The sequence below is a fragment of the Cryptomeria japonica genome, chromosome 6, assembly GCF_030272615.1.
Source record: "Cryptomeria japonica chromosome 6, Sugi_1.0, whole genome shotgun sequence".
Lineage (NCBI taxonomy): Eukaryota > Viridiplantae > Streptophyta > Pinopsida > Cupressales > Cupressaceae > Cryptomeria > Cryptomeria japonica.
The window spans coordinates 300,565,183-300,853,540 of NC_081410.1; the positions used below are offsets into that span (position 1 = coordinate 300,565,183).

The 288,358-nt window shown below is 36.7% G+C and overlaps 2 protein-coding genes across 5 annotated transcripts; one reads left to right on the forward strand and one right to left on the reverse strand.

The window, feature by feature from the left end:
* Window positions 1–18,154: 18,154 nt before the first annotated feature.
* On the reverse strand, window positions 18,155–181,362 carry LOC131031531 (protein COFACTOR ASSEMBLY OF COMPLEX C SUBUNIT B CCB4, chloroplastic). Of its 4 annotated transcripts, XM_057962671.2 has the most exons (9): window positions 180,967–181,346; window positions 180,692–180,879; window positions 140,128–140,227; window positions 139,905–139,978; window positions 86,799–86,983; window positions 86,590–86,660; window positions 75,273–75,356; window positions 40,280–40,327; window positions 18,162–18,784 (listed from the first exon to the last, which is right to left on the reverse strand). In XM_057962671.2, the coding sequence occupies exons 1-9, from the start codon at window positions 181,111–181,113 to the stop codon at window positions 18,602–18,604; spliced, it is 1,080 nt and encodes a 359-aa protein (XP_057818654.1). In that variant the 5' UTR covers window positions 181,114–181,346; the 3' UTR covers window positions 18,162–18,601. The 4 variants fall into 4 exon arrangements, with proteins under 4 accessions (XP_057818665.1, XP_057818654.1, XP_057818659.1 ...); XM_057962676.2 differs by lacking the exon at window positions 40,280–40,327 and having other exon boundaries at window positions 180,967–181,345; XM_057962688.2 differs by lacking the exons at window positions 18,162–18,784; window positions 40,280–40,327 and adding an exon at window positions 18,841–18,859 and having other exon boundaries at window positions 180,967–181,324.
* On the forward strand, window positions 136,107–138,326 carry LOC131031522 (uncharacterized). Its single transcript, XM_057962661.2, has 2 exons — window positions 136,107–137,408; window positions 137,522–138,326. Exons 1-2 carry the CDS (start codon window positions 136,230–136,232, stop codon window positions 138,323–138,325), a joined length of 1,983 nt encoding a protein of 660 aa, XP_057818644.2. The 5' UTR covers window positions 136,107–136,229; the 3' UTR covers window position 138,326.
* Window positions 181,363–288,358: the final 106,996 nt, after the last annotated feature.

Genomic DNA, 288,358 nt, shown 5'->3' on the forward strand with positions numbered 1-288,358 from the left:
GAGACATGCTAAAGTAGGGGCACAAACATGATGTATAAATTGGCTTGGTGACAATTTACTATGCTCTAACTGAAAAACCTTGTCCTAAATTCACCCTCTAAAATTCTTCCCAAAATTGCAATAATAATATCCTCTATCCAAAACTTTGAAGAGAAAACCTCAAAATCGATTCTCAAAAATATAATAAATAAAACTCAATCACCTAAATAAAGCTCACAAAAATATGCACAATTATCCTAATTCAAAAATCATAAAATTACAAAATTAAAAAATCCAAAATAAAAATAAAATTAAATTAAATTCCATAATAAAAATCCCCATAAAACATTTAAACGATAATAGTTAAATATTAAATCACGAATTAAAAACCCTCTAAAAATAGTCAACTTCCACTTGACAACCAAGAAAAGAATAAATAAATAATTCCAATTAAAAATATAACAATCCACCAAAAATAGAACTAATGGTTAACTCCCATTCAAATAAATAAATAAAATAATAATTCATAAAATAATAAATAATAAATAAATGATAAAATAATAATTCATAAAATAATGAGATAGTAAATGAAAAATAATTTAGAAATAATAAATCACTCAAAAAGAATAAATAATAACTAACTCCCACTCAAAAAGAATAATAAAATAATAAATCATTTAAAATAACAAATAATAAAATAACAAATAATAAAATAACAAATCATAACAAATAATTCCCACCACAAAATAATTAATTTCAATTTAAATACAATTATCCATAATAATAGAACAACTAGTCTCACCAAGATAGAACAATCAGTTCCACACTAAAAATATAAGTTACACTAAAAATAATCCCCACAATAAAAATATCACATGCACAATAATAGACAATAAACAATAAATTATTTAATAAATAATAAATTATTTACTAAATAGCAAATCATTTAATAAATAGTAGGAATATATTTATTAAATAAAAAATACAATTAAAGCCACAATAAACAATAATTAATTACTAATTAATTTATACCACTCATGTTATAATTAATATCAATAATTAAAATAACATAAAATCCAACACTTGTTTTGTCTTGTTTGTCCGAGTTTCCTTTGTTTTCATGACTGCTTAAGGATGCTCCCCTGTTTTAATGTTGGTTCATGTATGTTTGGCTGATGGCCGGTTGTTGTAAAACTCTTGGTTTCGGGTCCATGTAAAACCCATTTAAGTTTATCAAAAACATAAAATCTAACACACTCAAACAAATCATAAAATAATGCCAATATCAAAACAAGACTTACCACTGACAACTAGGTGATCAAATATTGTCTAGATGACAAATCTGATGAAATAAAAAATAAAGACTAGATAATTGTCCTTAGGTTAGGACAATGACTAGGGCTACATACATTTTTGGGTCTTGTATTATCTCCTATACCACCATTGGGATTTAAAGACACACTCAGACCTATGAGACCAAGTGGAGGTTATGTTTGGTACCTGCAATCCTGCACACACACACACACACACACACACACACACACACACACACACACACACACACACACACACACACACATCTATACCCATCTAGTGAAAGGAAATTGTGAAGTCGTATGGAGCTCACAATGAGTAATGCGAAATCATTCCTTTCACCCTACCTCAAGCAAACACTACAATAAAGATCTATTCTACACATAAAATCCATAAGCACCAATATCATCAATAATCGATCATAAAATGATATTTGATCATGGGTTAGCGTCACATAAAACATCATAATAAATCACCAATATATAATCCAAGTGATCAGTAAACCATCAAAAACATCAATATATCCATCTCAAATAAAATATAATAGAAATCATGTCCTAAAACATATGAGCATCATAAAATAGTGCAATAACATGAATCATATGAATGTATCCATACGCACAAAACAAAGAAATGAACCACACACAATGAGTCAAACATAGTCCTACAAGTCAAAGTAACAAGTATTTAAAGAAAAGCATAAGGGGCACTACAATGAAACTAATTGTTGAGTTGGTGAGCCTAGAGAAATCACCCACCGATACAAAAGAGATCCCAATGAGCATACAAATATGCACATGGACATTTACAAAGGGTTGGAGGGTTGTTGAGCAAGGACCTAAGGAATAATGAATTAAAACAAAACCACAATGTAGGGAAATTTCAATAGTCGATAAAATAGTACAATCCTAGTGTGAAGGGGCCAATATATATGATGACATTGACACCCTTAGAAATAACTTAAACAACTTACAACCAAATAACACAAGTCAACATCAAAACATTATCAAAGAAAGGAACAACCAATTGTAGGGTTTAGGGTTTTCGAATAGGCTGAATAGACAAATATTTTGACAAATTTTATAAATCCCAGCTGGACCCAAGCAATTATCATTATCAAAATGCCCTAGTGAAAGTCTAGCCAACTGTGTAAGAAGAATTGATGAAAGATTGGTAGTAATCTTAAAAGGGTGTGTCATAGGAGTCAAAATACAAGAGAAGTGGAACATCCGCGCATGAGACATTTATTGAGGAGAAAGGTGTTACAATAACAACAATGAATGATGGTATGGAGGAAGAACAGGGGAAGGAGGTTGAGATTGAAGTGGAGAGTGAGAAGGAAGAGTATGTTGAAGAAGAGGAGGAAGGGAAAAAAGATGCCAATACTGAAAACCCAGATTCTAACCCTATGGGTTCGGATAGCAGGAATGTTGCCCAGAACTCCATGGAGGAAGCCAACCCTAAATCCGTGAGCTCTGAGCAGGGAAGGGATACGGTGAACACTATCTTGAATACCGCTCGAAATTGCACGCTGGAGTCTTTCAATTTTCAGAAGTGGGTTATTGAAAATATAACCAGCATTCAGAGCAAACAGAGGGACTTGGAAAATATGATTCACAATTTGATCAAGGAAACAAATTTGGGGAAAAAGAGTGTGGAGGTGGAAACCAATGAAGCAGAGAATGAAATTGAAATGCAGGACTGGTCGGAAAAAGACCTTATAAAAGGGAATTTGAAACATCTAGAGGATGTTATTAGAATTGTAAAAGAAAAGACTGAGGCGGATAACGAGACCATCATCAATTGGGTTGCTAAAACTGAGAAGGCATTGAAAAGCTTCATGAACTACAGCCTTGAGGTCTTGAGAATCTTGTCTCAAAACATGAATGCCTTGGTGGATCACTTAGAGAGGAAAACTCAGAATAAGGATTTGGTAATCATTGATAATATACCGACCTCCAGCTCTACTCATCAAATCTCCAGGCGAAGGACCAGGAAGACAAGCAGTGATATGGAGAAAAAGACGAAAGACATTCAGCTGAAATAGGAAAACAATGATCTGAGAGAAGCCGCTAAGGCCATGATGTTGTTGGTTCAGAATGTTGAGGAGTCTATAAAAGTTTTTATTTGATATGTAATGCTGGATTTTGGATGCCAGTTTCTCGTTGGCTCTGTGTTGTCCTTTTGTCCTAGCTGCTGGTTTTTATGCTGGTTTTTTTGCAGCTTTTTTGTCTAGGTCTTGTCTTCTCTCATTTCTTTCATGCTCATCTTTCGTAATGTAAGCGGGTTTCGGGTCCCTTAAAACCTGATTTTCCTTAATCAAAAACAACAATGAAGTTGATTAGAATGGTCACAAGGGAGTCCTCTAAAATAATAAAGATGTGGTAGTCTTATGAGGATATTTTGAATGTTGGAAAGGGTCCACAACATCAAGTGTATAAGGGAATGCAAAAGGAACTAAGAAAGTTAGCCAATGTGAGAAGTTTGGGTTTAAACTATTAGAAATAAAACTTGGGATCAAATTGCATAGAAGGCATAAATTGGGGAGGTTAGATGAACATGGTCAAGATATTGTAGTAAATGAAGTAGTGTTAAGATGGAAATGTAGGTAAGGTGGAAGAGGGTGGGATGGATCTAGGTTAAGGTTATATATTCTTGTTTCTATTTTTTCTTTTGGGTTGGAGTGAGTTGAGTTGGATTGGGATTTGTATTGCCATTATAGAAGATGCCAATGTTAAGGTTGACAAGTAGCCTAAGGTTGAGGCTTAAGGTTGGAATGATGTCCAAGAGGATGAATGGCAAGACCAAGGGGATGATTGTTAGACCTAGATCTTGGAAGGAAAAAAGTGCCAAGTATGTCATTCTAGGAAAACACATATCGGTGTTAATTAGAATTATTTCAAAAAATAATGTGTGAGTTTCTACATCAATGTTTTACATCACATTTTGTGATCCATTGTTGAGAAGAGTATGAAATTAAGATGTTGATGCCTCAAGCAAAGCACAACCTAATCTCATGTTCATAATAGAATAGCGGTCATGAATTAGTGTACAATAGTCACAAGGCTAAATAATGTATTTAGTGTTGACTGTGCAAAGACTCAAATATTTTGTGATGAAAGAATCTAATAAAAAATGGCCAAGTTCAAACATGAATTATTATTCATGATATGGGATAGTAACTACACCATTTTCATGATCAAATTTGAGACATGAATGGATCATAGAAGGAACAACCTATATAGTGTCAAGCCAAAGACAACCCAAGAGAATATTGAACTAATAAAAAATATAAAATGGAGAGGTTGACAAAAAACCAATTGGGAATATACAAGTGAATGAGAAAGGATGAGAGGGAAGCATATGATTATGAATTGGAGATGGATTGAGATATCTTGAGTTGAAATAGTAAATATTACAAGCAAGTTAGGAAATGTGTGATGGTTGTGGAATAATATTAATATCAAATAATGAGTTATGTATGTGTTTAATGATGCTCGGCATGATAATAGAGTGTTGTGGACTAGATAATATTATTTCTTTAAAATTTGAGAACCCTTTGGTCATTTTGGTGTTCTTTATCTTATCTTGTTCGGGTCCATATTATTATTTTTTAGGGTTTTGGGGTACAAATTTGTGTCAAAGTAGTCCTATGAATGGTTCAAATGTTCATAGATGTGGTGATGGACATAAAAATGATGTTTGATTAGTGTCTCCTAAGCATAAGAGTAAATCCTATCCTCTTAGCAAGTTCAAATTTTGGTAGAGCTTTTAAAAGTTGCATTTTGCATTTCAACCCCAAACACTTAATCCTTTGTTTTTTAGTCTACTTCTATCAAATGGAAAACATGTACTTTTTTATTGAAAATATGAATCCCAAGCCACTTTCATGTGGAACCTTAAACTCTTACCTTTGAGTATTTGTGAATTGTGCTCAAAATAGAAGAGCTTAGTAGTTGAGGCATTAATACCCACATGCAAACTAGGTGGATAACTATTTCTTCTCATTTGTCTTTTCCTCTACGGTTTTGACAAATTTGAAGTGTTTTGTGGAATTCTTGTGACATTTATCATTATAGATTAAGGTGATTGATTGGCATTCTTAAGATTTAGCTTCTTCACCTTTCATTTCCCCCAATTTCCTATTCTTTGTCTTACATTGTGTTTTCTTTATTTAGGGTTTTAGAGTTTGTATTAGAGCTTCTTTAATTTTTACAATTAAATTTGGACTTTCGTAACTCACAATAATAAAACCTTGACCAGCATTTGTATTTGATGGAATTCATTTTTACTATGTTTTTAAATGATCCTAGTAAGATTATAGTATTAAACCATAAATATAGCATGCATGCATTTAATTTTCAAAACTTATAGCTCTACTCTAGTTTTAATTGGTACCAAATAGTTACAAAATCTAAGATTTAGAAATCAAAAAATGCATATTCATCTAAATTATCAATGGTGGGCATAATCTAGATACACATCTCTTTTGATTCTTATTGTTGACTTATGGAAATTATTGAAAATAGGAAAACATGTTAATAGTTCAAACTCTAAGATTTTACAAAACTTAGGTTAGTCTATTTTTAGACTTCATGTTTAAAATGCAAATTATAAATCTCAAAATTGTAAAATACAAGATTTAGAGCTATTCCCAATTTCAATTGGTACCATATAGCTAAACAGTGAAGAGTTTTAAAAATTGTAAAGTGGATATTGCTTGGACTATTCAATAGTGAACATAATCTATATATCCCATCTCTTTGGACTCCTCGGTTCAACTTTTACCATGGAAATTTCTGAAAATGGAAATATAGATTAACAATCTAAACTCTAAGATTCTACAAATTGTAAGAAAAACTCTATTTGGACTTCACATTTGAATTCCACTTACAAACCCTAAAACTACAAAATTTTGTTACAATCCAAATTCTAAGCTAGAGCACTCAAATCTCAAACTAAAATTGCAAACTACAACTCAAAATTACAGATTGTTGAAGTCAAAATGTAGAGATACAAACTATTTGTGGTTCAAACTTTAAAATTGCTAATGGAAACTGGAATCATAAAATGAGAATTCTTTTGAGTTCAAACACAAAAAGCTTGTCAACTTCAGACTCTTTCTAATTTGGAATTTGGAATGAATTTGTCAAATCAAGAGAAAAAATTGTATTCTCTTCTTTATGCAACTTACACTTTGGGAACAAACCCCAAGATCTACTAACTTTGAGCATTGAAAGATCTTTTAAAAGCTTACAATTAGTGTTCAAATATAAAACCTCAAGCCTTTTGGGAAAACAAGTGCTTTTAACTCATTCTAAACTTGCAACCTTACATTTCAACCTTGAATGTTGAATTTTAACCATTGTAAAGAGGTAAAAATAGTCTTAAGTATATAAGACCTTCTAACTTAGAAACATGTTGTAAATATTTAAAATCTCCTTAAAAAATAAGTTTTACACATTACAAGCACCATATCATGTTCGAAAAGAACTTTAGTGTTGATTTAACCCATTCTCTAAAAATCACCTTGGTTGAGTATGTCATCACCCATAAAGATAAAATATGAGTTCAAGGGTGTCAATTCAACATCCACAATAGAGACTATGCCATGGATATAATCAACATGAACCTACAACATGTAGGATTAGAATAATTCCACAAGTAAATAATTGAAGACAATAAAGCCAGTCAAAAGGCCCAAAAAGTTAAAATTGAGTAGCCGAGTTCAAGCTATACAATTCCCAATAACTCCTCAATTTTTTAATTTGCTCATGATTTGTACTCAATTCTATAATGAGAATGCAAGGGAGATTCAAAACACAAATCATAATGCAATGCTAATAATTCAATCATAATGCATTGAAGAAATGTTAGGTCTCCCTATAAGGGAAAAGTATTTCAAAATTACCATTGATTCCCTCAAAAAGTATATGATGGTTGTCTGAACAATTTAGAAATTATAAATAAAAGTTGGCATTAAGCCAAAGTCATTGTCTACTAAGTTTCAAAAAAAATGTTTAAAAGTGAATTGGGACAAAGTTAATGATAGTATTGTATTGTTGAGCAAAGTTACGAGCCAAGAAATGACAAGAGAGTTCCAAGCATAGATGTATCAATACATTGTGAAGATTCTTGTCAAGGAGTTTATCAACTAGACCACCCTTATCAATGATAGGTTAATGATTAATTAAGTAGTCTTAAACAAAGACCTATATGACCTCATATTTTGTATATGCCTTGGAAAGAAGACAAAAATATGGCTTAAAACTGAGGGGGTCATGTGAATGGGTCAACTAAAGATGTATAATTGCTATCAACAATTAGAAATCAAAGAAAGAACTATATTTCATGAGGATTAACAATGCATGCATTTTCTTTATCATTAGAATGCTAGAAAACAATACTTCTAAAACTATCTATAAAATGGCAATGACAAAAGTTAATAAGTGGGGTAATTGGTACACTCAATTTATCCCATTCACATATATTAAAGTTGTTGACTTGGAGAAGGTTTCGTTAAAGATCTATAGGTATATGGGTCACAAATTAGTACTAGTACACAACAAAGGGATGTACAAAAACTATGTTTAGAAAGGAAGGTAAAAGAAACTTGAGTTTCCTATCTCTATGCACCAATACACTTGCTTAACAATGCAGGGTGCTAGGGCTATAGAATCTAAAATGGCATTGGTTAACTTGAATTTGTATGAGTCCACAAGTAAATTTGACCCTAGATCTTCCATTGATGGATCGAGAAGCTCATACCAACATAGGAATGCTTTAAAAGACTTTTAGGAGAATCGTTCTAATGAATTTGAGGTAAGAAGATGATACTACAATTTGAATATGTACCAAATAGTTGTCGTTCCATATGAAGTAAAAGATGATTGGAAGGCAAAAGATCCTTTATGTCGACAAGAGAAAAATTGTTGCTAAATTACTTCAAGGAATTGATTGGACTAGGAAGGAATTCACTCAAGGGTGAATTTTCAAAAGGAAATGAAAGAGAACAAAGATCAAGGAGAAGAGATCACCTCAATTCCTCACAATCTCTCAAATATCCTCCCCATTCCCTACCCCCTTCTCCTAGCTCTTATACTTGTAGGATCTCCAAAGTATCCACTTAATAAATCCATGACTCCATCTCCTAAGAGAACTCCTCCATCTCCCAAGAGAACATTGACTATGTATCTCCTATGAAAACACCTACTCCCCATTATCTAAAGGATCATGATACAGTAGTAGAAGGACGATACCAACAAAAGGAGTCAACCACAACATATACGTCAAAGTAGTTTGATTAGATAATTTAGAAAAGTAAAATGGCAATGGAACCTACATTGGATAACTTTTCTCAATCAGCTTCCATGATAGAGAAAGATCATCATCATTGATGCACAAGTAATCAAGCAAGCTCAATTATAACTCCATTATTAGACAAGCCCCGAGAAAAGTTAGAATTGGAGAATGCCACAACAACCATTATGTCTCTTAAGAAGCAAACTATAGAGGAGATGAAGCTAATTGCTAGATTTTCTATTGATTTGATGATTCAAAGTTAGGGCAATCGAGGAAGAATAGAAGAATATAGTGGCTTATCTCACCTCTTATATTAATCATCTAGTTGGGCCCATTGACTCCTCAACTACAACTACCACTCCATCATTCATTTAGGTTGTAAAAAATGATATATTAGGTATAATTGAATAGAAAGATATAATTAGAGTAATAAAAGCATGAAATATTGATTCAATATCAGGACATAAAATTATGAAGGAAATAAGTACTCCTTGTGACAAGTTTTTCAAGGAGGAAGATGCCATAAAAATTATGGAGTTGTTAGCTATTGAAAATGTATTTCCAAATTTGGTCAAACTAGTGAAGGTGGATTTCCAAATTTTGGTAGTTGGAGTTCTGAGTGGGGGTAGAACCTTATTTTCATAGAAAATGGAAAGAGACGTGTAAGTTTTAGAAAAAGATTTTGAACAAGTGTAAAGCAAGGTTTCAAACAACATTTGATGCAATGCAAAATGCCTTCAATGATATACACAATTTTGTAAGACAAATACAAAATTTATATAATGACCAACACATGTTCAACATAGGTTTTGGAAAAGTTATTTGATCATGTGATTGAAAAGCAGCTCCAAAACGATATAGTTTTGGTTCAGCTTCTATGATCAAAGATATAGACTATTTACAAGGTATTTTGAAAATAAATTAGTTAGATATTGAAAAATCCGATGAATTGCTAGATATTTTCATTTATGCCGATGTTATATTTGTCCATTTAAATGGGCTGGATCCAACTATTGTAAAGATAATGGTGGATAAGTTCACCTCAAATTCGTAGGGACAAACACAAAAAGGTATTGAAGACAACTACGAACATGTCAAAGTAATGTTACTCTCATTCAATTGTAGATGACTTGTAATGATAGAATATAAACCAAAGTACAAGTCAAAGTAAACCTTTATGATTAGTTTGTACAAGACAAACTAATCAAAGCACTCCCCAAGTAGCATTTTTTAGTAAAAATTAGAACTTGTAACTTAACAGAAACTCTTGAGGCTAGCTACCTCCCAAGTAGGGCAACCACTATCATTTTGACTTATAATTTTGTCAAAACCCAAATCAAAAAGTTGAAATTGAAGGCATGATAGAGGAATACAAATGCTAAACATGTATATAGAAAGGATGACAAGAGAAAAGATAGAAGCATCAATATGCTAAGATAGTGAAAGACAAAAGTAGCATGAAGATGGATGCCACTAATGCATTGCACAATGTGCAATCCCTCAAATTGAGAAATGATCATAGTACTAAATGCATCAACAAAGAAAAAGGGATCATGGTATAAAACATGCCAATAAAGGAAGAAAGCTTGATGTCATCCTCAAGTGTACTAACTTGGCCTTTGACAAGTTGCAAGACAACTTTGTGAAGTTCGACTAATTGAACATAAGCTATAAAGATATCATTGTCAAAGTCATCAACCAAAGGAGAGGTGCAAGTGAAACATCTAGACATACCAAAAAAGAAGAATGATAGACGTCTTGACTAAGGTGGGCATTGTATCAAAGAGGAAGGAAACTACGAGGAGCAATGCTTGTGAACAAGAAAATAACAAATAGAAATGCAGAGAACAAGCAATTGTGTTCTCGATTAAGGTAGGCATTGTACTGGAGAGGAAGGAAACTATGAGGAGCAATGCTTGTGAACAAGAAAATAACAAATAGAAATGCAAAGAACAAGCAATTGTGTTTAAGTGTCTAGAAGAGAGATGGTTTTAAGAGGATTTATTTTATGTTTATATTTAAGAAAGCAATGTAGGAATTTTTACTATTTGCAAAAGAATGTCTTAGAAGTACACCTAAATGAAGAAAGGATGTGAGACTTTTAACTATTGTCAAAGAAAATGTAGAAGATAATACCTTTCTAATATAACAATAAATGAAAGTGTAAAACTACCTCAATTGTGTATTTCACCTAAAGATTACTACATCCCTCCCTTAAATGAAGTATTGTGAGCTTAGATTGTTGCAAATGTGAAGTTGATGGTGTGTCAGGAAGGTTGCCATTGATGTCAACATACTGATTATGTGTTTCACTGATTTGTTTGTGCTCCACATTTTTGTTATGTTGCAGTTGTATTCATGAGGTTTTGGTATGATGTATGTTGCCTTGGGATGTTATGCCTATGATTTAGTGCTCCGAAAGTTGTGCTCTAGAAGTGAGCTCAGTGATGATGATATTTGACAATATTTGTTGTGTTGTGCATTTCTCTACATTTCTAGTTCTAATGATAATATTTTGTATTTAAGTTGTTCATGTCTTTATCTTTGTTATTCTAATTCAAGACGTGATGATGTGCTCTGGAGTTGTGGTTGTTGATATGATTATTTTGGGTCTAGTTGACCTTGAATGTTCTATTTTTGCTCCAGTGATTGTGGCGTATGGATAATGTGTTGTTTTGATTGATGTAGTGCTTTGTAGTGTGGTCCACTCCTCATTCCTTTCCATCGCAAGAATGTTTTGTGTAGACTTATTTCAAATTGTGTTTCGATAATTTCCTTGGCTGACTTGGGAAACTTCTTATTCAAGAGATCAATATAAATAAATGATGATTATAATGAAGAATATATAAAAGTAAGTGAATTGAAAATTAAAATCTATTGATACAAATTTGTGCGAGGTTATGTAAATTGTAGTTGAGCAGTGCGATAGTGTGTTGTTGCTATTTGGTACCAAAGGCAATGAGCCAAATATTTTTTTGACATCGTAGCATTGTGGCGGTTGTGCTTTAGTGGTGGATTCTTTCTTTTTCTTTCTTCTTCTTCGGGGCAGTGAGCCCACCTGTAGTGAGCATTCTAGCAATGACCTACCCTTTGTAAAAAATCACCTTAATTTGTCACTCTAACAGTTGTTTCATAATTGAGATTTAGCATTCTCTGTGGTTTTTCCTTCTTGGGTTTTCTGCATAAAATATAGTGTTTCATGTGTGTGATTCATGTGCGTGCTTTCTCGTGCTTATATCTATTTATGGTTAAGTAATCAGGAATTAGTTTACTGAATCTGTTTCTGTTGAATAATTAAAAGATTTTAATTGACAATTGAGTCACCCACCCTCTCAATTGTCTGAGATATTCACCAATTGGTATCAGAGATTTGGTTCCTAGAAAGTGAGACTAACCGCTTGAGGAAGATCCAATGGCACATAAATTGACTATTCCTACCTTTGAAGGATCAGACTATAGTTTCTGGATAGTGAAGATGAGAGGATATTTGATTTCTTTGAGTTACAAGACTTGGAAAGTTGTGGAGACGAAGTGTGTGATGCCAACAATTGGTCCTACTACCTTGGATGAGATTGAAGCTTATGAAAAAAATGAACGAGCAAGCTATGTTCTTTTTAGTGCCCTATCTAAAACTGAATTGGGAAAGTTTGTTGCATTAGATACTTCTTATGAAGTTTGGGAAAGATTGAAAAACATCTATGGAGAAAATGATATTGCTAAGATGCAGAGTGCTAAAGGTAGATATGAGAACTTGAGGATGGAAAAAGGTGAAGACATAATGAGATATTTTCAGAAGGTTGGCAGTGTAGTGAATGAGATTAGAGATCTTGGTGGCACCTTGGATGATAAGGATGTGATAGAAACAATCATGAGGACTTTATCGGAATGGTGTAATGACAAGATTTCAGCTATTGAAGAAACTTATGATCAGTCCAAAATCACCAGAGAACAATTGTATGGAACCCTGACTGCATTCGAGATGAGGAAGTTTGGTAAAGACAAAGCAAGAACTGAGACAACATTTAAAGCCACAAAAGCTTCAGATGAAGATTTAGATGATGAGAGCCTGGATGAAATGGAAGCAAACTTTGTAAGAAAGCTGAAGAGAGGAACCAACAAGTATAAAGGTATGTTACCCCTTAAATGTTTTTAAGTGTTAGAAGATTGGTCATGATGCATCTAGATGTCTGGAGAGAGAAACAAAACAAAGGAAAGTTCAATAATAAAGCCTACTATATTAAAGATAATGTTGGTATTTCAAATGATGAGTTAGATTATGAAGATGGTGATTGTTTGTTCTTGGTAGAAAAAGATGAATCTAAACCTAGCAATAATAAGGAGATATCTAAGGTTGATGAAACTGTTGCATCAACATTTCATGTTAGAAGAGATAGAAACGAATGGTTGATTGATAGTGGATGCTCAAATCATATGACTGATGAAAAAATAAGTTTTTAAAACTTGAAAAGTATGATGATGGTTCTTTTAGATTTGGAGATGATCAAACTACACAGATTGTTGGAATAGGTTCAATTACTTTTGATGGAAAACATAACACTGACAATGTATACTATGTCAAAGGATTACATCATAATCTCTTAAGCGTTGGACAAATGTGCAAAAATGGTTACAATGTTTTTATTCAAGATGGTGGTTGTGAGATCCGAAAGAGATTTGAAACTATTATTAGTGCTTGAAAAAGGATAAGTGGAAACATGTATCGATTGGAGGCTGCTACAGGACATTGCCTGTTATCTCAGATCAATGAAAATTGGCTATGGCACGAGAGGATGTGTCACATCAATTTTGACAATTTGGTGAAGATTAGTTTTACAAGAGCTACAAGAGATTTATCGAGACTGACTAAACCAAATAACAGTGTTTGCAAAGAATGTCAAGTGGGAAAATAGACAAAGGGAACGTTCAGAGGAAAGGAACAATCTTCTACCGGATTGTTAGATTTGGTGCACACGGACTTATGCAGTCCAACCAGAATAAGGAGTTTATAAGGTAAGAGGTATTTCATGCTCTTAATTGATGATCATTCTAGAATGCCTTGGGTTGCATTTTTAACAAAAAAGTTAGAGAAAGTTTAAGATATTCAAAGCTGGAGTAGAAAATGAAGTTGATAAAAGAATCAAATGCTTGAGATCTAATCAGGGAGGAGAGTTTGTTTCCGATGAATTTGACACTTTTTGTAACAAATATCAGATTATGAGACATTTGTTTGCCCCTAGGACACCTTAGCACAATGGTGTAGTGGAAAGAATGAACATGGCCATACATGAGGAAACTAGAACTAAGAACAAAGAAGCAAACCTATTGTAGGTTTACTGGAGAGAAGCAATATATACTACAGTATACACTCAAATAGAGTTCTATTTCAGAAACAAATTGGCAAGACATCATATGAATTATGGGATGGAAGGATTCCATCAATAAAGTATTTCAAAGTATATGGAGGTAAATGCTACACTGGAGAGATAAAGGAAATCTTGGAAAGTTTGACAGCTGAGCAGATGAAGGCATATTCCTAGGATATTCTACAAAGAGAAAGGCTTACTGATGTTACAATTAGAGATTGAATAGATTTTTTGGAAGTGTAAATGTGAAGGTTGACAAAAATATTTCCAAAGACTCTGGTATACAAGCAGGATATGAATCTGATGAGTCTGAAAGTAGAGAAGAAGAAGAAGAGAACAACAAAGAAGAAGATAAACAAAAAGAAACTCAGGTTGCTCCAACAACTGTATCTAAAACTCTAAGATATGTACATAAGAATTACTCCGAGAACCAAATTATAGGAGACAAGAACAAAGGTGTTATTACAAGAAGTAAAGCTACTGAAGATGAAGTTAAACTGTGTTTACTTTCGTAAGTTGAACCTAAGACAATTGAAGAAGCTTATAAAGATTAGAGTTGGATGAAAGCTATTGAGGAAGAGTTAGATCAGATTGAGGAGAATTGGACTTGGGAAGTAGTCCCTAAACCGATAGATAAGAATGTTATTGGAACAAAGTGGGTGTTCTAAAATAAGTTGGATGAAGATGGACGTGTTGTAAGAAACAAGGCAAGATTGGTATGCAAAGGTTACACTCAAATTGAAGGAACTGATTTTGAAGAGACTTGTGCTTTTGTTGCCAGAGTGGAAGCTATTAGGATATTTTGGGCTTTTGCAACATGTAAAGGTTTCAAAGTTTATCAAATGGATGTGAAGTCACCATTTCTAATGGAGAACTAAAGAAGTCTACATTGAGCAACTGGAAGGATTTAAGTTATTAGATGATTCAGATATTGTTTGCAGATTGAATAAGGCAATGTATAGATTGAAGCAAGTACCTAGAGCTTGGTATAGAAGGCTAAACAAGTACTTATTGAATCAAGGTTTTCAAAAAGGATTTGCCGACAACAATCTTTACTTTAAAGTTGAGTCAAATAAGATCCTAATTGTTATTGTATATGTGGATGACGTTATGATTGGAGGAAATAATGGCATGTGCAAAAAGTTTGCTAGTGAAATGAAAAAGGAATTTGAAATGTCTATGATCGGTGAGTTGAATTTCTTTCTTGGATTACAAGTCAATCAAAATAGTAAAGATATTTTTATTTCTCAATCAAAATATTTTAGAGAATTGTTGAAAAAGTTTGGATTGAAGAATTCTAAATCGGTATGTACTCTTATGACAACCGGATGCAAGTTAACTAATGATGATAAATCTCATAAGACTAATGCAAACAAGTACAGATCAATGATTGGAGGACTATTATACCTGACTGCTACCAAACCAGATATCATGTATGATGTTTGTCTTGTAGTTAGATTTCAACAAGGTTCAAAAGAGTCACATGTTGCCGCAATAAAGATAATTTTTAGATATCTAAAACGTACAAAAGGTTTTCGACTATGTTATCCTAGAGCATCAAATTTTACCCTAAAAGCTCATACTAATGTAGATTGGGAAAGAAGCGTTGATGACAGAAAGAGCACTAGTGGAGGAGCATTTTTCCTTGGCTCCCTGTTAGTTGCATGGTTAAGTAAAAAGTAGGATTTTATGTCTTTATCAACTGCAGAAGCTGAATACATTGTAGTTGTATCATGTTGCACTCAGACAGTTTGGATGGAACAGACATTGAAGGATATTGGTGTGATGTTTGATGAACCGATCTCAATCATGTGTGATAATACAAGTGCGATAAATATCTCTAAGAATTCGATACTACATTCCAGAACAAAGCATATCTCTATTTGGTATAACTTCTTAAGCGATAAGGTGTTGGACAATGAAGTAAAACCTGAGTATGTTCCTACAAAAGAACAGGTTGCAGATATCTTTATGAAGGCTTCATGCAAAGATACTTTTGAGTATCTTCGGCAGAAGTTGGGGGTAACACCCCTTCCTAGTTTGAACTAGTGCATTTAGCAGTGCATCAGTCCAAGGAACTCCATGTATATTTTGGTCTAGACTAATGATTGGAGCTTCCTCTTGGGGGGAGTTGTGTGGAATATGAAGATGGTTACATGTGTTGATTCCTTGCTCACCTTTGTCTTTGATGTCAAAGGGCGAGAGATTGGAGATGTTTGTGGGAGAGATGAGTTATGAATCTGAATATGTGTTTGTCGTTGATGAATGTTGCCATCAATGACAAAGGGGGAGATTGTTACAAATATGAAGTTGATGGTGTGTCAGTATGGTTGTCATTGATGTCAACATACTGATTCTCTATTTCAATGATTTGTTTGAGCTCCACATTTTTGATATGTTGCAATTGTAGTCATAAGGTTTTGGTATGATGTGGTATGATGTTAGATGTTGCCTTGAGATGTCATGCTTATGATTTGGTCCTCTGGAAGTGTGCTTAATGATGATGATATTTGATAGTATTTGCAATAGCCCAACACTTCGCATTTTTGGTTCTGATGATAATATTTTCAATTTAAGTTGTTCATGCCTTATCTTTGTTATTCTGATTCGGGATGTGATGATGTGATCCAGCGTTGTGGTTGCTAATATGATCATTCTGAGTTCGGTTGACCTTGAATGTTCTGTTTTTGCTCCGGTAATTGTGGTGTATGGATAACATGTTTTGATCGATGTAGTGCTTTGTAGTGTGGTCCACTTCTCATTCCTTTCCACTGTGTGAATGTTTAGTGTAGACCTATTTCAAATTGTGTTCCAGCAATTTCTTTCAGCGACTTGGGAAACTTCTTATTCAAGAGATCAGTATAAATAAATGATGATTATAGTGAAAAATATATAGAAGTTGATTGAAGAAGAAAATTTGTTGATGAAAATTTGTGCGAGGTTGTGTAAGTTGTGGTTGAGCAATGTGATAGTGTGTTGTTGTTGTTTGGTACCAGAGGCAGTGAGCCAAAGGTTTCTTCTGGCATTGCATAATTGTGTTAGTTGTGCTTCAATGGTGGATTCTTTCTTTTTCTTTTTTCTTCTTCTAGATAGTGAGCCCTTTTCTAGCAGTTTTAGCCAGGTGATGAGCCTACTTGCAGTAACCATTCTCGTAGTATGCCACCCTTTGTAAATTTCACCTTAATCAGTGTCACCCTAACAGGTGTTTCATAATGGAGAATTAGCATTCTCCGTGGTTTTTCCCTTATTTGGTTTTCCATGTAAAATTTGGTGTTTCATGTGTGTGATTCATGTGTGTGCTTTCTCATGCTTATATTTGTTTATGGTTAAGTAATCAGGAATTAGTTTACCGGATCTGTTTATGTGGAATAAGTAAAAGATTTTAATTGGCAACTGATTCGCCCACCCTCTTACTTTTCTGGAATATTCAACATAGATTTGAAAAGCAACTAAATGAAAGAAGGGGGAAAAAAAGGTAGAAAGAACACCCCCAAATTGAAGGTTGATGATAAACAAATTAGTTGGAAAGGTGTATATTGGTCCTAATATGATGTATTAAGACTTGTGGTACCATCCAAGTGTGAAACACTAAAAGGTTTTCAAAACATAGAGAAACACAAAATAGCAAAGTTTTACAACAATTGGAATGGTGTTTAGATTGTGATAGTGAAAATAGCAATGTGGTCACATCCTTTGATCACATAGCCTTTAGATTTTGAAAAGTGATGCATAATGTTCTAAAGGTCCCTATGGTGGTTGAAGAACTAGAACCTAATGCTTATATGGGTAGAGTTACAACTCAAATATGTAGTTGGGACAAAGAAAATTGTTCAGACTACGTGAGCACTTAAGTCAAATAGGCCTTTATTTGGTATTTTTCAACCCTACTGATATCAATGAAAGAAGTTGGAATTTGTAACCTTAAGCATATTGTACTTTGTGCTTGGTAAGAAAATCACACAAATTCTAAAGCATACGTAGTTCCTATTATTGGAATCAATGAACACTGAGAGGGGGGGTGAATCAATGTTTTATAATTTGCAAACTTATCAAGTTGATTCTTAAATCACCGGATGCATAAGAAAGTAATCAAAGTGCAAGAACATAAAGTAAACAACCACACAACTATAACACCAAGATTTTTACGTGGAAACCTGGAAAGGGAAAAACCATGATGGGATTGAGTACCAACAATATTATTATACTATGGCTAGTAGTAGAACAATATTACAAAAGGGGAATGCATTTGCATTCGGGGTCACTGCCTAGAGCTCACTTCTCAATTATAAAAGTGCTACAACCCAGAGGAAGGCTCACTACCTTTCAAACTATTACAAAATGATTACAATGATAAATGAAGTAAAATGTAGCATCTAACTATGTCAAAATACAGTTCTAGTTAGGCTCACATTGTCTTCTGCAACTGATTTGATATTCTACATTGTTCTTCTGCTCTGTCACATATCGAGCAACAAAATCTTCACCAAACTTACAAATTCTCTCACACAGACTTTATTTGCTAATCACACACCAAAAGGATCAACCAAGTCAATCTTATACATCCGCACCATAAAAAAGAATCAAAAAACCATGTCGGATTCCAAAAACCGCATAACACACAACATGAAATGTGTTCCACCAAGTCAACTCAATCTGATCACAAATCCAAATGCGAACTGAAACAAGATGATAAAATGCTTCCCATAAGTCGGCCCAATCATCTCAAACACGAAATTGATCACCGAAATCATCCTAACAAATCCGCAACACACATTACTCCAAAATAGCTCTGCCCTAACTGAATTACTGGATACGGGAGCTCTAAACTGCACACAATTCAACACCAGATATCAGGATCACGAGATAATCTGTCTAGAACCTCGAATCAACTGCCTTGATCACTGCAACCAAAAATAAATCACCAAAATCAAAATGTGCACCATAATCTCACGCTCTACCGGTTACTGAGTTCCACTTTCCAGACTTATGCCTTATGAAGAAAATGACTTTCGGTAAACCAATTCTTTATACACCTGATGTTATCTATGAATTGAGTTGACATCAATGACAACCCCTAAACAACTATCATGCACCAATCTTCACCGAAACAGTGTCTCTTGCCAACACCTATAGTGTGTGAAGTACTTAGTGTATATAATGGGGATGATAATGAAAGTATTATAGGTGCCAAGGAGTTGTAGGGTATGGTTACATATTTGGTTTTGAAATTTTATCATTATGGTTACAAATTTAGGGAAGAAAGTGCATGAAAATTGAAGAGATAATAGAATGAAAAGAGATGCAAGTAGGAGAAGAATGGAAATAAAACTAAGAAATACTCATGGAGCTGGGTTGCAAGCACTCAATGTCCTAAAATGGCTTTCAAGATATTGCTTCAAGCTTCCAAAGAAAATCCAACTATAAGAAAATATATAGAAAGATGTAAAGATTATGAAAGGGCGTCAAATGATATCTGAATTAGAGCAAACAATAATTGATTAAGGGTTACATTTGTTGTAACTAGGTGGCACATATGAGAGCAATTTAGAAATGCCAACCAATTCACCGTTTCTAATATTCCTATTCAATTTAGATTTTGGAGACACAACTACAAATGCATTAGTGTGGACTGTGGTTCGACAAAACATGGGAAGGTGATTAGGAATGAAAATTGGGTAATTTGGCATCTAAATACTTTGATAAAGTTGAAGGAAATGACTACAAATAAAATCTAAAAATGCTAAGAATGGAATTTAAAATAAGTGAAATATATAGAGTAGAATTTACAAAGTTGAGGACTTTGAACTCTACAAATTCTTCTCCGACCACAATTGCATCAACAAATATTTGCATAGTAGATCCAACCAATTTATAAGAAAAATGGACATAATGCCCAAACACTAGAGAGAGGACTTGTTTACCACAACAAATGCAAATAAATACAAATAAAAGTTTTAACAAGACTTGAGGCAAACAATCTACATATCATTGTACATTATGCTTTTTTACAATACATAAACATGCCACTTTATCTAGACCTCTGTCTAATACTATCAACAAGTCCCTAGATCATAATAAAATTGTGAATAAAATTATCAAATCCACTAACAAATGCTTATCATTTTCTAAGTGCATGAAAGAGATGTTCATATAAAATTGAAAAGGATATCTTTAAAAATGTTCTATAAGAAATACCATTGCAATGACATAGTACACAAAACCTAGTAAGATAATTTAAATGTATCAAAAAATAACAAAAGCTTCAACTTTCTATGTGACTAAAGATTTGCAGCCACATAGTATGGTTAGTGTCAACTTCAATATCATTGTATATTCTAGTTTCTCATATTTATTAAGAAAATAGTGTTGGCATGTTGTCATTGATGTCATTGACGTAGTTCCGTCCAACATACATAGTTTTGGTTTGGTCCGGTTGTTTGCTCCGACATATGTTTTTGGTTTGGTTTTTGCTCCGTTAAATATGCAATATGTATACTTTTTTAGTATTTATCTCACACAATTTTGTGATCCAACAAGGCATCTTAGGTTCAATCCCATCGGGAAATGTTGAAGGCATGTCAAGGTAGTTTTTGGATCCATTCCTATCTGAATATGAAGGAGGCGTATTTTACAAGGTGTTTTGACTCAAGATTGTAGCCGACATCCTATGAAGCAATTTTGCAGTTGCGTGTGGGTATATCAGTCTCATCACCTCTCTGGTTGAGCTGACTTATCAAAGTTGTTTGGTGCAGATATATACTCATTAGTTTTGCAAGATATGTGCAACGTTGTTTTTCATAAGCAACTAATGTGTACGTAGTGTATATGCGAAAGTTTTGTGACTGCAAATGCGAATGTATTTTAGACAATATATGTATAGTAAAAGTAAGACAATTGTGTACTTCAATGGAACTGTGCCTCATGCATGTGACATATGCAATTCTAGTAGTTCAATTTTTGTATTCTGGCTATAAGCCTATTCTCCGAGCAATGAGCCCCCACCGACAATGTGCCACCTTTGTACTGTCTAAATTGGTAACATATTACACTCGACTTCAGAGTTTCATCCTCTTGATGGTTATTCCCATAATGGGTTTTCCACGTATAAATCCAGTGTTATGTGTTGTGTTGTTTTTTCTTTACTGTATTAAAATTATGTTATGTGATTGGTTAGTTAGAAGTTTTAATAAGTTCAAGGGAATACGGATTCACCCCTCCTCTATTAGTATTCCAGATATTCAACAATTGGTATGAGAGCCAAGTCCTTTGGAAGATTTTAACCACTCAAAGGAGATCCAGAAGGTTGAACTTATGGATTTAAGTAAAGATCCTAGAAATGCTATTGAGGATCTTGAGGCTTTAAAAAGTGAAAGCAAAGATTTGAAAGAAAATGTTGAGCTAGCCAATGAATGCATTGAGAAGCTAAGAGAACAAATTTGGAAGTTTAAAATAAGGCATAAAGAAGTTAGTGAAGAACTCAAGCAAGGGAATAACACTATCACATATCTAAAAACCAAAAGTGAAGATAATGAGAAGACCAAGGAATACTTAAACAAAATGGTGAAATACAAATCAAAGGAGTCCAAAAAGCTAAAACAAGAAATGATAACTCTAAAGGTAAATCTAGAGAAAGCAAAGAAACAAGAAAGCAAACCTAGTTCCAGTATATCTGATAAGAAGATGGCTGAAAAGATGACTTCGAAAAATAAAAAGGGTGCAATATTGGAATCGAACGAATTCTCTTTATCGAACATGAATCACAAAGAGGATCCATTTTTGACAAAGGCAGTAGAGCCCAACAAATACACCAAGGAGGATAAAGGTAAGTCATCGGTCGAGCGATAGGTAAGTAAAGGAAATACTCTCTTTAATGGCTCTTGTTATAAATGCAATAAAATAGGTCATCAGGCAATAGAATGTAAGATTGGTATGAATCAAAATTCTAACTTCTTCTCTAGTAGATGTTATGTATGTAATAAATATGGCCACAAAGGTAATCAATGTAGGAACTTAGTTATAAATCAAAATAGACATAATCACTTTGAGGGTCGATGTTATGCATGCAAGATTTTTGGATATAAAGCTAACCAATGTAGGTCAAGACTAGGTCCAGTAAATGTTAGATGTTATAACTACAATAGATCCGGACACATGGCAAGGCAATGTGGGAGGAATGAGGTTAAAGCTCCAAATAAACCCGTGAAGAGAATCAATATAGAAGACATAAAGGTTGAGATGAAGAAGATCTCGAAGAAGAAACTGTGGATGCACCCAGGTCCGGTGCAAGTACTTCATCTGGTAACTCAAGATCATGCGGCTTTGGCCCAGTGGGAGCAATCAAAGAAATATCTTTTGCCCTACCAAAGAAAGTAAGGTTGCAGTGACAAAAGTGTGTTAAGTTATAACTCATCATGGAAATCCAACATATCATTGTGAAAATTGAGGTAGTTGATGACACGCATAAGCATTTAATGTGAGCTAGTAGATGGAAGGTTAAAAGGGGATTTTTGACAAATTTTTATCTCACCAAAAGTCGAAGAGCATTGTAAGTGTCAAAGGCGAACAAGGCAATTACGGTTTCTTGGCAAATCTGTCTGAGTTGCAATCTGTTGAATCTACTTCCATGGCTACTCTCGTAGTTGTTGACATCGCGGCTAAGTCTCGTCTGGTATTTGAGAAAACTCCTTACAAGGTGATGAAAATTGATCCAGTAGGCACATTTTCCAATATACCTATTGGAGTTGTGTTGGCTGAAGGTATCCGGGCATACATTCATGTGAAGACGTTCATTCTTGTAGACAAACGAGATGATGGGAAACAACCTTGAGCTAAAACTTGAATTCAAAACCAATCATATCACTAAGGAAGTAATGAGGGTTATTACTTGTTTGAGTGATTTCGGGGCCATTCCAATTCCGAAATTGGCAAAGAACAAGGATGTAGTGGACCTAACAGGGGTGATCGTTGATGGGTGTTCCCTATCCATCACTTCTTTTAAAAACAAGGTTGTAAAGTATCTATCAATGATGATAGGAAACAAACTCTACTTTACCAACTAGGACAATTTCATTTCTGTCACAACGGTAAACACGACTTATGAGATAGTTGAGTTAACCAGGGACTTTGATCTCTATGAAATTTTGAGACAACAATTTCTGAACAACTTTGTGCAATGCAGAAAGAAGAAACATCCTTTCAAGTATGGAACCCTAGCATTGTGTATTTTGTTCTATTTTCTGCAAGAAATTCTTGGTCAAGGTAGAGTGTTTTGGTTACGAGACAAACCGGTAGGTCATTGGATTGCAGAGCGGCTGAGGAGATTTCCTAACGATGTGGCAAAGGAAAATGAGTTTACCTCCTATTTCTCTCTCTTTCAACTCGACATGCAGAGGAGACAAAGGATTCCCAAGGAAATTGTTGAGAAATACAAAGAAGATATTACCTTCATGTTCACAACCGACAAACGCTTCATGGAGGCCGTTGTCCCAAGGAAAAATTGGATTCCACCATTCGGTTATGAGGTTACTAAAGATGTGTTAGAAGGTACAGCTCAAGTGTTACTAAAGAGCCTTGCGGATGAAACACAAGAAAGGTTTGGAATGACAACTGAAGTCTCTGAAGATTCACATGGAACATACAAAGAAGACCCACGAAACGAGTGTGAAGAAAATCATTCAGGAATCAATGGAAAAAGAAAATGTAACTGAAGAGGAGATTACAGAGTATAGGCGCTATGCAAGACTAGTTGGTTCGTCTAGAATCTCTGCCAAAGAAAATTTGAAGGTCCTCCCTCCATTCGGTCCCTTCTGTGTAGGGGAAAAAGTGAGACTAAGTATGGAGACCCTATTCCCACTCTCATACACATTCATGGAATATGAAAGAGCCTAGGAAGGTAACGCACATCGGCTACTTCTTATGAGAAAGAGAGAGCCACAAATTACCTCTTAGGTTTTCTATTCCTTTGTTGTAAATGAGAGAGAGGAATGATGCAAAATGCAATCTAACCTAGAAAGCAAGTAAGCAAACAAACCCTAATCTGAGAATGCAGATCAAAGAACAACTGATACACTGCTACAAAGTACAAAACAGAAGGTCAAATCAAAGGTATACCTGAACCTGAAATCTAAGCAGAAATGTCCAGGACCAAGGTGCCACGCCACTGTCCTGATTCTATAATTCTGGAGTTGAAACTAACAGGAAGGATTCTGGAGTCTACAAAGTGCTTCTCTGCCAAGTCATGCTGACAGAGGGCAGGACCATGGTGCCACGCCACTATCCTGGGGAAGACCAGGGCGCCACGCCCTTGTCCTTGGGGCTTTTATCAAGATCTGCAACCCAAAACTGTCCCTGTGTGCTCTTCTGGTCTCGAAACTTCTAGCAACACTCGGCTCCGAACCTGTACCTGAAGCTGAAAAAGAGGGTTTGGGGTGGCTATATAGGGTTTTGCCTTAGTCTAACCCCCGTGTTGGTGATTTCCACAAATAACCAATAATGTACTGAAAATGTGTGTGCAAGATCCTCAGAATGAGAGTAAACAACCTAGAGCAATCCTAAAGAGTAAACCCTAATTGCTTATAATTTACAAAGTAAATGCTCTAAATCCATAATGCAAAGTGATATAAAGCATGAATGTGAATCAAAATGAAGCTTATGCAAAGATATGAAAATAACATTAAACCATACCCAACCCCAAGGGAGAGGTACAAGCCAATCGTCAATCAGTGATCTCCTATTGTTCTTCTACATCTTCCAAAGCTCCCAATTGATAAAATGATGCTTGATGAATGTTTGATGGATGAATGTTGAATGTTGTTGAAAACTTTAAAGATCTACTCGTTTGCTACAAAGAAGGCTCTAATGCTCCAAAAACCTGCTCTTAGATTCTCAACAGAAGAAGACCCCTTCAAATGAAGAAAAATAGCTCTTAAGTACGAAACCCTAGATCTTAATTTCATGTTTAGGCTGACCTAGGATTTGAATTTTCCACTGATATTTTGGTGTTGAGCATTATTATATCATAGGATTGTGCTCTCGAAATTTCGGGAAAAAAGTCGCGGACCATGTGCATTCCTGCCACGGTCTGACCAACTTTTCACCACATTTTTGGGGCTGTTAGATATGATGATATTAGAGCACATCCCAAAGTTACAACTAATTTCAAGATGTTTTGATATGCAAAATCAGGCCTAAATGGTCAAAATAAGACATAATTAGGGTTTATGATTAAAGGATTCATTGGAGGAATAAGATGAAAAAGGGGTACACTTAGGGTAAAGGGCCCAACTTTATGATATGTAAAGTGATGAGACATGACCTTAGATTTAATTTAATTAATTAATTAAATGCTTAACGAGCAATTATAAATGCAATATGCAAGACACACTAAGGTGGGTGCTAACCTAAGTGTGAAATTGTACCACCCTAGCAAGGGTGTACAATTTATGACACTACATTTATCCCCCACTTTAGCGGTCATATGACACTACGTGCATATGCAAGCTAAAGTACAGAAAAGTAAACATCATTTGAAAAAGGATATATCCATAAGTTGTCGAACGAAGCCCCCAGCGGTATCTGCAGTACACAGTTAAGAACCACACCCTACAAAACCACATGTTAGATCACAAAATCACCTAATGCTTACTAAGGAAGGTGATGAAATTCGTGGGTAGCTATATGCCCCCCCTTGTTTCGACTTGCTTATTAGTGAGGTGAAATAGGTATCATGTTTTCCACAGCAAATTGTGATAAAGATTTTCACGAAGCAAGTTTGCAACAAGGCTTTATTACTTATCCAAGCACATTATGGAACTACTACAGAGCGAGAGGGCGAACTCACGATTCCAACACCATTAGCAGTGCGAGAATTAGAGCTTCCTAGCTCAAGATATGGTAGATTGAAGAAAAAGTGCAGAAATTAGAGTTTTAACTTAAAAACATAAAGTCAAAAAGTGCATAACACATAAATATGAAAGTGACACCTTCATTTGTCACTTTCTAACTTTTTGGCACTATTCACTGCAGAGGAGCCCACATAAAAGCCACCATGCCTCGATGCCGACCTGAGCGGCCTACGAGGATGGAGATCCTGCGCCAATCCGTACTCGCCGACTGACAGCTCGATGAGGTGAGTTGACCATCTGTTCACTCCATTTGACTTTTTCATGATTTCATAGTTTTTAGAAGTGATGATCTCATCGCCTAGTCCGGGCCCAGGCCCTCCCTTTGGACACCTAGGGGTCCTAGGGCGCCATGGTCCTAGTAGGGTGGCCTGGTCCACTCAGGGTGCCCTGGTCCCTGTTTGGGGCAACCGACGGCAACACAGGATCAGGCGATGAATGCTAGAACTAATAGAAAGATTGCATTGATTAGATGATGATAGATGATTGATTGATTACTGAAGATAGATTGCTTTGCATTTTGCAGACACTACCGCACATCTACAAGCATACCGTCGGTCTCACCTTTCGGAGCCTTCGAGAGTAGATCCTGAGACTGACAACGAGAGAGAGGGATTTGCTACATGTAGTGGGCTTGTGGGATGCGATGACCATGTCGGCCATCCAATTCCATTGTGCGATGTTGATGGCACTGATGGAGAGGTGGGTTGCAGACACCTCGACATTCTCGCTACCTGTGGGGGAGATGTCGGTCACCCTTGAGGATGTATACCGCATTTTGCACCTTCCCATTAGAGGAGAGACCGTGAGATATCAATCCGATTGGACAGAGGAGGATTATAGGAGAGAGCAGGTATATGTTGTGGGAAGAGTGATATGCAGCAAGACGAGGGGTCGCATCATGGTCAGCTGGCTCTTACACCCTACTAGCGAGGTTCCATTAGTGAGGCGACTCATGATTGCGACCCTTGCATTAGTTGTGTGCCCTAATGGGCGCGTCACACATATGCATGGAGGACACATCTGCGCCATACGAGCTGTGGAGAGACACAAGAGAGTATACTCTTGGGGTCAGAGCATGGTTGTGCATCTCTATCATGACCTTGGGGAGTATGTGTTCGGGCAAGGATGCAGCCTGATGACATGCATGCTACTACAGGTGTGGATGTTTGAGCATATTACCTGCAATTGGCCTAGTGGAGCACCCATAGAGCTAGTCCTAGACCAACCTAGGGTATATGCTTATCCTCTTACCCGCGAGTGGCGATTCGACAATCTCCTGTATTGGAGGTTGAGCTTAGATAGACTTACAATGGGTGGGGTCATATGGAGACCCTACCTTAGGATGTACATGTGGGCAGGGATACGCATCCAGAGGAACCATGTATTAGAGGGGCGGTACAGCCGCATAATCGTTCCCTTCTACTTCGACCGAGTTCAGCGGCAGTTCGAGTTCGAGTAGTGTGTTCCTACTGACGTGCATGTGTACATCCGACACTCACGCATGATGTCAAGGCTAGGAGCCATTCCTAGGCCTACCAGTGATGAGATCGACATCATAGATTCAGATGGGTCAGATCAAGACATAGCGAAAGATTATAGAGATGATTCAGGCGTGCATCAATGGTACATCACATGGTGGGGGAGGACATACCCTGGAGCCATTTTCCCAGTAGACTACCCTAGAGGGAACCCCAGACCATGGAGATAGTCAGGCGACGGAAAGGGATTCGATACATCCGAGGAGGGTTCAGATGATCAGGCTACAGCACAGAGGAGCAAGAGACAGGTGAAGATGGAGACAACCCTGATACCGAAGAGGGAGAACAGGATGGAGATGAGGAGGAGGACGGAGAGGAGGAGGATGAGGAGGACGACGACGAGGAGGAAGATGAGGATGATGATGATGAGGACGAGGAGGACAAGGAGGATGATGACGAGGACGAGGACGAGGACGAGGACGAGGACAAGGACGAGGACGAGGACGAGGACAAGGAGGATGATGAGGAGGAGGAGGAGGAGGAGGATGAGTCAGATGCAGTTCCTCATCACTCCGGGGAGGATTCCATAGCCCTAGATCCACCGAGTCTCCCACTGCAGGCAGAGAGGAACCCCATAAGGGGTCCTGATCATGGTCCCCATCGGCCCACACCTACTGTACAGAGACAGTACGAGCACAGAGAGACTAACGGGTCCCAATTTCAGGCAGTTGTCGTCCAGGATCCCTACTAGCGAGAGGGAGATCCAGGTAAAGTGTCATGTTATTGATTAACATATGTATCTTACCTACTTTAGATTTGACGATATAGAATGTTACTGATAAAAAAATTCTCTCTATCTTACAGCTATCATCCAAGAGTGGTGTTCTATGATTCAGAATAAAGTGACAAACCTTATTGTGACTGCACACGTTCCTAGTTCCTCATAGATAGCGCACAGATCCCAAAGGAATGCAGGACGACATGAGGACCTTTTCTCCCCTATTCGGACGGAGGTGTAGGTCCTATGAGAGAGATTACGACAGACAGAGCGTGACCTAGCAGCGTCACAGACAGAGGCAGCCACATACCGAGGGATCATGATGGAGAGAGATCGCAGGAGCTCCTCGCGAAGTCACTCGCGGTCCGTATCACGATACACCCCCATGGGGCCACTCTCATAGCCAAATCAGGAGGGGGCATCTAGCCACCATCCTCCAGCTACTAGTCCTATGAGATGATCTTGATGTATTTGATGTATATATGATGACACACATGATTATGTTATTTTAATCCTTGAACAATATATGCATTGCTTAGATTAGAAGTAACATATTAAGTAATGAGCATGTATATCTAATTTTAATTTCCATGTGATTGATTTCTCAATGCTTCATGATTAAATTGATACATGTGTGATTTAATTAAATAACAAAGTATTTAATCAAATGCTACTTTGATGATGTAAAAGAAGCATATATTAAACATGAGAAATACAAAACTAATATGATTTAATTAATCTCTAATTAAACACAACATGATATAATTACACTTAACACATAAGAAATTGTATAACATGCTAGCACATGTGAAATGTAAATCCATTACAATTTACATATAAAGAATCCAAGACAAACAATAAAGTAATGAAACATGCTTGTCAAGAATGAAGCAATGTAGACCAAACAATATAACATTATTCCATCTTACATACTTGAATGAAGACAGGCTAACATATTAGCCAATTTTGAAGAAAGAAAAAGACATAGAAAGAGAACAGAAAGCAGATTAGAAAGAAAGAGAGGAAAAGAAAAATAGAACTAGGTGTAGTATCTACGAAGGTGCATAGCATTTATGGGTTCTTTGAGAGGCGTACCTTTCATATCTGCTATCCTGTAAGCACCTGATTCATAGACCTCCACAACAATGTATGGTCCAAGCCAATTAGGACTGAATTTTCCCTTTTCCTCAACTAAGGCATTCACATTGCGTTGATTCTCATAAAGGACTAAATCCCCTACCGAGAAGGAACATTGAATAACCTTATCATTGTAGCTTCTTTGCAAAGTTCTATGATAAACTTGAATATGCTCGAGGGCATGTATACGTCGTTCATCGAGCATCTCAAGTTGTTCAAGTCTTGCTCTCTATAGGAATCATCATCTACTATACTCCTAAGAGAGACTCTCAAAGAAGGAATCTCTAACTCCAAAGGCATAAGTGCATCAGCACCATAAACAAGATTATAAGGAGTACAACTCGTAGCAACACATACACTCGTGCGATAAGCCCACAGAGCGTAGGTTAATTGGGTATGCCATTCCTTACCATGCTTGTTTACAGTCTTTCAAAGAATTTGTTCAATTATCTTGTTAGAAGACTCAACTTGACCATTTGATTGAGGGTAATAAAGTGTAGAAAGTCTATCTTGAATATGATATTTCTCGAGAAACTTCTTCACATCCTTATTTTTGAATGGTGTTCCATTATCTGAAACTAGGGCGGAAGGTATCCCAAATCAAGAAATAAAGTTTTCCAAAATAAATTGACAAATTACTTCAGCGGTAGTGGATCGAAGAGGAACAACTTCCACCCATTTCGTAAAGTAATCAGTGGCATTTATGATGAAAGTGTGTCCTTGAGATGAAGGAGGAGATATTTTACCAACAAGATCCAAACCCCATGTAGAAAAGGGCCAAGACGCTACCTGTGATCAAAGCTCTTGGACAAGAGCATGGATCAAATTACTATGTTGCTGACACTGACAACATCTTTTAACAAACGCAAAGGAATCATTTTCCATGGTTTGCCAATAATATCCCATTCAAAGCAATCTCTGAACTAAAGACCTACCCCCAAAATGCCCCCCACAAGCACCTGAATGTGCCTCTTCAAGAGCAATAGGGATTTCAGCCTTGTTTAAGCATTGAAGAAGAAGACCATTATAACCCCTCCTATAAAGAACATTAGAAAGGATAATGTATCTAGTAGCCAATTTGCGAATCCTGGCCCTAGTATTCTTATTTGCAGAATCACAAAAGGTACCATCACTCAAATATCTCACGATATGTGAGTACCATTCGTCAGAATCTATAATGCAACAATATGCCACATCACTAGGATTATCAGCAATAGCCGGGGTAGTGAGGTTATGAATAGTGAATTTAAGATCTACCACAAGATCCTCTAGAGACGTAAGAGAGGCAACACGTCATCGCGTCAGCATGTCGATTATATTTTCGAGGAACAGGCTCCATGGTATAAGAATCGAATTTTTGCAACAAGGATAAAGCTAGATCTTTATATTGTGATAATTTGTCTTTCTTAGCTTCATAAACTCTTGTCACTTGTCTTGTGATTAATTGAGAATCTCCATAAATATGTAGATGTTTCACAATCAACGCCAAGGCTGCTTTAATTCCAGCTATAAGAGCTTCATATTCAGCAATATTGTTGGTACATAAGAAATTGAGATGATATGATAAAGGAATAGGCTTCTTTTTAGGAGAGATTAAAACCACCCCTGCCCCTGATCATGTACGACACTTAGAGGCATCAAAGTACAGTTCCCAAGTCTCATCAACCTCAATGGAAAGAATGTTTTCGTTGGGAAAAGACTCTGGATTAGGTAGGGAGAATGGTAAAGGAGCAGCAACTAAGTGATTAGTCAACGCTTGACACCCTTTATTGCCTTTTGTGAAACAAACTTAAGGTCAAACTCGATCAACATCATAACCCACTTAGCTAAGCGTCTGGAAAGATTAGTTTTGGAGAAAAGATGTTTGAGAGGATCAAATTTAATGATAACATGGATCTCAGCATTCAAGAGATAATGCCTCAACTTTTGAGTTGAAAAAACTAAAGCAAGGCATTATCTTTCTATCGCAGAATATCGGACTTCGTAATCGAGTAGAGTGCAGCTTATGTAATAAATCGAGCATTCTCTACCATCCTTATCACATTGTGCCAATAAGGCCGCAAGAGCTTGAGGGGAAGTAACAGTGTATAGAAGAAAAGGCTTAGTAGGATCAGCAGGTTGAAGAATGGGAGGATTGGCCAAATAGGTCTTTAAGTCTTCAAATGCTTGGCGGCAATCCTCATTCCATTGGAAAGTGATATTCTTTTTAAGCAATTGTGTTAAGGGAAAGGTATGATCCGCAAGTTGAGAGACGAACCTATGAATAGCTTGGTGGATCTTTCCTTTCAAACTTTTTAGTTGGGAGACATTCTTAGGACGTGGTATGTTAACAATAGCATCTATCTTCTTCATATCCACCTCAACGCCATGATGTGAAACTATGAATCCTAATAGTTTTCCATTATCCACACCAAAAACACATTTTTGGGGATTCAAACGCATGTTATACTTGCGAATTCTCTCAAAGATTTGACTAAGGATCTTAACATGATCTGTACGAAGAACAAATTTGGCTAAGATGTCATCAACGTAATCTTCTAAAGTCTTATGCATATAATCATGGAAGATGAGAGTCATAGCACGCTAATAGATTGTGCCTACGTTTTTCAATCCAAAAGGCATCACAATCCAACAAAACGTACCCCAAGGAGTAGTGAAAGCAGTTTTATATTGATCTTGGGGATTGATGAAGATTTGATTATTTCCTGAGAAACCATCCATTAAGGATAGTAAAGCATGCCCTACTACCAAATCCACTATCATATCGATATTCGGGAGAGGAAAGTCATCGTTTAAAGAGGGCTTGTTTAGATCTCGAAAATCCGTACACATCCTAATCTTGTTTTCAGCTTTAGCCACAGCCACAATGTTTGAAATCCATGGAGAATAATCGATAGGATGAATGAATCCAGCATCCAACAATTTTTCAATCTCAGCTTTAACAAGTAATGCCACCTTAGGGTGAATCTCTCAAATCTTTTGCTTCATAGGTTTAGCATCAGGAATTAGGACAATGTTATGAGTGACAATCTTAGGATCTACGCCAGGCATGTCAGAATATATCCAAGCAAAGATCTCAGGGAATTCATGTAACAACTCAGCATATTGTGTTTTCTCTTCTTTGTCAAGACATTTCCATATCTTAATGATTTTATCTTCAACACAAGGATCCATCTTGATATCGATGGTGTCGTTTATTAGGAGATTGATTTGTTGAGAAGCATCTTTTAATTGAGGAAATTCTTTAATTATATCATCGTTATTTCTTTCTTTCCCAAAGTAAGCTTTTGCATTTAGACAATAGGGAAACCTACGATTATGATGATAATGAGGAAGGTTGTCATAAGCTCCCAAGAATTCAACTAAGGAATCATCAGTAGAAAAAACAACCAAAGCAAAGACACAAGAAGGGTCACAGTCAATATATTCTGGACATTTTAGTGAGAGAGAAGCAAAAATGACATTAACACTAATAGATGGTCTCTTAGAGGTTTTAATACGCTTGAAAGGACCATAACCAAGCCCAAATGTCATATCACGAAAGTTGTTTTCCAAGGGAACTTTAATCCCTTGTTCTTGAGCACCACATCCATTTCCATTATATCCACACCCAGCCAAGATGTGAAAACCATGACCATAAAGGCTAGTCATTTCCGAAGAAGGAGGATTTTCAAAAAGTGAAGGGTCAAAATCCTCTAGACCAAAAACTAAGGCAGATGAACTGAGAAGCCGCCACAAAGTTATTACTCAATGGCCTAGACAAAGCAGATTGCTTTTTAGGTTCTTCTTCTTCTTTCTTCTTTTCGACCTTAGGTTCTCTAGGGGGAATCTTGTATTCCCCTACAAAAGTAGGATTGAAATCAAGGGATCCCCAATCATCTTCTGCAAGAATATTTTCAGGAGAGAAAGTGTTCTCAATCGTAGAGTCAGGCTAAGAAGACTCTTCCTCAAGAACCTTAGGTCCACTTGAGGAAGTCTTGGGAATCGATTCAGATATAAGAGACAGGTTTGATGAACTAGTCACACTAATCGGAGTAGAAGCTTTAGAGGAATTGTCTAAGATAGTTGGGGAACAATTGATTGAAGAGGATTTAGAACTTGATTTTTGTAGACAAGCCTGAAATCTTGTGTCACCTAACAAGGTGTATGTTGTATTGTTGTAAATGAACTTGATTTTCCTATGCAATGTAAAAGGAACAGCTTGCATGTTATGAATCCAAGGTCTCCCTAACAACAAGTTGTATGTCAACTCTCCAGACATGACATGGATAGGTGTGGGTAAAGTAACAGGACCTACCTTAACAAGCAAGGTGATGATACCTAATGAAGATTTAGCAACATTATCGAAGCCATGGATGGTGAGAGAATCAGGATTAATAAGAGATGTATCAATACTGATCTTATGCAACAAGTTAATGCTACAAACATTAAGGCCAGAACCATTGTCCACCAATGTTCCTCTTATCGCACTATCATTTATGATAACCCCAATCATTAAGGGATCATATTGTTGTTGAACTTCACTAGAGGGTAGCTCATCTTATGTAAACACAATCTGAGCCTTAGGTGATGTAATAGAGTGAATCAAGGAAACCATATTATTTGATGTCACTGTGGGTGGGACATTCAATGTTTTCAAGGCATCTTGTAGCATTCCATGATGAGTCGAGGAAGTTTCAAGCAAATCCCAAAGGGATATCTTGGCAAGAGTAGCTTTAAGTTGTTTGACAAGATCATATTCCTTACCAAGGGTTTGTGAAATACGAGGTGCTTGAGGAAGAATGAGTTGAGGATCAGGTAGAGGAGTTGGAACAACCGAAGGAAGGTTAGGTTGCCTATTATTTCTTGTGTTATAGGTATGAGCAACTGCATTATAACTCTCCTTAGTTAGTTGTCTAACATAGCTATAAGAACTCCTAGTGGGATTCCTTCCTTGAACTATAATGATAGGCTTGTTTGGAGTGCTAAAGGAATCATGACTATATCCACCTTGAACCGTAAAAAGAGGTTGATTAGGAAGAGGTGAAGTTGGAGAAGGACAAGCACCTTGGACAACAAAAAGAGGTTTGTTGTCTTCATTCACATTGATCATATTGATTAACCTTTTAGATGCATTATTCTTGTTTGAAAGTTTAGGTAAAGACATAACGTCATCAACGACATCATCCAATAAAGCACGGTCATAGTGATTGAAAGGATTATCTTTGGACTCAAAAGGAGACATAACATCATAGAGGGAATAATGGGAATCAACTATGTTGCTAGATCTAGTGGAGGAGTTGATAGGAATGTACCCATGATAGGGATCATTCGACTTATCTTTCTCATCACCACGAAATGGCATAGTAACAAGGTTGATTAATTTTTGGCAAAATCAGGATTTAGAAGGCTTAGGGTTCAAAAACTCATCTAGAGCATTATCTAATTCATCCCTACTAAACTTGCAATCAACAAAATTGCATACATCATCAAAAGCATGAACTTCTTGCAAATAGAAATCTGACATTTTGAAATGAAAATTGCATGAAATTTAAACACACAATGCAAGGAAAATAAAAGAAACCTATCTCTCTTTTTTTATGTTTTGAAAGCAAATGAAATAAACTAGATCTAGATCTAACAATGCAATGCAATGCAAATGAAATTCAATTCGCGTCGAGTTCACCAAGATGTGTAGGGGAAAAAGTGAGACTAAATATGGAAACCCTAATCCCACTCTCATACACACCCATGGAATATGAAAGAGCCTAGGGAGGTAATACACATCGGCTACTTCTTATGAGAAAGAGAGAGTCGTGGATTACCTCTTCGGTTTTCTATTCCTTTGTTGTAAATGACAGAGAGGAATAAAGCAAAATGCAATCTAACCTAGAAAGCAAGTAAGCAAACAAACCCTAATCTGAAAATGCAAATAAAAGAACAACTGATACACTGCTGCAAAGTACAGATCAGAAGACCAAATCAGATGTGTACCTATACCTGAAATCTGAGCAAAAATGTCTGGGACCAAGGTGCCACGCCACTAACCTGATTCTACAATTCTGGAGCTGAAACTGACATGAAGGATTCAGGAGTCTGCAAAGTGTTGCTCTGCCAAGTCCCGTTGACAAAGGGCAGGACCATGGCACCACACCACTGTCTTGGGCAGGACCAGGGTGCCACACCTCTGTCCTCAGGGCTTTTGCCAAGATCTGCAACCTAGAATTGTCATTGTGTGCTCTTCCGGTCTCGAAACTTCCAGCGACGCTCAGATCCGAACTTGTACCTGAAGCTGAAAAAGAGGGTTTGGGGTGGCTATATAGGGTTTTGCCTTAGTCAAACCCCCGTGTTGGTGATTTCCACCTCCACGAATAACTAATAATGTACTGAAAATGAGTCTGCAAGAACCTTGTGTGTGTGCAAGATCCTAAGAATGAAAGTAAACAACCTAGAGCAACCCTAAAGAGTAAACCCTAATTGCTTATAATTGACAAAGTAAATGCTCTAAATCCATAATGCAAAGTGATCTAAAGCATGAATGTGAATCAAAATGAAGCTTATGCAAAGATATGAAAACAACATTAAACCATATCCAACCCCAAGGGAGAAGTACAAGCCAATCGTTAGTCCATGATCTCCTATTGTTGTTCTACATCTTCCAAAGCCCCCAATTGATAAAATGATGCTTGATGAATGTTTGATGGATGAATGTTGAATGTTGTTGAAGACTTCAAAGATCTACTCTTTCGCTACAAACAAGGCTCTAATGCTCCAAAACCCTGCTCTTAGATTCTCAGTTGAAGAAGACCCCTTCAAATGAAGAAAGAGAGCTCTTGAGTATGAAACCCTAGATCTTAATTTCATGTTTAAGCCGACCTAGGATTTGAATTTCCCGTTGATATTTTGGGGTTAAGCATTATTATATCATAGGATTGTGCTCTCGAAATTTTGGGAAAAAAGTCGCTGACCATATGCATTCCCACCACAGTCCAGCCAACTTTTCATCAAATTTTTGGGGTCGTTGGATATGATGATATTAGAGCGCATCCCAAAGTTATAGCTGATTTCTAGATGTTTTGATATGCGAAATTGGTCCTAAACGCTCAAAATAAGACATAATTAAGGTTTATGATTAAATGATTCATTGGAGGAATAAGATGGAAAAGGGGCACACTTAGGGTAAAGGGGCCAACTTTATGATATGTAAAGTGATGAGACATGACCTTATATTTAATTAAATTAATTAATTAAATGCTTAAAGGGGAATTATAAATGCAAGATGCAAGACACACTAAGGCAGGTGCTAACCTAAGTGTGAAATTGTACCACCCTAGCAAGGGTGTACAATTTATGACACTACACCTCCAAAGAAAAGAACTGGAAAGATGTAAACATGAAAACCATAGAACTTGAATATGAGGAAGAAGAACAAGAGAATACTGGATACACGTCTAGAAGTCCAAAGTCAAGAAAAATCCAAGAGAACCCTTGACGTGGATAGCCTGACCCAGTCAATTGCACATGGAGAAATCCTAAAAAAGGTAGGTGATCTATACAATGAGGCTAGCAACGAAGATAAAGATAGCATAGTAAAAGCTTTTATACTGTATTGTGTTAAGTTAGATGCAATTGCAGTAGAATTTAAAAAGGATATACCAGATGAATTGTGGAAAGAATTAATTAGAATTAGACAAGCTGCAAGAGAAGAAGAACAAGTCATTAAGGATCATGCTTTTGATTTTATTGGTTCCACTCTTTCGGAAGAAAATAATGCAAGTCTTATAGAATCCTATAAGACATAATTAAGGAAAAATAAAAGTTTGTGTAGTCTCATGCTAGGAGACCCTAATGCTAAAGAAAAACTTAAGGAAGAAACCATTCAAAAGATAACGACTATAGCCAAAAACTATTGAATGTTACCAACAAATGATTCTGGCACGCTTACTGGTGAGTCTAAGGATGTGATTACTGGCCCTATAGATAATGTGCCTATCAATAGTGATGTAGTGAGTGTACCTGAAACTTATGTTGATCCTTCGGTAAACACCGATTCCATAAAAGGTAAAGAAATAGATATCTCAGGTGATAAATGTCAAGATGATCAGGGGCCAGTGGTACAAGAGAAAAGAGATTCTAAATCAAAGGCTACAACAGAGGAGAGGACAGAGAATCGGGACAATGTATGGAGAAAAGAAGTGATTGCGTCTGTGATTGAGATTTGTACCAGTTTCAATACAACCGATGACTCCTGAAAGAATTTGTTTGCTTCGCCTTTGAACATCCAACCCATAACCTCTTCTAAGTTGATAGTTGACTTTACTAAGGTTGATCCGATACAAAAATTTCAGATTGGATAAGCTTTTCTATCCTCTGCCAGACAAGAATTTATAGGTGAGTCACAAAAGAAAGATAAAATTGTTGAAGAATTACTTATTACACTTCATGCCTCTATGCCTAAATGTGAGTTAGATCTAGTTGCCCCCAGTGCTAATAAATGTAAAGTGTTGATAAGTTCTTTGAAAAAACATTCAGAAAAATTGAAAGAAAAATCCAAGAAAGACAGATAGGAAGAAAAAGAGAAACTATTACTTGAACTCGAAAGAAAATGTGAGATTGCACATCAATAGCTCTCAAAACTCATCTCTCATGGTCAGTCATGTTTGTCAAAGGGGAATGCACTTTTCTCATACAGTCTTCAGTGGCTAGACGCCACCAAAAGAATTAAAGATGAAATCAACATCATTGAAGACAAAATAAAGCAAGTCTATGCCAATTACCAATTAACTCAGGATCTATCTGGTTCTGGTAGATTGGCTATAGAGGAACTGCATAAGAAATATTTTGAGCTGCAATAGCAAAGAGACAATATCATTCTTCCTCTAGGTCAATTGAGAGGCATGCGCAATGAAGGCATATCTGTTATGAACCTTGCTCTTTCCAAAGCTCAACAGTTCATGTATTCAGACCTCAATTCAGTGCAAGAAGCAGAGCAAGTGCATGCGTCCTTGCTGGTGCAGATTGAGTTCCTAACAGAAGCCATTTCACATTGCGACAAGCATAAAGTTTCATGGACAACACACTTTCAAAAGATCAAGCAGTTCTCTAGTTAACCTGGTCTTTCTCCCTTAGAAGAAGTTAAGTTTATGAACTTTCTCATCTAGTTTTACCCTTTGTCATTGTTGTCAAAGGGAGAGCAGTGCTATGTAATGTTATGCTATACTTTCAGACAGTTCTTCTGACTTTCAATTTAGAGCTTTTAATTTTTATATGCAAACTTGTACTCTATTTTCCTATGTTGCCATCAATGACAAAGGGGGAGATTGTTGGCCTGTTGTCATTGATGTCATTGATGTCATTGATGTAGTCTAGTTCGACACACAGTTTTGGTTTGGTCCAGTTGTTTGCTTCAACATATGTTTTTGGTCTGGTTATTGCTCCGTTAAATATGCAAAGTATGGATACGTGTTTAGTATTTATCTGATGCATTTTTGTGATCCAACAAAGCATCTTAGGTCTGGTCCCATCCGAAAATGTTGAAGGCATGCTCTACAAGGTAGTTTTTGGAACCGGTCCTATCCAGATATGAAAGAGGCATATTCTACAAGGTGTTTTGATTCAAGATTGTAGTTGACATCATATGAAGCAATTTTGCAGTTGTGTGCGGGTATATCAATCTCATCCCCACTCTGGTTGAGCCAACTTATCAAAGTTGTTTGATGTGGATATATAATCGGTAGTTTTGTAATATATGTGCAGAGTTGTTTCCAAAAGCGACTAATGTGTACATGGTGTATATGCGAAAGTTTTGTGACTGCAAATGGGAATGTATTTTACACAATATATGTACAATAAATGCAAAGGCAATTGTGTACGTCAATGGAATTGTGCCTCATGCATATGACAGATGCAATTCTAGCAGTTCAATATTGTATTCCCACTATAAGCCTATTCTCAAACAGTGAACCCCCTCTAGGCAGTGAGCCCTCACGAGAAGTGAACCATCTTTGTATTGTGTAAACTAGTTACATATTACACTATACTTGAGAGTTCATCCTCTCTATGGTTTTTCCTATATTGGTTTTTCCATGTATAAATTTGGTGTTTTGTGTTCTATGTTGTTTTTCCTTTATTACATTTAAATTATGTTATGTGATTGGTTAGTTAGAAGTTTTAAAAAGTTCAAGGGAATATTGATTCACCCCTCCCCTCTCAGTATTCTGTATATTCAACAAATAGGATAGAATAGTGCAAAATATTTTTGCAGCAAATTAAATAGACACACAATACTGCACACAAACAAAAAAGACAAGTTTACATGGTTCACCAATTGGCTAAAGTCCATGGGAAAAGCAGATATTCATTTTCTTTTACTAGTTGCAGAAATACATAAGTTCTTCATGTATTGTAATTTTACATTCCCCAAGATTACATATAGCTTCATCAATGCAAATGAAGAGACCCAAAAAAACAAGGGAGATGAAGCAATTCATTTACAGGCTTCACAACCGAAAAACATTAGATGAAAATGTCACTATGTCTATACCTCACTCAATGTTTTCAATGTCCCTTAACCCCAACATAATTGTTAATAAAAACATGAAAATCCACAAACTAGTACTTTTCATTTTTCAATAAACATGAAAAGAATGTTTCACTTGTTTTGAAAACAATCTTCTAAAAATGTTATTATAGAAATACCATTGCAATGATATTGCATTAAAAATATAACAAGTCACTCGAATCAATAGAACAATGATGAAAGATCAATTTGCCATATCACTAAGTATGGAGACTAATTATGGTTAGTGTGAAAACAGGTTCATTTTATGCAACAAAATTCAAAAGATGGAATGTTGATTGCTAAACAAGAAGACTATTTTAATTTCAATTAATATCACATACTCTTTTACACCTAAGAAATACATATATTTACCAAGTTTCTTGAAGGCATCAACACTCTTAAATTAGAACTAATTACTTTGTTGTTTATGTATTTATTTCTAATTATTTTTTTTCACTACGAAGGGATCTTGTTTTAAAGAAAACCTTTGACAATGTGCTATCCAATTTCTCACCAATTATATCAATCCATCTCTGTAAAATGAAAACAAAAGTTGAGATAAGTCAAAATCTATAAAAAAATCTTGTTGAAACACAATGAATGCTCAATAAGTGAGAAAACCAAATAGCGCAAAGATATGGCACAACTCTTCTTTTTTTATGTGCATTAACACAATTGCGATAACATTTAATAGAAAAATGTATCTAAAACAAAAAAAAATGCAAATGAACAAGCATACAAGGGGAGACAATGTGAGTTATGTGGGAAAACGCAAATTTTGGCAACAATAGTAGACAAGGAATATAGGAATAAGGTGAATTCATTAAGAATTTTTTCGAGCTGACTGACACAAAAAAACCTCTTTGATCCCATATTATGTGGGACAAAAAATCATTGTTCCTTTATAAACATTAATCCCAACGACCGCGGGCATTACTTAAAGAAAAAAAAAACAGACCAAGTCATTTTATAAACATTAATCCCGCCTCTTCATTCCATCGACCTCTGCCATATTCACAAAAAAATTGGGCATTACAAGGAGGGAAACAGTTCTAGATTGCGGTGCCGCCAAGATCCGGTTGAAGAAAAAAGATAGGGTAATCAACCAATTCATTCACAGGATGTTTTCTTGAAGAAAAAATCGTTATGTTTGTGACAATGTGTCGAATTTGCTTTATGTAGTGATGAAATTGTTTGAATTTTACATAGGAGGTTGCATTTGTGTTGGTTGATGATCAAGTTTTATCCTTCTTATAATGAATTTTACTGCTCATAATTTTTTCTCCCTAGCTCATATTCATTGTCTCGTAGAAAAAGAGATAAATAAGATTGAATTGGATGGTTGATCAAATGAAATGATCAATTATCCTCTTCATAGGCATAACCTCTTAGGGCATACCCTAATTAAGGAGTAGGATGGCCTAAACTTGTGTGATCAAATAGGGAAGAACCACAGATTGTGCCACTCGTATCTGACATCCGCTAGAAGTGGCCTGAATGTAGGCTCTAGCTGAGGAGCTTACCTTGGGTATGGATGCTGGTATATATGGTTGTGACAGAAACTCCTTGCTGCAGGATCATGAGACCACTGTGTAGTGATCAGAGCGCCATTTTTTGTCGGTGTTTTGGAAGGGAGGATAAGTGTACCGTGATAGGAAGGTGGTATAAAATGGAAGCTGCGAGGTATAAGGTTATGAGGTGTGGGTTAGGATAAGATAGGGAGGTAAGTGATGAAGGATGTAATGGTGAACGTGTAAGTTAGGATATGTTAGGGGTCTGGAAGGTAGGAAAGTGAATGGGGGGAGATAAAAGGATGTGAAGGATGGAATGGGGTTAGGTAGGTGAAGTAAAAGTAAATGTGTATGAGGTTAAGGTTTAGGATAGGATGTAGGAAAGTGAAGGAGTTTAAGAGAGGGGATATGAAAGGTAGATGGAAGGTCATAATGATAGGAAGTGAGGTAAAGGTTATGAGGTGTGCGTTAGAAAATAGGGTGTAGGAAATGGGAGGAAGGGTCATCTAGTGCTTCAAGAGGAGCACATTCACATGAGGGACAAGAAGAGTCATTCGATGTCGTAGAGTACCTCCTTAAACCTTCCACCAACACCAAACTCAATACCAAACTCTTTCCCAATCTCGCTAATAGACTGACTCAGCTCACTGTCAAATTGTGACAATCAATGCAAGGTTTAGGACAGTAGTAATTAGGATCTTCTAATTATGGTGGGGCCTAGCCAACATAGGGTTATATGAGACAGGGGTAAGTTCAACAGTGATGTGTATTAGATTGTCATCAAAGTTTCCTGTTAGTGTTACTTTGTATCAGCATTAACCACTTATTGTCATTTCATTATAATTAGTTTGTTATTCCTTATAAGAATTTGCAGTATTAACATAATTTGCATAACCTGAATCTGATTGTATTATGTATTCTTGAGATTATGTGCAGATATATATTTTTATATGTTATATCTGGCAGTAACTTTATGTTATTTTAATGTTGTTTGAATAAATAGATAAAATTTACCTTCTTAACTTAATATGATATTAATTGTCATTGACTTGATTAAAAACATCTTAATTTATATTCAATGATGCACAAATCTGAATTTAAATATGTATATCATACTGGCTGATATATACTCTAATGCTAACTCAAGAAATTCATGTTTATACGTACCTGACACTGAACTTACCCCTGTCTTTATCCCTGCTGGCAGACTATCATTATTCATCTTGTATGCTCTCTAAACTTGGGCATTAAGGTTGTCCTATGCATTATCACATGACTATTTTTTCTTGTTCTTAGGGTTGCCTATTGTTCTAAACATGATTAGGCTTTTTCACTATGTTGACTACCACCTTTAATGGACTTCCATCATGAAACCTTATTACTATTGCCCTCTTTGACTGTCACAAGATGAAATAAATGTTTGCATAGGTGACTAGATCTATTCATGTGAATTCTCTTCATAATATTGGTAATTGTCATACTTTGATCATAAGGATACCACCTTACCTCTTTATGTCTTGACATGAATCTTTGTTCACATAGTTATATTTTTGTCATAGAACCTTGTTGCCTCATACCATTTGGATGATAAAAAAACTTCTACAAGTTCCAATGCCTTTGTCCTTGAACTATCTTGGACTACATAACTACCAACTTGGCATTCTTCCCATATGCTTGTGGTGAATCTCAATTGTCACCCTTTGATAATTTCTTTGCCAAAAAGAGATATCAAAATCTATCATTGGACTGTCTTTTGATGTTGTGACTACTCTGAGATTCATGCTTATATTCTTGTGTTCCTAAGAATATCATATTCTCCATTATTGGTTCTTTATACAAACCTATATCTTTTATCATTGGCTCCCTCTAAGCATGTGTTTTCTTCATCTCTAAAACTTTTCTTTCCACCCTTGTTGTCTGTAGCACTTCAGACCTATCCATTAGGCATGAGCTTTTAATCTCTATGTTTGGCTGCTATAAAACTTCTATTTGGATTGTAACATTTGCTGCTCCATCTATTTTTTATCATCTTTCCATTGTTCTAGTCAATGTCTTCTACCTAATGGCTGACATCTATGTGGTTTCTATGACTATTAACCCTTGGTGGTTGTCATCATATCTTTACAAACATCTTATTTTGGCCCTCCTTATGTAATATTCACAAATTAGGATCTCTCCTAAGTAATTGATAACGATTATATATTTATCAATAAACAATCTAAATTGAATGCAAATACTTTGTCCTTTGCAATGTAAGGTGTTGGCTTTGGGTTGAAATCCTACCTCAATCTCTGATCTTGGTTGAAAACTCTTCTTAACTTGCTCTTTGACTGCTCGTTGAATCTTTGGGACTGCCCTTCATATGCATGATTCTTCATGTGGTTCAGATTATTGCCATTTTTGTGGCTTTTTTGGTGGTGCAGTAGGCACATAAGGGTTTACACGCAACTTTTTTTTAGTAGTTAAACTCATTTTCACAATGAAGGAGCCCAAACAGGAAGAAAAGTTGACATGAACACAAAGATACCCTGAATGCCACGTGAAATGATGATGATGATGGATTTTAATAACGTCCACGAGGCCAAAGCAGCCCATGGGACCCACAGACAACACACGCCCTATAAAATTAGGGCATTATAACTTTAAACAACATGTAACCTCTTCTCAAGATCTGCTCTTCTTCAGTGAATTTTAATTAGCAAACTTATCATTTTTTTGAGTTTTGATTCCTCAAAAAGCGTGTTTAAATAATTTATTTTTAAAATGTCTTCGTAAATGGCACAAATGTCACTATATGTCGAGTATTTCATGACAAAATGTCACTCCGTCTCTACTACTCCAATGTTACAGAATAGGCACATTCTTTTATCCCATTCTTCTTTAGGCACATAAGGGATATAAATGATGGAAGAAGGAGCTACATGGGGGGGAGAGAGGTTTAGGATGTGGGCGGTAGAAGGGGTTGTAGTTAGGATATGTTGGGGAATAAAGTGGAGTGGGAGGTATAAGGGGGTAATGAAAGGGTAAAGGGGATGTAGGTTATAATGGGAGTTATAAGGGGCAAGGAAAAAGGGTAAGGGGGTAGGGTGGTAGGTTAGGATAGGGATAGGATATGGGTGGGCTAGGATGGGGGTAGGTGATAAGATGGAAAGGGTAGGTTAATAGGTGTGTGGTAGAGGTAAGCGTAGGGAAATAAAGGAAGTAAGACTTATGGGATGTGGGTTAGAATAGGTGATTTTAGGGGAATAAAGGGGTGAAGGGGTAGGTATTGTGGAGGGGAGTGTGAGATATAAGATATGAGGGGAAGGGAGATGCTAGGATAGAATAGGGGTAGGGGTAAGGTGGAAAGGAAGTTAGTGGAGGGAGGTGAGGGTGTAAGATGGAAGGGTAGGTTTAAGTTAAGATGTGAAGGAGGTTAAGGCATGGGGTATGGAAGGTGGTTAAAGGATAGAGGATAGGAAGGTAGGTGAGTTAGAAGGTATGGTAAATCGAAGTGAAGAGTGTTAGGGGAGGTTGAAATGGGAGTGATTGGGTTTGGGCACCCACTGACAAGATCGACGGAAGTGGAAGGGATTATGAATTACCTAGGCAAAGGGAATGTTAAACCTCACTTCATTTCAAAGAGAAAGACTTGGCCAGCTCTTGAGCAACTATGAACAAAAGGTTAATAGCAAAGACTCGACAACAACCAACTAAACTAAGACAACTAACCTAGAAAGCGAAAAAGTGTGTTTTAATTGGCAAAGATTGGGAATAGTGTGTTTTGGTGAAGAAACATGATGTGAGAAATTTGATGCGGAGGCAAGGGTAGAACTCAGTATTTCATATTAGGACAGCAACCACATTGATTAGGCAAGTCAAATAAGGTCTACACAAGGGCATCATTAGTCATGTAAGTATGCATGAGCATGGGAATGGATAGTTACTTTCCTTTTAGAATAACTTTTGTCTATGACTCTCTATAACTTGGGTCTATGACTCTCAATGGGCATATCACCTGCTCGAAATCACCACAAAGCCATTAGATATGTTTTGAGATGAAAAAGAAGAGTTAAATGGTTTTGGTTCAATTTGCATAATTTCTATGTTCAAGTAATTTAATTTGGTATATTATACTGAAACGTGATTTCATAACTAACATTTCAACTTCTATATAACTAGTTCTATAGCCCAATTGTTTTGCCTGTGAAGAAAGACCATGTCAGACAATATCAGCGAACAACAAAATAAGGAGATAATTACTAGATTGTGGTCTAACTTGAAAAGAAAAGGTGATGGAAAATGTTATTGTCCCTGCAAAATTTGTAAGGGGTTAAAGACTATAAGACTTCTAATCAAAACAGCTAAGAAACATTGTAGGTTGCATGGTCACATTGAAGGTGGACATGATTATCATCCATTGGTAAGTTTTTCATTATATTGTTTTAACAATTTATATACATAAGCAATCACTTGATGATGAGATCATGATCATGGTTTATTTATGTTTATCAATTTTATATAGGTCGAGCACCCCGGAGCACATGATATGGATCAACGCAACCCAAAGAATATGGTTTTCGAAGTGGAGGAACATGGAGGTGTGAATATCGAAGCTGAAGATTGATCCTATGGAAGATGACGATCATGAGGCACAAAACACAATTGAAGATGACGGTACAAATACATTGATCCATGACACATTTAATACTGGCACAACTGATCATGATGATGAAGATGACCTTGATGTTGTTCATGATGTCCCTCTACTTGAGAAGGCATCTGAGGCCCTTTACGAAGGCTCCCAGACGACTCTTCTCTCCGTTGTATTGTTGTTAGTGAACTTGAAGGTTATGAATGGTTTATCCAACATAACAATCTCACGTATGTTAAGGTATGTCATAATAATTGGTGAATCATGTTGTACCATTAATATTATTTATATTAACAAATTATATTTTTTAGTTGTAGATTGATAGGTGAGTTTTTGTTACCACCATCAAATATTCTACCTCGCTCATATCGAGAATTATCTGCCATTATGAAATATTGGAATGGAGTATCAAGCAATAGATGCTTGTCCCAATAATCATATTATATATAACAAACAACATGAATTTCGAAATGAATGCCCTGAATGTCATATCAGTAGATATCGAACAGATCAAATAACAAAAAGGGTTCCTCGCAATGTTCTTTGCTATATTCTCATTATTCCACGTATGCAACGATTATTCAAGTGCACTAACTTGGCACAATTTATGGATTACCATGCACGCAATAGAAGTCGAGATGACATTATTCGAATGTCTGCGGATGGTTCAGCATTTATGGGCATAGAGGAAAAGTGGCCACACTTTAAAGAAGAACCTCGCAATCTCAGGCTTTCATTGGCAGTGGACGATGTCAATCCATTTGGAGAGATGAGATCTATTTACTCAGTGTGGCAAATTTTTGTTATCAACAATAACATTCCTCCATAGATGTCAATAAAGAGGGAGCACATAATATTGGCAATGATTGTTCCAGGTATTTTATCATTTAAATATAGTCGTCTACATTTAATTATAAATATTGCAGTAAAATGGTCATAATAATTATGTAATGTTTTTGTTCATTCGATTATGTAAGTACCAAGTTAAAAATATGAATGTATATATCGAGCCTCTTATCGACAAGTTGCTAGAGTTATGGAATGGTGTCACTATGTATGACGTCTCTAGACCAATAGGACAAAGACAATTTCAATTCCATGCGATGCTTGTATGGACAATACACGATGCCCTAGGGCTAACACATTTTTGTGGTATGTTATAGTGTTCAAGTTGCACATGATAATTATAATTCAAAAAATTAACATATTTAATCCAATTATACATTATCTTGTAGGTCTTCAAACAAAGAGAAAATTTGCATGTCAAGTTTGTACTCCAAAGATGAAATCTTGTCATTCAAAAAGTTTAAGAAAGCAGGTGTTTGATGAGTATAGGAACTTTCTCCACAAAAATCATAAGTATCGAAATACCGAAACACATATTTTCAAAGGGAAAGAAGAGAATACATCAAATCCACGAAGAATGACACCTCACCTGTGAAAGTTGGAATATAATAGAATTAATCGTCAAGGTAATGTCATTTCATCTAATGGTTTATGTCATAAAACATCTTTTCTATTGTGTTTTGTTTATTGATGATGTGATTAATGATCGTGAAGGTCGTCAAGGCATAAATAACCACCCTCCTAAGGGACTAAAAAGTGATCCCCGACAATTTAGTAGGTTGCCCTACTACGAGCAGTTACAAATTGTGCATTTGTTTAATACTATGCATATTGGAAAGAACATAACAGAGACATTATGGAACATATGGAATGGAAGGCGTGACAAAGAAAAAATTGTCAAAATTTGTAGTGACATTCAAGATTCCAATCATGCAATGAAAAATGTCATTCAATCAAATAGCCATGGAGACCAGATTAATTTAAGTGAGCTTCCTTGGTTATTAACAGACCAACAAAGCAATGCTATAAAAGAAGTCATACGAAAAAATCGATTTCCCACAGGATTTGCTGCGAACATAAACAATCTCATATCAAAGAAAAGTGAATTTGGGCCAGGGATGAAAATGCATGATTAGCATACCTTCATTAAGGTAATTCATGTTCTTGTGTTTTTACTATATATTTGTATACTGCGCATGTACTTTTCATTGTATTATGTTAGAAAAAAATGAAAAGATAATTTTATAATTGTTTCAGTAAGTTCTACCTCTATCTCTCCCAGACGACTTCAACAATAATGTCAAGCAAGTCATATATGATCTTGGAAAATACATGAGGTAAGTAGTGATATTTGTTCAGTTCATTGTATAGATATTATATTTGCAATTTGTTTTACTTGTTATGTAATATATTTTTTTGCGTCTTGAATATCTTGTAGGTGGTTGTCATGTAAAGAAATCCATAAAGAAGATATTAAATATTAGAAGAGAAAAATTTCTCATCTAATGTGTGAAATGCAAAAGTGTCTACCTTTGGCTTTTTTCAATGCACAAGAACACTACATCATACACCAAGTTGAGGAGATTGAATTGTGTGAACCTGTACACACTAGGTCAATGTGGATGGTTAAGAGGCACTTGAAATTTTTGAAGGCTTTGGTTCGACAAAGAGCACATCCTGAGGGTTCTCTAGTGGAGGGATATATGGTATACAAGACTATGGTGTACATTTCTGAATATCTTCCTAAGTTTGCAGCAAAGATCCACATGGATCGCATTTGGGATCCCAACCCCATTAACAAATTCGAAGGGGAGTACTTGAGGGGGAAAGGTAGATTGAGGAAAGTGAGGTAATTATAAGATGTTATTGTAGTTAATTAATTCTTAATCTTCAAAATAAATCGGTTGTAAGACGTCTATTTATTTTTTGTGTAGTTGGTTGAGAGTGGGATGCACTACATTTGTATATTGCAAACAATCTTGATTGGATGATGGTATGGATTGAACGTTGTCAACATTCTGGTCGCACATTAACATGGGAAGGTGTGGCTTCATTGGTTAAAGAAGCTCATTGTAATGGAGATTTCAATGTTACGCAAAGGGAAATTGATTTAGCATATGGTTTAAGAGATAAACAGGTACGTATAAATTTATTAATCACCCATATGTTTATCAACTCACGATGCAATAATTTTTACATGTTTTTGACATATCGCAAGTCAAACACCACAACGCTATGTGCTGCAATTCATAAATTTTGCATCAAAAAGTTGGATGACACAAAGAAAAATTGTGATTCTGGCATCATTGTAGTTTTTGAGGTGACAAATATTTCATCAAGAAATGACATACATCCTCAAGAGTCTCAAAATCGATACTATGGCATTTTGGATGAGTCAAATGGTACAGGCTACGATTGAATAAAAATGATCCTGATAGAACTGTTATTGAACATGATAATGGTTTTACAATGGTTAATACAAGGTCATTTGAACTAGTTCGGGATGAGCCCTATGTTCTTCCAAGCTAATGTGAGTAGGTATTTTACTCAAAGGTTCCACATAAACCGGGTTGGTCATTTGTTGTTAGACATGATCCAAGAGGAAGGCCGATAAAGTATAATGTGATGGAAGAAGATATCGAAGAAGTAAAAGATGAAGTAGATGATCACAATCGATAGTTTCTCGATGATGATGATGAAGAAGAAGCTGGTGATGGTGATGGTGATGGTGATGATGATGACGATGACGAAGACGAGGGTGGTGGTGGTGGTGGTGGTGGTAGTGATGATGATGATGATGATGATGATGATGATGATGATGATGATGATGGTCATGATGATGAATGAAATGTATGAGGTATGCGATTATTATATTATCTATTTAATATTGATTTCTTGATAGAAATGTTTTTGACTTATATGGTTACATAATGAATTCATTATGTTTTGAATTCTAATGCCATTACATAATTAAACCACTATGCACCTTTTAATGTTTTTAATTCATGTTCCATAACCTCTAGCAGGTCCTTAGAGTAGAATTATGCCACCCCGAGGAGATGGAGATAGGGAGAGTGACTACTTATGTGACATTTTTTAAACTTTGTGTTTATTTATGGAATTTAAATTGTTTATTAGCTATGTGATGGATGTTGATTTAAAATACATATGTGATGGATTACATGTTTATGATGATACATGTGACATTTTTTGAACTTTGTGTTTATTTATAGAATGTGGATTGTTTATTACCTATGTGATGGATGGTGATTTATGATACATATGTGATGGATTACATGTTTATGATGACACATATGTGATGTTAATTATGATGCTCAATTGCATATATGATGATACATCATGTGATGCTTATAATGCTTATGATACGTATGTATTTATTGTTTATCAACTTAGAAATGTAATGCTTATGATGCTCAATTGATGGTGTTGATTTCATGTATAGTCCTTGTGTGATGTTGTCACCCTTGGTGGGAACAAGTCATTGACAATAGACATCGTCAACCATTTAGTTGAGGATCTTGCATAGTCTACATAAATTAAAGGTAAGGAATTAAAAAATTTACAATGATTATGATGACAGCATCTTTTTTTTATTTAATAAATTTTTTGTCCTCAAAGTTCATGTTGTTCATGTTGTGTACTAAGTAATTTTTTAGCTAACATAAGATAATTGAATTACATGTGTAGGAACCTGAACCTCTTTGACGAGGATCCTGCACAGTCTCATGGATCGACAGGTATAACTAGTCAATACACCCTATAGAAACAGTTTATTTTTAAAAAATTACTTGGAAAACACACTTCCTCAGTTTTTCAAACCTCGACATTAGCAACAAATCTAATACAGTTATCAACACTTCAGGCTCCAGTTGGACTTATTCAACTTTTAATCTCAACATCAACTTTAGGGCCGACTTCTTCATCAACATTACCCTCATTTGCAAAATATCTCTCTCATTACCAACTCTCTCATTTGATGGAGTGCAGGTACCACCAAATAGGTATTTGTCAGATGTATCTTCCTCAAGTGAGGGAAATGCAAGAATAGAAAACGAAAGTGAGACATGTAGTAGGTCTACAATAAAGAAATCAACTAGAGGTCAAAAGATTAGAAGAAAATTCAATAAACGCATGAAATTTTTCCTTGCTCAAGGGGGGTCGTGTTCTTATGATGATGAGACCAAAGGAGACATTGAGGTGCCCTTGAGGTACAAACATCTACAAAAACAATTGGTACCCAAGGAACTTCCTCCAATAAACACCGTTTTTTCTGTTAACGATAGGATATATCGCATAGCACCTTCGTCGTTACATGGTTTCGACCTATTTTCCATGGACGGCATAAAGATCTGTTACAACAAAGTTACTGAATTGATGGAGTTTGTCGGACCTTGCTGCAATTACAATAATTGGATGCAGATTGTTCGATATAAAAAAATGATGCGTAGCTATGCACTGTCAGCGAATTATATACAACATAAAGATAATGATCAAAGTAAATGAGTGGCTGTATACATTGATGGAAGGCCAAAAGCAACTGGGAATATTGCAGGTTTTATAAATAGTACGCGACCTGGGTCAACTAATAAACAACCCAATTGCATATTTGAGGCGCGCGAAGGAAAGCATGTATTCGTATGTGCGATAAAATCAATAAGTGCAGGGGAAGAGCTTCTAATCGATTACAATTTAAATTGTATAGATACAAACAAAGTTACTATCATAGGGGCGGTACGTACTATATACCATTTAAATTAACCAACCTCCAATTAATGAATCCAACATACCATTTTATTATGAAGTTTGTTTGCTAAGTCTATTGGTTTAATTTCGCTAACGTTTATATATTTTTTCTTTGTCACAAGGCGACATGGATCCATCACATAGCGCAGACAGGGATGTAGGTCATGACACTTCTACTGAGCAGGTAAACCTCATTGTAATTGTACAAATTAGATAGAAGCAAACTGTTACATTATTATGTTCTTTTTTTTAGTGTTTTAGACTAATTTTGTAATTGTTAATGATATTCTTGACACAAACGGATGTTTGGGGAAAGGGAAAGGGAGCTGCAGTACTTGGGCACCTCTCTAGGGATGTGGACTCAACAGGATTAAGCAATGATGACCCTGGAAATTCCACAAACCCTATGGAATTGATAAAAAGGCCTCTTAGAAAAATTAGTAGAGAGATTGTTGCTTTGGCATCCGTCGATCCTCAAACTGATGAGATACGAGAGAGGGTGCAAACACTGATTCGGACAGTAGAAAACTTGCAAGTAAGCAGTAATGAAAGCTTTAATTATAACAAAAGTTCAATAATGGTTTATATTTTATTCTCTTTTATGTCATTAACTAAAATATGTACATGTTGTTTTTACAGCAATTTATGTGCTCTCATGAAACTGGTGGCCATGATCAGGGTGTTGCAGGTACTTCAGGTGATGACGATTTTCTTGACTTATCACTTTGAGTACTCAAAATACATCATACTTGATACTGTCAATGTTTATAATAAAGGTTCATCCTTGTTTACAATTCTTGCACTTTTCATATATTTGATATTTTATATATTTAATGTATTATTCTTCAGGTGTTGTCAATGTTCATGTGCAAATGTCGTCGGCGCCTCATCAGAGGTTAGCCCCACCTATATTACCGATTGCAATGTCGACAACACATAGCATGCAGACATCCTCTACTGCACGTCATATTGGCCTGCCCACTGTTGGTAGATCCCTCTTTTGCTCTATCTTTTGTTTGTGTTTATTTCCCTTCAAGTGTTCTTTCTTGGGGGCATTTCATAGTGGATTCATTTTCTACAGCAGGAGCGGCACATGAGGATGCACCAGAGGCGACTACTGTTGATAACATGTCATCATTTCCTGGATCTTCTCGTATTGCTAGTACGAGAACGTTGCAAGCCACATTAGTGGTGAGCGACGAAGAAATGATTCCCTTAAAGATATAGAAGGTTCCAAGTACTTTAAAATTATTATTATATATAGTCTAATTGTAATTTACTTTCTGATCACTCGTTTTGGACTAATGATCCCATGATTTTTTTGCAAGAAATGATATTTTTTATAAATATCTTAGTGACATTGCATTGCAAATATTTGGGCTCACCATACGTAAAAGGTGGTACATCATATGTGAACTAACCCTAATCCACTATTTTGATTTCATATCATTGCTAGAATAGTTTTCCTTTGATCCATTTTTTGAACTATAATAAATGTAGCTTCAGTTCATTTCTGAATCTAACAGGTCTGTTTTTGTTTTAAAAGGTGGAATGACCAAGAAAAAAGGTTAAAAGATGAATTGACAAACCATATGGTTGAGTGGTTTGGAAATGACACCTTTGACAAAACCAAGCTCCTTGAAAAAGCTAGCACATATCTAAAGTATGTGAGGGACCAATTTAGGACCCATTTAGAGAAGAACCTAAAGTACGAGCATCCCCCCATGATTCCAGAGAGGGAGTGGAAGGACCTGATTTTGGATGCCAAGGAGAGAATTGAAAGGAAAAAAGGAATACACCACCAAACGCCAAAAGAAGGTACGGGATACTATTAAGAATGTAATTATGTAATAATTAATTACTCTTTATATTTATGTAATCTAACATATTTCAAACTTTTCATAGACTGAGTGACACGTCAAAGGCAATCAAGGCAAGACAAGAAAAGCACGGGAAATACAAACTCGGCTCTGGTGGTTATATGAAACTTGTCACACGAATTGTAAGTATCTGTAAATGAAATATTGCATCAAAATATTTATAAATTGCAAACGATTTTCTTTTTTTATCAAACAATGCAAGCAAAATTCACGATACCAAGCAAAAATGCAAGGCTCTGAATTCAATAGAGCGCCCACAGAAGATGACAAGAGAATTGCCTACCAGCAAGGCTATACAGTCGTAGTTGATCGGCTACGAGAATTGAGAGGGCATACACAATATTCTGGTGCATCTGTGACACAGGTAAATATGCTAAATGGAAATTGTTTCAAATTGAATACTTTACCAATAATCTAATTGATGTTGGGTTCCAACATAAAGTGGCTATACTTGTTTTAAATAATTTAAACTTTGTGTGTCAAAGTGATAAATATTGTTGACCATCGAGAGCTTTCACAAGTCAATTACAGTTGTCAAAGGATACTCACCCGTGTTTCTCATGGTCTTCATTATCTTCATCAAGGGCTTGTTTGGCCCACCATGATCCTGCATATACCCATCAATCTTCAAATGGTTGTGGTTTATTCAATCGACTTTGGAAGGTAAAATAGTTCAAGGAAGGGTCATCCTTCACTTCAGTCGAAATCCTCGAGGTGGCCAAATTCTGATTTTGAGGCTGACTATGTTGACAAAATAAAGAATGAAAGGTTTCAAATCTAATGTTTTTAATTCCATATTGATAATCAAGAGTTGGATCCTATGGTACTTGGGAGACTCTTACAGAGGGGAGATTATGGAGAAATTTTTAGAGAAGTAGTTTGATGAATTTTGTGTTTGCACTTTGTATAGAAGAGTTCTTGAGATTGTATAATTTCATGAAGATAATAAGGAATGCATTTAGCTCGTATGTGCTAGATGTGCTTCTTGAGTTATTATTACTAATCTTTCATATGTCAAATTAGTGATATCTTTTGTCTATGTGCAAATCATCTGTCATCTATTGGAATGCTTACAATTCATGCAATTGATGTAATGAAACACAATCAAGCTTTCGTATCTTGGTTTGGATGTGCTAGAGTTACCCATCTCTTCGTATGTTGAGATATTTGCGAGTTAAATCTTGTTTTGTGCTTAAATCCCCTTTGTATCAATCATCATTTGTGAAATCCTATTTGGTGTTCGTATGTTTGCCATTGGGGTTTCCGTTATTCTCTTTTCTTTAGTTTAGTTTTGTCTCCTTTTTGTACTTTCAGGCAAAAAGTACACAAAAATCCTAAAAATACCCATCATACGAGGGAGCTGCCCCTCTCAAACACAGAGGAAGATTGTGGCCTCACCACAATCTCTCCAACTATTGGGATGGTTGTCATTGTTCTTCGAGCGAACAAGGTCAAGTTTGAAGGAGAATTCACAATGACAAATCTGTTTACCAACACTATCCAACTGGTTTTTCCTTTTCAGAATGGCTTGCATGTTTGAATCTAAATGCACAATGCAAATTGGTTGCCTTGTTCCTTGTTGTGTCCCTAGGTTCAATTCCTATAACCAGTGAACAAACTTATTCTTTTGTATCTGACTTGCACTTCTTCAGAACCAGTCATACATACAAGCCTTTGATAAATATTGTTTTTCTTCTGTTGTTTCTGAAACTCCTTAGTTCTACCTCTATAACAATTGAGTATTTTGGTGAGGCATGGAACTCGATCATTGAATAGCAACTTCAATGTTTCTTTGTTATGGCTTTTTGGTTTAAATCGAATCTTCTTAATTTGTAACTTTCTAGATTTCATGTTCTTTAAACCATTAAATCAAACAATGATTTTGAAATTTTCCTTTTTGAACTAAAAATCAAAACATCAAAGCCCTTTTATAGTTATTCAATATCTTATTTTTCTAGAAGATTCTACAAAAGCCCTTTTTACGAACTTGAAGCATTCCCTGTCTCTCTATTTTGGCTATGTTTTACTTTGCAAAACAAGCTTCTGCATAATGGTTTCACTATTGTTTTCAAAATTCCTCCTATCAAATAGGGATTTCATGGTTGTCACTCCAAACATGGTAGTACACAGCAAAAGAACATGAGTAGTTGTAGACTTAAATTTTCCAAAGACCATTTTGATGTGTGCACAGCATGACAGTCAAACCAATAACTACTTGACTAAACTTCTAGTTCTTCCAAACAATGTTGTACACAGCAAAAAGACCCACATTTTAAATCCATGCAAACAAACCAGCATTAAGAAAAATAAATCTTTTGCAACAGAGAAACCTACAACAAGGACAGAAGCACGGAAAAATACCAAATACATTAGAGAAGTCAACAAACCAGATGAGAAACCTAATGCAAATCAATCAAACCATAGTTCAAAAACTTGCCACTCAGCAAACATGGCAACCCAATTTTAAATCAATCAATCAGGCCTCCTTATATAGGCGTAGGAGGTAAGAGTCACATCTCTTGAGGATAAGGCCGACTTGGTATAATAATAATAAAAAATTAAACTTTCCTTTCCCTAGGGTGATCGACTTGACATTTCGTTTTGTGACCTTTACATCTTTGGCAGATTTTGATAAGACCTTTGCCACCTTCTAACACTTAGTCGGCTAATAGAGAGAGCTTTGCCTTCTAGGCCTCAGATGGGAAATTCACAAGTACTTTTCCACTTTGAATCAAGGCGAAATTTTGAGTTGGCATTGCCACTTAAGCTCTAAGTCGAAATTTCTTATGACCTCTGCCATCATAGCATCATGGCGGAATTTTGGATGACCTTTGCCACTTGGCACTAGATCAGATTTTAGGGGAGTCATTGTCGGCAAAGGTCCATTTCAGAAATCAAGGGGGTCATTGCTAGCAAATGTCAAATTCAGAAATCAAGGGGGTCATTGCTAGCAAAGGTCCATTTCAGAAATCAAGGGGGTCATTGTCGGCAAAGGTCAATTCGGAAATCAAGGGTGTCATTGCCACTTAGTAACAAGGTGAATTTTAGAGAGAGCATTATAGTTGAAGACCTTTGCAGTCGAAGACCCTTTGCAGTGAAGACCTTTGCAGTGCAAAGATTGAGTGGTGAAACTGACTTGCTTAACAGTTTGAGACTTGATTAGCCAAATTAGATAGCTTTACAATACAAACTTGAAATTGTTAAGCTTAACATTTATCAAGATTGATCTTTTGAATGAACTCATGCTTTTGCCAGGTTTCACATCAAAACCCTAGTTTATGCCATCTCGAACCCCCAATGCTCTTTAACTTGGAAATTGACAACCTTTAGCAACATTAACCACCTTGACAAGGTTGACAACACAACCTCAATCCTGACTTGACAAGACATATTCACTCCTCATAGGCAAAAGCTAATAGCTATTAAACTCACCAAGCTAAGATGACCTAACTAAACAGCTAAGCCTAAGAAAAAAGTGGGGGGGTCTCCATTTACAATGGGGCGATGTGTGAAAACATCACAACACAGCCTATTAGCAGTACACCATCTCTGCATTCTTATGAGTGGGATGGTCAATTCAAGGTGTCTATTGAAAAAGAAATGCAATCTCTATCCCAATTTAATCACACACATAGTTTGATTGAAGAACTCTATTGGAAGGCTCAAATTGATGAGAGACAGAAAGGGGGTAAGGATGAAATTACTCTCCCTAATTTGCAACTTATCAAAGAGTCTTTGGATATATTGAAATCAGATTACATACACTTGATTGAAGATCAAGATTATGCCTTTGAACTTGCAAGGAAGACCACTAGTGCATTCCAAGGAAAAGAGAGGAAAGTTGAAGAGCTTACTCTTGAGCTTGAGTCAACAAAGGACATTTTAGAAAATACTCAGTTGGCTCTCATGGAGGTAGAAGACCAATTTGTTGATTTCAAACTTTTCAAGGAGCAAGAGAATGCACAAAGAGCTGAAGAAACCGAGCAAGTAATTGGTGAGCTTGATAGTCTTCGAGAAGAGGTTGATCTTAAGAACTTCACAAGAAAAACAAAAGTTGCATGTGCAGATTCGGATCAACAAGATGGAAGTGAGCAAGAGGAAAGGGATGGCTTCCATGTTCTTGATAACCCTCTCTTTGAAGTGGGTATTGAGGAAAGTTATGAAAACCGTCTCTTCGTGATGGATGATAAGACATGGTGAACTGATCGAACATGAGACTGAGTATGGTTTCCAGTGTATGGATGATGTGATGTCAAACCGTGAGGATGTGTCACGGTTTGTGAATAGTAATCTTCTGAGGCTGCTTGATACTAAATGCATAAGTGGGATTGCGGATGAAGACTCCACTTGGGAAGTGTTCAATCAAGATGATTTCAACATCTTTGGCATCAAGGTGTTGTCTAAACACAGTTTAGTAGCCGTCCAAGGTTTCATTGCAGCAGCAAGGAGTTAAGATTTCAGACTTGTTACTCATGAAGTAGGGGAGAAAGAAGGACCAGAATCTGGTAATTCCATGCTTGATAACCTATTCCTTGGGTTGAATAATAATAAGGCGCATACTATTCCATTTAGGGAGTTTGATTTAAGGACAACATTTGTTCCATACTCCAATGTTGTTGAAGCTTTCATGGTTAGGCTTCAAGGGTTCACTAGAGGAGACATCAATTTCTTAAGTATGCACTTGGTCCTTACTAGCACTTGGGGATGTGTTGACTTTTCTTTTCAGTGTATTGAAAATCACTTTCGGTTGGGTATCTAGGCTCGAGATCGTCAACATAGTTTGATGGAACTTATTACATGTGGAAAGAAGGATCTTTGGAGGGATAAGGAACAAATTTTCAGTCTTGATGGTGTCGTTCCCTTCTTTACCAGCCATTTGATGGTTCCTTTTGCTCATCAACTAGTGGATTGGGAAGATATTCTAAGCAAAGGATGGTTCTCAGTGGAGTTGAAGTCACTCGAGAGGATATTTTCAGCCTTGGACGTGAGCAAATGTGTTGTTTTGGATGACGATTTCCTGTGTTGCAGCAACTGTTCATCTTCTTGGATGCTGATTTTCCTAAAATCAAATCTCAAGTCAATCATTTCAGACTTGGTGACTGCTGGTGTACTCTTTTTCAGACTTAACAGTCTCTTGGCAGGACGGGTTTATGATCTTAGATGAGAGGTATGACGAGTTGGGGCAATCAGTATCCGTGTATGGGAGGTGTTCAAGCTCTAACTAGTGGTTATCCTTATGCCCTCTCTTCTACTTATGATTGGGACAGCAAACCCTTGCTTTCTTTGGTTCATCATTCTGAGGTGCTTGGAGAGGTAACTATAAGAGATTTCAAAAATCTCCATGGTTGTATCAGAATAATTCAATTGAGGCCTAGTAGATTCATGTGGAGTTATGAGAATGGGTTTGTTAAGCTCCTACAAAGGATTGCTTTCCTCCTTGCAGGAACATTTAGAGAAGTCACGATCGTGGCTCTACTTGACACCTTGGGGAGATATGTTGTGGAGTTTGATTGTGAGTTGAGTAGACTTTATTTCCTATTGCCCAAGCTTGTGATAGACAGTGGTATTGTTGATATTTATTACTCGGAGCTTTATGGGAACAAGATGTTGTATGATATTGATTTCAATCCTTCGGGATTTTTTTGTTTAAGTATCATGGATGGTAACATTTTGGAGTCACAAGGGAGGATAGTGCAGTTTTGGCATGATGTTTTCACTGATGTGATCATAGTGGCGCAGCATCGGAAAGGTGGGTTGTTCCTGAGACGGTCATGGGACCCTCTGACCGTACTTGCTTGGGTGTGGATCAATTTAAAATTTTCTGGAGTTGTGGTGGCATTGCTTGAGGACAAGCAATTTTGGGAAGGGCGGACTGTAATGTCCCCTTTTCCACTCTAGTTTGTTTTGGAATCTGTTGGCCAATTCTGAGACCCGTTGGTCAGTCAAAGGCATAATTAGGGTTTCCTATTTTCTAGGAGGATGTTTCGGCATTTTTGGTGGCCTGCATGTTGGAGTTTATTAGTTTGAGTTTTGGATTCTTTTTGAGTTTTCGGAAAGCTTCACAATGATGGTACATGCATAGCAAGCAATGGAGTTTGGCAAACTTACTATTTTTAGTAATTTTTAGCAGTGTGCTATTTATAGAAAGCACTATTTTTGGCAGGTTGTTGTGGTCCAGTTTAGAAGCTATGGCAGGCAGTATAGTTTTCAGGATTCCAGCCTTCAAATTTTTTTTACCAGTATTTGGTATATGACAATTAAAGTGTTTTTTAATACTTTATTATTGTCCCCTTGGCCTAGGCATAAATGGTGTATGACATAAAGGGGGTCGATTTGATATTTAATTTATCAACTTATAGCCTAAGTTTGGACGCTCATGGAGGTGTTTTTCATTAAAAGGGATTATGACTTTACAATATATTTGATATTTGCTTAAGGAAGAAATACATTGTTGCTATATAAAATATTTAAAAGTCGTTTCCCTAAGTTTATGTTGAGCGCTCACTTATTATATTATTGGCAATTTTAATTAAGTGACTCATCTATGCACTTAGGTGATTTGGGAAGGTGATGGAATGAAACGATAGGCAGATTAAAAGAAATTTGAATGTCAATGTTTAATCCCATATTGGAGGGAAAAGAAGTTCGATTTGGAGAGAAGATTATAAATAAAGGCCTTGGGCTCTAATTTTGTGTATCCATGAATATTATAACGCAGTGTTGTCAAAATGTTGATTGAATGCTTCAAGGATTGTCTCCTCCTAGATTGAATGCTTGGCTTCTGGCTTGAAAGATAGCAAATAGTTGAGACTTGGGATTGTTCTTCACTCAAGAGGATAGATGGAATTCATTACGAAGTTTGTGTTCGAAGTTTTCTGATTTTGGAGTGTCGTGTGTGAGTTCCAGGTTGCTAATTTTCAATGTGTTGTAGGTGTGTTTTGCTCATAAGTCTTTGCGTGGTCTTCTGCTGGTTTTGGGTATTGGCTCATTATTTCTCTATGCTCTAGGTGATCATTCCTGTAAGTTTTTAGCGCTTATCTTGGAGTCTTTAATTTTATAATTGCAAATAGATTTTTTGTCGTAGTCGTACCATGCTGGAGCTACCTCAGGATGCGTGCAAAATAGGTTTGGGTCTGATGTGTTTTGTTAGTTCTAGCTTAATCGCCTATCTCCTAGCTTTCAATTGCATCTAATTTGGGGTCATTCTATTGTGTGTGGGCAAAGTTGTGAGGGATTTTGTGAGTTTTGTAGTTGCTGGTCTACATATTTCCCGCTTGTTGTTTGCATATCAGATTCTGAAATTGATAGTGAGAAGTGCGTTTTTTTGGAGTGGTTAGTCATTGGTGGTTGTGGAGTGCATATCTTATCATTTGCAACAACGGACAGCGATGTTCTTATTCTGAAATCTCATGCTATATATTGTAAAGTTGATTAGTAGTACTAATAGCTATTTCTTTCTGGAATTGTCACACAAGACCCACTGAATAAGTGGAAGAGGTTGGCCTTGTTGCCTATCTTACTTATTGTAATGTTGTCCTCCCGCTGAATAAGTGGTTGAGTTATTGTTATTTACTTCAGTTTCATTGGCATTGTGGTTGGCTGGTCATGCTGCCAAATTGTTATTAAAATTTCTACTGCTCGCTAGACAAGCGGATGGGACTGGCTTGCCGCACAGTATTGTAGTTTCCAATTGATTTTGGAAGCTAACGATCCCCTTATCACCGTATGCTCTCACCTCCCCACATTGGGCTCTTGGTGATCAAAAAGTGGAAGGGTTACCTTTCAGAAGCATTTTGATTATCATTTTCTAACCCTAACAGGTGCTTGTAATGTTTGTAACTGGAAAATTTTGAAAAACAATCAAGGGGGATATTTAAGAAAACCCTCATTTTCAGACTTATATAAGGTTTGATATGAAAAACTAAGTCTGAAGACACCTTGTATACTCAGAAAATTATTAAAATTGAAGTCCAAAAGACTATACCAGAATCTGGAAATGCTTTGGAAATGTGTAAAAAGTCTGATTTTCACTCTTAAATGTCTAAAGATACCCTTCCAAACTCAATAATGGCTATCCAATGTATGAAGACAACCTGCAATTCTCAAAAATAGTCATTTAAATTAGTTGCAGTCATGTAGAAACATTTGTTTTTGATGAAATTTACCTCCCAAAGTGAAGATTGCCAAATTTGGGCACAAACAAAGGGTTGGTGACGAAAATCAAAGTTTGAAGACAAATCTGAAAGTGAAGTTTCAGACTTAGGTCAGCAATGGAAGCTCTACCAAATGCCCCAAAACTCATAAAAAATAATGCCCAAGTGAAATTTTCCAAATGTAGAGGTGGCTGGAAATGAAGGATAAATCTAAAGACAACCTAAGAATGAAGTTTCAGACTTTACATCAGCAATGGTGTACTCAGAAAATGCCTCCAAACCACCCTAGAATGGCCCCAAAATAATCTCCAAGCAAAATCGCCAGAGTGGGAGTTGGCTAGGAATGAAAAATTGTCTGAAAACGAAGTTTTCAGCCAACCATGGAATAAATATCACTTCCAACAATGCTGACCAGCAAGGTCCAAGAACAATGGCAGCCCCTTAGCATTCAACAATATCACCAAAAATCGCCAAATATGGAGGAAATAACCTCCCCAATCAAAATCGCCTAACTTCAACAATGGCGCCATCTCACCAAAATCGCCCAATGTGGCACAAACAGCCACCAAAGCTCGCTGCAATGGCCTCTAATGGCAGTGCCCAGGTCTGATTGGGCAGAGAAAACCCTTCAATCTGCAACTACAACTCAAAATGGTGTCCAATGGACACTAGGAGAAAATCGCCTTGGCTGGAAACCTTCAATCAGCCACTAAAATGTCTTCAATGTGCCACTTGACTGTCACAATCAGCATTTATATTAATATTATAATGGTGGGCAAGCTTACTTATTCATGTATTCACCTTGTTGTTTCACCACACAAGGAATGTGAGATAAAAAAATTGCCTTTATACTTGCCTGGGGATATTCGATTTGCTTCTAGAAAATGTTTAATTATTAAATGATCATTGCAAATCATTAACAATTGTTTTTGTTAATTAAATAATCATTTGTCATTACAAAAACAATTAAATTTGGGCCAACTTGCATTAAATTTAATTCATTTTCACCAAATACTTATTTCTTTCGAAACAAGATCGTTCCCCCGCTCCCAACAAACCATAGATTAAGCATTTTGAACCGCTTCTCTTTCTTTCTGATGAAGACCAGTCTTCCCACCCAGAAACAACTACTTTGACTTCGTGTTTCCAGATACCCTTTGTGGGCCAACCTATAGCTGCACTATAGTTCCCAATGAGAAATCCGGGGAAAATCACCACATATCTAGATAAAAATCCAAATGAAAAATCATCAAAAACATCATTATAGCTCTATGGGGAAAAAACAACCCCTTTCTGGACAACATTCTAGATCAAAATTCATCACAACTTGTCAAAATACCTTGGGGGAAAATCGACCTTCATCAGGATTCCCAAAATTCACTTCATTTCATTTATTAAGTCCAAAAATCCACTTCGGGGGAAAATCTCTCCCTATTTGGATAAAAATCTAGATCAAAATTCGTCAAAAAACACATTTGGGGAAGTTCGCCATTCATCAAGACAATCATCCGCACAAAAATCCATCAAACTTGATCACAAACTGGCTTGGAGAAAATCGATCTTCATCAGAAATTTGAATGGAGGAAAAACAGGGTCCATTGTAAATTTGGGGGAAATTCATCTCCCATCAAGATTTTGAGTGGGAGAAAACCATGGGTCATCAAAAATGTGGGGGGGAAAGAACCTCCCATTAGGATTTTTGACCTTTAGACCACTAAAACATAGATTTTCATCAGGAATTCAATGATTCCTCCACTCAAAAACATCTAGACACTTCAAAATTCATCATAACACATCAGAACTTAGCCAAATTCACCAAAATTTGAGTGAGAAAATAGGGATTCCATCAGGATAAAGTGCAAATTTGACACGAATTACCACCTAGGAGTAAGAAAATAACTCCTAAAAGACCTTTTAACACTTAAGCACAAAAAATATCACCAACTTGGACACTTTAAACTTCATCATGCTCAAAAGTCTACACTTAAACAAAATTAGGATCACCTAGACATCTGACGTTTTACTCGCCCCTGATCCTATTCAAAATTCAAAAAACCCTAATAGCAATTAGGCATGCTCACACTTCAAAACTCGAGACTCGGACATTGAGAAGCTCAAAACTGTCGTCTACTGCCACAACCCTAAACTAACAAGATGCGGAAAGTAGGAAAGAGGGGGTCCCCCTTTGCATGTGTGAAAAGGTCACAACACTCCTAGGGCTATGTGGCTCAAATTTGAGCAGATTTTGGAGGGGTACTAATGAGTTTCATGCACTTCATCTTGAGACAAATTTGACATCATTGACACCAAATTCATTTCCTTTCATTGAAGACTTTTTGGAGAAGTTCAAATCCATCAAATCACAATTACAGGGTTGTGGCAAGCGAAAGACTGACAAGGAGTGCATCTTCTTGAATATATCCAAGCTTCGAGGCCAATTCCAGTTCTTTTCTTCATCATTCTATTCCACCATGGATGCTTTGGGTATTGCATTTTGTTGTGCATTCTGCACACACACCTCGTTTGAGACGAGACCCCCATTGCCCAGGAGAGATGAGAGGCTTTTGGTGGTAGCAGAACCAAAATGAATGTGTCTCGTGCCTCCTAAAACCTGAGAAACCCAACCCTCTGCAACACCCGTCAAAATCCTGAAGTTCTCCAAGAGGGGCGCCAACATAAAAGTTCACTCATTCTGTGCAAAAGGTACAAGTTTTAGGAGGGGCATCTAAGTGAAACAAAATCGCACAAAACTTGAGCAATGACCAAATTTCATTCAAAGAAAACTCGTAGGAGAAAGACGGCAAAAAACAAAAACAAGAATCGCGCATTTTGTTGCAAAATGTCGAGTTTCAACTACGAATTTCAGAGAGCGATTCAAAAGAAAACCCTAAGTCGCGCATTTTTAACGAAATCGCGCAAGTTCATTCAAAATCTAAAATCGTGCATTCTCATTTGCAGGCCCAAACTCGCTTGAAAGAGAGTGAATTGAAGGTCAAGTCGGGCGAATTAGACAAAAACGAAATCGCACATTTCAGGAAAATGTCCCGAGTTTTAAAGCAAAGAGATGAGGGCAATTAAGTGCAAACCAAGTTCGACGTTTGAAAGGAAAATCTAAAATCACACCTTTTTAGCTGAGTTTCAATCGCTTAGCAATGATCACGGCATAAATGAAAGGGGTGTTAAAAATCAAACTCAGCGATTTTAATGATTTTTCAAGAAATAAAGTTCGTTCTTTTTTTCGTTGAAACCAAGTTTCATTCCTATTCAAGGAGGCATTTAAAAAGAGGAATAAAGTCGTGCACTTTGGCTCAATAGCCTAATTGTATTGCATCAAAGGTGAATTTTATCCTAACCAAAAGGGCGATCAAATAGAAAGGTTCGATATTTGAAGTTAAAAAAAACATTGTAAAACAAAATACGCTCATTTCATCGATTTTAGCCGAATTTTTTCAACCAAAAGGGCATTTTAAGCAAGCATAAGAAAATCGCACATTTAAGTTAAGATGTCTGATTTTTCACCTAAGTCAAAAGGGGGTGTCTAAAGAAAATCGCACATTTTAAGGTAAAGGGGTGAATTTCGTGTTCGAGTGAAAGGGGTGCTTTAAGTGTAAACCAAAATCGCACAAGGCGACTAAAAAGACCAAGTTCCTCGTAACTAAATGCCGATGATGATTTGCGATTTTATAAATTTTGCTAGAAAATTAAAATTTCACATTTTACCAAAAGGGTCGAGTTTTGCCAAGGATTCAACCAAGAGAGAGCTCGCACATTTTAATCTTAAAACCCTAATTTCGCAAAGGGGGATTTAGATTGTTTTAAAAGAAAACATCTTTCATTTTCACTGAAACAAAGCCCTAATTTCCCCCTTAACGTGTAAAGACGAAATTTAAAAGAGAAAAGAGGGATTTAAATTAATTTTAAGTAAAAAATTTTATTTATCCCTCCGGGCCTTAAAAATTTAATATTTGTTAAATTAATTCATTTAATTTTTCAAAGTGATTGATTTATGTTGAAATTGATTGTTTGCAGATTGACGTCAACCTAAAGCTCGGATTGAAGACCTCAAACGTAAATTGGAGGCGCGAACATAATCAACGTCGGGAAGCGAAAATGCAAAGTGCAAGATCAAAACAACAATCCCAGAGCGCTGCCAATGAGGAGTGCACCGCAGGGTGTAAAACGAAACATGGAGAAATGCGTCACCACTAAACTACAAGTTGAAATCCACCAGCAAGACTGAAGACAAAAGAACATACAAAATGCTACAAAATGTGTGCAATCTCAGAAATACACAGTTGGAATTAATTCCATAAAATCAGTTTGCAAAACTGAATTGTTTTAATGTAAATAACTACCTATGGGCCCTGTTTAATGCATTTAAACAAGGGGGGTGCACAGGTCAGTTATTTCCAACTACCAAATTGACCGAATTAATGCCAAACAGTTGTAGGTAGTTGAGAAAGTGGTTGGGAGGAAAACTGAAAAATAACTAGGCATGGGTTAAAGCTGCCAAGCTTCTAAAAAGAAGACCAAGGCCCTTGGATGCAATCAATCCTGACCCTTGATTCAAATTGTAAAAGCTATAAAAGGCAGGATGCCTCTCATTGTAAAGGGTTAGATTTTTGGGGGTTAGAATGTGGAAGGTTAGATTTTAGCAGTTAGGTTATTAGGAGTAGAATAGAATTGTTGTAGAAATTGTTGTAATAGCAGCTAAAATCAATATATGAACATTGATTTGTTTTTTGTTATTTTGGTTTTATTTTGTTTGCATGGTTTCCTTCCAGCTAGTTAGAAGTAGAGTTCAATGATTTCAATGGCAAAATGTGGGGGGTATTTGATGCATTTCCGGTTCATACCATTGGGGGCTTGTTGATTGTAGGTCACCGTGCATGGTTATTCTGAGCCCAAAATTGTGCTTAGTTCAATTCTAGGTATTCATTTTAGTCTGTGCCAGAATTGGGTACCTAGATGAGTATCTTCGGTCTGAAAACCCTTCATCCCCTTGGAGATTGCATTGTTCTTGTCGAGTTGTGAGGGTGTCTCTGGTGAAACAAGAATTGGTTATGGAAATCTATCTACCCATAGCACTAGTCATAAACGTAAACCCCCTTGTGTTACCAGCAAAACACATCAAACCATTGAGCTATCTCAAATTCATGACCTGACATTTGGAACCTTGAGGTTGTCCCCTTTGATCATTCAAAACAGCATTACGGATTTCCTTACACAAGAGAGGATAGGATACTCAGCAACATTCTATTATGCGTTGACCGGAAAGAGTTGGTTAGCCGACTTTAGCCACGTCAACACATTCACTATGCCTTCATTTGAGGTGTTTTGTGGGCACTTGACAAAGGAGCAAGCCAAGCTATCACAACTTGATTCAATTTCTGGTTCCAAATCTCAAGCCTTGGTTGCTTAGACTCCTACATCTACAAGGAAACAAAAGAAGAAGCAAAAAAATATAGGTACACAATCTGCTCCTCTAGCTTCAAGTTACATGGACATGATTCGGATTCCTCCACCTCATCCAAGAGGTCTTCATCCAGGAAGGGCAACTCTAAGTGTGCTTATTGCACCAAGCCAAGACATGATGAGCATCGATGTTATGCAAAGCGGATTGATGAGCTGAAAGAACTTTGGAAGAATAATATTCAATCGCCTTCATCTAGTGCATCCTCTTCCACCACTTTAAGACCTGGACATTTTGGGGTCTTCATATATGGCACATGGTGAAGACAAGATGAAAGGTCATGCTCTCTTTGCATCAACACATTCTCACTCCTCCAAGTGGCTTCTAGATTTACGAGCTTCACATCTTATGGCATCACAAGAGGGTATGTTCTCTTCTTTTGAGCATCATGTCGTTCCACAAATTTTGATGGGTAATAACACTTACATGAGTGTTAATAGGAGTGGCTCTATTGAGGTTGATGGTGGCACATTCAGTAATGTTCTTTGTGTCCCTGCATTATCTTCCAATCTCCTTTCCATTTACCAAATTACTCATAGTGAGACAGGCAAGACAGTTGAGTTCAACCCTGATTTAGTGCTCATCAGAGATCTGCATAGTAGAGAGCTTTTTGTAGTTGGCAGTGTTGATCATACAACACGATTGTATGGGTTCTCACATTTTGCTCCCATTGAAGATGCATCCGGTCCTATCTCTCATGCATCAAGAATAGATCAAAAATCTGAGGACAGGTTTGGTCACTTGAACCTATGCGTGCTTCAGTCATCCATAGTAGTTCCTGAGACTTGTGTTGATCCTCCTCCAACTCTTGCTTCATTAAAGATTAGTTCAGTTCAACAGGTTGATTGTTCCCTTCCAATTTCAGCAGAGTGGGATGAGTACTTGCTAGATATTGTAGGGTTGCTTGATACATCACACACTCCAAACATTGGGGACATGATTCAAGGTATTTCATTCCTCCTTGATGGCAGTTTGAGCATTCCTGTCATCCCATTTTTAGTGCCTTCAAAGGTTGTTCAGCAAGTATCTTCACAATAGTTTGGATTTTCTTTAGTTAATTTGGCATCTTTTGATTCAGACAGTTGGACCGTTGAGCAGTCTTCCATAGCACACATCTTTTCTCTTCTTTCTCATTTCTGAAGGTGAAGAATGGGTCTTATAAACAGAATATTGGGTTTCTAACCTGACTTTTTTTCAAAAGTTTTCAAAGAGAAAGAACAAATACAATGAATTTTCCTTCTTCTCTTTCTCATTTTGTGTTCCATAAGTCAATTAGCATGAACTAAATCGATTTTGGACATAGTTTGCCCTCAAGTTCTGATTTTTGATTGAAATCAGACCTTGAACTTTTTAAGTTTGGCGATTTTCAGGGGTTTTCTTAAAATTTGCAGAATATCCTAAATGTTGAAAAGCCCAATTTTAAGGCTAAGTGTTGGAAAGAAAGAGTGGAAATCATGATATACTTAGCTACCAAACTCCAAAATCACACCTAAAATGCAGACTCTTAACTTCAATTTGTTTATTCTTTTTGCAGATTTGGATGACCTCCGAGGTTGGAACATCGCGCAAGGTCAAGATGAAGTTTCAAGTTGACAAAGATTCCCCTCCAGAATCAAAAATGAACTCTAAGTGGAAACAAGTGGGAGATACAAACCTAGGACACATAAACCTTAGGGAGTTCAAGAAACAGATGCACAACACAGACACTCAATTACCTACAGCGATAGTAAGGAGAATGATACAGAATGGTATAGTACAGGCTGTTGGCTTCCTTCTAGCAATGCAATGTACTGAATTGATAGTAGAGTGTTCCAAGCATTATAACCTAGAGAATAGATTGAGGTCTCCATAATCTTCTTTGATATATGCCCTCACAAGGAGCTTAGGTATCATTGTATAGCTGGGTTGCTTCATCCTTGGTCATGTAGACTATTTGTGGTACTCAGGGATATGGAAAGCCTCTCTAATTGCTACTTCTCCAATATTTGCAAGAATCGTTCCATCAGGTGCCACTCTCATCATTTTACTGAACAAAGTCATGGGCAGTCAGCAGGGTGCTCCTTTTAAGCCATGGATGTACTATTTTATCCATGAAGTATCTCCTGGAGTTAAGATGATAAACTAGGCCAGAATCATTAGCGATAATCTAGATGATTAGTTGAAAATTTTGGAGAAGAATAGAACCTTTTATATGAGTTCATATTTAATATATTCTTTAGCCAAGACATACAGATATAGGGGTCTTGTATGCAGAGGAGCTGTTGGAAATAAGGAGAACCAGTTCGTTGTCTATGATTGCTATACACAACTGCACCTAGAGGAGAAATTCCATTTGAAAAGAGTTAATGATGCATTCCTAATGCATATCACGAGAATCCTTTAGGGAGGTCTTCATCAGCGACTCTCTCAAGAATCAAAAGATTTTATCAGCAGGTTTGGGTATTGGTATATCCAATATCCCAAGTTTACCCACTTAAGGATCCAAGGATTCTCCGGACAGCCGTATAGACTACCCATGTTTCCTACAAACAGAATGGTACTACTTGAAGGAGTAAGACAATTGGAGAACTTTATGATTGTGCAAAGAAGGAAACAAAAGATAGGAGCATCCTCTCTCACTATTGGAAATGGATTAGAAACATGTCCATCAACCCAAGCTGCTACCCATGTCGACAAGGAAATTCAATGGTATCTATTCTTTCAATATCAAGCAAGGGGCCATTTTGACCCTTTTCATCGGATAAAACAAGTTGATGGAGAGAGGTTCGAGCATAGACCAGACCTCAAAGATTATTGGGCTAACACAGCTGATAACTTTGAGATCAAAAAAAGATTTTGGTCCAGGATCCCACTGAGCTTGATAAGGGCATCCGAGGTATTCCGAGTGGTAGACCAACTTGAGGAAGACAATGAATATGAGCAGCCACATTATGCCACCCTGAAGAATGAACCTCTTCCTCTAGTGATTGGACAAAATCTGAAAGAGCTGACCTGGGTGATCTTATGAGACCTGTGATCGAATACTGTAAATGTTGGGCAGCTCAAAGAATAAAGCAACTCAAAGCAAGGAACGTTGCCCTCGCCTATGATCTCATGGGGACTGATGAGTCCATGTCTTCGAATCACAGGAGTACATCAAGTAACCCAAAGAATCCAGAGAGTGTTGGGTCAAGGAAGAGAAAAGAGCCCACTAAGAATTCCATAAGGGCTAAAGGAAAGAAAATCAGTGAAGATGCAGATGTGAGCAAAATGCACAGGTCTGGTGAAGGTCATTCAACTATAAGCGCTACATCTACTACTCCAGTAAGAATTGAAGTTGATGAACAAGAACAGGATAGTAGAATGAATGCTAATGAGATAGAGGATACTCCTCCCATAATTGAGGAAATCATAGAGGAAATGGTTCAAGAACCAAGTCAGCCCCCTATTCTCACCAGAGTTCTAGAAGTTGAGAACCCAGAACCTCAAAGAGAATTCCTCGATGGCATAGTTACTACACCTAAGGAAGTTGAAGATAATTTTGATGAGAGTGGCATGGAACAATCAACCATCCCGGATTGGTTGAGGGAAAGAATGAAGGCCAAGGTTCCTGAGAACACAACAGCATTCTTGGCTAAATTGAATAAACCACCTGAAATAAGACCACCTAAACCAGCTAAGAAGTTCTCTTTGATTCAGAGAGATAGTGCAAGGTTCATATCAGTACAGGTAGCAGTACCAGAGGCAGGAAAAACTCAAGACAGCATTACTCCTGAGGACTATGAGGTCACTACTATAGGTTTGGGAAAAACCACCAAGATTCAAGAAGTCCAGGAAATCGATGACTCCTGCAATATCATGAAGGAAAGATTGAACAAAGAGGTTGAAAAGAGAAAAGATTGGAAGCTGAGAACGGACAATGGAGGAAGTATATTCAACACTTAACAAAACTACTTGATTGGGAAGTACCAGTTGCTCCTCCCACAGCTCTTCCACTAGAGTCAATGAGGGATTATGAGGATATGAAGACCAAATTCAGAGAGGCCAAAGGATGCACTTCTGATGCCTTGGAGCGTGCTGACATACTTGTTACAAACCTAGTATCAGTATATGACTCCACCTCTTTCTTGGTGAGCAGAACTCAAGACATTGTTGAAGCTTGGGATGATGTTGAGGAGATTCAAAACAAAATAATCCCACACTTGAAGACCATGAGAAGGCTTTCTCAACAGGATTTGGTAGATGGAGAAGTTATTCAGTCAGGGGATAGATATGATTTCAGCACTTGGTACTTTGCTTTGATAACCAGGGTTGAATCTTTGAAGAAATCCAAAGCTAAGTGTTTGGAAATTGAAAAGATTGTTACAGGTATTCAAGACAAGGTTTTCCTCGTAGCAGCCAAGATATTGCAGCAAGATGAAGTGCAAGAAAAACATCTACGTGCAGAGAATCTGAGGGCCAAAATTCAAGGAAATTTATTCAAAGCTTCAAGACCTATTCTCAAGGATGATCTCACTAGGATTTTGAGATTCTTACTCATTGATGAGAACTTCCTAGCACAAGCGGCTGACTGGGAAAACACTTTCGCCACATGTACTGATGACATGGACGTGGTTGATTACCAAATTGGTAGTTTGCCAAGTGTCACCATGGAGAAGGTTCAACCATTAGTGTCCAGATACATTGCATCTACTGAAAAAGAAACTGGACGCCCATCTCAGTGAAATTAGCAACTACGCCACTTGTCTCCTTATCTTTTGTTCAAACAGTTAGAGTTTTGGGAAACCCTAATTAGGGTATTAATCTTTCAATCTGGGTATGATCACTGTTCGATCTTGGCCATTCAAAATTGTTGGACTCCTATATAAGGTTGCCTCCTCTCATTTGGAGAGTGTGAGGTTTTTGAAATATTGTTGCAAGAAGGTCATTTTCAGATAATATATTACTTGTGTGCTTTTTCTTAAGGCTTTGTAATCTCTATTATTTGAGTGATTAGAAAGGTTTTCAATTTCTTCAACATCTTAGTTAGATTTTATTTCATGTTGTTAGGATTGAATGAAAGATTTGATAAGTATTGATTCGTGGTGTATCTCTGCTCATACTTTTGATAAATAAATGATTTTTTATTCATTGTGCAAAGTTAGTCTGAGCCTTCCATCTTGTGTATGCTTAAACTTCCGATCATAAGCACATTCCTCGAAGATTGCATCTGCTTTATGTAGTTGTCTTAAGTGAGGCGAAGCAAAGTGTGGTTTATTGAGTTCACCAAATCTATATTGTCTCTTGAATTCATAGGAGTAGAGTAGACTTCTAAACCCTTATCTTTTTTATCTTTTTTTCGAAAGTCTTGACCCAAAAATCAAAAAAAAAAAAGAGAAGAGCATCAATCGATAAACCTGTCTAAATCCCAAAGTTGTGAACAATCCAAGCGTAAGTCCCTTTATGTATTACCAGTATATCACACCGCCCATTGAGCTTATCCACACGTCAAGACCTGACAAAAGAAACCTTGGAATCACCATATGATCTTCTAGCAATCTTAGCATACATGGTGATTTTGTTCAAGAGAGGATAAATTATCTTTGGGTACTTTATTCTAATGTTTGGTATATGATAAAACGTACACCAATAGGTCCCTAGCTGGTTGGAGTGATTTCACACAAGAATCACCAATGTTTTCATTGTGTTTGTATTTCGGGTTTTTGGAAAAAAAAAAAAAAAAAAAATTTAAAGTTTTTGACTTGCAAGTATTTTGGTGTTTATTGTAGAATTTAGTTGAGATTTGAAGGAGTTTTTGGTTCTTTCCATTGCTGCTAGAAATGCTGTGATTTGTCTTGGTGAAGGTCCTAGCTGGGCCAAACCATACAAGTGTGCATTTGGAGGCGAGATTGAGGGTCAGCAATTGGAAAATTGATTGCAAATGGTTTCAAGCAGCTGGGCAACCATTTCATGACACTTTTTCAAGTGTTTATCAGTTGGATTATTTTGCAAAGTGTGCTTTCCAAGTTCCTACAACCGTGCAATGTGATGCTGGGCATAGCATGAGTTTTCAGGACTTGGTCGACTCATTTTGAAGGCTTCTTCCACGTCCCAGAGTAATGCCTAGCAAGTTATTACCCATTTCAACATATTGCAGGTTGGAAACTTACAGTTTGGTGTAAATATTAATTAATTCATCACCCCTGTTCAGTACTTGAGATTATTGGTACTAAGACTTGAACTCCTGAAGGTTGGCATTCTGCTGTTATTTGAAGGTTGCAGCCAGGATTGTTTGGCATCTAAATATCCTCTATTATTTCAGACCCTTGGGAATCAAATGTGCAGAGTTGAAGGTGATTTGACTTGGTTCCTAGCTGTTTGCCCTATTCCAGCACCTGTGACTGAGCTGGGTATGCCTGAAAGGTGTTTTCATACCTGTGTTTGACCTTCTTCCTGCTATTTGGAGACTTTTGGGCAAGTTGGGAGTGCATAACTTGTTTGTAACCATTGGTGGGATGTCCTAGTTGAGGTTGGAGGTTGATGACAGGGTTTCCTTTGCTCTTTGGGACTGAAACAGTCCATCATTAGAGCTGCAGACTGTCAGTTATGACAATTTATAAGGTACTTCATTGTATTTACTATTTTCAATGTTATCATGTTAGTCTAACTAGTTGACATGTTTGGGAGATGTCTATGCAAGTGCTACTGTTCTGTTTAAGTATTTCATTATTGATAAAAGATCCATAGAAGCACCTATAACAGTTGCTTATCTGTAAAATGTAATAAGCAGCTTAAATGTCAAGTGTTCATCTTTCAAACAATTGTAACAGCAGTGATTTACACATTTGAAAAGATCATATCAGAATATCATGACAGCTAAGTGTCTTTTTTGCATGCTCATGTTGTGAGGACATATATCTTTGATATTGATTTCATATGTTTTAGATTGTTTAACTTTGATAAGTTTATCATAGTATATATTAATGACATATTTTCAATAAGATTTTAAATCTATTTAGCATGTTAAACTGTTCTGACAATTTTAAGGATTTATTACTTATATTTTTCTTATATATTCAAATTCACATTAGGTGAATTTTATCACAAACTTTTTTTACAATTTTTTCCTTGTTGAACTTAATCCAAATTTTATCGTTGCTAAATAGAAACACAAACACGAACCTTGTGGCATAGATCAAAACAATGGACAGCTAACCCAACTGCTGAAATCAGCTAAGTACTTTCACTCATAATTTCCAGTTTTCTAAATAATTGACACGACACTTAGGTTGTCTTTGCAGGTGCTTGAAAACATAAAAGAAAGAGGCTCCAAGATAAAGACCTAAGAGCTGACAGTGCCTAGAAAGAAAGTAGAAGTGTTTCAAATTGTAGGCAGCCACCATAGCCATCCCTTGAAGATAATTGTATATAGTCTATGAGAAGTTACAAAGGTTGAATTCCTTGCAGAATTGTTGTGACGAGTAAACAAAGAGAACTGTTGGAGAATCCCTTCATACATTTGGCAGCAACAATTATGGGAGTTATAATCTATTCCTCAAATTGGTGCTTTTTGTAGAGAATTAAAATGCAGAGTCATGCTGTTTTTTTTACTTTCAAGAAATTTTTTATTCAAAAAATACTACTGTAAAACACTGTACACCATATTTGTTCTCTAGTCAAAGAATCAAGCCAATGCCTTGTCTAGTGAACTGTGCCATTCTAAGATGTCAGCCTTACCTACCATCACTAGGAGAATCAGTCTTGCATATCAATGTTCATGTCAAATTCTATGTTTTTAGTGGAGCCTACTGTGAACATGAGTATTTTCAACACCCTACATTGTTGTTGAAGACATACATATCAGGAGAATTTGAGCTCTTTCAAAAAAAATTCAGAGATCTTACTATGGTAATAGTAGTATGTGTGTCTATACATATGTATTTATAGATATATATGTATGTACATATTTATCATTCTATAGCAATTATCCATCACAATATTAGAACAGAAGCAACAATGTTGAAATACATAACTTTTGAGATTCTTTCTACAGAATTTCATTTCTGATGCATCTATATGGACACAACCGTGTTCTATCCACTCCTATTTACAAACATTTCAGATCTAACTTCTAGACCCTCTTCAGGAAAAATTCAATCGCTGGATGAAGGGGTAGTAGCCAACAAAATTATTTCAACTTAGAACTGTCAGAAAAGGAGGTTTTATATGCTTAAAATTTAAAATGGGTTAAATAATGCACCTGGTCACTTTCACTAAATCCTCGAATCGTGTCTCCTGCAACAACCATGACACCCTTGTCTCCAAGTGGTTGTAAAATAACTGCCTGAAAAAATAGCATTCATTTGTCTTCCATCCATGTTAAAATATATAACAAAAAATGCAGAAATCTTAAAACCCAATAAAACATGCATCGCAAGCATCTGAAATTAGAACTTGGTCAACACGGACTTAAAGCAGTTCACAGAGATGAGAGTTGATTAGACTGGATTCCGAATAGTTCTCTACTGCAGATATTGCACCAAAGTGTCTATGAGCAAGGTTTTCTCTCAAGAGATTTCAATTGGCCCAATTTGAGGGGCAAGCAGTTCATTATAATAACAAGAATGAGGTATCAACTAATGGAAGCATAAGTCGTCCCTCCAAGGGTTCAACGACTTCTCAACTAGCTTAACTTGGCTTAAAAGACAATATGTAAATTATCATCAATTTGAAAGAGTCTGTAATGACCACCCCTACTTTTAATTTTTTTTTTCTTTTACAATATGAAAGTTCAACATAAACATGCAACCAATGATATCTCTGCTGTTATAAATGCTGATAAGGTTTACAATGTTGATACAAGTGCTGATACAAATAGCACTGATGAAATCACATTCCCAAAATTATCAAATACATAAACCCAACAAACAACTAGAAATAACAATATTATACTTGTGTAAAGACCCGTTCCAAATTCTATCACAATTTTTTGCACTTTCTTTCCAATTTTTCATAGTTAGGCAATTTATCAAGCATTTATCTACAACTTCTTGTGAGGAGTTTCTGATTGAAGTTGATTTAACTATATGTTGAAAGGGTTGGAAATGAATTGCATGGCATAACATTATTCATTCACACCACATGATTACAGTCAAGATCATTCAACATGCATAAGACTGAAATAACAATGGATCTTTTAACAATTTTCTGTCTACAAATACAATGATAGCAAAGACTTATTTCTGACCTTTTTTCAATAGATAAAAACATTTACATCTGATGTATGAAATTGCCAACTCCACAAAGAACAGTCTTTAGTCTGCACCAGAATCTGAGAGTCTACAATGAACCCCACAATCTTCCAAAGGCAATCATTAGCCTTGAAATGCCCTCACGTCCCTTGCTAGACTTGGTCGACCTGCTGATTGAGTTTAAAACCCGACAGTCTAGCTCTAAAAACAATGTATTCACTGTTCCGAGAAGATATCTTATGTGTTGGAACCTCATATGCTAGAAATAAGAGAGGCGGCTGCAAACAATACCCATGACTTGTACCAATACTCACACCCATCTCAATAGGTAATTGGCAGCCAGAAAGGGGAACAAAAATTACTCCAAAATGTCATACAATCCAATGCCCAACACCATATATGTGACTTCATACCATGGCATCCAACTATGAACCCACTTAATCGCCCTATCCATTATTCATCACCATTGCCTAGCTAGATGTTTTGACTAGCTATGGCATCCCAATCTTCCTCTCCTATAAGAAAACAAATATGGCAATCTCCTCAATAATTTGTCTTGCTTGCAAGACTTCATAAATTATTTAAACTCCTGATTATGCTACTACGTTAAACCCGTACGACCAAGGTAGATCATTCGCCATAGAAGCCAATTCCCTTAAGGTGTTCTTTCTAGGGATTTCTTCAACAAGAAGCTCAAACTTCACAATAGAAGAGAAATAAACAAGCATAAGTAAATGAGCTCTCAAATCCTCTTTTATATTTTCCCATGGAACTTTCCCTAAGGGATCTTTTAATTTCCTACATAAAATATATTTTTTAAAGCACCTTTATAAAGTGACTTTTAATGTTTCCCTTTTTAATTGACTAAAGTCACTTTATAAAATTAACTAAAGTCATTCGTAAAATTTGTTTTATTGCACAACTTTATTTATTTAAATAATTTATTCCTTGATTTAGCCCGAAATCAGCCTACGAGAATTATACATGCTAAATGGGTCATTTCCAGCTACTCATCGAAAGAGAACATTACAATCCACCCTTCCCGAGATTGCTTGTCCTCAAGCAATTGAAGATTTAGATGTGGCAAAATCTGTTCACCTTCCTATGTAGTGTTGTGACCTAATCACACATCACCCCATTCCAAATGGGGACCCCCCTACTTTTTAGGTCCTCTTGTGTAATGTCCCCTTCTCAGTTCTAGACTGATGGATGGAGTCTTAGCCTATTTTGGAAACCCATAGGCTAACCAAAGACTAAATTAGGGTTTTTGCCTTCAAGAAAGTTTTAGAAGAGGTGTTTGCAAGAATTCTACAGTTTGCTCTCTAGATTCTTTATGGGTTTTTCGTGAGCTTTAGGATGGTATGGCATGCATTCCAATCAAAGAAAATTCTGAATTTACTATTTTTAGTAAATTGCAACAGGCTAACGAATATTTGCTTTATAGGGTTTTTCTGAGTTTTTTGAGAACTCCAACGTAGTTTGACATGCAAATTCTTCGGAGATGATTTCCGGACATACTATTTTTAGTAAGTCATGACTACTGCTCAAAATGTGATGAAAATGACTTTTGACACACTTACTATTTTTAGTAGTATTCTATTTCTAGTAAGTACTATTTTTAGCAGTGCTCTTTTTGGCAAGGGTTCTGCAGCTCAACTTAGTGGCTATGTTTGGCAATGTTATTTTTGGTAGGATCCTGTGTTCGAACTCAGATGACTATTTGCTGCAATGCAGTTCAGTGCCTTAGCCTCAACTCATTTTGGCAGTATTCAGTTTTTGGAAGTAGAAGTATTTTTTAATACTTTATTATTCCCCATGGCCTAGGCGTAATTTGTGTTGTGACTTCAAGGGGTCGCCATGGTGTTTTTAATTAAATTGTAACTTAAGGCAAGTTGGACGATTTTCTAAGTAAGATTACCTAAGTTATATTATTATTTATAAGTCGTTGTTGAGCGCTCACTTTACACATTATTGGCAATTTTAATAAGGTGACTCTGCTATGATCTTGGATGACTTAGAGAAGGGAAATATTATTTTTATCCTAAGTGTATTTGGCGAAATATTCCACCTTCACATTGAGACACCAAAGTACAATTTTATCAATATTATTTTGAGTCTTAAACCCCTACTCTAATTGCCTCAAATTAAACCCTACAAACGCAAATTCAGGAGATTAGGGTTAAGGGAATTACTTGTAATAATTATCTTTCCAACAACTTCTTGACTTTTAAGCCATGCAATCATCACATATAAAACACAATTGCATATATATATATATATACAAATTGTTAATACTGTCAATTAGAACATGTAAATCAATATTTTGATTAACTATAATCATATTAAACCTATTCTACGTTTGGAATAGGACATGATAAGAGTGACCCAGCCAAACCTTACAAAGCCCAAGAGTAGAACATTGACCCTCTTGGCCTTGGCAGCAGATCTTAGGCCCCATCCAAGGTGGCCTGCTTAGCAAGATACTAGTCTTACTTTCCTATCCATGCCTTATCTTTTGTGTTTGCTAACAACTTATCAAGGTAGGTCCGGTAGGGGGGAATGTTGTGGAATTCTCAGCTTAACCAAACTAAGCCCAAGAGCGGAACATTGACCCCCTTGGCCTTGATGGCAGAACTTAGGCATCCAACAAGGTGGCCTACTTAGTTGGCAGCCTTAACCCTCTTCCTACATCCCTCATCCTTCCCTCCATGATGAGTTTGAATATGTAATATCCAAGCACTAATATTAAATCAGAATGGGCACTAGATTCTATTCATATGAAACTAATATGTTTAATACATGGTAAGTGAGAAAATACATGAAAGGCCAATATAATATTTTCATTATAGTTTTGTCAGTGACTAATGCTGATCACATACTAATACAATGTGAGAATGCTGAAATTATAACAGAGTGATCATTTCTCTGTAACCTTATTATTTGTATTTATTTCTTCTTTACGGTACAAGACTATGGTTGTACTTGTGATTGATTATAATTATTAAATTGTTTGAATGAGAGATTCAATATATTTCAGAGTCATAAAAGATTGAGAGCGGATTATATCATACCAGTCCCTGAATACCTTCATTGCCTTTTCTTGATTTCTGAGTGTCGTGTTAATCTCCAGCCCATTCCTTTCTTTTCCTTAATCTCCATGGATACCGCCAAGAACAAGGGCGTTACTGCATGTAACTTAATAACAGTTCTTATCTAATCTGATGAATGGTGCTCTCACTAGATGCATTTGATTCCTTCCCTTATATCTCTCAATTTGAGGGAGAGGTCACACCTCTTCATCATGTATGCCCTTTGGCAAGAGACACACCCTTTCACCATTAGCACCCTTTGAAAGAGTGCAACTCTTCATTATTTCTGCCCTTTGAAAGGGACACAAACTTTCATAATCAGATCTGCATTTCTTATTTAAGTCAGATCTGCACTTCTGATTTCCAGATTATCCCCCTCTCAAATGAGGTTCTCTTCTCCCTTTTATATCTTATTTAAGTCAGATCTGCACTTCTGATTTCCAGATTATCCCCCTCTCAAATGAGGTTCTCTTCTCCCTTTTATATCTTATTTAAGTCAGATCTGCACTTCTGATTTCCAGATTATCCCCCTCTCAAATGAGGTTCTCTTCTCCCTTTTATATCTCATTGTTGAGGGAGTCACAACTTTTGCTTTCATGTCTTTTGACTTTTCATTAACATAATTAATTTTTAATTAATCATATTTAATTATATATAATTATATTATTTTATATTTTAAGACAAAGCCAAGATCATATCTTGGGACAGAATGGTGGCAAAAATCAAGGGTAAATTTCTTCCTAGAGACTATGAAGTTCAAATGTTTAAGAAATTGCAAAGTTTAAAACAGAGGAATTTAGATGTGAAGGCATATACTGATGAGTTTTATAAGTTGAGTATAAGAGTAGGAAGGGATGAAGATGAAGTTGCAAAGGTGGCTAGGTACCTTGGTGGTCTTAGATTCAATATTCAAGATGAGTTGGTGATTGCTAACCCCAAAAGTGTGGAAGAATGTTTCCAATTGGCACTCATGGCTGAGGAGAAAGTCAAAAGAAGGCAAGAGAAATCCACAAGAGGAAGAGGCAGCAGTAATAACAGAGGAAGAGGAGCACTTCCTTCACATAAGCAAACCAGTGATGAGCAAGGTGATACAAGCAAAGGTAAAGAACAATCATTTTCTGATTTTAGAGGTGGATTTGGTAACAATAGAGGCAGATTTGGTAGAGGTTCTAATGAATTTTCAGGACGATGTTATAATTGTCATGAATATGGTCATCCTTCTTTTAAGTGTCCTGAAAAGACAGCATCATCGTCATCTAAGGTTGACAAGAGGGTTGCATTTGCTCAAGAGGAGGAAGAGGTTGATAGTAGTCCAAGGGAGGTTGTATGCAATTCAGAGGTTAGTGAAAATTTGATCATTAAGAAGCCTATTTTGAAGACCTCGCAAGGACATGAACCCATACAAAGAAGAAGCCTCTTTAGAACAAGGTGTCAATGTAAAGGTAAAGTTTGTACTATTGTTGTTGATTCTGGTTCAACCGATAACATGGTTTCTACTGAAATGGTTGAGAAATTGAATTTGGAAAGGATACCTCATAAGAATCCTTATAGAGTTTCTTGGGTTAATGATGATGTTACTTTGTTGGTGAAGGAAAAAGCAAATGTTGATTTTCAGGTTGGTCAGTATAAAGATAGTGTTTTATGTGATATCTTGCCCATGGAATGTAGCCATATTCTACTTGGTAGACCCTAGCAATATGATAAAAATACTAGTTATGATGGTAGGAGAAACACTTATACTATTGAAAAGGATGGGGTTAAGTACACTTTATGGCCAATGAATGATGGTGTCGAGGGTAAGAACAAAATAGTCATGTTTGGGAAGAAGACATTGCTTGAGGATGAAGAGTTGGTAGCCAAGTCACGGATAAAAAGGGTTGGAAATGATAATTTGTGCGAAGGTATAATGGCTGGTTCAGTTTTATGTCCATTTGTACAGGACATGGTGAAGGATAAATCTGATGTTGCACGTAAGAGGGAGCAGGTACAGCAAACAGAGGTTGGGGAAGTGGAGAAGAAGGTGCAAGGGAAAGCACCTATTGAAGATTCTTGGTATCCACCAAGTATCATGGTGGTTGGAGTTCCTTTGTGGACTAATTGGTTTTTGTATTCTGGTTTTTATCAGTTTCTTGCAGGTTTTCAAAAGGCTAGAGTTGATGTTCTCCCATGGGACATGAGGATTTTTCAAGGGGGAAAGTATGGTGCAGGAGCACCAAGTGAACCAAGTGTACCTCCTGATTCCAATGACCTATATGGGGTCAAATATGAACATTTTGAGTTTTAGATGGTTTCAAATAAGGTCTAATAAGACCAATAGCATTGTAATAAGGTCATTTGACCATTCATGTAATCAAGTTGTCTAGATGGTCCTAGGAAGGTCCTGATTTGGCCAATATTGTGCAAATGAGTCAAAATGGGTCAAATTGATGTAATAATGTAAGAATTGGTTCCAACGGTCCTTTCATGTCTATTTGGACCTATGTGTTTAAGGTCATGGTTTAGCAAAATGTTGAAAGTTGTCATTTTTGACAAATATTGTCATGGGCAACTTTTCTTTGTAAAAGGGCAGTTTTATGTCTCTAACAGTCGAATGGAGTTTAAAAGGTGGTTGAGTCGGTTTTATGGGTTGTAGGGGTATAAATATGTCCCTTTCCCTCGAATGAAATGGTGGAAAATTTGTAACTCGATGATAAAAGGCAATAACAACATTGAAGCTCTGAAAATTCCCTGTGAATTCTGACACTAATAGTCTAAGTTTGGACTATTTCCCGTACCAAGAGGCATTGAATGACATTATCTTCTGATTTGTTATGAATCTCCATTGACTTACCTTGCTTTCCCAATTGGTGGCATATAGTTCTATTCAAATTTGATCAATTTATTTTGTATTGTTCTATAAACTGTTGTAGTTGACAGTTTAAGAGGGGTTTTGAGAGTCATTTTGTGAATCTGACCCATTTTGCTTTATGTAAGCACTGTGGCTTGTGTAATGGGTCTGATACATTGTAAGATAAGTGTTTCTAACTTTGAGAATGCATGAGGATACCTTTGGGGGTGATGAGTCACAAGTTGACAAACAGCATAACTGGTGCCATGTATTAGTCTGAGAGTTTTCATTGAATGAGGGCAGCATTTTATGATGGATTATGTCTACACAAGTAATTTTAATGGTCTTGGATCCTTTGGTTGGGTCTAGAAGTGACCGGAAGTGAGAGATTAGGAAAGCCCTAGGTTTGGGTTCCTAAAAGTGAGGGTTTTGTATTTGAATAGGTAAATGGGCATGGCACTGCCTAAAACCCTGAAAAATCTTTTGTTTTGAAACATTTCCTAAGACTGTTTTCAGGTGTGAAGGTCTGGAGTTGTGATCCAAAGGGTGTTCCTTTAAAAAAGTGGGCTAATTTGGCCTAATCCTAGTAGGACAGGGTATTGAAACTGGGCATTGGTCCAAAACAACCATATCTGAAATTTAAGTATGTTGTGAAACTTGCAAATGGGTATCTAAAAATGTGTTTTGTTTTCCAAGTGGTTTGTGACAGTTTTGAGCTAATGTGCAAATACCGGTTTGAAAGGCTAGTAGGAATAAACCGGTTAAGTGTTGTTTTGTGTATTGGGGATTGAACCGATCAACTTGGGTATGTGGAATCTTGTGTCAGGGTGTCATAGGTGTGTTGAACCCCTGAGTCATGTTTGGTTAAGCCATTGAAGTTGGAAACCCCATTTGGGTGATTTGGTGAAGGTTTGTGAGTGCAAGGTGTGAAGGGTTGAGGAACCTAGTATTGGGTGGCTGAAGTGTATTTGTGCCAAGTCATTTGAGTGAGATAGAGAAGTTGACACAAGGCTCCGCATCATTTTCATCCTATAATGGTAGAAATCTACTCAACTTCACAACTAAGGTTTCAATAAAATATCAAATACTCAAAATGAATCAAATGAGTCCCTTCAACCTCTTTTATACTCCTTTATTGAACTTCCTAGAAATTATATATTAAAATCACTTTTTAAATAATAATCCATTTTGTTCCATAAATTGACTTTATTTTATTTTTATTTTTTCAACACTTCAGTCACTTGATATTCACCTTAATAAATAATTCATATAAGGTGTCTTTTAATTTCTCTTTTTCAACAACTTAACATTTAATTATTATTTTTCGTGCATCTACCCAAAGTTGTAGAAAATGCAAAAATAGCCCAAAGAAGAATTCTAAATGTGCCAGCATACTCAAAAGCTCACTAGAGATCAAACTTAATAAAAATTGATAGTTTCTAAAAATAGAATATTCCTCCAAGAAGTTTGGAATGCACCTGAAATGGTGAAACAACCTCTAGAAAGCATCAACAAACAAATCTTGATCCCAAGAACACAACACCCATAACTAAGCTCCATTCCGACAAGGATGGTACTCTCCAAGAAAGTTGGAGCTCCCAACGATATTGGAAAGGCCACAAAAAGGGGGCATTACAAGCAATCTCCCCAAAGATGTTTTGTAAACAATGCCTTAATAAATTTAATAATAGGAAACGAGCAAAATAGATGTCGGCACATCCATTGCATCAATTCAATAGCACATGGCCAAGATCATTCCAATGTATCAAATCAAGGTCACAATACTCACATTCCAACCTAAGGGACTTACATCTGAACATAGTGAATTTTGAAAACATTGTTCAAAGTTGAAACAAGTTCTTGCAATCTCAAATGATTTGAAAAGAAAAAGCATTTTGATACAAGTTACCTTCCAAATATTCGATTGAGTAGAGAAATAGTTGTATGGTTCCATCACCTTAAAAAAATTCACCAAGGCACTGAAAACAAAGACTTGAATATGACGGGACCAACTGAAGCTAACAGATGATAACTAATGCCAACACAAGCACATAATATAATTAGAAGTGACATCTGAGAACCAAAGAGGAGAAACCCAATAAAACCCAAAGAGATCGATGCCATGCAACCACTTACTATAAATAGCAGTTTTCTTTGAAGACCAAAGAGAACAAACCCAAAATACTAATGCCATGTAACCACTTACTATAAATAGCAGTGATCTCCGAAGACCAAAGAGAACAAACCCAAGAAAACACAAAAAACTTGGTGCCATGCAAGCACTTACTATAAATAGCAACTACATTTGAAACCCACTGAAACTAAGAAACAAGCTTCGATGTTTATTTAAGAGGCTGTTAGACCCGATTAATATGGTATTTAATAGATAATTTCGCAATTTGAAACAAAAGAAAATCTGAAACATGGCTTTGCATGCACTATGCAAAGAAATCCTTTCTATAATGAAATCAGTAATAAAATCCACCTAGCTAGGCACATTATCTGAGATAGTAGGTAATGTCCCCTTTTGGGATTTAATTTTGGTCTCGAGACAATATTTCCAACTTAAAGTGAGAGTTATAATATATTAATAAATATAATTTTATCAAATCTGAAGACATTTCATTATAATATCTAAATTAAGATTCTAAGAATAGTTTGAAAGATAGAACTTATCTTGATAACTTTCTCTGATTTGATAATGGGGGATGTGCTATAATGTTGTTTATAATCACTTATAGTGATTGAATTGTTGTCTCTAATACAATCTTTCAATTCATGCAATCAATTCCACTTATTTTTTATAACAATAACTGCTATGTCTTAGATGACAATTTGCTTGTGCGATTATGGTTTATTGATCTGATATAAGTCTTTATCTTTCTAATTTTATCTCTTGAATAATCTTCTTTTATATTCTTTATTTTCTCCACCCCCCACACTATTCATTTCAGTCTATTTATATCTGCCCTTTCATCAAAAGGCATATTTCTTCACTACTGAAGAGTCATACCCAAACATAACTACCTATTTTATTCGCACCTCTTCTCTTTTCAAATCGTAAAAACTTTACCACAAACAAATAACACCTTATCAAAGAATATTTCTTTACCAAATATGCCTTTATTATTTGTTCTTAACCACCATATAATTTGCTGACAAACTGACCATAACCTGTGGCTGACCACAAACATTTCCTTGATAAGTTACGTAGCAATTCTCCTTGCTGACTTGTCTCCTTTTAACTTAGTATGACTTTCTAATTAATATCACTGCCTTTGTTTCTTATTCGCGACCTTCAAATTACTTTCTTTGGTTTCTGTTCATATACGAGTTCATTGACTAACTATTGTATTAATAGATCGTTTCCTTAAACTTGTTTATTAATTTTCTGTTGTTCGATATAAACATTTTTTTGTCTTAATCGAATAAGCTACCTTGATAAGTCGGCCAGATTAATAAAGTGCTTTCATATTGCCTTGTAATAAACTTTGCACCCGCACCTTATCATTATCATTTTGAATAAGTCAAATATCTTATTATACGGAGCACTTCAAGTTTATCATTAATAAATCCAAATTGATATTTTTATCAAAGTCTTAAATGCTGTATTGTAATGTAATAACAATTGTTCCTCTTGCATGACCGATGAGTTTCTATAATACATATCTTTCATACTCATTATGAATTTTAGTCCAGAAACTTCAAAGCCAATATGTGGTAAGGCATTTGTGGCTGAATACGGATTTTGTTCAATTCCATTCTTAATAGTCTTGGTGCGAACCAATAATTATTTTAAATATATAAATTGTGTAATTAAGAATATGTAAATTATGTTTATAATTTATAATATATAAATTATGTTTATAATTTATAATATATAAATTATGTTTATAATATAATATTAATTTATTTTTATTTGAATATTTCAAAATTATTATTGGTAATAAATATTAATTAAATAATAATAATATTTAATAAATAAATTTCAAATAATCATTTGTTGGTAATTATTATATTAATATATATATATATATATATAACGATCAAAGAGAGGACATGAAATAGTACTTCAAAAATTAAAGATTTGTAAGTTATCCATCTGTAATCTCAGAAAGGATGATAAGATCGGTAGAAATGTGGAGGCATTAAGCAAATGGAAAACATTGTCGAGTCTGTGCTTGCACAAATGTAGCATTCGTGGACAACATAAAATGTAGACAATGAGAAATATGAAAATGATTACCAGAAATAATAAAGTGAAGTCCTAGCTGTTCAACAAGCTGTGGATATCAATGTCTCTAACTTCTATGAGACTCGTTAGAGAAATATCACAAATCAGACAACCAATATGGACCATGTTAATTACTTTGGAACCTTACCAAGTTCAAATAATGTGTCTTCATGTACCTGAGTATTTTGGGGCAAAAATGGTAATTCAAGACGTCCAGGATAAAGAACAAGATTAGCCAAGTAATTTTCTGCATCAACAATCCAAATGCCATCTCAATATATATTTTATAAAAACACAAAAGTGTCCCCAGTAACTCTCACTACAAAAACATAAAATATTTCAATTATACAAAAGAGCCCAAAGAACTGAATCTTTTCTATCTTACGCTTTCCAGATCTCCAAATTTCTTGGCAAAGGGAACCCTGCATAAGTTTTCCAGCATCAACTTGCATAGCCTTTCCTTTCACTGTGGCAGATTCAGCAGCCAAACCAACTTGAAGGAAGCAATGACCATCATACACAATAACCAAAGCCTGACAACATGTTATATCTGCCAAAGATTCCCATACCCTGCTCCCATCTCAAATTCAACCATCAAATTCTATTCATACTGTTGGACACACTGAAAAGAGCGGTTGAAACTTACATAAAATCTTGGACAAAAGCAAAAAACCTCTTCATGTCAAACAAAATAGATATGGGTCTTTAAGTTCCTAATTATATTAGTCAGAATGCAGTCTGGAATGTTTACAAATTACAAATAATAGTCTATTTCTTTCTTCATGAGAATTAATCTTCATGAAATATTGTGTTACATCTTGTAAATTCATTTTCATGGCATCTTCTAGCTTTAAGTATGTTGAGTTTCATGCTGTGTCTTTCATTTGATATTTTAAGGAAAAGAGCACATATCTCATGATCACAACATGGCACAAAAACATTAGTTGCTTCTGCCTCACTCAATGTATCCCTTCTCAATGAAATGCACAACTGCAGCTTTCCAATGCCTTTTATCAGAAAACAAGTATGAATAGAAAAGCTAATATTAACAACAAGAACTCACTTGTCAAACCCCTTCCTAATATTTTTTTGTTTTTCCCACAATCCAGTTCCGGACCAGCTTATCTTCACCTTGTACTTTAGTTCATCAAGTGCTGACTTTGAACTACAAAGTAACATATACGGGCCTAGAGAACTCCTCCATTTTAAATTATACCTAGGGATTGTGGGTGAAAGAAAGAATGAAAAATAACTACCAAGAGTGTCTAAAGTAGGTCAATACAATTTAAATGTACAACAATTTAATAGAGTGGTATGAGGGTAGGAAACAACCCTAGAAGCTGAAGAAGTTACCAACCTATGAAACAGTTGAAAAAAACGGGAAAGAGTGAACCACTGGAAGATAAACACTAGAGATTGAGTACAAGTACAAACATAAACAGCCAATAGAAGGGAGGAACCAATATAGTGAAAGGAATATGCATGTACAATTAATTGAGCAACTAAAAGTATACTAAAAGCATGAAAAGAGAAATCCATGGAAAAATGTTCTCCCAAGTATACGTTTTCAGTATTAGCCAGAGATAGTTAAACAAGTAAACCTTTTCAGTATTAGTCAAGATAATTAATTATATAATAAGTAGTTATAAAAAGAAGCTTTTTCCTTAAACCATGAAGAGAGATGGATATGACTTTATGAAAAATTTGTTCTCAGAAAATATCTTGTCTCATTGTACATTCTTCTACTCAATTAAATGCTCAATGATTTGTCTGGAATGTAAATCATTTTTACAAATTTCAAGAACAACAAATTCATACACTAGTTTTTGGAGCGAACAAACATTGCTACTTTTAGTCAAAAATTGTCAAAGACTCAATTTTCTTTGCCATAGTCAGTTTCAAAGTAAATAGCCTATTCTTCGTGTTGAAGATGACTTGGGGTGGTCCAAAACATATCAGTACACAAAAAGGGCACCATGTTTACTACTATATTGTTAACTACCAATTTCAATAATATGCAAAATTTAACCATACATACTAGATCAATTGCATAACAAATTAAATGCTCTATAGAAGATATTACTGACAATGATAGTAGATCAGGGAGGATCATTCAAAGATCAAACACCTTCCCTAACTACAACAATTCTCTTTAAAGGGCCCAATAGTTGTCAATTACAACAGGACCATAGGTAACTGTATACAACTCACTTTATAAGTACTCAAGGCTAGAAAAGGACTAACAAAATAGATGGCTAACTGATTGTCATGTCCCTTCATTTATAGTAAAGATAGTTAATATAGTTTTTTTGCCATATAAAATAATATGTTAAAATCGTATTAAAATTATATTATATCACATTGATATTAAAATAATATTATATTATCAATTTACATCTTTTATTGAATAATGTTATTGTTGTCATTTTATGACACCCTTGGTCCATCAATAAGAACCAATCAGAGATACGATCCATGGACCAGCACTACCCCAATTGATCGAGGAGAAAAGCAAAAGAATTATGAAGTGTGAGGTGTTGCCTTGCCCGAAGGAAGTTCCTCCCTTAGCCTTTTTCTTCCTTCCCCGGAATTCTGGAACCTCGAGGTTCCGAAGTTCCTTCTCTTTGCCTTCTCTTGTTTTTCTTCTTTCGAACTTCGGAACCCCCTCTTCATTTTCTTCCCTTCCCCGGAACTCTGGAACCCCGAGGTTCCGAGGTTCCTCCCTTTCTTTCCCCTCCTCTTTTGTTCCCCGAAACTCCAGAACCCCGATGTTCCGAAGTTCCTTTCTCTTCTTCTTCCCTTCTCAGGAACCCCGAGGTTCCGAAGTTCCTTAGCTCTTCTATGCTCTTTCACTTCTCTTGTATTTATCTTGCATTTATGCAACTGTAAGTTTGGCCATTGGCCTTATAATGAATTGAAATGACCATTCTTGCCTTCCTTCAAACTTATGTATGCTGTGTATGTTTCCTTACCTTCATCATAGGTGTATGTTTTGTGGCTCTTCTCTCATATATGTTGTGTTAACTTATTTTTGAGTGTGACTTGTGGGAAACCTTCTCCCCTCTTGGCATTCAATGAATTCTAACCTCCATACATGCATTGGGGTCACTCATACAACTAAAGTTTGTGCATCTCCTGAGTATTTCAATTGATTCTTTGTGTCATTTTCTGTAGGGAGAGGAACAATCTCTTCTTGGTGCATCACCTCCTTTTATTTCAAGCAATTCTCTCTTCCCTTTACCACTGCAAGTTGTTAGGATAGGCTTAGGAGTAAGTTTTGAAGTGTTGAGTTGGTTCAACACCTGCACCTGGATTGAGAAGGAAGCCGTCCTTCTCTGGAGATTCAACCCCCTTGCGCAAGGCCCACACTTCAGGGTTGTTTCCATGTTTCACAAGATTGTTGAGTTGATAGCTCAGCAAGGGTGCAAGCTTTTGTGATAACAGATATTATATTAACAATTCACATTATATTATAATGAAACTTTTGTATTAAAACTTGTATTATATCTGTTAGCTCACTAATTCCTATATTTACCAAGGCCCGATAACTATTCTCTAAAAAGGATTGAATAGTCTCCAAATCGGGTATTGCATGAAGCGATACTCCCCTTGGAGAAGCCGTTGGAATAGAAGGGCAGCGACCCTTCAAAAAGGGGGTGTTGTCCATGAATAAACCATCGTGGCTCTTCACCCCTATTTGGGGAAGGATAAATACCCCCCTATGCCAATCGGGATAGAAAAAAGAACAGAATCAAGTCTGCCAGGGAAAACAGAATCAGGTCTGCCAGGGAAAACAGAATAGGGTCTGCCAGCAGAAATAAATAGGGGCCAGCAGTGGACAGGTAAGTAGAAATCAAAGTTCTGATTTAATATTAAGATATAGCAGTCAGTAAATTATAATTATATTAAAATCTATCTGTATCATTAAATATAACTGTTGTATCTTAATCAAATGAAAGGCATTAATATGATATTAATTTGAGAGACAAATTAGATAAATAATATTAAAATGATAATACTGTTAGACTGGGCATATAAATAAATATCTGCACAATAATTCAAGAATACATAATACAATTAAATTCAAGCTACACAAAATATTGTAATGCTGTAACTCCACATGATGCGAATAATATAAGGAATAATAAATTCAATAATATGAAATAATGGCAATAAATGGTTAATACTGATACAAAGATATTAACAGAAAATGTTGATGATAACACAATACAAGGCACTAATGTAATATAATGGAATGTGATAATTACATCAGATATAATGGATTATCATAATGCGATGAATTGAATAAATATAATAAATGATTCATTGTAAATGAGGGACTCTCTTAAGTACACCACTCCATAGTGGATGCCTAACACCTGCCAGATGGAGCCAAGAGGGATGAAGCATCTACTCTTGGGCTTAAGAGAGAGGGTGGTTGTGATGAGGGGGAACGGCGATAGAACACCTCGCTAGGTACGCCACTCCATGATGGATGCCTAACACCTGCCATATGGAGCCAAGGGGGATATGGTATTCTGCCCTTGGGCCTAGGAGGGATGGTTGGACACCCTATCCAACCAATGGACTAAAGGAATTGATTAGTAACTGAATTACAAACTGACTTTATATAATAATCTGATTTCATCTAGGAAATAAAATAATCTGATTATATTCAACAATTATAATTCTAACAGTCATTAATATAGCAGATTTGATATCATTTAATATAATTCATATTTCAGTTTTGAGTATTATTTCATATATGTTCTCTAATTTTGTTGCACGAAAACAGTATACATAGGTACGCCTATAAAACCCAATTACTTATTTATAGATTTGGCCAAATTTAGGTTAAATTAAAGCGTAACTAATTAGGGGACATTACACTAATGCAGGAGCATCTCAATGGTTGTGCAATATTACATCCCGAAAAACATTTCTTTTGATTTTCTATTTTTCTAGCAGATTTTAGAGTTCTTGTTCAAGTTTGCTTTTGTAATTTTCACTTTTCATAGTAGTCAACATCAACCCTGAGAAAGTACAAGTTGGTATAGGAATAGAAAAAAGTTCCTTGAATGCAGAGATCGTTGTCAACTCCTTGCCTTCAGATAATTCCTTGTCTTGCTCAACTCAATTTAATTACCCTTCAGTATCTTCACTAGATAGTTGAAGGCTTCTCAATCTGAATTAGCAGATTTAAGAACCACCTAAATGAGCATCATGTATTCATCAATCTAGGGACTGATCACAAGTTCCCACATTCCCAAAAAACAAAGATGGTGGCCAAACAAGTTGCGACTCCAACAGGGAATAACCCAGCCTCAAAATCTTGTTCAGAATGATGCAATGATGTTCCACAATCCACTAAACCCTCCAAATGCCTATTTCAGACTGAAATGTGCACTAAATTCAAGCACAATTATTTATATAGATTCATGTTCCATTATTTGCTATATTTATCAAAAGAATGAAGTGATAACTTTCCCAAAGCATCGATGCTTTCTTATTAGTCAGCTTTTTGTAAAGGGTTTTGGGATCCATTCGTTATCTATGATCATAAACTTCCCCAAAGCATGTTGCAAACCTCGCTTGATAGCTTGTGCACTAAGCTCAAGTCTAGGGCCAGTTTAGGACTTCTTCGTGTTCATATAATTTGTAAGTGACATCTCATAGCGAATTTCCTTTGGAAGAGCTCTACATTCAACATGTTGTAATATGATCAAAAACTAGATTATGAGCTTCAATTTCAGGAACCTCTTCCTCCCTATGAAAAATGTAGGTTGAAAAGGTCATGTAGCTAAACCAATAATAGTCCTTTCAATGTTGCTATGAGTGACAATGGGATTATTGGCTTGTTGTGACGTTTTCACACATTGCCCCATTGCAAATGGGGACCCATGTTTTTTGCTTTTTAGGGTTTGTTTTCTAGGTTTTTTAGGGTTTTGTTAGCTAGCATTTGCATTTTGAACGTCGCCCAGGGGATCACATGGATAAGCAAGTCCGGCTTGAGTGATCCTGAAATTTGGCTAAGTCTTGAGTGATCCTGAAATTTGGCTAAATCTGGAATGTCCTGATCCTGAATTTGACTAAGTCTGGAAATTGAAAAACCTCCAAAAACTAGATTTTGCAATATAACTCCTGGAGGCCTGAAACCACTCTCAAACATCCTGAAAGTATATATGGAATATAACTTAAAGAGTGACATTTCCTTCTATGTTTCTTATTTCTTATACTTAAATGTTATATTCCATAAAATTTATCCTGATAGAGAGTTCAAAAAGACAAATTTCGCTCATGTCCTTCTCCAAGGGTCCAGAGCGAAAAGAGCTCCCTCTCCAAGGGACCAAGGCGAATCGCTCGTGTCCCTCACCAAGGGTCCAGAGCGAAAATGCTTAGTTGAGCCATTCCTGACCTTGTTTGGACGAATCGTGTAATGCCCCGCCAGGAAACCCCGAAGGGATTAAGCCAAAACACAAGAATAGAGTGCAAAATTTATTTTTTTTAAAGTTACAACACATAAGATGCAACAAGATAACAAAGATTCAGATTACATAGCGGAAGACATCAACTCACACCTAAAGAGTTTCCCAACGAGATTACTTAAATTTCACAATTCATTTAACTCACACAATTAATCCATTACGCTGAAAATCCTAATAACGAGATAATTCATAATCAGGATAGTTTTTTTCAAGGGACGGAAATATAATCACAGCAAAGTTTCACCCATTAAGATCCATTCATCAACCTCATTCAAGCTTTTCAATTTAAAATTACAAACCATACATCTACATTTTCTAATACACTAGGATTTCATCATAACATAAGAGATCTTTCCAAGCATATTAAATTCCTTAACAACAACTGAATATAATTCATTACTCCAAGTTACATTATTCCATATTCCAACTTATTGCATTAAAAGGACGATTTCACACATGCATTATGATAAATCACATCTAAAACACTTATGCATTCGATCAACATGACATTCAAGAAAGAACTGAATATAAGCATTAATAGTTAATTCCAATTATCCACTTAACCATTCTAACATAAGTTAATCATACATGATAAAGCTGAATAAAGGAAACATAAGAGAATACATCACACAACACCATAATGATCTCGGAGTTCACCCCTAAAGGGCTACATCTCCGGGTCTGCTCAACTGCAAGACCCCCTCTGATAAATAATAAGGTTAAGAATACAAGAGGTTACACCAATTACAATCCAGCCATCAAGGCGATACATAAGCAATATACAAATGACCACATCGGTCCATAATACATAAACGATCCCTGAAGAGAACAGGATCCAGCTGAACATAATCAAGCTAATACAAAGGTCCAGAAGAGCATCCATAAAACTGAGCCATCACCACCCAAGGTCTAACAAGAAACTGACACTCACAAGGGCAGCGATAAAGGACGACTCACACAGGTACTCAAAACAGGACAAAACAACAACACACTAGCGAACGTAGGGACAAGTGTCATCACACGACCTGGTATGGATACCATGGCAAGTCTTCATAGGTCCCGGCCCATACACTGGTAACCCTGGCAACCTAATCCGAACTTCCGGCCCATCCAAGCCTCATGTGGACCCACACATCCTCTCGTGAAGACAAGGAAGGTGGTTTGCCATTTCAGGCCTTCTCACAGCATGTCGAGTCTATGCTAGCACTCGTCCCATGTGTGAGGCACATTATCTTATTTATAAATTATTTTCTAATCTACTTAGGTTATCACTTATTAGACTCACTTTCGACGGGTTACCCAGCAGCCACTTTGGGCGCGGCCCCCAATCGAAAGCCACTTTCCCATACGACACTAGACTAAACTCATACGAACTCAAAACCAAGGAATACACATGATCAGACGAACGGAGTTCAAGAAGAGAGAACAATCATCTGGTCAAACACGACTCAAGGGTAATCGCTTGCTGACGGTACTCTAACTAGAGACCCGACCAACAACGGTCAACCACAATCATCATTCGACTCACACACAAGGAGGATATGACCAACTATGACAACATCACAAAGCAACAGTCAACTCGGAAATCGAGGACTAAAACAGGCACACCAAATCATTTCATACGACAGGGTCCTACTAGACAAAGCAAGACATGCCATTTCATAATTAAAGGCGAATACAGAAATTAAACTCGCAAGGCGATAATCAGGAAAGACAATATTTCCTCAAATCGATTTAATCATTACAAGGCGATCAAGTTTTCTACAAGATCCAAATCAGATTACAGTTATCTACCACAACTAGGGATAAGTTGTTCTTGGTTTTCTAACTCCTAAGTTTCAAAGCATCGAATAGGCAAAATAAACCATAATGAGTTTTTAAACCAAATCATTTTAATATAATTCGGACAACCATTAATCAACTAAACAAGGTATTTAATCTCCAACAAATATCATTAACATACTGGTTCGAAATCAATCTCTACAGATTCATAATTTTCAATCCTAGATGCATAATGCGGATCACGGAATATTAATATAAAAAGGAAATCCAAAAGAAGATAATCATTTTCAAAAGCATATCGTTAAATTTCTAATGCCAATGGTTGATTATTCGTTTCTAATATCTCCAGATGGCGTACAACATTAAAATCTTCAACAATATATTTATTCGTGAATAAGGTATATTTTAACTCAACAAGAATCTCCAATATATCAATAATCGATCTTTCTCAGATATACACAATTAAATTTCAAGCTTGCATAATACGTTAACAAGGAAAATCTTCGGCATAATCCATTTATGCCACATTTCTCATCATCAAGACTTGATTTACAATCTTCATAAAACAATATTAAAACATTATATATTTTCTTTTCTTTTTAAAAAAAAACATATATAAAAAAAAAAACATCTTTTAAGAACAAATTAAATCTTATCATTAAAATAATAATACAACTATTATATGCCATTTTTTTTTTTGAAGTGATAAAAAAATACATAAAAAAAATAACTATTTTAAAAAATAACGCGTTTCAAAACCCCTAGGCGAGGGCGGGCTGTGCCCTAGCCGCAGCGCCGGGGAGGGGCTTCATGGGCGGCGCCACGGTGGTGCCCGCAGGTGTCGCGGCGCCCTGCGGCCACCGCGGCCCCTGCGGCCACCGCCGTGAGCTGCGGCCCCCAAGAGTCTGCGTGCAATGAGTGCGGGGGATGTGCAGGGAGGGACGAGCGGGGACCCCAACCAAGGGTTCTGTTTTAAAACAAAACTCGCCCAGGCCGAAACAAGGCAAACGCCCAGGCCGCATTAAAAAATACATATATCCCCATTTTTAAACAAACACACAGTTCGAAAGCAATAAAAAAAACGCTTTAAATTTAATTTGAACACACAGTTCGGACACCAACACAAACGCCCAGTTCGGGTTTATTGAATTTTTCGCCCAGCTCGATTTCAAAATAAAAGAAACAACGCACAGGGCAAAACAAATATATATATTTTTTTAATCAAAGAGAAAACCAGACATGGCAAGATAATCCATTTTAACATAATGATACAGCCATGCATTTTCTTGAAGAACAGCTAAAACATGGATTTAAACTCACAAATCCAATTTAAAACTGAAAGCAATCAAAGATTGAATTGGCAACAAGCAACCATTTTCACAACAACAAGGAAGAACAATTTGGATAAACCCTACCTTCATACGCAATCCTGGCATGGCTGAAGGAGAGCCCCAATCTTCAGCTCCCAAATCCTCCAATTTTCATTCCCAACCAAAATTTTTACCCAAAATGTCCATCCTCTCCAAATTTCCCAAATTGGGTTATATGGAAGAGTTGACCCAAAATTTTCTATTTTTGGAATAAAAACTTTTATTTAAAAATAATACTTAAAAATTAATCCTTTCTCACAAACACAACAAATAACTTGCCTTTTCAATTCAAAATTCGATTTCCTCATTTAAACAAATTTAATCTTTCAAATTATAAACGCCAACAGAATGCAATTAACTTAATGGCGATAAAATCTAAAACTTTCTTTTCCACAGCATATATAAATGCATTAATATTCAAAATCAGACATTTAATCGGATTTACTCCCAATTAAAAACGAGCAAATCAATATCAATGAAAGTCGCATAACGGAAACCAGATTAATTTAATCCATTAATCATCAATGCACAAACGCATATTTAATCACGATAATTACTAAGGACTAATTAATCAATTTAACCAGGCACACCAAGCACGCAAACCGAGGAGGTCAACCAAACAGACGACTCGCAAACCCAAACAAGAAGGGATTACCGACGACGACTGGCGATGCTCACTTGAGCACGACTAAGGTCAACTAGGGTCTTACGACCACCTAATCCGACTCTAAGGATTAAAAGGTATGCTCAAACCTGCAAAACCAGGTGACGACGAACCTCGCACTCATGCAACTTCGTACCTGAAATCTCCTGCAACCAATGATCATACATGCATACATATATAATAACTTAATGAATGCGTTAGCTCGATGTAATATCATGAAATAAGAACACTAAACAACCAGCATAAAACTAGTGTGAGAACCACATCAATAGCTATGCGTAAAATTAACATCTGACTATAACATAATATTACGATTAACTAATCAAGATTAAACCAAGGTTAGAGATAGACTAGGGTAGGGGTACTACAAATCGAGACATCAAAGGCATGGTGAAGGACGAAATGAGCATGATAGAGCATCCAGACTTGATCAAAAACAATGAAATGATGAAGTTTTTGCCTAGAGGGTCAAATTCGCTCCTGTCCCTCACTGAAGGACCAGAGCGAAATTCTTCATAAGGTACGATTTGGGCAAAGATCAAGTCAAGTTTATGTTTGAAGGCAAGAAAGGAGGTGAAATGAACTTATTGAAGATAAATTGAAGATTACCAAATGCCATCAAAGGACCAAAATGCTTAAGTTCGCTCCTGTCCCTCAGGAAGGGACCAGAGCGATTTTTGTTATAGATGATTTTCTTGCCAAGTTACAACCGATCTCAAGGCATGAATGAATGAAATGAAGTATGGCGAGACCACTGAAGATAAATTTTGAAGGTGATAAAGTAAAATGAAGCCCACAAGAGCAGGATCGCTCCTGTCCCTCTCCAAGGGACCAGGGCGATATAATGGTTATATTGTCGTTCCTCCAAATTCAAGGCACTCCAAGACGAAGAACAAGGTGGTGAAGACGTTTTAAGACATCTCCATCAAGCGCAAAGCATCAAAAATTGCCAAAGATGAAGGATTTGCTCCAAGACATCTAATTCGCTCCTATCCCTCAGGAAGGGACCAGAGCGATATTTCCATAAAGGCATAGATTTCAAAAGTTAAGCAAGTGTCAAGCGACCAAGGGGATCAAAAAGACTACGTTTTACACGATGAGGACAATTGCAAGTTGGAGAACGCAAGCATGAACCCAAAGACTTGAAGTTCGCTCCTGTCCCTCTCCAAGGGACCAGAGCGATGTTTATTATATTAGCCAAATCCCTCAAAAATCACGTAAGGTCAAGGTTTTGCAAGGTCGTATGAGGTCCAAGGCATGATTAGAAGGTGATTTACAAAGGTTTCAAACGTTAAACAATCATCAAATCGAACAAAGAGGCTATATCGCTCCTGTCCCTCTCCAAGGGACCAGGGCGATTTGTATGGGATCCTTCATTTTCCTTCAAGTTCATGCCAAGTCAGGATTTTTCGGGGTCACACAAGGTATAAGGTGTCATTTGAAGATGATATGCAAAAGTTTTGAACGTCAAAGTGTTACCAATTTGTGCAAGGAACTCATATCGCTCTTGTCCTCAGGAAAGGACCAAAGCGATTTTTATTAAAACACTTATGTTTCGTCAAAACCAAGACAAGGCAAAGATAGGCAAGGTCAAGGACGTCCTTTGGAAGGCAATGAACGAAGAACGAAGATCAAAAGTTTGCAAATTTGAGCCAGGACACTAGGATCGCTCCTGTCCCTCAGGAAAGGACCAGGGCGATATTTGCCAAAGCACTCATTTTCCTTCGGAGATCATGACAAAACAAACTTGCAAAGGGTTCAAAGCGTTGTTTGAAAGGTAATAAAGGAGAAGTTGATATCAAGGACGGAGAATTTCAAGTAAAAATTGATGGATCGCTCCTGTCCCTCTCCAAGGGACCAGGGCGATATCACCACAAAAGGACATTCATTTGCAAGAACAAGTCAATCAAGCTCAAAGATCCTAGCAAAAATGTCTAATTCAACGTGGAAATAAAAACTTTAGACGTCGAAATTGCAAGAATCAAGACCCAGTTGATGGATCGCTCCTGTCCCTCTCCAAGGGACCAGGGCGATGAGGTACGTATCTTTCCATCTTCAAAATATTTTGGCGCTCAAACACATTTTTGAATTTATTTAAATGCTAGAAAATTCGATAAGATTGAAAATTTAATTAAAAATAGCATTTAAATATTGCATTTAAATATTAATTAATTTTTGCCTTGTAAAAAAAATCGAATTTGATAATTTAAAATAAAGGCATTTAATTAATTATTTATTAATTATAAAAATAAGTTGAGCGCTTGAGTTTATTTTATGAAGGTCGGCCCTTGTTATTTATTTAAAAATCATTTTAATTGCCTCATTTTGGCAAAGTCGGCCTAAAGGTGAATAAGGGGTTAAGCGCCTATAAAGGAGGAGTAGTTCATGTCATTTTCACATCATCGTTTATCATCTTTTCATATGTGATTTGGAGAAGGCAAAAGAGGTGCGAGTTTCTATCCAAGGAAGGCGCAAACATCATCAAAGGAAGTGCGAGCTTGAAGTTAGAGTTAGGGCGAACTTGCTATCATCACGTCAAAGACCCCTCCTCCAAGATGGCGAATTGCTAAAGAGGATTGTTTATGTGGAGAGAGATCATGTTGAAGCCATCAAATTTTCAATTTTGCCTAGGCAAATTTTCTTCATTTTGCATTCTAGAGTTAGCTCTCTACTGAGGTATGGCGATATTTGTTTTATTGTTTTAGTTTTTGATCGTCATAGCTTAGATTTTGAAATTTTGAAATTTTGAATTCATAGCTCAATAGTCGTTTTTAGGAAATGATTAATAAAGGACTTATCATTAAGTTTCCTAAAATTTGCTCTCTAATTTATGTTATGTATTGCAAAATCATGTTCCTAATTTTGAAATGTTGTGTAGGCATCAAATGGAGATCTCATCAAGGAAAATCAAGCCGGATCAAGGACAGTCTTCGCCAGGACGGTTTTCGCCAGGACGGTCTTCGCCAAGACATGGGCGACCTCTTTCAATCCAGCGTTCCAAGGCAAGGTACATCATCATCCTGCACATCAAGGACACAGGGAGTTAGAACAAGGGCTCGTTGAAGAAGCAAATAGTTCCAGATGAATTAATTAAAGCAAGCTTCTCAACAACATCAAGTTGAATATTTACCAAAGTTACAAGTGTCAGATGAGGTGGCATCCTAGTCATCACGTCTCCAATCAGTGAGGTCCATCTCAGCATGTCCAGATTCAATGTACTTAACTCATGGAAGGTGGCACAAACTCCGATGTACCTACCCTGGCTATCCATTGGTCGATTTTTCTAGAGGGGACATGTGTCCAAGCAATACAATTTTATCATTGATCAAGCATTAAATGTTATGTAATGGTTGTAACAAACCCTAATTAGGGTTTTCATTGTTGAATCTTGGCCATTGATCTCGAATTGATCTAAGCCATCAAATTGTATTGTGGGCACTATATAAGCCCAGGCATTTCATTTGTAAAGGGTAATTAGCAATAAGTTAGAGATAGCATGTAAATAGTTGGAAGAGTTAGAATATAGTTGATAGAATAGTAATTAGAGTAGAATAGGAAGACAAGGCAAGAAATTGTTGCCATTGATTGTAAACAAACTCCATTTTCATTGAAGTAATGGTGAAATATGTCGTTTTCTTGCAATTTGCATGGTTTCTTGTTGAGTCTTCAATCTTAGATGGTAGATGATTAGATGAATGGAGGAAATGTGATTGATTGATGGTGGAATTCGTATATCCATACTACTAGCAGTTTGTTGATTGCAGACTTGCCTTGTGTAGTCAACTGGAATCGTTCAGCTTAAGCTCAATTTCAATTTGTTGCCTCTTCATTGATATGCATCAACTTGGATGGTATCTATGCCTGCGGTGATGATTTGAACATCACAAAGCTTCCCTTAGAAGATCGCACTAGTCTTGTGTAGATGTTCCATTGATGTCAAAACAAGATCTAGTTAGAGTTTCATCAAAAATCAAGTCACTGCTCCTACATTCTTAGTATTAGGATTAGATCCTCTCTTCGCCCTTATCCTTTTTCCATTTTTTTTTCAAATCTAAGTTAGTAAGAGCCTGTGTCCAGCAAAGCAGATCGGAAGTTCAATCATCACATGTAAGTCCCCTTGTGATCCCAGCAAATCACATCACACCACGAAGAGCTTATCCACACGTAGAGACCCTACCAAAAGAACCTTGAAGTTTCTCCGATTGATCCTTTTCGCGATATCTTCAGCATTCGGAAACTTTATTCAAGAGAGGATAAGATGCCTTTAGGTATTTTATTCTGTGTATGATGGTGTACAAAATACATGTCAACATGGCCCCAAAAGTGTTTCCTTCACCATTTGAGATCTAGGCATATTCATACTACCATCCATCTTATGAAGCATTTGCACCAACATATCAAGCTTAAAATCAAACTTTGTTTCTGCCCAAGTATCAAAGTTATCTTCCACATTAGTTCTCTTTTCTTTTCTGCCATAATATCTTCATTGATAAGCTCATCAAAAATGTTAATATTTTATTTCAGTCTCTACAACAAAATCATCAATTCCAACACTTAAAAAAACTAAAAACAATAGCTAGAAGCAGGATGGAAATTTTGGAAATCACTAAGAATCTCACACCAAAACATTAAAACATGATGATGTGCTTTTTATTGTAATGTCCCCTAATTAGTTACGCTTTAATTTAACCCAAATTTGGCCAAATCTATAAATAAGTAATTGGGTTTTATAGGCATACCTTTGTATATTGTTTTCCTGCAACAAAATTAGAGAACATATATGAAAAAATACTTAAACTGAAATATGAATTATATTAAATGATATCAAATCAGCTATATTAATGACTGTCAGAATTATATTTGTTGAATATGATCAAATTATTATATTTCCTAGATGAGATCAGATTATTATAAAAAGTCAGTTTGCAAGTCAATTACTACGCAATTCCTTTAGTCCATTAGTTGGATAGGGTGTCCAAGAAACCATCCCTCCTAGGCCCAAAGGCAGAATACCATATCCCCCTTGGCTCCATATGACAAGTGTTAGGCATCCATCATGGAGTGGCGTACCCAGCGAGGTGTTCTATCACCGTTCCCCCTCATCAAAACCACCTTCTCTCTTAAGCCCAAGAGCAGATGCTTCACCCCTCTTGGCTCCCATGTGGCAGGTGTTAGGCATCCACTATGGAGTGGCGTACTTAAGAGAGTCCCTCAATTACAATGAATCATTTATTATATTTATTCAATTCATCACATTAGGATAATCCATTATATCTGATATAATTGTCACATTCCATTATATTACATTAGTGCCTTCTATTGTGTTATCATCAATATTTTCTGTTAGTATCTTTGTATCAGTATTAACCATTTATTGTCATTATTCCATTATACTGAATTTATTATTCCTTATATTATTCGCATCATATGGATTTACAGGACTAAAATATTTTGTGCACCTTGAATTAAATTGTATTATGTATTCCAAAATTAATGTGCAGTATATATTTATACGTCCAATCTGACACTATTATCATTTTAACATTATAATTTGTCTGTCAAATCAATATCATATTAATGCCCTCTGTTTGATTAACACTATACACAACAATTACCATTAATGATATATCAATAAGATTTAATATAATTATAATTTGTTGACTGCTATACTTTAATATTCTAACAAAAAATTGGTCTTCTACATACCTGTTGCTGCCTGCTCCTATTTTCCTATTCTGGCAAACCTGAAGATTCTTCCCGTGCTCCTTTCTTACCTTACTGGCAGACTCAGATCAATAGTCCGTGTTTATTCCCTCTTCTCTTTTCCTTCCTGGCAGTTTCTATGTATATTCCTTGCTGGCAGACTTTATAATTTCCTCTATGTATTATGAATACACGAAATTAAGTATGACACCAAGAACCAAGATGCTACTGCATGTAACTTAGTAACAGTTATGATCTGACCCAATCCATGGTGATGTTATGCTTTGATTCCTTTCCTTTATATCTCTCAACGTGAGGGAGAGGACACACCTCTTCATCATGCATACCCTTTGGCAAGGGACACACCCTTTCACCATTAGCATCTTTTTGAAAGAGTGCAACTCTTCATTATTTCTGCCCTTTGAAAGGGACATAACCTTTCATAATCAGGTCTGCACTTCTTATTTAAATCAGATGTACACTTCTCATTTTCCAATTATCCCCCTCTCAAATGAGGTTCTCTTCTCCCTTTTATATTTCATTGTTGAGGGAGTCGCAACCTTTCCTTCCATGTCTTTTGACCATTCATTAACTTAATTAAATTTTAATTAATTATATTATTTAATATTTTAATTTAATCTCTAATATTTAAATTTTATTATTATTATTTGTTATTATTAAATTATATTTCAAAGTGGGGACATTACACTCCGCCCTTCCCAAAATTGCTTGTCCTCAAGCAATGATTGTTTTAACTAAATCTTCTCAATGTGTGGATCCTTAACTAACCCTAGCAATGGTGATCGTGAAACAATTTTGGTTATTCCTACGGATATCTCTTTGAGACAAGGGAAGGAATGAACTTATATTCATCAAGTTCTTGTACTATCATTGCACGGTTTGAGCAATTTTACTCTCACACATTCTTCCTTCCTATAGGTTTCAACAGCCCCTATGTTGTCCTTCATGTTTGCAAAAGATGGGCTTAGGGTGATTTAAAACATGCACCCCATTTAGAGTATAGTCCTTAAACATTTATAAGTACTCATAAGGCATACTAAGCATATTCAAGGAAGGCACACACACACATGAAGTAATCACGTTGAAACATGAAGCATCAAAACATTCATACTAAAAATACATGAAGCAATCTCATAAGATACAAGCACATCCATGGATACACATGAAGCATGGTCATAAACACATGGAAAGCATAAAGCATTTGCATGAATTCATGCAAGTCTTGAAACATAAACATAAGTAATGCATGAAGCAATACACATAAGGTATGAAACGTATATGTCACTTACAGGTGCAAAGCATACATATGAAACACATATGGAATAAACACTTTATGTATGAATCCAATATATCAAGTATGAAGCATGCACATGAATACATAAGACGTGAGTCATACACATGAATATGCATAAGGTGTAAAGCACAAAACACATAAGGCAAGAAGCATCTTCATAAAACATGAAGTATACACATATGGTATGGATACACATGAATACACGTAACGCATTAAGCATGAAGAATACACATGAATTCACTTAGGGCATGTGGTATACACGTAGAATAAAGTATACATGAAGTAACAGACATAAACATCATAAGACATGAAGTGTACACATAAGGCATGAAATAATGGACACATGTAGGCAAGAAGAAAAAATATGAGTATACGTAAGGCATGAAGTCATGAATACATGTAAGCACATGTAGGCAAGAAGAAAAAATATGAGTATACGTAAGGCATGAAGTCATGAATACATGTAAGGCAAGAAGAAACACACATGGATATACATAAAACATGAAGCAAAGCACATAAGGCATGAAGCAGCTACGTAAAGCATGAATAATACATATGAATACACGAAAGGCATGAATCATGGAGTATATAGAGGAATACATGTAAGGCAGGAATCATGCACATAAGTATACTTAAGACCAAGTCTTACATGAGAAAAACACACATGTGGAAAACATCTTAGGCAGAAAGCCAACATGGCAATTATGAAGCATGGATAAACAATTACACATTAAGTATAGACATGAATGTGCATAAGGCATGAGTCATCCACATATCATACTTGTAAACAATGAAGTAGTACATACACATAAGGTACAAGCATATATGAGAAATGCACTTATGGAGTGCATATGTTGAAGACGCATCAATCATGAACCATATATGAGAACATACATAGCACATGAAGTATACACATCAATTCACTTGATTCATGAAGCATATATGTGAATAAATGTATTGATAGATCTTCCTATTGACTAAAATATATTCATTGTTTTAGCCTTACCCTGCAGGATGGCAGGATCAAGGCTCTGATACCATTGTAATGTCCCTAATTAGTTACACTTTAATTTAACCCCAATTTGGCCAAATCTATAAATAAATAATCGGGTTTTATAGGCGTACCTTTGTATATTGTTTCCTACAACAAAATTAGAGAACATATATGAAATAATACTTAAACTGAAATATGAATTATATTAAATGATATCAAACCTGTTATATTAATGACTGTCAGAATTATATTTGTTGAATATGATAAGATTATTATATTTCCTAGATGAGAACAGATTATTATATAAAGTCAGTTTTTAAATCAGTTACTAATCAATTCCTTTAGTCCATTAGTTGGATAGAGTGTCCAAGAAACCATCCCTCCTAGGCCCAAGGGCAGAATACCATATCCCCATTGGTTCCATATGGCAGGTGTTAGGCATCCATCATGGAGTGGCGTACCCAGCGAGGTGTTCTATCGACATTCCCCCTCATCACAACCACCTTCTCTCTTAAGCCCAAGAGCAGATGCTTCACCCCCCTTGGCTCCATGTGGCAGGTGTTAGGCATCCACCATGGAGTGGCGTACTTAAGAGAGCCCTCATTTCCAATGAATCATTTATTATATTTATTCAATTCATCACATTATGATAGTCCATTATATCTGATATAATTGTCACATTCCATTATATTACATTAGTGCCTTGTATTGTGTTATCATCAATATTTTATGTTCGTATATTTGTATCAATATTAACCATTTATTGCCTTTATTCCATTATACTGAATTTATTATTCCTTATATTATTCGCATCATATAGATTTACAGCATTAAAATATTTTGTGCACCCTGAATTTAATTGTATTATGTATTCCAGAATTAATGTGCAGACATTTATTTATACGTCCAATCTGACACTATTATCATTTTAATATTATTTATCTAATTTGTCTCTTAAATCAATATCATATTAATGCCCTCTATTTGATTAACACTATACACAACAATTACCATTAATGATATATCAATAAGATTTAATATAATTACAATTTGTTCACTGCTATACTTTAATATTCTAACAAATATTGCAGACCTGAAGATTCTTCAAATGCTCCCTTCTTACCTTACTGGCAGACTCAGATCAATAGTCCGTGTTTATTCCCTCTTCTCTTTTCCTTCCAGGCAATTTCTATGTATATTCCTTGCTAGCAGACTTTATAATTTCCTCTATGTATTATGAATATATGAAATTAAGTATGACACCAAGAACCAAGATGCTACTGCCTGTAACTTAGTAACAGTTCTGATCTGACCCAATCCATGGTGATGTTATGCTTCGATTACTTTCCTTTATATCTCTCAATGTGAGGGAGAGGTCACACCTCTTCCTCATGCATGCCCTTTGGCAAGGGACACACCCCTTCACCATTAGCATCTTATTGAAAGAACGCAACTCTTCATTATTTCTGCCCTTTGAAAGGGACTTAACCTTTCATAATCAGGTCTGCACTTCTTATTTAAATCAGATGTGCACTTCTCATTTTCCAATTATCCCCCTCTCAAATGAGGTTCTCTTCTCCCTTTTATATCTCATTGTTGAGGGAGTCTCAACTTTTTCTTCCATGTCTTTTGACCATTCATTCACTTAATTAAATTTTAATTAATTATATTTAATTATATTCTTTTATATTTTAATTTAATCTCTAATATTTGAATTTTATTATTATTATTTATTATTATTAAATTCTATTTCAAAGTGGGGACATTACATTTATGCACTTCAAACATAGAATAAAATACCAAAAGTATTCTATCCTCTTGATCAAAATCTCCTCGGATGCTAAATGATGTGATCAGTTGAGACGACTCCAAGGTTTCTATAGTCAAGTCTTGACATGTGGATAGCTCAATTGGTTGATGTGATTGTCGGTAATCCAAGGGGACTTACATTGAATACTTGAATGTTGAATGCTTGGATGTTTGTTGGAACTTAGATTCTAACTACTTGCTTGGAAAATAAATTGGCAAAGGATAGGGTTTTAGAAGTCTACACTACTCCTAAAAATGTAGGAGACAATGAACGATTGGATGAAATTCAACTAAGCTCTGCTTTGCCATCAACGAACAACTCCACAAAGCTAGTGCAATCTCCTAAAGTAGGCACATGATGCTCTAATCACTATCAACAACAAAGATACCATCAAGACAATGCATACCAAAGTGTTAATAGCAATTGAAGTTAAGCTCATTTAAGAAATCCAATTGACCGCACAAGGTAAACTTACAATCAGCAAATCGCTAGTGGTATGGATATATGAATTTCATCATTAATCATTCACAATTGCTTTCATTCATCTAATCAACATGAAAGCAAATGAATTGAGAAGTAGAGACCATGCAATTTGTTGAAATGACACATTAATTCACCATAGCTTCAATGAAATCATATGCTCTTTACAACAAGCTTTTGACAACAAGCCTTTGAACCTTTACAAATGAGAAAATTGAGCCTTTTATAGATAGCTCTTTACAATGAGTGGCTCAGAGTGATTCACAAATCAATGGCCAGGATTACAAGATCAAAACCCTAATTAGGGTTTGTTAAAACAACTCCCTCTAGCCAATGAGAAAATTACATTTAGGTTCAATATTGAATGTGAAGCAATAGAAAATGGGGTAGGTAGCTCAATGTTTGTGCCTCCATATGATGAGTAAGGAGCATTGCATCTAGACATGCTAATGTGAAACTTCTAGATTGGCGGAGTGGTGACTAGGATGCCACCTCAATTTGCACTTGAAGACTTGATAGATTATCATGAAGGATGTTGATGCCTTTAAGTAATATCTCTTGATACTCAACATTATCAAGCACTTGATGTGATGAGGACTTTGATCATATTTATCCTCTAACTTTAATTAACTCTTCTGAAACTATCCTCTTGAATGCCTCAATGCTGAAAGTCATGAAGGTGCAAGGTGTATATATTGACTTCCTCTTAGTCTTGAATCTTGATATTGCCTTGGAATGAACCCTTGATGTCACAACTGCTTTTTCACTCTTTGGAATTCCTTCTTTGTGATTCCCTTCATGCTATTGATTCTTTCATCCATATCCTTGGATGTGTGGATCATCTTCTTGTATTAGTGAATCCTTCCCACGCCCTTGAGGTGTCCCTTGTGAAGTTTCTTAATGCATCAAGCCTGAAGGACAAAAGATTTTACATCAAAACATTAAGCAATTAATGAAAATAATACTAATACTTTCAGCAAATCACTCTTCCTAAAAGCCCTCCCAATCTGGAAATGCTCCTTGACTGAATTTTAACTTTACATCAGGTCTAATAAATTCGTATTAGGTCTAATTTTAATGACCTAACTCAGGTCTGCACCAAATTAGCTCCACCTGAAGAAGTTCGCATCACCCCTGGTCTGGAAACCAGTAAAAAAAATGCCTTAACCTGCTTCAAATCAATCCTCATATCAAGTCCGCTGTAGTTCTGATTTCAAATTTGCTACAATCAGGCATAAATTTGTCTTTCAATGAAAGTGAATCGTTGCGTTGAAGGAAGATCACCGCTTATGAATGAAGATAAAAAAATCACTTGAGGTGGTGATCAAACAAAGTGATCATCAACTCCTTTTTATAGGAGATGATAGCAAGAAGCCAACTTGTCATTGCACAATTAAATATTTTCTTTAAAACTTTAAAATTATACCCTTGGCGTTAATAATCCTCATTATCTTTCGCAAAGTTCCCAGACTCAGACTCGGCTCTGACTCGGCAAGGCTGACTCGGCAATGACTTGGCAATGACTCGGCAACGACTCGGCAAAATAAGAAAACCCTTGAAATTTAGAGATTTTTAACGATTTAAAACTTGTTTCATACACCCATTATTGAATGAAGCTTAAAGACACTATAAAATCATCAAATAGAAGCTAATTTGATCACATACATAAACATACATCCATCACATGCGTAGAAATGTAAATTGTAGCTAAAGGAATTAGAAAACATAGATATATAGAGTTATAAAGGTTGTCCAATGTATATAAAATCCACGACTTCAAATGTTCCCAAACATATATGTAACTGTAAAGTGTAAACAAAAACAAGTCTATGGCTCAAGCTTTGGCTCAGCCTCGTCTATCTGCCTCCTCGAAAGGCATCTAAGGTAGGTCCTGGATGACTGAGTAGCCATAGTCTCTACCTGTGATGTGCCAGTCTGAGTAGCCATAGGTGTTGTGCCTGATCGTGCTCTATCCTCCTCCTCCGCCATAGCCACAGCCTCAGCCTCTCTGTCTGCCTGGTCAACCCACTCAAGGTCCTCATCAGTGAAGACTGGATCAGTGGACTCAGTGAGCCAATCGGACTCGGAGTCGACTTCCTCTAGAGTGATCGGAGAGGAGTCAGCATCCAAAATCTGTCTGGTCCTGAGACAAAGGTTGTAATGAACAAAGACTAGATCATTCAACCTCTCCACAGAAAATCTATTTCGCCTCTTCGAGTAGATGTGCTCGAACATGCTCCAGTTGCGCTCACATCCAAAAGCACTACATGGGTGGCTCAATATGCGGATGGCAATTTTTTGAAGGTTTGGGGTTGAAGGCCTAAACATTTGCCACCATCTATCTGAGATAAGGAAAAGAAAAAAACATTAGTCTCATTTCCAACTTTAAAGGTAGATTATAAAATGAAAAATTAAAATGCATAAGTCATAAACTTTAGAATTTTCTACCTGGCTGCAATTTTGTCCGACCCTCTTTGCACAATTGGCTGGCAAAGATCGCCCCTATTGCATTATTAAATGCATCCATCTCGAGCAGTGTAGCTATGGTATCAGTGCCCATCCGTTGTACGACTAAATATAGCCCGCTGAGAACCTCCTCATCCGCTTTGAAATCAGCACGGAAAAGAAATGATGGATTGAGGTAATAAGTTGCTGCATGGATGGGCCTATGAAGCTGGTTATGCCATCTTCTATTAATTATGTCCCAAATGGGCCTGTACTTATCCTCAACTCCAACATATATAGATCTAATGGCCTCCTTGGCCCTCGGACTCGGCGAGTCACGACCCTCAGACTCGGCAAGTCAGGGGAGTCACGCCCCCTGACCCGTCTGAGCCCAGGTCAGGGTCACCGTGACCCAGCAGGGGTCACCTGCGTGACTTGCCGCGAGTCACGGAACTTTGATCTTTCGTTGCTTGGCATAATTACAATGAGGATTTCGTACTTTTTGAGGAGCAAAGGAAGGGCATCGGACTTTTGAAGTGGCAAAGGAAAAATTTCGAACTATTGAGGAGGCAATGGAAGAATTTTGTACTTTTTAGAAGGCAATGGAAGTATTTTGTACTTCTTAGGTGGCAATGGAAGTATTTCGGGGTTTTCAAGGAGCAAAGGAAATCATCTCCAACTTGATCGTGGATTGCAAGGGTCAAGGGAAATGAACCCAAGATTCCACGGTGGCATATTTTTAAAAACTTTTCCCTTTTTTCTGTTTCGTTTTATTTCCATCGTAAAGTTTGTGGGCCCAAGAAATGTTACAGTAGTAAAAGGGAGTCAAAGGAAATCACAATGCCTTCAAAAACTTTTTAAATCTCCATCCTAGAGTTGGTGGGGCCCAAACATGTGTGGCAAAGTAGTGGGGGGAGTTAAAACTAATGAGCTGGAAGGAATGTGAGGTATCGTGGGTTGGAAGTGAAGAAAGATGAGATGTGAGGGAGGTGGTAAGGAAAGGTGCCACGGGGGTAAGGTGGAAGGTATGAGGGGGTAGGATAAGGGGAGTAAGGGATAAAGGATGTGGGAGGTATAAGGGGTAATGGAAAGTAGGAAGGGAAGGGGATGGAAATGGAAAGGGTAAGGTAGGAAGATAGGGAAAGGGTAGGCTAAGGGGAGTAAGGGTAGGAAAAAAGAAAGGTAGAGGGTGGAAAGGTATGCTAAGGAAAGTAGAGGTGTAAGGGGTGTGAGATGGAGGGTAGAGGATGTAGGTGAAGGTAGAGGTAGGTGTAAGTGTAGGAGAAGGTGAGGGGATGGGTATGCTAGAATGGGAAGAGAGTTAGGTATAGGTGAAAGTACGTGAAGGTGAGGGTGAGGTACAAGGGTAGATGATGAAAGAAGATGGAGGGATAAGGGATGCAGGAAGGGAGGGGGATAAAGGAAGTGGAAGGAGATGGAAGGTAAGGGAGATGGAAGTGGTAGTGGGGGTAAAGGTAAAGGTAAAGGTAAGAAGGGGGAGTGGAAAGGTAGATGGTGGATAGGAAGGTAGGTGGGTAAAGGATATGGGGTGAAATGGAAGGAAGTGAGGGGAAGTGGAAATGGTGGGAGATGGAGAAGAAAAAAAGGTGGGTAGGGAAAGGGCAAGATGAAAGGAAAGAAATGGAAGGAGATGGGAGTGAATGAGGGAAAATGGAAATGAAAGGGGAGGTTGAGTATAGGAGAATGTGGTGAAGGCATAGAGGGGTGGGAGGAAGGAAGTGAAAGATAGAGAAGACGGAAGGGTTGTAGGATGGAGGGAGATGGAAAGATGGAAGGGAATGGATATGAGGGGAGGTGGAAATGGAAGGAAATGGAAGGGTGAAATGGTGATGGCAATAGTGAGGTATGGAAATGGGAGTGAACGGGTTTAGGCACCCACTGGTAGTGTTGGGAGAAGTGGAAGTGATTATGCCTTAGCTAGGCAAAGGAAGTGTTGTCAATGCCTTGATTGCTGATCTCGGCGATCAAAGGAAATTTTCATGCCTTAGCCAAATTTAGCTTTTTATCCCTAGTTTTGCAAGAAAAAGATGAGTCATTCATTTCCTCAGCCTTGACAACTGACTAATTTCAATTCATCAAGAGAGAGGGACTTGACTTGATCAGCTCTTGACCAACTATACTTCTTCAATGCAAAGGCTAATAGCAAAAGACTCTACCACTATCCTAGAAAGCAAAACAAAGTAAGGGTCCCCATTTGCAATGGGGCAATGTGTGAAAATGTCAAAACAAAACTATAGCACAAAAACCAAGATTTGAGTGAATCATGCTATCAATCTCTATATGGAACTACATTTAAAACTAAGGGTTTTTGTCCTCAAAGTTCACAAACTTAAAGGATTTTCATCCTTGGGAAGAGAAGAAAAATGAGCATTCATTCTTGAAAAATGAGATTGTTTCAAAAAGTATGTAAAAGCTTTTCAAAAAGTATATATCTTATTTATAACTTAATCTTGAGGAACTAAAATTATATTTATTTCTTTTTGGCAAATATTCCTCAAAATTATAAAAATCTAACTGTTCTTTTTAATCACCTTTTTGCATATTTAAAACACCTTCTAAAATAGTTAAATACAAGTTGTCTTTTAAATTTTACTTTTCATCAACTTAAGATTTAATTATTCAACTGATTTTCCCTTTTTACCATCCAATTAGGCTATGAAAAGAATTATATAAACTAGGCTAAGGGTCATTAGCAAACTTATGCTTGAGAAGGGGACATGATAGAGTGCCATTGAAATCATCAATCCTTGGTGTTTCATATTTATAAATGGATCGCAAATGGAGTCATCTTGGAGGACATTTGAGAAATTGTATTATACAATTTATTCTATATGTTGGAATGAAAAAACTCGAAACATATGACAAGTTCAACCTTACAATTAGTTAGTAAGTGGTGTGAATCGTAATTCAAAAACTTTATAGGCAAAAACTCAGTATGCCTAAAATGTTACTCAAACTCTGGGCTTGGTGAAATTTCTCAACATTAAAAAACAAATAAATTTGTAAAATAAAATTTAAAAACATGCATAAAAGTGAATACAAAAAACTCATATGTTATTCTTTCTTCCTTTTATAGATCACAAAATGAGTGCAATGCACATCATAGTGTCATATCATTATAATACTACTTGATATTAATATTTTACAGATTTCTTCTGCAACAAAACTTTCTAGTGGTTGTGTGAGTGCCCTCGAAGTAGATGGTAACGAACGCTAATGAGGAATAATACAATCCTCAGCGTATCACGATCATCCAATGAAGCCTCTATCAACACTTCAAAGACTTCCCTCTAGATTGCATTTAATAAATTCACTGAATCAACCCACAATTTCTGGAATCAATTGAAATCCACTGAAAAAGAACACGATCTAATCAAGGTGCTCACAAGTCAAAATTATGAAGGAGAAAATGATAAAAAAGAGAGGTTTTTGGGGGATTTTTATACTGCTGATTATCATAGGTGTTGTAAGAAAAAATTTTGACGTAGACTCGCTAACTTTACAACCACATTAGAAGTATCATATATTGGCTTATGCAATCGTAAAGTGAAAAGATACTCTTCAGTTATGACATTAACCATGCAAGAGGGATCAATTAGGGAAAGACGGCAAGGGACATCCTTAACCTTTCCAACTATGTATAAAGGGCCATCGGGTTCTCTAATGGTCTCACTAGGGTCAAATGTAATATAAGGATCCTTAGGCGTATCTTGTGTTTCTACCATATTAACCAAGTTTGCAGCCATAGAGGTGAATTCTTCAGAACTGAAAGAATTAGGCACAATCTCAATAACGTTAGAGGTATGAGATGGCAAGGGATCAATGAAAAATCTTAAGATTTGATTAGGAGGAGCAATTGATTTATTCCCTTTATCATTCACACCTGCCACAGATATAGTATTATTATCAATCAAGTCTTGAACCTTATTTTTCAATGCAAAACATTTCTCAGTATCATGACCAGGTTGACGATGAAATTGGCAAAAGGGATTGTTATCAAAATAAGGAGATTCAAGTTTGGAAGGATCAATTTGTTTTATTGGAGGAAGTCTGATAACATTTATGTGCAACAACAGAGACATAATACTATGCAAAGGTTCATTCAAAGGAGTAAATTGCCTTTCTCTTTGGAAAATTTTAGAAATAGAAGGCACACCTATTGTAGCATGCACATGGTTGTTGTTGATTGGCATTAAACTTGATGAAGCTTTTTGTTGGTTTGAACTTCGCAAACGGTTGTTGAACACTCTCCCGCTTATCACTCGGAGCCATAGGAGTGGATTGCTCCATTTGACTCACAACCAATTGATAATTGTGGAGTGTTGTGCACAACTGCGGAAAAGAAGTAAACTCAGACAAAAGAAGTTTTTCCCTGATATCTTTTTTGTAAATTAGAAATGAAAATTCCTTGAATATCATTATCGGGTACATGAAAAGAAATTTGAGCACACAAATGCTTATATCTACCAATGAAATCAGTCACTTTTTTTTTAACACGTTGTTTACAATGCATTAAATCAGTCAAAGTGATTTTAGGACCAATGTTGTTTTGAAATTGTTGGATGAAAGCATTTGCTAGTTGTTGAAAAGAAGTGATAGAATAAGAAGGCAGAGACCAATACCATTGTGAGGCCTATCTCTTAGTGTTCTTGTAAAAAAATTTGATCATAAGCAAAATCAGTACACAAGGTTTGAAATATTTTGACATGCGTAAGAGGATCACCTTTTCCATTATAGAGTTCTAATTGAAGGATCTCAACATGTTTAGGTGGCACGGCTTTAACAATATCAAGAGAAAGTGGGCTCGCAACATCAAAGGTGGGCACACTAAACTTGGATTGACTTATAGAAGCAGTTCGTTTTTGTAAGGAAGATACGGTTTGAGCAAGATTGTTAATTGTCATTTCGGTGGAAGAATTGATGTTAGACATAGGTGATTGAGAAGGTGCTGTGATGTTGAAAGATGGCATGGACAGAGAATAAGGTGGTGGGACATTATGATAAGTAGGCATTGGTGATGATTGGGTAGGAAAAGGGACACTTAAAGGAGGAATAAAGTTGTTGAAGGAATTGCCCCCTTTGTGTCACACTGATTGGTTGAGGAATAATAGGAACACTCATGGAAGACATAGGTATCGATGCAGGATTAAATGAAGAAGAGGGATTACCCCCATGACCTATGGTTGTAGGAATGACATTTTGAGTTGAAGTAGCCATGATGTTAGATGTGAAAGTAGGAATACTAGTCATAGGATTAGTCAAAGGAATAGAGGAATTGACTTGTGTTGAAGGTTGTGAGTAACCTAGGGTTTCGGCACAACTCTTGATAGGCATGATATTAGAATCAACAATATGTGCAATGCCACGCAATATATCAATTCCATTCTTATCACTTTGAAGCATGTGTTTAAGACCTTCAATTAAAGGAAGAGCTTCACTATTAAGGTACTCTTCGGACATCCATTGTTGAAAGTTGTCAAATTGATTGTCCAATGTAGAAAATTGATCTAAAGAAACCCTGGTTAAAGCTTCTTCTTCATCATGGGATCCATCAATAGGGTGAATAGGCACATGATTACGATGGGAAGAATTAGCATGATCCTCATTAAAGAAGTCACCCAAATTAGGGTCCATCTCCTTGGTAATTAAACCTTGGGAAGCCATAATTCTAATGCTTTGTCTAATGGGGATGGGATAGGTAGGACTAATAGTGGTAAAACTCATGCACTAGAGGGAAAATCTGAATTTTGAATTGTAGAACAAAGCTTACAAAATTTAGTAATGCAAAATTAAAGAAAATAATGATTACACAATTTGAACTTTGTTGGAGGAAGGGGATAACAATTTCCAAAAATTAAAGCAAATTGGAATTTTAAAATTAGGGCTAAGGGAAAACCACTTAATTTTAAAATTAGAATTTTGAAAATCAGGGCAGACAATAATTAACCTCTTAATTTTAAAAAATTTCTTTGAAATTTGAAATGTTGAATTTTGAAGGTATTTGCGATTCTAGAGGGACCAAAATTGATAGAATCAGCCAATCTTCCGGATTTAGGCTATTTAATACAGTCATAGCAGTCTCCCGAAATTTCGAGAAAAAAGTCGAGGACTGTGGCGAGAACGCACATGGTCCGACCAACTTTTCTCGAAATTTTTAGGGATGGATATTACGATGAATTTAAAGCTAACCCAAAAAAATTGGCAAATTTTACAATCTCTTGATGGGCGAAAAGAAGGCGCAAATGTGAAAATAGGACCCTATTAGGGTTTTGAAGAAAAAGAGGAATTGAATTGGAATTTTGAAAAGGGTCAAACCTAATGGATAGGGACACCTTGGAAAATGTTTAGAAATCTGAATGTAATTGAAATTGATTTGAAATTCACACAATCCAATTAAATTTATAAATTAGGGTTTGATGAACTAACCACTTAATTTTGAAATTTGAATTTTGGGAAGAAGGGTGGAAATTGAAAATTTGACTTGTAGGATTGAAGACAAATCTGAGAACAATCAGAAATCTGAAAATTAAAAGGGAAATCCAATTTTTGCACAAGTTCAAGATGTTTTTTGAAAATTAGGGTTTTAACAAGTAACCTCTTAATTTTGTAAATTGCAAATTGCAAATTGAAAAAGACAATGAGGAAATTGAATTTAGCAAACAAAACAATTTTTCAGATCTAAGATAACCACAAGCAATTTTTACAAATCACAAGTTCAATTTTAATTTATAAAACTAGGGTTTTGAATGATTTAACCACTAAGTTTGCAGAAAGTTGAAACTTGTAAATGAAAAATATGCAGTTTTGTTCAAAGGAAAGCATGCAGGATGTCGGGTTCACCAAAATGTAATGATGGGAAAATGGTGAATGATAGATCAAGAGGAAAACTACCCTTTCCCTCAAAGAGAGATGAGAGTTTCACTATTGATTACCATTCAAGAACTTTTCACCATTACATTAGGAAGGGGTAGAAGATAATTCACTAGATCCAATCTCTCCACACAAAGATGGTAGATTGAATTCTGAATGAATTGGGAATGCTAAGTTGATCCCCTATTCCTTGTTTGATTTAGAAAAGAAATTGATTGAATTATGTAGTGCAAAAGTGACAAAGAATTGATTATAACTTGAGATCGGAATATGGGATGAAGTTGTGCACTTAGATCTGGCAGTGAAATGTCGAGACAAAGTCACTCTGCGAATTTTTTGAAAAGTTGTCTGGACCGTGACGGGAATGTACACGGTCCTCCGAAAAAATCCGCGAAACGAAAAATCTTTTTCCACCTCTACAAATGAAGCCCGAATCCAAAAGTACAGTTGAGTACCTGCAACCTACACACAGAAAAAAAAGGAAAATGGGTTGGGATTGGGGGTTTGCCTTTACGTCAAACCCCAGTTTGGTTAATGAAAGAAAGTACTTGTAAGTAGATGTAAATGAAAGACTGAATTGTAAATCACCTCAAGGGAGGTTGTAGTAGCAATGTTGATAGAAATGCTTGTGTGGAATTGTATGTTGAAATCAATCTCCTCTTCAATGGTTGAATCCTTGACTTGAATGCAACACCTAGCCTTGAAGGGAGACTTGAGAATGCTCAATGCTAGAAAAGAATGCTTGTATGCTTGAATGCTCTTGAATGCTTGATCGCTTGTGCATACTCCAATCTTATCCGACTTCAACTTATCCAACTTATGCAAATGAGAGGATGAAGGCCCCTTAAATACATGTTTAGCGGATTTGATTTTCGTCACGGGCTGACATCAAGGGAGTTTCCCGCCTGAGACACAACCCACAATGCATGCTCTAGGAAGGGTCCTGCCCTAAAATAGGGCAAGGACAGGGGCGCCACGCCCCTGTCCTACCCCTTTCTCCAAGGCAGGATGCAATCGGCGTGATGCAGAGGCTAAGGAAGAAGTTGTTTTTGCAAGTCGAGCAATCTCCGCTCTCCGATGAGGCTAGAGGATTCGAGTTCGCATGCGTGAGGACCCTAATGCAGTCGAAAATTGCTAGGGTCGCAATTTTATGACACTACACTAGTAATCATTTTCCACATAAGCTTTCACCATGTCTTATGTATCGTATGGTTTCTTTAGAAATGTGTGTAGATTTTTAGACGATCCACCAAAATAGAAATTGTCTTCACTCCCAAAGCAGTTAAGTTAAGTGAAGCCCATAGAAATATCTTCGCATTTCTAGCAAGGAATGTGTAAGGCTATGGTAAGATCCGATATAGTACTGAATCACTTTTATTCATTGGCAAGTGTCTCATTCTGCAACATAATTCTATATAGCATTTCTGATTCCTATCCCATAAAAATTGACATGTAAAATAGCAAGTTTTATAGAAACAAACATATCAAGAAGCTGGTGAGTCAAGATTCTCTACATCTGTGGCAAATAAATGCAACTCTTGAGCCATAATGTATCACTTTTTTAAAGAACTTAGGATACTTATCTCTATATGATAAATATTTTTAGTAGGATCATCATCTCTTGATGGATTCAACTCTTACATCCTCAATTAATTTTGAGACTACAATTGATATTGAACCTTAGCATGCTTTCTTCATCCCTGCAACATAGAGCATTTGTAGCGACATTCGATTTTTCCTTATTATGAAAAAAATTGAAATATCTTTTCTATCCACTCCAGCAATTAAGTGGCTGGGCTTTTATGTTCGAACCAATATCCATTTTTGTAGTTCAGTGGGCAAGGTTTTCTATTGGAGTCAATGCTTAAGACTATCATTGTTGGTCATGGCAAGAAACTTACTGATTTGCAGGTATTGCCTCCTCTTAACCAAACCATGCATAATGGCAAGCATCCCTATATGATATGTGGATCGGAATTTCTCCTTTGGCATGAGTTTGCATCTCTCAAAGTCTATTAGATGATAATCTAGGATAATTATTTCCGAAGTTGTTAATCCCGAATCATCACATTTAGTGATGAACAACATGGGAAAGACTAATGTAGCAAGAACTTGATCAATAACAATTCCTTCAACAATTTCTAAATACGTTGTTTTGCTTCCTTCATCCATACAAACAATTCTTTCTTCAATGATTCTGTTTGAGTTGCTGCTAAATGGGCATAATTCTTGATAAAGCATTAGCATTTACTAGCCAAACCTAGAAAGCCTCTTGGAAATGTCCTTTAGCACTAACCATTCCACAATTATTTTGATCTTCGCATAATCAACTTCAACACCTCCCATTAAAACAATGTGGACCGGATATTCAATTTTTTTCTTTCAAAAACAACATATCAACTTCTTCACTAATCATGTTCTCTTTAAATATTGACAATACCCTATTCACATAATAAAGATGTTCCATTTTGACCTTGTTGTAGATTAGAATATAATATATAAATAAATACAAATAAATAAATCTTGAGATATGGGAAGAAAATATTATTCATAGCAGATTGAAATGTTGTCAGTGCATTAGAAACTCCAAAGGGCATAACCTTGAAAACCTAGTAACCTTACAAAAGTGTTATAGCTCAATTGGTTGAACACAATTAGTCAGGGTGATGGTATATTCCTCGAGTATGACATCCATCAAGGATCAAATCCCCTAGATGTGCAATAAATAAGGGATAAGGCCAAGATCATGTCTTCAGTGACTTTGGTGGAATACATACCCCTCAATCCTTGGCTCTCAGCCAAAAAGGTTTCAGCCTAAGGCTCATGCTCCCATATCAAGTAGTTAAAATGATTATAAGGGTTTGATATAAATAATAAAACCTATTGACTATATTCATGTCAACCTTAGCCCTGATAATTACCGATCTGAGATCAATATTCACTAACTAAAATACTGCTATAAACCTCCTAAAAGAGCCCTAAATCCTAAGGTCTTATACCTTTTAATCCTTCTCGGGCTCTAAATTTCTATTTTTGTGTTGACCGGCCCAAGCAATCAAATCACTTAACATCCACCAGCTAAAGGGGCTTAGTCCATGGCGGGACCGGTTTCCCCTTTTCCCCCTTTACCAGCAAGCAAGCTTCATGGCTTTCGCCATTTCACGAAGCGGGGGACTTATTATTTTGTTCCCCCCGCGAAATGGCGAAAGGGCTAAGCGTTTCGCTATTTCGCAAGGGCATCAGGGAATATTCCACCCTTCCCCACGAAACAACGAAGCGAAAGACAAAGCCTATGGTGGGGCCCTCTCCACGAGGCTGCGAATGGATGCGGTGACATAAAGGGTTATCGCCATTTTGCGGGGATTAAGGCCAATGCGACATTCAAACCCACGAAATGGCGATGGGCCCACAAAGATGAAAGGAGAACTTTTTTCGCAGGGTCGCGACGGTTGAGCTTTAACCGCCGCTTGACTTTGTGATTTAGCCTTAAACATCGCTGTTTCACAACTATAAAATACAAAGGCGCTCCAAACCCTGCAATATGGCAATAGCTTTCGCCATTTTGCAGGGTCAATGTATGAAAACTTTTCAAGAGCTGCAAAGCAGTGATAGTTTAAGTGAACCCATCCTGCCACGTGACACATCTTCAGCCATGGATTTTCACTTAAAGGGGCTGATCAGCGGACATGTTTTAAATTTTTTTGGAGCCCTTTGGAGGGCTTTGTGGCACGATCTCACGCGTCCATTTGCACGCAACATGGCTGATCTAGTAGCCAGGATTCAAACTTGCGGGGCAGGTGAAAATTTAAATCTTCTGCACAGGGTAGTTGTCAACCAAGAGGTCGAATCCATTTTTTGGCTCAATTGGTGCCCCAATCCGATTGGATTTCAGTCCAACTGCCGAAATTATTTGCCTTAACTCTAGAAGTGACCCCTAGGAATGATTTTTTTGGACGCCACCCTATGGCTCTTCAATGCGGATTGAAGACTTTTGTGCCCTACAAGTTGATCTCAGATACATCATACGCAAAGATTTCCTCTTATCTGCAGATATTTTGCTTCTTCCCAGATATGGAGGATATTCTGACTGTAATACACGCTATCAGATCAATTTATTGATCCAATCATCCTCTTCTGATATTTTGTAACCTAACCCTACCTAGGGTTAGGGTTTTCTTAACTGCAAACAAACCAGAGTTATGACTAAACTACAAAGGCAATTTTGTAACCTGTTTTCAAGATCTTTTCTCTTTCTTTTGCAAAAAACTTATGTTTCTCTGTATTTGTAAATTTGATTTGCTTTTACATGAATAGAATTACTTGCCTTGCCTTATTTTAGTTCTTATAATCTGTGTAATTTCATTACCTCCTTATATGAATTTATCTTCTTTTGTTTCCTTTGCATGAGTGACTGTGTTGATCCCTCTTTGAATGTCATTGGTCTGATTTCAGCCCCTCTCGCCATTTTACAAGAATTTCAACCTTCACTCAGGCAAATAGGGAGCCAATTTTGTGCATCCTTTGGGTAGTTCTTATTGATGTTTTGTGCAGTTATAGGCAAGGAAGATCAATCTTTAATCTAGGTGCAAACCTTTTTCCCTTTCAAGCATTCCTTCTTCCCCTTTTCCCCCTCAAAATCAGTAGAATAGATTTATATGTGTTGGGTTGGTCCAGCACCTGCATCAAATTGATAAGGAAGTCGGCCTTCTCTGGAGACTCGATCTCACATTTAGCAAGGTCCCACACTTGGAGGTTGTTTCAATGTGTCACAAGGTTGATGATCAAGGTTGTTCATCAAGCGGGCTGACTTTTGTGACAACAGAGCTCTCCAACAGAAAGAACTTTAAAAAAAAAACTAGTAACCTTAATGTGTTCAAAATGTTATTACAAATTCATTTTTTGGTCAACTACAAATATTTTACTATCCAAACAAGGTCCAAGATGGTAAAATTCTAGAACATTTAACTATTTCAATTCTTCATCAATATTCTTCCAACTTTTGTTTTAGTGGGAATGCTAGGGTGAAAAACTAGTCTCGTTGGGTCCATTTGAGTTACCAATACTTGTGGTATACTTGGATTGTGTGTACATTGCATGTGTAAGTTGCATTATAATTACATTGCAGTTAAAGCCTTAATGGGTCAGCCCACTCTAATGCAACTTGTTGAGAGGCTTATAAAAGACACAATGGCTCCCACCTTTTCAATCAATCAGTTCATTCATATTTGTTTCTAAGATTCAAAACTATATTGATATTCTTCTTTTGGAGTATCTTAACACCACACATTTTGTGGTTCTCAATAATCGCTTGTGGAGTTTATTTGATTGGTTATTGTTGTGGTAATAACCTTGTAATAAATTCCAAACATTGTACCAAAGCAGACAATTGCTACTAGTTTTCATCTATCTCTACCTTGGGTATTAGCCATCACACCTTTATGCCAACAAATTTGTAATGTCCCCACTTTGAAATATAATTTAATAATAAATAACAATAATAAAATTGAAGTACAAAAGAATAAAAATTTAAATTTAAAAGTATAATTAAGTATAATTAAAATTTGATTAAAGTTAATGAATGGTCAAAAGGCATGAAATGATAAGTTGTGACCCCCAAATATAAGGTATTAAGGGGAGAAGAGAACTCATTTGAAGGGGGGATGATTCGGGAATCAGAAGTGCAGATCTGATTGTGAAAGGTTGTGTCCCTTTCAAAGGGCGGAAATAATGAAGAGTTGCCCTCTTTCAAAGGGTGCTAATGGTGAAAGGGTGTGTCTCTTGCCAAAGGGCAGACATGATGAAGAGGTGTGACCTCTCCCTCACGTTGAGAGATATAAAGGAAAGGAATCAAAGCCTCCAGTGATATCACCATCGATTAGATAAGATACAAAAGCACTTAATAAGAACTGGCTCTCAAGCGTCGATCAATTTTAAATTGCAATCAGCCATCAGACCACAACCTGGTATGCTGAATATATTTTATAATTAGAATGATTAATTATTACAATTTCATAAAGTTAATAATTAAAGATGAAAGGCCAATCTATGACACAATATGAGCAGAATTATGTTTCTCTTTTATATTCATATGTTATAAGCATTAATAATGAGAATAATATAGCAAACTACATTTATTAATGAATTCATTCTAAATAGAAGTGTGTGTGTGTGTGTGTGTGTGTGTATCATACGAGGGCAATAGATAAGACCTGCGGTGGAATGGGCATGTGTTACATCATACAAAGACACTATTTGTGAAGGATAGTTTCTAGCACCCTAACATGGTTATTCCCCATCCTTCCTAGAGTTGAGGATTAGGTTAGAGGTAGGGATTGGAGCTTAAATATAACAGTAATCAAACGTATTATGAAAACTAAATGTTCATTAATTGCAATAATTGAATCTAAGCATAATAGTTATGTTGATAATATGTTGATCTTCCTAGTAAGTATCACACACCTTAGTTAAGAGTAACCCTAAAGCTAATTTGTTATTATTATAATTCTAGAATAAAAGTTGGAAGGGGAAATTACAATTGGTATCAGAGCTTTGATCCTGCCATCCTACAAGGTAAACATGAATTAATGAATCATTCTAGTCAATAGGAAGGAATCTAACAATACATGTATTTGTGTGCATGTTTCGTGTTGGCATATGTCAATGTGTATGCTCTGTGTTTCGTTCATGCCTGATATGTTTCCAGCATGTTTATTACATGTGTGTTTCCAAAGTTGTTTCATACTGGAAGTCATTTTGAACACTCCATGACCAATGCTTGAGGACAAGTAATCTGTTGTCTCAAAATTTTATTTTCAAAAATTGACAACCCCTACAAATTTTTACTCAAAATTCGTAGTTTTCTTCTCTAAGGCAAATTTAACAAGATTTCAAACTCGTATTTGTTAATGTCAAATCATCAGTGGGTGTGTTTGTCATCGTTGTCCAAATTTTGGTTGATTTCTGCTTTCATTTTCCTAGCTTTTTGTGCAATTTCGGGTTTTGAGTTCCTCATTGCAAGTAGGAACTTTTTGATGTCATTGCAAGTAGGAACTTTTTTATGTCATTGCAAGTAGGAACTTTTCGATGCCACTACAAGTAGGAACTTTTTGATGTCATTGCAAGTAGGAACTTTTTTCTCAAACTGCAAGTTAGCTTTACTTGTAGTAGGGTCTTAGAAATCCGATTACAAGTTAACTTTACTTGCAGGAGGGTCTTAGAAATCCGATTACAAGATAACTTTACTTGCAGTAGGGTCTTAAAAACCCGATTGCAAACCGATATTGCAAGAATGTTAAATACTTTTGCACTTGTAATCACGTCCTAGAGACTTGATTGCAAGGGGTTTCAATGCATGTAAGGGCAATAAACAAAAGCTAGTGCTGTCATATGTTGATGACAGTACTGATGTAAATTGAAAAGAGTACAATGTCATAAGCACAGAGAGAACTCCTGAAGAATAGTATTACCCCAAGCAAGAAGATGAGATTAGAGTTCATTGGCAAAGGACATAAGAACTATCAATGATGCAAGTTGATGTTCTTGGACAAATATCCTCACCAATCTTGAATACTTCAAGTGCCAACAACTTGTAGTAGCATGAACACCTCTTAGACAGAGGATTATGTAAATAGAGTCGTGTCTCGGACACTTAGATTAGTTTCAATTATAAATTTGTAATTTCCCTTTGACAAATTCCATGTAATGTCAAAAATTGTAATTGCAAGTAGTCACATTACTTGCATTCTTGTAACTTGTAATTACATGTAAACAAATTACAAGTTGAAAGACAATAGGACTATAATTTGGAATAAGTCATAGTTAGTTGTGGAATAAGTCTTGGTTAGTTGGACTTCTCCACTTTTCGCTCTCAGCCCCTCTCCTATATATATATTGGAGGGTGTTCTATGTAATGTTTATCTTTTTAACAAGCAAGAGAGCTCTACAGAAAATTATTGTCATAAAGACTTTGTGCTTCATACTTGTAAATTGGTTTTTCAAGCAATATCAAGAAGGCATTTGAGTTTCAAATTTTGTGTTGAAACCTTGTTCTTATATCCATTGTATTCTTATGTCAAAGTGGTATATTTTTCTGCATTTGCTTGAGGTTCTGATGAGATTGTTGAAAGAAGCTCTAATTTAACTTCTTGTAGACTTTGTGCTACAAGTATTAAGGATTAAATTATTACAGCTAAGTGTTCATAATAGGGAGGAATTGTAAGACTTTGTGCTTGTAGTTGCTCCCATTTGTAGTAGTTTAGAAGTGCATCATATCAAAAGACTTTGTGTTGTTGTATGTTGTATGTTGAACGTTGTTCTTATTCTAATCATTTTGAAAGGTAGATAAGATAGTGGAAAGTAAAAACTTTGAGCTTTATTTATATTTTCTCGTCCCAAGGAAGTGACGGAAGTCTTTGAGCTTTCATGGAAACTTTACTTCCTTTTTGTATAAACATCTTTGTAGTTAAAGTTTCTTAAGTTGCTGTATTTGTTATCTTAACCGCAATTTCTTTTCTGAAAAGAGAAAAGCATATAACCTTTTCTAAAGAAAAAGAAAAAGATGTCCCACCCAAGTTAGATTAGCGTTTATATATTATAGTTGATTAGTAATAGTAGAAAAGGGGGTGCCTTCTCTTAAATTATGAGTTTTTAATATACACGCTGTGACTGAAACCACAATTTTGCACATCTTCCCAAGTGTACAAAATTTTCAACTAACACAATCTTGGGTGGGGCGGACTATAATGTCCCAACTTCGAAATATAATTTGATAGTAAAATTTAAATACAAAAGAATCAAAAAAAAAAATTAAAATATAAAAGAATATAATTAAATATAATTAGAATTTGATTAAAGTTAATGAACGGTCAAAAGACATGAAATGACAAATTGTGACTCCCCCAAATATGAGGTATAAAAGAGAGAAGAGAAATCATTTGAAGGGGTGTTAATTTGGGAATCAGAAGTGCAGATCTGATTGTGAAAGGTTGAGTCCCTTTCAAATGGCAGAAATAATGAAGAGTTGCACTCTTTCAAAGGGTCATAATGGTAAAAGGGTGTGTCTCTTGCCAAAGGGGCATACATGATGAAGAGGTGTGACCTCTCCCTCACATTGAAAGATATAAAGGAAAGGAATCAAAAGCCTCCAGTGATATCATCATCAATCAGATAAGATAGAAGAGCAGTTAATAAGAACTGGCTCTCAAGCATCAATCAAGTTTAAATTGCAATCTGCCATCAAACCACAGCCTGGTACGCGGAATCTATTTTATAATTAGAACAATTAATTATTACAATTTCATAAAATTAATAATTAAAGATGAAAGGCCAATCTATGACACATAATATGAGCAGAATTATGTTTATCTTTTATATTCATATGTTATAAGCATTAATAGTGAGAATAATATAGGAAACTGCATTTAATAATGATTTCATTCTAAATGGAAGAATATATATATATATATATATGCAAATGGACTAAGATAGTAAATTCATATTAATAAATGATTAGAATATGTTAATAACATTTACATTCTTAATACATTAAGAATTGTTTTTCTTTTTTTTGGCAAAAGTGGCAAGCCACTGAAATATTTTTAATATATATAAACTGATTCAAGAGCTCTTGGAGGAAAGAATCAGTAAAGAAAACCTCCATTCATTGCTCAAAATACAAAGAGGAGGGATTGATTAGGACTACTAACTAGGAACAGACACATTGACATCCAGCTACATATTATCCATATTACAGTCATAATGAGTATGGTAGCCAAAAAAAAGAGGCACCAAAAGCAATACTCTTCCTACTAACGAAGGCACTACTTAGCCTTTGATGTCCTTTTACATACAATTAATTATAACTAAAGGAGTTACATAATATTATGCATTGAACATAATATTCAAAATCTTTACAACTAACCACGGGCACCAAAATTCCAACTTTGTCTATGCTGCTCCTCAATATACACAGATGGAGAACACAAAATTACTGCCTTGGTACGAATCATAGGCGCGAAATTGCAACTTTGCCCTTTACCATATTTCACACTTTTCATATTGTTTCTGAGGCTATTTGCACCAGAGGGTCGACAAAGATTTCCTTTGCTAGTCATCACCAAAAAAGATGAAGGAAATGCCCAATACCATGCTTCGAGACCTTTACTGCTGGACACAGGCACCAAAAAATGAACTGTGTCTAAAATGTACCACAATGTACCAAAAGGGGCCACAAAATTTGCATAATATGGACACAGAATTTCAAAAAAGAGACAAGACCAAAGATCTACGACAATTATTCTTCCATTGCTTGCAGACTCGAGTCATAATCATCTTGACTTTCAATATGGCTAGCATTTTCATCCTGATTTTCTTGCTGAACATCATTTACATTATGCAAAGGTACCTGTGAGGTGCTTGGTGGAGAGGAATAAGGCATGTCCCTCCCAGGAGAAAGGGGAGGGTTGTAATTTCCTTGTAGCCAGGAGCCCGTGGATGGTGAATGCTCAAGCAAAATGACTGGCGAGTTGTGTTCATGCCCCAAAATTGCCAACAGAGCATGCACCTTGGAGTATATCTTACTGCGCATTTCTGACTCCAGAGCCCTACCATGACTTTGAAACGCTTGTTGAAGGGGACGGACATTCTGCAGCTTCAAAGATTGCTTAATGCTGTCATAAATAACCACGAAGGCTTCTTTATTAAAAAGAAATGACGGGGAAAGAGGCCTCCAACAAAAGCTTGTCCCTTCCAAAGATCATATCGCTGGACTACTAGGAGTAATTTGTTCCCCATAATGTATTCTGGTTTGATTGTCATCCTTGCAATTCGTTCGAGAGCTTTCCATGACTGCAAAATGTCTAGAGCGTTTGAAAGAAAAATTGAAATTAGCTGCGAAGGGAATATTGGTCTTCTTGCCTAAGGATAAAGAATTTCATCGCCCACCATCTTCTTTACAATTCTTCTACAATGTTGGCACTGGAGGTTGAAAACTTGCCCTAACAGATCATCAACAATGTGTTCTTCAAAAGGCACTTCCCACTCTTCAACTCTGAGAAAAACTCTGTGGTTGTGCGGCCAATACTCCATTGTTGGAAGTTGCGTCATACCTTGCAAATCCCCTAATTCAGATGACGAGGAGGAGCTCTACATATTTTGGTTTCTTCACTCACTAGATAATCGAAAAAAGGAATGCCTTACCTGCATATTTAATAAGGCCTTAACGCATTATGAGCAAACTGTCAGATAATAATTTGGGCATACTAGGGTTGATGAAATACGCTTGCCATTTCACACATGCGAGCACTGTATTATCTTACCAAGGAGCTTAAAATGTTATTTAAATTGATTGTCCTACTGAAGGCCTTTGCCATGATAATGAATAAGAAAGGACACAAAGGATCTCCTTGTCTGATACCCTATGAAGAAGCAAAAAAACCTGTTGGCACTCCATTAATGATAGCTGAGAAGAAGGCACTTGAAATGCAGGCTTTGATCCATTTGCACCACTTTTCTGCAAATCCAAATTTTTGAAGTACTTTAAATAAAAAGGACCAATTAACTTTGTCATATGCATTCATCATATCCAACTTGACTACAAATACTGGTGACTGACTGGAGTTAATGAAATGTAGGACTTCATGCGCAGCTAAAGCTACTTCCATTGTCTCTCTGCCTGGGACAAAGTCACCCTGTTCCGAAGAAATAATTTTAGGTATAAGATGTTGGAGTCTCAAGTAGATAGCCTTGGAGAATATCTTATAGATCATGTCACATAAAGAAATAGGCCTGAAATCTGCAAAGGTCATGGGCTCCTTTATCTTGGGTATAATAGCAATGTTGGTGGCATTAAAAATTTTAATGATTGAATCACTCTTTCTTGACTCTTCTATGGCTGGATCAAAACAGATAACATCCCAACACTTTTGAAAGAAGAGTGCAGTAAACCCATCTGGGTCGGGGACTTTATCTGGAGCCAGAGAGAGAACTACATTTTGTACTTCCATCAAAGTGAAAGGGGCCATAAGAAGCTATATATCTTGGGGAGTAATCAAGGAAGGAATGGCAACAAGTAATTCTCTTTCTTGTGCTTCATCTGGAAGAGGAGAAGGGGGAAGGGCAATGATGCAGGAGCACCGGTGTAATTCTTACCGATTTGAGCAGTTAGCTGTGGAATTGCTTGGAGATCGTGGCATTCCTTCATGTTTGAGAGTTTAGCGTTGTGGAATTGGATTCATCCCTTTGAGTTCGTGGTCTTTATCGTGTTCGAGATTCATAGCATTTGGATTTAATTCCAGTGAGATATCGATTTCAGTATTGGCCCGGTTGATGTGTTCTTACCAGTTACTCTTGCAGTGTGTGGATCGAGGATGACTTCGGGTTGCGGTTGATTTCCGTGACTTGCGGATCGTTGGAGATGTTGTTTTGGGCCTTGGCCGGTATTTCCGGAGGTCCGCACATCGTTTTATGCCTTGTGATGTTCTTAGTGATGTGATAACCCCTACGGTATCACCTGATGTAAAATTATTTAATAATGTTAATATATGGATTAATTAAATAAGGTTATTGTAAATAAATGATTAAAATGAAAATATACGTAATATATTAAAAGTAAAGGAAATGTATTTAATATATAATAATAAAGAAAAGTATTATTTAATATTTAATATATTTAAAATATATATGATAATAAAGAAAAGTATTATTTAATATTTAATATATTTAAAATGGCAATATTTAGTATATGACAATGTAATATTTAATATATTTAAAACACCCATATTCAAGATGTAATAAGCCCTGCACAATGTAATTAAACTATAACAAGCCCCCCCCCCCCCCGATTACCCCCGCACGAAGTGGTGCGACGGTACCATCGCATCCCTTCTTGTGGAAGGGGACCCGTGGAGGGGTACAACCCTTCACAGGGTATAAAGGAGGACAGCAGCACGCAGATTAAGGGGGAGAGGGCAGCAGAAGGTATAAGGAGAAACTGCGATCAGCAGAGGCAACCACAGTTCGGAAACTACTGCTGCGAACAGAGCAGTAAAGTAATGAATTAATATTTTTATATATATGTTAATGCTTATTTACTGTATACATTAATGAATATAAGTAATTAATATTCTGATATATACATTAATGAATGAATATTTTAATACATATGTAATGAATGGAATTAATGCATATTTAATATATATGTTAATGAATGTAATTAATGCATATTTAATATATATGTTAATGAATATTTTAGTATATACATTAATGAATGGTTTTTAGATGTTAAGGAATATGTGTAAACATATGTTAATGAATATGTGAAAATATATGTTAATGAATAGTTAGGAATATACGTAATAAATAAATGTGAATATATGATAATAGATATTTCCTGAATATACGTTATGGAATACATGTTAAGTTAGGAACATGTAAATGTAGATTATGAAATGGAAAATAGTAATAAATTGTAAAATGTAATATAAATGTGATTGTATGATGGAGGTTATAGGGAGGAAACTCCCTTAGCCTAATGGAGGGATTATGATAATCCCTGGTAGGCAGTATATACTGAATATCTATATGCATACATGTATGGGTTGGTTGACAAAGTTTATCCAAGAAGAGACAGATATGGCCGATCCCCTCTGGTAGACTTGGATGATGGGATGCATCATCCAAGGCAAGGAATCGACATATGGTCTTCCTTGGATGGCTTGGGTGTAAGAAATTACACCCAAGACAGGAATCGAATTAACCTTCGATTTCCTTGATGGCTTGGGTGTAAGTAGTTACATCCAAGACAGGAATCGAACTAACCTTTGATTTCCTGGATGGCTTGGGTGTAAGAAATTACACCCAAGACAGGAATCAAATTCACCTTCGATTTCTTGGATGGCTTGGAAACAAGATGGGTTCCAAGAAGGCGAACTTCACAGCCGCATAAGGACATATCTCCGTATGGAATTCGTATCCTTTTTATTAGATAAGAATTGTGATTAGTGTTAATTAAGTATTTTAAAGTTAAATTGCAAGATTGATTAGTTATATGTATATATATATATATTTGTTGTATTCTAACAATTTGTTTTGCAGGACAGTGATCCCTAACTAGTAAGGACATTACAAGTGATTTGAGCCAACATGTTACTGTTAGCACGTTTCATTATGAACTTGTCGGTCTTTGGGCCTACTTGATCAAGTTGTTATTATTTGCGGATGGTATAAAGAGGAGTTTTGCGAATCATTTAAAAGGAAAGAAGATAGAAGACAGAACTTAGAGAAAGAAAAGATCGAGCGAAGATGTAGTTGTCGGGAAGATTCTGGTCTAGGGGGACTGAAGTCGGGATGGCTAACGTCCGAATCAGTGCAGACTGTTACCGTAGGCCGAACCGATGATTTCTAGTCCGGGGAGACTGAAGTTCGGAAGGGCAGAGGTCCGGATCAGTGCAGACTGTTACTGGAGGCCGAACCGATGAGATTCTGGTCCGGTAGGACTGAAGCCGGGATGGTTGAGGTCCGGATCAGTGCAAAACAATGGAAGTTGTTACCGGATGATGATTTGTTGAGAGGATGATTTGCAGATCATAGATCTAAGTGTAAGAGTTGTCTTGTAATCTTGGGTTGCGGTCCAACATGTGGCATATGTAATTCATTAAACTATTATAAGAATTGTTCATTCTGTTTACTAGTTATATATTTTGTGTTGTTACCGGTTGTTCTTTCTGCTTTATCTGGTATTGTGTTACCGGTTACCGGTATCTTGCATGGTGTTTGTGTTAGGTTGCAAGGATGGGATGTCCTTCATTGGATCTCCCTACCTTGACTGCATTAGGCAAGGAGATTTTTGAAAAAATGAACACCCTCATCTTGAATGCCTTGTGCATTTGTAATATCACTACCAGTAGTAGAGTCATTTATGGAGAAAATTGTAGTTGCTGCTCGTTTTATTTTTGCTGACCAATGGAAGAATTTTGTGTTCTTGTCCCCTTCTTTGAGCCATAATTCACGAGAGTATACTTCTTCCCTTTTGCACAATTCTTCCCACTCCTCTTGCAATTGTTTTTGTTTCTCAAAAGTGGTCGAATCCAAACCCTGACATATGATGTGATCATTAACCTCAGATAACTCCTTTTCTACAAGTTCCTTTTGAGAGAAAATATTTTTGAATACTTGTAAGTTCCATATTTTGATTTGAGATTTTAGATGCTGCATTTTTTTATAATATTGGAGCATCTTAGTGCCTATCTAATATGGGGCACTGACCCACCATTGTCTCAATAATGGTTGAAAATGTGGATGGTGAAACCACAATTTTTTTAAATTTAAAGAAAGTTTGTGCCTATGTGCTGAAACTTGTGCAGTCTTCCTTATATTCAATGAAATAGGAAAGTGATCAGAGCTTGTATAAGGTAAAATTTGTGACTGAATATTAAAGTCTTGAATCTTCCAACATTGTGAAATAAGAAACCTATCCAATCTTTCTACAATCTGGATGAAGTTTGCTCTTCTATTTGTACAAGTAAAAAGGCCATTCTGGGGCACAACATCTAATAGGGCATTATCATTTATGAATGAGGTAAAATCATCAATGGTTTTAGTGGGGGGGCATATTCCTCCTTTCTTCTCTAATATAGACGTTATTGCATTAAAATCACCCCCTAAAACAATGTTCTGATCTACATACTGCTAAATAGTAGAAGTAAGAGATGTCCATGTCCTTTTCTTATCATGTGTGGAAGTAGGCCCATATACATTGAACAGATTGAAAGGTACCTCAAAATTCTGAATTTTAAGCAATTGCTAATTATTATCTTGTTTAAGTACCTTCACCTTTGTTGTTTTAGGATTCCATAATGTGATGAGACCTCCAGATGCTCCTACTACCTGAACTTCAACTGACTTCCATTGAGTCCACTTCTCCACTATTTTTTGGAACGTATCCTGAGATGTTTTAGTTTCTTGGAGTAAGATGATGTCTGCTTGTGAAGAATCAAGTTGTTGCTTGATTCTATGTCTTTTGTCAGAGGCATGTATGCCTCTGACATTCCGAGAAATAATCTTCATAGCTTCCGAAGAGAACAATTGGTTCTCCTCGACCTCTTTGTTGATGAGAATTTCCCATCAAGTTTAGTTTGTGTGCCTGCTTCTATCTCCTCTTTGATCTTACCAATCTTTGGCTTTCTACCTCTGGTTTTTGGAGTTTTCTTTTCTATGTTGCACATAGATAATGACTGTGAAATTGACAAAGTCTGAGAAAATCAAAATCTAGAGTTGCTTATGGTTCTGAACCCAAATCCTGATGGGCGATTATGGATAGATTGGATGTTGGATTTAGGCTTTGTTGTTGATCACATATTACTTCCAATACTTTGGGGGGCACATCATGACTTTGGTGTTGCATTCCTTGTAAGCCCAAAAGTTGTACTATGTTGTCATCAGAGATCCCATTCTCATCCGCAATCATAGTAGTATCCTGCATAATTTCCTCTGTATTTTGGTAAAGGTTCTCAAGCTTTGTGTTATATCCATACAACTCTTCTTCGGCTATTTCATCAATCCTTTGTGATGCCACTAAAAACAACATCGCATTTGCCATATTTTCTAGCTCCTCCTTAGACAATTGTTTCCTCTGCTCTTTTTTTGCTGAAAAAAAATGCGGAGACAGAGTGATGCTAAGGTGTTTGTCCATAATATCAATCGGGTAATTATGAAAAATCAGTTTATGAACTAAATCACCCATTTTTATTTCCACCTCTGGGGGAGGTAACAGGTTTGGGGAAGTAGATGTGCCCTTGTGAAAGACATTTTGAACTGTCATGATAGAATCTTCACTTTGGCCTTTAAGAAGGAAATCTTGAGGAGTTATAAAGATCTTAAAGGATTTGGGAAGAGAAACAACCCGGGTAGAAGGATAATTGTAAACATGCTTTTCTTGACACCAAATGCTTAGAAAGGAAAGGAGCTTTGAGAACCCTTTTTGTAAACTCAAAGTGTTTAAAAGAGGATGTTAAATCTCCCCTATTTCGAAGCTGATGTTCTGGAAGATTTGTATCGGGCTTAACCTAACATCCTCTTCTTGTAAAATGTCATCCTCTTCTTGTGCATTAGTAACATTTTCTAGGAAATCTTCTGAGGATGTAAAGTGAGTGCATTGAAGTGGATCAATAACATGATCATTGCAAATTCTCACAACCAATTGTCTACGGCCCTAACATTAAGTATTCTAGTGGCCCAGGGAGTTTGAATATTTGTCCACAATGTTAGCGGCTTGAATAACTATTTATTGATCCCATGTTCCAAATTTTGAAGAGATAGAGAGGGAGTTTGGAAAGGGCTTAGAAAGGTTGAGCAGCAGACACACTCTAACCGATAGATGTGTGTACTCAAATGGTAAGAGATCGTGTTTAACAAAAATACCCAGTTTATTAGCAAAAGTCTCAATAAGTTTTGGATCTCTATATTCCAAAGGCAATGAAGGAAATGTGATCCAGAAGGGCATAATGTTGCATAAAGTGGATTCAACCCTAAAGTTTGGAATCCATGGGATAGTGTAGAGTCCAGAGCCCTAACAAAACCACCCTTTAAATTTATGTACAAAATCTCTGTCATTTTTGGATTCAAAGAGGACGATAAAGAACTTAGACTCTGAATTAATGTAAAAAATATTTTCTACACCTTTCCAAGTTTCTTTAGCCCATTCAATATTGAGGGAGGAATCCCAGAACTTACCAATTAGAACTGTTTCCCGTAGGAGTGAGATATGCGGTATCAGGAGGTGATTTGGTAAGGAAATCTTGTAACCTTGGTCCTCTTGTTCCCTTTCATTGATATTTGGCCTCTTATTTCGATGCATTCCATCTTTATCGGAGCCATTGTAAGTTGGAAGTGGTTTGTCTGAGTGGGTATCAGGCATTTTCTTTCTCCATATTTGCTCACCCTTGTTCTGCTTGAAAGGGGCTCGACCGCTTAGGGATCTTGGGTTTCTCACAAAGAAATTGTTTGGCTGTGAAAAATAAGATGGGAACCTCCAAGATCCTTTAGAGCCATGTTCTAAAGTGTGCACTCTATCTTCTTCAGTACTCCCTTCTTTCTCTCTAGCCCTGGATTTTGGTTGGAACAAAGTTCACAGTGGTATATTATTAGGAAAAGATGGCACCAAATGATTCTCAGATCTAACCCTGTTGTGCAGATTCTTGTAAGCCTTCCTTACTCCCACCATGATATTATTTGGAAAGGTAATAGATCTTTCGTTGTGTTTGCTGTTATTTTGGTAGAAGCCTTCAAAAGACTCAGATCTGAAGTCCTTATGCTTAGACCAAGGGCCCTGTGAGCCGTTTGAGGATGAGCTTAGAGGCCTGTCATTTTCACATGTCAAAAACTAGTTGTGGTCGGATATAGTGCTTGAGGTAGTATGGTATCCAGTTGGGCTTCTTGAATCTGAAAGTTGTCTTGAAAGGCTTCGGAAACCTGCCTGCCCCAAACCCATAATGCCCAGAAAAGCTATTTTGCCCAGAAAAATTTGTTGTTTGTTTTCTGACATCTTGTCTGAATCCGTTTCGAGGCCTGAACCTCCATATTGGTACTGGTGGGATCCCCTGGATTCACCTGCCCCTCTCTGCCACTGCAAATTTGAATGTGGTTTTCCCGCCCATCGGGCACCGCTCAGAGCTCCCAAACCCATTTTCGTATACATTAAGAATTATTATATGGTAGCCTAATCTTTAATCTTTCCAATTGCCCCTAAGAAGGATCGAATATGGGAATGTTAAGGAGAGGCAGTATTAATACCTCGCAAGATAGGTAAGTCCTGCGGTGGAACAGACCATGCTACATCATACAAGACATACAAGAGCAATAGATAAGACCTGCAATGGAATGGGCATGTGTTACATCATACAAAGACACTATTTGTGAAGGATAGTTTCTAGCACCCTAACATGGTTATTCCCCATCCTCCGTAGGGTTGAGGATTAGGTTAGAGGTAGTGATTGGGGCTTAAATATAATAGTTATCAAATGTATTATGAAAGCCAAATGTTCAGTAGTTGCAATAATTGAATCTAAGCATAATAGTGATGTTGAAATATGTTGATCTTTCTAGTAAAAAGTATCATAAACCTTACTTAGTTAAGAGTAACCCTGTGATACCGGTTCTCCCCTTTTTTGCCTGGGTCCTGGTCCTGGTCCGTGCCCGGTCCTGGTCCTGGTCCTGGTCCGGTTCGCCCTGGGTCCCACCCGGGTCCTGCAGGGTTCCCTGTGGGTCCATGCAGGACCCACAGGGAACCCAGCCGCCTGGGCAGGACCCAGGTGGGACCCAGGGCGAACCCAGGAGGACCCGGGTGAACCCAAGCCCGTGGGTTCCCAAAAACGAGGCCCACGGGTTAGAAAGCATTTAAAAACAATAAAAAAACAATATTTTTAATCTTCTAAATACATCTAAACCCTAATCCGCCCCTCTATAATGCATTTCATGCATCAAAACATGCATTCAACCTATTCTACTTGCATTTTTGAAGATTTTTTCTCTACAATCAGGGTTCTTAGTTTTTGTATTTTTCTTCGAAGGTGACGACTACGAAAGTGTGAGACACGCATCAAAGGCATAGGAATCACCGGAGAAGAAAGATTTAGCCATTAAAGGTAAGTGAATCTGAATTTTTTTCAAGTTTTCAAGAATTTTTCCAAGTTTTTTTCAAATTTTAAAATTTTTTTTTAAAGTTTTTTAAAGTTTTTTTAATTTTTTTTAAAGAAGTCTTGTATATTTTTTTACACTTTGTATGCATAGTATGGGGTTATAATACCAAAATTTTAATAATTTTTTTCAATAATGTTGTGCATTCTCTTTTCATTTTAGGTGCACTATTCATATAATCATACATAATGGTTGGAACTGGAAGTGCAAGTGCAAGCTCTAGTTCAGTTGCAAATGTCCGAAATGAAAATACCCCCTTTAAAATTGATCAAGATTCACCACTTTGGCATTATACAACAATGATCAAGCCAGTGTCTGGTGGTGGGGGTTTTGTTTGGCAATGCAACCATTGTGGCACTGAGTATACCAGCTCATACTATCGAGTGAAAGGCCACCTTTGTTTCATCCCTAGGCGTGGAATAAAATTTTGTAAGGGATCAGATGGCAAGGGGCTGCCAAAAGCTCTAGTTTTGGGATATATTAGAGAACAAGAGGAAGCTGATAGGAGAAGTAGCAAAGCAAAGACTGATCATCCTCTTGTCCATCAAAGCTCAATGTCTAAGAGGCCTTCTAGTAGCATGGGCTCCACAAGACCAGCTGGTTCACATCCTTTCATGCAAAACCCACCAGTTGATGCAGTAGAGAATCAGAATGTTGTGGCTTCACGGAAAAGAGGCCCATTGGATTTTGCCTTCAAAAAAGAACTGAGAGAGATTGCAGATTCCAAAATTGCACGTTGCCTTTATGGCAATGGGCTTCCTTTCAACCTTGTTAGATCACCTTACTTTCGGGACATGGTGCATACTCTTTGCAATACACCTTCTGATTATGTTTGTCCATGGTATGAAAAGGTGAGAACCACCTTATTGGCAAAGGAGAAAGCATCCATAGAGTTACAGTTGAAGGTCATCAAAGATACATGGCAGGAAACAGGTGTGACCATTGTTTCTGATGGATGGAAAGATTGTAAAAATAGGCCATTGATCAATGTTATAGCAGTGTGTCCTAAAGGGGCAATGTTTTTGAAAGCAGTGGATTGTGAGGGGCAAGTGAAAGATGCAAGTTTCATTGCCAATATCTTGATAGAATGCATTGACATGGTGGGGCCTCAAAATGTTGTCCAAGTTGTAACTGACAATGCTAAAAATTGTAGGGCAGCAGGGACTATAGTGGAGGCTACATATGGTCACATCTTTTGGACACCATGCGCAGTACACTCACTCAATTTAATCATGCAAAAGCTTGGCACACAAATTGATTGGGTGAAAAAACTATATGCGGAGGGCGAGGAGATTCAAATGTTTGTGACTAATCATCATATGTCACAAGCCATTTTCAGGACCTTCTCCAAGTTGGAGTTGTTGAAGGTAATTTATAATTACTAATTTTAAATTTTATTTTTTAATTTTTTAGTTTTAAATTTGTATTTTTTATAGACTTGCATTTGATATATGTTGTGTATTTTGTTATGTCATGTTAGGTTGCTGAAACACGATTTGCATCTCACACGCTCGTCTTAAGACGACTTCTGAAGGTGCGAGACGCCTTGAGTTCTATGGTCATCAACAGCTTGTGGAGTGTATGGAAGCAGTCCCACACAGAAAGAGCTCTAAAAGTAAGAGCATTGATCCTTAGTGAGAAATGGTGGGATGATGTGGAATATGTTTTGAATTTCACTGAGCCCATCATGAGCATGATCAGGTATGCTGATACTGATCGCCCATGTTTGGGCGAGATTTATGATGGCATGGATTGCATGGTGGAAAAAATAAAAGAAGTAATAAATAGAAAAGAAAATGACCCAACGGAAACATTTTTCAAAGTTGTGCAGAAAATTGTTGTTGACCGTTGGAACAAGATGACCACCCCCTTACATCTCTTAGCATTTGCTTTGACGCCAAAATTTTATAGTGCAGAGATGCTTGCAACACCAAGGAGGGTGCCACCATATAGAGATGCAGAGGTTGCTTCTGGCTATAGGGCTGCCTTTAAAAAGATATATCAAGATGAGGAGACAAGAAATATTGTCATGAGGGAGTTTGGCCAATTTGTATCTACAAAAAATCATGATGTTGTAGCTCTTAATGCTAGATATGGGATGGATGCTGATGAGTGGTGGTATGTACATGGTCAAGGCTCCATTTACTTGCAGCCTCTTGCAATTAAACTTAACTCCCAAGTATGTATCTTTTTATTTTTTATTTTTATAGTTTTCCAATTCCATTTGATGCTATCATTTTTTTATTTTATAATTTTAATTTGTAAATTTCTAATTATGTTTTAACTTTTAACAGGTTGCAAGTTCTTGTTCAGCTGAGCGGAATTGGAGTACATACTCCTTCATCCACTCAGTCAAACGTAATCGTTTGGGTGCAAAGAAAGCTGAGGATTTGGTCTACGTACACTCCAACCTTCGTTTGTTGTCACATAAGGACCTTGAATATAGTGAGGGTGTAACAAGGAATTGGGATCTAGCCCCTAAGTGTGCTGATTTAGATGCTACAGTTGCACAACTTTGCCAAGTCTCTATAGACGAGGCGGTTATGGAATTTGAGAGAGACATAGCTAGTGGGAGTGGCATTCCATTTGATATTGGTTCAATTGATGCTGAATTTGAACCACTTGATGACCGTGAGCTTGGGTTGGATGCTTCAGATGAAGATGAATATGGAATTTAAATCCCATAGATGGCTTGTAATTTGAATGTTTAACTTTATACTTTATTGTGTCATGACATTTTCACATTTTGAAACTTGAAACTTGAATATTATCTTTTTTGCAAATTATGAATATGATATTACATTTATGATTTATGATATATCAATATCAGAATATTTATTGGCATTGGCAATTATGGATTTATGATTTATTGATTTATGATTTATCTATTATCATCTATGTATCATTGTATGGGAAAGTTACATTGTATGTTTGATGTTTCATATTTGTATGTTTGAACTGTGAACATATATAATTTTGATGTTTGAAGTTTGAACATATATATATATATATATATATATATATATATATATTAAAAAAAATTAATATATATATATATATGTACGGACGAACCCGTACCCGTACCCAAAAAAAAAATTTTTTGCCGAATCCGCGAACCCGTACCCAAATCCGAACCCGAATCCGAACCGGAACCGGTAACTTAGGAGTAACCCTAACACTAATTTGTTATAATTATAATTCTAGGACAAAAATTGGAAGGGGACACTATAGAATTGAAAATACAAAATAACTAGGAAGAAAAGAAATAAAATGGTTTCTCAATCTGTGGCCACTTTTAGATATATTAATCTCTCTTAGTCTGACAAGTTGTCACAAGCTATTAAACAATCTTACAGATAGTATTAGACTGCCTTTACAATAGTACAAAATTAGTAGTAGGACTATATTACAGGGTAAAGCAGGCCCAGATGAACAACTTTTGTACCAACATTGTTTACAAAAAGTAACACAGCCAGGAACAACTCAAAAGAAAGATGGTAATAATACCTTATTCAATAATGATTCTGCTATTTGATTTTCATAACAAGTGCCCAAAGTTAAATGTTCTATAGCATACTAATACAATAAAATGCTTGTCAAAAAGACAACCATTTCAAGAAAACTGCAGAAATTGAGTTCTTCTAAAATTCCAAGAGAAAATGAAAGTTTCAGTCATGCATCTGAGAAAAACAAGATTTGACTTACACATGCTTTTCTTATGAAATTTTGGGAAGGAATAAACATTTGACAAAATGGTTGCCAAATCTAATTCTAACGATTAAAAACTAAAGAAATAAAAAAAACGCAATTTGCATCTAGCCATTTATTGAGTGGGATCAATAAAGGTGACGATTTTAGTATACCAGTATAGCTCAGCTGCTGTCTTTGCAGGCAACGCCTCCTCCACAATATTGCACTCTATTCCTTGAAGTTGCACCTATAGCTACAACAGAATCAGATAGGTAATTGTATTTTATTATGGAATCAGAATCACAGTTATCAAAAAAATTATGAAGATTATAGATAAAAGAACACATTTAACAAAAAATACCAACTATATTGAACTACAGAGTTTTAGAAACTCACAGGTGGCAAATATTTGGGTTGAATAGATATCCAAACCAGACCAGTAAAAATAACAGTTACTGCCAAGGCAAGTGTCAAAACATCTGCTCTTGATTGTGAACTGTCAAATCAAATTCTGATGTAAGTATAGAAGAGCATCTGTCAAAAGAACTATAAATCCCTTCGAGCAACTAATGCTTGAGAAGAAGTTTCAAAAATATTTTTTCAATTGCGTCCAGTCAAAAAATAGATGGAAAATACATATTTGTGACCAATGTTAGGGTATTCTCAAATGCAGTAACCTGAAATGATTTCCTCAATGATCGAAGGAGAAGTGCTAGTTATGATTATTTGGAAATATTCTGACTTGGTTCAAAAAATATGTGAAACCCAGATCATAAACCAATGAAATAGAAAGAATATTTCAAAAGATAAGTTAAAAATCAAAATATATAGAAAATGTTATAAAGCCTGATCTATGAAAATTGGTGAATAACTTTTTAACAATTCCTTTCTTCAAAATAGTTCCTAATCAGATTTCAGACAACAACAAAAAATGAAAAAGACAACATTTCAAATCATTTTCAAATTTATCTGTGTATAAGGAAATAAATTGCAGTTAAATTCTAGAAGTATTGATATGAGAAAACTTCCTATCAATGACATTTTGGTCAGCTCTCACATGTTAGAATTTTAAAGTCTGTTTTGAGACAACTCAAACCGAAACAATAAATGAGGTAAAACCTCTCTTAAAGTCATAAGTAAAAGCACATTGAAATCTTAACTACCCTAGACACTAAGTCAGGGACAAAATATACAGTTATAAACACTAACACTATATTTTCTTGACAGCTTTGGCATGAATGAAACAACTATCTGCCTTTTTGCCTGAGACATGAGCACAAGACTGGTAACAACTCTTGTCCCAAAAGCAATATTTTCTAAAGTTTAAATGAAAGCAACTAATCTAAACACACAAATGACAACACCTTCCTACGAGCTAAAGAAGAGACCAGTAATTTGATGCGAACAAGCTATGAAAAGGAATAACAAATTCAACACAGGAAAACACATAATTCCAAAGAGTAAACAACCAAGTTGCATACAAAGCTACCACTTAGATAAACAAACCACCAAAATACAAAGCTGGACGCTTCCATTTGACTATGATTTGATCAATGAAATCACAAACACAAGAATAATTGGAACATTTCAGAAGCATAAGCATGCAGTCAACTACCATTAAGGATCTCTTCTGATCAAAGCGCTTATTTATAAGTTACATGATCCCCAAGTTTTGTGACTTAAGATGATAATTATTCATCCCAAAAATCAAAATTTTAAAGCACCAACAATAAAAGATATTAAAAAGCAGGAAAAAAAAAACAAAAAACTAATCGAAAGAAAGAATAAATAAAAACTAACTAAAGCAATCTAAAGCTAGCAATTTAATGCATGAACCTTACCCTATGATTTTAATTTTTAGTGCAACACCTTTCTCTGAAACATGACGATCCTCTAATGAATCCCAAACACTAATCACAATGAGACTTTACCAAATAATATTGGTGACTTGAATCTGATGTCCTCCATGGAACAAAACAAATTTGATGTTCTAAACCCTAATTTTTTGTCAATGATTTTAGCCTTCGTGAGACAACATCTTTTGACAAAAATCAAACTATAATGCAATGAAAATCCTTTCAGCACCTATAATTCTTTTGCATTCACCAAACACCTGGTATAGACCTTGACAAAGATGAAAAATACTAAAAATTGTGTGTGAACTGCTGAAAACCCCAAGCTCAATCTACAAATCACCAACACAAGTTTAAAGATAGAATAATAAAAAATTAGCTATTCAACAATATGCAGAAGATTGCCTTAAGACTTCACAACTTTCTTCTAAGCCAACCTGCTTTCTTTAATCAGCGAACTTGTAGCCTTAACAGATCACTAAACAAACGGTTTCCAAGGGCCACATGAGATGAAGAGATGTGATTAATTTAGAAGAGGCAGCGATTGACTTGGAAAAGTCACCACCGTTTGGGGAAAAGGTAAGAGAAGTGTCTACTCATCCCACTTGAAGGCTACATAAGGAAAAACTTCATTTGGAGAAAGGCATCGAAGGAGATTGTTGACATGTTTTTATGCACAGAATAGCATACCAAGGTATCTTATCCTCTCTTGAACAAAATCCTCTCAAATGCTAAACTAAGTGATCACTTAAGGTGACTCCAAGGTTCCAAATGTCAAGTCTTGACATGTGGATAAGCTCAATGGTTTGATGTGATATTGCTGGAATCACAAGGGGGACTTACATTTATTCTTGACCTCTTGCTTGAATGCGGCTGGAACTTGGGATCTCATTGACTTGAAAAAGATAAAAGGGTGAGGGTTTAGAGAGGCTACACTACTCGTAAGATCGATGATAGCATTGGATCATGCTAGGATGGACACATTCCTTAAACTGAGTTTTGCTTCACCATGTTGCCAACAACTATGCAAAACCGATGCAATCTTCCAAGTGAATTGAAAGGTTTTCATATGAGTCATTTATCCAAATACCCAATACACTAGCGCAACTTGAATAAACATATCCACAATTGAACTTAACACATTTTAATGTTTAGGCTAACTATGCACTACAATTGAAAATCATCCAACCACAAATAGTATGAACCAAGGAATTATCAACATCCATACATTACTCCATCACAATCAATGAACTTCATCTAAATTGAGGATACAACGAGGAAATCATGCAATATGTAGAAGAAACAACACATTCCACCATATCTTAAATGAAAAGGATGTTTATTTACAAGCTTGGCAACAATTTCTCCCTTCTCCTCTTACTCTGCTTTAGCTAATTGTTTGCTATCTATATTCTATTAACTATTCACTATTAACCCTTACAAATGAAGAGAGAAAGCCTTTTATAGACTTCCCTATACAAATGAATGGCCAAGATCAAATCCAAATCAATGGCCAAGATTACAAGATAAAACCCTAATTAGGGTTAGTTATATAACTAATTTTGCATTACATTTAATGCTTGACCAATGATTTGATTACATATTTTGGACACATGTCCAACATTGAATTCTAACCAATAGGAATCAAGGTTAGGTAAGATAAACAATATTTGATGAAGTGACATGTATCACTTGCTCCACTCTTGGATGCATGAAGTTCAATGTATCTGGATGTATTGACTTTGATTGATAAATAAAGGTGAGTTGTTGCCACCTCAGCTTGCTCCTTGTAACAAATGTTTGTAATTGTAATTCTTCTTGATCATTTTACCCTTCATCTTCTTGTTTGGCAATTCCGCCTTTGTGTTGCAATTAATGTAGACCTTGTGATGTTTATGCTGGATCCTTCCTTCTTGCCTTGACTGCGTTGATCTTACTCCTCCTTTAGCAGTTTCATCTTTTATGCTTGCTCCTTCATGATGTTGCTCTTCATCTTGTGAGGATGAGTCTTTATCCTTCCCTTGCAATGTTGATGAATTATCTATCCATCTTCTTGTGTAATCTTGTGAAATCTTCTCCTTTGAGCCGCTTCCTTATATCCTTCTACATGCTGATGAAGCCTTCTACCCTTGCTTCAAAACTTGAAAAAAAAAACACGCTTTGATCAAGATACAAAAGAGAACAATGTCATTCTTTAGATCTGGAAATGAATTTCCTTTGTTTGCTTTCAGTCTGAGACTTCACCTTGTAGAGGTCTGATTGGTGTTTCCACCAAGTGGTAGACAAACTTGCTGCAGGATATAATGTCAAGATGGACAGGCTTTTGGAGGTTCAACAGAAGACTGCCTCTTAGGCGGGGGCTTTTGAGCATGAAGTAGAAATTATACTAGGAAGGTCGGGGTTTTGGAGGGTAAGTGGAAGTGGTGTGAAGATGGCCGGGCTTTGGGGGTGCAAGAGGTAGTGGTGTGAAGATGGCCGGACTTTTGGGATGCAAGAGTGACTTCTCCAAGTTTAAGAAGGGCCATCGGGTGCAAGGAGGATATACGGAGATATGAGAAGAGAATTCGCACAGGGCCAGCAAGTTCGGTTTTCAGAAGAATGATTCCCCAGCACACTGTATCACAGTAACATCATTCTGGATATTTATAATAAACATATCTGCATACTGTTATGATTCATAGTCACAGAATTACAATCATAAGGAATAAATTTGAATAACTTCAACAATCTCTAGACAATTGGCACTTATAACATAAGCAGGTTAATATACTGAATTTACAAATTGATGGTAACTTACACAGGCAAATAAATACTATCTCTGTTTTTTCTCACAATAAATACAAGATGTGTGTAGCGATATGAGAGACTATGAATGAATCATGAATGCTCAAATCATTACGAACATACTGATAAAAATATTAAGTATTAAAATCAGATTGCAGTGCTTACTTGTGAGGGAGGGAATGGAGGTGTAATGGAGAGGTTAGGAGAGACTCGTAAGTTGGCTGTCCTAGAACGACCCCAGAGGCATCTAGGACCTTGAGAGCACTTACCTTGAGGAGTCTAGCAACCTGATTACAGCCTCATCCCAAACTCACAAGGTTAAGCCATGAAGAAGGATGATATATGAGGAGATCAGTTAGAGTCACCAAGTGGAGCAAGAAGGTTGGAGGAAAAAACCTCTCTTGGGCTTGGGTAGAGAGACTCTAAAGTAGTCCTCGTAGTATCTTCCTTCCAAACATCATGTTTATATAAATTGGAATTCCTACCATCATGTTAAACTTGCATGTTCATTAATCAGAGGAATGTATCTATTTGCATATTGTTTTATTGTTATATGCAGGAAACTATATTTAATCTTATATTTCTAAGTTGACCAGATATAATCTCTAACCCTAACTTTATAACTTTCTGATTCTTAGTACAGAATATAGAAGGGGCCATTGCAAGTGGTATCAGAGCATAATCCTGCCACCGTGTGAGGAATAGTTAATGCAAGCAAACCCACGTAGACGGGGCAGGTCAGCTATGGCTGAACAATTGGCCAATGAACTAAGAACCTTCATGGAACAAACTAATGAAAGATTTGAAAGAACAAATCAACTACTCCTACAAGCTATCCAAAGCATGAGTAATAACATTGCTAGACCCAACCAAAACCAAGGGAGGGACACTAATTCAAATCATTCCGAAAATGATCATTCCACAAGAGCTTCCACACCTAGACCAACCATGCCTCTGTTCCTACCAAGGGAAGAACCCATGTTAGAAGAAGAAGATCCAGCTATAGACAGTGTAGAGGATCTTGCTGCAATTTACTCTAGGTTGGACCTTGAAATCCAAAGAAGTATATATCCTTTAGTGATTATTGTGAAGCTACAACTAGGATAGCCCAAAATAGGAGAAGAGGACACCATGACAAATATCTAAAAGCAAGAGTAAGTAAAATGACCCTTCAAAATTTTGATGGATTTGGAAAATACACAGCCAGATCATGGGTCCAAAAACTAGACACCTATCTATCACTCAGTCCCATGACCGAAGAAAATGCTATTAAGTTTGCTGTCCTACATTTAGCAGGGATAGCGCATGATTGGTGGCACCATGGCCTTATCACCCAAGGCCATCAGCAAATAACAACCTACAACGAGTTCACTCAGAGGCTCATTACAAGGTTTGATCAAAAGCATCCCAAGTGGTATTTCAAGGAGCTCACCCAGCTATGGCAACATGGGACTGCAGAGGACTATAGAGGACAATGCTATTGAATTCCAAAAATTAGAAGTGATGGTACCAAAGATATCTCAAAGGAGACTTACATACTTATTTGTGGAAGGACTTCAAGAATCAATTAAGAATATAGTAAGTGCCCTAGATCCTCCCAACTTGGAAGAAGCAATTCAAAGGGCTATGAAATTCGAAACCAACCCTTCAAGAGAAAAGTCCAAAAACTTTCCATCCAAATCTCACACTAAATATCCTCATAAGGAGGAAGGACACAAGAAAGATGATAGAGGAAGGTCATGTTACTTTTGCAAGGAAAGATGGAGCACCGGACATAAGTGTCAAGTGAAAGATTCCCAAAAACAAAGAGATGAATTGAGGAGGAAGAACTTGTGTTTTAAATGTAAAGAACCATGAGGGCGAGATCACCAATGCAAGGAAGGGCGGACGCACAAAATAGAGGCAACTTCCGATGAGAATGCTAATGAGAATCCTATCAAAAGGATGAAGTTCGATGAGGAAGAAACCAGAACTTTAGCCCTCATCTCACAAAAATTCTGAGAATAGACCTTTTCAACTTAAAGGTACTCTTAAAGGGCAGAAAGCAATCGCCTTGATTGATAGTGGGGCTTCCCACAATTTCATTAAAAAAAACCTAGTGTCAAAAAGGAAATTGGAGGCCGAAGAGTTTAAAGGGTTTAAAGTGGCCTTAGCCAATGGATCCCTTCATCAATGCATCAAGGTCATTAATCAACTAGAGATCGAAATGGGAGATCACACCATCAAGGCGGACTTCTATGTAATTGCACTAGAAAATGATGTAATCTTGGGAAGACCATGGATCCACTCTTTGGGTCGGTTTACCATGGACCTACCAAATTTGTGTAATGTTCCCTGACCGTACGATATAGCTGGTAAGGCAAAGGAACTACGATGGATAGGCCGTACGGTACGAAGGAGAGACACTGTAATGTTCCCTGATCGTACAGTATAGCTGGTAAGGCAAAAGAACTATGATGGATAGGTCATACGGTAGGAGAGGAAGGAGAGTCGTACGGTGTAAGTGTTGTACGGTGGAGTGAGGGAGGGTCGTACGATGATGTCAAGCAGGCCGTACGGTGGAGCCCAAGAGGGTCGTACGGTGGTGAGGAAGGTGTACGGTGGGGCCAAAGAAGGCCGTACGGTGGTGAGAAAAGGAGGGGTGGTAGTACGGTGTGAGGCTATGAAGGTGCAGAGGTACGGTGAGCTTCAACGGTTGTGTGGTGATCTTCCGGAGTAATAGATTCTGAATATTAGGAGTTATCCTTATGCATGTAAACCAGATTAACAGATACGCAACTAGAGAAAGTAAACAATGATAAAATTCAAGATTTGCCAGATCCGGAACGAGTACAAAGACAGAATAGGGTGAGAGGTGAACCTCACCGAAACTGCAAATACCAAATAGGGAGGGTCTTTCACCTCCGAAATGGCGGATAACAGAACTCCAATAGGAATTTGCACAATAGAGAAAAGATACCAAAAATTTGCATGCCTACAACAATGACTAACACGGCCATATATATGGGCTCCGGGAAACTTCCCAAAGGGTTACAAACGGACCGACACGACCAACCAAAACTTGCCTAATCTAATTAAATAAAAGGGCCCAAAAGATTTGTTATTAAATTTGGGGCCTTACAACAAAGTAATTAGATTTATTATTTAATTATATCGGGGACATCACAATCCTCCCGGGCCAAAAATTGCTTGCCCTCAAGCAATTGCAGACTTGGATGCTCCAGAATTTGCTCGCCTTCCCAGGTGGCATCCTCGATGGGTAGATTCTTCCAGCGTATAAGAAACTCTTTGACTGTGCATGTTCTCAACCTATTTTCTCTGACATCGATGATCTCCGTCGGCTCCAGAATTAGTTTCCCTTCTTCGTTGATGGGTGGCAGATCCTTGGACACTGTGACGCGCTGCCCGACGGCCTTCTTCAGACATGACACATGAAAAACATTGTGAATCCGACTCCCCTCGAGAAGCCCCAACTCATAGGCAACTTCACCCACTCTCCGAACCACCCTGTAGGGTCCATAGAAACATGGCTTCGGCTTCTCCTTACCACTTGTCTTCAAGGAGGATTGTCTGTACGGTTGAAGTCGGAGGTAAACCAAATCACCAACCTCAAAATTCCGCTCAATCCGGTGTCGGTCAGCATACATCTTTTGCTGGTTCTGAGCCCTCTGCAGGTTGTCTTTGAGAGACGTTAGGATGTCTAAACTCTCCTGAAGCCAATCTTTGGCCATCGGTGCACGACTGTCTCCCAATCCCAGGTCAACAAATGAAGAAGGTTCATAACCGTACAATGCTTTGAAAGGTGGCATGCCCATCGACATGTGATAAGTGGTGTTGTAACAGTGTTCACCCAAATGTAACTAGCGAACCCAAGCCTTCTGTTGCGTTGAGACGTAGTTCCTGAGATAACCCTCCAGCCATTTGTTCACAATCTCTGTCTGTCCGTCTGTCTGCAGATGGTAGCTCATGCTGGGCGACAGCTTGGTTCCTGCCAACTGAAATAACTCCATCCAGAAGGTATCAGAAAACGGCTATCACTGTCACTGACTATGTTTCGCGGTAAACCATGTAGGCGGAACACCTCACGGAAGAACAACTCGGCTACTTGAACTGCTTGATATCCTGTGGGGATGGCAAAAAAATGTGCATACTTGGTCAATCGGTCAACTATGACAAAACTGCAATCCTTTCCTTGCACTTTGGAGAGTCCAGTAATGAAATCCATCGAGATGCTATCCCATTTCTGGTCGGGAATTGGCAGTGGTTGCAGCAATCCGGCCGGTAGGTTATGCTCAGATTTGTTCTGCTGATAGGTGGAGCATTCCTGCACATACTGCAGGACGTCGTTCTTAAGCCCCTTCCAAGAAAACCTTTCACGAATCTATCTGTAGGTTTTCAAGTATCTCGGGTGTCCAGCCAAGGGAGAGTCGTGCAATTCCTTCAGAACCTTTTCCTTCATCTTGGATTCGAGTACCAAATAAATTATGTCCTTGTAATAAATGATGTCGTCAACCACCTTGTATCGGTCATCCTGCACTAGACCATCCATCAGTTCGCAGGCAAAAGTGTTCTTCAAGTATTCAACCAACAGGTATTCCTTCCAGTCCGCCGAAATCTGAGATAAAGAACATATGGCTGGCCTTCTTGACAGGGCATCAGCGACCACGTTATTCTTTCGCTTCAAATATTCAATGTCGAAATCAAATGCCTAGACTTTGCTCACCCATTTTTGTTGTCGTTCATTCAGATCCCTCTGCTCCAAGAAGTATCGCAAGTTGTTGTGGTCTGTTCACACAACAAACTTTGCTCCGACGAGGTACTGCCGAAACTTCGTCAGTGCGTGTATGATGGCAAGCATCTCCTTGTCATAGATGGAATATAACCGCTCAACTCTCGAGAGCTTCTGGCTCTCGAACGCAATGGGGTGACGGTCTTGCATCAACACCGCTCCAATGCCTTCCCTCGAGGCATCGCACTCCAGGATGAAAGGGCGAGTGAAGTCTGGTAGTGCCAGAACCGGACACGTACTCATAACTTCTTTTAATTTGTCGAAGGTCTATTGCGCTTGCGCATTCCAATGGATCCTTTCTTTGTCAGATTTGTCAGTGGTGCCCCAAGCTGTGAAAATCCTTTCACAAACCTTCTATAATAACTGCACAAACCAAAAAATCCGCGCAACTCCGAGAGAGTCTTGGGTGGAGGCCAATCCAAAATGGCCTGAATCTTCTCCTGGTGAACTTGTACCCCCTGGGCGCTGATGACGTGACCCAAGTACAGGACCTCGGTCATTCCAAATTCACATTTGGACCTTTTGGCATACAGTGATTGTGATTCCATAATCCCCAATACTTCATCCAAATGCCCCACATGTTCCTTCCAGGTCTTGCTATAGATGAGTATGTCATCGAAGAATACCAATAGGAACTTACGCAGTTGCTTGTTGAAGATGTGGTTCATGCAAGACTGAAAAGTGGCCAGAGCATTGGTTAATCCAAACGGCATGACCAAGGACTCATAGTGTCCGTAATGGCAACGAAAGGTCGTCTTTTCCACATCTTGCTCCCTCATACGAATCTGATGGTAGCCGGAGCGAAGATCAATCTTGGAGAAATAGATTGAGCCATGTAGTTCGTCCAATAGCTCATCGATCCTGGGAATGGGGTACCTATTCTTGATAGTCTTCTTGTTTAGTGCACGATAGTCGACACACATTCTCAAAGTCCCGTCCTTCTTCTTCACCAGTACCACCGAGGACGCAAAGGGGCTAGAACTGGGCCGGATCCATCCTTTATCGAGGAGTTCCTGGATCGTTTTCTCTATCTCATCTTTGAACTTCTTCGGGTGGCGATAGGGTGTGGTGATAACGGGTTTTGCTCCCTCCTCCAACTCGATGGTGTGCTCAAACCCTTGGTGTGGGGGTATACCAGGTGGAATATCAGCAAAGACCAACAATGCCCATCCAGAACCGACAGAAGTTCCTCATCCTGGTAGTAAGTCGGTTGCTCTTTCACAAGTTTTGTTGAGATCAAGCAATGTGTTGCCTAAACTACTTCATCATCTCTAAAGATGGCTTCCATCCTTTTGGCGGAAATCTCCCTCGGGCCGCCATTCAACATTCCCCTGAGAACCACCTTCCTGCCATCCACCTCGAATGAGAACTCCATCCTTTTGAAGCTCTGTGTGTATTGGTTGAGGGTCTCCATCCATTGAATGCCCAATATGACATCTGTGTCATCCAGATCCACAACAAAGAAATCATCGGTCACCGTGTAATTTCCCATGGTGATGCTCAGTTGCGGAACCAGGTGAGTGCATGATAGGAGATTGCCTCCTGCCACCTTGACATCGAACCCTTCATGCTCCTTTGTACACAAACCCCTTCGGTTGACAAGTGACGAGTTTATGAAGTTGAGCGAGGCCCCACTATCGAGCATAACAAGAACTCGTTGCCCTTGGAGTGTACCGCGTACTCTAAATACACTGCACCTTGGGGTACCTGCCAATGTGGCAATGACGCCCCCCCTCCGTACCAATGTGGAGATTCTCTCCACCAGTCTGGTTTCTTCGGCCGATTCTTCCCTTGGGGTTTCGCTTTCTTCATGCTTCTCTTCTCCATCGGACATCACTTCAATATAGTGAATCTTTCCTTTGCCCAAACATCGGTGTTCTGGTTACCATGGTTCTTTGCAAGGGAAACACAGCTTTTTCCTTCTGAGTTCCTGTCTTGTGGCTTCTTCGAGTGATGACCCCTTCGGATAGGGTTTATTATCCTTCTCCCTTGGAATGAAAGGTGGTTTGGTATGTGCAAAACTTCTGGAAGAGGAAGATGTTGCCATGTTACGGGCCTTTTTTATTGCTTCCGTGAGTGTGCTAGGGTTGAACCCTTTCACCCAACCTTTCAGTGGTTCCATCAATCTGTCCATGAACAAGACCACCAATCTCCGCTCTGAGATGTCAATTACCAACACGGATAGTCTCTGGAATTCTGTGATGTAACTATCCACAGATTCCGACTGCTTTAGTTGCGCCAACTCCTTGAAATTGAGTTCCGGATCCTTCCCGTCAAATCAATCTATGAGCTTCTCTGTGAATTCGACATAGGAAGTTAGCTGGTCATGGCCAAGAGTGACCATTCCATGATGCCACCATTCATGCGCGACCCCTTCCAGGTGGAGTGCTGCAAACTTGATAGCTTCATCTTCAGGCATCGGGTTGAGTTGGAAGTAAGTATTTGCTTTTCGAACCCAGGCACGTGCCGAGGTTGCTCCGGCCCCATCAAAGGATGACAGGTTGATCTTGCCAACCTTCCGCTTGATGTCATTGTTATAGTGTCCATAATGGACCCGACTTCTACCGCTCGAGTATTTCATCTGGAGCTCTCCACATAATCCTTGAAGGATATGTCCCCCTCGAGATTTGCATCCCTCCAATCTTGACTCAACTGTGCTTGCATCTCCTGAAAGGTGGGCTCTTGCTCCCCCCGTGGTGCTTCTGATTTTTGAGGAAAAGTCGGCATCAGCGGCCGTGAATGTGAACGTTGGACGTTTGACCTTCCCATGACTGAATCATCGCCCTGTCCATTCTGTTCTCCATTCGTTTTTCCCAAGGCCAATTGTCGTAAGGTTTCCTCCATGATTTGTTGTCGTTGCTCTCCTCTGGTTAGGGTGTCGTTGAGCTGAGCTTGGCTTTTGATTAGCTCCCTTAATAGTGCCATGACTTCTCTTGTAGGGTCTTGTGGTTCCCCCATTCGATCGACTGAAAGGTACCTCCTTCTGGTGTACACTTGCATCCACTACACGACAGGCTGGCAAGATCACAAGCTCTGATACCACTGTAATGTTCCCTGACCGTACGATATAGCTGGTAAGGCAAAGGAACTACGATGGATAGGTCGTACGGTAGGAAGGAGAGACACTGTAATGTTCCCTGACCGTACAGTATAGCTGGTAAGGCAAAGGAAGTACGATGGATAGGCCATACGGTAGGAGAGGAAGGAGAGTCGTACGGTGTAAGTGTCGTATGATGGAGTGAGGGGGGGCCGTACGGTGTAAGGGTCATACGGTGATGTCAAGTAGGCCGTACGGTGGAGCCCAAGAGGGCCGTACGGTGGTGAGGAAGGTGTACGGTGGGGCCAAAGGAGGTTGTACGGTGGTGAGGAAGGTGTACAATGGGGCCAAAGAAGGTCATACGATGAGCTTCAGCGGTTGTGTGGTGATCTTTTGGAGTAATGGATTCTGAATATTAGGAGTTCTCCTTATGCATGTAAACCAGATTTACAGATACGCAACTAGAGAAAGTAAACAATGATAAAGTTCAAGATTTGCCAGATCCGAAACGAGTACAAAGACAGAATAGGGTGAGAGGTGAACCTCACTGAAACTGCAAATACCAAATAGGGAGGGTCTTTCACCTCCGAAATGGCGGATAACAGAACTCCAACAGGAATTCACACAATAGAGAAAAGATACCAAAAATTTGCATGCCTACAACAATGACTAACACGGCCATATATATGGGCTCCGGTAAACTTCCCGAAGGGTTACAAACGGGCCGACACGACCAACCAAAACTTGCCTAGTCTAATTAAATAAAAGGGCCTGAAAGATTTGTTATTAAATTTGGGGCCTTACAACAAAGTAATTAGATTTATTATTTAATTATATCGGGGACATCACAATTTGGAAATCTGTTTTCAATACAATGGGCAAGAGGTCACACTTAAAGGCCTACCCAATGGCTCCCCAAAGATGGTCTCATGCAAACAAATGGAGAAAATCCTTAGGCGTGACCAAGGAGAATGGATTACGCAATGTATGGTACTAGACAAATCTGCCACTCTAAATCAAGCCATACATATAGACATCCATCCTATTTTGAAGAGACACAACAGAATCTTTGAGGATATTCCTCCAAGACTTCCTCCAAAAAGGCAGTTTGAACATTCAATAGAATTGGAAGCAAGGACCAAGCCAGTGATCACCACCCCTTACAGGCATCCCCACAAATTCAAGGAGGAGATTGGAAAAACTATAAAGGAACTACTTGAGATGGGACATATTCAGCCTAGTTCCGGCCCCTTTGCATCATCCATAGTGCTAGTCAAGAAAAAGGACGGAACAATGAGAATGTGTATAGATTATAGAGCCTTGAATAAGAAGACAGTAAAAAATCGTTATCCTATACCATGGATAGATTAATTGATAGATGAACTCCACGAAAGTCGGTACTTTTCAAAGATTGATCTACGATCAAGTTATTATCAAATAAGGATGAGGGAAGAAGATGTACCAAAAATTGCTTTTAGATGTCATTATGGGCATTTTGAATTTTTAGTTCTACCATTTGGCCTCACAAATGCCCGAACCACTTTTCACTCCTACATGAATCATGTTTTCCGCAAGCAATTGAGAAAATTCCTTCTTATATTTTTAGATGATATCCTGATATATAGCAAGACATGGGAAGAGCACCTTAAACATATTGAGGAAGTTTTGAGTATTTTAGAAACAGAGTCATTGTTTGCCAAAGCCTCAAAATGTGAGTTTGGCCTTGAAGAAATCCTTTACTTGGGTCATAAAATCAATGTCGAAGGAATAAGTGTTGATGAAGAGAACATTAGATCCATTAAGGAATGCCCAACACCCAAAACCCTAACCCAGCTTAGGGGCTTTGTGGGACTATGTAGCTACTATAAGCGCTTTGTGAAAGGGTTTTCCAAAATTGCTGCTCCTCTTACAAATTTAACCAAAAAAGGAGCTTTTGTGTGGAATGAAGTATCCCAACAAGCTTTTGAGAAGCTTAAGTAGGCAATGAGCACCTGTCCAATCTTAGCCATTCCAGATTTCACACTACCTTTCAAACTAAAATGCGATGCTTCTGGAGAGGGAGTTGGGGCAATTCCCATGCAAAACAAGCACCCTATAGCATTTGAAAGCTATAAACTTACGGAAACAGAAAGGCACTACTCCATATACGATAAAGAAATGTTAGCCATCATGCATGCCCTGGCCAAATTTCGTTAGTACTTGGTTTGCGAGAAGTTTAACATCAAAACAGATCACAATAGTTTTTAACATTCTTCATGAATCATAAAGATCTCAATGATCGACAACAAAAGTGGGTTAAGTAAAATTCAAGCTTGTGATTGCGATATAGAATATGTCAAGGGAACAATAATGTTGTAGCAGATGCCTTGTCCAAACGGCCTCATTTGAATGTCATAACTAGAATCATCGGGGATTGGAAAAATGATATCATTGCAGTATATGCCAAAGACCCACTAGCAAATGAGATATTGGAAGGAACTATGCCAAATGATCAATAGAAGGTAGTTGAAGAAATCATTCTATATAAGGATAGAGTATTCCTTACACCTAACTCAAAGATGAAGGAATACCATCACAACCCTCTATCTGGTCACCAGGGGTACTTCAAAACTTATAAGCAGATAAGGGAAAAGTATTCTTGGAATGGCCTCAAAAGGGATGTCTTGAAACATGTACAGGAGAGCATGACATGTCAAAGAAACAAGACAAAACAAAGTCACCCCGCAGAACTTCTTCAATTCTTATAACAGGATTACCAAAGGTGTAAGGAAAAGATTGCATCTATGTAATAGTGGATCAGCTCACCAAGTATGCCAATTTCTTTGCAATATCTAAATATAGGGCACCACAAGTAGCAAAAGTATTCTTTAAGGAAATCTTCCAACTACACGGTTTACCAAGGACTATCATTAGTGATCGAAACGGTCGCTTCTTAAGCCAATTCTGACAAGAACTTTTTTGATTGGCCAATACTGATTTGACTCCTAGTAAAAGCTATCATCCTCAAACAGATGGACAAACAGAAGTTGTCACTAAATGGATAGAGGGGTACTTCAGAAATTATGTGACGAGATAACAGAATGTGGGGATTAAATGGTTGCACCTCAAAGAAATGTTACAACACCTCTCATCATATGTCCATTGGAATGAGCCCATTTAAGGCATTATACAGATATGAGGCTACTACCTTTGCAAACTTGATCATCCCTAAAAAGAGTACCTAGAGCCAAGGACTTCATACAGTTAAATATAGATATCATGAACACTCTTAATAATAATCTTCACCATGCTCAGAATCAACAAAAGATGCATGATGATTGTCAGCGTGTAGAATGAACATTTGAGGTGGGAGATTTGATCTTCCAAAGATTGCAACCTTACAAGCAGTCGTCCATTAAGACTAGCGGAGTAGAAAAGCTTAAGCCCCGATTCTATGGACCCTATAAGGTTTTAAGAAGGATCAGTGAAGTGGCCTATGAGTTAGAGCTACCTGAGAATAGCAAAATTTACAATGGTTTTCCTATCTCTCGACTTAAAAGGGTTCTTGGACAAAATGTAACTCCATGTGCAGAACTACTACCACTAGATGATGAGGGCAAATTGGTATTGAAACCAGAGACTATCCTCAATATGCAAGAGAAAAAGTTGAGAAATAAAACTATTCCGGAATTTTTAGTTAAGTGGAAAGGTCTACTTGAGGAGGATGCAATGTGGGAAGGAGAGGAGGTTTTCAACCATCCTATTGTGACCTATTTCACACATCACCCCATTGCAGATGGGGACCCCCTGTTTTTTTTTTCTTTTTAGGGTTTTGTCCTAGCTCTGCAATTTCATAAGTCCATTTTCTAAGAGAGTTTTGAGTTTGAGTTTCTGAGGTCATCCTGAGCCAAGTTGAGAAATCATGTTCAAAATCATGTATGAGTGTTGTCAAAGTGCTTAGAAGGTCAGAAGGACGAGGATCGCAATTGCTTTGGGTCATTTCTAACAACTTTCTATTTTTTGGAATTTCTGCTTTTTTCGCTTTTTTGCTTTTTTCTGCTTTTTTGAAAGTGGAATCTGGGTTTTGTTAAAGAGGTCATTTAGTCACTGCCCATGTTGTCAAATTTGAAAATCTTGTCTCTAAGTATAAAAAGCAAAGTTTTGCTTTTTCTGCTTTTTTCCGAAATTAGGGTTTTGATCCTCAAGCCATATTATTGCTACCCATGTTCCCAGAATTGAAAAATTTGGTCTCTAAGGGTAAAAAGCATATGGAAACCCTAATTAGAGTTTTGTTGCAGAAGATTAGCCATTTGATTAGTGCCCATGTCTTCAGATTTGAAAAATCATGTTTTTGAGTGCAAAAAGCAAGGTAGAACCCCAATTAGGGTTTTTGTTCCGGATGATCCACATATGAACATGGCAGGTCAAAGATGGACTTAACAATTTGAATGAAGATGTTTTGGAGAAAAGGTAGCCTGAAGATGAAAGTTCACCCAAGGCATAAGGAGACTTGTATAGACATTTTCAAACTTCACCCAAGCCAAGGATGGCTAATGGAAGACAAAGTTCGCCAAGGTTAAATTGAAGATAGCAAAGCAAAGTGGAAGCATGTCCAAGCTTCTTCCAACCTCGCCTTGTCCAAGGAAGAGTGAAGTCCGCCTTGGCATGAGATACATAAAGTCCGCCTTGGAAAATTGTCCAAGCACATGCCAAGTCTGCCTTGGCAAAGCATCATCCAAGTCCACCCTGTCCAAGGAGCCTCCAAGTCCACCCTTTGCAGAGACTCTCCAAAGTCCGCCTCCTGCACAAGAAAAGTTGTCCAAGCACTAGCAAACTCCTACCTTCAGTCAAGTAACCCATGGCAAAGGTTCATCAAACTCCTACCTTTGGTTAAGGAATAAAATTCAAAAAGTTGGCAAGTGTTGATACCTTGATAAGAAAAAATTCAAAAAATTGGCGCTATGTTGATACCTTGGGGAGAAAAAATTCAAAAACTTGGCTAAGTGTTGATACCTTGGGGAATAAAATTTCAAAATTTGGTTAAGTGTCAAGGAAAATTCCCTAAGCAAAGAAGCAAATCCGCCCAAGGAAGATAAAAATGACAATTTGAATAAGTATGGTGGAGAAGAATGGCAGGATGTCCATGTAGTCCGCCCAAGACAAGCGGCTGGTAAACATGTCCAAGAAGAAGCTCAAGTCCACCCCTCCTAAAACAAGACAAAGTTGGCATCGTGTCTTCCAAGTCCGCCAAGTAAGAGTAAAACATAAAATTGTCTAGAATCCTTCCAAGTCTGCCCCATGGACATGTCAAAACTTCTTCAAAGTCTGCCTAGGGAAAAGAAAGCATAAAGTGTGTGGTGCAAGCCACAAAGTCTGCCTAGGTTGGATGGTAAAAGGCAAGAAAAAGATTGGAAGAGAGATGATGTACAAACACATTCCAAATCCGCCTAAGCAAGAGCAAGGCAAGAGATTGTCCAAGTCCGACCATGGCATGAGGAAGATGTCCAAGGACATTCCAACTCCGCCAAAGCATAGGAAACATGTCAAAGACCAAGCAAGTCCAACTTAAGATAGGAAAGTTGGCTAAGACTCTTCCAAGTCCGTCATGGAGAAAGCAAGACATGAATGAATAAAGCAAGCCTATCAAAATTCGCCAAAGAGAATTGTTTGGAAAGAAGAATGAAAAGAATTATCTAAGCAACTTCAAAGTCCGCCCTACATTGGTATTTGGAAACATGTCCAAGGAGCCTCCAAGTCTGCCCCCTTAAAAAGAAGTTGTGGCATGGCAAAAGAAGTACCAAGTCCGCCTTGGCATAAGGCACATGAAGTCTGCCCATGAAGGAGATGTCCAACAAAAAGTGAAGTTCGCCTTGCCTAAGACATGACAAAGTCCACCTTGTCAAAGATGAAGCCAAGTCCACCTAGACATGGTGAAATAAAACAAGACCAAGTTGGCTAAGACACAAAGTCCGCCTAGGCTAAAGAGAAGATGAAAGGGATTGCCAAGACGTGGCAAAGACCAAGAAGACATGAAAATTTGCCTAAAGGAAGATAAAAATTTCCAAAGGAAGATTGTCCAAACATCTTGGAAATTTGATCAAGTACAAGAAAAAAATAAAATCACACAGGCATTCCGAATTTACCTAGGCATAAATGGAAGAATATGTGAAGATGCCTAAGCCAGACATAAAAGAATTTGCCCAAGACTTGGAGATTAGACATTAAAATCAACTTGCCATGATGAAGAAGAAAAATGGTGGGTTGGAAAATAAAATTTGACACGTGAATATTTTTAATTATTTTCTAACTCTTAAGAGAAAATAATTCCAACACTACGAAATATTTTTAAAAATTCAATAATTTTGGAAATTAAAAGAAATTTCTAGAAGATTCCTTAGTTAAGGATGAATTTGAGAGAGAAATAATACTTTCCATTTTGGAAAGATTTAAAGCATTAAAACACAAAAAAAAATAATAGAAAATTAAAAAAAACAAAAAAACACAAAGAAGAAGCTTCTAAGTTTTAAAACCTTAAACTCTATATATTTTCAACCAAACACTTTCAAATTTATTATTTGGAGAGCAATTGAGAAGTTTTCTCTCAGATTTTTGAGGAAATTGATTTTTGAAGAGGAATTTTGAAGAAGTGAATTTTTTTTAAGTGTTGAAGTCAAGACATTAAGTGTTTTTATTCTGATTCGAAGACAGATTTTCAGAATTGAAGGTGAATTTCAATCACAAAGATCAATTTCTAAAACACAATTTAAAATTGACTAAATTCTTCTACCTTTCTATCATATTTCTAATCAAATTCATCGATTTCTAGACTAAATTCTTCACTTTCAGTCTGCTTTTTCGCAGAAATTTAACCTTTTTACAAACTGAAAGTGAAATTTTCAAGAAAAAAAGGGTCTAAAATCAGCAAGCTATCTTGAAAATAATATTGAATTTTTATGTGTTATGCAGGTTAATGACCTCCAGAAAAGCACCTTCCAGAAAAGCACCAATGAAGTTTGCCAGTAAAGGAGTTCAGCAAGAATCCAAGTGTAATGATGGGAAAATGGTGAATGATAAATTAAGAAGGAAAACTACCCCTTCCCTCAAAGAGAGATGAGAGTTTCGCTATCAATTACCATTCAAGCACTTTTCACCATTACATTAGGAAGGGGGAGAAGATAATTCACTAAATTCTATCTCTCCACACAAAGATGGTAGATTGAATTCTAAATAAATTGGAAATGTTATGTTGATCCCCTCTTCTTTGTTTGATTTAGAAAGAAAATTGATTGAATTATGTAGTGCAAAAATGACAAAGAATCGATTATAACTTGAGATCGGAATATGGGATGAAGCTATGCACCTGGATTCGGCAATAAAATGTCGAGGCGAAGTCACCCTGCGAATTTGAGGAAAATTTGCCTGGACCGTGGCAGGAATGTACATGATCCTCCGAAAAATCTGCAAAACGAAAAGAGTTTTTCCGCCTCTGCAAATGAAGCCCGAATCCAAAAGTACAGCTGCGCACCTGCAATCCACACACAGAAAAGAGAGGAAAATGGGTTGGGATTGGGGGTTTGCCTTAGGTAAAACCCCAGTTTTGGAATTAACCAAGTAATGAAAGAAAGTACTTGCAAGTAGATGTAAATGAAAGACTGAATTGTAAATCACCTCAAGGGAGGTTGTAGTAGCAATGTTGATAGAAATGCTTGTGTGGAATTGTATGTTGAAATCAATCTCCTCTTCAATGGTTGAATCCTTGACTTGAATGCAACACCTAGCCTTGAAGGGAGACTTGAGAATGCTCAATGCTGGAAAAGAATGCTTGAATGCTTGAATGTTTGATCACTTGTGCAACTTGAATCTCTCCAACTTTGACCTCTCCAACTTATCGAACTTATCCAAACGAGAGGACGAATACCCCTTAAATACATGTTTGGTGGATTTGAATTTCGTCACGGGCCGACATCAGGGGAGTTTCCCCCCCGAGGCACAACCCACAATGCATGCTCTAGGAAGGGTCCTGCCTCAAAATAGGGCAGGGACAGGGGCGCCACACCCCTGTCCTGGGAGGACAAGGGTACCACGCCACTGTCCAAGGGGAGAGGGCAAAATGCGATCAGGGTGATGCAAAGGCCAAGCAAGAAGCTGTTTTCGCAAGCCGAGCACTCTCCGGTCTTCGATCAGGCTAGAGGATTCAAGTTTGCGTGTGTGAGGACCCTAATGCAGTCAAAAATTGCTAGGGTCGCAATTTTATGACACTACATTTAGCCCCCACTTTAGCGGGAGTATAAGCGTACGCCAATACTATCGGTAAAGTAAAAGGAAACAAGATTGAAAAGACTTTCACCATGTCAAGGAGGCAAGATGCGCCAAGCCCCCAGTGGACTTAGGATCTTACGACTTCGATTGACAAAGTAAAAGGGAAGATCGAGAAGGGGACAACCATTACTACAAGTAGCAAAGTTCCCTTCACTATGAGTCATGAAAGCAAGGATACAAAGATAACAAAGCAAAACAAAGTTCACTAAGTAATTCTTAATATCACAAGAAGGAAAATGTGAGCGGAGTGTATGCCCCCCCACGTTAAAGCGATCGTACATGCCTTATCGGGAGCGATTGTTTTAAGGTAGGATACACCCAAAAGAGAGAAAAGAAAGGGAGCACGTTATCACAAGGATTTAGCCCCCAATCGAGGTATAAACCCAAGGATAATGAACACAAAACACGAGGTAGAGTCAATTTCCTCAGGGTCAGTATGCTGTATGATAACTCATGTATATCATGTATGTAAATGCATATAATAATCTTCATTCCCCAAAGAAGGACACTACCTTAGAAGAAAAGGAAGAGAGGATGTCTTTTGAGTCAACATGAAAGAGACCAATAAAGATCTCAATGCTTTGCATCGTCCCCAAGTAGACATTAAGGGAACAATAGAAGAACAAGGATACACATAGAAGAATGGTCACAAAAGAGCAAGAAAGGAGAGAGAGAAAGATCTACAGTGCTAGTATCGCTAATCCAGTACGACATCCGCCTCCCGATCTTGCTGATCACTATTTCGGGAAGGCAAGCAACATGCCAGAGGAGCGACATCGAGCACAACAGATGGAGCTATCACAAGATCCAAACAAGGACTATGCTCATGTTGTAAGTCACTTTGTTCGATTCTAGGAGCTAGGATTAGGGTTTGTGAAAACTCATCCGATAAATGTTTGTCCACATCAACATACTCATACTCACTATTAGAAGCATTAGGAGTTGTATTGTCATTATGAATAACATTTTCACCCATTTCTTCATCAAAGTTTAAAGAAAGAGGAGCAAGAACACGAATAGAAGTAAAATCATCACATGTTTTATGCAACTTATGATTTGGAGATGTAGGTTGAACATCTTGCTTAGGAGAAAAGGGAATCATGTCAACTGTCGGAGTCTGAGGAGATTGAGTATTTTGAGGGATAGCTTCACGAGCACGAACACGGCGTCTTCGTCGGCGTTCTCTCGCACAACGATTTCGTCGAATCTTAGTGGAAGGTTGAGAAGGTGAAGGAACACTTGAAAAAGTAGGAATGCTTCCCTCCTTGATAGTGGAAGGTTTAGGTTGAGGTCTTTTTGGTTGAACAATAAGAGAAGCAGGCCTCTTCTCTCAATAAGAGGAAGGAGGTGGAATTGTGCCACAGAAAGGAGGAATATTAGGTGTAGGGAGGAGACCAAGTCCATCATGAGGAGGAGATATAGGTCTAACCTTAGGAGGAATATTGTTATTCTCCTTAAGAGAAGGTAAAGTCACATCCATAGAAGTAGGTGGACAATTTTCCTTAGGAGGGAGATTAGTCCTATCCGAGAGAGGAAGAAGCTCATCTTGAAGAATAACAAGAATGTCAAGTGTTGGCGATCTAGATTGAATTAAGGATAAGATCATATCGTTCTTCCATTTTTTATAAGATTGAAAAAGAGCATTGCTCCTTGATGGAAGAGATTGAAATTGTTTAGGCCAAAAGAGATCAATAGGAACACCGGGGCTTCTTTCGGATGGACGAAATAAGCTATGGTTCACAGTTATGATTTCTCCATTGTGAGGAAATTTAAGACACTTGTGAATTGGAGAAGCAATAGCCTTCATGGAAGATAGCCAAGAATAGCCCAACTTCACACGGAACTGCTCAAAAGAAGGTATGATAACAAAGTAAACATCCATGGGTTTAGCATGGACTTCAACAAGAAGGGTGATAGAGCCAATGGTAGGACAAGAGAAGCCACTAAATAACTTCACAACTACATTAGAAGCATCATAGAGTGGTTTATGCAATCGTAAAGTGAAAAGATACTCTTCAGTTATGGCATTAACCATGCAAGAGGTATCAATCAGGGCACCACGGCAAGGGATATCCTTAACCTTCGCCACTATGTATAAAGGGCCATTGGGTGCTCTAATGGTCTCACTAGGATCAAATGTAATACAAGGATCCTTAGGCCTATCTTGTGTTTCTACCATATTAACCAAGTTTAGAGCCATAGCGGTGAATTCTTCAGAAGTGGGAGAATTAGACACAATCTCAATAACGTTAGAGGTATGAAATGGCAAGGGATCAGTGAGAATCTTAAGATTTTGATTAGGAGGAGCAACTGATTTATTCCCTTTATCATTCACACCTGCCACAGATATAGTATTATTATCAATCAAGTCTTGAACCTTATTTTTCAATGCAAAACATTTCTCAGTATCATGACCAGGTTGATCATGAAATTGGCAAAAGGAATTGTTATCAAAATAAGGAGATGCAAGTTTGGAAGGATCAATTTGTTTTATAGGAGGAAGTTTGATAACATTTACGTGCAACAATTGAGACATAATAACATGCAAAGATTCACTCAAAGGAGTAAACTGCCTTTCTCTTTCGAAAAATTTAGAAATCGAAGGCACGCCCGTTGTAGCAATCACATGGTTGTTGTTGATTGGATCATTGAACTTGATGAAGTTTTTTGTTGGTTTGAACTTCGCAAACGGTTGTTGAACACTCTCCCCCTTATCACTCGGAGCCATAGGAGTGGATTGCTCCATTTGAATCACAGTAAGTTGATAATTGTGGAGTGTTATGCACAACTGCGGAAAGGAAGTAAACTCAGACAAAAGAAGCTTTTCCCTGATATCTTTTTGCAAATTAGAAATGAAAATTCTTTGAATATCATTATCAGGTACATGAAAAGAAATTTGAGCACACAAATGCTTATATCTACCAATGAAATCAGTCACTTTTTCTTTAACACATTGTTTACAATGCATTAAATGAGTCAAAGTGATTTTAGGACCAATGTTGTTTTGAAATTGTTGGATGAAAGCATTTGCTAGTTGTTGAAAAGAAGTGATAGAATAAGAAGGCAGAGACCAATACCATTGTGAGGCCTTATCTCTTAGTGTTCTTGTAAACAATTTTGCAAGCAATCGTTGATCATAAGCAAAATCAATACACAAGGTTTGGAATAATTGACATGCGTAAGAGGATCACCTTTTCCATTATAGAGTTCTAATTGAGAGACCTCAACATGTTTAGGTTGCACGGCTTTAACAATATCAAGAGAAAGTGAGCTCGCAACATCAAAGGTGGGCACACTAAACTTGGATTGACTCATAGAAGCAATTTGTTCTTGTAAGGAAGACACAGTTTGAACAAGATTGTTGATTGTCATTTCGATGGAAGAATTGATGTTAGGCCTAGGTGATTGAGAAGGAGGTGTGATGTTGTTGGAAGAAGGCATGGACTGAGAATAAGGTGGTGGGACATTATGATAAGTAGGCATAAGTGAGGATTGGGTAAGAAAAGGGACACTCAAAGGAGGAATAAAGTTGTTGAAGGAATTGCCCCCTTGTGTCACACTAATTGGTTGAGGAATAATAGGAACATTCATGGAAGACATAGGTAAAGATGGCAGATTAAATGAAAAAGAGGGATTGCCCCAATGACCTATGGTTGTAGGAATGACATTTTGAGTTGAAGTAGCCATGATGTTAGATGTGAAAGTAGGAATACTAGTCATAGGATTAGTCAAAGGAATAGAGGAATTGACTTGTGTTGAAGGTTGTGAATAACCTAGGGTTTCGGCACAACTCTTGATAGGCATGACATTACAATCAACAATATGTGCAATGCCACGCAATATATCAATTCCACTCTTATCACTTTGAAGCATGCGTTTAAGACCTTCAATTAATGGAAGAGCTTTACTATTAGGGAATTCATGGGACATCCATTGTTGAAAGCTATCAAATTGATTGTCCAATGTAGAAAGTTGATCTAAAGAAACCCTAGTTAAAGCTTCTTCATCATGGGATCCATCAATGGAGTGAATAGGCACATGATTAGGATGGGAAGAATTAGCATGATCCTCATTAAAAAAGTATGTTATTTTTAGTAAGTGTTATTTTTAGTAAGTGATAGTTGCTTCCTGGTTTGTGCCCTAACGGAGTTTGGAGAAACTATTTTTAGGGTTTTGGGTTGAGCCAGTGCAGCACGGGCTATTTATGGCAGTCCAGCTTGCCATGATGATCCAGGGATTCAGTTCTATTTTTGGCAGGCAAATTGGATTCAGCTTCTTTAGCTTGATTATATGATCAAATGGACCTAGTCATTTATTTATTAAATGACTTAAGTTATTTCTGCTTTTTGGGGGTGTCCATCTTAAAATTATTTTATTAAAGATTTTCATCTTTAAAAATGTGTAAACAAGTGCTTATGTTGGGCGATTCCTTGTCGAGGAAAAATGTTTTATTAAGTGAAATATTAGCTAAGGCATAATGGACGCCTAAGGGAGAAATAAGTTAATTTTGCAATATATTTCACTTATTCATATTGGATGCCTAAGGAGGAATAAGTTGATTTTATAATATAATGCACTTTATCACCTTTGGACGCCACATTATGCTTTATTGATATTTTTATAAAGTATATTTGCCTCTTAGTGAAGGTCGATTTGGGGAAAAGGAGAAATGAAATGAAAATTTCAAAATAATATGAAGTGAATGTGCATTTGGGTTTGGCGTCCATTTGGAGGGAATGTGAATTTGAATTTGGAGACACAAAAAAGCTATAAAAAAGAGTGTTGGACTCTTGTTTTGGCATCCATTTGCTATGACAACGAAGTGTTGTCGAAATATTGTCAGACTCTTGCTTCAAGGGATGCATACCTCCTAGTGCCTTCAGTTTCATGCTTGAGAGATAGCGCCTAGCTGAACTTGTGACTGTTTCTCATCCAAAGGAACAGATTGAGCTCGACGAAGATGAAGATTTTGGTGGTTTTCTGATTTTTGGAGTGTTGTTAGTGTGTTTCTAGGTTGCTATTTGTCAATGTAGCTGAAGGTGTATGTTGCTCATAAGTTTCTCTATGGTTTCCTGATGGTTCTGGGTATTTTCTTGTCCTTTCCCTCTACCTTGGGCGATTCTTCATGTAAGTTTTTAATGATTATTTTGGAGTAATGAATTTTATCTTGCAAGTCGAACTTTCTGCTATGTACACCCTATGCTGGGAGGCGTTTGGGGTTGTGTGTTATGTGGTTGTGCATTGTTAGTGCTATTGTTTGGTTCTCCCTTAGTCGCTTTATGCCTTGGGTCTTTTGAGTGTGTTTTAGAGTTGTTTGGTTGTGATTTGAGTGAGATAGAAGAGTTTTGTGGGGGTTTAGTGTTGCTGGTCTGCATTTCCAACCTGCTGTTCATTTATATCAGATTCTGGTTTCCGAAGTTGGAGTTGTTTTTAGGGTGTCTAAGTTCATTAATGCAATGAGAAAGGTCTTGGTAATTAGTTGCAGTTGTTGGTCTAGTTATTAGCACTTGAATATCCATTTTAATTCATCTTGTAATGCTGGTTAATAGTACTAACAGCAATTCTCTTGATTACTCTTAGTCCCACTGCATAAGTGGAAGAGGCTGGCTTTGCCGCCTATCTTTATACAGTAATATCTCATAATATGAAAATCCATATTGTGCATTCTAAAGCTAATTAGTAGTACTAACAGTTATCTATTTTTTATTGTTCCTCTTAGTCCCACTGCATAAGTGGAAGAGGTTGTCTTGCCGCCTTCTTTTTTATTGTAACACCGTCCTCCCACTAAATAAGCGGTCGAGTTGATTGCAATTTCATTTTAAGTCCTCCCATTGGATAAGTGGTCGAGTGATTGTTGTTATTCTTAGTTCCTTGGAATCTTGTAAATTGGCTGGTTGCACCACCAAACTGCTATTAAAGTTCTCTTACCCGTTGGACAAGCAGAAGGGGTTGGCTTGCCACCCGGTATTGTACTTGCATTGTAATTTCCAGCAGTTTATTGTGCTAACGATCCCCTTATCACCATATGCTCTCACCTTCCCACATTGGGTTCTTGGTGATCCAAAAGTGGAAGAGTTACTTTTAGCAATGTTTCTGATTTTCATTTACTAGTCCTAACGGGTGCTTGTGGTGTTGTAACTGAAAAAACTTGAAAAAAAATTAAGGGGAATATTACATTTCCTCTGGCTAAACAATGTGCTGAGCTGATGGTTGAGTGTGATAGACACTACAATACACAGTCAAGAGAGATCATTGCACCTGATGGGAGGATTTTAGCTAATCTTTCAGAGTTGTCCATTCAAGAAACGTTTGGAATTCCAAACTACAATAAAACCTCCCACAAGACCAAAGAAGATACCCAAAAGATTTATGATGCCCAGTCTGAACTTTGTGTGGCAAATGTTAACAAATCATGGTTGGAAAAGAAAAGACCCCAAGGGAAAGTGCCAAAGGTCCTCCTACGCCCATACTTCAAGGAAGAATATGGTGACATTATCTTATTACTGAATAGAGTAATAGGCAGCCCTAAGGGTGCGCCATTTGAGACATGGATGTATTATTTCATAAATGAAATTAACTCGGGAGTCCAGATGTTTAATTGGTCCCGCATAATCAGCAACAACCTTCATGAATAGCTGATAAATTTGGAGAGGACAAAGTCATCCTATATGAGCTCCTACATTATCTACCTATTGGCTAGTACTTACAGATATTCCAGACTGATCTGTAGAGGCGTCGATTGGTAATGGTGAGGGTGAATTTAGATCTTATGATTGCTACCCGCAGCTGCAGCTTCAGGAGAAAAGCTATCGAGCACATGATGCATTCCTAATGTACATCACAAGAACATTGCAAGGAGGAACTCACCAAAGGTTATCTCCTAAAGCCAAAAGTTTGATCAGCAAGTATGGATCCTGGTTTATCCAGTATCCTGACAGTCGTCCTTACCGACATCTGATCTACCCAACCAACAGGATGGTTCTACTTGAAGTTCTCAAGCAACTTGAAACATATCAAAGATTCAAAAGAATAAGACAGAAGGTAGCAATTACCTTTCCATTCTTTATTGGAAATATGGAGGAGTCTTGTCTAACAGCACAAGCAGCAGAAAGTGCCAGGCTAGAAATGCAGTGGTATCCCTTTACCTTCTACGGATCCAGAGCTAATTTCGATCCTCTCGGCAATTTTGGATCAATGAATGGAGAAAGATTTAGACATAGAGTGGATATAGAAGATTTTTGGGCAAATGCTGCAGATGGGTTCGACATCAAAAAAAGACTCTGTTCCAAACTACCAGTAAGCTTGATCAGAACAACTGAGCCTTTTCTTGTGCCTAATCAACTAGAAGATAATGCAAACTATATTCAGCTTGGTTTTGATGAGCATGCACCTCTTTCTCTTATCAAATGGTCAAAGCTAGAGCATGCAGACTTGACCACTTTGATGCAACCAGCTATCAAATATTCCAGGTGGTGGATTGATCAGCAGTGTCATAGATTAAGACAGGGAAATATAATCTTAACTTATGACCCAATGGGTGAAGCAGAAGGATATTCTTCAAATGAGGAAGTAACTCAAAGTGCCAAATCAATTGAAGGTGCTAAAAAGAAGGGGAAGGCAGTTGTGAATGAAGGACCTGCTCGGAAGAAGCAAAGGATAGAACCATCTCGTTCTGCCACATCTAAAAATGAAAACTATATATTGGCCATTGATCAGTCATTGGCAGAGATGGAAATTCCTTCCCCAGTTCATGAAGAAAACATCCATCAAGAAGATGAGCAGCCCCCATCTCCTACTAGCACATAAGTATTAGAGTCAGACAACGAATGGATGTTGAGGAAGGTGAATTTCAAGAAGGAATGATTACTGCCCTTCGAGATATCATGTGTAAAAAAGGCAATCAAGAAGCTTGGCCAGGTTAGAGCAAACTGCAGTAAAGAAGCCAGCCAAAAGATTTTCCACCATCCAAAGAGATGAAATAGGATGCAAGATAGTAAAGATTGTTGTACCAAAAGTATATAAGGCAAAAGGAGATAGTGTTTCTCATGAATACGAAATCACTACATTCAATTTGGGACCAACTACCAAGAAGCAGGAAGCTAAAGATTTGGACAATTCAGTTGCTTCCATAATGGCAAGACTGGACAAACAAGTAGGAAAAAAGGAATATAAGAAAGAAGTTCAGCGCTTGAGGGGTTCCTTCGACTAGAGTGCGAAGCTCGGAAGATGAAAAGGCCACCTTGAATGAGAGGGTTTCTGTCAGAATGATACGTTGTATCCCCTATTCGGAAACGCTATTCAACCCCTTCACCCCAAACACTAGCGTTTTTTTGCACATTTGTGTACATATTGACCGATTCGCGAGAAGCCGCTGAAAATACTGAAGAAAGGATAACGGCCAAAGAGACTAAGGCATGGATGGAAAGCGTAGGTAAAGAGGTAGCCACATTTGTGGAAAGGCTAGCATTGACATATGGACAAACTTCCTCTCTACTCTCCAGGATTGCAAGCATGGCAGAAGCATGGGCTGATCTTCAGGGCATTCAAGAAAGAATCATTCCCAACTTTAGAGTATTGAAAGGAATGTCAAAGCAAGAATTAGTTGATGGAAGTATAATTCAAAAAGGAGCGGCATATGATTTCAGCAATTGGCACTGGACATTGGTTGCACGCAGTGAAGTCTTAGAAAAAGTGAAGGCAGATGCTGACAAAGCAGAAGAGTAGATAAAAGGAATTCAACACAAGGTTTACCTTGTAGTTGCAGAGGTACTTGAGAAAGAAACTATCCAAGAAAAGGATATGAAGTCAAAAAATCTAAAAGCCAAAACACATAAAATCTTCTCCACTGAACCAATCTTGAGGCAGAATTTGTCTAAGGCATCGAACCTCCTGTCCATCAGAGATGCTTTCCAAAAACAGGAATTAGATTAGGAAATTGTCATGTCCCCTCCTTGATTGTTACATATAATCAAAATGAAGCAATTATTATTATTAATTAATATAATAATTATTAACAAATGATTATTTGAAATTTATTTATTTATTAAATATTATTATTTAATTAATATTTATTAATATTTATTAATAATATTATTCATGAAATATTCAAATAAAAATAAATTAATATTATATTATTAAATATAGTACAAACAAAATTTACTGTCATGTCCCTGCCTATCAACCACTTCTTACCTGCCTTCTAGCATGAAAGAAAACAAATAAATAATAAAAGAACTAAATATTGAAGGCCAACTCCTATAACCTTGCTAGCCGACCATAGGAAGCATTAATTAAATTACTAAGAACAGAAATGACATTAACAACAGCAACAATTATGATTATTAAACCTAGAAACTAGTATACCTATATTCTAAAAAAAAAATACATAAAATAATGCCGAGAGATATCACATAATTGTCTTGCATGTTTATTAATTGTCAAGAAGGACATGGAGCCGAATAATGTTGCACTCTTTCACTCTCATTAAAGATGTAATAGTTTCATATACTTAGAGACAAGTGGCAATGATTCTATTTTATTATACTTATAGAGAAACTGAAACATGCATGCCTTTACCTATCATCTACACGTCAAATTTATTCAAAATCAATTTTTTGTTTACGGATATTTGTATGTCATTGTAGATGCCTCTCGGCATAATTAATATGAAGTCAACAATTTCATTAATATACAAAGACAACAATCATTAATAATAAAAAGAACATCAGTATACAACGATTTGTTTTGGAAGGACGTGACTCCAAGTATAAACACGTCTTTCCCAATAATCGTGGCCCCTACCCCATGTTAAATAGTGGGGTCTTTCCTTGCAAAAAGGCATCGAATAATAAGGAAAGATGGGAAGGAAAATAAAAGTAAAAGGCTCTCAGTGGATGTCAGCAACATGTAAACTGCTTCATCTAATAACAAGGAAAACGAGGAATACTTTAATGAAGCTCAGGAGTGTAATATCTTGGAAACGGTGCCTTTGTTGTTATTAACCAATGGAAGTCCTAAGCAGACTGGAAATATGAACCTGAACTCCCAATGTAAAACTCCTCTCAGAAGTATGGAGACGGTGGGTCTTGAGGCAAATTCTTGGATTTCTGGTAATAAAGAGGCAAGTCAAATAAGGTAGGACCCAATGCAGGTATTTCAAACAGAAGCAAGAATAAGAAGGTTGCAGATGTTGGAAATCAGAATAAAAAATAGGGGAGACCCTCTCTAAAGAATTAGAGGGAACAGGAAAGTTGGAAGAACCGTGTTGATGGAACACAGATTTCCATCGAGTCAGCGTTATCTCCAGTTAAATTATGAAGATAATTTCTTGGAATATCAGAGGGTTGAATGCCCCCCACAAGCAGGATGTGTTGCGTACTATTGTTAGAGATCATAAACCGGATGTAGTACTTATTCAGGAAACTAAGATGTGTAAGGATAAAGTGGAAAAAATTAGAATTTTCAAAAATAATGGGGTGATTGGTACTAGCTCGGAGGGTGCCTTAGGAGGCACAGCCATCTTTTGGAATCAGAATTCCATTAAAGGTAAGGAAATTGATTCAGGGGTTAACATGACCTCAGTTTTGCATGAGCATATTAGGGATAACTTTGTCTAGGTAATCTCTAATATCTATGCGCCTAATACTAAAGCTGGAAGAGCTAAATTTTGGAGGAGTCTGGCAGAAGAGAGACAAAGGTTTTCAGATAAAAGCTGGATGGTTATGGGAGATTTCAATACTCCCTTAAAAGAGGATGAAAAGATGGGAGGCCTTCCTTTGCAGTTAGATGGGAGGCCTTCCTTTGCAGAGTTTCCTTCTACTTATCTCATGGACTTCTGATGGGCGATATTCTATTTCTTCAACTGTCTCTATACATAACAAAGTTATAGATGAGATTCCTCTGTGGGCGAAAGTGTGGATGAAGAATTTGACTCCCAAAATTAATATCTTATTTTGGATCTTTATCCAAAATAAGGTGCTAACCCTTGATAATCTCCATAAGCGTGGATTTGTTTTTCCTAACAGGTGTTCTCTTTGCTGCAAGGAGGAGGAGTCTGCCTGCCATATCCTCTACCAGTGCACTTTTAGTCAGGATATTTGGAATATAATTCTTAATAAGTGGAAGTTGAGCTGGGTTTTCCCGAACTCACTGGAAGAGTTCTGGCAACAATGGTTTTGCCCTAGCTCTAATTCTAAGAATGTTGAGCTTTGGAAACTTATTCTCCCCATTGTCAACTGGAACATCTAGAAGGAGCGTAACAACAGGATTTTTAAAGAAAGAAGTGTGAACCCTGAAGTGGTGGTGGATAAAATTTATAGAGGGATCCATCAATGCTTATATGGCATTGATACTGGATTATCTGCTAAAGAAGATTTTAATGAAAGATGGAACCTTTCCAATAGCAGAAATAGCAAGGATAAAGGCAGAGAAGGTCTTTTCTGGAACTTTCCTCCCCAAGGATGGATCAAGGCCAATTTCAATGGGGCATCTAAGGGAAATCCTGGCAATGCAGGATATGGGGGAATTGTCAGGAATTTTGTTGGAGGTTGTCTTGTGGCTGTTGTTGGTCCTTTGGGTAACCAAATGAGCCATTGAAGCTTCGGATGCCCTTAATACTCTGATTATTGCTAAAAATCTCAATCATGACAAATTATGGTTGGAGGGAGATTCTCTTAATATTATTAAATGCCTAAAGGGTGAAGTTGAGCCTTCGTGGTCCATCGAAAATATCATTTTTAAGGCTAGAGAAATTATTACTAGTTTTAAATCTGTTATTATTGAGCATGCCTTTAGGGAAAAGAATGTCGTTGCGGACGGTCTTGCTAACCTTGGCGTTATATCCGAAAAACAAAGTATATGGAAAGGTGAAGATAATATTGAGTTCAATATTAAAGACCTGATTAGAAAGGACAAAATTATGGGGAAAGAAAGATTTCATTTTAATCATGGTCGTATTAATGATTAAACATCAAAACTTTAAAAAGGAGATGATAGCTTGTCAGAAGGGCAGAGTTTTAAATAAGAATTTTAAAAATTCGCATGCTTTGTGGGTGCTTATTTTCAAGTGTCCGAGTGTCATCTAGAAGCTCGCTTTGAATTTGCTGAAGCAGAAAAATTGCAGAACAAATTCAAGAATGGGAGGTGACCTTAGAAGAGAGGAACCCGATAACCTTTCTAGATGGCGGGAGATGCCCAAGGTCTGGACGAAGCTGGAGAAGGGTTTTATGACACCGTTCATGGAAAAACCGGTGGATTATGACAAAAGCAGAGTTAACTTGGCGGTTACTAGAGTGATTGAAAACTGGAAAAATGGCACTTTCAAAATCCATGGTGTCAAATTCAAGCTACACGCAGACCTCATCTCTACAGTCACAGGTATGCCCCATACTGGTCTCAATTTCTTTAGGGACCTGAAAGTCTCCAATAATGCTATGAAGCTCTTTCCGCGCAAAGATAAGGAGAGAGCTAAATTAGGCAAAGCGTTTGGGGGGGTATTATGATGAGTCTAATATTAAAAAAATTTGGAGTTTTGTGCTTAATGCCATTATGGAGTATATCACTGTGGAGGGCCGCTTCACTAGGGTCCATACCTATCACTTTGTGCTTCTGAACCACTTTAGGCATGAGAAAAGGGTGTCTCTTCCTTATTACCTTTTCAAGTCCCTGTCGCGCTCGTTGAACAAGCACAGTAAGAACCCCTCTTCTCCTATGCTACATTATGGTCTTATTTTGCTCATTTATGAGCATTGTAAGATTTTGGTGATTCAGGAAAACAAAAGGCTGTCGGTGTCCCCGGGCAAAGGCAAGAGGAAAAGTGAGGATTCTGGGCCCAACAAGGATGAGCAGAAACAGAGTAAAAAGGCTAAAAAAGGCTCTGCAGAGAAAAATGTGGAGGACACGGATTTGAGCCATAAACATAAGGATGTGGAGGTTGATCCTGAGTATACGGGAAAAGATGGTAGTGATATGGAGACCGATGATACTGACAGGGTGGAGAGCTGGAAAGATGAGGAAGTGGGGGAAGAGGAAGGTGGAGAAGAGGAAGATTCTGATCAGAAAAGCTCGGTCAAGGAAACATCTAGAATGGACAGTGGTAATGAGAAGAAGAATCAGGAAGAGGATGAGGGTAATAAGGAGGAAATTACCCACAGTGCGAGCCCTAGTGATCTCAACAACCAGCCTATGGAGGAGCCGAATAACCAGAAAAACCAGGAGAACAAGGAAATGGAAACAGAGCTAAACAAGGATAAGGAGGATACGAGCATGGAAAAGGATAGAGTTGGTGATGAGATGAATACTAGTACGCTTATCCTGGATAAGCTTAAGAACCAGTCTGATGCTCGTCTGGGTTTCGATAGATGGGTTTATGAAAGAACTAATAAAATGGAAAAAAAGGCTAATCATCAGGAAGAGCAGGGACAGAGGTGAAAGCAACCTGGAGCAATGGAAAAAGGAAATGGACGAAAAGGTGGAGAAGCTGGAAGTTCAGATAAGCAAGCTGGAGGAAAGGAAGGCGCCCATGAAGAACTTCTTGATTTTGATTCCAGAGATCCTCAACTCTGTGACCAGGAACATGGAGGAAATTGCCAAATACCTTGATGGTCCCAGCCCTTCCAGGTCTATTGTGGACCTTGATGCTGAAGAGGCTGCTACTGAGGCTGGGAACGTGGATAGTGCTCCTGGAGGTGCGGCTAAAAGGACCAGGGCGAGCTTGAAAAAGGCTACCTTGGCTTCTTCAAAGGAAATCCCAATTCTCAGGGAGAATATCAAAGAAATGCAAGGGATTAGCAAGAAATTGGCTAATGCCCTTAAAAACATAATGTAATTTGTCTTTTTTCTGTTTTCGCTGGTTGTTGCTGGTAGTGTTGGACTTTTGTGCTGGCTTTTGTCCAGTACTTTGCTGGTTATTTGGTTGTCTGTCCTGTTTAGTTTCTTAATGTTAGTACCTTTTATGGATCCTTTGTAAAGGGTTTCGGGGTCCCTTCAAAACCTGATTTTCCTGTAATCAAAAACATGTAAACTGCTGCCAACTGTATGTTATTACCATTATACTATAAATGTTTCATTTTGGGAATAATCTGCTGTAACTTATAATATCAGAAATGTAATTAACGAATAGTCTGCTGTAACTTATAATAACAAAAATATAATTAAAGAATAATCTGTTGTAACTTATAATAACAGAAATATAATTTATAATCTTAAACTTTCTGGATTAGATTGTGTAGCAGTTTTTTTGGCATCAACGTTTCGGATCACACTCCGTGATCCAATATTCTTAGCTCTCTAGAATCCTGATGATGGATCACGGAGTGTCATTCAAAACGTTGATGCCAAAAAAACTCCTACACAATCTAATCCAGAAAGTTTAAGATTATACATTATGGATTGTGGAAATCTGATATCATTAATTAAGAAATATAATTAAAAGAATATATATATGACTTGATCAGATAAATAACAATACTAGATAGTAAACCAGAAAGAGCTTATTTCTTGTTACTACTATTAGTATTTAAGAAGTTGGCGATTGAGATGTTTCCAAGAGGGGCAGTCTAAATCCACACAATAGGGTGACTCCCAAGAGAGGGTGGGGATCAGCGTCCCGAGAACCTTGAGAGACAGGGTCCCAAGATAGGGTAAGGGCTTGGATCTGTAAACTTTGAGGGAACCTATTGTATTTGGTATCTAAGCGCTTTGGTAACATCCATATCTTCTTCTTCCTTAAAACTGAAGTAGTAACAAAGTTTGACACTTGCATTAAGAATTATGGATGTATGATAGATGAGCAAGTTACTTATTAATAAATTAATTGATTGAACTCTGATATCACTGATTTGATTCATGTTAGGATAGAATTGTCTCCTAATCGATTTAGTTTAAGTCATAAGTACATTGAAATAGGTTAATTTTGGTTAAAACAGGCCTAAACCTAGTAGGGGACATTACAAAAATCACTTGTATGTGCAGATGATTTGGAAGGATTAGAATTCAGAGTCAATATGCTGCCACATGTCATGATAGAAGAGGTTGATCAGATTGTGTCCAAGTTCATTGAATTTTCTGCTTCTCAATAGGAGAAGGGGGTGCAATCCTAAAAAATAGCACCTCATGCCACTTGTCTCACATACACTGGATATTGATTTTATTTTGGGGAGCTCTAATTAGGGTTAGGTTGTCTTGATCTTGACCGTTGATCTTAAATTGATCTTGGCCATTCATTTGTTTTCAGAAACTCCATATAAAACTCATTATCTCATTTCATTTTAGTGTGGAGAGATTTATGAAATTGTTGCATAGAGCTATTTGAGTAATAAAAGTTCATTATCAGTATTGTTTTGAAGTCTTATTATTGCCAAATAAAAGTTCATTATCAGTATTGTTTATAAGTCTTATTATTGCCAAATGGTTGCATGGTTGCATATTTTCTTCAACACTTAGAATAGATTTACTTTAAGTAAATTGCTATGAAGTTGTGAGATGAATGAAGGATAGAATAGATTTACTTTAAGTAAATTGCTATGAAGTTGTGAGATGAATGAAGGATTGATAAGTTTAGATTGGTGAAATCTTGCTCATACTTTTGTTGGATGGATGATTTTCATTCAATGTGTAAAGTTAGCCTGAGCTTTTAATGTGGATGCTCAACTTCTACTTTGAGTAATATTGTTCAATTGTTGGTATTATTCATGAGTGTGAAAATCTTAAGCACAACCCCAAAAGATTGCACCCGCTTTGCGTAGTTGTCCAAGTGTGGCGAAACAAAATGTCGTTACCAGTTTCACTCAATCTTTACCATCTCTTGAGTTCATAGGAGTAGCTTAGAAGTAGCATAAGATTCCTAAACCCTTATCCTTTTTATCCTTTTTTTTTTTTTTAAATCTTAAATTAGAAAATCCAAAAACAAAGAGCCTTTATCGACAAATTAGCCCGAGTCCAACCTGCAGATGATATCAATTGTTAAGTGTAAGTCCCCCTTGTATTTCAGCACACACTACCTAAGAAGCTATCCACATAAAATCGCTCGTTCGCACATATAGACCTTGGAGTCACCTTGTGGTCTTTCTCGCAATCTTGGCACAAGTAGTGATTTTGTTTAGGAGAGGATAGAGTATCCTTGGATATTTTATTCTAATGTTTGGTATATGATAAAACATACACCAACACATCCAAGTCTTAATTGCTTGAGGACAAGCAAATTCGGGCATGGCGGACTATCATGTTTTGTTCCTAATACCTCTTGTTTTATTCAAATCAGCTATGTATAAATTTTGCCATTTATTCTTTATACAATAAATAAATTAATAATATATACGAATATTCAATTATGTATATTGTTTGGGGGATCGTTAATCTTAATCTCTTTAAACGAATAACTTAACAAGGTTACTAACGTTTGTATTGACCGAAGGGTCATAACCCTTTCGGGAAGTATGGCTAAGAGAGAGACGCCTCTCTTTATAGATATGTCTCCTTCCAACGAAGAGACACAGCGTATGAGGAGTTTAAGAAGGGCCATCGGGTGCCAAGGAGGATATACGGAGATAGGAGAAGAGAATTTGCACAGGGCCAGCAAGTTCGGTTTTCAGAAGAACGATTCCCCAGCACACTATGTCACAATAACATCATTCTGAATATTTATCATAATCTTATCTACATACTGTTATGATTCACAATCACAAAATTAAACTCATAAGGAATAAATTTAAATAGCTTCAGCAATCTCCAGACAATTGGCACTAATAACATAAGCAGGTTAATATACTGAATTTACAAATTAATGGTAACTTACACAAGCAAATAAATGCTATCTCGGTAATTTCTCACAATAAATACAAGATGTGTGTAGTAATATGAGAGACTATGAATGAATCATGAATGCTCAAATCATTAAGAACATACTGATAAAAATATTAAGTATTTAAATCAGAATTACAGTGCTTACTTGTGAGGGAGGAAATGGAGGTGTAATGGAGAGGTTAGGAGAGATTCATAAGTTGGCTGTCCTAGAACGACCCCAGAGGCGTCTAGAACCTTGAGAGCACTTACCTTGAGGAGTCTAACAACCTGGTTACAGCTTCATCCCAAACTCACAAGGTAAGTAAGCCATGAAGAAGGTTGATATATGAGGAGATCAGTTAGAGTGACCAAGTGGAGCAAGAAGGTTGGAGGAAACAACCTCTCTTGGGCTTGGGTAGAGAGACTCTAAAGAAGTCCTCATAGTATCTTCCTTCCAAACATCATGTTTATATAAATTGGAATTCCTATCATAATGTTAAACTTGCATGTTTATTAATCAGAGGAATGTATCTTTTTGCATATGGTTTTATTGTTATATGCAAGAAACTATGTTTAACCTTATGTTTCTAAGTTGACCAGGTATAATCTCTAACCCTAACTTTATAATTTTCTAATTCTTAGTACAGAACATAGAAGGGGACATTACACTTTCTTGTCTTTGCAACTTGTTCCACAATTTCGTGGCCTTTGGCCTTAACAAGATATACATCTTTTTTTCCTTTGAAATTGATGATACTTAATCTAACAGTCTTGTCCATGCTTGTTTGGCATTACACTACTGACAAAAACAAATCAATTTGACATCAATGACAATATTTCCAACACCATGGTTCTTGGCAAGTGAAACATAGCTTCTTCTGCAACTCACTTTTTGATTCAAAATCCAACTTTGGTGGTGTCGATTTAGGTAGATTGGGAGTTCTCATATCTGTATTGTCACCTTGCTTCTCATTCATAGGTGGGATTCCTCTTGATGGAGGATCAGACAATCCTCCATGAACAGCACAATCAACCTTTATTCTGAAATGTCAATTACCAACACTGATAACCGCTGAAAATCCACAATATAGACATCAACAAAACTACACTGTTTGAGTTTCACTAACTCTTTGAAATATAGCTCAGTATCTTTCCTATTAAAACGATCAATCGGTCGTTCTCTGAATTCTGCATAAGAAGTAATCTGGTCATGGCCTAAAGTGACCATCCCATGATGACACTATTTGTGAGCAATGCCATCCAAAAGAAGTGTTGCATATTTGATGGCATCATATTCCTGCATAGGGTTTAATTGAAAGTATGTATCCAGCTTTTGTACCCATCCTCTCGCACACGTCTTAGCTGATCCATCATAATATTCAATTGACAGTTTTCCCACTTTCTTCCACAACTCCTAATTGTGTGATCTTCTTTGAGGCATATGTTTCATTCGCAAGTCCATGTATTCTTGAAAAGACATCTCATCCAAGAACTCCAACACCAATTTCCTCAAATCTTGCAACTCAGCCTTTGTTTGTTCATTTCTAAGCAAGGTGATCAAGCATAGACATCACACATCATACATCATCAAGGTGAAATACATCACAAGGAGGAAGATTACCAGGCTAGACGATAATAGTACAAGCGCAATCAAGGATTGGAGATAGTTTCAGAAGAGTTAAGCAAAGTTAGACACTTGATCACAAAAGATGATACAATTTGGGAATATGCCCCACCATCATCATCACATTAAGCAACAAGATAATGTTGAGTATCAAGAGATTTCGCTCAACCACGAACACTTCTACACATTGTGCACGCTGAGGTGGCATCTTATCCATCATCAACAAGTCAAGTTACTCCATATCAGCATGTCTAGGATCAATGTACCTGACTCATCCAGGAATGGAGCAAGCGACACATGGCATTGCATCGAATATCATTCACATACCTAACCTCATTTCTTATTGGTGCACATTCAAAGGAGGACATGTTTCCTATGTGGTAAAATTTTATCATTGGTCGAATGGAGTTAGTTGTAACTAACCCTAATTAGGGTTTTGTCATGTAATCTCAGCCATTGATCTTGAATCAATCTGAGCCATTCAATTGTAATAAGAGCTCTATATAAGGCTCAGTTCTCTCATTTGTCAAAATTAATAGATAATAGTTGTTAGATAGACAAGTAGAAGCTAGCAGTAGAGTAAGAGGAAAAGAGATTGTTACCAAAGCTTTTTGTAATAAAGTATAAACACACTATTTTCATTGAAGAAATTGTGGATCTTGTGTGCTATTTCAACATGTTGCATGGTCTCTACTTCTCATGGTTTTAGATGTGTTAGATGAATGGAAAAATTATTGTTGATGAATGGTAAAGCCTAATGTTCATACCACTTGGAGTTTGTTGTTTGCAAATTGCAATGTGTGGTTAGACTGAACTTGATTAAAAGTTTTAACTTCAATTGCTATATGCTCATTGTTCATAACGTTGGTGTGCATAGGTGATATTAAAATCATTCGCTTACCCTCAAGAGATTGCACCATCTTTGCATAGTTGTTTCCTCATTGGCGAAGCAAAGCTTGGTTTGGTTGCATTGATTCAACAATCATTTTTTACATTCCTAAGATTAGATTAGATTTTCTAATCCTTTATCTCTTGTCTTTATTTTCAAAGTCAGTCAGTTAGTCCCATGTTTTAGCAATGTTCATTCGTGTAAGTCCCTTTGTGATTACCAGCAAGATCACATCAAATCACTCAGTCTATTATGAGCATAAAGTCAATTGTTCACATTGTAAACCTTGGAGTTGTCTCATTTGATCACACTGTTTAGCATTTGAGGTTTCTTTGTTCAAAAAAGGATAGAATACTTAGTATTTTATTCTGTGTTTGAGGTGTGCTAAAAAAACAAAAATCTAACAATCTTCAAGATTTTACGTTAAATGCAATACATTTCTGCAAATTCTAGAAGAATAAACATATTGGGAGCTTCAAGCTTCTGTTATCCATTAAAATTTTGACTACATTAAAATTTCAGGACACATTTCTGGATAACAACGATCTAAACAAATTTATAGGAACATTATTGTTTCGGATACCATCGTCAAAATGAAATATAGAAACTGAAGGAACCTTCATTCGAAAATATCAAAAATATTTGGAAAATAAGTTTGCAAATAAATATATTGACGAGAATTAGCTACTGGTTTTTTCTCAAAAAAAATTCCATTTCCTAGGAGAATGCTAGGATAATGGAGATAATGGCATGACTTGTTTCCAGAAAAAAACCAAAAATAAAATAAAAATTGGTGAGATATTAGCGATTCTTATTTTTCTCAAAAAGTCCCATTTCCTAGAAAAATGCACGTATGGTAGAGATATTGCCATGATTTGTTTTCAGGCTTGAAGAAGGAAAAGATTACCTGCTGGCATCCACAATTGGAGAGATTCCTGATAAGCTGCGGTTGAGGATTATGGCGGCTAGTGACATACACCCAACATATATGGGTGATGTCCGAACCACATTCTCATTCTTCCATATCCATTCCTCAATTATATTCTTCTTTGGAATTGGTCCTCTGTATCTCTTCTCCCCCTCCTTTCCCGTACCCTTCTCCTCCTCCAAAACAAAATTCAAGTAAGTGACAGCACATGATAATAATCACATAATTAGAAACTTTGAGTTATAGGGAAAGACCTGGGTTGTTGACATAGCCATGATAGCTGGAGAAGATTTAAAAAATGGCGTTGTCGAAAGCATGAAATGTGATCCCTTGAAGTTCTCAAAGGAAAGATTGAAAAACTTGCAGCTGCAAGCACGGACCAACATCATTCCTCCATTCATCTTCTCCAAAACACACACTCCGTCTGTGTTTTTATTGAATGTATAAGAAAACTCAAAACTATTTCAGATAATTCCTCTTAACAAAAACTCAATCTTCTAAGCGAAGGCTTTCTTTTTTCAATCCCTTAATCTTCTCCATCCCAAACAAAAACTCCATCTTTCAAGCTAGGGTTATATATATAATGTTTAATGAGTTATTTTTAATAGTTGGAATTGATGTTGTTCATATCAAATAGGCAAGAAGTGTGGAAAAAAATTGTGAAGAGAGGGTTAGGCCTATAAAAGTGGTCATGGCAAGCGTGCATGCATGACAAAAAACACATTTTAAGAAAAAAAAGCTTTTAGGGAGCTCACACTTTTTCCTAGATGAAAATTTATCTAATAGGGTGGATGAGGCAGTAAGAAGCTATGAAAGTAAACATGCATGGTTGTATAATGGAAAAATTGTTATAGCTAATTTTTGATCTCACAATAATGTAGGGCAGCAAAATAATAACAAAGAAAACACTTATGATTCAATAGTAGGAAGAAAAGCAATAGGGTCTTTTTGGGCAAATAAAGATGAAGTCTCAACTTTGAGTCTTGTATGTCAAAATAAATAGCATCCAATGCTTTACCGGCCTTATTTAAGTCTAGTATGTTGGAATTGTAAAGGATATCTACAAAAAAGGGGATTAGAGTTAGGACCTATTTTTTAAGGTATATATATAATTCATCTCAAAAAACTCATGAGCATGAAGGTCGCAAGACTCCTAGTTTTGAACGTTACATGAAGTTGGTAGTTTGGAATAATGTAGTGGGCAATGGCAAAGGGTATGGAAGTATAATGGTCCTAGTGAAAGAAAAAGAAGGTCATGTCATTTAATTGAAAAGAGAAGATACAAATATATAATATGTTTGGTTTAAAATTGTTGAAAATGAAAACTACATAAGAATTGCAATGTGTTATTTTGCTCCACAAATCTCAAAAACTTACCAAAATAATGAGCTAGACAACAAAAACCCTTATGTAGCCCTATAAAAGATATTCTAGCATATTCTCAACTAGGAGAAGTTCTCTTAATGGGAGATTTGAATGTCATGGACATGAGTGAACAAGCTAGCATTTTTTCCTGCAAAGAGGATCGTGGTCCTATTTCACTCAAGGAATAGAGAAATCACTAGTGGTTAAGATGTTTGCAACACTTCAAGGTTAGCAACCATTTTAGGGAGGAATTATTTTCATTATGAGGCACCTTTGACTTAATTATTTGGAATGATTTGGATAGATGGAAGAATTATGGAAGTTTTACATGAAATATCTACAACGGGGCAAGCATCCTTGATTATACAATTTGTTCACAAAGCTTGACTAAAATAATAGAGCAAGTTGCAAAGCATAATTGGGAGTTACAGTTGGACCATAGCCCAATTTACTTAAGGTTTTCTTGGAAAATAAAGGGGCAACTTGGAAATAAAAACTCAATGTTTATGGCATCTTCCTTCAAGGGGCAAAATTCTTTCAACACAAGAAAATTGTTTGAACTTCAAGGCAACAGTAGAGAAGTTACTTAAGAAGAAGAAAACACATTTGCAAGGACTTAAAAATTATGAGTTAACAAATATAATTCAAGGAGCTCTTGGGAAGTGTAAAAGAACAAAAAAAAAAAAAGAAATTAAGAACAAATTGCTTTCTGATTAAAGCTTGGTTTGACATAGAATGCAAAATTAAAAAAAAAATTGAAAGAGTTGGGTAAGTAGAAGATAAATAAAAAATTGTACAAGAAGATTTTAAGAGGGAAAAAAATTGAATTCTTGAACACAAGGCAAGAAGAGTTAATATACCTTGGTAAGAATAACCTAAAGCTTTTTTGAAAGGAGCTTCAACCAAGAAAGAAGCAAACTAAAAATGTACTATCCCCTTCCAAAGCACTCAGCTTGTTGACCTGGTGTAGGAGCACCTACTCATCTAGATGCCTCATGAAGGATTTTACATCTGTCTTTGGTTTTAATGTGTTTTCAAAGCTATGTAAGGTCCTAAGGACCATTTGGAGTCAATCCAAATCACTTTGTATGGCTACTGAAGCCATTTAGGCTCATAGTGACCTATGAGGTCTTCATAAGGTCAAACATGGCCAAGCTTGAAAAAATATCCATTATGAGTAGAAATGGTTTGATTGGACTCATATTGTCCATTTTGGCAATGTATTGGGGGTCATTCATCAAGTTTTGTGGTCACATTGACAAGTTGGTCAAAAATTGTCATCTTGACAAAAGGTTGTCATGCAAAAAAATGACAAAAAACTTGTCAAAATGCAAAATGGGTGGTTAGAGTTAGTTGGAGTCGATTTAGGGGTTGATTTTGGATGTAGGTAGTATATATTTGAGTGTGAGGGTTAGAATGAAGGTTGGTCGATGTGTTTTGAAGAAAGAAATCAATAAAATGTTCACATTTTCCTTAATTATCACTGTTTTTTGAATATTGTAGTCTGATATTTCTTTAGTTTCATGGTAAAAGTTATTTTTTTTAATCAAAAATCTATTGGATATGGTAGGGCGGTGAATTAAATTCATTTTAGTTTTTGTGGCATTTCATTTCATTTCTATTCGAAGGAGAAATCATAGTTTCTTTAAAACTGCCAAAACCTTGACCAGGGTTACCCGTTTTGGTAAAACCCTTGTAACTTTTGTTTCAACCATTGGATCTGGCTATAACTTGGAGAAAAGTTTCGTAACTAGGAATTATAAGATCTGACCAGAGATATTGTCTTAATTATTACTTTTGGGAAAGTTATGAATGATTGTTTCATTGCATTTCATACTAAAAATCATATTGTCATGAACGACAAGTTGTTGATGTTTTGAAGATGTTCCAATTGCTAGAAGGATCTTGGGAGACTAGAAGAAGGCAGCGAGGGTATGGGAAGAGTATCCCAAACATTTTCCAAGGGTTGAAAATTCCCAATGTCCAAGCCAATGGAGAAAGACAATGATTGTCCTAATGACAGTGTTTAGGACTGTGACAGTGCAACAGGGTGTTGGAGTAAACCACAATTGGAAGGGATAAGCAAGGTGGGTTTGTGTGTGTATGGAGTCAAGGGTAGAAGTAGAAAGGACCCCCTATTATCTACATTAATTTCTAGAAGTATTGAGGGGAAAGAATGGCTTGTGAGAGGGTGATTGTCCTAAGCATTCATGACTGTCACAAAAAGATTGTGTTGCAGTAGTGAGTTTTCCATTGACCTTTGGGTGGTTGGGATGGTAGAGAACCATGGTTGCACATGTTGGAAAATCCTTGTAGGATTTTCAAAGGGTAAATTTGCTTGTGAGTAATAATCGCATGTTGTTGGTGGAGATTGAAGTCCTAATGGGAGATTGGTGTTGGGTGAGTGATTGCCAAAAGGGTGTTGGTAGTGATTAAGTGTTGGAAAGTTGGGATTGGGGTCTACTTATGTTATATTTCCCTAGTTGTGTGTATGTCAAGGGTTGGAGGTGTGTTGAGAATCATTGGTTTGTTGTTGGGGTATGTAATCTGTTGGAACCCTAAAATTTGCAATTTTTAGAATTCCAAATTCCAAGACAAGGAGCAAGAAAAATTCTAAATATATATATATATATATATATATATATATATTGAATAGGTACAAGTAATATATTTTATATTTGTTGCACAATATGAAACCATAACATAAACACAATAATGGGCATAAAAAATGGAGTGTGAAGCACCAAAGGGGGTATTTACATCATTTAAAGACCATTTATCCATTATATACCCATAAAATAGCCTTAAAATACCTCTAATATGCCTAAACAACTTGTAAAGTGACAATTAATTACATAAACTAAGGCAATTTCGGGATTTGGAATTATTTTTATTTAAAAGGGGGGTGTCTTTTCACCCAAAGGGGTATGAAAACCATTCAAACACATATATATGTGTGATGTAAAATGTAAAGAGAAAAGAAAAACAGAGAGAAGAGGTGGAGGCAATTTTGTACTTTAAAACTTTTTATCAAAAATAACCAGTTGCATTTTCTTTCTCATATGTGTTGAGAGTTAAGATATTTTTAGAAGGTAGTTGCTTATGATATTATCTAAAAGTGGATAAGGTTATTCGTGTTCTTCCAGTAAAATTTTGTGTTTCATATTGTAGATTTGGATCAAAAAGATTTACTCGTGAATTGTAATTGTTCCTTGTATTTCTTCCTTGGATGGTCTCTTAAAAGTTAGGGTTAAATCCATTCAAGCAGTTTACAATATAGACATTGAAGTAGAGCTCATAAGAAACAGTAACTGACAGACTCATCGAGAGGTGGTGGGATTAAAAACTGTCTCATAAGTTTACACAATAAGTCCTGAAGAAATATAAGACTCTGTAGCCCAAATAGGAGGAAAGGCACTGATCATTTGTAAACAAACCCTTTAACCATACCAGTTACCCTTTACCTTTAAGCATTAGGATTAGTAGAGTAGGTATAGTAGGTAATTTAGCCAAAGTGTAACAAATATACTTTTGTAAGATACATAGATCAATACACACATCTGAAATCAGTCTGTTTAAGAAACTTATGCCATTATGAGAATAGGAGATATCAGATTAAGACACTAAATCTCCTATAAAAAGCATTAGTTGAAGGAACAACTAGTGAGTAGGTATACCCGCCTAGGTCCTGCAGAGCCTAAAGTGAGAGAGTTAGTAACCAAATAGGTTCACTCTATAAGTTGGCCAAGTCAATTGGAGGGTTTGATCATAGGAGTTGGCATTTCCTTAGAACCTATCCAATCTGTTGATTTGAGACCCAACATAATCCTTGTGAGTGCTCAATAACCTTGTGAGGGGTTTCGTGAGTGAGTGAAGAGTTATCATCTATTTGGATAGGTGAGTTGGGAGAAAGATCTCCCTTAGTTGGTTGAGTGTGTGGATGCTCTGCATCATGACCATTAGCCTATTCAATGAGTTCTTGTAGGCTAATGAATTATGTTTGGGGAGCTTAAGGTGACCATTTAGTTCAATTAATTTGGTGATGACATGTGTTGCTTTAAGCTCAATTGGTTGAGATTTGTGTTATGGCCTTTTATGGGGTGAATTCAAACAATCTGTTCGATTTTACTATTTCTAGTAAGTGATAACATAGATACCGACTTGTCCAGCTAGCAATGTCAACTATTTTTGGTAAGCCCGTAAATGCACTTGATGATATTATTCTGGCAATTAATGTGGTCCAAGGGATTTATTTTAAATAATATTAAAGTACTAAAGTTAAATTAAATATTTAACATTATTTAATAAAGTGAATTATGTGAGAACTTAGGGAGTTATAAGGTGTTTGTTCAAAATATTAAATAATGTGGACACTTATGGTGGGCACAAACTTAGGGAGGCATAAGATGATTCAAAAAATTAAAATTTAGAGTACATAACCTTAAAAGTGGTGATGGGTTCTGAAGGTCGTTAAAAGGTCCTTTTGGAGTTTTTTTGCATTCATTTATGGATTTGATTTTTAACACATAACTTTGTTGGATTGGACTTGTTCATCCAGTGGCTTTGTGTGGACAAAAACCCTTGCAAATAACATCTTCTTCATTACTAAAAGATCTAACCTATAGGATTGATTGGTGGTTTCAAATACATACTAAATCTAAGCTTCGTTGGTGTTGGGATTTTCAATTTGTCACTCCATTTTTGAGTATAGAATATTAGAGACCAATTTGTGGAGCAAGAAGAAGGATATCAAGAGATTTCTTATAGATTTTGAGCTTCCTATTGCAAGTCGACCCTTTCCTGAATAGTTCATACAGTTGGCTCTTGGTGTGAGGATTTGAAGTGGTTGGAAGTCCTTGTTGGAGGGGCATTTTTATTATAGTTTTGGTCGCCCTAGACCTCATAGTAGTTAGCCATTCATTTCGTGAGCAAAGAAGACCATCTGAAGGTGTGCGTCAAGATTAAAGTGGTGTTGATTACTTATTTTGTGAGCTAAAAAGACTTGTAATTATTCAAATCAAAGAGATATGTTTGACATATCATTTTAACATGATTTCATTTTTTAGGTATTAAAGACTTTAATTATATATTGTAATCCAGTTCTGCAAACAAATCTAAAAATATTGTTGGTTGAGTATATTCCTGAATATTGTGATTTGAAGAGTTATTTTGTTTTAATTCATTTTTACATGAATAAGTTTATTACAATATCTATTTCTACACCTCTCTCTAAATTTCCAAAACAAACTCGAATTAAAAAAATATAAAAAAATTAAGGGTGTATATTAAAAAAAAATAACATTTTGGCTAGCTTGTGGTTTGAATATGCAAGGCAACATTATGAGCAAGAATCAAAAGTTGAACCCTCTTCTTTGGTCAACACCACAACTAATCTTTTCACATTGCATGAAGTTGAGATTGACATTAAAAAATTGGGGGTTGGTGAACCAAAGGACTTGGTTGAACTTATTTAAAGTAAAGTTTCTAAAGTTGGAGGTAAGAACTCTCATGCCACACATTGTGAGAATATTCAAAATCATTCTAAAATAGTTCCCAAGAGATTGGACTACCAACCTAGAAATACCTCTTTATAAGTGTGGTTACATCAATAACCCCTCCAATTATAGGACCATTATGATCAACCCTTTGTTTGTAAAATTATTTGATAGTGTGGTTGAAAGTAGAATTAACATATGGGCAAAATTTAAAGAAAAACATGTAAAAGGTCAAGTTGTCTTTAAGCCTAAGCACTCTATAGTTGACCTTGGTATCACTCTGAGGCATATCATTGAAATATTTTAGGGGAAAAGAGAAGAGACTTTTTGTTATCTTGTTGACTTTGAAAAGGATTTTAACACGGTCCCTAGGGACAAACGGTAGTGTAGAATGAAATAATTTGGTATTCCTATGCATTTAAGAGTGGTTGAACATAGGCTTTTGACAAGTTAAAGTAAAAATTAGAACTTTGGTAGGAATTTCAAAAAGTGTTAGAAGCGACATTAGGGTCAAGCAAGGGTGCCCTGTTTTCCTTACACTTTTTGGTTAATATCTTGACAAACATGAAGAATGGTTGGATTAGCAAGGTGGAGATGTTGTCTGTCTGAGTGAGTTTGTGATAAAGCTTTTTCTTATATGTTGATGACCTTATTTTTATTTCTAAATCAAGTCATGGGTTGCAAGAGCACTTATATGCCCTTGAACATTTTTATGTAGTCTTAGGGATGTAAATCAACACCAACAAGAGAAAAATCTTGATTTTCTCTAATAGTAGAAATAATAACCAACATAAGTTGTATTTCATATACAACAAGTTCTTTAAGTAATAACTGAATACAAGTACCTTGGGATTGACTTCAACAACAAGATTAGTTGGGAGGGCTACAAAAATGAGATAAATTTTGGAGGGTGGAAATATTTATTTCTCTCTAAAATAAATATAAAGAGGCAAATTTATGGTATTAGAAAAGCATTCAAATTATTTTGGGGATTTTAGTGCTTCTATTTGTACTCTATGGGTGTCAATTGTGGGATAGCAACACCTCAGACTCAAAGGGGAAACAAGTTGGGAGATTTCAAAAGCACTTAATCACAAGCAAGTTCAAAAGGCTTAGCTTTGTACGAGATTATAATTCACATAAAATGGGAGAAAATCCTATTGAAGTGATTGCTATGGTATGTCTCATAATATATTTAAAAATAATTAAAAAAATGAAAGTAGTAGATGGCCTAACATTGTTTTCAATGACACCATGACCAAATGAAAAAGGCTATGCATGAAGAAAAATAAAAAAATGGATGAGTAAATAGAATATTCACTTGAATGCTTGCCCAATGAATAACAAAGAGATAAAATCTTTTGTTTTATATAAGTTTCACATGCATATATGGGGTAAAGTGCTAGTGTAGTACCCCTCCTCAATCAGCCTCTTTTGTATGTTTTGAGTTACTTCAGTGATTGTTCTGTGGAACATTTTTGTATTTTGATTCGGATATTATGCGATGTTATTTCATGCTTTATCTGGATTTATGGTGTATGATTTTATGTAGTATTTTAGTGCTTATGAGTAGTGTTATTCTTATGGATCATTATCATGGACTGACACTTTTCCCTTATATTGTGATGCATTATTTATATGTTGTGTGTTTACAAGTGTATTGAGATGCGAGGGGATGGTTTTCCTTCACTCACTCCGATGAGATAGGGAACGTCACGATTCTCCTTCATCGGTGTGCATGTTGTGTCTATATATATATATATATATATATATATATATATATATATATATATATATATATATATATATATATATATAGGTCTATATGCATGTGTGGTTCTTTGGTGCAGGATATTGCAGGTACTAGTATCGGGTAGGTACAGGGTATTGACTCCACCTGGTTTCGCAGTTTTGAGCATGCCTTATATATCCGATGGGAGTGGAGGAGATAGTTGTTGCACCCTAGCTTGACTGCAGTTACACTCGTGTGAGTGTTGTCAGTCAGTTGTGTTTCCCCGTCTGGCTGTTATGCGTGTCATGGTGCCTTGGTTTGGTCATTTGAGAGTCGTCATTTGATCTGTCTTGGTCTTGAGTGTTTCTGTTTATTTAAATGGTTATTTAATTTAAATGGATAATGCTATCTTGTGTTGGCGTAATCATTTAATTAATATGCTTTGTGATTATTGATTTATTTAAATTGTTGAATTGCTAGATTAAATGGTTAAATGGCTTAATTTATTGTGTAAAGTTGCATTAATATTTTTGTGAAATAAATAAACTGCCTAGCCATTTAAAAAGGTTAAATGCTTATGTTGAAGGAAGTATTTAGGGAAAAAGAAATAAATAAAAGCTTTCCTTTGTATTTTTCCATTTGGCCTTTTAATTTAATCATTTGAAAGAATTATTATTTTTGGGAAAGAAATAAATCTGATTGCCTTTTAGTTTTAAAATAATTAAACTTGATTGGATGAAAAACTTTAACCTAGAAGCTTGGGTTAAAAGATATTTTTGGGCAACCATTCTAGAGATTCACGGCAGGAGAAGAAGAGGATTTTTTGAGAGAAAATTCTGGAAAACTTCCTGGAGGAGCTGGTTGCAGGACTGGATTTGCTTCATACCCTTTGCTTGCTAATTGCTTCAAGGTTGGAGGTTCCCTTCTGGTTTGAATTTATTTTGAAAATTTTCAGTTTGCTTCGTGTGTATGGAAATTTATGTATTATGCTTGTAGATTCTTTTTGGAATGTTGAAATGGAAGAAATAATGCTTGTGGTTGTTGATTTTGTGAATCCTAAATCATATGGTTGCTTACAGGAAAGAAATGGTTCATTTCTCTATCTACTATGTGTTTTGTTCTTGAAAATCAATTTCTTGCTTTACCTCTTCTTTTGAAAGAATGAATTTTCGATTGGGTTTGTTGGGTGCATCCTTGTTTATATTCTGTCATGATTTGGCTAGCTATTCTTTCCAGTGTGTCTATTTCACCATTTACCTTGCTGGTAAACTCTTCCTTGAAATTTTGGAAATTGGCACTATATGTGTGTGCCCGTGAAATAATTATGGAAATGGAATGTTGGAAGTGGTAAGTGTTACAGGTTCAAAGTGGTAAGTGTTACCAGTTGGAAGTGGTAAGTGTTACTGGTTGGAAGTGGTAAGTGTTACCGGTTGGAAGCAACAGTGTTACCAGTGGTAGCAGCATTACCGACAAGTGGTGTTTATTGCCCGGGCAGCAGCACAACCGCAGGTTGGTTTGACCCCCACTTAGCTTTGAGCCCTCATCGATCTCCAAACCGGTTTGTGTTAAGAACTTAAATTTTATAAATGGAATGTTTAAAGTGGTATTGTGTGAGGTAATGTGATTTTCATGTGATTTTTATTATGTGCTTAATAAATTTATCAATGAAAATTAAGGCATGAATTAGAGATTCAAATGGGTAGATTTGGAATATTGATTTGGAAATTGATTAGATGTGACTACTGGAAAGGAGTGCTTTATTTAATTTTCAATCAATGATGTTGCAAGTGTTTATGATGTTGACATTTTCATAGATTGTCTGAGTGCGGATTTGATGTATTTAGTTGTCCTTGCAAGTGTTTATTGTGATATATTGGTCTATGGTTCAGTCATCCTGTGGTGGTGTAATTGGTACCTTTGACCAAGTGATATATGTTGGCTCCGTTATCTTAACCATGTAGTGTCCTTGCCTTATGGTTAGCCAAGAGTCAGTATGTCCTTGTTTGACCACTTGTTTCTGATAGTAGTGTTATGGTTGTCTGCTTCACCATAGGGTCCTCGGGGAGTGACCATGCTTGTGTAATGTCCTTTGAGAGAGTGGCTTTCGCTTGGGGGTTGCACCCAAAGTGGTAGGTATTACGACCCAGTGAAAGTCAAATAATAACTGGTAATCTTATGAATTGATTAGGTGGGTAGTATCATAACATTAATAAAGATAATTGTACCTCGTGCATAGGTGAGTGTTAGTACAGGGCTCATAATGTTCTGAGAAGGCCTGGAATGGCAAACCAACCACCTTGTCTTCACAAAACGCTGGTAGGGTCTGCATGAGACTTAGTTGGAGCTAGAGGTTTGGGAGAGGTTACTAGGATAGAGATCCGGGACCTATGAGAGCCTACCGAGGTAACCATCAAGCTATGCGATGACACTCTCTCTTTTGGTTCACTTGTATTTTGTGATGTTAGTTCACTTGTGTTTGTGAAGTTGAGTCACATGGATTCTTGTGGAGTCTTTTGTGCTGTCATGGAGTCGTATTGTTTATCGACCATGTCATGCTTATGCTTGTTGGAGGGTCCTCAGCTATCTCCTAGCATGGTGGGGTGATTCCATTTTGGGAATTACATGGTCGGGTGGTAGTGCCACTTCCCGTCGGATGTTTGGATTTGTGCCTTCATGCAAGGATGGCTTCACAGGTGTTTTTGTGGTTCTTGACTCATGCTTCATCTCATGTTTTGGAGATTATTGGTATTTGTAGACCTATGTGGTCATTGTATCATTGTAGTATTGATCTTATGTAACCTTTTAATTGGATGAGATCTATCCTTATGTATATTGAGAAGCTATGTATTGGAAGAGTAATGTAATCCTATGTTTGGATTTTTTTATCAAGCTTCCTTGATGATGTTAGTAAATGCTTATTGAAGTGGAAATTATGTTGTATCCTTTCAATCTTTCTATGATGAATCTTTATCTGCTTATGGTTTCTTGTGATCATTGAGTTAATGATGCATATGTGGATATTTGGTTTTGTGGAATTTATTCTTGAAGTTAATTCTTCGTTGGTAACCCTTAGGGAATTCTAGTGTAAGTCTTCCACTTGTGTTATCGTGCATGTTGTGTAAATGCACTTATGATGTTTATACTTTAAAAAAAAAAATTGTTTCACCCTTTGTTGTGGGTTTTCCTTTAGGGTTCCTGGTGGGGCATTACAACTAGGGAAATAAAAAATATATTATTTTGAAGGGTTCCACCCCATGTGTGATTATCAACAAAAAAACATATATAGCAACAAATATTTCATGGAAAGCCAAGATTCTTATTGCTCAATTAATAACTAGCTCCCATCAATTTCGATATGAAATGATGAGGTGGAAAAGACTTAAAGAATCATGGGAAGAAAGGGCATGTATGCTTTGCAACATTAAGATAATAAAACCAGGAAAACTCTTTATTATGGAGTATGATACCTTCAAGGACATTAGAGGCAAGCATGCCAAAATAATGAGAGTTGTTTCTTGGCATGATTTATTCATCCAAGAGACTATTGAGAAGATGGGGATGCTTATCATCTCCTTGAGTAGCACAAGGACTGAAATGTAGAATTCGATTTGTTTTTATTTTTTCTTACAATTATCTATTTATATTTAAGGGTTCTCTTTTTCTTTCATAGTTCTAGATTTCATGTGTCATATTTGTCTAAAGCCTTTATTTTATCTTCCATGGCTTCAAATTATGAATTATGCTCATGTAAAATACAAAGCCTTCATACATCTATGTTCATCATCAACACAAAATAAAGAAAATAAATAATTATAATTAAAGGGAAAATACTTTTCAATTGGATCACATTACCTTATGGGCCTCTAAGATAGTAACAAGTGGCTTTTTTTTGTTTCTCGTCAAAACTTGAATATGAAACTTTATCATCATCACTATATCCATCTTGTTGTTGCTCTATATGTGCATCTTCATATTTATCAATCTTAATATCAAAATTGACTATTTTTTAAGGCTTCTCATAAGGTATTTGAAAAACATCCTCACAATATAACATTTTAAAGTGTGGCATGATCCCAAAAGTTATATCCCTTAATGTTATTTTTGTAACCTATGAAAACACACTCGTTATCCCTAAGGTTAAGCTTACCATTTTTACCTTAAGAACACAAACATATGTCTCTCTAGCAGAAACTCTAAATTATAAAACCTTAAATTTTTGGAACACAATATACCATGAATGTTTGAAAATAAGTTGTTAATATGACACACTTTAAATTAGCCATCCAAATCCTCATAGGATATCTCACATCTCATCTAAATGGTAAACATACCCTAAATAGTAAGTGTAGACACCAAGAATTAACCTTTCCTCTACACATCAATTATCTCCAATAATTAAATAATTTTTAAATATATAATTAAATTACTAAGTTCCCCCCTTTCCAATATTAATTAAATAATTTTATTATTTAATCAATTTATCATTTTCCCATAATTGATTATTTTTTATATTAAAATTAATCATCCTTGTCATATTCTTCTAGTCCCTATAATTAAATAATTTTGATTATTTAATTATCTAACTATTAATCTATAGTCGAATAAATAAAATCAATCTATTTGTCTATTTCACCTTTTCCCCTTTCAACCTGGTAAAAATAAAATATTTGTTTAGTATTACCTTGCTCATCCATTTTTTCTACTCACCTCTCCACTCTCTGATAGTCGCCAACACTTGCCTTTCGATTCCTTTCAATATATTCCCACTCTCTCCCCCTCTCTTTGGAAAACTTTCTCCTATGCGATTTGAGCCTTCCATTCCTTCTTGGATGAAGTTGAACTAAACCATTGATTAATCTCCCTCAAAAGTTACAAATTCAAATCTTTGCCTCCAATTTTTCTTTAACTGCTATACTTTAGCTTTCCTTTTAGCCAATATTTGTGCTTGCAAATTTTTTAGGGTAACTATATCAAAATTTCAAACACAACTTGAGGACTATGAAGACTTTAGGGGATTTTTTGATTGATGCTTGAAGATTTTTATGTGCTTATGTTCATTTATCTTTTCCTATCATTCTCATGATGTTATTATCGTGAGGTTAGTTCTTTCATGATGATATCCTTATTGTTTTGAAGTTCATGTATTTCTTTACTCCCATTCTCATGTTCTTCATAAGATAGACTAAGTTTGGTTGTGATTCAAGGATTTGGTGGTTACCCTAGGACAATCATAAGGTTTCAAATTTCTAGGATACATTTTTGGCATGCGTGATGGGACCCCACATCCTAACCTTGACTACTTTTGTGTTTTTGGTGATTTTGTACGTGATTGTCTGAGAACCAACATTTCTAAGTTGCTTGGGACCATATTTGTGCATCTACTGTAGTGGTGTGCTTATGATTTGCAGTGTTATGCTTTTGGGTAGCAGTGTTGCACATTTGATAGGTTGTTGCACTTTTGACACACAATATTGCACATCTAATTGCCAGTACTATGCATCTAAAGGTATAATTGTTATTCTGGTTCCTATTATGCACTATCGTTTCATCTTTTGGGATTCAATTATTGTTTCATATTGACCTATTCTTTTATCTAAATCTATTGTTAACTATTTGTGTAGTGTGTATCTTGTTTGTTGAAGGCCCCTTTGTGAGCTAATAACAGTTTCATTACAAAACCAAAATGAGGAAAATAGGGTTACATTTGAAACTTCTAATCTGTGGTGTTGCAGGATTTTCGTTGCTTTTATTATCTTTGCCTCATAGATTAGATCACGCTTGAATTTGGTGCACTAAAAATAAATTTACTTTTTATTTTTTGCATACTTGTGCTTCTATTTAGGGTGGACCCATTGTTGTGCACATATCCTCTTCCCTTGCCTTCATGGATTTGGGATTCATGAAAAATCCATAATGATGCCTATAGACACTTTAAAATGTCTGTAGACACCTAAAAATGTCTCATTAATCTTATATTAATTATTTGTCTAATTGATTAAATAATTCTTTAATTATTTAATTAAGCTAATTAATCTTATTCTTCAAAAATTCACATTTCTTCACCATCTTACTAATTATCCTATTTCAATTTCTATCCCTCATCAATTAATCATTTAACCATTTTTCTAAATATTAATTAAATAGTTATTATGATTTAATTCCTTTAATTGAATAATCTTTGTTGTTTAATTAAAATCAATTTCTAAATAATTAAAAAATTTCTTTAAATTATTTAATTAGCTAATTCATTCTTCAATTAAAATTTCCCCAAATTCTAATTTCGTATAATTTCAAATATTCTTCTAAATTCAAATTCTAATTCAAATTCCCTAAATTCTAATTTCATCTAAGTTCAATATTCTTCTAAATTCAAATTCAACTTTGAATTTTCCCAAATTCCAATATCATCTAATTTCAAATACATGTGCATTTCAATAACATGATTTTGAAAAACAAAGTTAAAAACATGCAAAATAAAATTGAATATCTAAATCAAGTTTGCAAATTCAATTCTCATGCAAATATTAAATTCAATTCTCATGCAAAGATTAAATTGAAAATCTAAATCAAGTTTAAATTGCATGCAAATAAAATTGATTTTTGAATAAAATATCCTATAGCACATGCTAAATTTATAATTAATTGATCAATTCAATTAATCAAATAATTAAATCTTTTTTGATTATCCTCCAATCATTCATTTTTCTATCTTCCAATTAGTTTTTTTTCTAAAAAGAATTCAATCAGTTAACTTAATCATTCCTATTTATCTCTTTCAATCAACTTTTTCTCAATTAGTCATCTCCCTAGTTAACTCAATTATCTATTCAATCTATTCAATTAACAATTCAATCAATTGAGTTTCACCTCTCAATCAGTAGTTCGACTATCAATCAACATGTGAGCTCACTTGAGTTCCACCTCTCATCCAATCTCACCCAAAAATATATAAATTCAACATCAATTCTTCATTTTCAAAAATCACGAACTTTGAATCTTTGTGCCATTTATGCAATCATGGAATAGGCCGTTTTGATTGAATATTTTATATCCTTATTGTTATCTCGCATACTTTCATTGATTTATTTTGAATTATTTAGCTAGAATAGGGATTCATGATTTCCTTGTTATTTCTAGTTAAGTGAGGATGAATTTTATTGATAAACAATGTCCTATACTTGACAATGCTAATTACTCTTCTATATTAATTAAATAATTATTTAATTATTAAATTAATCTAATTCCATTCATCTAAATTACTAATTATCATTTTCAACACAAACTAATCATTTCATCATTAAACCTTCCTTTCTTTAAATTAATTAAATAATTTTATCATTTAATTATTATGATTTATTTATTTTAATTAAATGTTCTTTATAATTTAGTTAAATTCAATTTCTATTTCCCCTAATTAAATAATTTTCATAAAATTATTTAATTAGCTAACTTTGTCTTCCAAAATAAATAAATTTCTTAAATTTTTTAAATTTAATTCCCTCTTATTTCAAAAAATTCAAAATCCCCAAATTCTAATTTTAAACTAATTTCATTTCATGTCCATCCATGTCATTTCATATTTTCGAAAATCAAATTCAAAATTAAATGCAAATTCTGTTGGAATCAAGGAACACTTAGGAGGGCGAGGAGGGGTTGAATCAATTTTCTACAATTTTCAACTTCCTTAACTTGTTCTTTCAACCACTTAATGCAAATGAACAAAAGAGAGATGCAGAAACACAAAGCAATCAACAACGACACCATAACACCAAGATTTATATGCAAAAAACTTGGTTAAGGGAAAAACCATGGTGGGGACGAGACCCACGAGATAATCATACTTCGTTAAAATTATTACAAGGGAATGCTCGTGCATTCGAGCACACTGTCCAAAGCTCACTTCTTAATTACAAAGCAAGAAAGGCTACAACCCTTGGGAAGGCTCACTGCCTTACAAACAATTACAAAGATCACAAAAGAGACATGAAATAATGAATAGCATCTACCAATGCCAATTTGTAGTTTTGGTTAAGCTTATTATACATTTTGCACACACTTCAACTCATATTGCTCTGTTCCACTATTCTACATTATTCCAAAACATAAATCATTCACTTGTGCAAGTGAAATTGCACACACTCAATCAAAACCACTTTCCATACCTTTACCGATGTCCAAAAAAATCAGCTCCATCAGTCTTTTATATCTGCAACATGAAATTAGGTCTTCTACATGTCAGCTTCAAGAACACATAACATATAATAAAACACACATACATAATCGACTCAATCCCAATGCATATGTAGACTCAAAAGAATTTTCCACATGCTTCCTAGAGGTCGACTAAACATTCTCAAACACAAAGACTATCAAAAAAATTACTTTATCAATTCCGCACAATGATCAACTATCCAAGCTAGCCATACCACACTATTCAACCCAAAAACCCAGCTACACTAGATCTTCTAACTCACATGATAATCATCACCAGAGGCTAAGATCTTGAATAAGGTACTACAAAAAATATTCAATCGAAATAAAATGTTAACCAAATACTGCATTCTATTGGATGCTCTGTTCTCACTCACTAGACTTAACCAACTCTTCATTCTGACTTCTGGTAGAATCAGATCACACGTGCTGCAGATGGAATATCTGACTTTAGTTGCCATCAATGACAACACCAGATGACATGTACAGTGTCTCTTTCCAACAATTTCCCCCTTTGGCATTGATGGGAACACCTAGTGAAAAATGACTGTGTCGAAATCAGTACCAACATATATACACTGCAAAACTTCAAAAATCCAACATTCCAAAATTTCATAACTCCCCCTAAAATGAATAAAACATTTTTTGCAAATCTACACTCCCCCTTTGACATCAATGACAAAGGTAGAGATTCAGATGCCAAATATTTACACAAAACGCTATATAAAGAAGCATACATACACAAACATTACCGCTTTACAAAAAATTGAAGATATTTTCAAAAGTGTTTTTCAAAGACCCCAAATGGCTATCCCAACCCTTCTTGAGACATTCAAGAACTGATATGAGACAACTGAAAGGTAACCTTGCATCTCTGTTGATCTAAGATCAGAGGGTTTATTGGCAGTCTGAGCATCCTGTTAGTCCTAATCGGTGCTGAGAGGGGAGGGGTGAATCAACACTTTACCGATATTACTCAATTAAATTTTTTAACTCAGGTTTACACTAACTTAACATTCATCAATATAAGTAATTACTACAAAAGAATATGCATGCATGAAAAGATACACAGTGACAACAAGATTTATCTCGTGGAAACCCAAATGGGAGAAAATCACGGTGTGAGTAGGAACTCACAAAATTTGTACTCTTTTGGAGCACGCCCGATGAAGAGCCATCCATGTTAGGAAATTACAAAGACACTATTAGGTGCCACCTAGTTAAGGGATTTTGATTAAGGCCTGTTAGTGCCTTTACCCTATTAAAGGTAGCCTTGTTAAAGGTCTTAGGATCATCAGTAAAGATGACACCCAGTTAAGGGATTTTTACAATGGGACCTATTAAAGTCCACCCTATTAAGGGATTTTAGTTGTAATGGTTAGAAAGCAACAAAAAGATGATATGTTGGAGTGGCTATTGATAGCTTGATCAGATCACACTAAAAATCATACTCTATCTGCATCAGTTGTGTCTGCTTAGCACAACAGTGGTTTCCTGAATATACCTTCACTTCTTCACTATGTTGATTTACTGATCCTTGACTCTTCACTCTGCCAGTCCTCTGTCCCCCGGCTTTGCACTCTGTTCTACTCCCCCTGTGTTCACTTTTCCATATCTCTTTTCACATGAACAACAACCACATCTCAATGAATTAAGTGAATTTATTAACCTTTCATTCTATCACTAAATTTCCCTCCAAAACATTCGATTCAAAATTCTATTACTGTGCCATAAATCACTCTCCACAAATCGTTCTAGGAATCTCTATCAAAATAGGCGTTCATGCCGATAATTTCGTCAGTTGACTGGAGAAGACTGTCGATTTAACTGGATGTTAATTGAACGTTACCAAGTTTGTCGATTACAGACTCTACCAATGTATTGATCAAAATCTACCTAGCCGATTACCTCCTTTATACCGATCTATTCACTGCTTAGCCAAATGACCTCTTCTATGTCAGTCTACTCACTGCTTGTCGGTTGACCTCCTGTGTGGCAATCTACTCACTGCTTACCTTGTCTACATATTGCTTAGCCGGTTAACCTCAGTATACCGGTCTACTTACTTTTGATAGACTTGGAAGATGATGTTGCCAACAATGACAAACATATCATTCACCGGTCATACAAAATGCACTGGAATGCCAACAAACTCCCCCTTCGGAATTGGTGGCAAATACTACAAAAATGTGTTGGTTCTAGCCCCTGTTTTTGACCCTTGTAACTCACGATGTACAAGTCTCCAAAATTCCACCTTTTGTCATCAATGGCAAAGACTATACAAAATAATTTGTCAAAGTAAAGCAAAAAGCTCCCTGAAATTTTCTTGAGCTACTTTCAAAGAGGATTCCCATGAAGATTTTACCTGTTTCATGGTGGTGAAGTGTCCATGCATAACTGCAATAAAAACCTCCATATCATCAACTGTCTTGCAGTCAAGTTCACTTATGAGGCAGCCCGCTTCTTTAATATTCATTTGCATGAAGTCAATAATTGGTGCTAGATAGCACTGTAGCTCTGACAAACTAAGACCTCGTTTGTCCTCTTCTTCTTTCAACCTTTTGATTTCATGATTAAGCCATTTGACCTTGCCAGTAAAAGTTGATGTTGAACTAGTAAGAGGATTAAAAGAGCTTATCAGATCTTGAATTTCTTTTTGTGTCTGATTTCTTCTGTCTTCTAGATCTCTGATTAAATCGGTAAAACTTGAATATTTGACCAGTAATTGACCAACTTCCTGAAGTATATTTTTGACTTCTTTTGTTCGGGTGGAGAGGGCAACATTTCAAACTGATATTTGTTCCATTAAATTTTCTCCTCTCTTTGATTCATATTGCCTTACTGCGACCTTCTCTAGATCGGTTGCCTCTGAACCGACTGCTGTAACAAGAGTACTCAACCGATCAATGATGGGGGTAGTATCATCAACAACAATGTTAGGAATTAGGCCAGAGAGAATTGTCTTGGCAGAATTGAGAATTCTTGCCTTCTTTTTCTTTGCTCTTAATTTAGCCTTTTCAGCTTGAATTTTTAGTTTTTTTTAGACTTTCATCAACTGCTTGGGAGTCATTTTCTTTATATCAATGACCGATTCTCCCTCTTCTTCCTCCTATGTTTCATCTTCCTTTTCTGTAGTCTCAACCTCTAAACTAGCCGTAATGATGATTTTTACCTTCTTTTTTTTACTTTCATTTTCTAAGTATAACTTCCTCTTTGTTGAAGGAGTATCCATCATTGCTTTCTTATCCTCTACTTTCTTCTCTTCCTCTTTGCCTTCTTCTGATAGAATAGGATTTGGTGTGAATGAAATTCTGTGAGGTGTGTCCTCATAAGGAATGTCTTCAATTGTCAATTCATCTTGACCGGGAAGCTTAGTTTGATTAGCTTCCTTCACCAGTGTAGTGTGAATCGGTTGCTCAACATCCTTTATCAAATTGAGAATGTCTAACACAACATTTCTTATAATTTCATTAATTGAGAAGATATCAAAACCTTCAATAGAGTCTTTTTCTTTAGCTTTTTCCTTGTCAAGGGCAGTTGCACCTTGGTCCTATTTTGTTTCCTTTGCTATTTCTTCTTCAACTTCCTTTTGCTAATTCATGATTTTTTTCCACAAGGCAACACATTCTTAGTGCATTGCTTCAACTTCACCTACTGCCACTCTCCCAGTTCTATTTCTAATCTTGAAATGTTGAATGCATGCTTCAACCACTAGTGAATCTTGATTAATGTCAAAATCATGTTGCACTTCCATGAGTGCTTTTATTATGTGTTATTTCTCAATATCCAGAGCTGTTTTCCATCTCCCTTCAATTTTATCTTGCAAATCTGATGGGATTAATCCATATAATTTGTTGGGAGTCCAACAAAACTTGTGCAAGTTCCAGATCAGGGCTTCTTCAATTTTCCTTTTGTCTTCTTCATTACTGAGGGAATATGTTTTCCCAACACAAAACAAGCCTCCAAATTCTTTGATCCCATGGACCAATTCATCAACTATTGGGACTTTGTTTCTTCCACTTCTTCTAACCTCTTTAATTTCCACATCTGATTGGGTGTCAGTGATATCACCCTCTTTCTCATCCTTTTTGAGCTTTGTATCAACTTTTCCTTCACTCTTCTTCTTTTTGGTATAAGTCACTCCTATCGGTCTATCTTTACTTGGGGAAGATACAGGAGTACCTAAATCCTTTTCTTTTATATATGTTGTAGGTTTGGTTGCTGCAGTCCCCTTGGGTTTAGTCTTTGACACTTTCTCCTTTTCACTTGTTAATTCTTCATCTTTATTAGAGTTGATCCCTGATTGTACCCTAGGACCGGTAGAGGTAGTGGCACCAGATGCTTCACCTCCATATTTCTTGTCAAGAGTATCAATCATTCTTCTTACTTTTCTTTTCATGATTGGCACCTGAAGTTCCTTTTTTATTTTGTAGCTTGCCACCTCACAAGTTCCAAATCTCTTTGCCTTCGAGTCTAGCGGTTTGGATAGTAGCATATTGACATGTATTTTAACAATGTCTGCTGCAACCTCATAGCCCATAGGTGGAACCCAAAAGGTTATGGGGTGAACCGCTTAAATGATACAACAATCTGTGTCTACAAGAAAGAAGATGTTGTCTTTGTATTTCTGCACTATACCAGTTGGAATTCTTTCCCTTTTGTGCATCCTAATTTGAAATTCCTTAAAGTATCCCCACATTGTTTCACCAAACCTATCTCCTAGATCTCTTATCATCTCACCTATCTGAACCATGACAGGTTTTTCTTCAGACCATACTATATTACCCTTACTGGGAAATAAGTTTTGCACATAGAAAAATATACATACCAGTAGTGACCCATATTTGAAAGACTGCTTCTTGTCCTTCTTGATTCTCTCCATGTTTACCTTAAATTGGCTTCTAATCATCTCACAGATATCATATGAAGCATCCTCTTTAATGATTCGATAGGAAGCATGTATGGCACCACTCGGTACACTATTTATCCAACTTGATTGATAAACCTTGTAACCTAGCACTGCAGAAGCAAATCTTACTTCAACATCCTCAATGTGAGTGATTATCATTGATCTACTATCACATTTGGATTTTGTTAACCTAGTGACTTCAGTTGATGAAATTGTTCTGAGGGTTAATGCTTCACCGATTGCACTAAACCCTGTAACTATTTGAATCACATCCTTCATGATCTTGATTGGTGCTTGAGTTTCTAGCCACAAGAATTGATCATGAACTCTGCTCAATACATACCTAACCCAGTCGACATGAAATTGATCGGGAAAATTGACAACATTAGACAAACCCTTGGTCTTCAGAGGTAGATATTATTCCTTCAAGTGATCATTAACACAAAACCTATTAAACTAATTTCAAATGAATTTGTCTCCAAGTTCTTCGAGCTTGCAATGGATGAAAGAGCGAATGTCTTCAACCAATAATACGTTGGAGGGCACAGATGATAAGGCACCACTCATTGTCGATCTCATTGACTTTCATTGGATGCAGCTTGAACTCGAGGTGGGGTTCTTTGATAGCTTCAACCAACACATGAATTTATATAGGCACTGCCATGATGACCTCCAAACAAGCTTTACTCAAATGGGGTTTGAATACCTTCTCCTCATAAATATAAAACACCAGTATCACTCTACTTAAACTTTTCAAATAAATATTACTAGCAAGATTTCAATCGCCTTTGGTCGCACAAGAGCTCGAGAAAGTTCACTAGAAATCAGGGTAAATGAAAATATGTTGACATTTACTTATTTATCCGTTGAGATTTATTGACGTTATGATACAACGGTTAGCTTTGAAACTTACAACTTAAGGTACACTGATTTATCCTTTACCGGTTGTTTGTTACCAATACCGATACACAAACAACTAACTCACAAAACATTCTTCAATCAAGAACTTTTAGACTAGCTTTTATGCATCTGAACTATGTAGATAGACATAACCTTATATTTGTTAAGGGGATTCAAAATTAATCTTACCATATGTGCTCCCCGTGAGCATCGGTATGCCTAGTTAGAAGAGGAGCTGTCATCACCGATGGATGATGACTTGGTTTCAGAATGACCTTCTCCTTATTTTCTTTCTTCCTTGTTGATCCATGTTTTTTTCATTTCATTTCACTTGTTCAATTGTCTTCTTTCCTTTTAGGTCATTTTGCTCTTTCTTCTTGCTAAACCGGTTCTTGTCTTCAGACCAGTTATAGGATCGGTTCGTGCACTCTTTGGCTAAGTGACCGATCTTATGGAAATTGAAACATGCCATACCAGTTGTCCTCCATGGTCCTGAATTATTTCTTTGCCCCAATCCCACTCTGCAATTTGTTGTAACATGACCAAAATTACCACACATGGAACATGTGGCATCGAATTGATTACTCCTTTTATTAGGACTAACCAGTTTGAATGGTGATCTTGATACATTTGACTTGAACCTGCATTCTTCGGATTTGTGTCCAAACTTACTGCATGTAAAGTAATGTCCATTAAATCTTCTTCTATTTGACATACTGCTAGATTGATATCTACACTCATAAGCAGCGTGGCCATACTTATGACAATTATGGCAGTAACCATCAAAGGTGAAAATCTTCTTTTGACTAACCGGTTTATTTCTATAGACATCAGACTTATGATCTGGTTTACCACAATGATTATAAGAAGATTTGGGAAACTTTATACCTTTCACTTCTGAATGATTTCTTCTATCATCTTTTATCTTTTTGGATTTAGACGATTCTCTTGTTTCCATAGGACATGTACCAGAGTAACCAAGACCGGTTGTTTCCTTTGTTCTTCTCTGAGCCTTCAACTATTTATCTATCTTCTCAAAGCTTTCATTGAATTTCCTCAGCTTCTCATTTCTCTTATTTTCAGCTTTCAACTCACTTTTGAGTTGTTCAATCTCTTTCATCATTTTCTCCTTTTCTTCTGTGTTGTCATGTAGATGCTTATGTATGTATTCATTCTCTTGAGTGATAATTTGGATTTATTCATCTCTTTCAATCATGATTGCATCATTTTCTCTCAAGGCATCTTCAACAAGCCTTTTGGCTCTCTCAGCTTTTGACAAAGATTCTTCTGCCTCTCTTTTTCTTTCATCAACACTTCTATTGGCTTCCATTATCTCAGTCATCCTCAGGGACTAACTTTCATGTTCTCTTTTGAGATGTGTGATTTCTTCAGTCAACTTCTTATTCTTTTCCATGAGTTTAGAGACTGCTTCTTCAGCTTTTTCAGATCCACTCTGTTTAGAGAGTTGATCTATGATGTCCTGACTCTCATTTAGTTGTTGAGCTAGTTCCTTTCTTTTTGCAAGATATTTTCTCAGTCTCTCTTTCAGCTGAGCAATAATTTCATTTGCTTCATCAATATGTTTCTGATATCGGTATTCTTCCATGATCTTTATCCTCAAGCTATCAAGATTCACTTCAGAGGACCAATGCTCTAATACAAATTGTTAGTACCAACCGGTGTTGAGAGGGGAGGGGTGAATCAACACTTTACTGATATTAATCAATTTAAACTTTTAACTCAAGTTTACAATAACTTAATATTCATAAATATAAGTAATTACTGCAGAAGAATATGCATGCATGAAAAGATACACAGTAACCACAAGATTTATCTCGTGGAAACCTGGTGCAGGGGCACCCAAGCAAGCAATCACGACCCTGAAGACATTGGAGATGAACGGAAGGAGTTATGAAGCACAACAAGTCAATTGGAATGTGTTGAAGCCAATCATGGCATTTGGAGGCAATATGAATGATGTAATGGTTAAATGTCATGAGGGTCCTAATAAGGATCATAGGACCAAATCTTTGTAAAATGGGTCAATAGTACGCTAATGGGTTCTAATAGGTATAGAGTCTATAATGATATATTTATCCTAATTGGATCAAATGTAATGTTGGGGAGAGTGATAGGTTGGTAGGAATCAATAAAACCAAAGGTTGAAATTCAAATTTTGACTCACAATGGTCAAATATGTCTTTAGATGGGAAAGATGATTTAGGAGTTGTTTAGCATCTTAATCATTCCAAACTGAATGGAGACCGGTTAGGGTAGGAGAAGTGGCTATAAAGTCTTTGAAGTCATTTTGTATTGGGGTTGATGAACTGTACAAACATAATAGCAAAGTGAATAAAAATAGTTATTTTTTTGCATTTCCTTGGTTTTGGTTGATCTTCCATTTATTGGAAGTGTTGATTTGCATGGTGAAAGCATTAGGCATTTATTGATCTATGATAGAAGTTATTTTAATGATTTGGTAGGAGTTTTAATCAGACTTTGCTATTTATTGTTGGTTGTACCTTTCATTTCTGAGTTTTATCTTTGGTTTGAAGGCCAAAAATGCATTCTAGGGCCATTCTATGAATGTAAGACCCTGATTCTCATAGAATGGGATCTATCTAACATGTAATATATGATCCTAATCAATTAACTTGCAGGAAGAGTGGATTTGCAAGTGATCACCGTGAGTTGTATGAAGAAGAGTGACTAGTTTTCATGCCAAGCCTATAGCTACAGTAGTTCTACCTTAACAAGGGGGTAGTTTATTGATTAGAGGTGTCTCATATGACATAGAATAAGGTGTAGGAACCTTTAACAAGTATCAAAAGCATTGGGAGAGGCGTTAACCAGTAAACCCTTGGTTTTGGAGCAAGTTGGTGAGGGTTTTGGGGTTTTCATGTCAAACAAGTTCATAGAACCAAATGAACCTTATTTTCCTTTGATTTGAGCCATATTAAACTACTGTTGAGATTTGTAAGGTTGGGTATTAAGTATTTGTCATAATTCCTTTGTAAAGGTGGGGTAATTTGCACCTAAAATAAGTCCACAATCTCAAGACAACAGGTTGGGTCCAAAACAACAATACCTGAGCCTCTGATATGTTATAGTGCACTGAAATGGGTGTCTAAAAAGGTAATTTTTTTGGAGGGTGATTTGGAAAATGTTGGAGAAAACTAATTAAAACAGTCTTGGAAGGCCTAATTGGGGCTAGTAGGTCTAGTAGAGGCCTAGGAGGGTTTGAGTGCTTAGTGGATGATTGAGACTTTGGAATCAGTTGATTCTCACCATAATAGGTTGGCGTAAGTGTTTGGAATCCTTGGGAGTCTTTGATAGGGGTTAGTTTGACATTTGCCCTTTGAACCATTAAGGTGCCTTTGGAACACTTGGTAGAACTAAGAAGATTGAAGCATTTAACAAGCATATTGTCACAAATCATCTTGGCCCCCTAAACCCTCTACATCAGATTGGTATCAGAGTAGTGAGTAGACCTTTGAGGGAAGGTTTTGATAAGATGGCACCTAAAAATCAAATGGCTAGGGAGATAGAGGAGTTGAGAGAAGCCCTTGAAAGAGAGAAGAGGGAAAAGAGGGAGTTGGAAGTAGCAAAGAATAGGGAGGATAAACACCAAAGGAGAGAGAGATTACAACTGCTAGCAAGGATTGAAGCCTTAGAGAAATAAATGGGAGAATCTAAAAGAGAGGAGGTGAGTGAAGAAGTGGAAGCACATGATGAAGGAGAAAGACATGAAGAGCATAGGGAGGAGGTGGTAGACCCTGAAGAGAGAAGGTTGGTAAGATTATTGAAGGTAGTCCAAGGTGGTGGAATAAAAGGTCATGTTGATTTACCTATATACTAGGGAAGGATGGATAGTGAGGAAGTTCTAGGGTGGATAGAGGCCCTAGAAAACTACTTTGAGTTGGAAGATACTAATGATGATAAGAAGGTGAGATTTGCAAAGGCAAAATTGAGAGGAACCGCATTGACATGGTGGAGTGGTATGCAGGCTAAGAGGACAGCAAGAGGATTGAAAAAGATTACAAGTTGGGAGAGAATGAAAGCAATGATGAAAGTATAATTTCTACCATCTGATTTTACTATATAAACAGAGAGGATGAGACAAAACTTAAGACACATAGACATGGATGTGATGACATACACAAAGCAATTTCACAAATTGAGCATTAGGGGAGGAGTAGAGGATGAAGAAGAAAAGGTAGCCAGGTATTTGAATGGGCCGGGGTGCAATTTACATGATGAGATTGGTTTGAGTATTCCACAAACGTTGGGAGATTGTTTTCAACTTGCAATAAGGGCGGAGGAGAAGTTGAAGAGAAAACAAGAAAGACAAAGAGGTAGCAATAGAGGTAGAGGATTCATGAGAGGAAGAGGGGGCGGATCTGCAAATGATTCACAAGGATAAAGATTCTACAATAGAGAAAGGAAGTGGTTACATTTATAGAGGAGGAGGCAGATTTAGTAGTGGAAGAGGATCACATGTATTCATAGGTAGGTGTTACCATTGTAATGGAGTTGGGCATCCCTCTTTCAAATATCCTAAATGGGATGAAGCTAATAGAGGAAGGGATAAACGAGTACATTTGACATATGAAGAAGAAGAAAGGAAAGAAGAGCAACAATCATTGCAAGCAGGACTAGTACTAGATGGAGATTTCCTCATGGTTAGTAAAGGCAAGTTGCATTAGCAAGCATCAAATCAGGTATCCATTTTTAAAACACAATGTTTGACCAAAGGTAAGATATGAAAGATGATTATTGATTTAGGTTCACATGATAATCTTGTTTCTTATTATATGGTGCACAAATTGGGATTGAAGACATTTGATCATCCTAATCCTTATCATGCCACTTGGGTTTGTCACGAGAAGAATGTAATGATTAGTCAGAGGGCATCTGTTGATTTCTCAATTGGTCAATATCATGATAGGGTTTTGTGTGATGTTATACCAATGACCTTTGGGCATATAATATTGGGTATACCATGGCAACATTTAAGGAGAACTATACATGATGGATATACAAATGTATACTTGGTGCATAAGGATAAAAAAAGATATAGTTTAACACCTTGCCTTGTAAGGAGAAGAATGAACACAATGTGATATGTTTTGGAGACAAAATTAGAATGTGCATGAAGGGTAATGAGAAAAAGGATACTGGATGGGTGGATCAAACAAGGTTGTAGCATAATAGCAGTCCTAAAGAGCAGCAATATTGGGACTTCAAGAGAATAAAGGTTGGGAATATTGATTGCCCAGTGGTGGAGCAAAGAAATGTAGTTAAACCTCTGAGTTTTCAGATGAAAACAAATCAGAATTGTGACGTGGGGAGGCAAGGAGAGTGGTAGGACCAAGATCCTAGACAAGGACCCAAAAATATGCATTTTGATGCTAATATCTTTCGTAAGATGAATGCAGGTTGTGGTAGGAGGAAGATAACACTTGGAGAATATATATACCCTATCAAAAATCAGAAGACAATATTGTTTGATGGTTGGAACAAGATTGGTCACTCTTGGGACAAGAGTTGTTTATTTGGTGGGGAGTATGGTGTAGGGGCACCCAAGCAAGCAATCAAGACCCTAAAAACATTGGAGATGCAGGGAAGGAGTTATGAAGCACAACAAGTCAATTGGCATGTGTTGAATCCAATCATGGCATTTGGAGGCAATATGAATGATGTAATGGTTAAATGTCCTAAGGGTCCTGATAAGGATCCTAGGAACAAATCTTTGTAAAATGGGTCAATAGTACACCAATGATTTCTAATAGGTATAGAGAGTCAATAATGATATATTTATCCTAATTGGACCAAATTTAATGGTGGGGAGAGTGATAGGTTAGTAGGAATCAATAAAACCAAAGGTTGAAATTCAAATTGTGAATCACAACGGTCAAATAGGTCTTTAGGTGGGAAAGATGATTTAGGAGTTGTTTAGCATCTTAATCATTCCAAACTGAATGGAGACCAGTTGGGGTAGTTAGGAGAAGTGGCTATAAAGCCTTTGATGTCATTTTTTATTGGGGTTGATGAACTGTATGGCTACTGTACAAACATAATAACAAAGTGAATAAAAATAATTATTTTCTTGCATTTCCTTGGTTTTGGTTGATCTTTCATTTATTGGAAGTTTTGATTTGCATGGTGACAACATTAGGAATTTATTGATCTGTGATAGAAGTTATTTTAATGCTTTGGTAGGAGTTTTGATCAGACTTTGCCATTTATTGTTGGTTGTACCTTTCATTTCTGAGTTTTGTCTTTGGTTTGAAGGCCAAAAATGAATTCTAGGGCCATTCTATGAATGTGAGACCCTGATTCTCATAGAATGGGTTCTATCTAACATGCAATATATGATCCTAATAAATTAACTTGCAGGAAGAGTGGATTTGCAGGTGATGACTATGAGTTATATGAAGAGTGACTAGTTTTCATTCCAAGCCTATAGCAACATGAGTTCTACCTTAACAAGGGGGTAGTTTAATGATTGGAGGTGTCTCATATGACCTAGGAGAATGTGTAGGAACCTTGAACAAGTTTTAGAATCATTGGGAGAGGCTTTAACCAGTAAACCCTTGGTTTTGGAGCAAGTTGGTGAGGGTTTTGGGGTTTTCATGTCAAACAAGTTCATAGAACCAAATGAACCTGATTTTACTTTTATTTGAGCCATATTAAACTAATTTTGAGAGTTGTAAGGTCGGGGATTAAGTATTTTTCATACTTCCTGTAAAGCGGAAAATCGCGATCGAACCCTAGTTGCTCTCCCCTCTTCCAACTCCGAGGAGAGAGAAGGGAGGTTCACTCTAGGGTTGATGGTTTTCACTTAAGGGAGAGACTTTACATTCAAAAGAGGGGTTGAAACCCACAAGATCCAATCCCACGCAATGCAAGATTGGATGCTAGATGAGTTTCAAGGGTTATGACAGCAAGGCTACCCTCTTTTGTAAAGAATGTGCATAGAAGAATTAAGCTAGGAATGCATAGAAAGTGACAAAGATTCGCTTATAAACTGAGATAGGGATATAGGATGAAGCTGCGGACCTGGAATTAGCAGTAAAATGTCGATACGGCGTTGTCCTGCAAACTTGAGCAAAAGTTGTCAGGACGATGGTGCCCGAGCGCCACGGTCCTCCGAAAAATCCGCGAAACGAAGGGGGATCTGTTCGTCTCTGCACAAGGATTCCAGATCTTCAATTTCAGCCGCGTACCTACAACCTACACACAGAAAAGCGAAGACGATTGGGGGGTTAGGGATTAGGGGTTTGCCTTTAGGTCAAACCCCGGTTTTGGAATTAACCAAGAAATGAGCAATGCTGTAAATGTAAATGTCTGTAATGTAAAACAAGTACTAATACCTTGTTGTAAGGATGTTTGTATCCTTATGTGCGAAGGTATAGATGTTGTATGTTGTATGTTGTAGTAGTATGTAGTAAGTGATCTCCTCTTCAATGGTTGAATCCTTGTCTTGAATGAAACACTTAGCCTTGAATGGAGACTTGAAATGATCAATTGCTTGAAGGAATGCTTGAATGCTTGAATGCTTGAGTATAGTTTCTACGCTTTTTCCCTCATGTATCCCTCTTTTTTTTCCCCAAATGGGAGAGGAAAATGTAGTTTATATACTTGTCATTTAGGGTTGATAGATTGATTTTCCCGACCTTAGGCTGACCAGGAAAGTTAATTTTCCAATTTGCAAACATAAAGACCCGAAGTCCAAAAGAGACCGGGCCCAAAATAGGACCCAGGGACCAAGGCGCTGGGCGCTCTGGTCCCACCTCTCGGGACAGCAGGGTGCAAAGGAGGTTCAGGCCAGGGTGCAAGAAAATGCAGTTTTTGGTGTCGTGAGCAAGTTTCAGGGTCTCCATTCAGGTTGCGTGTTGCGTCGCCATCGTGAAGACCGAAATGCAGTCGAAATTGCAAGTGTCACAATTTTAGGACGCTACATTTAGCCCCCACTTTAGCGGGAGTATGTATGCTCATACTTCCGGTAAAGTACAAGGAAACAATATTGAAAGACTTTCACTACGTCAAGGAGGCAAGACACACCAAGCCCCCAGTGGACTAGGGATCTTACGACTTCGATTGACAAAGTAAAAGGGAAGATCACGAGGGAGAACCATGACTGTCAGTAGTAAGGTTCCCTCACTATGAGTCATGCAAGAAAGATATCAAAAATTTTCAAGGCAAAGCTAAATTTGTCAAGAAATTTTCAAGTATCTTGAAAAGATATGAACGGGATGTATGCCCCCCTACGTTAAAGCGATCGCACACGCCTCACCGGGGGTGATTGCTTTAAGGTAGTGATACATATAAGAAAATGAAAAAGGGAAAGGAGCACGTTATCACAAGGATTTAGCCCCCAAGTGTGAGATAAACCCAAAGATAATAGACACAAAACACAAAGCACGAGGTGACTTCGCTTTCCTCGGGGTCAGTATGTTGTATGATAATTCATGTATATCATATGTATGTATGCATAATTGTTCTTCATTCCCCAATCAAGGAAGGTCACCTAGAAGAAGGGAACACATGTGTCTTTTGAGTCAACATGAGAGAGATCAAGAGATCTCAATGCTTTGCATCGTCCTCAAGTAGACAACACTAAGGACAACAAATAGAAGAATGAGAATAACATATAGAAGAAGTAACAAAAGAGAGGAGGAGAGAATCTGCTATGCTAATGAAACTAGTCTAGCACGTCATCTACCCCCCGATCTTGCTGATCAATGTTTCGGGAAGGCAGGGAACACTCTAGAGGAGGAACATTCAACACAGCAGATGGAGCTATCACAAGATCCAAACAAGGGCTATGTTCATATCCCAAGCTGCGGTGTTCTTGTCTAGGAGCTAGGATAAGTGCTTTAGAAAATTCATTAGATAAATGGTTATCAATATCAATAAGTTCATATTCACTATCAGAATGAACAGGAGTAACATTTGCATCATGAATAACATTTTCATCTATATCATCATCAAGATTTATAAAGATAGGGTCTTTAACTCGCATAGGATCAAGACCATCATGCATCTTATGTTTTGGAGATTTTGGAGAAAATGGAATAATGCTTGTTGAAGGTGTTTTTGGAGATTGCAAAGTTTGAGAAGCAGCCACTTGAGCTCTAAGACGATGCTTTCGTCGACGTTCACGTGCAGAACGATTTCATCTAGTCTTAGTAGGAAGTGAAGAAGATTGAGGAGGAGGAATGTTCTCATCCTTATCACTTGGGTGTTTAGGTTGTGGTCTCTTAGGCTGGATAATAGGAGAAGAAGGAGGTCTCTTCTCTCTATAAAAGGAAGGAGGAGGAACTGCTCCATATAAAGGAGGAATTTTTGGTTTAGGAAGGAGACCAAGTCCATCATGACGAGGAGGAATAGGTCTACTTTTAGGAAGTTTATTAATCATAGGCATAGTCACATCCATAGGAATGGGTTGGGAATCTTCTTGAGGAAATTCATTAGTTTTATCTTTCAAAGGAAGAACTTCCTTCTCAAGAATGATAGGGATATCAAGTTTGGGTGTTCTAGGTTCACTTAGAGATAGGATCATATCTGTTTTCCACTTTTGATAAGATTTGAAAAGATGATCACTTCGCGGAGGAAGAGATTGGAATTGTTTAGGCCAAAAGTAATCAATAGGAACGCTAGAAGTTCTTTCAGCTGGTTTAAAGAGACTATGATTGACAGTAACAACTTCACCGTTATGGGGAAATTTCAAACACTTATGTATAGGAGAAGCAATAGCTTTCATGGAAGATAGCCAAGGGTAGCCAAGCTTCACACGAAATTGTTCGGAAGATGGAATAATAGCAAAGTTCACATCAAGGGATTTGTTATGGACCTCAATAGGCAATGTAATAGAACCAATTGCAGGAGAAGAAAATGCATCAAATAGTTTCACAATCACATCTGTTTTGTCATAAATCACTTGATTCAATTGCAAAGTAAAAAGAAATTCTTCAGTAATAACATTAACCATGCACGAAGGATCAATAAGCACTCCACGACAAGGTGTATTCTTGACTTTTGCAACTATGTATAAAGGACCATCAGGTGCCCTAGTGGTTTCACTGGAATCAAATGTGATGGAAGGTTCTTTAGGGTTTTCTTGCTGCTCTACAAAGTTAATCACATTTGGAGTCATAGACACAAGACCATCAGATGAAAGAGAGGAATCATTAGTCTCAATCGCATTAGAGGTATGAGAAGGTAATGGATCAGTGAAAATCTGAAGATTTTGATTAGGAGGAGCTATAGATGTATTGCCTTTATCATTCACTCCAGAAACAGAAATAGTATTATTATCAATCAAATCTTGAATTTTACCCTTTAAAGAAAAACATTTTTCAGTATCATGCCCAGGCCGACGATGAAATTGACAAAAAGCTTTGTTATCAAAATAAGGTGAAGTAATCTTTGCAGGATCAATTTGTCTTATAGGAGGAAGAGTAAGCACATTTTTTTCCAATAACTTATTCATAATACTATGCAATGATTCATTCAAAGGAGTATACTTTCTTTCTTTCTTGAAAAATTTAGAAATAGGAGGCACACCTGATGCTGCATTCACATTGTTGTTGATGATGTTTTCAATGAATTTGATGGGATCTCTGTTCAGTTTAAACTTCCCAAATGGTTGTTGACTGCTATCACCCTTATCACTCGGAGCCATAGGATGTGATTGTTCCATTTGACTCACAGTCAGTTGATAATTGTGAAGAGTCGCACACAACTGTTGGAAAGAAGTAAACTCAGAAAACAGAAGTTTGTCTCGAATATCTTTTTGTAAATTAGAAATAAAGATTCTTTGAATATCATTGTCAGGCATTGGAAAAGAAATTTGAGCATACAAATGCTTATATCTACCAATGAAATCAGTCACTTTTTCTTTAACACCTTGTTTACAATGCATGAAATCAATCAAAGTAACTTTAGGACTTATATTGTTTTGAAATTGTTGAATGAAAGCATTTGCAAGTTGTTCGAAAGAAGTAATAGAATAGGAAGGCAATGAGCAATACCATTGTAGGGCTTTGTCTCTTAATGTTCTAGTGAACAGTTTTGGGAGCAACCTTTGGTCATAAGCAAAATCAGTACATATTGTTTGAAAAGTCTTAACATGTGTTAGAGGATCACCTTTACCATTATAAAGCTCCAAATGCAGAATTTCAACATGTTTAGGGGGGATAGCTTGAACAATGTCAAGAGAAAGTGGGCTCGCAACATCAAATGTGGGCACACTAAACTTAGATTGATTCATAGAGGCAATTTGTTGCTGTAAAGAAGAGACAGTTTGTGCAAGATTGTTAATGGTCGCTTCAGTCGAAGAATTCATATTAGATGTGTTAGATTGGGATGGAGGTGTTATGTTATTGAAAGAAGGTAAAGAGTAAGGTGGTGGGACCCTATGATAATTAGTCATAGGAGATGATTGGACAGGAGGAACACTACAAGGAGGAATGGAATGGTTAAATGAATTGCCCCCTTGCGTCATGTTCACTTATGAGGTGGTATGCTTCTTTAATATTCATTGCATGAAGTCAATAATTGGTGCCAGATAGCACTGTAGCTCTAACAAACTAAGACCTTGTTTCTCCTCTTCTTCTTTCAACCTTTTGATTTCATGATTAAGTTGTTTGACCTTGCCAGTAAAAGTTGATGCTAAAATGGTAAGAGGATCAAAAGAGCTTATCAGATCTTGAACTTATTTTTGTGTCCGAATTCTTTTGCCTTCTAGATCTCTGATTAAATCGGTAAAACTTGAAAATTTAACCAGTATTTGACCAACTTCCTTCAGTATATTTTTGACTTCTTATGTTCAGGTGGAGAGGGCAAGTTTTCCAACTAATATTTGTTCCATTAAACTTTCTCCTCTCTTTGATTCATATTGCCTTACTGCGACCTTCTCCAAATCGGTCACCTCTGAATCGATTGCTATAACAAGAGTACTCAACTGATCAATGATGTGGGAAATATCATCAACAATAATTTTAGGAATTAGATTAGAGAGAATTGTCTTGGCCAAATTGGGAATTCTTACCTTCTTTTCCTTTTCTCTTAATTTAGCCTTTTCAGCTTGAATTTTTCTGTTTTTATAAGACTTTCATCAACTGCTTGGTAGTCATTTTCTTTATATCAATGACCAATTATCCCTCTTATTCCTCCTTTGTTTCATCTTCCTTTTCTACAGTCTCAACCTCTGAACTAGCTACAGTGATGATTTTTACCTTCTTCTTTTCACTTTCATTTTCTAAATTTAACTTCCTCTTTGGCAGAGGAGTATCCATCATTGCTTTCTTATCCTCTACTTTCTTCTCTTCCTCTTTGCCTTCTTCTGACAGAATAGGATTTGGTGTGAATGAATTTATGTGAGATGTGTCCTCATAAGGAATGTCTTCAATTGTCACTTCATCTTGACCGGGAAGCTTAGTTTGATCAGCTTCCTTCACCGGTGTAGTGTGAACCAGTTGCTCAACATCCTTTGTCAGGTTGGGAATGTCTAACACAACATTTCCTATAATTTCATTAACTGAGAAGACATCAAAACCTTTAGTAGAGTCTTTTTCTTTAGCTTTTTCCTTGTCAAGGTCAGCTGCACCTTGGTCCTATTTTGTTTCCTTTGCTATTTCTTCTTTAGCTTCATTTTGCTGATTCATGATTTTATTCCACAAGGCGACACCTTCTTCGTGCACTACCTCAACTTCATCTACTGCCACTCTCCTAGTTTTATTTCTTATCTTGAAATGTTGAATGCATGCTTCAACCACTAGTGAAGCTTGATCAATGCCAAAATTATGTTGCACTTCCATGAGTGCTTTTATTCTGTGTTCTTTCTCAATAGCCAGAGTTGTTTTCCATCTCCCTTCAATTTGACCTTGCAAATCTGATGGGATTAATACATTTAATTCACTGGGGGTCCTACAAAACTTGTGCAAGTTCTAGATCAAGGCTTCTTCAATTTTCCTTTTGTCTTCTTCATTAATAAGGGAATATGTTTTCCCAACATGAGACAAGCCTCCAAATTCTTTGGTCCCATGGACCAATTCATCAACTCTTGGGGATTTGTTTCTTCCACTTTTTCTAACCTCTTTAATTTGCACATCTGATTGGGTGTCAATGATATCACCCTCTTTCTCATCCTTTTTGAGCTTTGTATCAACTTTTTCTTCATTCTTCTTCTTTATGGTATAATTCACTCCTATCGGTCTATCTTTACTTGGGGAAGATACAGGAGTACCTAAATCCTTTTCTTTTGTATTTGTTGCAGGCTTGGTTGTTGCAATCCCCTTGGGTTTAGTCTTTGATACTTTCTTCTTTTCACCTATTAATTCTTCATCTTTATTGGAGTTGATCCCTGATTGTACCCTAGCACCGATGGAGGTAGTGGCACCGGATGCTTCACTTCATATTTTGTGTCAAGAGTATCAATCATTCTTCTTACTTTTCTTTTCATGATTGGCACCTAAAGTTCCTATTTTATTTTGGAGCTTGCCTCTTCACAGGTTTTGAATCTCTTTGCCTTCGAGTCTATCAGTTTGGACAATAGCATATTGACATGTATTTTAACAATGTTTTCTGCAACCTCATAGCCCATAGGTGGAACCCAAAAGGTTCCAGGGTGAGCCACTTGAATGATACAACAATTTGTGTCTACAAGATAGCAAATGTTTTCTTTGTATTTGTGGACTATACCGGATGGAATTCTTTCCTTTTCTGCTCAATACATACCTTACCCAGTCGGCATGAAACTGATTGTAAAGCGGAAAAATCGAACCCTAGTCGTTCTCCCCTCCCCAACTCCAAGGAGAGAGAATGGAGAGTCACTAGGGTTGATGGTTTTCACTTAGGAGGGACTTTACATTCAAAAGAGGGGTTGAAACCCACAAGATCCAATCCCACGCAATGCAAGATTGGATCCTAAATGAGTTTCAAGGGTTGTGATAGAAGGATACCCTCTTTTGTAAAGAATGTAGATAGAAAGATTGAACTAGGAATGCATGTAGAAGCAAGAAAGATTTACTTATAAATAGAGATAGGGATATGATATGAAGCTGCGGACCTGGAATTAGCAGTAAAATGTCGAGACGGCACTGTCCTGCAAATTTGAGCAAAAGTTGACGGGACGATGGCGCCCAACGTGCACACGGTCCTCCGAAAAATCTGCGAAACGAAGGGGGATCTGTTCGTCTCTACACAAGGATTCCAGATCTTCAATTTCAGCCGCATACCTGCAACCTACACATAGAAAAGCGAAGACGATTGGGGGTTAGGGATTAGGGGTTTGCCCTTAGGTCAAACCCCGGTTTTGGAATTAACGAAGAAATGAGAAATGCTGTAAATGTAATGTAAAACAAGTACTAATACCTTGTTGTAAGGATGTTTGTATCCTTATATACGAAGGTATAGATGTTGTTGTATGTTGTATGTTGTATGTTGTAGTATGTGATCTCCTCTTCAATGGTTGAATCCTTGTCTTGAATGCAACACCTAGCCTTGAATGGAGACTTAGAATGATCAATTGCTTGAAGGAATGCTTGAATGCTTGAATGCTTGAATGTTTGAATATCGTTTTCGCGTCTTGTACACATATCTCCTTCCTCCTCCAATGGGAGAGGAAATGTAGTTTTTATACTTGCCAATTAGGGTTAAAAGACTGATTTTCCCGACCTTAGGCCGACCAGGAAATGTTATTTTCCAAATTGCAAACAAAAAGGCCCAAAGTCCCATAGGAGACCGGGCCCAAAATAGGGCCAGGGACCAGGGCGCTGGGCGCTCTGGTCCCACCTCCCGAGACAGCAGGGTGCAAGGAGGGATCAGGCAGGGTGCTGGAAAAATGCAGTTTTTGGTGTCGTGAGCAAGTTTCGGGGTCTCCATTCAGGTTTAGTGTTGCGTCGCCATCGTGAAGACCCAAATGTGGTCGAAATTGCAAGTGTCGCAATTTTAGGACGCTACACTGATCGAGAAAATCAACAACATTAGACAAACCCTTGGTCTTCAGAGGTATATATTTTACCTTCAACTGATCATTAACACATAACCCTTTAAACTCATTTCGAATTAATTTGTCTCCATGTTCTTCGAGCTTACGATGGATGAAGGACTGAATGTCTTCAACCAATAATACACCGGAGGGCACAAATGATAAGGCACTAGTCATGTCGATCTCACTTGCTTTGCAACTTGAACTCGAATTGGTGTTCTTTTATACCTTCAACCAACACAAGAGTTGATATAGGCGCTACAATGGTTAGAAAACAATAGAAAGATGATCTGCTGGAGTGGCTACTGATAGCTTGATCATATCACACTGAAAATCATACTTTATTTGCACCGGTTGTGTCTGATGTGCACAACACTGATTTCCTAAATATACCTTCGGCTCTGCAATCTGCCGATTTACTAATCCTTGGCTCTTCACTCTGTCGGTCCTCTATCCCTCGGCTCTGCACTCTGTTCTACTCCCCCTGTGTTCACTTTTCCATATCTCATTTCACATGAACAACAACCACAAAGATAAGAAACATCAAAGATAACATCAAGGTTTGGAATAAAAAGGTTTTTGGGGATATTTTTGAATCTAAGAGGAAGCTCAAGGAGGAATTAGAATAGATTCAAAATTCTATTTAGAAACATGGTTATAAGAATGTCCCCAAGGCTAAAGAAGATGAGGTTCTAGCGAAATTACACAACACTATTTCAAGAGAAGAAATTTAGTGGAGGCAGAGATCCAAGGCAATTTGGTTAGAGGCTAGTGACAGAAATACTAAATTCTTTCATATGACATCAATGAAGCATAAAGCGACAAGTAGAATTTCCAGAGTGATTATTAATGATAAAAATCTTGTCAAAGATGATGATATAGTTGATGAAGCTGTAAGGTTCTTCTCTAACCTTCTGACTGGTAGCAAGGAACTTGACCTTGTTAAGCTGCAAGATCTGGTTGAAAATATTCCTAAGATTATTGGACCTAATCAGAATAGGATTTTATCAGCCATCCCCTCAGTTGATGAAATTAAAAGAGTTGTTTTCTCCTTCCAAGGGGATAAGGCATCAGGCCCGGATGGCTTCCCCATGTTTTTCTTTCAGGAATATTGGTACATTGTTGGGGCTGATGTGGTCAATATTGTTGAAGAATTCTTTGCTTTCAGAAGAATTCTTAAAGAAATCAACTCTACCTTCATTTCTCTAATTCCTAAGGTGGCTAGAGTTGTTTCTATGGGTAAGTTTAGGCCAATAAGTCTATGCAATTCTTTTTACAAGATAATCTCAAAAGTCCCGACTTTAGATTGTTGGTTGTTCTTCCTCTTGTTATCTCTGAGGAGCAAAAAGGATTTGTTCCGTGTAGGCAGATTTTGGACTCTATAATTCTTGTGCATAAGAATATCCATTCTCTTAATGCTGCAAACAAAGAGGGATTCCTCATAAAGTTAGATTTGGAAAAAGCCTATGATAGGTTCTTTTTAGAATCATGGAAGCCTTTGGATTTGATGAGAAGGTTATCAAAATCACTAGAGAGCTAATATCTACGCCGAATTTTTCTATTCTTGTTAATGGATCTCCTTCCATATTTTTTAAGTCTTCAAGGGGTCTCAGGAAAGGAGATCCTATCTCACCCATTATTTTCACTATTTTGGCAGAATGTTTGAGTAGATTGATTCAAAAGTTGAAGGAGAAAAGGATCATTGAAGGATTGCAACCCTGTTTAGCTAATTTCTTTTGCACTCATCAACAATTTGTTGATGATACTATATTATTGGGATACTCTTCTGTGAGTGAAGCTTCTACCTTCAAAATGCTCTCAACTCTTATTCCCTTGCTACTGGCCAACAGGTTAACTAGAAGAAATCTGCTATTTACTTCATCAACACTCCCTTGTTGAGGCAACAAAGGATTGCTAACATAATTGGTTGTAAGGTTGAGCTTCTCCCCTCTACTTAGTTGGGCCTCCCTCTTGGTTTGGCTCCTCCAAACTCTTTCTAGAATTTTTTGATTGATAAGTTCAACAAAAAACTGGCTGGATGGAAAGGCTCTATGTTGTCATAGGCTGGTAAGCTCCATCTTCTTCAAGCTACCCTTCATAATCTACCTGTTTATGCTCTTAGTTTGTTTAGTATAATGGTTAAATTTGCAGAAGCGTTAGAAAGAATTCAGAAAAGATTTCTTTGGTCTGGTGTGGAAGATAAGAAAAGGATTGCTTTGGTTGCTTGGAATAAAGTCTGTGGTCCTAAAAGTAGTGGGGGGTTAGGTATCAAATCCCTTAAACCTTTCAATAAAGCTTTGTTAGCCAAATAGGTTTGGAGGGCCTATGGTATTAAGAGAGATTGGAGTAGGGTGTGGTTTGAAAAATACATCCATAATCACCCTATTCATTCCCTTCTCTATTCTAAAGATATCCCTATTGGATCTTTTATTTGGAATAGTATGATAAAATCTATTAAATTTGCTAAAGCTGGAGCTGGCTGGGTCCTTAGCAAAGGTAAAAAATCAGATTTTAGGAGGATGTCTTGATCAAAGATGAGCCTCTTTTTAACCAGGATTGCAGCCATATCATTGAAGATTGTAAAAGGAAGTTTGGTTCTATGGTCTGTAATTATTGGGAGGAGAATAAATGGGTTAGACTTGATGTTGTTTATGCTGGATTCTCTTCACTCCAGCATGATTTGCTGTCCTTTTCTGTTAGCAAAGACTCAACTGATGTCTTCTTATGGACGAGTAATCCTAGGGGTACTTTTACTATTGCTTCTGCTTACAAAAAGATATCAACTCGGGCTTGTAACCCTATATGGACTAAAGTTTGGAATAGATTCCTCATTCCTAAAGTTAATATGTTTTTCTGGCTTGCCACTCATAACAAGATTCTCACTATTGATAACCTGGTCAGAAGAGGGTTTATGATCCCTAATAGGTATGAGTTATGTCAAAAAGAGGTTGAGTCTGTGGATCATTTGTTCATTCACTGTTCTTTTACCTGGGAAATCCGGGGTAAAGTGTGGACGCAATTGAAAGTTGATTGGGTTATGCAGAATAGTTTTAAGGAAGTCCTTTGGCATTGGATTTTCCCTACCAAGATTCCCATCATCAAGACCATTTGGTCCTTTCTTCTTCTTATGACCTGTTGGCATATTTGGAACGAGAGAAACAATAGAATTTTTAGGGAGACTAAGTGTTCTTCTCAGGTGGTCTTTGAAAAGATTTGTAGGGCTAGTAAAGAAAACATCATTAACATTCACAAAAGCAACAAGCAGTGTAGTTATATTGATATGAATGATAATGATAAAAGGATTCTTACATAATGTAAACTGATCTGAAGAGTAGAAGAGATAATGTGGTTAGGAGGTTCCCTCCTCATGATTGGGTGAAGGTGAACTTTGATGGTGTAGCTAAAGGAAATCCCAGTAATGCTGGTGGGGGAGGTGTTATTCTCATGGCTTTTGTATTGCTACGATTGCTTCTCCCTTTGGAATTCAAAACAACCATGTTGCAGAAGCTCTGGCAATGTTAAAATGTCTTCAGCTTGCTCAGGGTTTCAATTTTAAAAAAAATTGGCTGGAGGGGGATTCCCTTAATATAATTCAGGTTATTAAAGGTATTAGTTCCCCTTCTTGGAATATCTAAAATATCATTGATAAGGCAAAAAAAAAAATAGATTCTTGTGATAGTGTGGTTATTACCCATACCTTTAGGGAAGGTAATAGGGTAGCCAATTTGTTAGCTAATGAGGGGGTCATTTTAGCAGAAGATGCTAATTATATGGGAGAGTCATCATGTAAGAACAAAGTTCGAGAGTAATTATTTTATGACAGGATCAATGGTACATATTAATCTCATCATTACCCTTTTTGGTTCGGACTTCAATGATAGAGTTTGGAGTGAGGCGGATTGTCAGATGATGACCTATCTCAGGCGTCACATTAATGAGTATAGGTGTGAAAGGCCCTGTCATATTAAGTACTGGGTTAATTTGCATGTTTTAAAGGGCTACTTGGAAAACAAGATAATTACTTTGGTTTTCGATTCCAGCTTCTTTGTTCTTCAGCATCTGGTTAGTTTGTGATCCCCTGAGGGTTTCAATTTGAACTACTTCTACATTATTGGTGGAAATATCAACCGTAATGAGCCCACCAGCTATGATAGTTGGAAGGGTGAAAGGAAAATTTGGAGAAGGCTGCGTAAAAAAGACTTCACTAATTATATGGAGAAATTGCATGGGAGCAAGAAGCCCATTTCCCGTGGTTTTGCCAAGGGTTGGAAAAATAATAGAGTTACTCTGTTTGGTCAGACCTAGAGAGTGGATGAAGATTTGGTGGCCGAGGTGACTGGTTTGCTGAAGGACGCCATCAAGTTTTATAGAGATCATAAGTTCTTGGTGGAAGCCATAAAAAATTTCCCCAAGAACGAAGATGAAAGGGCTCGCCTTGCCAAAAAGGATAATATTTCCTATTATCTCTCTAACCAGGTAAACTCCTTTTGGCATAAAATGTTGAAAGTGTCAATGGAGTATCTTACCATTGATGGTAGGTTCTCTAAAGTCTTTAATTATCACTTTGTTAGCCTTAATCACTTTCACCATGGTTCTAAGATATCCATGCCCTTCTATCTGGCCTCCTCCCTTAATGACAGTTTGGTTGACCATGCTAAGAAACCCAATTCCTACCCCATTGCCCACCAAGGTCTTATTCTGTTAATTTATGAGTATCTTAAGGATAAAGTTAAGGCCAATAAGGATGATCCCCTTGTGGAGAGTGCCCATATCTCTGAGGATGATGCCAGTTCTGAGTCTGATGAGGATTCTACCAATCCTCCCCCTAAAAAGAAATCAAGGGTTAGTAAGAAAGCTGAAGAAGACACTGAAGAGACGACTGATCCTGAGTAGGAGCAGGAGAAGGAGGTGGAGAAGGAGGCAAAGCATGAGCAGGAGAAGGAGATGGAGGGTGAGAAAGGAGACAAGGATAATGAGTAGGGTAAAGAGGATTTTGATGAGTTAGAGGAGAAGGAGAGTCCCTATGATACGAACAACAGGGATGAGGTTCAGAATAATATGGAGGAGGGCAACCCTAAGCCTGAGGATTCTGCCCAAGACATGGAGGATGTGGATACTATTCTGAATGTTGTTAGAAACAACTCTCTAGAAATATTTAAGTTCCAGAAGTGGGTGGTTGATAATATTGCCAACATTCAGGAAAAACAGAGAGAGTTGGAGCTCAAAATTGATAATGTGGTTAAGGATATTAATGATAAAGGAAAAGAGGAAAATTCTGAGGATAATAGTGAAGCAAAGGATGAAAAAGATATTAATGACTGGTCGAAGGGTGAGATCATAAAGGGAGATGTGAAGCACCTGGAGGATGTGGTGAGGACTCTCAAAGAAAAGGGTGAGTCTGATTATGAACTGATAAACAACAGGGTTCAAAAAACTGAGAGTGCTCTAAGGAAAATCATGGAGCATAGCTTGGCTGTGATGAAGGTGACTTCCTAAAATATGAATGCATTGGTTGCCTTCCTGGAGAAGGATAAATAGAACAAAGATACGGTGATTGTTGATGATGAGATGGGTTCTAGCTCTATCCAACATTCTTCCAGATGTAGAACTAGGCAAAATGCTAAAGAGTTGGAGTTGAAGACTAAAGCTAATCAACAAGTGCAGGAAAACAAAGACCTTAAAGAGGCAACAAATGCAATGATGATGCTTGTCAAGGATGCTGAGGAGACCATAAATATTTTCACCTAGTTGTTCTAGTTTTGTTTTAGGTGTGCCAATATCTGGCTGGTCTTTTGCTGTACTTTTCTCTGGCTATTGTCTTTTGTGCTGATCTTTTGCTGCCTTTCTTTCTTCGTTCTATCCTTTCTTGCTTCTCTAATGCTTTTCTTTATGATATGTAAGTGGGTTTTGGGTCCCTTAAAACCTATTTTTCCTTAATCAAAAAACAACAACCACATCTCAATAATTAAGTGAATTTATTAACCTTTGATTCTGTCGTCAAATTTCCCTCCAAAACATTTGATTCAAAATTTTGCTCTCCACAAATCATTCTAGGAATCTCTGTCAAAACAGTTGTTCATGTCGATAAGTCTGTCGGTTGACTGGAGAAGACTGTCAATTTAACAAGATGTTAAATGAACGTTACCAAGTCTGTCAGTTACAGACTCTGCCGATGTACCAATCACAATCTACCTAGCCAATTACCTCCTTTATACCGATCTGTTCACTGCTTAGCCAGTTGACCTCTTATGTGCTGGTCTACTCACTGCTTGCCATTTGACTCCTCAGAAAAACTGACAAAGGATCAAATGACTGCGATATTATGGCTAATTTAATTTCATAGTCCTCAGACTTCTTCTAAATATCCTCAGTGAATTTTGACAGTGATAAACAAGATTTGTATATGTTGCCTCCTTTAGATAATGCATCTTGAATACTCTTAACATATATATCTAATGTTGAATACTTTTTAACATAGGTATCTAATGTAACTCTATTATCGACAATCATTATTTTCAATGTCTAAAGCCTCTTGGCATTAAATTCATTACGGACCTTTACCTCAATAGACTTCTCTAACAACTCAAAATGAGTACTCACCAAATTGATCTGTACTTTTTTAGCTGGCTCAAAGGGGAATAAGATGTATCCTTTTGAAATATAGGCATTATTTTTTCTAGGATACCAAATGTAGGATTTACAACCTCACTATCCTCTATGTGAGATTTTAAGATCTCATCCCTTGCCTTAGCCTATGCAAGTGATGCTAGCTTTAGCTTCTGGATGGGAGAGAGAGAATCCAAGTTAATTAGCCCTTGTGACAATGTCGAATCATAAAAAAATTGCTTATTCTTTTCAAGAAAGTCCTTCACATCATCTGCAGTGTCTCTTGTTGCATCCCTTTTATCTTCTGCATCTATATCTATTTTGACCTCTTTAAGATCTGCGTCATCAACAACCAAAGCTTTAGTTTCAACAAAGGGTGTTGTATCCATCGGTTGATTTGGAGGATTCTGTGTATCCTGATCCTTATTGTCATTTCATGTTTCCTTTTTACCTTTATCTAACTCATCTCCCTGCTTACCTTTAACTACATCTTCCTTTTCTAGAGTATAAGGAACACTTGCATTAGCTTGATCATCTTTGGGTTTCTCTTTTTGTGATGTCGAAGTAGATGAGGCAACATGATACTGATTCCTTTCCAAAATTGGCTTCAGGATTGCCTCGTGTTCCTTTATCACTTCATCTACTTTCGCAATCATAATCTTATTTATCCTAGTTTTACTTCTAAAATGTGTTGGCCATATGATGGAATTGATTATGTGTTGCATTGATGTTTTGTCATTGATGTCAACACTCGTAGTTATGGTTGTTTACCGACTTCCGATAGGAGGATTGGATTGGCAAGATAATCAGTTGATTGACACCAATATGATCTGGTTGATGGAAAATGTTTGTATGGATGGTTCATATGTTTTTGAAGTATGTTTTGTTGGCATTACATTAAGTTTCTTGTAGATTGATGATATAATTGATAAAGGATGATTATTGTCATTGATGTCAAGCAATTGATTTTCTAATTCAGTATGATGTTGCCATATCTTAAAGAGTATGTTTTGATGAGTATAAAGATGTCGGTAAGTGACACAGAACGAATGTGAAAATGAAGGGGAGTAATAAGTTATTCAATGGGAAACTATTACCGAGTTAGACAGTGATGAGATTATGTCATTTTGATTGTTTTGATATCCTATATATGTGTATTCTAAGACTGAATAAGAAGGAGAAAAGATTTCATGTAATAGAATGAGTAAAGGTTTGCTACTGTTCTATTTTACCGAGCAAGGAGCTAGTCGGTAAACACCGAGGTTATCAGTGTCGATTAAAGAAGGAAGAAGTTATCGAGTAAAGTTCTGTATTTACCGAGTATCAACCGAGTAGTAATAGAATGCATTGGATGAATAAATACACTATTAAATGAAGGATGCCAATGAGCTGGAGATTTATAGAAGATTGGAAAGTTGTGCAAGAAGTTTGTTAAGGATCAACGACAATGAAAATTCAAGAGTTGGATCTACAACACAGATTGAACGGTCATAACCGAGCACAAGTACCAAGGAAGGAATACAAGTTTCAAGGCAAGATAAAACATTTTTCAGTTTGAAGGATTCAATGAACCCAGTCAAGTTTGAAGATCTGATGGTTAAGATTAACCATGGGAAATGTGATTACGGAGATTAAGCGGTTAGGAATTGCTTATAAATAAGGAAAAGTTGATGAACACAGTATGTAGGCAAATAGAAGAGCAGTGATACTGCAGAGGTGATTGCCCAGTACAGAAGATTGAAGATCTGATTGAAGAATGGATTGAGAAGCCTAGCAAGGAGGAAGATAAGTCTTATGACAAGATTATTTTGAGCACATAGAGTCTGCTTTAACATTTTAGATGTGAAGTTGCAGATATATTTTATTACTGTTATTTATTTTGTAAGTGACAGGAAATCTCTTAACCAAGTGGATCTAACAGTTTTATTTTTAAATCCTCTAGCAAGGTAACATTCTGAATGAGTGTTTGAAATCCTTTGACAAGGTCACTTCTAACAAAGTGCAAGATTCAGATAGATCTGAGGGAAATCCTTTGATCGGGTCACATCTACAAACGTGTTTATGTAATCTTTAACAAGATTGGCTTTTAACTGAGCATACTCTAGAAGAGTATATTTTCTTAGTGGGTCCAAAATCCCACAGTGGTTTTTCCCTATTTGGGTTTCCACGTTAAATATGGTGTTAAATGTGTTTTGATGTTTCAAGTTTATCAGTTTATGAGTTTGAATGATTTACAGTCATATTTGCATATCAAGTAAGTTCTACCGAGGTTGAATCTGGATAGATCATTGAATTGTGAGTTTATTTGATTCACCCCCCCCCTCATCTAACTAACAATTGGTATCAGAGCTAGAACTCTGAAAGAAAATTTTAAAGGAACTTGAGGCAAGATCCAAAGATGTATAAAAGGGATGCACCAAAGTTGAACAAGTCAAGTTTCTCCACATGGCAGAAAAGGATGAAGCTGCACTTATTAGGAATTGGAGAACATGCAACATATTATTTGGAGAATGATTACACTGCACCTAGCACCTACCCGATGACAATGGAAGAGATAAAGGCAAAGAAAGAACATATTCAAGCAATGATTGAAATAACATCAACAATGACCGACTCAAAGTTTAATGATCTCGAAGGTTGTAATGATGCCAAAGCTATGTGGAATAAGCTTATATCTGTGTATGGTGGTGATGAACATGTTCAAAGAGCAAAAGTAGACAGTCTAAGAGGACAACTTGAATCCATGAGAATGAATGAAGGTGAGAACATAATCTAATACAACACAAGGTTAAAGGAAACTGTCAATCAAATCAAAGGAGTAGGAGGAACTATTGAAGAAAAGGATGTAACAAGTAAATTGCAGAGAACACTTCTACTTACTTATGCCATTCGAGTCTTTGCAATTAATGACTTAAGGTTTGTACCAAACATGCCAGTCTCCTTAGATGCTACTATCGGTAAGCTACATGCTTTTGAGTTGAGTAATTTTGGTAACAGTGGGTCTTCGGTTAACAAAGTTGAATCTGCATTCAGTTCTTTTCATCTTGATGAATCTAATGATTACAATGATAGAATGTATAAGTATGTTGAAGGAAATCACAGTGGAGCAAGTGAGAGATTTCACAAAAACATGGAAGAAGTACACAAACTATATGAGGAAATCAGAAAGCAAGAAGTGTTTGAAGCATTATTGGCCAGAAGGTTACCGAGAGGCAAAGGTAAGTATAAAGGGAAGTTACCTTTGAAATGTTTTAGCTGTGATAAAATTGGACATATGGCTTCAAACTGTCCTGACAAAGAATCTAGTGAAAAGAGAGAATACCAAGACAACCAATACAGAGGGCACCGAGACTTCAAAAGGAGAGATAGAAAGACATGCCTAGTAGCTGATGAGGAATCCAATGATGAAAAATTTGATGGGACCGAGACAGAGGAAGTTGTATATGTGGCTATCAAAGATGGATCAGATGAAGAAAGGTATGAAGAAAAAGCCTTAATATCACACATAAATAATAATGATTCTTGGATCATAGATAGTGGATGCTCACATCACATGACAGGTGATAAACACAAGTTTGTTAAATTAGAAGACTATGATGGAGGTTATGTAAGATTTGGTAATGATGCACCATGTCCTGTGAAAGGTAAAGGATCTATCACATTTCTTGACAATGCTAAATGTGATGATGTATATTGGGTTGAAGGTCTGAAATACAATTTGTTGAGTGTAGCACAGCTAAACAATACAGGATACCGAATAGAATTTCAGAAAGGAATTATCAAAGTTCCTGACAAACATGGAAAGTTGGCTGCTACCGAGACTCAAATAAGAGGTAATACATTTCATCTTGACTCAACTCGGAACAATTGTCTGTATGCAAAAATAGAAGATACCTGATTATGGCATAAAAGGTTTTGTCATTTAAATTTATATAACCTGATCAAAATAAGTAAGAAGCACCAGGTAAGAGGTCTATCGAGCTTGGAAAAACCTGAGAATGTAATATGTCGAGGATGCCAGATGGGTAAGATGACAAAATCAAGCTTTACAGGTAAGTCTTACACTTCTAAAGGAATTTTAGATCTTGTACACCCTGATCTTTGTGGTCCTATGAAAGTTCAAAGTTATTATGGTGATAATACTTCATATTATTTGTGGATGATTACTCAAGGATGATGTCAATTATGTTTTTAAAAGAGAAATCAGAAGCCTTTCAAATGTTCAAATGGTATAAGGCAAGAGTTGAAAATGAAACAGGAAGACAGTTGAAATGTCTAAGATCTGACGGAGGAGGAGAGTTCATTTCAGATGAATTTAACTTATTCTGCAATGATCATGGTATAAAGAGACAAGTGTCTACACCGAGAACACCACAACAAAATGGGATAGCTGAAAGAAGAAATAGACCAATTGTACATTGTGCCAGAACCTTGATTATAGAAAAGAGAGTACCTCAAATATTTTGGAGAGAAGCAATAAGCACTGCAGTTTACACCCTGAACCGAGTACAACTGAAGAAAGGAACTATGAAGACACCGTATGAAATCTGGTATGACAAGAAACCAAATGTAAGTTATTTTAAAATATTTGGAAGTAGATGCTATGTTCACAAAGATGACAGAAATGGAAAATTTGATCAGAAAAGCGAGGAAGGAACATTTCTTGGTTATTCCTCTAGGAGTAAAGCATTTAAATGTCTAATCAAATCATCTAAGAAAATAGTGGAAAGTGCAAATGTGAAAATTGATGAATTCACATAAAGGAATGATGAAGGAAACTCCAAAGAACCAAAAGATTATGAAGAGTTTATATATGTTCAACCGAGAAGTCTAACCGAGAAAGCCGATGAAGAAAATACTCAGTTACCGAGTGATGAAGAAGATCATACAGAGCCTACCGAGCCTATATTAGCAAAATATGTCAGAAGAAATCATGAATCAAGTCAGATTATAGGAGATAAGGATGCTCTAGTGATGACAAGGAACAAACTGAGATAGAACACATGTTTGATATCCGAGTTTGAACAAAGGATAGTAAAAGAGGCATTAAGCAATGAAAATTGGGTGAATGCTATGATAGAAGAGATTGAACAAATCAAGAAAAATGAAACATGGACACTGGTCCCAAGACCAAAAGAGAAAAATGTAATCGGTACGAAGTGGATTTTTAGAAATAAGCTAAATGAAAAAGGTAAGGTCATTTGGAATAAAGCAAGGCTAGTTTGCAAAGGTTATGCTCAAGAAGAAGGAATAGACTATGGTGAGACTTTTGCACCTATGCCAAGACTTGAAGGAGTGAGAACATTGTTGGCATATGCTGCTTACAAAAATTTCAAGGTATATCAAATGGATGTTAAATTTGTATTTTTGAATGGTATACTAGAAGAAGAAGTTTATATTGAACAACCTGAAGGATTGAAGAGAAGAATAAAGATCATGTATGTAAGTTGAATAAAGTTTTATATGGCCTAAAACAAGCACCTAGAGCATGGTATGAAAGGTTGCACTCTTACTTAATCAAGATTGGATTTATGAGGAGTAGTGAAAATAGTAACATGTATATGAAGAATGGTGAGGATAATGAAATACTGATTTCAGCCATATTTGTTGATGATATCATTTTTTGTGGAAATGATTCTTTATGCAAGAACTTTGGAAATGAAATGTGCAAAGAATTTGAGATGTCATTAATAGGTGAAATAAAGTATTTTATAGGTTTACAGATACTACAAATGAAAAATGAGATTTTCTTTACTCAATCCAAGTATATAAAGGAAATCTTGAAGAAATTTGGAATGGAGGATTCTAAACCTGTAAGTACTCCTATGACTACTAATTGTAAACTATCAAAGAATGATGAATCTACATCTATTGATGAGACACTTTACTGATCTATGATTGGAAAGTTGCAATATGTAGTTCACAATAGGCCTGATGTAGCACATGCAGTAGGTATAACTGCAAGATTTTCTGCAGATCCCAAAGAAACCCATATGACAGCAATCAAGAGAATTTTTTAGATACTTGAGAGGCACTGAAGATTATGGTTTTCTATATAAAAAGAGGAATGATTTTGACTTAAAAGTCTATACTGATGCTGATTGGGCAGGAAATATTGATGACAGGAAAAACACAAGCGGTGGAGCTTTCTTTTTGGGAGAAAGACTAGTGAGTTGGCTTAGCAAGAAACAAGGATGCATTTCACAGTCAACAGCTGAAGCTGAATAAGTCGCTGCAGCATTGAATTGTACCAATATAGCATGGATCAAACAATTGTTGGAAGGTATGAATGAGATAGTTACCGAGCCAGTAACTATATTTTGTCATAATACAAGTGCTATTAACATTTCAAAGAATCTGGTAATGCACTCTAAGACAAAGCATATCTCTATAAAGTATCATTATCTAAGAGAAGAAGTTCAAGAAAAGAAAGTTGTGCTGGAATATGTTAGCACAAAGGAACAATTAGCAAACATCTTCACAAAGCCACTGCCAAGGGACACTTTTGAGTATCTTAGAAATAAGATAGGGGTCCTACCCCTATCTAGTACTCACTGACAGAGTTCGGTGAAAGCATCAATTCTATGACTCTACAGAATACTATTTGTGAGTTGATACTGATTTACACACCTTAGGAGGTTGCCTAAAGTTGTGTAGGAAACAGTGAATGAAGACAAGATGCCTTGACCGAGACTAAGATGATACAACAAGCAAGGAAATTACTTCACAGGGGAAGTAATCATGGATTAGTTTTACTTTCGACATTGTTGTCAAAGGGGGAGAAGACTAATGACAAGAGAAGATCAGATCACAGTAGTAGTTTACAGCTCAACGATAACAGGAGAAGAATAACAACAGTCTGAATCAATTGGAATAAATCAAGTTGGCATTGAAATCAATGCCAAAGGGGGAGATTGTTGGCATTACATTAAGTTTGTTGGAGGTTGATGATATAATTGATAAAGGATGATTACTGTCTTAATAATATTATTTTGTCATCGATGTCAAGCAATTGATTTTCTGAGTCAGTATGATGTTGCCATATCTTAAAGAGTATGTTTTGATGAGTATAAAGATGTCGATAAGTGACACAGAAAGAATGTGAAAATGAAGGGGAGTAATAAGTTATTCAATGGGCAATTATTACTGAGTTAGACAGTGATGAGATTATGTTATTTTGATTGTTTTGATATCCTATATATGTGTATTCTAAGACTGAATAAGAAGGAGAAAATATTTCATGTAACAGAATGAGTAAAGGTTTGATACTGTTCTATTTTACCGAGCAAGGAGCTAGTCGGTAAACACCGAGGTTATCAGTGTCAGTTAAAGAAGGAAGAAGTTACCAAGTAAAGTTATTTATTTACCGAGTATCAACCAAGCAGTAACAGAATGCATTGGATGAATAAATACACTATTAAATGAAGGATGCCAATGAGCTGGAGATTTATAGAAGATTGGAATGTCGTGCAAGAAGTTTGTTAAGGATCAACAACAATGAAAATTCAAGAGTTGGATCTACAACACAGATTGAACGGTCATAACCAAGCACAAGTACCAAGGAAGGAATACAAGTTTCAAAGCAAGATAAAACATTTTTCAGTTCGAAGGATTCAATGAACCTAGTCAAGTTTGAAGATCTGATGGCTAAGATTAAGAATGGGAAATGTGATTAAGGAGATTAAGTGGTTAGGAATTGCTTATAAATAAGGAAAAGTTGATGAACACAATGTGTGGGCAAATAGAAGAGCAGTGATACTGCAGAGGTGATTACGGAGTACAAAAGATTGAAGATTTGATTGAAGAATAGATTGAGAAGCCCAACAAGGAGGAAGATAAGTCTTATGAAAAGATTATTTTGAGCACATAGAGTCTGTTTTAACATTTCAGATGTGAAGTTGCAGATATATTTTATTACTATTATTTATTTTGTAAGTGACAGGAAATCTCTTAACCGAGTGGACCTAATAGTCTTATTTGTAAATCCTCTAGCAAGGTAACATTCTGAATGAGTGTTTGAAATCCTTTGATAAGGTCACTTCTAACAAAGTGCAAGATTCTGATAGATCTCTAAGCGAGGAAGAGATTGTTTCAAAAGTGTTAAGGGTTTTGCCACCAACATATAAGATGAAGGTAATTAAAATTAATGAGCTAAGAACCATGCCTAATTCTTCTGTCAATAGAGATACTCTTGTTGGGAAGATATATGCTTTTGAGCTTGGAGAATTTGGTCCTCTTGGAGCTACAAAGGTTGATACTGCATTTGAGGCATTTACATCATCAACCAACAAGCAAGATTGGAAATTTTTTTATGCAAAAGAATTGGAAGAGATTAGGAAAGTAGTTGAAGAGCTTGAGCAACTTGAAGCCCTATTTGCTAGAAGGATACCTAGAGGTCTGTCAGGAAGTAAGTATGAATGAAAATCTCCTTTCAAATGTTTTGCATGTAATAAGATATATCATTTTGCATCTAGATGTCTTGAAAGGAATTCAAAATTGGAATAAATAGCAAGAAGATCTTTTAAGCCTAACCTTGAATATCAGATTAAGCATAAGTACAGGAAATACAAAAACAAATCATGCTACTATGTTGATGAAGAAGGAGTAACTGGTGGCTCAGAAGAAGAACTGGTAGGAGATTCAACTAGTGGATCTGACAATGGAAAAGACTGGGTATTTTATGCTATGAAGGAAGATGATCCAAAACCAGTTATCAAGAATGTGGAAAAGGCCCTTGCAGCAAAAGTTGAAGACACAGATGAATGGGTAATAGACCTTTTGACAGGTGACAAAGGAAAGTTTCTAACCTTGCAAGAATTTGATGGTGGTCAAGTCAGATTTGGTAATAACAAGGCATGCATGATTAAAGGAAGAGGAACCATTTCATTGGATGGTAAGCATAACACTGATAATATCTATTATGTTGAAGGTCTAAAGCATAATATTTTTAGTGTAGGATAGTTGGTAGACAGAGGATTTCAATTACAATTCAAGGATGAAAAGTGCAAAGTCATTAGCATATCAGGTTTGGAGATTTCAACTGGGACACAGACAAAAGGTAACATCTTTCATTTGAACTCTGGTGAAAAGACATGTTTGATTGCACATATTGATGAAAGTTGGCTATGGCATAAGAGGTTGTGTCATGTAAATTTTGATTGCATTGTAAAGATCAGTTCAACTAAGGCAGTTAGATATATACCTAATATTGTGAAGCCTCATAATCCGGTATGTAAAGAATGTCAAATGGGTAAGCAAATCAAAACTTGTTTTAAGAGCATATCTGATAAATCTAATGATATTCTTGATTTTATTCATACTAACCTATGTGGTCCTGCTAATTTTTAACTTCCTTAACTTGTTCTTTCAACCACTTAATGCAAATGAACAAAAGAGAGATGCAGAAACAAAAATCAATAAGAAATGACACCATAACACCAAGATTTATATGCAAAAAAATTGATTAAGGGAAAAAACATGGTGGGGATGAGACCCACAAGATAATTATACTCGGTTAAAATTATTACAAGGGAATGCACATGCATTCGGGTACACTGCCCAAAGTTCACTTCTCAATTACAAAGCAAGAAGGGCTACAACCCTTGGGAAGGCTCATTGCCTTACAAATAATTATAAAGATCACTAAAGAGAGATGAAATAATGAATAGCATCTACCAATGCCAATTTATAGTTTTGGTTAGTCTTATTATACATGTTGCACACACTTCAACTCATACTGCTCTGTTCCACTATTCTACATTATTCCAAAGCATAAATCATTCACTTGTGCACGTGAAACTGCACACACTCAATAAAAACCACTTTCCATACCTTTACTGATGTCCAAAAAGATCTGATCCATCAGTCTTTTATATCTGCAACATGAAATTAGGTCTTCTACATGTCAGCTTCAAGAACACGTAACATATATTAAAACACGCATACATAATCGGCTCAATCTGAACTCCAATGCATATGCAGATTTAAAAGAATTGTCCACATGCTTCCAGAGGTCAACTAAACATTCTCAACCACAAAAACAATCAGAAAAATTACTTTATCAATTCTGTACAATGATCAACCATCTAAGCTGGTCATACCACACTATTCAACCCAAAAACCCAGGTACACCAGATCTTCTAACTCACATGACAATCATCACCAGAGTCTACAATCCTTAATAATGTACTCCAGACATCTAACCATATTCTTCTACATCTGCAACAAAAAATATTAAACCAAAATGAAATGTTAACCAAAATACTACATTCTATCGAATGCTTTGTTCTAACTCACCAGACTTAACCAACTCTTCGTTCTGACTTTTGGTAGAATTAGATCACACACTGTGGATGGAATATCTAACTTTTGTTGCCATCAATGACAACACTAGATGAGATGTACAGTGTCTCTTGCCAACAATTTCCCCCTTTGGCATCGATTGCAACACTTAGTGAAAAATGACTGTGTCAAAATCAGTACCAACATATATACACTACAAAAATTCAAAAATCCAACATTCCAAAATTCCATATCTCCCCTTAAAATGAATACAACTTTTTTCAAGAATCTACACTCCCCCTTTGACATCAATGACAAAGGTAGAGATCCGGATGCCAAATATTTACACAAAACTCTATATACAGAAGCATATATACACAATCCTTACTACTTTACAAAAAAATGAAGATATCTCCAAAAGTGTTTTTCAATGACCCCAAATGGCTATCCCAACCCTTCTTGAGACATTCAAGAACGCATATGAGACCACTAAAAGGTATGCTTGCATCTCTGTTGATTTAAGATCAGTAGAGGGTTTACTGGCAGTTTGAGCATCCAAAGCATCATTTAAGGCACTCAGAAATGTGTCCAATTTGGGAGTGATATGAATTCGAAGTTCATCAACTTTGCGCCAATAATCCTTTCCTTATCATGGCTCAAGCTCTTGATTTTTTCAAGTAAGGATATTACTTGATCTTCTTGACTCCTCACAAAAACTGACAAAGGATCAAATGATTGAGATATTCTGGCTAATTTGATTTCATACTCCTCAGACTTCTTCTTAATATCCTCAGTGAATTTTGACAGTGATAAACAAGATTTGTATATGTTGCCTCCTTCAAATAATGCATCTTGAATACTCTTAACATAGATATCTAATATTGAATACTCTTCACATAGGTATCTAATGTAACTCTATCGTCGACAATCACTATTTTCAATGTCTAGAGCCTCTTGACATTAAACTCATTGTGGACCTTTGCCTCAATAGACTTCTCTAACAACTCAAAATGAGTACTCACCAAATTGATTTGTACTTTTTAGCTGGCTCAAAGGGGAATCGGATGTATCCTTTTAAAATGTAGGCATTATTTTTTCTAGGATCCTGAAATTAGGACTTACAAGATCACTATCCTCTATTAGAGATTTTAAGGTCTCCTCCCTTGACTTAGCATGTGCAAGTGATGCTAGCTTTAGCGTCTAGATGGGAGAGAGAGAATCCAAGTTAATTAGCCCTTATAACAATGCCAAATCATAAAAAATTTGCTTGTCCTTTTCAAGGAACTCCTTCACATCATCTATAGTGTCTCTTGTTGCATCCCTTTTATCTTCTGCATCTATATCTATTTTGACATCTTTAAGACCTGCATCATCAACAACCAGAGCTTTAGTTTCAACAAAGGGTGTTGTATCCATGGGCTGATCTGAAGGATTTTGTGTATCCTCATCCTTATTATCATTCCATATTTCCTTTTTACCTTTATCTAACTCATCTCCCTTCTTACCTTTAACTACATCTTCCTTTTCCACAGTAGAAGGAACACTTGCATTAGCTTTATCATCTTTGGGTTGATCTTTCTGTGATGTCGGAGTAGATGAGGCAACATCATACTGATTCCTTTCCAAAATTGGCTTCAGAATTGCCTCAGTATCCTTTATCACTTCATCTACTTTCCCAATCATAATCTTATTTATCCGAGTTTTACTTCTAAAATATGTTGGCCATATGATGGAATTGATTATGTGTTGCATTGATGTTTTGTCATGGATATCAACACTTATATTTATGGTTGTTTACCGACTCCCGGTAGGAGGATTGGATTGGCAAGATAATCAGTTGATTGCCACCGATATGATCTGGTTGATGGAATATGTTCATGTGTTTCTAAAGTATGTTTTAGTTAGTTCGTATTTACTTGATGATCGGATGCTATCTTATGTTCTAGTAAGCTTGCTTCATTGGTCTAGTAAGGGTTTCACCGACAGAGCTTTATTGAAGATCCTTGAAGTTATGCATAAGTGGTGTTGGTGCAACTTCTAGAAGGGATTCAGGATGTTGATGGTCATCGTGTTCGTGCCTCGTATGATTGGTGTCATTTCTTTGGTGTGTGTGGATCTAATTTAGGTTTGGTGCTATCTAGGTTATGGATCAGTTTGCATGAAATGTGTTGGTGGATCCTCCGATGCGCTTGCGGGATGTTTCATTGATTGGATGATATTTGTTTGGCCTTAGGCCAACATTTTTTATGATTTTATTTCAGGATTATGTAATGGATCTATTGCATTATCATTTGTGTGGCCGACCTAATTGGTTAGGTCTCAGGTTGGTATAAATGTATGTAAGATCTCATTGTAGATCAAGTAGTATGGGCAAGGAGAGAATAATTTAATAATCATTTGTGCAGAGTATTTGGTCGATCATAGGTAATCGAGTTGGGTTTATGTAAGAGGTTTTAGACCTTCGATATTGAGCTTAACTAAAACTGTAATCTGGCATGTTTGATTCTATTACCGATAGTTCTTCTCTCTTGATTGTAGTCCAAACATCTTGAGGTGGTTGACATCTCTCTAGTCAAAGAGACTCCATTGTGATGAGCAGTGCTCTCTAGGCAGTGTGCCTTCCTGCATGTGCAGGCCCCTATTGTAATCATATACTTGTTGTAGAAGTATCATCTGACTGTGGGTAGGGTTTCCCATCATGGTTTTCCATGTACAAATCATGGTATTATGTGTTATGGTTGCATGGTATTGATTCTCTGGTTTTCATTATGCTTTAATGCTTAATCAGTTATATCGGTATAATGTTTTAAGTTCTTTAATTCACATAATCTGTTAACAACTGATTCACCCCCCCTCTCAATTGTTCACCAACTATCCTAACAATTGGTATCAAAGCTTTGTATTCTCTTTGTAGAAGCTTAAACGCTTGAGGAAGATCATATGGCAACTAATAGTTCAACTCATGTTTTCTAGAAGGACAACCCTAGGCTTGATGGAACAAACTATGGAGTATGGAAGATTCGGTTGGAGACTTTGAATGAAGGTGATCTTCCTGTTAAAATTACAAAACTTGAATGTTATCGAGAAAGATATGAAATCTTGAAGATGAAAGAAGATGAAAGAATTTCTGCATTCATGGAAAGGGTTATAAAATTGTATTGGGAATTTAGTGTTGTGGTGGATCTCTGAGTGAGGAAGAGATTGTTTCAAAAGTGTTAAGGGTTTTTCCACCGACATATAAGATGAAGGTAACTGCAATTAATGAGCTAAGAACCATGCCTAATTCTTCTATCAATAGAGATACTCTTGTTGGGAAGATATCTTCTTTTGAGCTTGAAGAATTTGGTCCTCCTAGAGCTACAAAGGTTGATATTGCATTTGACGCATCTACATCATCAATCGACAAGCAATATTGGAAAGTTTGGTATGCAAAGGAATTGGAAGAGATCAGGAAAGAAGATGAAGAGATTGAGCAACTTGAAGCCCTATTTTCTAGAAGGATGTCAAGAGGTCCATCAGGAAGTAAGTATGAAGGAAAATCTCCTTTCAAATGTTTTGCATGTAATAAGATATGTCATTTTGTACCTAGATATCCTGAAAGGAATTCAAAATTGGAAGAAAGAGCAAGAAGATCTTTTAAGCCTAACCCTGAATATCAGATCAAGCATAAGTACAGGAAATACAAAAACAAATCATGCTACTATGCTGATGAAGGAGTAACTGATGACTCAAAAGAAGAACCAACAAGAGATTCAACTAGTGGATCCGGCAATGGAAAATACTGGGTATTTTATGCTATGAAGAAAGATGATCTAGAACCAGTTATCAAGATGTGAAAAAGGCCCTTACAGAAAAAGTTGAAGACACAGATGAATGGGTAATAGACAGTTTGACAGGTGACAAAGGAAATTTTCTAAGCCTGCAAGAATTTGATGGTGGTCAAGTCAGATTTGGCAATAACAATGCATGCATGATTAAAGGAAGAGGAACCATTTCATTAGATGGTAAGCATAACACTGATAATGTCTATTATGTTGGAGGTCTGAAGCATAATCTTTTGAGTGTAGGAGAGTTGGTAGACAAAGGATTTCAATTACAATTCAAGGATGAAAAGTGCAAAATCATTAGCAAATCAGGTTTGGAGATTGCAACCGGGACATAGACAAAAGGTAACATCTTTCATTTGAACTCCAGTAAAAAGACATGTTTGATTGCACATATTGATGAAAGTTGGCTACGACATAAGAGATTGTATCATGTAAATTTTGTTTGCATTGTAAAGATCAATTCAACTAAGGCAGTTAGAGATTTAACTAAGATTGTGAAGCCTCATAATCCAGTATGTAAAGAATGTCAAATGGGTAAGAAAATTAGAACTTTTTTTAAGAGAATACCTGATAAATCTAATGTTTTTATTGATCTGATTCATACTAAGCTATGTGGTCCTGCTAATACAAGAAGCTTTCAAGGTGATAGATATTTCATGTTAATCATTGATGACTATTTTGGAATGATGTGGGTTGCTTTTGTATGGGAGAAATATGAATCCTTTGAGAAATTCAAGATCTCTAAAGCTATGGTTGAGATAGAGACAGGAATGAAAATCAAGTGTCTGAGATCATATCAAGGTAGTGAATTCACATCCAGTGAGTTAAACAGTTATTGTTAGAAAAATGGCATTAGGAAATAGTTATCTGCATCCCGAACACCTCAGGAAAATGACATTGTGGAAAGAAAGAATAGAACCATTTTGGATGCAGCCAGAAGCATGATGATGGAAGTTAATCTACCTCATATCTATTGGAAAGAAGTAGTAAGTACAATAGTTTACACATTCAATAGAGTTCATATCAAAGGAGATACTGGTAAGACCCCTTATGAATTATTGTTTGGTCATTCACCCACTCTTAAATATTTTAGAATCTTTGGAAGTAAGTGTTATTTCAAAAGAGATGATTCCATTAAAAAGTTTGATCCTAGATATGATGAAGGAATATTTCTTGGTTATTCAACGAAAATAAAAGCATATAGATGTTATAACAAAAGATTGCAGAGAATTGTGGAGAGCGCTAATGTGAAAGTGGATGAGTAGTACAAAGATCAAGTTAAATCTTATGACAGTGAGCCGACAATAAAAATGATCATAACTAAATCGGTAGTTCCTATATTGGAATAGAATACTGAACCAGTTACCCTGACATCATCAAAAAAATCAACTATAACTAAAGAGCAGCACAAAGAACCTGAAAATTAGAAAACACCAAGGTATGTAACGCTAAATCATTCTAAAAATCAGATCATTGGAGACAAAAACATGGGAGTTATGACAAGGAGAAGATTGGCAAATCAAGAGGTATGTTTCATTTCTCATATTGGATTGATATTAGTAGTTGAAGCCTGTAAAGATGAATGTTGGATGAAAGCGATGGAAGATGAATTAGATCAAACAGAAAAGAATAATACTTGGACTTTAGTTCCCCGACCTAAAATTAAGAATGTTATTGGAACTAAATGGGTTTTTAGAAATAAACTAAATGAGGATGGACAAGCTGTAAGAAACAAGGCTAGGTTGGTCTTCAAAGGATATTCTTAGAAGGATGGAATTGATTATGGTGAAACTTTTGCACCGATAGCTAGAATTGAAGCTGTTAGATTATTTCTTTCTTATGCAGCCTATAAGAACTACAAGGTCTATCAGATGGATGTTAAGTGTGCATTTTTGAATGGAGAACTTGAAGAAGAAGTCTTTATTGAGCAACCAGATGGATTTTTACTGACAGATGACAAAAATATGGTTTGCAGATTAAGGAAAGCCCTATACGGACTAAAACAGGCTCCTAGAGCTTGGTAGGCAAGGTTGGATAAGTATCTTTTGAAGCTTGATTTTATAAAAGGTAATGCTGACAGTAATCTATATTATCAGATCACTAACGATGATATTCTGATTATTGAAGTATTTGTTGATGATATCATTTTTGGAGGTGAAGAAAAATTGTGCATGGAATTTTCTGATAATATGTAGAGTGAATATGAAATATCTATGACTGGAGAAGTAAGATTTTTCCTAGGTTTGCAGATCACTCAAATTAACAAAGGTATCTTTATCTATCAAACTAAATATCAAAGGGAATAGTTGAAGAAATTTGGTATGGAAAATTCTAAACTGGTTAGTACTCCTATGGTTACAAGTGAAAAATTATTAATTAAGGATGTATCCCCTTCAATAAATTCTACAAGATATAAATCCATGATTGGTGGTTTGCTATATCTAACTCAGACTAGACCAGATATAATGAATGCAATTAGTATTGTATTAAGATTTCAAAAGTAATCCAAGAGAAAATCATGAAAGTGCAATAAAAAGGATATTCCAGTATTTGCAAGGAACAACTGAATATGGTTTATGGTACCCTAAAGATGATGACTTTACTTTATGTGCATATACAGATGCAGATTGGGCAGGTGATGTTGATGACTGGAAGAGCACATCTGGTGGAGCATTCTTCCTTGGGAAGAAGTTGGTTTCATGGATTAGCAAGAAGCAGTCTTGCATTTCTTTATCTACTGCTGAAGCTGAATATGTTGCAGCTGCAACCAATTGTACTCAAGTTCTATGGATGAAGCAACTGTTAAAGGATATACAAGTGAGTTGTAATGATTTTTGTAGTTATCCATTGTGATAATTCTGTAGCTATTGACATATCAAAGAATCTAGTATTTCACTCCAAGACTAAGCACATATCAATCAAGTATAACTTTTTGAAGTAAAAGGTCGAAGAAAAAGAAGTCAGACTGGTTTATGTGAACACTAAAGAGCAGATAGCAGACATCTTAACTAAACCTTTGTCATAGGAATCATTTGAGTATTTGAGAAACAGATTGGGGGTTTCTAACCCTCTGGTAGAGACTTAATTAATGCAGATGTGCATCGGTCCGGTATGCATTATCAGAGCTACCTTATGCTTCGGATTGACGAATTAGTGCTACTACTCAAGGGGAGTAGTCAACCTTGAGTTTTAGAGTTATTTATTCTGTTTGATTCTTTGGCATTGCTATCAAATGGGGAGGAATATATGTGCAAAACCATTATTATTTATTGATTGCACTCCTTAGAGGGAGTTTGGCGGTATTTAGTCCTTTTTGTTTCAGTTTTGGTTCAGAGCTTCATTGCTATATCATTTCATGGGAGATTGTTGGCGGTTTTACATTGGGGGAGACTTGTTTGGCATTTTCTTGGCACTTGGATGTTTTTCACATCTAGTCTTGCCATCAATACCAAAAGGGGGAGATTGTTGGCCATATGATAAAATTAAGTATGTGTTGCACTGATGTTTTGTCAATGATGTCAACACTTTCAGTTATGCTTGTTTATCGGCTTCTGATAGGAGGATTGGATTGGCAAGATAATTAGTTGACTGCCACCGGTATGATCTAGTTGATGGAATATATTTGTATGGATGGTTCATATGTTTCTGAAGTATGTGTCAGTCAATTGGTATTGACTTGATGGTCGGATCTTATCTTATGTTCTAGTAAGCTTTCTTTATTGATCTGGTAAGGGTTTCACTGACAGAGCTTTATTGAAGATCCTTGATGTTATGCATAAGTGGTGTTGGTGCAGCTTCTAGAAGGGATTCATGATGTTGATGGTGATCGTGTTTGCACCTCATCTGATTGTTTTCATTTCTTTGGAATGTATGGATCTAATTTAGGTCTAGTGCTATCTAGGTTATGGACCGATTTTCATGAAACGTGTTGGTGGATCCTCCGATGCGCTTCCGGGATGTTTCATTGATTGGATGATATTTGTTTGGCCTTAGACCGACATTTGATGATTTTATTTTAGGATTATGTAATGGATCTATTGTATTATCATTTGTTTGGCCAACCTAATTGGTTAGGTCCCGGGTTGGTATAAATGTAAGTAAGATCTCATTGTAGATCAAGTAGTATGGGCAAGGAGCGAATAATGTAATAATCATTTGTGCAGAGGATTTGGTCGATCATAGGTGATCGATTTGGGTTTATGTAAGAGGTTTTAGACCTCCGGTATTGAGCTTAACTGAAACTGTAATCTAGCATGTTTGATGCTATTACCAATAATTCTTCTCTCTAGATTGTAGTCCAAACATCTTGATGTGGTTGACATCTCTGTAGTCAGTGAGACTCCATTGTGATGAGCAATACGCTCTAGGTAGTGTGCCTTCATACATGTGGAGGCCCCTATTGTAATCATATACTTACTGCAGAAGTATCATCTGACTGTGGGTAGGGTTTCCCACCGTGGTTTTTCCTCATTGAGGTTTTCCATGTACAAATCATGGTGTTATGTGTTATGGTTGCATGGTATTGGTTCTCTGGTTTTCATTTATGCTTTAATAGTTAATCAGTTATACCGATATAAGGTTTTAAGTACTTTAATTCACATAATCTGTTAACAACTGATTCACCCCCCCCCCCCCCCCCTCTCAGTTGTTCACCAGTTATCCCAACAAAATGTTGAGGGCTTCTGAGTATTCTTTTCATTTCTTCTACTGCTATTACGAGACATATGCTAACTATTACATATTCCTTAAGTCTTTCATCTCCAACTTTAGTAGTTTGTCTTCTCATTTTCAAAATATCATATAAATCTTTTGGGATCTCTGACATTATTTCTATAAGTACCCTACTGTTGTTGTTCAAATATTTAATTGTAGCTTCCTCTAGAGTTATTTTTCCATCATCATCAAACTTGTCATAAAAATCAGAAAGAGGCTTTAGATTACCTTGTACAATCAATGCTTCTTCCACCTCTTTGATTGTCATCTCAGATTGGGTGGAATCTATTTTTGGTTTCTTGCTTGGTTTTTGTCCACCGGAGGGCTTGTCCTTAGAGACTTTTGTGGCTTTGGTGCCCTTAGTCTTCATTTTCTTCACCTCTTCATCAGACTCAGTCTCCTCATCATCCTTCATAGTCACAAACATTACTTTCTTCCTCTTCTCACCCTTATCAGATGGTTTGACTAAAGATTTTTCTATGCTTGCAGGCTTCTAAGGACCAGAGGAGGGTGCAAAAATCTTTGATTGTTTAGGTTTTGGGGTAGAGACTTCTAGTTTAGCCTTCTTCTCCTTTGATGTCTCCTCAGTAGGTAAAATATTTCTCTTCCTCACCTTTTGGACTGCCTCTTTTGTGATACCAATGCTTTTTACATATGCCTCTACTTCCTTTCTCACTTTCCTTTGAATTTACAGATTCTTGAATTTCTTGTATAGCTTCAAGCTCTTCTCAACATAGGTTTCAAATCTCTCCTCAAAGGGATCTAGTAGTTTTCTTAATAGATGTTGAGCATATAGCTCAAATATATGCTCATCTACCTCATACCCCATGGGCATGATCCATATAGTTCTAGGCTCAACAACCTCCATCGAACATTGGTTTGTATCCACCATGAATAAAATTGTATCTTGATACTTATCAACTACCGACTGAGGATTCTCTCCCTTCCATACATTTCATTCTAAAAAATCTTGAAATAACCCCATAAAATAACTTTTCAGGCTTTAGTATCACCAATTTTGTACAATTCTCTAATTTATACTCCCATAGGTCTGTCATAGGCCCATTAGACTTGGCTTACACCTGAAACTTCATCCATGAAATAGAAGAACAAACATAGGATCAGAGTTTCGTACTTGAACGAATGTTTCTTGTCTTTCTTGATCTTTGCCAAGTTCTTCATCAACTCACTCCGGAGCAGTTCACATAGGTCATACTTCTTATTTTCTTGGATCATCTCATAAGTTTCATGTATTACTGTTTCGAATATTGAATTCTCTCTGCTAGAGTAATATACCTTATATCCAATCACCATTGAAGCAAATCTGACATCATACTCCAGAATGTCATTGATTGTCATAACTCTTTTGTCAAACTTTGATCCGATTGTGTTTGTAACAATTTGGTTCTTCATCAACTTCAATGAGGGCAATTCACCATATGAACACAACCCTATTAAGACCCTAATTGCATTTTTTGTGATCTTGAAAGGCTTGTTTAACCATATGAACTCATCATGCACTCTGATAAGAACATACCAAACCCATTCTTGTTCATCGAACATCAAAAATTTGATGAACTGTACAAAGCCCTTATCCTCCAACACTTGGAATTCCAATTTTAGCCTGAAATTCCCATCGATCAACTGCTTATTGTAGAGATTCAATAGATGAGATCTTTCCAACTCCTCGATGTTGTAGCGAGTGTAAACCTTAATATCCTCAATGTGCAAAACATCATGTGGAATCGATGAAAATGGACTCTTCAAATCATCTTCCATGGAGATAAATGGGTGTTTCTTAAAATCTGGTCGAACTCTCTCAGTAATGTCTACAACTAGTGGGGTTGCAGTTCCAGAGGCAACCATTTCAGAATTTTCAAACTCCAAACTTGAAAGGTTTCACAGAAAAATACCTTGACCACCAGATTAGGGTTTTGCTTGGGAAATCGCTTTAATGCTTTGGTCTCTTGGACGATTTTCTCACATAGAACTCTCTTCTTCTTCTCTTGAATGCAAGGTGAAGAATGAACAACAAAAATGGCCTTTTTATCGTTCACTCATCTAACTTTTAGGGGTCATTAAATGTGTTTATCCCTAATCTTCCATATACTTAATTTTTACAGATAGCTTCAAAAATAATCATATGTGGACCTTCATTATTGCTTAGATCCTTTTGGAGATCATTTCACATCATCTGCAATAATCTATCATAACATCTGCCAACTAGCTGGATTCAAGTACCATCTGCTATAGGGGTGCATAATATTTTCACAAAAATTCCCCATAGGCTGAAGGCCTTAACTCAATTCCTAGAGGAATTTCCAGCACCAGAATTAGGTGCAGATCCATTCCCTACATCTGTATCACTCTTCTTAACCCATGTCTTCTTCATTTGATCTCTAACCTTTTCCACTTTTCTTTTCTTTACATCTACCTGAACATTCTTATTCTTGTATGCCAAACCTTTCCAATTCACATTTTTGCCTTTGTAGAATCTTGCAATGCAACTGGATTTGTTGCAATTATAGCATACCACATTTCCTTGTCTAGGCCTAAAATTCACTTGATTTCCTCTTGATCTGCACTGATTAGCAACATATCCAAGCCTACCACATGCATAACATCTAACATTTCTTCTATTTGGAAAGTTGTTCATCATACTTTTTCATCCATTTTACTTATGTCCATACTTGTTGCATTTAAAACATTGACTGGAGAAAGATTGTCCATTATGAGTCATTCTATTTCTGCCTTGACTAGCCATATGACCAAATTTATTACAAACAAAATAGTTACCATTGAACTTATGAGCATTAGGTTTCCTTACCAGAGACCTTTTAACTTTGTTCCTTTGAGGTTGAAACTTAGGATTGCTTTGACTAGATTTAGAGCTTTCACCTTCTCAAATCCAAGACCTCTTCTATCCTCAACATCCTTTTGGATTTCAAGCATCTCATTAAGTTTAGTTAGACTAATCCTGAATTTCTCCTTGTATTCATTTTTAGCTTCAAGATCATATCTAAGAAGAAGAATATGCTTTCCAAGTTCTTCTTTGGTTTCATGCAGATCATGCTCTAGTTGACCAACCTCAAAACCAAGTGTTCATCAATTTTTTTTTCAAGGACTGATTAAGATTCTCTTCATTTTTTCTTCTTCCCTCAATCTCCTTGGTCAATTTCATTACTATGGATTCCATCTCATGTTTCAGAGCTGCATTCTCTCCTACTATCTTCTCACATTCCTCTATCTTCTCTTTCAAGGCTTGGTCATCAATGCTTTGACTCTCTTTCTCCTTTAGCTTATCAACAAGTTCCTTTCTCTTTTCTCTTGACTTGTTCAATTGACCTTTCAATGACTGGATGAAGTTATCAGCATCATTAAGATTTTCTTTGATTTGTCAAACCTCTTCTTTGGATTGAACAAGATCCTCAAGTGCCACAATAAGCTGATGTTGAAGACTACCAGAATCCATTGTTCACTTTCCCGGATCCTCTTCAAGTTGTTAGGCTTCTTCTGAGGGACTAGGCTCTGATACCAATTGTTGGAATCAAGGAACACTAAGAGGGGGGGTGAATCGATGTTTTGCAATTTTTAACTTCCTTAACTTGTTCTTTCAACCACTTAATGCAAATGAACAAAAGAGAGATGTAGAAACACAAAGCAATTAGCAACAACACCATAACACCAATATTTATACATGGAAAACTTGGTTAAGGGAAAAACCACAGTGGGGATGAGACCCGCAATACAATTATACTCTGTTAAAAGTATTACAAGGGAATGCACATGCATTTGGGCACACTGCCCAGAGCTCACTTCTCAATTACAAAGCAAGAAGGGCTACAACCCTTGGGAAGGCTCACTGCCTTGCACACAATTACAAAGATCACAAAAGAGAGATGAAGTAATGAATAGAATCTACCAATGAAAATTTGTATTTGTGGTTAAGCTCATTATACATGCTTCACACACTTCAACTCATACTACTCTGTTTCATTGTTTTGCATTATTCCAGAGCATAAATCCTTCACTTGCGCATGTGAAACTATGCACACTCGATCAAAACCAATTTCCATACCTCTATCAATGTCCAAAAAGATCATATCCATTGGTCTTTTATATTTGCAACATGAAATTAGGTCTTCTACATGTCAACTTGAAGAACACATAACATATAATGAAACGTGCATATATAATCAGCTCAATCTGAACTCCAAGAATTGTCCACATGCTTCTTAGATGTTGGCTAAACATCCTCAACCACAAAAAAAACCACCAAAATTACCCCATCAATTCCGCACAATGGTCAACCATCCAATCTAGCCATACCACACTATTCAACCCCAAAACCTATACACCAGATCTTCTAACTCACACGATGATCATCACTGGAGGCTAAGATCTTGGAATAAGGTACTCCAAAAATCTAACTATCTTCCTCTAGCTCTGCCCTTCAAAATAAGATCTTGACCCTAGACAACCTAAAGGGTAGAGGCTTTGCCTTCCCTAATAGATGTGCTCTGTGTCTTCAGGAGGAAGAGTCTATGGACCACTTGTCCATCCACTATTCCTATTCTGCCTCAGTCTGGGAAAGATTTCTTAAAAGTTTTAGCATTGATTGGGTGTTTCCTAACACTATCAGTGAATTGTTTTCCTCCTGGAATTTTCATTGGACTAACTCCTTTTTGAGATCTCTGTGGCAACTATCTCTTCCTCACATCCCGTGGGGACTATGGAAAGAAAGAAACAATTGTATCTTTAGGGACATATCCCTCAATCAGGATATTGTGTTCCAAAAAATTCAATGGGCGATTGTGGAAAATATGGGGATCATTAAAGGTCCCTGTTTCTCGAACAACCCCCTGGAATTAAACATTTTAAGCTCATGGAATTTGAAGATTGCTGACATTTCTAACCCCAACCAAAATAAAAGACTTGAAGCTAGATGGAAAACCCCCCTAATGGTAGGTTCAAAGTTAATTTTGATGGTGCTGCAAAAGGTAACTTGGGCCCTGCAGGTTGTGGAGCTATTCTTAGAGATGATAAAGAAATTTGCAAAGAAATGGTTGCTATACCATTTAGAAGCCAAACAAACCATAAAGCTAAAGCAATGGCGGCTCTCCAAGCTATTCTCCTTGCTAAAAAATGGAATTGCCCCTACTTATGGATTGAAGGGGACTCAAACAATATCATAATGTCTTAAGGGGACCTCAAAGCCCTCATGGTCAATCAACAATATCATTAAAGCCGCTAAAGACCTTATCAACATGTTTAAAAAAAGTTACATATCCCACATCTATCGTGAGGCCAATGGATCTGCTTACTGGGCTTCCAATGCGGTGGTTAACAAAGATGAAATGATTACGTGGATGGGAGAACAAGGAGTCCCTAAAAATGTCAGACTAATCATTTTTAATGACTGATAAAGAAGCACTCCAAAGGTTTTTGATGGACAGAATAATAATGAAAAGGACTAATTGGAGTACATTGAGTTATTATAATAATGAGAGCCTCATTTATTATAATACTTATTTCATCAATTCCCATGCTTTCTGGGTAAAATTGATAGTTCCGACAAGCTTTCTGGCTAAATCGTTCTGCAAGTTTCAAAATTTGGCTCTAAACAATGAAAACATGGGTGGTAATAGGCGGAGATATGAAGCAGCTGCAAAGAATGGAACAGAAGGAGGAGGTCTGGAGCATCCTGCAGAAGGGTGGTTTTTCGAAAGTCATGGAGAGACTTCACGGATGGGATGGCACGGTTACTGGTTTTTCTGCAAAAATTGGAGAAAGGGTATGCTGAAAATGGGAGATCAGACTATTGAAATTGATGAAGATCTTATTGCCCAAGCCACGGGCCTCAGAAGGGATGGATGCAACTTCTACAGAGACAGGAAAGTTAGCAAGGAGGCCATTGATAGATATCTGGAAACCGAAAAGGGGAAAAAACGCCTGGTGAAGTTAAGTAAAACTTACTACCCACCTAGGGCTTTTGTTAAACCTTGGCGGGATGTCCTCTTTGTTTTAATGCGCTACATTACATTAGATGGTAGGTTTACAAAAGTTTATGGTTACCACTTCATCTTGCTGAATCATTTTAGGCACAATGAGAAGGATAATTTTCCTTATTTTCTGCTCTACTCGATGAATACCACCATTAAGGCCTACAAAGATAACCCTATGGGGGACACTGCCATGTATCAAGGCTTAATGGTCCTTATTTATGACCATCTCAAGGCCAATCAAATAGCCCGCATGCAGCCCTCTGTAGAGTCTGAGGAGGATGGGTCTAACTCTACCTTTTTAGTGGATGAGGAGTCTGACAGTGACCCATCAAGTGATTTTGAGGAGAGCATGGATGTTTCAGATTATGAAATTGGAAAGAAGAGGAAACACATTAAAAAAAGATGACCTTCCTCTAAGGGTAAAAAACCTAAAGGCAGAATCCCCTAGATTAGCCTTTCCTTGGAGGAGGAGGTCTCTGAAGACTCAGAGAAGGAGAACCCTCAAGGGTCGCTGAAAAAGAAGACTAAAGTTCACACCCAGACTAGAAATAAGCACAAGAGGAAGGAGGAGAATGTTAAGGAGCTGGAGGTTTATAAGCAGGAAAGGACCTTGGAAGCCGAACAGAATCTGGAGAAGGTGACCATGGACGAGGCTCTTAGGATTGAAGACACAACTACTATTTGGGACACCCTAAAAAAGGAACAAGATATCCTTGGTAAGGTTGATCCTCTGGTATTTTGGTATGGTTTTGTCATTGATGTCAACACCTGCTAAATACACCTACTTTGGAGGTCCAGCAACATTCACCGGCAAACAGTAAACTATGAAAATAGTTACCGGTATATGGTTAACCGACAGGATATAATGTTCACCGGTACCTGCATTGACATGGAAGACACTTGGTAATGTCGAAGACATCATGTGGACACTTTACTTTGAAGTAATAATCATTGGTATATTCTCATTTGCATATTTTCTTTTACCAACAAATAGGTCTAGGTTATCTAGGGTTACACCGGTAGGTTTATCTTCTCTAGATCAGCATGGCACGCTATGGAGATGATTTATTATTGTTGTAAATGCATTAAGCCGACATGTTCAATCGGTTATTGCATTGGATATTGTATTGTTTGTAAAATGTTTTTATTGTAATATCTTGTAGAGCCGACCTACTAAAATTGGTCTTAGGGTATGGTATAAATGTAAGATCTTATTTGTAAGATCAAGTGTGAAATGCGAAAAAGATTTAAGGAAGGGTATATGCGAGATCAAGCAGGGATATACACGAAGACATCATTTGAAGGTGAAGTTAGGTTTTTGTAGAAGCATATCAGCATTACACCGGTACTAAATCTAGCATATGAAGATGCTATTTTGTGCAGTACATTCTCATTGGATTTAACCATCCAACTGTAGTCAGTGTGACTCCCATTTGTGATTGAGTAGTGAGCTCTAGGCTGTTGGTCTTTTTGCATGTGGAGACCCCTCTTTGTACACTTACTATCTGCAGTAGTATCATCTGATTGTGGGTAAGGTTTCCCACCGTGGTTTTTCCCCTTATAGGGTTTCCACGTACAAATATTGGTGTCATGTGTTGTGGATGACTTTATGCTTATGTTTCATGCATTAATTCTTATCGGTATAGCAATTTTCTCTTAACACTGTTTACTGACATACTTAACTGTCTTACCGATATTAAGCATTAAGTTGGTTAATAAGTTTTTGGTTTGAATTTATTGGATAACTGATTCACCCCCCCCCCCCCCCCCCCTCTCAGTTGTCTCTGAGACCTACAATTGTTATCAGAGCCTAGTCCTCTTTTTGCAGAAGTTTAACAACTTGAGGAGATCCAATGTCTACTAATTATTTCAGAAAGGATAGTCCTAAACTTGATGGAACCAACTATGGGATATGGAAAATCAAAATGGAGACACATCTGAATTGCATTGGTAAAGACATATGGGAAGTTACTAAGAATGGTTATACTACTATTGTAGTTGGTCGGACTGCTCCCATTACTTTAGCTAAAGATGAAGAAAATGAATGCAAAGCAAGAGAAACACTTTTGAGCGCATTATCAGGGAAACAAATCATGGGATTATAAGATAGATCCACTGCAAAAGCTATTTGGGATCATTTGGAAACACTAAATGAAGGGGATTCCATAGTCAAAATTGCAAAACTTGAAAGCTTCTGAGTCAGGTGTGAACATCTGAAAATGGAAGAAGATGAAAGGATTTCTGCTTTTATGGAAAGAGTAAATGAAATTGTTTTGGGTATCAAATGTTGTGGAGGAACCTTGAGTGAAGATGAGATTGTTTCAAAAATCTTAAGAGGTTTGCCACCGGCATATAAAATGAAGGTTACTGCTATAAATGAGTTGAGAACAATGCCTAATACATCAGTAACTAAGGATACATTGATCGGAAAACTTTTAGCTTTTGAAATTGAGGAATTTGGTCCTGTTACTACTATAAAAACTGATTTGGCCTTCAAAGCATCAACATCATCTGCTCCATCCTTTGACAAATCAGACTGGAGAGCCTTTTATGCAAGAGAACTTGAAGAAACCAAGAAGGAGAATGAAGAGCTTGAAGAACTTGAAGCACTATTTGCAAGAAAAATGCCAAAAGGTCCAATTGGAAGTAAGTATGAAGGTAAAGCACCCTTTAAATGTTTCAACTGTAATAAGATTGGTCATATGGCTTCAAGATGCCCTGATAGACATGCTAGACTAAGAGAAGAAGCTAGAAGGACATACAAACCTAATCTTGAATATCAGAGATACAGATTTAAGAAAAACAAAGATAAATCTTGTTACATTGCTGATGAAGGTGTGACTGATGATTCTGATGAGGATCCAGTAGACAACAGATGGGTCTTTGTTGCTATAATAGAAGATCAACTGGTACCTATTGCTCAACCGGTAGAACAAGCCCTAGCAGCTAAAGTTGAATCAAAGGATGAATGGATTATTGACTCAGGATGCTCACATCACATGACTGGAGACAAAGGTAAATTCTTGAACTTTCAAGAATACAATGGAGGTTTAGTGAGATTCGGAGATGACAAAGCCTGTTTAATCAAAGGTAAGGGTTCAATATCTCTTGATGGTAAACATAACACTGACAATGTCTACTATGTTGAAGGATTAAAACATAATCTTTTAAGTGTTGGTCAATTAGTTGAGAAAGGTTTTCAGTTACAATTTAAAAATGGAAAATGCAAAATCATGAATAGAACTGGTTTGGAAATTGCAACTGGTAATCAGACTAGAGGTAATATCTTTCATTTGAATAACAGTGAAAAGGCATGCTTAATTGCACATATAGATGAAAGTTGGCTATGACATAAAAGACTATGTCATGTAAATTTTGATTGCATGGTAAAAATCAGTACTTCTAAGGCAGTTAGAGATCTACCTAAAATTGTGAAACCTCAGAATACAATTTGCAAGGAATGTCAATTTGGAAAACAGGTTAGAGCTAGTTTCAAAAGCATTCCAGAAAAATCCAATAATGCTCTTGATTTAATTCACACTGATTTATGTGGTCCAGCTAGAACTAAAAGCTTACAAGGTGATAGATATTTCATGCTAATTATTGATGATTATTCTATAATGTGTTGGGTTACTTTTCTCAGAGAAAAATCAGAAGCACTTGGGAAGTTCAAGCTATTCAAAGCAATGGTTGAAAATGAAACCGGTAAGAAAATTAAATGTTTAAGATCAGATCAAGGAGGAGAATTCACATCTAGAGATTTTAATACATTCTGTGAAGTAAATGGAATCAAAAGATAGTTATCAGCACCTCGGACACCACAACAGAATGGAGTTGTTGAAAGGAAAAATAGAACTATTTTGGATGCAACAGGAAGTATGTTATTAGAAGCAAATATACCACATGTGTATTGGAGAGAGGCAGTAAGCACTGTTGTCTATAGATTCAACAAAGTTCACATCAAAGGTGAAACCGGTAAGACCCCTCATGAACTATGGTTCGGTAATACTCCTACTCTTAAGTATTTCAGAATTTTTGGAAGTAAATGTTATATTAGAAGAGATGAGTATATTGGCAAGTTTGATCCTAGAAGTGATGAAGGAATATTTCTTGGTTATTCATCTAAGAGTAAAGCTTATAGATGTTTTAATAAAAGATTACAGAAAATTGTTGAAAGTACAAATGTAAAGATTGATGAACAATTGAGAGGAACTTCAAGGTATATAGACTCTGAACCGGTAACAGAAATTATGACAAATGAACCAACAGTAAATCCATCAATACAGAATGATGATCCAGTTACTCCGGTATCATCAGAGGATTCCACAATAATTGAAGAACAACAGCAGACTAAGACACCCCGGTATGTAAGATTGAATCATTCTGAAGATCAGATAATTGGAAGCAAATTTAAAGGAGTCATGACAAGAGGAAGATTGGCGAATGAAGAGGTATGTCTTATTTCTCAAATTGAACCATTATCTATCAATGAGGCATGTGAAGATAAATTTTGGATTAAAGCTATGGAAGAAGAATTAGGACAAATTGAGAAAAAAAAAACTTGGACATTAGTTCCCCGGCCTGAAAATAAAAATGTAATTGGAACCAAATGGGTATTTAGAAACAAACTCAATGAAGATGGTAAGGTTGTCAGAAATAAAGCAAGAATAGTGTGTAAGGGATATTCTCAGAAAGGAGTTGATTACAATGAAACCTTTGCAGCGGTAGCCAGAATTGAGGTAGTTAGATTATTCTTGGCCTTTGCAGCTCACAAGGATTACAAAGTTTATCAAATGGATATTAAATGTGCATTCTTGAATGGAGATCTTGAAGAGGAAGTCTATATTGAACAACATGATGGATTTTCCTTGATAGATGACAATGATATGGTTTGCAGATTAAGAAAAGCTCTGTATGGATTAAAACAAGCTCCAAGAGCTTGGTATGCAAGATTGGATAAGTATCTTTTAAAGATTGGTTTTACTAAAGGAAATGCAGATAGCAATTTATATTACAAAGTAACTAATGATGACATCTTGATTATGGAAGTATTTGTTGATGATATAATCTTTGGAGGAGAAGATGGATTATGCAAAGAATTTTCTCTTGAAATGCAACATGAATTTGAAATGTCTATGATCGGAGAAATAAAATTGTTTTTAGGATTGCAGATTTTACAGATTGATAAAGGCATATTTTTGAGTCAATATAAGTACTTGAAAGAATTACTTAAGAAATTTGGGATGGAGAACTCTAAACCGGTAAGCACACCTATGACTAAAAATGACAAATTATATCAAAGGGATGAATCTACACCTATTAATCCAACTAGATACAAATCTATGATAGGAGGTTTACTGTATTTGACACAAACCAGACCTGATATTATGAATGTAGTATATATAGTTTCTAGATTTCAGAGTAATCCTAGGGAAAATCATGAATCAGTAGTAAAAATGATTTTCTGGTACTTACAAGGCACAACAAATCTTGGATTATGGTATCCTAAAGATGAAAATTTTGATCTATATGCATACACAGATGCAAATTGGGCAGGAGATGTGGATGATAGAGAAAGCACCATTGGAGGAGCATTCTTTTTTGGAAAGAGATTAGTTTCTTGGTTAAGTAAGAAACAAAGTTGTACATCTTTATCAACAGCAGAATCAGAATATGTTGCAGCAGCAACAAACTGTACACAGGTACTTTGGCTTAAGCAAATGTTGAAAGACATAAAGGTAAAATGCAAGGAACCTATTACTATATATTGTGATAACACTACAACAATTGATATATCTAAGAATCCAGTATTACATTCTAAAACAAAACATGTTTCTATCAAACTAAATTTTCTAAGGGAAAAAGTTGAAGAAAAGGAGATAAAACTGGTTTATGTGAATACTAAAGAACAACTTGCAGATATTTTCACAAAACCTTTGCCTAAGGAAACTTTTGAGTATCTCAGAGATCAGCTTGGAGTCTTACGTCCACCAGTAGAGACTTAGATAGTTGATGATTGTCATCAATCAACAGAATTAAATGGACAAATCTTTTATTCTGGTATTTGATGAGGAAGCTACCTCCCAGGGGGAGTAGTTGGTATATTGACTTGGTTGGTATTTTGTATGAACTTGACTTTTTGTGACTTTGGTATTTGATGTCAAAGGGGGAGAGATATATTGAAAAACATTAGGGAGAGATCTATGAAAAATTCATTATCTTTTTTAGGAGAGATTGGTATGAGAGTTTGGTATAAACACATATTACTCCCAGGGGGAGAAATGGAGATTGTTGGTTTTTATACTTGGCATTTCCGTTTTGGCACTTTGATGGTTTTTCCATCTTGTGTTGCCATCAATGCCAAAGGGGGAGATTGTTGGTATTTTGGTATGGTTTTGTCATTGATGTCAATACCTACTAAATACACCTACTTTGGAGATCCAACAACATTCATCAGCAAACAGTAAACTGTGCAAATAGTTATCGGTATATGGTTAACCGACAGGATATAATATTCATTGGTACCTGCATTGACATGGAAGACACTTGGTAATGTCGAAGACATCATGTGGACACTTTACTTTGAAGTAATAATCATTGGTATATTCTCATTTGCATATTTGCTTTTATCGGAAAATAGGTCCAGGTTATCTAGGGTTACACTGATAGGTTTATCTTCTCCAGATCAGCATGGCATGCTATGGAGATGATTTATTATTGTCGTAAATGCATTAAGCCGACATGTTCAATCGGTTATTGCATCGGATATTATATTGTTTGTAAAATGTTTTTATTGTAATATCTTGTAGAGCCGACCTACTAAAATTGGTCTTAGGGTATGGTATAAATGTAAGATCTTATTTGTAAGATCAAGTGTGGAATTTGAAAAAGATTTAAGGAAGGGTATATGCGAGATCAAGCAGGGATATAAATGAAGACATCATTTGAAGGTGAAGTTAGGTTTTTGTAGAAGCATATCAGCATTACACCGGTACTGAATCCAGCATATGAAGATGCTATTTTGTGCAATACATTCTCATTGGATTTAACCATCCAACTGGAGTCAGTGTGACTCCCATTTGTGATTGAGTAGTGAGCTCTAGGCTGTTGGCCTTTCTGCATGTGCAGACCCCTCTTTGTACACTTACTATCTGCAGTAGTATCATCTGATTGTGGGTAAGGTTTCCCACCATGGTTTTTCCCCTTACAGGGTTTCCACGTACAAATATTGGTGTCATGTGTTGTGGATGACTTTATGCTTATGTTTCATGCATTAATTCTATCGGTATAGCAATTTTCTGTTAACACTATTTACCGACATACTTAACTGTCTTACCGGTATTAAGCATTAAGTTGGTCAATAAGTTTTTGGTTTGAATTTATTAGACAACTGATTCACCCCCCCTCTCAGTTGTCTCTGGGACCTACACCCCTAACCCTCCTCTAGAGGGTATGCAAGGTTTCATGGATACTATGGAGTGGCTTATAACTGGTTATAAGAAAACTGTGGATGACAACAAAAAACTCAGCAACAAAATTCAGATTTTGGAAACCATTAACACTGGGGAAGGGAAGACCATGGTTGATTACATAGAGGACCTAAAAAATACCATTTCTAAAGCCAAAAACATAGGAGACTCCTTCAACCCTAGGTTTGAGAAAATAGAGAAAGATCTGTTGGAAAGGAAAAATCTTGCTGACGCTAATGATCAAAATATCTCAAGTACTACCAGTAAAGTCGGCAAAATTGAGGAGTGTCTGAAGAGCATTGCTGAATAGAGTTTAAGCATCCTAAAGATTTTTACTACCAACACTAACACTCTCATCAACAAACTAGATGAAGAGAAGGAGATCCTGGATATTGACTTGGACACTGAAGGTACAGGGGAAGCTCAATGACCCAAAACACGTACCAGAGGCAAAAAGAAAGAAAAGAAACCTAACAAGGACCTCAAAAATCCCAAAGCTATTGGGGCCACCTATGACCAGCTGGTGAAAAAGGCGGAGGACCTACTGAAGACTATAGCTATGTAGCGCTTTCCTTGTTTCTTTGTTGTTTTTATCTTAGCTATCCTTTTGGTTTGCTGGCTTTTTTGCCAATCATTTTGTAAGCGGTTCTTAAGTACTAGACTTTTTAGTGTCTTATCTTAATCTCCTTTGTTAAAGGTTTTGGGTCCTGAAAACCTATTTTTCTAATTAATCAGAACAAAAATTATTCAACCGAAATGAAATGCTAACTAAAATATTGCATTGTATTGGATGGTCTGTTCTAACTCACCAGACTTAACCAACTCTTCATTCTAACTTCCAGTAGAATCAAATCACACATTGCAGATGGAATATCTGACTTCAGTTACCATCAATGATAGCACCAAATGACCTGTACATTGTCTCTTGCCAACAAATTCATGCCAAATTCCTATAGCACATGCTAAAATTCTAACTGCCATTGACTTTGAGTTTAACTCCTAATCACCTTTTTGTGACTAATAAATCAATTCAGTTATCTTCTCAATCTAATCAGTTATATCATCAATCTATTCATTTCAACTAATCAGTCAAGTTAGTCATCTCTCAATCAAATCAGTCATGCAACCAGTTCTCATCGTAATCATTTCCAATCAATTATGTCTCATGAAATTTCAAACGTTGATTGAATCAGTTTGCAAATCAATCTCGACTGTTCAAATTTCTTTCCAAATTCTATAAATTCGACATCATTCTCCCTTTTTCAACAACCACTATCTTTGAATTCTTATGTCATTATTGTGCAGGTTTTCAAGCGTGACTTTGAGAGCCATCCAACTACAAGAATCAGAAGAGCTATGGAAGTGGCATGCATGAATTTAATATGGGGTTTCGAATATTCTTAATTTAGTTTTCTTGTTGAATTTACTAAGCATACTTTCATTGATGTTACAGAATTTAGATTAATTAGATTGGATTTTAGCGGTTAACTTGTTAATCTAATTAGAATAATTATGAAGTTTTCCCATAAAACATTTGGTGAACCCAACATTAATGAAAGAGCTTCCTAATTTCTATGATTTTTCTTTGTTTTTTGCAAGAAGGCATACAAATTTTCACACCTACGCCGAAAATTTCACATTCAACCTTGTAGGATTTTGCATTCGCTGATTTGGGGTTTCACATTCGTCATTCTACAATTTCGCATTCGATGATCAACTATTTCACATCCGTAGAAAGGTAAGATCAATTAAGGTATCAATATCAATTTTTCTAGTCAACGTCTTAATAAAATTTATTATAATAGTTTGATCTCAAATTTAGAAATAACAAAGAAATATTAGATTTGAGATGAAGCTAACAAGATGGCTTGTAAGGTAAAACTTAGGTCTATAGGTTTTCGATGTAGAACCGAACAATGAGAATTGATTCTACGATTCTATGAGCCAAGAAATTTATAGACAAACCCCAAGATTAGATCTAGTTCACTTAATCTCAAATGCGCGTCTTTGCCTATATACAAAAATATCAAATGCATCCAGGATCATTTTTAAGGTTCTGACTTTTCTCTTTATGGATGCAAGAATTAACATTTTCTATTTTGTAGGTCTAGTGTTTGTTAGATAGATATTTTCGCATGCACTTTTCAAGTTTTGTATTTCTTTATTTATATTTCACATTCGCTCAGTTTGTATTTCACATTCCCAGTCTTAGTAATTCCAATTCACAGTTTTAGTGTTTTACTCCGATTAATTCATTTATCTTAGTTTTTGTATTTTTTCATTGCTATTGATTTTCCATTTTTTTAGTGTGTGGCGAATGAGGTTTGGCGAAGAAGAATTACGATTGGTTGAAAATATTAAAAACCCAAACTACTAATTCTTTTGTTGTTGCAAAGGTAGCATAAGTGATTGTCTTTTTTTTAGAATAGATAACACTTCCATTGGTGCAATAAAATAAACCTCATTTTCCATGTTTTGGGCCTTAAGCCCATTTTGTTTAACCCGAGTAGAGGGCTTGCTGATGCAATAGGTGGGTGAGAGGGAATAACCCAATTGGTGCTTTAATCCAACCTACTATATAAATAATTATGGGGGTGATGAAAGTCATCTCCCACTAAGTGTCGTTGTTTTATACCGATGAAAGTTTCCCTTAGTATCCTTGTAATGCGTAAAAACCCTTGTTTTGAGGGTTGGGAGGCCTCTTAATGGAATGAACCACTGCATGTATAGACACTAGTATACCCCAGATTTTGACTAAAAACTTTGTTTATAGAGGCCAAAATCCCTACATTTGATGGTTCAAGGAGTGTGGATTGTACCCCATAAATACATCCCATGTACCCTTCAAAATGAGATAGGAATCCCTCAAATATAAAATCTCTAGATCTTTTGGGTAAGAGAATCTAATGTACCCAAGTAGTGAGTGTTGTGGTGGGGGAGCCAGTGTCATCAGAATCTCTATCTATTCATTCTACTTAAGGTATTCTATCATAGAGGCCCCATCAAATGGCTTCCTTTTTATCCTGAGTTGGCTATTGGGATCCATGAACACTAAGAGGGGGGGGGGGGGGAATCAGTGTTCTGTCGATAAGATATGATTTTACCCTTTTATAACATACACATATAAACTGGTAAATGAAGAAACATATAACTTGAAGCAAATAAACCATCCACATAAATGAACACCATAACACAAAAAAATTATATGTGGAAAACCTCAAAGAGGAAAAACCACAGTGGGATTTGTGACCCACAATATTAGTTCACTGGCCATATGAAATATATTATAGAAACTGGGGGCCTGCACATGCAGGAAGGCACACTGCCTAGAGCACATTGCTCATCACAAAAGAGTCTCACTAACTACAAGCTTATGCTGAAATAAAACAGTAATAATGAACTCACAAAATGCATCTTCTATGCCAAAAAGAGTTCTGGTTTTCTTCTCTGTACCGATTCATAAACCCTGAACACTTCTATCGGTATCTCCTCTCCTCCAAGAATGCTTTCCAAACTATCTACAGATCATTGCATGATATAACATTCACATACAAATGATCTACATACATATAATTCACATTACATAGTCTCCTATATCCTTATTACAATCTATCACATCCCTTTTTATAATGACCTTAACAAACTGGCCTATATACCCTTCACAAACAATATGCCTTATGTTGGCTTACAATTCATTACAAAAGATATACAATGTCAGCCTTATACAATAATTACAAAATGTTTTTACAAATAAAACTTCCTTCGGGTCCAAGACTGATGTCAGCTTCCCTGAAGTGCTGGATGCTGGTGCCATTGCCGATGTAACCCTAGATACTCCAATGCCGGTGACTGTCGGTGAATGCCTCCTAATGTTGGTGTATGTCAATGTATGCTTCCTTATGAATCTTGTTGCCAAGTTACCATGTTGCCATGTTACCATCAACGACAACATATGAATCCAATGAGTGTCAATTGCAAACAATCTCCCCCTTTGGCATTGATGGAAACACTCATGTGAAAAATGAATTCCCTACTGATTCAACCTGAAGTATGCTCCCCCTGAGCAATACACTCCTTTCTGATATCCTTCCCATATTTTTTTGTCTGATATTTTTCACATCATATACACTCCCCCTTTGGCATCAATGCCAAAGACCAATGAAAGAATTGAAAGAATTTGGTGTAGAAAAATAATGAATACATACAGATTACTTTACCGAAGCTTGACCAATTTTAAAATTTCTGGGTAAGCCTTGTCTAGAAAATGTAAATATGTATCTGAGCCGGTTTTCAAGGTTTCAAATATGAATACAAGTCCACTCAATAAGTATGCAAGTGTTTCCTTCTCTTTGACTTTTGCCGGTGTAGGCTTAGCAATCATATCCATACATTCCCTCTTATGTACACCGAGTGAATCCAATCTTGGACTCACCAATCCTCTAAGACTCCTTGCTCTCCGAATGATCTTGCCTCTTTCCTTTTCAAAAGAAAAAATTTGGTTCTTTGAAGATAAAATTTGTCCATCAACAGATGTTGTTAGTGAGGTTAATCCATCAAAAGAATTTGTAATATTAGCAACCTTATCATGTAACTCCTTTAATCTGCTATCTACATTTGCTATAAGAGTTTCTATGTTACAACAGACCCTGTAGATATTTGTACACTGTTTCAAACAATTCTCAATAAGAATCAATTTTCCTTCATTTTTCTTCTTCTCTGTTTCAATAATCTTATCAAAAGTGGCTCTCTTAGCATAGTAAATCTCTCAAGTTCTTTTTGGTCTAAAATTTGCTGCAAAGATTGAAAGTTGTTAGATATATGCTCAGTTAATGCCTTAAGCTTTCCAGAAGGGCTTGATTCATTTTAAATCTTACAATCAAGAATTAGTCTGTGCAAAACTGTGATTGAGTGATCTATTATTCCTTTATCTGTCAATCCCTCCTTTATTAGTTTCTGAGTAGCCATCATCATTAACTCACTGGGACTCATCTCAGTGATTGATTTCTTCTCAACTTGAGAAGTGTCAATTTCCCAAACCTTTGTCAGGGAATCAATATTAACTGCCGGTATAGTCTCAGTTCCCTTTACCTTATCCTCCTTAGCACTGGCAGCTTTGCCACTTGGTGCAGTATTACTACCGATGGAGTATTATCCACAATATTATTAGTACCCTGTACATTGCCTTGTTCAAAAGTTGTCTATGCTAGTATTGGATGTACAGTCTCCTTTATTGTCGGTGGTGTCTGTATACTTATAGTTACTGCCAATTTATTCAAAATTGAAGTTGAACTACCCAAAATACCTTTCCCTCTATCTCATATTTTCCTGAAATGTTTTGAAATAGCCCCAAAGATTTTCATCCCTGCCGGTGCCAAGATTGGTGATTGCTTCCTTGATTTGCATACCTATCAGTATGTCATGAACTCAATGCTTCTTCCCTAGACCAAGTAGCTCATTTATGAAGTAAAGCATTAAACAAACAATGAGATTTCCAAACCTAAAAGTTCCTTTCTTAACACTCTTAATCTTTCCAAGATTCAATATTAGTTCACTTCTCATCCATTCACATAAGTCATATTTTCCATTATTCCTTAGCATTTGGTGTGCAACATGAATGCAGGAACTGGCAACAAATTTTAGTCGACTAGATTGAGTTACCTTATAACCGATGATCATGCTGACAAACTTCACATCTATGTCCTTGATTGTGTTGATCCTCATTGATCTTCCATCATGGGTTGCACCACTTCTCAACCCCTGTGTTGGACATTTTCTTGTTAGGTTCTTGTCCGACTTTGGGTAAGCCGGTGACTGCTTGAATTACTTCCTTTGTGATCATGTAGGGCCAATCCAGCCAGATGAACTCATTGTGAACCTTGCTCAGAACATATCTGATCACCTCGTCTTTGAATTTTGGTATGTATAGGATACCGGTTAACCCTAGATCCTCGATGATCTTATATTCCAGCTTGATTGTTCCGAAGCTTCCTAGTATCACAGATTGATACATGCCTTTATCTCTTCTGTACCTAGTGTTGGCAAATGCACACTCCAATGAGATATTGTAGGTGATTGAAGGTATTTCCATTGATGGAAACCTTACAATCATGTGATAACGGCAAGCAGACACCGACACTGGCACCGACAGACTCTACATCGACATACAGAACACCGACACCGAAAAGGAAGATTATCGACACCCTGGCCGACAACAATTTTGTATTAATGTATTTTGTAATTAATTGTAAAATCTTTTGTAAGCCGACATGGTGGATTGTAATATGACTCATATATGTATAAGATCATTGTAGATTATTTAGGATATGACATGACATGATGCAAAATATGAATAGAAGGTAGCAGACCTAATATACGAATTAGTGGTTAAGGGTTTATGTATGTAGCATAGCTTAAACTGGTACTGAATCTGGCATAGAAGATGCTAATCTAAAGCAGTACAAGACATTGGATTTGTATAATCCATTTTTGTAATCAGTATGACTTCTTTTGTAATTGAGCAGTGAGCTCTAGGCACTTGGCCTTCCTGCATGTGCAGGCCCCTATTGTAGCAATAATATTCTCTTATTGGCCAGTAAGTGAATATTGTGGGTCACAAATCCCACCAAGGTTTTTCCCACACCGGTTTTCCTCGTTAAAATATTGTGTTATGGTGTGCTTTTCATGTTGTGGTTGTTATTCTTATTTGTTGCATTAATTTTAGTTTACCGGTACATAGTTTTAATATGCTTCTCATATTATAAGTTAAGAAAATATTATTACCAATCAGATACTGATTCACCCCCACCCCCCCTCTCAGTATCTTTGGGAATTCTAACAATTGGTATCAGAGCTTGGTCCTCTATTTTCAAAAGCCTAACAACTTGACGAAGATTTTGTCACCGGTAGAGATGGAAATTTTGAGAAAGCAATTGGAAACAACTCTTTCAGACTATGATGCAGAAAAAGTAAAGAATATCAAACTTGAGGATGATTTGAAGGCTGCTCAGGATATCATTCAAGCACTTCAAGAAAATTACACTATAGCAAGGAATAAAAGAAGAGAACTTTATGAGAAGATGCAGAAAGAGGAAGATGAAAAGGAAACTCTTAATGATCTGGTGAACCAACTGAGACAAGATAACTGTACAATGAAGAATGAGATGCAAGATATGACTATGAGATTTTGTAAAGAAATTGAAGATAGAAAGAAGAATGAAGATGACTTGACTAGAAGACTAAATGATGTCGGAAATGAAAACACAAGACTCAGTCATGAAAATGATATGTTGAAGATAGATTTGATGTACACACAAAATGACAGAACTGAACTCATGAGACAAAAAGGAATCTTGGAGAATGAATTGACTGCTGCAAATCAACACAAAGAGAAATTCAAGAAAAGTTCAGAAGAACTTGTTGACATGCTGAAGAATCAGAAACCTAATGGTGATACAAATGGCCTTGGCTTTGAAACTGGTGAAAGCTCCGGTACTGCAGACAATCATGATCATAATAAACTGGTAAGACAACCTAATGCATACAAATTCAATGGGAAATGCTTTAACTATAACAAGTATGGTCATAGAGAAAATCAGTGTAGATCTAGAAATTATCAGAACATTAATACACCCACCGGTCAATGTTCTAAATGCAACAAAGTTGGTCATAACTCAAAAAATTGCAGAATGAATGTAAGATGTTATGTTTGTGGAAGATTTGGACATCTATCTAATCAATGCAGAACACATACCAACATAGGATATGGGAAAGCTATTCGGAAAAACAATGTGACTTGTTATGCTTGTAACAAAATTGGGCATATTGCAAAATTTTGTAGAAGCAAGTCCCCACCGACAAATAACAAAGGTCCTAGTTTGAAAGGTAAAGAAAAGGTTGAAGAGGTAAAGCAAGCATTCTCAAAACAATGGATCAGAAAGTTAGATCAAAATGTTGATGGGAATAATCCTCCACCGGTAGAACAAAGTATCACTCCACCGACAGGAGACTCTTCATCTAACTGAAGGAAAATCCTTTGGGGGTTTAGCAACAAAATGAAAAACATACTATTATTCCCTCAGTTGATGGTGAGAAGTTGAATTACTTCTATATCGACAGATGAGTTAAGTTGTGACTTAACCGACAAAGAATTAAATGTGGTAGTTGGAGAAAATAACATTATAAAGTAAGTGTTTTGGCTCCTTTTTCATTCATCAAGCATTCAAATCTTCGAGAGCACAAAAATTCCCGAGTGAAGGCATCCTTAGCGAAGAAGTGAATCAATTCATCCAAGAATTCCTTAAGGCAGATTTAGGTATTTATGACTATGGCTTCTTCATCCACTCCTGAATTTATTGCAAAGACTACTATGATTGAGGTTGTTAAGCGCCCTAGACCCGTTTTCAAATTGGTTCCCAAAATAGCAAAGAAAGATGATAGCATAGGTACATTCTCTCAAATTCCTCAGGGAGTACTATATGCTGAAGACCCTAGGATATACATACATTGTCATATAGAGGAATTAGGTGATGATGAGATCAAAAACATATATAGCACTGTGATTTGTGATGAATCTGGAAATGTCAAGCTGGAACACAAGATAGTAGAAACCCTAGGCTTTGTGGTTATTCTTAGCATTCCTGATTTTCCTAAGGATATTATAATAATTTTGCTAAGCATAGTTCATGGTGAATTCTTCTGGTTGGATTCAATCCATAAAATCACCAAGAAAGTCGTTAACGCAGTAACAGGGTTACCTTCCACCGGTAGCAGACCTGATAGAACCAAAAGAGTCTCAAACGACACAGTGATGGATTTAACCGGTGAAACTTTTGACAAAAGGTCTCTAAGGGTAAATGATGTAAAGGACATCAATGTCAGATTTGTTAGTATGATTTTAGGCTACAAGCCTACACATGCAAATAGGTTGAATTGAGTTTCAAGCCTATGTATCAAAAGTGCATATGACATGGTTAATGAAAATGCTAGAATAGATGTGTGCGAATGGCTCAAAGATGAATTGATAGGCAATCTAAAGAAGATTAAAGGAGATAAGAAAGGAACCTTTAGATTTAGAAATTTGCTTGTTTGTCTAATGTTGTACATTACTAAACAAGTACCCGGTATTGGTAGAAGAGATTTTGGCTTTGACATCCCGGTAGGAAAGTAACTGTTGGATCTATTGAACAACATGGGAGAAAATAGGGAGAATAACTTAAATGAACATTTTCAAGCATTGAAAGCTTGAATGAAAACTAGAATAAGACTGTCACAGGCTATTGTGGACAAATATCATAAAGAAATTTGTTTTGTAATCAAGAAAGATGAAATTTGGATGGAGGCAATTGTCCCTAGAACTATCTGGGTAACTGAAATGGGCTATGAGACAGATGACAACATTATTGAAACTTATGCAAAAGCCCTCCTTGAAGCACCAAAGGAACCCACTGAGAAAGTATTTGGAAATGCTGAAACAATAGAAAGTGGAATTCAGTCGAGGAAAAGGGTTAAGAAGGTTGAAGAAATAGTAAGGAAAGGAACCCGACAGGAAAAAGCAATTAAGGAAGAAGTTTTGAAACAAATTGGTATAAAGGAAAGTGAGTTGGAAGGACTTCAACCAGAATCTCATCTTTCACTGGTTGGAACCTCCTCTGAGAGTGATATGCCAATGGTATTTAAAAGGGTAGAAAGGAAAAGAAAACCCTCACCGGTCCCTCACCTACGCCCAGGAAAACAAGACAAAAGCAATAGGCAGTGAGGCCTCCAGTGAAAAAGAAGTTGACTCCTAAGAAGAAAAGGAAGGTAAAAAAAGATATTGCTCCACTGGATAAACTCTTAAGTGAAATAACAGAGGATGGTAAGTTGAAAAACATCAGCAAAATATATAACACACTATCTACTGACGGCAAGGAAAGCATAGAGAATAGTGTAATCTTACACTTGGATATATATAAGAAATTTTTGATGAAATTGTTGATGAGATACCAAATGATTTGTATAAGAGACTAGAAGCTAGAAGGTTAGCCATTGTTGAGCTGGATAAGAAAATTAAAATTGAAAAATTACTTGCAGTGCATCCAGTTAACTCACCTAATGAGATAGAAAAATTAATCAGTGAAGCAAATCGGACAGTATTTTCAACTGCTCACCGGAACGTAGCACTAATGGCAGGTAGAGTGAATGAAGTCTCTGAGGAAACAACAGATGCATGGGATATAGTCTTTGTATAAAAAGAGAAACAGGAAGAGTTACTAAGACCTAAAACTATCAGAGTATACCAAAAGGACACGGATAAGGGGAAAGGTAAGGTAGGTGGACCTCCAAGCCTGAAAAATAACTGATAACTTAACCCCACCTCCTTCGGATACTCCACTGGTAGATACTATAGACAGTCAACCAGCCACTGAGAGTATGGAGACTCCACTAGAGGATACTAATCATGAATCTAAAATTTTGTACACTGTAAACATAGATACTCAAGAAGTAAATGTTGTGGTTGATAGAGAAACCACTGAGGACAAAAAGAAAGATGTGACTATTGAGTCACTAGCTGTAGATGCAGAGGTTTAGGTAAGTGAAACTGTAAATATAAACACAGAAAAACCTACTCAGACAAAGCAACCAACAAAGGACACCATTGGTAAACCATTAGAGAAACCGGTAGATAAAACTTAAAAACAATCAGGAGAACCGGCAATGGACAATGCAGAGGTACAAATAGAGAAACCCAAAGTGCATACAGAGACACAGATTGAGAAACCAGAACAGAAGCAAGTTGAGACACAAGTTCAGACAGAGATGGTGCCACCGACTAAAATTGAAAAGCCCATACCTTTGTTTGTAGAAATCCAAACACAGACTGACCTACTAGAGGTTGAATCAAGCAAGGTGATTACTACAACCAGTAGTATGGATATTGTAAGAACAGTTGGACAAACATCTGGTACTTCCATAGTAGAATTCCGACCTACAAATGTAATAGAGGTCTTATTGGATTCAATAAAGAAGATCACAGAGTGCAATGCATAAGCCTATAAGGCTATAGATGATACAATCCCTATTCTTAAACTGGTAGCACCTAAATGCATAGTGGACAATAAGGATTCTTTAGGTCACCAGAAATATTTTGACAGTTGATCAAATAAAAATGAGGATACATTTAAAGAGAGATTGATTAAGGAAAAAGAGAGAAACTTTGAGGAAATTGTGAAGAAAAACAAGGAGAAAATGGACACCTTGTTACCGGATCTAGGAAAAACAATTTTGGATTTTAAGAAAATGTACAAGGATACTTGCAAAACGGACATCTTGACACAAGATATAGATTCAGAGATCAACAAAACTCAAACTGAAATAAACAATTTTGCTGACAATTTGATAGGTACATCCAATTCATTTTTGGAGATAGAAAAGAAAATTGGAGATCTAGAAGAGAAAATTGAGAAGTTAGAGAAGGACAAAGAAAAGGTTAATGATAAGGCAAAGAGCTTGAAATGTAAACTTGGTCCAAAACTAGACTACCTCATTTCTTTGAGAAAAGAAATTTCTGAGGCTCTGGTTCCCGGACTTAAGACACCGGAAGAGAAAATGCACATACTCACCAGTACAATTCATAGAACCCAAGAGGGATTATAGAAAAGCACAAGATTTAGTGACAGCCTAAAACTGATTTTGACAGATATATTCCAAATTGTAACCCACCAGTTACAAGAATCTAGGCAGGATTCCACTGACAACAAATGACAACCTTTGTCATTGATGTCAAAGGGGGAGTAGTAGAGATGAGAAAAATAAAAAAGTAGAGATCATCTGCTTAGGGGGAGCACACATCTGGTACAGTTTTTGGCAAGATTTTTGGACTTTAATTTTTGGATACATTCTTGAATTTTTCTCATGAGTGTTGCCATCAATGCCAAAGGGGTAGATTGTTGGAAAATGCACACTCCAATGAGATATTGTAGGTGATTGAAGGTATTGTCATTGATGGCAACCTTACAATCATGTGATACCGACAGGTAGACACCAACACTAGCACCAACAGACTCTACACTGGCATACAGAACACCGGCACCAAAAAGGAAGATTACCGGCACCCTGGCCAACAACAATTTTGTATTAATGTATTTTGTAATTAATTGTAAAATCTTTTGTAAGCCAACATGATGGATTGTAATATGACTCATATATGTATGAGATCATTGTAGATCATTTAGGATATGACATGACATGATGCGAAATATGAATAGAAGGTAGCAGACCTAATATGTGAATTAGTGGTTAAGGGTTTATGTATGTAGCAGAGCTTAAACTGGTACTGAATCTGGAATAGAAGATGATAATTTGAAGCAGTACAAGACATTGGATTTATATAGTCCACTTTTTTAAGTCAGTGTGACTTCTTTTGTAATTGAGCAGTGAGCTCTAGGCACTTGGCCTTCCTGCATGTGCAGGCCCCTATTGTAGTAGTAATATTCTCTTATTGGCCAATAAGTGAATATTGTGGGTCAAAAATCCCACCGAGGTTTTTCCCACACCGGGTTTCCTCGTTAAAATATTGTGTTATGGTGTGTTTTTCATGTTGTAGTTGTTATTCTTATTTGCTGCATTATTTCTGGTTTACCGGTACACAGTTTTAATATGCTTCTCATGTTATAAGTTAAGAAAATATTATTACCGGTCAAATACTGATTCACCCACCCCCTCTCAGTATCTTTGGGAATCCTAACACCTAGATCCTCCAAGGTGCAGTGAATATATGCCCTTACATCTTAAACATACATCACGCCGTCGGGAACCCTAGAGAATGCGCTCGTAGAGTCTTCTTTCTTAGCTATTTGGGGAACTTCCTTGAAAACGAGTCTCAACCTATCCTTAACTTCAACAATGGTTTGATTTGCAATGAAAGTAGGAGCAGATGATCCGGATGCCATTTCGAAGAAATACCTAAAAATGGTCATTGGGGTGAAGATTTGATTGCTTCTCAAATGATTGTTGGAAATCCTGTCATAATGCTTTTTCTCATTCTTAATCACTTGAGATTCGCCTTTGCTTCACTCTATATTTCTTGAATGTTGGGTGAGTGAAAATGAATTCACTTTCCCTTTTTATCAGTGAGTAAACCCTAATCCTTCACTGTCATAAATGCTTCACGATGTACCCTATCGGATGTCGGTTTCATTGTCTTATGCCGGGTAAACCTTCATCAATGATTAAGAAAACTCTCCAGATCTCTTTCAAATCTCTTTCAGGGAATATGCAAGATTTTTAATAAATTTGCCAACCCTTAAGGCGTATGCCTTAGTTACCGGTGGAATTTCCTGCTAGTGCAGGAATGCTCTGTTCTACTAGTGGAGTTACGGGTGTAGATCCATCTCCACTTGGTTCTTCAGACTTTATAACCCATCTCTTGGTGTGATCTTGTTGTATTTCATCTACCTTCTTCTTTCCTTTCTCATTTCCTTTATCATTGCTAATCGGTTGAGTCTTTCTTCTGCAGTACTTAGCAATATGACTTATTTTGCATGCATAACATGTAACATTGTTCTTTTGAATTTCTTTAACATATCCAGTGTCATTTCTTGACCTACATTGATTATCCAAATGACCAAACTTTCCACATGCATGACATTTGACATTCATTCTGCAATCTTCTGATTTATGACCATATTTCTTGCAATTTATGTATTGACCGGGAACATAATTGTAGTTTTGATTTTCTCTATTTATACATTGTTTAGCCATATGCCCAAATTTATTAAAAACAAAGCATATACCATTGAATTTATAAGCATAGATTGCCTTACCGGTTTCCTCTGGTCTATACCAGTTGTCTGATCTTCATTTGCAATACCCGAGCTTCACCTTGTACAAATCCAAGTACTCTAGAATTATCATTTTGCCTTTGTCTTTTCAATAAGTCATCCAACTGTGCAACACTAATCCTAAATTTTTATTTATACTCACTTGCAGTAGTGAGATCATCTCTCAGAGTAGTTATTTGTCTTTCAAGCTCTTGTTCATTATTCTGGGAGTGTACCAAATCAGTTCTCAATAGATTATTCTCATGAATCAATCTGCCACATTCATCAAATTTGTTCTTCAGAGATATAACAAGATTTTCTTCCTTCTTCTTTCTATCCTCAATATCTTTTGATAACCTCATAGTCAAGTCTTGCATTTCATTCTTCATGAGCATGTTTGCTTAACTCGGTTTCTGACATTGTTCCTTAAGTGCACTTTTCTCTTCATCATCTTGGTTTTGCAAGTTCCTTTCTCTTAGCTTGAGCTGATGATAACCTTTCTTTCAGGACAAGAATGAATTCATTAGAAGAATTCAATTCATCTTGCAATTTTAAATTCTTCATCCTTTCAGCACCATAATCCTCAAGAGCCATCTCAAGTTGCTTCTCCATAGCCATGTTCAATGATTCTGGTTTCAAGATCTTCCTCAAGCTGTTAAACTTCTTCCAAGGAACTAGGCTCTGATACCAATTATTGGGATCCAAGACCATTGAGAGGAGGGGTGAATGAGTGTTCTGCTGGTAAGATATGATTTTACCCTTTTATAACATACACATATAAACCGGTAAATGAAGAAACATATAACTTGAAGAAAATAAACCATCCACATAAATGAACACCATAACACACATAATTTATATGTGAAAAACCTCAAAGAGATAAAACCACTATGGGATTTGGGACCCACAATATCAGTTCACTGGCCATATGAAAAATATTACATAAAATGGGGGCCTGCACATGTAGGAAGGCACACTGCCTAGAGCACACTGCTCATCACAAAAGAGTCTGACTAACTAAAAGATTCTGCTGAAATAAAACAGTAATAATAAACTCACAAAATGCATCTGCTATGCCAAAAAGAGTTCCGGTTATAGTTCTACTCTGTACCGGTTCATAAACCCTGAACACTTCTACCGATATATCCTCTCCTCCAAGAATGCTTTCCAAACTATCTACAGATCATTGCATGATATAACATTCACATACAAATGATCTACATACATATACTTTGCATTACACAATCTCCTATATCCTTGTTACAATCTATCATATCCCTTTTTATAATGACCTTAACAAACTGACCTATATATTCTTCGCAAATAATATGCCTTATGTTAGCTTACAATGCATTACAAAAGATATACAATGTCGGCCTTATACAATAATTACAAAATGTTTTTATAAATAAAACTTCCTTTAGGTCCAAGACTGATGTCGGCTTCACTGAAGTGCTGGATGTCGGTGCTGGTGCCGGTGTAACCCTAGATACTCCAATGCCGATGACTATCGGTGAATGCCTCGTAATGTCGGTGTATGCCGTTGTATGCCAATGTATGCTTCCTTATGAATCTTGTTGCCAAGTTACCATGCTACCATGTTGCCATGTTGCCATCAATGACAACATATGAATCCAATGAGTGTCAATTGCCAACATAGGCATGCACTTGTTTTCAAAGTGTTTGTAAAGTCTTAGATGTGCTATACTAGTAGAGTCAATCCAAATCCAGGCCAATCTAGGCCCTTTCACACATAACTATATTTTTTAGGGTTTTTTAAATTTACACTGACCATACTATCTGTTCTATTTTTTGAGTGTTTGAATTTCACCATTTAACCCAAAAACATAAGAGATGAGTCTAAAATTTCTCAAAAATTAGACCAAAAATCAATATTTCACATTTGACCTGTCAGAATTTTGCATTTAACTTGTCAGTCTTTTGCATTTGACCAGTCAATCTTTTGCATTGAACTATTAGTACTTCACATTTGCTTTGATAGTATTTCGCATCTGCCTTATCTTTGTGTTGCATGTACATACTTAGTATTTCACACTTGTCTCGAACTAAATTTTCATTAAACTAACGAGATTGGTGTTGAAATAGACAATCATTAGGTACTTAATAAAGTCCACACCGTCTTATCCCTTCAACGATCAAAAGTGTCCTCTAGAATTCCTAGTCGGCCATAGGTTGCATATCCTTAGTGGTCATCATTTTGCATCTTAGAATTGTCCTTATTATCCAAGAATCGGGTTTGAGCATTCACCTAGAGAGAGTCGTTGAAATCAAAAGACCCTTTTTCATGAAACAATCATCAAATAGTCTGCTTTCCTGTACTCATATGTCTAGTATAGGGTACTCTTTTATCTATGGTCAATCTTAGTCTCAACCTAGCTCAAAGAAATCACGATCTCTTGCATAGTATCCACAACTTGGTCCTTCATCTTGTCATCATTATCGTCACCCCTATCATTATAGTTGCCATACCATTTCAAAGAGTCCCTTAATATGCATCAAGATGGTCTTACCTCGTAATGACATTGTGAGATTTTACCAAGATCAACAGTTCAATGAAAAGTACAAAAGAGAGACAAAATATAGGACAAGAATAAACTGTATTCTCATCAATATATAAATAATCAATAGATCAATAGTTCAATAGTTGTTCATACAATGAATATGAGCCTGCATATATAGGCAAGGCTATATGGATATGTGAGCACACAAACATGACATGTGGCTCAATAAGAAACAAGGGTGGGTAGGAAATAGGTGTGGTAGGTAGGAGAAATAATAAAATATTCCATGAGGTGGATCAACCACCAAAGGTGGAATTATCACTCCACAATAAGTGGATATGATAGAGTAGTAACAAGATCAACACCATAAAAGGTGGAAATTCTCCTACACACACTATCCTAATGTGCCACAAACACCCAAGTGTCTCATACCCAAACTAATATGAAATGCATTATCCTAAGTAAACTTAAGTAAGGTGTAATAATATCCATGATGAATAATTATTTACACCAACACCCCCCCTTAAGTGCAACTTAGGGGAATGCACTTAAGTCTACAATGCAACTAAGCAATGCAAGATGGGTCTTGACTACAAGGCCATGTTAGGTACCCATGTACAAATGCAAATGCATGAAAACCAATGCAATGAAATCTCTCATAAAGTAGGGAAAGAGAGAAAAACCCAATGGGAAAAAACCCTCCCCCAAAACAGAGATGAAAACTATACAAGATAACTCTCATAGAAGAATGTGAGGAACAAAACCCCATGTGAGGAAAAAGTCCCCCCCATATGAGAGAAGAAGAGAAGCGAGGTAGCCCCCCCTCAATGTAGAATTTGCACCAATGATTGAAGCTCAATGATGTATGAAGAAACTGCTCCATGAACATCGAACAACATTCCTCCCCTTAGGAAGAAACAAAACCAAATGTGTATCCATAAAGTCTCCCCAATCATGAAGGGAAGATGTAGGAAAAAAACTCATGATGAATGAAGTCTCTGAAAACTGCTCAAGTGTCCCCGTGTCGATTCTCAAAGATACCCCCTCCAAAGGTGATAAACTGCTCCACACTGCTGAAAAAGGCACTCCAAGATATAGTGGAGATAAATGTAGAACAAGTACCAAAGACTCACATGTCTCCTCTAAGCATTAAGAGACCTCCTCCAACTGTTGTAGATAAGAATCCACAATCATATCAACCTCGAAAGAATGATCATGTAGAGAATGAACAAGAGGGTTAGAGTGTTCCCTCCCAACAATCAAAGAAGAATCATCTTCATCAAAGAGAAGATGAATATCATCAATGATGTCTCCAAAATTTGCAATGTAGGATTCCACAAACAAACCTGCGATGCCTGTCAAGAAGTCATCCCATGAAACTAAAGCTAGAAGACATGATATATCTTGTTGCATTGAATCACAAGAAGGCAAAATTGTCGTACTATCCACATCATTAGGTGCAATAGGTGATGTGATATCAATAGGAGGAGATGAAACACAAGGGTCAAGAATGGGGTCACATGTGAGAATCCCTATGTTCAAGTACCCAAAATTCTCCTCAAAATCTGAATCATCACAAGAAGTGTGATCATCATGTGTAGAATCATCATATGTGAAATCATCCTCATCAAGAAAATCTGAAAAGGAGTATAAATGAGATGCATGATTAACCACCCCAGTCACAATGATAGTTCTAGTCTCCAAGTCTCTAATGAAAACTGACTCAGATGTGAACTCCACAATCCTCTTAGTTGTGCCATGTGTGATTTGATATATGGAAATGAGATTGTTTGTCAAATGGGGTACACACGACACATCATTGAAGGAGTTATCCCCAATGGCAATAGATCCTTTCCCAATCACATCCATGTATGTATGATTGCCCATCAAAATCTCCGACATGGCGCAAGGTTAAAAAAAAGAGAACATAGACTGTGAAGATGCCATATGATGAGAAGCCCCTGAATCTAGAAGCCATCTCCCTGAATCATAGCTTGTAGTAGCACAAAGAGCTTTTCCTTTTCTTGTCCCAAAAGAGTGAGTCTTCCCACTTGTAGAAGCCATGAATGCTTTCCCTTTTCCTTTTGATTGTGAGGAAGTGGAAGTTAATGAATCATCCTTCTTGTAGACATTAAGCAAATCAATGTTATGATTTTTGAGGATGTGTGTGAGCTCATCAATCTTCTTAGAATGACAACGACGCTCCTCATGACCAAAATTTTTACAATAGGCACAAGTAGGTCTCTCCCTCTTTGGTGAATTGTCCCTCTTGGAAGAGGATGAATCTCCTTGTCGTGGAGAAGATGGTGCTTTTTCCTTAGGCTTTGATTGCCATTTGTTCTTGTTTGAGTTGTCCTTTCCTTGATTTCCTTTATTCCCTTGATTTGCCACTAATGCTTGAGATTTAGAAGTCTTAAGACTGCCCATGCTTATCAACTTAGTTTGTTCCATCATCAACATTTCGGTGAAAGCATCAAATGTAGGCACTGTGTAGCTTGAACCCATTGTCATCCTATGGGTTTGAAAACTAGAAACAAATGCTGCATATTCTTGTGGAAGTTTGCCCATCAAATTGAAGATCAATTGAGTATCCTTCTTATCAATGCCACAATCCTTGAGTTGTGCCCTCAACTCTTTTGCCTTAGTGGCATAATCTTGTATAGTATCAAATTTATTGGGATCTAACATGGTGAGATCACTATCAATCTGATATCCCCTAATCTCATCAACTTGACCATACAAGTCTTGAAACTTTTACCAAGCATCCTTGATTAGAGTATATTTCTCAATATGAAAAATGAGATCCTTTGATACATACTTTATTAAGGTACCAATTTCCATGATATTTTTAGTGAGCCAATCCAAGTGACCAATAGGATCAGCCTTAGGATCAACGGGAGCAACAATAGTTCCATCAATATAATGAGTTAGTCCTTTTTCTATAAGTTTACTCCATGCATCAATTTTCCAAGTAGCATAATTACGAGGAGTTAAGAGAGGAAAATTAGGAGAACCCATAGAAGCAAAAAATAAAGAACACAGGAGCACAAAAGCACAAGAGACAACCCCCCCCCCTCCGAATTCAATCAATCAAAGTACACAACCCCCCCCCCCCCAAAAAAAAAAAAGAAAAAAAGAAAAAAAAATGATGATTTTGGCACTTTATATGTAGTGCGTGTACAATAGGCCACTTGCAAAAAATAGCAAGGTGGACTTCCAATTTTGTTTTACAACTGCCCCAATAGGCTGATAATTACAATGCAAAAGACCAGTAAGATAGATCTATGCAATACAAGTGCCAAATTGGCCAAAAAAGACCATATGCTGAAAATACAATTTCTACCCAAAATTTTTGCAAAATGATAGCATATTATGAGAGTAGACAAAAAATTATGCACTTTGAAAAAAAATGACACCTAAAAAGGAGTTCGTATGAGCTCAAATGGAGTCCTAGAAGTTGTAGAAATAGGGATTGGATAGTACAATCACCAAGAAATGAGATTTTTGAAACATCTATCCATCAAAATCATAAAATAATCCCACCAAAAGAAAGTACACGAAATTGTAGCCCATTTAAAAAAAAATTGCACCAAAAAAGGAGCAAAAATGAGCAAGATATGGCCATTTGAAGTTGAACTGCAAAATCAAACAGCTCAATGGAGGGGGCTTGCCAAATTCTCAAAAAAATGATGATGTCAGAAAAACATGAGGTTAAATTTGATGGTCGTATAGCCATCGTGAAAACTTCACCTCCCTAGTGACTGGGCGTCCATACCGTCCGGACTGCTGACGTGTCAAAAACTGATTCGTTGAAAAGGCTGATGTGGCAGCCAACTGGGTTGTTGACTGGGCATCTGATGTTGTTGTGGTGGCCGGAAGGCCTAGACACATGGCAGTGCGGGCTGGTGTAGACTGCAAACGTCAGCTAGGGAGTTGAGATTATCGGGCCGTGTGGAGCGATCGCCGGGAGGTCAAGGTCGCCAGTGAAGGACGACCAATGATGCAAGGAGGGACGACCAACTATGGAGGAGGGTGTTGTGGGGCAGCATGACAGACTAGGTGATAGGAGATGGTGGCCGTTGGGGAAGAAAAAGCGGTGCCGACGAATAAGGAGGGCCCGCCGGGGAGCTACAGAGAAACAACAGCCGAAAGAAGCCTGCGGGTTATGGAGAATTCTACCGGAGCTGCACCACGGGCATGGCTGGTGTCGGTACGGGCCTGCAAAAAATTACGACTACGACATAGTACAAAGTAAGGAGGGGGGGGGGGGGCAATAATTTTTATTTTTATTTTTAATAAAAAAATCACTTACGCCTTTTTTTTTTTTTTAATTTCTGCTGATAGGAAAATGAATTTGTTTTGCAGAAATTTTTTTTTTTTTCCGAAATCCGTACCGTACTGCCCAAAATTGGGCAAATTTTTTCCTCCAAGCCCCAAATTTGATTTTCACCAAAATAAGCCGAATTTATACTCAAAATTCATGGAAACAACCACCCGGATGCAATGGCGAGGTCGGATCCAGTCTAGGACGCCTCCAAAAGATGCTGCTCCTCATATCTGCCTCTTGACGTCATAATAATGTCTCTCAACGATGAATTAATGACGCTCTAATGACTCTGATACCATGTGAGATTTGCCAAGATTAAGAGCTCAATGAAAAGTACAAAAGAGAGACAAAATATAGGACAAGAATAAACTGTATTCTCATTGATAGATAAATGATCAATAGATCAATAGTTCAATAGTTGTTCATACAATGAATATGAGCCTGCATATATAGGCAAGGCTATATGGATATGTGAGCACACACACATGACATGTGGCTCAATAAGAAACAAGGGTAGGTAGGAAATAGGTGTGGTAGGTAGGAGAAACAATAAAATATTCCACAATAAGTGGATATGATAGAGTAGTAAAAAGATCAACACCATAAAAGGTGGAAATTATCCTACACACACTATCCCAATGTGGCACAAACACCCAAGTGTCTCATACCCAAACTACTATGAAATGCATTATCCTAAGTAAAATTAAGTAAGGCGTAATAATATTCATGATGAATAATTATTTACACCAACAAACATTTTCCTAGTCTTGCAACCAGATTTAGGATTTAATAATGATCAAAAAGATATTATTTTAGGTTTGAATAACCTTGCCTGGAGATTGAAGAGAAACACACCCTAATATATAGAAATTACCTTTTTCTTAGAAAAGGATGAAATAAAAGCTCATCAAATTTAGGTTGCAAGTGAGAGTGAGATCATTCAGCAGAGGCTTGAAAGAGTTTGACTTCAACAACAATCTCCTCATCCGAACCCTTACTAGAGTGTCTAGTCCAACTATATTCATAGTATGTCGTCCACCTCAGGTATTTGCATTTGGTCCTTAGAGCATCATAACCCATCATATATTTTGCATCAATTCCTTGTGTTTCCTTAGGAGTCCTTATGCCTATCACCCAATCGTAAAAGTCTAGGAATCAAATGGACCCATTTAGTGACCCTACGTTTAATCCAACTAGTACCATGAATTTATCAAGTCACTCTCATTGACAACCTCGAAGAGGTGCACTTTTCCATACAAACATGAGTAACCTACCATCACTAGATGAACTTCAACATAACCTAACAACTAAAGGGCTTGGGGCTACATAACAAGATCCCCACGTCCTCACTATTCTTAATGCTCTTCTCAATCATGATTGAGACAAATAAATTTCACTACTGTTATAAAATGGGGCCAAACTACTATTTGACTTTGATATCACAATAATCCTACCAATTGGGACCACATTAAACTCAAACACAAATTAATCTTCGGGGTCCTCTTCACAACACACTCAAACACATGTTGAGTCCTCTAGTTCTACCCAAGGTACAATCCTAAACATGCCAGCAACGTCAACTCAATTGACCATGGATTCAACCCAAAATTTAAGTTCTGGCATGACAAAAGTAAATTCTCAAACCAATGCAAACATCGAATCATAAACAAATTCTAGTGAATTATCACAAACAATAGCAAGCACTTCTAACATTTCTAACATTTCGGCCCAGACTTTGGCTAGCACTTCCCAAAATCCAATAGCAACCAATACCTCACCGCCTACAACATCAGTTCCCATGGGATCAACCTACATTAACCAAAAATTGAATCAAGGTCCTAATAATCCATTTCGCTCAACTCAATCCAGTGTTACTATACAATTCACCTATTTTCCTATGCCAAGCAAGACAAATAGTACATGAATACACAATCATTCAACATTCCAACAACCTCATGTGTGTATGAATACCAATCCTTTCATTGGGAATACTTACATGCCAAACACACCATTGACTTAGACAGACCTTCTCATTCAACAAGTCCAAAACTTGCAAAGATAAGTAACAAATCTTTTGAAAGATAACAAGAAAAAGAGCTATACTATGGAGGATCTTTTTCCTATATCCCTTTGATCAAACAATGTATATGCCACCTTTTCCCCCAAACTTTGAAACACCTAAATTTGAGAAATATAAGGGAAAAGGTGTTCCAAGGGACCATATCAAATAATTCTTCACCACCTATATAGAAGTCGCAGGGGAAGATATATTTGATGTGAGTTTTTCCCCAGAGTCTTGGTGGTCAACCTTAGAATGGTTTTCACATCTGCCCCTGGGGATAAGTTCATGAAGAGAACTAACCAAACAATTCATCACACACTTCTCACACAACATAGACAACCTTGTGACATTGATGGACTTATGCGCTACTAAACAAAAAGAGGGTGAATCTTTTGCCTCCTTCCTACAACATTAGTGCTCACTTGTTCGAAGGAGTCCCTCTCACATCTTAGAGAAGGAACAAGTAGACATATTCACTGAAAATCTAGTTCCTCAAATTAGATACCCCTTATAGTTGCAGTGTATCAACTCGTTCCACCAGGTTATAGAAAAAGGCCTTAAGTACGAGAAGGGCCTTATCGAACAAGGCATCTTGAAAAACAACACAGTTAACAATTTGGTTGGTAATACAGTAAATGAGAGGTCAAAATTCTAGTTGAAAAAAAATAATGTGATGAATGATGGAGTAGTTGATGCTCATATGGTGAACATAGCCCAACCTATTGTTTCATTGCAAGGACCTACCAATGCTTTTTCATTTAACACGACCCCATCCAATGACAATAATGCCAATGCAGTTCAATATCATGATTATCGAGCATCGAGGAATAATAACCCAAAACAAAATTACACACCCCTTAGAGGACCAATTGAATCCACACTTAAAAAGTTGATCCAAACAAACATGATAACCCTTCTAAAGGTGAAACCTTACAAGCTAAGCCCATTCAAACTTGCCTAGAGGAATGACAATAATTTCTATGAGTATCATTGAACTAAGGGTCACATGGCGTCCAAATGTTACAAACTCGAGAATTTGATCCAGGATCCCATTGACCAAGGTGACATAACTGTGGAAAATACTAAGGAGACCTCTAATATAGATCATAGAATTTTTCAGAACCCTTTTGTCAATCATGATAAGTGAAAAGCCTCAAGTTCCAACTTGCAAGACAATAAGGAAAATTATATCAATCATATTAGTCAGGGAGATGAAATAGTGGTAACCATTACAATTAAACCAAAGAATCTTGACTATGTAGTGATCACTCAACATTCAAAGGTCATGCTTCAAGGGGCTCCTTCAAATTCTCCTCTACACATGGGGAACTACATTGTCATTGATCAACTAAAGAAAACCCCCACACAAATATCAATTTTTGAGCTACTACGCATATCTCTGACTCAAAGAGCGATCCTAGACAAATCTCTTCATGAGTTTGTTGTTCCTAGAGATACTGATGAGGATTCTTTCCAAGCTATGGTGGGGAAATTATCTGCCACTTCATGTGTTGCCTTTACACAACAGGACATTCTAGCACACAAACCATTGCACAATAACCCTTTACATCAGGAAGTCTTTATCCACAAGAATAAGATCAAGAGAGTATTGATAGATGGCAAGGTTGGATTTACCATATGCACCTTAAAGTTAGTCAAGGCTTTGGGATATTCAAAACTTAACATTGATCTACTAAGAGGATAAAAATCAAGGCCCATGATGATGAAGAATGCCTGCCAAAAGGTGTGATTACTTTGCTAGTACAAGTTGGTTTGATAATAATAAACTCTACGTTTCAAGTCATAGACTGCGAATTGGGTTATAGTATGCTATTGGGAGGTCCATGGATACATGATATGTAATCTATCCTCTCTACTTTCTATTAGTGTCTCAAGTTTCCCTACAATGGAATTGAGATCGCAATACAAGGTGACCCAAACCTGTTTCAACACTATAACAACTTGAAAGCGAGCACAAAAAATCAAGTCCCAATAAATCAAGTAGAACCCCTACCCTCACAATTGGAATCCTTGTTAATCACAGAAATGTCAACACCCTCTACATCCACATTAGATATTAAACTTCAAATAAAGGACAAAGGATGTGGGGAATACTCCTATTCAGGAGAATTTTGTGTTGGCTAGTTGCCTTTATCTTCAAAGTCTTTTGGGAGACCATCATCAAAATTTGATAATTAGTTTAAAGGCAAGGAAGTAGTCTAATATTCATCCTCTTCCTCTTTTGTCAAATGTGGAGAACTAAACGAGGAATACACAGATGAAGACATGTGCAAATGGATGTATAAAGATGAAGAAGAAAGTCCCTCGATTCAACTTCCTTTGGATCAGTATGGAAAAGGTTTTACAATGTTACAAAGACATGATTATAGTGGCACAACAGGCTTGGAGGCACAACATCAAGGGGTCATAGAGGTGATATTACTTACAAAGAACACAAAGAATAAGAACCTAGTATATGGAGAGACAAAACATAGATCGTCAAGAGAACTAATGTAACAACAACATCAAATGTCCACTTCATCACACCATCTCCTCTTGGACAAGTTAGCCTAATTCCAAATTGAGTAACCTATCTTCATGAAGTTACAAACACTCTAACACCCCATAGTGAATAGATCCATGAGAATACTTCAAGGGAACTTGAATCAACACATTGGGCATAGGTAGCACTAGTAGTCTATGTGATTCCCATCAAGTTAGTTGGATCAAATGGTATAAATCTGGATCCGGAAAAGGAATTCCATGTGGGGTATCATAACTTTTTTATCACTGAAATAGAACTAAGATCCACCAGTCAGAGTTGCATGTCCTTTGCAGAAACAACAAGAGAGCCTTTGCCATCACCTATCAAGAAAATTAATGAGGAAGAAGTATCTGATGTAGAAACATATATATAAGAAGAAACACAATCTCCTAATCATGGTAATGTCAATGGTGTGGGCATGATGCTTGATTATCATTTTTCAAAAGAAGATGACATCCCATATGAAGACAAATAAATTGATCTGAATTCATGGAAAAATAATGGGGATACTCATGTGTGCACTATAAAAACATCATCCTATTCTGATGGAAGCAAATATCTTTGTGTCATGTTTCCACACCTCATAGACTGGGGACAATAATATAGGCCACATTTGGATCGCTTTGAAAATGATGAGGCAATAGCTTAATTCTTGGGTGCATGGGAAGGACTACCATATGGGAATAATAAAGAAGTCTTTGTAGTTGATCTTGATAGAATGACATACTTTGGGGAAGAAAGCTCATCCTCTAATCAAGGAGACCTTGATGAAAAATGATAGAAGGTTAGATGAATAGTCTGACTATGTTACAAGAATAGATGACTTTCCAATTGATCAAGAGAGGTCAGCACTACTAGTGGAGAAATCAAAAGAAGTCAATATAGGTGACGGTGAAAACACAAGAAAGATTCGCCTGACCAAGTCCTTAAAACCTAAAGAAAGAGAGATTCATTCAATTCTTCAATGAAAGATAGATAAAATTTGCTTGGTCATATGCTAACATGCTTGGCTTGGACCTAGAACTTGTTCTACATCATTTTCCACTACTCCCAAGAGTAAAGCCTTACAAACAAAAAATCAGAAAGATTTACCCTTAGATAGCTCTCCTAGTTAAAGTACAATTGCAGAAATTATTGGATGTAGGCTTCATAAGACCAATAAATTATCTAGAGTGGATATCTAATCTTGTGCCAATGACAAAGCCTGTTGGAGGTATTTTCATTTGTATTGATTTCAAAGACCTAAACAAGTTTTGTTGGTGCAGGAGCACCCAAGACAAGATTGGCCACCATGAGGCCATAATGAAGATTTATGAGATATTAGGTCTATGATGTTAAAATAACCAGTTGATATTGTAATGATAGCTAATAATGCCATTTGAAGTCATATTGTTCATGTATTGAGTCATTTTGTAATAAGTAGTCAAAAGTTGTCATGTGGGCAAAATGATGTCAAAATGAGTAATGTAATGGGGTTCAATGAGTAGAATAGGAGTTTAATAAGAATTTTGTGTTTCATAAGGTCTCATATGACCCTATTTATGTAATGGAATGATTAATTAGAGTCATGTAGCAAGAAAGATTAAAACTTGTCAATTGACAACTAAAAGTGTCAAGTTGACAACAAATTAGGGATGTAACACCTAAAAGGTGGTTGTATGGGTGGTTAAGAGTTGGTTGTTAGTTATCATGAGAGTAAATGTATTTAAATATTGGTTTGAATTCCAAAAGCATGAGAGAGATGCATATTGAAATGTAAGAGTGACAAATTGATAATAAAATCTCACGATTTCCTGCAAAAGCTTGTTAAATCTGCTTTTATTTGTGACTGAGGTTTATCTTTCTTTCTTCATTATGGATTGATCACAGGCATATCAAGATGGAGTAGGGTTAATAAATTAATTTGGTGTTGTTATTGAAGGTTTTACACTCAAATTTGATCCATTTATACCGGTTGTCCTAAATACTGCTGTAGGTGACAGTTTTGAAGGGTTTTGAGAGTAAAAATGTGAAATTGACTCATCCTACTTTATGTAACTTTTGTAATTTGTAGGATGAGTCTACAATGTGTACTATAAGTTTTTTTGTTGTTGAGAATGTAGGGAAGATCATGAACATGTAGGGAGAGTGCCTTATGGGTGGAGAGTCATAAGTTGACTTAGTGAGTAACCGGTGCCATGTGAAGGTCTGAAGGATTTCATTTAATAAGGGTAATATTTTATGGTGGATTATGTGTATGCAAGTTGGATAGAAGGTTTTGGATCCTTTGGTTGGGTCTAGAAGTGACCGGAAGTGAGAGATTGGGAAAGCCCTAGGTTTGGGTTCCTAAAAATGAGGGTTTTGTCTTTGAATAGGTAAATGGGCATGTCACTGCCTAAAACTTTGAAAATCATTTGTTTTGAAACATTTCCTAAGACTTTTTTGGGTGTGAAGGTCTAGAGCTGTAATCCAAAGGGTGTTCCTTTGGAAAAGTGGGCTAATTTGGCCTAATCGTAGTAGGACAGGGTATTGAAATAGGGTATTGGTACAAAAGAACCATATCTAAAATTTAAGTATTTTGTGAAACTTGAAAATGGATATCTAAAAGTGTGTTTTTTTTTCCAAGTTGTTTGGGAGATTTTTGAGTTAATGTGTAAATACCGGTTTGAAGGACTAGTAGGAATAAACGGGTTAAGTGTTGTTTTGTGTATTGGGGATTGAACTGGTCAACTTGGGTATGTGGGATCTTGTATCAAGGTGCCATAGGTGTGTTGAACCCTTGATTCATGTTTGGTTAAGCCAATGAAGTTGAAAACCCCATTTGAGTGATTTGTTAAAGGTTTGTGAGTGCAAGGTGTGAAGGGTTGGGGAACCTAGTATTGGTTGGCTGAAGTGTATTTGTGCCAAGTCATTTGAGTGAGATAAAGAAGTTAACACAAGTCTCTATATAATATTGGTATTAGAGCAAGGGATTAGGTCCTTGTAGGTTTTTGTTGGTTGAGGAGAAGAATAACAAAGATGGAAGTGTTAAGCATACATTTGCAAGTAGAGGAGGAAAGGAAAAAGAGAAAGAGGCAAAGGAAACTTGATAAAGATATATCAGCATTAAAGCAAGAAGTGAGAAGATGGAACTTGGAATTTCAAGAGATGAACAAAGGACTTGAGGCTTTAGAAGAATCTTTTGAAGATGCAGAAGAAGACTTCATGGATGAAGATGTTAAGGAAGAAGTAAGTTGTGCATCAGAAGGGCAAGAGAGCAAAGAGCAGCAGTTAGCTTGTGAGGAAGATGATGAACATGAGGACAAAAAGGTTCTAAGAGTTGAGAAAGAGATGGAAGACAAATATGATGGTGATAACAATAAGGTTTCAAGTCTTGGAGGGCTTGAGTATGATGAGATTATAATTGGGACTCTGGTTTGTCCTTTGAAGGGTACAGTGCAACAAGGTACTCTTGTGATAGTAGATGGTGAGGCTAATGATGTATCCTTGAAGTTGGATAGAGAGTTGGTATGCCAAGAGGAATAGCATGAGAAGGTTGAGTTGGTCTCAGTGGAAGATGAGACTAATGATGAGTTAGTGGTAGGCCTCGAGAAGGGAAAATAGTTTGTTTATTCTTCAAGCATGGAGATTGAGGATGTTAAGCATGTTGATGTTACCAAGATGGAGGATAGTCTTTGGATGGTGTAGATGATTTAGTTGTAGTTGTATGCAACAATACTAGTGATGTTGAGCATGATGAAGTTGCTGATGGATGGAAAAGGATAGTAGGTGGTCCTACTTTTCCCAAGTGGAGGCAAACCAAAAGTAAAGATAAAAGAGAGAGGGCGGATCCAAAAGGATAAAAGACAAGCAATGAGAAAATTGCAGAAGGAAAAGTACAAGCCCAAAGTCAAGATGAAATCTATGTTTTGATTTATAATGTTTTGTTTTGCAGGCATTTCTAAGGGGACTTGGAAATTTTGAACCCCCGGGAGTATGGTGCAGGAGCACCCAAGACAAGATTGGCCACCATGAGGCCATAATGAAGATTTATGAGATATTAGGTCTATGATATTAAAATGACCATTTGATATTGTAATCATGGATAATAATGCCACTTGAAGTCATATTGTTCATGTATTGAGTAATTTTGTAATAAGTTGTAAAATTGTCATGTGGGCAAAATGATGTCAAAATGAGTAATGTAATGGGGTTCAATGGGTAGAATACGAGTTTAATAAGAATTTTGTGTTTCATAAGGTCTCATACGACCCTATTGATGTAATGGAATGATTAATTAGAGTCATGTAGCAAGAAAGATTAAAACTTGTTAATTGACAACTAAAAGTGTCAAGTTGACAACAAATTAGGGATGTAACGCCTAAAAGGTAGTTGTATGGGTGGTTAAGAGTTGGTTGTCTATTATCATGAGAGTAAATGTATTTAAAAATTGGTTTGAATTCCAAAAGCATGAGAGAGACATAGATTGAAATGTAAGAGTGACAAATTGATAATAAAATCTCACGGTATCCTGCAAAAGCTTGTTAAATCTGCTTTTATTTGTGACTAAGGTTTCTCTTTCTTTCTTCATTATGGATTGATCATAGGAATATAAAGATGGAGTAGGGTTAATACATTCATTTTGTTTTGTTATTTAAGGTTTTACACTCAAATTTGATCCGTTTATACCGACTGTCCTAAATACTGCTATAGGTGACAGTTTTGAAGGGTTTTGAGAGTCAAAAATGTGAAATTGACTCATCCTACTTTATGTAACTTCTGTAACTTGTAGGATGATTCTACAATGTGTTTTATAAGTTTTTTTGTTGTTGAGAATGTAGGGAAGATCATGAACATATAGGGAGAGTGCCTTATGGGTAGAGAGTCACAAGTTGACTTAGTGAGTAATCGGTGCCATGTGAAGGTCCGAAGGATTTAATTTAATAAGGGTAATATTTTATGGTGGATTATGTATATTCAGGTTGGATAGAAGGTTTTGAATCCTTTGGTTGGGTCTAGAAGTGACCAGAAGTGAGAGATTGGGAAAGCCCTAGGTTTGGGTTCCTAAAAATGAGGGTTTTGTCTTTGAATAGGTAAATGGACATGGAACTGCCTAAAACTTTGAAAATCCTTTGTTTTGAAACATTTCCTAAGACTTTTTTGGGGTGTGAAGGTCTAGAGTTGTGATCCAAAAGGTGTTCCTTTGGAAAAGTGGGCTAATTTGGCCTAATCCTAGTAGGACGGGGTATTGAAACTGGGTATTGGTCCAAAACAACCATATCTAAAATTTAAGTATGTTGTGAAACTTGCAAATGGGTATCTAAAAGTGTGTTTTTTTTTCCTAGTGGTTTGGGAAAGTTTTGAGTTAATGTGCAAATACCGGTTTGAAGGGCTAGTAGGAATAAACCAGTTAAGTGTTTTTTTGTGTATTAGGGATTGAACTAGTCAACTTGGGTATGTGGAATCTTGTGTCAGGGTGTCATAGGTGTGTTGAACCTCTGAGTCATGTTTGGTTAATGCATTGAAGTTGAAAACCCCATTTGAGTGATTTGGTGAAGGTTTGTGAGTGCAAGGTGTGAAGGGTTGGGGAACCTAGTATTGGTTGGTTGAAGTGTATTTGTTCCAAGTAATTTGAGCGAGATAAAGAATTTTTTGGAAATTTACAGTCATTGGAATCATATGTTGTCATTGATGGCAACAAGATTCTATTGAAGGCATATATCGACATTTGGAGGCATACACCGGCAGATACTGGCATTGGAGTAATCAGGGTCATCATCGGCACCGGCATCCAGCACTTCAGTGAAGCCGACATCAGTTTGGGATCCGATAGGTTTTATTTGTAAAATCATTTTGTAATTATTGTAAGGGCTGACATTGAATATCTTTTGTATTGTAAGCCGACATAAGGCATATTGTTTTTTA

Coding starts and splice junctions, on each gene's coding strand:
- LOC131031522 (XM_057962661.2), top strand. CDS start 136,230: ATGGTTGGAACTGGAAGTGCAAGTGCAAGCTCTAGTTCAGTTGCAAAT. Junction 137,409..137,521: donor CCAAGTTGGAGTTGTTGAAG/GTAATTTATAAT, acceptor ATGTCATGTTAG/GTTGCTGAAACACGATTTGC.
- LOC131031531 (XM_057962671.2), bottom strand. CDS start 181,113: ATGAATGGAGGAATGATGTTGGTCCGTGCTTGCAGCTGCAAGTTTTTC. Junction 139,979..140,127: donor AACCCAAATATTTGCCACCT/GTGAGTTTCTAA, acceptor TTGTAGCTATAG/GTGCAACTTCAAGGAATAGA. Junction 86,661..86,798: donor AATTTGGAGATCTGGAAAGC/GTAAGATAGAAA, acceptor TTGTTGATGCAG/AAAATTACTTGGCTAATCTT.